This window comes from Aotus nancymaae, unplaced genomic scaffold (genome assembly GCF_030222135.1).
Source record: "Aotus nancymaae isolate 86718 unplaced genomic scaffold, 86718_ANA_hifiasm-v0.15.2.pri h1tg000058l, whole genome shotgun sequence".
Taxonomy (NCBI): domain Eukaryota; kingdom Metazoa; phylum Chordata; class Mammalia; order Primates; family Aotidae; genus Aotus; species Aotus nancymaae.
In genome coordinates this window covers 20,674,087-20,943,717 of record NW_026988472.1, presented here as the reverse complement: position 1 = coordinate 20,943,717, position 269,631 = coordinate 20,674,087, and the positions used below count along the sequence as shown (strand labels likewise).

The following is a 269,631-nucleotide window of genomic DNA, read 5'->3' as shown; positions in this document are numbered from 1 at the left end:
TTTTGTGGGGGAAAAAGGTTCATGATGTTACAGAAAAAAAATAAAAATTTCCAGTAAATGTCAAAGGTGACATTCATGTCCATGGTAATTTATTGGAAGCACTTAGAAACAAAGTGGAGTTTAGTGGAATATCTTTCAGCGGAGAGTATAAGAATGATTTAGCCAGAAGGTGTCATATGGATTGTGGCAGTCTCACCCTCAAATTGCCTACATAGAAAGAAGTGTCCTTTCACTTACCAATGGTCTCCCATAGTAACGAGCTCCCATCTCATTCCTGGTTATTCTTTTAACTAAATGGATGGTATAGTCTTCTTCCCTCAATTGGAAAGAACTTGTAATAATTTTCTTGCCAAAATATAGTCAATTTTTCCTCAAAAAGCCCTATAGCTTTATTTATTGTGCACATACAATTTAACCTCCTTCTCAACCCAATTCTGTAGGAATTTATTTGCTTTCTTAACTTTTCATCTTAATCAGACATTATTTATATTGTCAGGAAAAAAAATAGGGGAGGAAAATTCACCCTTAATTTTTGCAAAGTTGTTTTTGTCTCCTCTTTCTTCTTATCTTTTTTCCTATATAACTATTGCAACTCCAAAATCTAACAAAAACCCTAGAAATAACCCTTGCATCTTTGGTGTACATAATAAATCTTATCACCTAATATAACTAGCCAAAGAGCTATTTTCTTCCAGGATTTCTCCACAATAACATTGGGAGTAGAAACCACAAGTGATTATACTGCAATGATTTCAATGTCATCAGTGTTTTTTTTTTTTTTTTTCCAGTGATAAGTTTCCAGGTACTTTAGAAAAATAATTCAATGTCAGGGCTGGGCACAGTAGCTCATGCTTGCAATCCTGTCACTTTGGGAGGCCGAGGTGGGCAGATTACCTGAGGTCAGGAGTTCAAGACCAGCCTGGCCAACATGGTGAAACCCCGTCTCTACTAAAAAAGTACAAAAATTAGCTGGGTGTGGTGGCAGGCACCTGTAATTACAGCTACTTGGTAGGCTAAGGCAGGAGAATCGCTTGAACCCCGGAGGCGAAAGCTTCAGTGAGCTGAGATCACATCCTTGCCCTCCAGCCTGGGTGACAGAGCGAGACTCCATCTCCAAAAATAAATAAATAAACAAATAAATAAAACAAAATAAAATAAGAAAGAAAAAGAATTCAATGTCAGATATTTCCTTCCTTCCTTCCTTCCTTCTCTTTCTTTCTCTCTTTCTCTCTCCCTCCCTCCCTCCCTTCCTTCTCTCTGTCTCTCTCTCCTTCGTTCCTTCCTTCTTTCTTTCTCTTTCTTCTTTTCTTTTCTTTCTCAGGGTCTCACTTTGTAAACCAGGCTGGAGTGCAGTGGTGTGCTCTCAGCTCACGGCAGCCTCCACCTCCCGAGTTCAAACAATTCTCCTGCCTCGGCCTCCTGAGTAGCTGGGACTACAGGGACGCACCACCACGCCCAGCTAATTTTTGTCTTTTTAGTAGAGACAGGGTTTCACCATGTTGGCCAGACCGGTCTCAAACTCCTGAGCTCAAGTGATCCAACCGCCTCGGGCTCCCAAAGTGCTTGAGATTACTGGCATGGGCCAGCATGACTGGCCTCAGTATCAGGTATTTCTATCTGATATTGTGCTAATTACTTGGCTTTGGTAATGTCCCTGGGTAGAAAGATCTCACAGAGAATCAGCATGGCAATGCCACCCTAGATCTCCTATACAAGTGACCCTAGAACCTCAGTTAAAATGTCAGAGCCCCCTTGGTCCAGTACCAAAGTTCCACAGCAAGTCTTCTCATGTGATAAAAAATGAGTGAGGACTACATATGAAGAAAATATTCAGAACACATTCCTTCTGAGCCTTTCTGTCTTAGACGCTCTCATTGATGTCTTATATGGAGATGACTGACGCATATCTGAGACATGGTGCCACTTGGCAATTTTTAGGGTTGATATTCTTTGACAAATATAAAGGGTCATATTAAACAACAGAAAACCAGTCAAGTCACAATGATCAGACTCCTATAACCAAGAATGCCACATACTGACTTTCAAGTTGTGGTCTGTGTAAAGGTCTCAAGTGAAAGACATGAATAAGGGTTGAGACCCAGTCTGCACTTCAGTTATCAAGTCTTGTGTCTCCTTACAGGCCTTGTAGCCAGGAGAAAGGAATGCCTTTTTCGTATGTTGTCTATGGAGAGGGGACACTTTTTAGTATTTCATGTACCCAAATAGGTGCTTTGTTTTAAATCACACAAAGGATCAGTGTCTCGTAGGGGAGTCCCTACCATCAACAATTTACAACAGGAACTTTTTTTTTAATATCACCTTATACTTGAGGGCAATGAGACACATAAAAGCAATGCAGTGATAGTTTTGGTGTCTTGCCTCAGTTTCTACTAGGTTCCTTAAGACCCCATAGTGAAAATGATAGTCCCTGTCCATTTTGTGTGGCAAACACATGACACGAATCATTGAAACAAGTATTTCAGAATCAACTCTGTAGTTCTTTAATATTTTAAAGATATTCTTCCCTAATAATTATCCAGAAAATTAATATCAATTATTGATAAAAAAATTAATATCAATTATTGATAAAAGAATCCTGGTCATATCAAATGAAATTGAATTCCCTGACACGTGCTAAAACATTTCACATTTTTATTAGTGCCTCAGTTATGTTCATGACAGTAGAGTTAGTTTCTAATTCACACTTTTGTGAAACTCATCCCCAGAGAAAATGCAAGCACAACTGCCTTCTGGAGCAAAATCATTAGGCAAATGAATTTTAAAACTGGAACAGGGTTTAAAAATAATCCAGTCTATCACTTCATTTCACAAAAGAAAAAACTAGGAAATAACAACAATGTTCCTAGTATATAAATATATTCAATAGAGAGGGATAATTCATGTGTTCAATGCCCCTCTGCAAATGATCTGGGATCCTACATATATAACTGCTTGATTTGATTTACCCATAGGCTGAGTAGCAAATGGGAAGCTGGCTGGTCCAGGGCTATGGCTCTATAAGGCCAGAGGATAGAGAGGAAAATTCACACCTTAAGCAGAGGTAACACTGATATCCAGAGATACGAACAGAAACCTAAAATTACATCCATGTAGTAGATGCTGGTGGTGCCCCATCCAGATGCCTTTCACTTGGGTTCAGCCATCCCTCAGCTGCTCACACGGTTGTCTGCTAATGCCTCACAGCTGCCTGTTTCTTTGAAGTGCTGTTCTCAGCCTCCAGGAACTACTGTTAGCCCAGGATGTCAGACTCTCACCCTGACCTGGCCACTAGTAGCCCCAATGAGTGACTGACATACAGATATAAAAACTTGGTTCCCTTCCCTCCAGGCAGGACCAGGTGTGTGGGTGAGATTTCTGCCCCAGAGCTCCACGTGGGTGGGATCAAGCTGAAGCCGGTAACCGTTTGAGGCCACATCCTTGTTTAGCTTCCCTCCACCCCCCCCAACCCCTCTCTGATACCTCAACCTGATTTCCTTCTGCTGAGAGTGTGTCCTCAATAAATCACTGGCACAAGAATCCCCATCTCAGGCTATGTTCTAGGGAATCCGATCTAAGATGATCCATGAATAAGATTTTTTGTGGGTCTGTATTGCTCATCCTTCAGGCATCAAGGAGGAGTAGAGAGCTAAGAGGCTATTAGACAAATGTGGAAGATCTCATGTTTAGCAAGCAAAAACTTTTCCAGTTACCAGGATCAACCTTTTTTGAAGACAGCAGAATATTAAAAATAACAAATATTTTTCTGTCACATATTCAAATTCATAACAGGGAATTTATTGCCTGGATGGAATAGGAATGAGACCAATTTACTTTCCCCAGAGAAGAGGAGATTTAAGTTAACTGCCACAACATTTCTGATTAATTCCTGTGATATTTTAGCACCCTTATAGATTGGCAATCCCAGTAGCTGTCTAGTTGGTCTGCCCCTTGCACTGGCTTCCTGAGGCTGTGTTGGCATACTTTAGTGCAAGAGTGTCCAATCCTTTTGGCTTCTCTGAGCCACACTGGAAGAATTGTCTTGGGCCACACATAAAATACATGAATACTAACGATAACAGAGGAGTTACACATAACAAAATTAGAAAAAAAGTCTCATAATGTTTTAAGAAAGTTTACGAATTTGTGTTGAGCCGCATTCAAAGCTGTCCTGCCACTGACCACGGATTGGACAAGCACAAGCTTGTTTTTGTGGTTCTCCAACTTCAGGGTGCATCAGAATCCCCTGGAGGGCTTGTTAATACACAGATTACTGGGCCCCACCTGCAAAGTATCTGATTTAGCAGATTTGAAGTGAGTCCCAAGAATCTGTACTTTAACAAGTTCTTAAGGGATGCTGATGTTGCTGGTCCAGGGACCACCTTTTGAGATCACTGGTCTGAGGCAATTCTAAAGGCTTATATGAAGGGTTTTCATCCCTGTATCCATAAGGTACCACTATAAAGTATATGACACAACCCAGATTGTCTGACTATTGTTCTGTCTTTGGAGTCACTGAGGCCTGGGTTTCATCCCTTCTCTACTGTATAACAGTTATCTAACCCTGCTCTTCTCATCCATAAAATGGGAATAATAATGCCCATCTCATAGAGTTGTTGAGAGGATTAAATGCAGTAACATATATAATAGTATTTGGCTTAGAGCAAATACTAAGCAAATATTAATCCCCTTTTATTTGTTCAATTGTTTTTAACACTGTATATTTTTTCTTTAGCCCTTTGTAAAAATTTATATCCCATCATCAGAAAGATATTGAGCAGAATATTTGGTATAAAAGAAGTACAAGGAATGAGCTTGTCTTCTAAAATTGGCAGAGCCCAGCAGCCAACACTTCATTTAGCCGTTTCTGTCTGGGAGCTGGTTTGTAAATACACAACTCAGGGGAGTGACTTGGCTCATTGCCAAATGGAATCATGGCGGCCAAAAAGTCTGAAAATCCAATCAAGGTGACTAAACTCTGCTTAGAAAGGCATCAAAGGAATATATATTTATGTGAAATAAATCAGGGCATTTAGTAATTTCTGGACTTGAGGTCTATCTGGCAAAAGAGGAGAAAGATTAGGAAGAACTCATCAAGGTTTATTATCCATCTTTGTCTGAAAATAGGACTGCTTAAAAGAAGAAGTTTTCACTCTGTTCTTAAGGCAGCAGTTCTCAAAAATTTTGGTCTCAGAGACTCTTCATGCTCTTATAAATCATGAAGATCTTAAAAAGCTTTTATTTATGTGGGATATATCGTTATATGCCACACTAGAAAGTAAAACTGAGAAATTTTAGAAATATTGACTTATTGATTCATTTAATATAACATATTACAGGTTAACATAGTAACATATTTTTATGAGAAATAACTGTATTTTCCACAATAAAATAAAGTTCATCAATAGAGTGGCCAACCTCGTTTGATATCTCACCTTACATTATCTGTTGTTGGAAAAAAGGACTATTTTAATAGTCTTTTCAGCTAATTGTGAATATCCTTTGGTGTTACACTAAAACTCCACAACTGATTATAACTCCTTCAAGATTAGTTGCAATGTAAAATCTGAAACCCTATCAATTAACTTTTCTACACCATTATATTCAGTTTCATGTCTATCTTGCCCTTTGAATGGACCTTTTACCCACACATGATTCCACATTGATTGTCTGGAAAATATTAGTTCACTGAGTTGTACAGATCTTCCAAATAATGGCACATTTTATTATGTAAAATCTGAAAATCATATTTGTTAATATCATTGCTGATCTCATTAGAAAATTTTTTAAGCATTGAGAAGTAGATACACATTTCACACAATTCTAGTATTCTCTTCAAAGCTCAAATTTTATCTTTGACAAGAAATAATGCTAAATGCTTCCCTTAAAGTGACAGGTATACTTGTTCATTTTCAAGATGTCTGCCAAATACCCAAGTCTGCCCATTTTGTCACTTGCTTTTTTTCCCAAGTAAAACTGGTGTCCCATGTAAAATGTGGCTAGCTAAATGCACAATTGAAAGAATTGCACAAGTGATTTTCTTCAAGACAACCATCATACTTCATTATGTCACAGCAGGACCTAATGCTAACTTCTCATTTCATCACACAGAATGTTAAAAAGATGTATTCTCGAGGGCTGAAATTTAATATTAACAATTTTTACTGCTTCATCAAGGAGTTTTTTTTTGAGACAGAGTCTCGCTCTGTCACCCAGGCTGGAGGGCAGTGGTGTGATCTCGTCTCACTGCAACCTCTATCTCCCGGGTTCAAGTGATTCTCATGCCACAGCCTCCTGAGTAGCTGGATTTACAGGCACCCACCACCATTCATGGATGATTTTTGTACTTTTAGTAGAGAAGAGGTTTCACCATGTTGGCCTCTCTGGTCTTGAACTCCTGGGCTCAAGTGATCGGACTGCTTTGGCTTCCCCAAGTGCTGGGATTACAGGCATGAGCCACTGGTCCCGGCCATCAGTGACATTCTTAGGTGAACCTGGCTTTTTTGTTAAATGCCTCTGTGTGACAGTGAAGAATACAACGATTTTTGGTTCTATTGCTTTGATTTGTGCTAAGGTGTCAGCAATTTTTCTCACCATTTCTTTTGCATCATCTGCTGATGCTGCTGGTCTAGGGACTACCCTTTGTAAAGCATGGCCCTATACTGCCTTCAGGGATCCAAGAGAGGCCAAGAAGGCAGAACTCTGGAACAATCGTTTTGATTAAACAAGAACAACTGACCTCATTCTGATATTTTTGGTTGTTTGTTTGAGACGGAGTCTCACTCTGTTGCCCAGACAGGAGTGTAACGGCCTGATCTTGGCTCACTACAATGTCTGCCTCCCTGGTTCAAGCGATTCTCCTGCCTCAGCCTCCCGAGTAGCTGGGATTACAGGCGCCTACCACCACTCCCAGCTAATTTTTGTAATTTTAGTAGAGACAGGGTTTCGCCATGTTGGCCAGGCTGGTCTCAAACTTAAAGTAATCCTCCCGCCTTCGTCTCCTAAAGTGCTGGGATTACAAGCGTGAGCCACCAGGCCCAGCTCTCATTCTGATTTTATCTGTAATATTTATTAGCATTCCCCCAAAAAGATTCTGGTGGAAAATAAAAAGTTTATGATTTATTATTATAAAACAAGTCTTGGCTGTACTATGAATACAATTCATATTGAAGTTGTTTTTTTTTTAATTCTATGCATAAAAAGTTGTCTAGTTTTAGACTCTCAAGTGTGTTTCAGGCATTGTGTTAGGTTCCGGGGGTACAGTAATTGACAAGAAAGACACGATTCCTGCCCTCATGGTGCTTATAGTTTAGTAGGGGACACTGACAACCACATGTAAATATATACTGTGATAAGAGCTGTGTGGGAAACAAATTGGATGCTGTAATAGAAAATAAAGGGATGAAAAGAAGGATACATATTTTGATTGGTAGTTCTCAAACTTTAATGGGTATCAGAATCACCTGGAGAGCTAACAAAGAACACAGTCCTGGCTTAATCAAAGTAAGGAAGGCCTGGCCTCTGTATTTTTACCAAATGATTTTCCAAATTTCGAGTAGTACTGCTTTAAATATAGTTTCCAGAGCAAGCCTCTCAAAGAAGGTGACCATAAACTGAGTTCTGGCTGATGAGAAGAATTGGGAAAAACAGGCTTTTCACTGGATTTGGATCAACTTTGTCTGAGATGCTGCCAGTGTTTCAGCTGTAGGGCTGAGAAGTTCATTTATAGCTTAAGTGAGCCCATTCCATTTCTTATTACAAATATATTTGATAACTTAAGTGAACAACTAGAGAGGTTCCTATAACAAACGTATTTTATGAGCAGGAGTGGTTACACTAGACATTTTGTATTTAGTAGCCATGTCATGGAACATCTCTCTGAAAGACTTATCCCACTAACAAGGGACAGATCACTTATCTTTACCTTTAAAACCTTTCTCTGCAATTGGATCTTTTTCTGACAATGCCTTTTTACAGTCACTGAATAACAAATTCTAAGTTCTCTGAAATTCTCTTCGTTGTCTTGCTAAGAAGTTAACAACGAGCATGACACTTTGAATTAATTCTCAAAGTACTTGTCTTAATAAGATTATTTCCCCTCAAGGTTTTTCATTGAATATAATTGTAAAAATTACATTTCTTTAACTAAGGTCAGTAAAAGAAATTGAGGTATTTAATTTCTGATTTCCACATAATCAAGTGAAGAATAGAGGGGAAGAATATTCCAGCTAGAGGGAATAGTGTACAGGTTGTCCCTGAGATGAAAGAGGGCTTGTCTCCTTCATGGGACTCGAAGAAGAGAGTATAGCTATGGTATAGTGAGCAAGAGAGAGAGGAGCACAAGACACATCTGAATAGTTTAGCAGGGATCAGTCCATACTGGCCTTTGAGGCTAAGATAAACATTTTGGTTTTTATTTAATGTTCGATGGGAAGCCATTGACACAACCTATCCATCAAAAGTGTTCTGTGAAGAAAACTTTGAGTTTGTACAACAGATCTGTTTATAAAAGAGATACCTAGGAAGATAATATTCACAGAACTAGCTCCAGGATTCTGAGCTCGATTTTACTGGCTCATGCTTCACTCTATGTCTTCATTTCTCCATTGTTAATTCTTGCTTCCTCTGCCTCTCTGTATTCACCTCCCTATTAGTCTTTCAATGTATTGTATCCTCCCAATCTTTCTTTCTCCTGGAAGAACTGGAACTTGAGATCCTATCTAAAGTGCAGAATGGCCTTGTTGTACTGGCCCGAGCATAGAAAGTCAACACCAAGAAAAAAGCATGCCAAATTGCAGGGTCTTTATTGCCAGCGGCCACGGAGGACTCGGGTCTCTCCAACTCGTGGCCCCGAAAGGAGGGTGTCAAGACCTTTTATACCCGTAAAACCACCTCGGGAGTGAGGGTGAGGGGCAGGGGTGGGGGTGAGGGGCTTCAGATGTTCTGAGGGCTAGTGGATTCTGTAAATCACCTCCTGGGCGGAGATGAGGGTGAGGGGCTCCAGACATTCCAGTGGATTCCTGGGCAAAGATGAGGGTGAGGGGCTCCGAACTCTCTGAGGGCCAGGGGACTTTTTGACATTCTGATTGTTACTTAAGTGGTTCACAAAAGTCAAGATTAGCATTTGCTTACACATTGTCTGGGTAGGGTGGAAATTACAGTCCTTAATTACTTATTCACATTTGGGTTATAGAGAGCAGTTTCAACAGAAAGCCAAGGTATGGTTGAGGTATGCAGTTTTATGGGGCTTTTACCATGTCACAGCCTTGAGAAGGAAAAGAAACTTTTTATCCAACAAATGCAAGCCCTCTTTAATTATCAGGCCCAGAGAGGTGTTAAAATGCAACAGCAGTGAAATCTCACTCCCACCTTGACCTAAATAATTACATCTTGAGGTCACTTGCTATAGGGGTTCTAAACTAACTAAAGTCAAGTAGCTATGAAATGCCATATGCTAGACATCATAATTTATAGCCATAGTTTAGCAATGCATAGCCAACCACTAACCAATCTTATTTTGGTAAACCAGTGAGAATTCCTGTCAAACAACTTTGTATCAGACCACTCCTGTCCCCTCTTGTCTTTAAAAATCTTATAACAAAAAGGTCCAAATGGAGCATTCCCCAAAGCAACTTGGAAGTGTGTCCTGGGCTGCAAATAAATAAATAAATACATAAAATATTTGCCCAAATAAACTCTCTCTTTTAATTTTGTCTCCTTTTCTTTCTTTAGTTTGATAGCCTGAAGTATGACAATGTGAGCCATTCAAATCCTACTGGTCATCTTAGCTGGATGACCTTGGCTGAGTCCTATACCCTCAGACTCCTCATCTGTAAATAGAGGATAGTAATAATGACTACTTACAGAAATACATGTGTAAGTCCAGGGAAATATTTAGAGCATGGCCCGCTACATAGCACGTGCTCAAAAATGTTAGTGACATATCTCGTATTTCCTATTCAAACTTTTCATTTTTACTGTTATCTCACATTTTGAGCTCTTTCTGTTCAAGGAGTGTATCATTTATTTTCAAATCTACCACATCACCTTGCATCTGTTGCCACTCTGTAAATATTTGTTCTGTTTTATACAATTATGAAATCCCACATGACCTAAGAGGAGTGAGAAAATACCACCTGCAAGACTGATAAGGAACCCCTTCAGGTCAGTGGATGGATGTAACTTCATCATTGAAGGACTGGCAACAGTTGAATAGGCAAAGAAAAAGAAGGGCATTCCATTTGGCATGACTGTGAGTAAATGTGTGAGATGAGAATGTACATAACTTGTTTGATGGTCAGTGAGTAGTCCATATGATTTGAAGTGGAGGATTTGTTTGTGGAAGTCTTTAGTATGTTAGCGCAAAACTGAGGAGCACCTTCATTAAGAAGCTAAGTTTGGACTTTTTCCTGCAGGTACTGGGGAACATTGAACATTTCGACACGAAAGAGGGACATAATGAAAGCAGGGCTTCCTCAAGATTAATCTGATAGTGCTGCGTAGATTTATCTGGGAAACCAGTCTCCTGGCTACTTTGTTCCCTGAACTAGGGCAGTAGTTATGAAAATGGAAGATTTGAGTCAAGAGAAAACTGGCAGGACTTGGCAGCTGAACTAAAAGTCAAAGAAAAGAACAATCAATTTGAACTTGAAATTATCATGGTCAGCTGCAGTGACTCATCCTGTAATCTCAGCATTTTGGGAGGCAAAGGCAGGAGGATTCCTTGAGGCCAGGAGTTCAAGACCAGCCTGAGCAACATAGCAACAACAACAACAACAAAAATTCGGGAGTGGTGGCATGTGCCTGTAGTCCTAGCTACTCAGGAGACTGAGGTGGAAGGATTGCTTGAGTCCAGGAAGTCAAAGCTGCAGTGAGCCACGATTGTGCCACTGCACTCCAGCCTGTGTGACAGAGTGAGGCCCCAGGTCTGAAAAAAAAATTATCATCATGAGATATATAAAAGCAGGCCACTTGGCCTCTTTCCCTTAATAGTTCTATCTTTAAAGCAGAATTAATAAAATATAACATCTTAGCTTCACAGACATGAGAAGAACTTAAGCAAGATACTTCGTGTGAAGCATCAATATGATAATAGATGCAAGGGTCCTTAGCCTGTTGCCTAGCATAAGGAAAGGAATTAATAAATGTTCATTTTAAATTATTTTTATACTTTTGGAAATAGAACCTCATAGACAAATCAAGGCAGTTTGACAGGGGGAGAGTAGCTAAGGGAAAGAAAGGATTAAAGAAGATACTGAATCTATACTTCCTGTCTTCAAATTTGATTTACACTCTAATACATCAAAGAAACCTATTTGCTGCTCATGAGTCTGAGAGTAGAATGAAGAACGGTAACTAGTTATGATTATTTATGGCTTCCCTCTCCTTCCCCTTTTATTAGGAAAATCTCAGCAGAAACTTATGGCTATAAACATCTGTTTTGCTGACCCAACAAAACTCAAGTTCTTTGATAGTTAAATTATTTAAATGCCTTGGGAAGAAGTTATACATATTTAAGTAAGAGCGGACAGTTATTTACAATAATACAATACACAGTCCATTCTTTCCTCTGGACCTGACTGCTTCTCTGGTCCCTGAAGGGGCCATTTCCCTCCTCATACCACTTCACTTTTGGCCATAGACAACTTCCAGTTTCCAGGAATCACTTTCAGTGGTTTTTCTGAGGGTCTTTGTAATGATAAAGTCACCCCCCACCTTTTTTGGTTATTTCTATAAGCTCTCTTCCAAAGAACTAAAAATGCTTTAACATGTAGTCAATAAAATGAATCCATATCACAATCCTGTGTATCTAGCAGGAAAACCATCACAAGCTTTCTAAGAGGCTCTCAGAGGACTAATAGTAGCACAGTTAATCTCACTTAAAAGTGGGAATTCCCCACCAGAATGGCTAAAATGTAAAGGAATTGCAGTTCCTAGTGTATGTAGTGATAAGATATGGAACAGCTAAAACTCCTATACCTTGCTGATGGGACTGTAAACTGGTACAACCACATTGCAGAACTATTTAGCAGTATCTAGCAAAGCTAACATATATGTCCCATAACCCAGTAATTTAATTTGATCTGGTTGGTGGTTACATAACTGTTTATAAAGATGTATTGAGCTGTTGCCTTACTATTTGTGCACTTAAGAGTATTAAAATTACAAGTTAATAAATAACTGTATATTTGTAAACATGAAGGAAGGTAAGGGAATCCAAAGCCAAGAAAATAAATGAGTTGCCCAAGATCATCTTTTGTCTGGATTTGGAGATTTATTCTACTGCATCACTTCAACTGAACTACCTATTAGAGAGGAATTACGTTTTTAAATAATCTTATTTGATTAAAGAAATTGGGCACCTTTTTTATTAGAATGAGGATCTGAACCTTCTGCAATTGGTAGATATACCAAATTTCTGCTCTGCCAAACTACAAGAAAAGAGAGGGGTTCAAGACTGAAAGACCAGGAGAAAGATGGGGAAAGGAGGAAAACAAAACAGATTGAAAAGCCATTGCTGCTTCTCACTCCTACTGCTAAAGCTATCTCTAAGATGGGACAATTTTGTCTAGCATCTTTATTTGATATCCATTTGACAAATTCAAATTATCTACAATGCATACAGTACTTTACATTATATTAAGAGTATATGGTCCCGTTTTATAAATGAAGAGGCTATATATCTCCTTAAGAAGTTGTCTTAGTTTATTCTTGCTGCTGTAACAAAATATCACAGTCTGGGTAATTTATAAATAACAGAAATTTATTTCTCACAGTTCTGGAAGCTGGACGTCCAAGAACAAAGTGCCAGCAGATTCAGTGTGTGGTGAAGGCTTTGTCTCTGCTTCCGAGATGGTGCCTTGTTGCTATGCACTCAGTTGGCAGAAGGCAGAAGGGCAAAAGGGGATGAACACTGTGTAAAGCCCCTTTAAAAGAGTATTTATCCCATTCACGATGAAGAAGCCCTCATGACCTAATGATTTCCTAAAGTCCCCATCTTCTAAAATCATCACCTTGGGGTTTAAGTTCCAACACATTAATTTTGGAGAGACACACACATTTAAATCATAGCAGCAATTTATAGTGATTTTTGATGTGTTGCATATCTTTCAGCTAAAAGCTATACAGAAATCTGTCCTTGCTAAGTGAGATCAACAATAAACTCTGAAAACAGGTGTTCTCAACCACCCGTGAGGGTCAATGAATACACCTGAGTGGATCAATTGACTGCATAAAATTATGCACACCATTTTACCTGTATATTAGTACCTTTTTTCTGTGATGGGAATCAGAGCTTTTTGGGAAGCCATGAATATGCACTTCTCAGATCTACTGCCAATAGCATATTGACTGACGGCCCCAGCACTCTGAAATCTATTACTGAGTTGATGCCAAGGCCACACTTCCTACAGCCTGCTCCAAGACAATGACGCAGGACTCCTCTGATGGCAACTCTGGCTCAAGGACTCCCTGACAGCCTTGCTGAACTCCCTCAGAACTGTACTTCAGTCTAAGATGCATCCACTCAACCTTCCTCTCTTCCTTTCTTCCTCCCTTCTCTCTTTCCTTCACCCAGGGTCAGGTCTGCTTTGAGCCTTCCCTGTTTCCCTCCCAATTTTCCCTCATAGGTACTGTCCATAATAAATCTCTTGCATGACTAATCTCATGTAGTATCTACCTCTTGGAGGACCTGGAGTACACAAGTGGTACCAGGAGTTGTCTGAGAATATAGGCAGTAAGATGTGGAGTTGGGACTTGGTCATTCACTGCCCAGTAGGTCATGGAGGTTATGCACTGCCCACTGTCCTGGTTAACAGGTGGGATTCAGTTAGTCCCTGGCACACAGTGGCTGCTCAGTGAATGTCCCTCTATTGGGACTTACTCATCAAAGATTTCACTGGTAGTGACCTGGGAAAATGTCCCAATAGAGGAGTTCAGTGGTCAGCATCATGCTGGGATATGACTTTTAAAGTAAGCCATAGTGCTGTAACTTACACGCCTTACTGCAGAGAAAGAAGTCCAGCACCTGATAGGTTTCTTTGGGTTCTGGAGCAGCATATTCCCCCGCTATGAATATTCCTCTAGTCTGTAAATAAGGTGGCATGGAAGGCTGCCGGTTTTGAGTAGGATCCTGAGCAGGAATATAATCTGCAGCAGATCCAAGTTATGGTACAAGCAATCTTGCCACTTGGGCCATACAATCTAGCAGACCATATGGTATTACAGGTGTTGGTAGTGGAAAAAGATAGTGTGGAGTTTATGGCAAGCTCCAGTGGGAGCAAAACAATATAGGTTCTAGGAGTCTAGAGCAAGGACCTGCCATCTACAGCAAAAAATGTTATGTCTTTTGAAAAACAGGTCCTGGCATGTTACTTGGCCCCAATAAAGACTTGACCAGGGGTGCCAAATGACCATGTAGCCAGAACTACTGATTATGAGTTGGGTTCTTTCTGACTCACCCATGTCATAAAGTTGGATAGGCCTACCATCAATCCATCATACCATGGAAATGGTACATCTAGGAAGGGGTCCAAGCAAGATTTGGGAACACAAGTAAATTGCATCAGCAGGTAGTTCAGAACCCCATGTCATTCATAAATGTTGCATCAGTTCTCCTTCCCTGGTTTGCACCTGTAGCCTGAAGGAGGGTTTCATTCACATATAAATAGCTGAAGTAGAATAAACCTCTTCCTTGGCTTACAGATGAGTCTGCTCTGTAACATGTGAGTGAAAGCTAAACATAATTGATGGCTTCATTGCCACCATATTCAGGAGTGGCCCTAAAAGACAGTGAGAGGGAAAATCTTCTGAATGGGAAGCTAAAGTGGTACATCTGGTCATCTACTTTCTGTGGAAGGAGAAATGGCCTGAAATAATAATATTTATAGATTCACAGGCAGTGGCCAATGGTCTGGCCATCTAGTCAGAAGCCTGGAAGTGAAGATTAGATCAGAGACAGGGGGTACTGAGGTAGGGGTAGGTAGATGGACATATGGGAGTAGATACAAAGTATGAAGATCTGGTATCACACATAAATATCCATCAGAAAACATCCACCACACAAGCAGACAAAATGACTCATCCAGTTGACATTAGCCAGCTTTTTTCATTATCCAGCCCAGAATTGGCATCATGGGCATCTACATGGAGGGGCCATGTTAGCAGAGATGTAGGCCAACAACACGGACTCCCATTTACCAAGACTGATCTAATTAATGCTGCCTCTGAACATCCAACTTGTCAACAAGAGAGACCCATACTGAGCTCCCAGATATGACACTATCCCTTGGCCAGTTGTCAAGTCAAAAACACTGGACAAACCAAGGCCAGCACTTTGTCCTCACAGGGATCGATAACCATTCCAGGCATAGATTTGCTGTTCCTTCCTGCAGAACCTCAGCCAGCATTACTATCGAGGGATTATGAAAGTCCTGATTCATAGGTATGGAATCTTATGCAACATAACATCTGACCAGAGGACTCACGTTACTGCAAAGGAGGGGTGAGAGTGGCCCCATGACAATGAGATTCACTGGTCATAACAGGTACCACACTGTCGAGAGACAGTTGGCCTCAACCAATGCTGGAATGGACTTAGAAAGGGGTAATTAAATTGTTGGTTTGAAGGTAACACTCTGAAAGAAAGAGATGCCATCCTTCAGGACACAGTGTATGTATTAAATATGAGGCTTTTATCTGGTACTGTGTCCCCAAGTAGTAAAAAATACATAGATCCGGAGAACAAAGGGTGGAAGCATGAGTGGCCTCACCATTGGAGGATCTTGTGCTGCCTGTCTCATCAACACTGGGTTCTGCAGAATTGGTGGCTATGTTCCTCAAAGAGGGCACACTCTTGCCAAGGGATGTAGGAAGGGTCCCATGGAACTGTAGGCTATGACTGCCACAAGGACACTTTGGACTACTTGTGCCCAGGGGCCAGCAGGCAAGAAGAGGAGTTACAATTATGGCAATAATTGACGTTGATCATCAGGAGGAAGTAGGGCTGTTTTTATACAATGGGAGCATGGAAGAATGCGTGCGTGTTGCCCAGATAATACACTTTGGGGCCTCCAGGTACTCTCTTGCCCATTTATGACTGTGAATGGGCAAGTGTGGTGACTGCAACCTCAGAAGTGTATGATTTCCAAGGGCTCAGACCTCTCAGGAATGAAAGTTTGGATTAAACCACCAGGTAAAGCCAGTAAAACCTGCACAGTTCACGGTAGAGGGAGAGGCAGCCTCAAGACTTGCTGCAGAACAGGGGTTGTAATTTGTCTTATTAACTTCCTTTCCTAAGTTTTTCCCTCAGAAAAAGAGGTCCATAGAAACCATGTAGGATCTGCTCCCTGACCTTGTGTGATGAAGTAGAACTGTGCAGTGCAAAAGACTGGCAGCCATGAGAATGTTCCTCTCAGATCCCTGTCAGGATTATAATTTACCTGCCACTGCTCTGAAATCCATCACCTCACTGAAGCCATGCCCCTCACCTGCTGCTTTCAGCCATGAGTAAGTGTGGCAGGGACACTAAGGCAGGCACCTCGATGGAAGATGCAGGACTCCTCTGACCTGCCCCTTTGGCCCTAGGACTCCTTATCAGCTTTGCCAAAAGTTTCTTAGACATGCATTAAAGTCTAAGACACTTCCACCTAGCCTACCTTCATTTCCTCTCTCCTTCACAGGGGGTCAGAATCTCCTTCTCAGTCTGATGGCACTCCTAGTCTACGCTGAGAGTCTGATGGCACTCCTAACCCCCTCTCTCTCACCATTTTCCCTCACAGGTCTTTCCCTCAATGACTCTCTTGCATAGTTAATCCCACCTCAAAGGACCTGAATCAACACAGCTTTCATCAGATACTCAAGAGGTTTGTGACCTAAAAAAGGCTGTATACAACCCATTTGCCAGAGGTGAGTTTGAATTTGAATTCCTGCCTTAGAAAAACCAGAAACACAATATGGAGGTGTTCTTAACCCAGATCAATGGTTTCATTCTTGCAGTATCCCTGATACAGGTAAGTAAGATTGTGCTGAAGCATCTGGGAAAATAAATCAATGATGGGAGTAAGTTTAGGCCAAAAAGCGATTTCTCTTCCCTCTGGCCAGGCAAGCAGGTCACCCTTCCAACAGAGTCAGCGTTATTATATAAACTAGGAGGACTCAATGGAATTTCACAAAGGCAATTAAGTTAGAGAAATAGTCTGCCTTAAATTTACTTATTAAAATAATACATTAACACTATTAAACATCCTTCCTGAATCATCTAAGAATGCAGTACTATTAGTCACTCCAAGAACTTGAAGTGTACCACAAACACAAAGGCATGAGCTTTCTCTATCCTGAAAAATGCATTGACAAGGGAAGATGATTGCAAACCATTTCTGGAGAAAATTAAATACATACATTTCAGGTTTTAGACAGGCTTTAAAAAAAAATGTGTGCTTCCTAATCACCCTTGAGCTTTTTGCATGATATTAATCATGTTCTGCTGGCAGGGAGAGGGAAGATATCTACCTAATAGATCTGTTGCTCACGGGGAAGTATTTCAGAGCCTGGCAACGTCACCTTCTCTTATTAGGGACAGGACTGATTCAGAGTGCTCCTCCTTGACCCATTTATTCATGGGTATGCTCTCAAGAATAGTTCCGGCTGGGCCCAGTGGCTCAGGCCTCAGCACTTTGGGAGGCTGAGGCGGGCAGATCATGAGGTCAGGAGTTTGAGACCAGCCTGGCCATTATGGTGAAACCCCATCTCTACTAAAAATACAAAAATGAGCTGGACGTGGTAGCGCACACCTGTAGTCTCAGCTACTCGGGAGGCTAAGGCAGGAGAATCTCTTGAACCCGAAGGCAGAGGTTGCAGTGAGCCAAGATTGTGCCACTGCACTCCAGCCTGGGTGACAGAGCAAGACAGTCTCAAAAAAAAAAATTGTTCCAAGCTTTCTATTTCATAGCATAATAAAAAATAAACTCAAGCAAAATTCAGCTCTGTCCTCTTTCTGTCCCATTTTCTGTCCTGGTAATATTTCCTGGGACTTTTCCCTTCAAAACAGTGAACTAAAAATTTTATTTTATAAAAATTCATTGTCCCAAATCCCCCCAGATGTCAGCTCAACTTAAAGTAGTGAAGAGCATGACATTTCTAGAGTAATATGTGTGCAGAGGAGAAGCTGGAGGTGGAGGTCTGGGATATAGGTGGGAGTGAAGCCTTTTTCAAAGCACAAAAAGTCCCAAATGATCCTTCATTAAGAGTAATGTCTCTGTGGAGCATCCTTGTGTTCATGGCAGGATGTTAGGATGAAGAGCCTACGGGAACATCAGTAGCTGATTGAAGCCTCTCTTCATTCTTATGTCTCTAGCTGTTCCAGTTGCCAAAATCATCTAGTCATTCTCTTTGGGACAATAAGTTCTGTGAGTCCATGCCAGTTTTGTAATTTAATTAATAAGGAGACCCAAGTCACCAAGTGACTCTAGATCAAGCATCTAATCTCTTGCATCTAAATTTATCTCTTTGTAAAACTGAGATTATATTGATTATCTCCTCCTCATTTCATAGGTTCTTATAAAGGGGAAAATGCCCAAATTTTAACTGAGTTATTATTATAAGAGCCAAAAATAGTGTTAAATCTCTGACTCATGGGATTCTTTCAGCATTATCCATGTTGGTTTTGCATTCATCAAACAAAAAAAAAAATCTTAGTAGCTCTGACAGATTTTGAAGATCTAGCTTCAAACATTGAGTACTTTGAGGGAGGAAAATGACAAGGTAAAATGTTGCTAGTTAATATTACTAGTTTAAAGGTAATAATATTACTGTTATAAAACCATCCCTCACATAGTGTTGTCTTTCAAAGGAGTACATTTCACACAACTAAAATTGAAGCTGACATCAGCAACCCATGCTTGCATGGATCTAGCCACATCTAGCAAATCAGGATTCCATGCAACTTTTACTCACATACCCTGCTTCACCATTTTCTTCTGATTCTCCAGCATAGAAGCTCTCAAACCAGTCTGTCATCAGAAGACCCTCCGTGCTGGGCAGAAAAAGAAATGGCAAGAAAACAGTCCATTTTCGAGGGAATAGGGGGGCGGAATTGGCAGAAACTCTCAAGCCAAGAAATTTGACTCCACTGTACTATGATCTGGCTCCCACTTACCATATTATATATTTATAAATCTAAAAGTATTTCCTAATTCTTATTATTTTTTTTGCTACTAGCATATGGAGAGGAATGGTTCTCATTGGAGAGAGAAACAAGCCATTTGACATGGAAATAACAATAGCCTCTGTCTCTAGTTGGTCAACCGCAGCTCCAGCAGTAATTGAGTTGGATGTTTTCCAAGTCTTCATTCACAAAGAGTTGTTCATAATGATGCCTATGAGAGGGCTTTTTCCTCTTAAATTTCACAGAACACTTTTCAAAACAGAAAAGATGGTAAAAAATTCTTATATATATGTATATATAAAATTCTGATACACACACATACATCTTATTATCAAAGACAAAGTTTTAATAATGGCTGATATGCATTAAATAATTTCTTTGAAATTTTGTAAATGGCATATGCCATTACTGACAGGTAAATTAGGTTTGGGAAAAATATGTTCATGTACTATGAGTGCTATGAACTAGCTTTTGTATTAAAGCATCTATTGTATTCTACCTTGTATTATTGCTCTTCATTAACAAGTTCATCTCCATTAGCTCACCAACCTTTTGAATACAATTGCAGTATCTTTTATTTTCTAAAGCAGTGCTATTTAAAATGTGGTTCATGAAGAGGGGCTGGTCCGGGAACAATTTGTTGCCAGTTTGCTACAAGATAAGTACAAAAATTGAAAGTACATATTTAAGATCTTTTATAGAAATTTACTATTACCATACTAAGTGCACGATGAGTACGTTTATCTAGTAGACCAGATTGAGTGTTCTTGAACTGGCTAGAATGACTTGCATGTGGTGTGAGGTGTATACTTGCCCAGGACAGCAGGACCATGTATTGGTCTGGCTTGCAATTAATTAGGAATAAAAAGAGCAACAAAACTAGAGTTTTAATGCAGATAGTTTGAGAAGCACCACTCTAAATCAGGAGTTGGAAAACTATGGCTTTTTAGTCACATCTTACTGGTCACCTAACTGTATATATAACTGTTGCTGTATATAAAGTTTTAAGAGAACACAGTCATGCCCATTCATTTATTATATATGCTGTTTTCATGCTACAGAGGCAGAGTTGAGTAGTTGCAACAGAGACTGTATGGTTCTCAAAGCCTCAAATATTTACTACCTGGCCCTTTACAGAAAAGGCTTGCTGATGCCTGTTCTAAAGCCATTAAAAAAAAAAACACTTTATTTGACTGTAATTGACAGTAAGAAATGCATTTTACTTAGCAAACAAGTAGACACATACATATATCTATCTAAAAGTTTTCCAAAAAAAATTTACTCATACTATGTGTGATGCACTTTGATATTTTTTTGCTCTTCTGCTTTAATTGTATTAAAAATAATATTGAGCACAACATAGTAAATTTGTATTACAACCAATTATAGATTTTTACCCATAATTTTAAAATTACTGCTCTATCACAGTGCCTTGCATACAGGAAACATTGATTGAATAATTTATTAATATATATCAATATCAGAATTATTTACCTTTCATGTCACATAGAGATTACTGCTATTCATTATTATCCACACCTTTTAAGTTCTCTCTTATACCATAAGGACTGAAAGCCTGGAAATTATATTTCCCAGATTTTTTTGCCATCACAGTTCCAGTTAGAGTTTGATATGAGCGATACTGAAGGTGGAATGAAGGAGGAGCTATTATTCCATAATGGAAGGCAATGGGCATCAGAAAACAAAGGCAAAAAGCATGTGGTTTTGCCACACACTTCCAGGCATCTGCCGTAGCATTCCTCTCTCCAGTGCTGCAGGCAGCTGATATCACTGGTAGTAGCTTCCCTGTAATTCAGCATATTTGGTGAGATCTAGATCATTCATCACATTTTGTCCTGCTTATGTTTGGGATATTTGGGGCTTCCTAGTTGATTCCACTTGAGAAGTGTTCAAAAAAGGAATTAACTAGAGATAGAAATTAATTACATTTTCTATGAAGTATATGGGATAATCAATGACCTGAGGAAAGACCCCCCCCCAATTGTTGAAAATTTTGAGGGTAGAATTAAAGAAAGGAAGAGTTATAGTCATTGGTGTGCTGGTAAATGTTTAACAACTGTCTCTCTTGGGGAAAAAAATCTGTGATTTACAGAGTTTGCCTATTTTCATGGTGTAAATACTCCCACAATGCCCAATATCAAGCTACCATTGTGGAATCAATGAATGGGAAGTTGGAAAGGGATGCCCACAATCAGCTCTGCAAGTTAGTGGATGCTGCCTACAACACATTAGATATAAGCTTATTAGTGGGGTGTCCAGGACACCCTCAGCTTGTATCTGTTGTCCATACCTGCCATCTTTCCCTTCCGAAAGTATTTTATGTAATAGAGTCTATTCTTGTTATGCACACCTATGTTCTATAAATTCACTGCAAACACCAAATTAGTGAATACTGAACTATCACTCCTAGCGAAAACATAAGGTTAGGTTCCTGCAAGGCTCTGGTCACATTTTTATCAATCAGTCAATATATTACCTTGTTTTGTGTGTGTTCCTATTTAAAGACACCTTATTTAATGTATATTGTTGGTTCATTGTACATTAACATATAAATATATACATTGAGCTTACAGCCAATAGCACTATAACACATGTCTGACGAAGACTTAATATATATTTTCTTTTTAAGAAATATTATAGCCTTCTTGTGTTTATGAACAATAGACAGCACTTCAGGACTACACACGGGGTCCACTTTAAACAGCAAAATTATTAAGTAAAAGCACAAAAATGGTGAAAATGTGGCACTAAATAGACTGTGAAAAGAACACCTGTTTACCGTGTAAGAGCTGAAACAAGCAGAGTGTCACCTTGTTCAACCTAAGCAAGGAGAAGGCATGTTGAGTGGCTAAAATTTTTTGTCACTCTGAGCGTGTCTGTTAACAATGGCAAAAACACCACAAGTATAGATTTTGGTGTTATGAATAAATTTTAGTAAGCAAGCAAATCTGTAAATAAGGTATGAATAATGAAAATTGACTATATATTATGATCATCCTAGTTATTTTTTAAAGATTTTTATTGATACATAATAACTGTACATATTTATGGGGCACATGTGATATTTTGATACATGCATACAATGCGTAATGATCAAATCAGGTTAATTAAGACATCCATCACCTCAAATATTTATTACTCCTTTGTGTTGGGAACATTTTGAATCTCTGAATCTCCTATTTTGAAATATATAGCAAATTACCATTAACTATACTCAACCCACTGTGCTATTGAACACTAGAACTTATTCCTATCTAACTGTATTTTTTTTTTTTTTTTTTGAGCCAGAGTTTCACTCTTTTTGCCCAGACTGCAGTGCAATGGTGATTTCAGCTCACTGCAAATTCTGCCTCCCAGGTTCAAGCGATTCTCCTGCCTCATAAGTAGCTGGGATTACAGGCTCACACCATCACTCCCAGCTAATTTTTTTTGTATTTTTAGTAGAGATGGGGTTTCACCATGTTGGCCAGGCTGGTCTTGAACTCCTGACCTTGGGTGATCCACCTGCCCTGGCCTCCCAAAGTGCTGGGATTACAGGCATGAGCCAGCACGCACATCCCTAATTGTATTTTTATATACATTAGTCAACCACTCTTCATCCTCCGATCCCCATTACCCTTCCACGCCTCTGGCAACCATCATTCTACTCTCTACCTCTATGAGATCAACTTTTTTAGCTTTTACATGTGTTAGAACACACAATATTCATCTTTCTGTGCCTGGCTTATTCCACTTAACATAATGTTTTCCAGTTCCATCCATGTTGCTGCAAATGACATAATTTCATTCTTTTCTTGACCAAATAATATTCCATTGTGTATATATACCACATTTTAAAAATAAGTTCAACTTTTATTTTGGATTCAGGAGGTACATGTGCAGGTTTGTGAACTGAATATACTGCATGATGCTGAAGTTTGGGATATGACTGATCCCATCATCCAGGTACTGAGTATAGTACCCAATAGGTAGTTTTTCAACCCCTGCTCCCCTCTTTCCTCCTCCCCAGTAGTCTTCAGTGTCTATTGTCCACAAATACTCATTGTTTAGCTCCCACTTATAAGTGAGAACATGTGGCATTTGGTTTTCTGTTCCTATGTTAGTTCACTTAGGATAATGGCCTCCAGCTGCATCCATGTTGCTGCAAAGGAAATGACTTTGTTGTAGCTGATAGCTTCGTCGTATTTCATGGTGTATATGTACCACATTTTCTTTGTCCAATCCACGTTGATGGGCACCTAGGTTGATTCCATGTCTTTGCTATTGTGAATAGTGCTGTGATGAGCATATGAGTGCATTAGTCTTTTGGTAAAATGATGTATTTCTTTTGTGTATATACCCAGCCAATGCGATTGCTGGGTCAAATGGCAATTCTCTTTTATTTTAAGTTACTTGAAACATCTCCAAATTGCTTTCCACAGTGGGTGAACTAACATTCCCTTGAATAGCATATAAGTATTCCCTTTTCTCTCCAGCCTCGCCAGCATCTGCTATTTTTTGACTTTTAAATAATAGCCATTCTGATTGGTATAATATGGTACCTCACTGTGATTTTGATTTGCATTTCTCTGATGATTAGTGATGTTGAACATTTTTTTCATGTTTGTTGGCCATTTGTATGTCTTCTTTTGAGAAGTGTCTGTTCATGTCTTTTGTCCATTTTTCAATGGGGTTGTTTTTTGCTTATTCAATTGTATAATTTCCTTATAGATTCTGCATATTAGACCTTTGTCAGATGCACAGTTTGCAAATATTTTCTCCCATTCTATATGTTGTTTACTTTGTTGATAGTTTCCTTTGCTGTGCAGAAGGTCTTTAGTTTAATTAAGTCCCACTTATCAATTTGTGTGTGTTTTTTTTTCTTTTTTGAGACAGAATTCGCTCTTGCGGACCAGGCTGGAGTGCAACAATGGCACTATCTTAGTTCACTGCAACCTCCACCTCCTGGGTTCAAGTGATTCTCTTGCCCCAGCCTCTGAAGTAGCTGAGATTATAGGTGTGCACTAGCACACCAAGATAATTTTGTACTTTTTTTAGTAGAGACGGGGTTTCACCATGTTGGTCAGGTTGGTCTCAAACTCCTGACCTTAAGTGATCCACCTTGGCCTCCCAAAGTGTTGGGATTACAGGCGTGAGCCACTGTGCCCAGCCTGCAATTGCTTTTGAGGATGTGGTCATTCTTTCCCAAGGCTGATGTCCAGAAAGGTATTTGCTAGGTTTTGTTCTAGGATTATTACAGGTTGAGGATTTACACTTAAATCTTTAATCCATCTTGAGTTAATTTTTGTATATGGTAAAAGGTAAGGGGCCAGTTTCATCCTTCTGCATATGACTAGTCAGCTATCTCAACATCATTTACTGAATATGGAATCTTTTCTCCATTGCTTGTTTTTGTTGACTTTGTCAAAGATCAGATGGCTACAGTTGAATGGCTTTATTTCTGGGTCCTCTATGTCATTTCATCAGTCTTTGTGTCTGTTTTTTGTACCAGTATCATGCTGTTTTGGTTACTGAAGCCCTGTAGTATAGTTTGAAGTTGGGTAATGTGACAACTCCAGCTTTGTTCTTTTTCCTTAGGACTGCTTTGGCTATTCGAACTCCTTTTTGGTTCCATATGTAGTTTTTTTTTTTTTTTTTTTTTTTTAGTTCTGTGAGAAATGAAATGAGTAGCTTGATACCATTGAATTCATGGATTGCTTTAGGCAATATGCCCATTTTAACATTTTGATTCTTCCAATTCATGATCATGGAATGTTTTTGCATTTGTTTGTGTTACCTATGATTTCCTTACTGATTTGGGTCTCAGCTTGAATGTTATTCAATACCATACTTTCTTTATTTGTTCATCCTTTGATGGACACTTAGGTTGATCCAATGTCTTGGTTATTGTGAATAGTGCTGCAATAAACATGGCAGTGCAGATATCTCTTTGCTAAATTGACTTCCTTTCTTTTGGATATATACCCAGCAGTCAGATATCTGAATCATATGGTAGTTCTATTTTAAGTTTTTTGAGGAAACTCCAAACTGTTTTCCATAGTGACTGTACTAATTAACATTCCCACCAACAGTGTAAAAGTATTACCCTTTCTCCACATCCTCACTAGCATGTTATTTTTTGTCTTTTTGATAATAGCCATTTAACTTAAGTGAGGTAAGATCTCATGGTTGTTTTGATTTGCATTTTTCTGATAATGAGTGATGTCAAACATTTTTTCATATACTTGTTGGCTGTTTGTGTCTTCTTTTGAGAAATGTCTATTCAGAACATTTACTCAGTTTTGGTAAATTGGATTATTTTTGTTTTCTGCTTTTGCTATTCAGTTGTTTGAGTTTCTTACATATTCTGGTTATTAACCCATTGTGAGATGGATAGTTTGAAAATATTTTATTCCATTCTGTAGGTTGTCTCTTCACTCTGTTCATCGTTTTCTATGCTGTGCAGAAGCTTTTTAGTTTGATGTGATTCCATTAGTCTATTTTTGCTTTTGTTATCTGTGCTTTTAAGGTCTTACCCCAAAAATCTTTGCCCAGATCAATGTCCAGAAGTGTTTCCCCAATGCTTTCTTCTAGTAGTTTCATAGTTTCAGGTCTTACATTTAAGTCGTTAATCTATTTTGATTTTTTTTTTTAAGTTGGGGTCTCACTCTGTCACCCAGGCTGGAGTGCAGTGGTATGATCATGGCTCACTGCATCCTACCTCAGCCTCCCAAGTAGCTGGGACTACAAGCACGTGCCACCATGCCTGGCTAATACTTTTTTTTTTTTAGAGACAGGCTCTCCCTATGTTGCTCAGGCTGGTCTCAAACTCCTGAACCCAAGTGATGCTTCCATCTCAGTCTCCTAAAGTGCTGGGATTGTAGGCATGAGCCACTGCACCTGATCTAAGTTGACTTTTGTCAACAGAGGTCTAGTTTCATTCTTTTGCATATGGATATCCAGTTTTTCCTGCATAATTTTTTGAAGAGATTGTTTTTTTCCCAAATATAAGTTTTTGGGGCCTTTGCAGAAAATGGGTTGGCTGTAAATACATGGATTTATTTCTGGGTTCTCTACTCTGTTCTATTGGTCTATGGGTCTTTTTATGTCAGTACCATGCTGTTTTGATTATCATTGCTTTGTAGTACATTTTTAAGTCAACTATCGTCATGCTCCAGCTTTGTTCTTTTTGTTAAGAATTGCTTCAGCTATTCAGGGTTTTTTGTGGTTTCACACAAATTTCAGGATTTTTTTCCCATTTATATTAAGAATGTCATTGGTGTTTTGATAGGAATTGCATTGAATCTATAGATCACTTTGGATAGTATGGACATTTTAACAATATTAATTCTTCCAGTCCATGAAGATTAGATATCTTTTTTCTTTGTTTCTTCTTTGACTTCTTTCATCAGTGCTTTATAGTTTTCATTATAGATATATTTCACTTCTTTGTTTAAATTTATTTCTAGGTATTTTATTTTTTGAAGCTATTATAAATGGGAATGCTTTCTTGATTTCATTTTCAGATTTTTTTGCTATCGGTATATACAAATGCTACTGATATTTGTATGGCAATTCTGTATCCTGCTATGTCACTGAGTTCAATTATCAGTTTTAACAGGGTTTTTTTTTTTTTGGTAGCATCTTTAGTATTTCTAAATATAGGATTATGTCATCTGTGAACAAGGCTAATTTTACTTTTTCCTTTCCAATTTGGATGCCCTTTATTTCTTTCTCTTGTCTAAGTGCTCATCTGGCTAGGACTTGCAGTACGTGTTAAATAACAGTGGTAAAAGCAGCACCCTTGTTTTGTTCCAGATCTTAGAGGAAAGGCGTTCAATTTTTCCTCACTCAGTGTGATGTTAGCTGTGCATTTGTCATATATAGCCTTCACTGATTTTAGGTATATTTCTTCTGTACCTAGTTTGTTGAGAGTTCACCCTGGTTATCAAGTGACAAAAGTCATTAGGTCTTTCCATGGGTAGAAAAGATAGGAACTCTGAAATAATTAATTAGAGAGGGAGAGATTTAAAATATTGTCAATATTTTGTTGACAATAATTTTATGTGTAAAATCAACTTACAAGAGTTGCAAGAGGCCAGACAGATTGAATTTGTTACAAGTTTTATCCTTTTATGGAGTCCCTGAAGCTCAGAATTCTAACCAAATCTTGCATCACACCATGGGTGTTGTAGTGTGCCAAATAGGGTCCCTATGGCCTCTATCCTGAGGACTCTGTTGGAATTGATTTTGTAACATCAGCCTGATTCTTACTGATTTTCAAAATGAGGGAACAATTCAAAAATCTTAAATGCTGGAAGCACCCTTATAAAGTCTGGTCTTTTGTTTGGGTCTACTGAAGATTCAGACAGGTACTGAAAGAATTTATCACTTGCATCTCAGATATGTTCTTCCCGTTTATACTCTCCACTCCTCTCTACCATGCTCTTTGCCCCAGGAGCTAACTTCTTAAAAAAAATTAATTATTTTTATTGTACTTTGGGCTCTGTGGTACATGTGCACTTCCTGCATCCCGCAGGATTGTTGCATAAGTACATACATGTCATGGTGGTTTGCTGTCTCCTCCCCGCCCCTCTTTCCCCCCATCACTTACATCAGGCATTTCTCCCAGTGTTATCCCTCCCCATCCTCCTTGCCCCACCTCCCGCTGTCCCTCCCCTCCCCTCCCCTCCACCTCCTCACTTAGCCCTGTAAGTGTTGTTCCCTTCCCTGTGCCCAAGTGTTCTCATTGTTCATCACTCACCTATGAGTGAAAACATGTGGTGTTTGGTTTTCTGTTCTTGTGTCAGTTTGCTGAGAATGATGGTTTCTAGATTCATCCATGTCTCTACAAAGGACATGAACTCGTCGTTTTTTATGGCTGCATAGTATTCCATGGTGTATACGTGCCACATTTTCTTTGTCTAGTCTATCATCGATGGGCATTTGGGTTGGTTCCAGGTCTTTGCTATCATAAACAGCGCCACAATGAACATACGTGTGCATGTGTCTTTATAACAGAATGATTTATAATCCTTTGGGTATATACCTAGTAATGGAATTGCTGGGTCAAATGGAATTTCTATTTCTAGATCCTTGAGGAATCGCCACACTGTCTTCCATAATGGTTGAACTAATTTACACTCCCACTAACAGTGTAAAAGTGCCCCTTTTTCTACACATCCTCTCCAGCATTTGTTGTCTCCAGATTTTTTAATGATTGCCACTCTAACTGGCATGAGATGGTATCTCAGTGTGGTTTTGATTTGCATTTCTCTAATGACCAGTGATGATGAGCATTTTTCATATGTTTATTGGCTGCATATATGTCTTCTTTTGAAAAGTGTCTATTCATATCCTTTGCCCACTTTTGAATGGGTTTGTTTTTTTCTTGTAAATCTGCTTTAGTTCTTTGTAGATTCTGGATATTAGCCCTTTGTCAGATGGGTAGATTGCAAAAATTTTTTCCCATTCTGTTGGTTGCCGGTTCACTCTAATGATTGTTTCTTTTGCTGTGCAGAAGATCTTAAGTTTAATTAGATTCCATTTTTCAATTTTGGCTTTTGTTGCCATTGCTTTTGGTGTAGATTGCATTAATAGATTTCTTTGTCTTCTGATTCCTGGCTGTCTAATGGTAGGCACACGTAGATCATCACATGGGAACAGAGTGAAGTCAGAGTATTTATTCCCTTGCTTTTCTTTTTTTCTGGGTTGCCACGGGTTGGCAGTGGTTGTATTTCTCTACAAAAGGCCACAACTCTCATTGTGTGGCCTTCTCTTATAGCTATAGTTCTCTCTCTTTGTTCCAGTAATTGCTCCCTTTACCTCTTCAGGCTGTGGGTTAATGGCATCCTTCACCATTACATGTCATCTTAGCCAAAAGGCCAAGAAGTGATAATGGCATCTTTCTCATGGGACTCCTAGGACACCTCATTATTCCTTGGTAGTTTTCCTTAAACACACCCACATCATGATAAGCAGTCTTTTTATTAAACTGTCCTCAACTATCTTATTTGGCTGTGCCATATTATTTCCTTCTGTGACCTGACTGATGACTTTGAGGTCAAGTGTCGTAAGTCTGTTTCCTCCATTATAAAGGTCCCCATTGACATCCATCTAATGATTTTGATAGGGTTTGATGATTGCTGCTAGAAATGCCATGCACCAACTATGTCATTACCTAAAATATAGCTTGTACAAGAAATAGAATAAATGTTCGATTATGTCTCTTTTGATTTTTCAGAAGAGTTGATGTTCCAGTAACCTCCAAAAAAGCCTCCCTTTTTTCAAATAATATTGTGAATTATTAAATATGTATATATCTGGTGAGCTTCATTATTTCTTTTCATGTTCAAATTGTCCCATCCTTCACCAGAAGTAGCCCCCCCATGCTGTTGCCTTTTTGTCATGACCTAAATAGGCTTCAATAGCTTTCTTGCTCTGTGGAACAATGTGATGTCTCAGATTCCTTTTATACATTTCTGCTCCATACATAGAACCAAATATTACTCTAAGGAGCCCTGATTCCTTTTTGTGGCTAATGCTATTTAGAGACCATAATTGGGGCATTAGGGATTCTCGTTTCTACTGGGTTTTCATTGCTTCTGCATTTTTTTTCTGTGAACAGAATTATAAATGTGTACATTTTTAGAAAGTGAAAAGCAAATCATGAGTTTATACTGTTAGTTCCAAGGAAAAATGTAAGATTACTGGGTTTTTAACTTATTTTATATGTGTTTCCCTTTTCTCTTAAATGGAAAATATCCTAATAATGTTAACAGATTAATAATTGATCATTTGATTTTCCTGCTTTATATATCATAGCCTCAAAAATAACAATGTTATTATTAAAAACAAGACTATTGAGTCCAGTGCAAGATTTCTCTGAGGTTATTTGGTCTTTAGGATATATGCCTCAAAGAATTTAAGGGGGTTAAAAGGTTTAATTTTAAAATCACTTGAAATAGTACTGCTGTGGTTACGCCACCAAACTGAACTATAATTAGATTCCATCACTACAATTTAATTTTGGTTTTTGTGTAAAAATTATTCTATGATTCTGAAGTAAAAATTATAGAATAAGGTACATCCAGAGAGTCCTAACTTTATTCACTGTTCTTGTTCACATATTCCCACATATTTCCTTCCCCCTCCTCTAAGTAATATTTCTTTATTAATTTTTTCCTTCCATTCTTTCTTATTGAAGCAAGTGTGTGTGTGTGTGTGTGTGTGTGTGTGTGCCTCCCAAGACCTTTTTTTTGTGCCATTGGTGGCAAGCTCTACATTTTACTTCACCTTGCTTTTTTTGCTTTTAAGAATATATCTTGGAAATTACCTACAATTGTATAAAGAGATCTTCCTCATTCTTTTTTAAAATAAACTAGTTCTTCATTGATTAGATGTAGCATTGTTTATTCAACCAGTCTCCTTGAGGGTAATTTGGGTTATTTCCAAGCTTGTACTATTACAAACAGTGGTGAAATGAAGTTTTTGTTATATGTCATCTTGAATTTTTCCTAGATTTCTAGAAGTGAAATTGCTCATCAAAGGATAAATACATATGTAATTTTTTAATGTTACAAATTCTTCTCCAAAAATATTTTACTTCCAATGAGAATGTCTGTTTCCTCACAACATCACCGATGGAGTATGTTGCCAAACCTTGAGATTCCTTTTGCTCCTGAATGGGTGAGAAATAGTATCTCTGTGTAGTTTTAATTTGCATTCATTTATCTTACCATGATTAAGTAGAGCATCTTTGCATGTGCTTGAGGTTCATTTGTGTATCTATTTTTATCAACAGTCTGTCTCTTTAAGACAGAAGAGATTTAAATGCTCTTCAAATTATGTAACATGAGTATCTTAATTTCAGTACCTCAGAGGCTGACCGTAAGACAAGGACTCATGTGAACATGAATTATTAGCAGGTATTTCCATGAAAAGGCAGTATGCTAATGGAAAAATGAGACAAGAAAAAGGAGGCTAAGCCAGGGTGTGACAGCAAGCAAAGTTCCAGAGAATATTGTTCTGGGTCAATCTCACAGGGGAGTTATGGAGACTGTGTGAAACACACCTCAGAATTGTCCCCAATGGGTGGCAAGGGAGGTGGAATATTTTTTCTTTTCACTATCTGTCACTGATTGGTTAAGGGCTGCTCTCAGGAGTCATAGGCCCCCAGGCACTTCCAGTTTGCTGTATCTCTGGGCAAATCAGGCTTCAGCTGCCTGAGAGCAGTCATCCAACTAAGAGATGTAGACATTGAGAATAAAAGCCTTCAGGGAGCCAGAAAGTCTGAACATGGTGAAGAGATTGAAGGGGTTATGGATAGAGCACTGGCAGCAACTACTTTAATAAGTGACTACCCATTCCACACTCACAGGAGATCAGCACCGTACAAAAGAGACATGTATCAGGGATGATTGCAAAATAAACACCTATGTCCATGATAGATGAGACAGTATTATTGGCATCTTATTTACTTGATTTGACTTTATAACAATTTGCTAATCACATATGTTAAAAGAAAATTATGATGTATTATGTACGCCTAGTTTTCCCTAGTCACACAGTGTTGAGTCAGATGTCTCCTTTGAGGGTACCTTAGAATTTTCACCGTTGCACCTGGTAATCCCTTTGTGTGAAATCAACACCCAGGCATGTGTTGGAATTAAACCAGGGTTCCTCTGACACTACACCAAGAGGTATAAACAGAGCTTGTTTTCTCAGCTAATGAGAGCAAACAGTTCTATCCCAGGTGGCCTTCCTTGGAGGTTTTGCAAATATAAGATAATCACACATAGGCCAGAGGTACAGCTCAACAATCCTGAATGAGAAACCAGGAAAAGAATAGAATACAATATCTTGCTTGAAACTATCAAGTATTTTAGCCCAGTGGCAAGAAGTTTACTGACAAAGCAAACAGATTTTATCTCTTAGGCCTTTGACCCTGGTTTTCATGTTTTGATTTATAAGAGGACCTAAAGAGCTATTAGATTTCAACATCACAGAGAGCAGAAAGCTGTTCCTCATTTCATTTATTTTCTTATTATTTAAAATTAGTAAGTGGAAACAGGCTACGAGAGAAGAGCTAACATGAATGGAAATTGATCCAGAATGTCATTTCTCCACATCCATGTTTTTTTCCTCTTCAATTCTAAAGTTGAACTTTTATCAATTCTGGGGTGACCATCTTATCTGGATTTGCCTGGGATTTTCCCGATTTTAGCATTGCAAGTCTCAGGCATAGGGCAAACTGGAATGATTGCTTACTGGCCCTAGTTTATATCTACATTTAACTTAAGGAAAGGAAAGTGTTTATGTGATCATTCATATTTCTTTATGACTACTCATGGTGAAGGAAAGAGAAATTAGTATACTTGCCAGTAGAGCATTTATGTTTATGAAAAATTTAAAGGAAGGGAATTCAACATACAAAAAATAGCATTTTAATTAATACAAAAATTATAGATTACAGTTGTTGCTAAATGTTTTATACTGCATCATTTTAGTTTTCTTTTCTGTATTTTGAACAAAATTTGAGATTTGATATTTTCTTAGATTTTATTAGCATGTCTGCACTGCCAATTCCTATCTCAATCACATAGAGGCACCATCTGTACCTTCAAATAGAATTGTATGTTTTTTATCCTTATTACAAGGACATATTTCTATACATTTCATATATAATATATAAAAGTACTTAATAAGGGTTCTTCCTAAATTTATTCCCTCAACTCCATATCTGAAACTTAATTTTTTTACTTTTCTTTGGGCACACTTCCCAGTAGCAAATCTCCTTTAAACAACACATTTCATTGGTGTCATGAAATAGCTTTGATTCCAGGAAAGAAAAGCTGGTTTTCAGTATTCCTAAATACAAGAGCAGGGCTTATTGTTACTCATCTCCATTGCCACCAGCAACATGAAAAGCAACATCTAAACCCATACTATACTTTTATAATTAGTTTTTTTAGAGTTATTTCTTGCCAGGTTTCTCAACTACAGGGTGTCCACTGTTAATCCTATTTGATCAGTTTCTATTTTAGGAGAAGACTCACAGACATAGCAAATATTTCATTTATTGAACCTGTCACAGTTATGAACTGTCTTTACAAATCCACCAACTTCATTGGATTCCTAAATCTATTAATGGTTAATTGTGTGTGTGTGTGTGTGTGTGTGTGTGTGATGCATGCTGTGTTTTATATATATATATATACACACACACACACATATATACACATACACAAACATATACATATACATACAGTTGTGCTATAGCTGGCCTGGAGCCAGAACCTGAGCAATGCCATTTTATAAGACAAAGCTGTGTCTCCAAAAATGAGTTGTAATAACTGCCCCATTCTCTTTGCAATAACTGCTGACTTGGTTTCTGTAAATAAGACTGCTAGTCTGCTCTGGATAATGTCCACCAGGTGAAGTTGTTTACCTTTCTCATCAGTAACTGACAGAATTGCTGGCCTTTGCTTATCAGAATGCACAGCCCAAGCTAATCTCATCTTGGCCTCTGTGAACTAAGATCTGTAATTTCCACCGGTACCCAAACCATGTGTAAACTAACATTTGTCTTGACTTTTGTGAATCATTTATGTAGCAATTAAAGTGACAATAAGCCCCCGAGCCCTCGGAATGTCCGGAAACCCCCATCCCCGTCCCTGCCCAGGAGGTGATTTACAGAATCCACCAGCCCTCGGAATGTCTGAAGCCCGTTGATCCCCCTCCCCACTCCTCAACCCCACTCCCAAGGTGGTCTTTCAGGTATAAAAAGCCTTGACACTCTCCCCTCGGGGCCGCGGGTTTGAGAGACGTGAGTCCTCCGTGGTCGCGGGCAATAAAGACCCTGCAATTTGGCATACTTTTGTCTTGGTGAATTATTTTAATCTCGCATCCCAATACTACACAGTGACGTAAAAATACACATTGATTTTGGCTATAATTTTTTAAAACCCAAATAAGTTTATTTTATTTTAAAAATGTATACTCTACCTTGAACTTCTAGTACATATAGCTTGCATGGTTGCATGTCAACATAAAAATAGCAAGCATTAGGTGAAAGAAAATTAAATAAATCAGAGGATAATGTGAAGCTAAGACTAAACATAGAAGTAGAAACTATAATAACATTCACATCTAGAGTGTAAGCTTCTAGAGGTAGTTATGATAGTGTCTAGGAGATAACAACAGACCAACTGATCTATATATTGCATAGGACTATCTCAGTATAATATTTCACCTTGTTCCACAGGTATCAGTGCCAAGAACAAACTGGTATTTGTCGAGTTTGGAAAGAACTGACAGAAAACTTTTCAAAGCCCAAAGTTTTTCTCCCACTCTCTTCCCATACCTTTCTTTCTTTGGAAAGAAAACGAAACTTTTTAATCAATTAAATTGACATGTAGTTTATATACACTAAAGTGTACCTATTTTAAGTGTATATTTTGATTAGTTTTGACAAATATATAAACTTGTTTAAGCACCAACACAATTAAGACGCAAAGCATTTCCCAAACCACTAAGTGCTCCCTTGCATCCCATTCTAGTTGATACTCCCCATCTCTAGCCCCAGGAAACCATATCTTCCTTCCGATACTATAGATTAGATTTTTCTTTTCTCAAATGTCATATAAATGGAATCATAGAGTGTATAGTCTTTTGTGCCTGGATTCTTTCCTTCAGCATAATGTTTTTGAGATTCAGACATGTTATGTTTATCAAAAGTTCATTTAGTTTTACTAGTGAGTAATATTCCATTGTGTGGATATACCACAATTTGTTCATTCACCAATTGATGGGAAAATGGTTGTAAGAGAAGGAAATTTGGGGAAAAGATCATGTACATCTATTAACTTGGCTTTATGAATAACAGAATATGTAAAGAGAGAGAGATTCTTGCTAAAATATTCTTTAACTCAGCAACTAAATCTCTATCTTGTTTTCTCTCTCTTTGTGCCTGTTGCTTTTTTTTTGTTAATTAGTAAAAATTTTATTATAGAAACACAAACCTAAATTACTTTAGATTTAATTAAATTCTCATTGGCAAATCAAAGCATGTCATATTTACCATCTTTGGCTCAAATATCATCCCTGAGTGGCAGGCAGATGGCAGACTGTGTTATCCTCTATCAGTTGAAAAGGAAACCCCTGGAAGTAAATTAACATTTTGGGCTTTAGAAGAAAGCTGCGACTGAAACTAGGAACAAAATATAGATTTTTCAAAGCCAAAAGTTTCTCTCCCACTGTCTTCCTATATCTTTATTCTGAAAGAGGGGGAGTGAACAGAATAGCCAAAGTACTGCCTCCTTCCCCTCGTTCCCACCCCAATTTCCTCTTCTCACTTAAACACAAGGAGCAGGTCTTTAACCTATTTTATATATTGAGTTTTAGGTAAAATTTCATTTGCTAAAATATTTCTCAGGTTAAGAAAAGTATTGAAAACCCATTGAACCAAATCTCATAGGAAAATTAGGATTATTTATTTTAAAACACAACCTTCAGTGATATAATAATGTCTTTCACTTATATGGCACTTTCTACTTCTTTAAAGAGCTCTCACAGACATTTCATTTAGCCAGAAGAATAAAGCTAATCAATAAATGTAATTAATTAAGACTCTACATTCACAAATGTCTTAAGTCCAATTAACATTTAATTATCCTTGTTAATTCGAAATGGACCAACTTTGTGTGTTCAAGATTCACAAACAAACTAAAAATTTAATTATAGTAAGTGGTTTCTAACTTCTGTCTCATTTAACTTTGGCTGGAAGGACTAAAAAGTATCCACAGTGGTTAAAACAAATTTAAGGCAATGTATGTGGGTTGCATTTCCTATTTCTTCTGCAAGAGAAAGGTGGTGAAGTAAAATAAGAATATTGAGAACATGCATCTTTTAAACACGCAAAAAATAACTTTCCAAAAATGACTGGTAAAATTTGATATGATGGTCACACACATTTTTAAAAGTGACTTAAAAGTCTTCCAACGGACAAATACTAAAACATCAACAACAGTATAGCCTAACTTTGAGATCAAGAAGACAGGGAAGCCACAGATCCAAGCATAGCAACAATTGGTCCCAAGTTGCCTGGACAGTTAAGAGTTAATTTTTGTCCTGGCATGGTTGTTAATAGCTCCCTCTTTCACTCTCAGAAATGTTCTGATTTGGATGAAATATTATATGGTCACCCTGCCTATAAAGAAACAGAACTGAAATATGACTAGTATGAAAAAGCATTACTCTTTTTCCCATTTTTCCTTCCTCAAAATTTGAGCATCTTCTCAAACAGGCTTCTTTTATTATTTAAACTATAGATATAATGAGGTTTCCTCTCCCTTCTATTCATTTCAATCAGTGGTTTGAAAACATGGGCATTAATTAGAATCACTGAGAAGCTTAAAAATACCAATGTCTGAGAAGAATCTTTGAACAATTAAATCAGCATCTCTAGAGGTGGGAGGTAATCATTGATACTGATTAAAAGATTCCCAGATAATTCTAATGTGCAGCCAGGGTTGAGAATCATTGATTCTGACAGTCATCAAATAATTATTTCTATTACAAAGTACCTGGTATTGTGAGTGATATATGAAATTTAAGATCTCCTTGGGGATAAAGGATGTCCCTGCCCACCATCCTTGATCATGGCATACTCCCTTTGGCTCCATCCTTTGGGTAGCCAAAGGGGCTGCTCATTCCTGTTATCTTCTGATCACACAAAGAGAAACAATTCTATTTTTTCCTCTAAAATCTTCATTCTCTGCAATGATAATATAACAAAGCCAAGTGAAAACCTCCTTGGGCTGGGATAAAGGCACTTTAAGTGACAGTGATAGAGGAATTTAAAGGGACCTTCAAGTTGGCCACTCATTATCTAATGGAAGCTTTGACATTCTGAAAGCTTAGGCAATTGAAGCTAGGTGGCAGTCCTGCTTAGCAATTAAAGAAGACATCATAAAGACAACTATAAAGATTCACACAGAAGAAAACCAAAAAGAACTTGCCACTGATTTAACACCAACATGGGGTCAACAGGGCAAAACTAACTTGCTGATGTTCTTTAGATATAGTCTTCCTCATTAAAGCTCAGGAATTTCCCTAAAATTATAGGCAACTCTTAAAGTCTGATGCTTCTAAATAGGCTCCATGGCCTCTTTACATTCTAGTTTTCTGGAGGTTAACCCCACTTCCTTACTCAAATGTCTGCAAATAGACACTAGTGAATCATTAATCTTCTATAAAATGAAAGAATATGAGGAAGTTATGGAGAATATTGAGAAGCATCTGAAATGGTAATATTTGTGATACACAAAACCATGACAAGCAGTGATTCTTTTAAAATTTGTCTATAAAGATGTTTACCAAAATATTCACAGTGTTCACCTCCAGGTCAGATGATATGTGGGGATTTTTATGTTCCTTTTAGTACTTCTCTGTTTTATTTAACTTGTTTTACAAAAAGCATATGCCATCTTATTTAAAAATATCCATTAGTTATTAGATAATTAGCAGATCATGACTGTTTTCTGTCATGTCTATTCTCAGCTCAAGGCCTGCTATACTTTAATTGATGATTCCTCTAATTAACATTGTTAATGGATGATGCTAGTGTGTGTGCATCCCAGACAATCAATAGATTGTGCTTATACTCGCTCTAATTTGAAAAGCTAACCAGAAGTAGATGTTTTGTTTATTTGCTTCTGTTTTAAGGAATACCCAAGATGAGGACAGGGTCTATTGAGTTGTATAGATTTCACATATTTTAAAGTGTTTAACAAATTATCCCTTAGATAGAATTTTAGAAATTATAAATGAAATTGCTATATCAGAACTAAGAGCTCAGAAAGATTTAATAATTCTTCTAAACACATGTTCATTGAATTATTTGAGTTAAGCACAATACATTAAGGAATGAAGTTGGGAATACAACTGATAGTAACAGTTGAGTATCCCAATGGTTGAGCAATTTCTCTCAAAAATAATGTATAGTTAGATGTTGAGTGAGATTTTTCTGTTTCTCTGGAATTAAAGTTAAGGCCTAAAGCTGATAATAAAAGACTAGTTAGTACCCTAAATCTAAGTTTAGATAGCCATCTAGAATTGAGGCCAGTCACTCCACTACAAAGAATATGAACTGGAGATTAAAAAAAGAAAACAGACTCTACCCTATCCTTCTTAGTATACGCTATGGGAGAACTCAGGGAGAGCCCATGACTCTATATTTGTAAAATAAGCCGTTTTGACCCTTCACCATCACCATTACCATCAACCTTTCTCTGATTGACCTGGGGGCGAAGGTACTTCCCTTTTTCAAAGCCAAGGTGGGTGTTTCAAGAGAATCACTCATAAAGTTATAGATGCCTGTTAGAAAAGGAGACTGGAATTTCACTCCCTCATTGGATGTCTCCTTAGGCCAGACAACTTACTGGACTGTTCCTGTACTACTGGAGGAGGGAAATGAGAATTGGGAGGATGTGGCAAGGTAGAGGACTATGAAGCAGAGAGGGTGCCAGGAATAAATTCCACTTAAATTCATGTTTCCTGAGAGGGCCATAAGATAGAGCCCATATGAACAAAAACAAGGTGCAACTGTGAGCCTTAGTCCTGCAGCAGTGCTGCAGTATGGGAGGCAAGAGGCTGAGCCACAGAGGAATGTGTTGTGGTAGCACCATCTGGGAGATCTAAAGAGATGATCTAGAATGTAGCCCAGAGATAGGAGATAAAATCTATTAAAGAAAATGTTAAAAGACATGGATGAACACAACTCTTCAAAGAGATAACGGATAAGAATTTTCCTGAATTGTTGACAGACCCAAACCTCATTATAAAATTCTTATAAACTTCAATCAGGAAAAATAAGAAAAATCTACACCTTCATATATTTTAGTGAAACTGTGGATTAACAAAGACAGAAAATATCCGAAGCAACCAAGAGGAAAAGACTAACAAACATTTATGAAAGGATGACTATTAGACTAATAGTCACCATTGAAGCCAGAGGCAGTGGAATATCTTTAATATTCTGAGATTAAATAACTGTCAAATTGGAATTTCATACCCATGGAAACTATATTTCAAGAATAAAAATGAAAAAAACTTTTTTGGACAAAGAAAAAGAAAAGACTTTTGTTAGTAGATCATTAAATTCTAAAGGACTGTCATTCAAGCAGGAGAAAATAATGGTGGATATAAGGTCTGAAATGCAAAAAGGAATAATAATGAATAAAATACAAATTGAGAATATGAAAAGCAAGTGAATATAAAGATAGTAACATCTATTCTTTAAACATAAAAATAAGATATAACTAAAATATGGGACAGCTATGTAAGTACACAGGGTGATCATCAGAGATAATACCTGCAGGAAACAGCTACCATGTCTAAGATGGGATGACAGGGGTGGGAACAAATAGAAGTAATTATCAGGACATAGAAGCTTAGAGGCAGGGACCCCAACCTTTTAGGAAGGAGTGCTGCCTGACTGGTCCTAGCATTTCAGGAACTTGAAGAGGCCCTTCAGAGCTGATCCTCAGACCTCTGAAAAATATGTACTTTTGGCTGCCACTGTTGTCTCTGAAGGGGCAAGATCAGTCAGTTCTCAGAATGCCAAAGAAACTGGAGATAGGAACCAACAAATTGATGTTGCTGGGGCAATGCTGCCAGAAGCATTATGCAAAAGTGAGAAAGAATGGTCTCTGCTCCTGCCTTACAAATATCCCTAGGGTCCCTGGCTTAGTCTATGTAGTGTTGCTATGAAGGAATGCCTGAGGGTGAGTAATTTATAAAGAAAAGAGGTGTTTTGGCTCACAGTTAAGTAGGATGTACGAGGAGCATGGTACCAGCATCTGCTTCTGGTGAGACCTTCAGGTTGCTCCCACTCATGGCAAAAGGGAAAGAGGAGCCATGGTGTGCAGAGATCACATGGCAAGAGAGGAAACAAGAGAGAGGGGAGGGAGGTGCCTGGCTCTATTTAACGACCAGCCCTCATGGGAACTAGTATAAGGAGAACTCACTCATTACCATGAGGATGGCGCCAAGACATTCATGAGGGATCTGCCCCCATGACCCAAACACCTCCTACTATAGGCCCTACCTCCAACATTGCGGATTGCCTTTCAACATGAAATTTGGAGGGGACACACATCCAAACCATATAATTCAACCCCAATGCCCCATATTCATATCCTTTTCAAATTGCAAAATACTATCACCCTTTCCCAACAGTCCCCCAAAATCTTCACCCATTCCACCATCAACTCAAAAGTCCAAAGTCTCATCTGAGACTCAAGGCAAGTTCCTTGCACCTGAGTCTGTAAAATCAAAAACAAGTTATTTACTTCCAAGATACAATGGTGATACAGGCACTGGGTAAACATTCCCATTCCAAAATGGAGAAATCAGCCAAAAGGAAAAGATAACAGACCTCATACAATCTGAAACCCAACAGTACAGACATTAAATCTTAAAGCTCCAAAAAATTTTTTGACTCCATGTCCTACATCTATGGCACACTGGTGTGAGAGGTGAGTGCCCAAGGTCTCAGGTAGCCTGCTTCCGTGGCTTTGCCAGGTTCATCCCATATAGCTGCTCTCACTGGTTGGAGTTGAATGTCTGTTCCTTTTCTAGGCTGAGGTTGCATGCTGCTGGTGGCTCTATTAATCTGGGTTCTGTGGCTCTACTAGGCAATGCTCCAGTGGAGAATCTCTGTGGGAGCTCCAAGCCCACATTTCGGCTTGGCATTACGTTAGTAGAGTCTTTCTGTGGGGCTTCACACCTGTGGCAGGCTATGCCTGGGAGCCCAAGCTTTCCAACACATTCTCTGAAATCTAAGTGGAAGCCACCAAGCCTCCTTTACTCTTGCATTCTGACAGCCTTCAGGCTTAACACTAGGTGAAAGCTACCAAGGCTTATGGGTTGTACCCTCCAAAAGACCCAGTGGCCTGAGCAGTATCTGGGGCCCTTTGAGCTGTGGGTGGAGCCAAAGCAGCCAGGATGTGTGGAGCAGTATCCAAAGGTGGTACAAGGTAGCAGTGCCCCAGGCGTGTCCCCTAAAACTAGTCTGTCCCCTAGGTCTCTGGGCCTGTGATAGGAGCTGCTGCCTCAAAGAATTCTGAAATGCTTTGGGGGCCTTTTCCCCATTGTTCTGACTATTATCACCCGGCTCTCTTTTAGTCATGCTCACCTCTTTAGCAAGTTGATGCACCATAGCACCCTTGGGTTCCTCTTTCCTTCTCTACCACATGGCCAGGCTGCTAATTTTCCAAATTTATATGTTCTGCTTCCATTTTAATTATAAATTTCAAATTTAGATTACTTCTTTGCTGCCATTTGTAAGCCGCTAAGAGCAGCCATGCCACTTCCTGAATGCTTTGCCGTTTTTTAGAAATTTCTTCTGCCAGATACCCTAGGTCATCCCTCTTAAGTATGGCTTTCCACAAAGCCCTAGGGGATGGATACAATTCAGCTAAGTTCTTTGCTAATGGGTAACAAGAGTTACCTTTGCTCCAGTTCCCAGCCCCTCATTTCCATCTGAGACCTTGTAAGCCTGTCTGTATTTCTGTCAGCATTTTGATCACATCCATTTAACCAATCTGTAAGAAATTCCAAATTTCCCCTTGTCTTCCTATCTTCTTCTGAGCCTTCCAAACTCTTCAACCTCTGCCCATTACCCAGTTTCAAAGCTGCTTCTACATCGTCAGATATCTTTATAGCAACACCCCACTACTTGGTACCAATTTTCTGTATTAGTCAGGGTCCTCCAAGAGGACAAGAACTAATGGGATATATATAAAATGTATATCATATATATATGATATGTGTGTATATGCATATGTCATATACATAGATATAATATATATAGTATATCATATATCATATACACATATATGTATATAATATATACATATATATGATATATACACATACATACATACATACATGAAAGGGAATTTATTAGGGAGAATTGGCTCACACAATTACAAGGTGATGTCCCATAACAGGCTATCTGGAAACGGGAGAAAGATAGAAGCATGGACTCTAGGGAAGCTTGTAGCATGGCTCAGTCCAAGTCTGTAAGGCCCAAAACCTGGAAAGCTGACAGTGCACCCCCATTCTAAGGCCAAAGTCCTGAGAACCTTGGGGATACTGCTGATTCAAGTTCTAGAGTCCAAAGGTCGAAGAACCTGGTGTCTGATGCCCAAGGGCTGGGGGAGGAAAGGGTGTACTGCTCCAGGAGATAGAGAGATAGAGAGCAAAAGAAAGAAGAGCAAGCAAGCTGAATACCCCCCTTCTTCTTCCTGCTTTGTTCTAGCAACACTGGCAGACCATTGGATGGTGCCTGCCCACATTGAGTGGGGGTCTTCCTCTCTCAGTCCACTGACTCACATGTCAATCTCCTCTGGAAACAGCCTTACCTACATACTTAGGAAAAATGCTTTACCAGCCATCTAGGCATCCCTCAATGGAGTCAACTTGACACCTAATATTAATCATCGTATCCCCTCTTTGGCAAGTCCTAACAAGGAGTCAGTTGGTTGATGAAAAATGTAATTTGCAGGTCCCAGTCCCAGTATCATCAAGTGGAATATAGAAGGGTAGGTTTGGAGCTGAGATATTAATAAATGGGATGTTCATTCAGTACCAGTTTTTCCTAGGTACACCATTTTAATCTGTATATTTAAGGCTCCTTTCATTTCAGCAATGTTTTCTTGATTTATATCTGTGAATTATTTTTATTCTATTGTTCGGTCCTTGGTTGTTGTTGTTGTTGTTGTCGTTTTCATGTGGGCTACAGATTGGTGAAAATAAATCACCCTGTGCACACAACATATGGCTAACTTAATTTCCAATTTGTTTAACATGTCATATATAAACCTAACAGCAGGAAGGTGGATACACAGTATAGCTTAGCTCTGAATTGCTTTCAAAGGTCCTTACCACCACTTCTACTCTTAACAGGGGCTGCCATTGCTCCTTTCTGTACAAGTTGGGGTCCTGCTGGTTCTAAGAAGCTTAATTTCATGTTTGTAATCCAGGGTGATACTCTGGGAAAATACTAATAATGTCATAAAGATAGCTGTACTTTCCTCATTCCAGACCTAATTTAGAATCTCAAATCCTTTTTCCTAATGTCTGAGAAAAGAAATCCAAATAAAAACAAAACATATTGAAGATGAAAAATAAGACAGTGACTAGTTTTAAGAATCTGTTATTTCTGGTTCTATTTAGAGCTCTTGACTAACAAACTTGTCCCCTAATCTTTACCTTTATAGATATCAAGAGGGACTGGGCACGTGAAGTCCAATTGAAGGTTGTTTTATCTGTATGCTGATGCAAACTTTAGTTCACAGAAACCAAAAATTAGGTCTGTAAATTGCATTTTGTTTTAGGGTTGTTGCTTCCCTCCATGCTGATGAGTGTTGTGGGTGGATTTGTGAGCTCTCACTGCTAGTTAAGCATCTGCTATTCATCATCCTGATATAGTCATCTTTTGCATTTTACTTTTCAAATGGCAAGCTTCATCTGAAATTAAACACTTTTTACTAGAGACACTATTTGACTCATGATTTGACAGATTCTAAGCTTAAAGGGAATTGGGGGTCTGATAAAGCATCAGCTACAGGAAGCTGTCATCAACAGGTTTACTTACTTGACTGGAGCCCAAAATGAAGGGAGAATATGAATATTCTCTTGACCTCACTCTCTTCCGGTGACACTTTAGTTCTGGTTCCATCAATTTATATTTTCATTACACCTGCTTTACCGGCCCTGCCCCTTACTTGTATTTTTAGGTCTATCCTATATTAAAAATAATTATATCCTGCCTCCCACGAGCTGCCAAACTCACTGCACTCAAACTTCTTGAAAGAATTCTCATAATCTCACCATTTATCCTCTTGAAATGTGGATTTCATTTCTGCCATCTTTCTGAAACCACTCACCAGTGTCACAGATAACCTACTAATTATAAATCCAATTGCTATATTCTTCTTTCTATTCCTCTCCACCTCTCTCCACCTTTTGATGTTCTCCTCAAGCCTCTCTTCTCCTGACTTTTATGACACTGAAGGCTCTTTGTTCTCCTAATTCTTGATACTCCTTCTCTGACTCTTGCACTGATTTTCTTCCTCCTCTTGCTTCTAAAGGCTCTCCAAGACTCTGTCCTTGGTTCTTATTTTTTCTTTCTCTTGAACCTTGATGAATGAATCAAAGTGCATTGTTTTATCTACGAAAACTATATCTCTTTATGCAGTTATTTCTTCAAGCTCTATTTATACGTTCACAACTTCCTAATGGACATTATTCCCTGTATAATCCAACAGAATATCATACTCAACATGTCCAAAGTAAATTCATTATGTCCTCCCACAAATTATATCCTTTTCCTGAAAGCTCAAAGCCTATTTTTTGCTCTTTTCAGTATCTAATCAATTGCCAAATTTGTAAGCTCTCTGCCTTTGCAACATTTGCATTTGACCCGTTATTCCATTCTCACTACCGCTACCCTACTCCCAATCCTCACAATCATGCATATTGTCTTTTCTAATAACCTTCCAATTTATCTTTCCCTTTCCCTCATTCCTTTCCTACTCCAACTCATCATATCCAACAAAGTCAAATTAATTTGCTAAAGGAGTGCAATGATCACTCACCTGCTCAAAAACCTTAGTAGCTCCTACTTCTTTTTTAGTTGAGTGAAAATTTACCATTCCTATGTTTAAGTTCCTCTGTGATCTATCCCAGTCCATCTACGCTTGGCTTCTACCATACCCTACAAGAAAACGGAATTATTTGTTGTTCCCTAAACCTGTTCCCAGATTTCCTACTTCCATGCCTTTTCTCATGCCACTACCCTCATCTCCGGTTGTTAAAATCCTGACCAACATTCAGTATCATTTTGGATGTCTTCTCTTGTAAAGACCTGGGTGAAACTTCTGCCAAGACCCCAGCTGAAACTTCCATTACAGAAATTATTATATTGTGCATTTGATTACAGTTTTCTGTGTACTTGTTTTATGTCACTAGTCAGACTGGAACCTTTATGTTTTACTGAGTAACACATTGGACAGTGTTAGTGCTCCAGACAGGTTCCTTCAGATTGTTTTTGCCATTTTACTATATGTGTCCTTCTTCCACTGATTTCAGTGTTCTTTGAATTGCCACCTTTCAGTGGGGTCTTCTTTGAAAGCTGCCCTTAGGCTATTGGAGCTATTTTGCCCACAGGTCAGCGGATTAGTTCTGGGAGTTTCCATCCCTCACCCCTACATGGGGGTGGCTGTTAACCAATGGCTATAGAATGTGGGAGTTTGAAAGCACAACTGCCTGATCTCAGGATGATGTAACTTGGAGGCCTCACACTGCAGAATTTCCCTGCAGGATCAGGCTGAAATTACCTCTTACAGAATGTCTGCCAAAATTCTGCCCTTGCTTCTTCTCTGCTCATCTCATCTTCCTATCTCTCAGGGTCTGCTGCTGGGGAACCATGGCTAGGAAAAGTCATGTTTTAGAGTACTTGCCATGTGTCAGGCACCATGCTAAATGTCTACATATATAATTTCCCCTAATTTAATCCTCTCAACCACCTGGAGAGCTAATTATTATTCTGATTAATAAATGAGTGAACTGGCCTTTGAAGAAATTAAGTAACTATTTTCAAGGCTATATAGCTAGTAAGTGGCAATGCCAAGAGTCCAAACAAGGCTTCAGAGGTGGCTCAGCCAACCAATTTGCTATACTCCTTCTGAAACTACTTCATGAAGAAGAGACTTCTAATATGGCCCCCCATGAGCCCTGTCTCCTGGTATTCACACCCATGTACAATTCTCTCCCCTTGAGTGTGAGCTGGACCTAGTAATTTGCCCCTAACAAATAGAATGTGGCTAAAGTGATTTCACTTCCATGATTAGTTACTTAAGACTGGCTTCTATCTTGCTAGCAGAACATTTTGCTGGCTTTGATTAGTCAAGTTGCTCTGTTGGATAAGCCCATGTGACAGGGAATTCAGAGTGCCTTCCACTCAGAAGTCAATGAGGAACTGAGGCCCTGAAACATGCCAGCAACCACATGAATGAGCTAGGAAAGGAGTCCTTCCCTGCTGCAGCCTTGAGACGAGACTGCAGCCGTAGTCAACATCCTGACTGCAGCCCATGAGAGACTTTGTGTGAGGGGGCTCAGATAAGCTGTGCCTGGATTTCTGACCCACAAAAACTAGGAGATAATAAATTATATATATATTATATATATATAATATGACATTATTTGAGACAGGGTCTCGCTCTGTCACCTAGGTTGCAACCTCCATCTCTGGGGTTCAAACTATTCTCATGCCTCAGCTTCCCATGTAGCTGGGACTACAGGCATGCATCACTGGCTGATTTTTGTATTTTTAGTAGAGATGAGGTTTCACAATGTTGCCCAGGCTGGTCTCGAACTCCTGGCCTCAAGCTATTCACCTGCCTCTGCCTCCCAAAGGGCTGGGATTACAGGCATGAGCCACCATGGCCAAGCAGTGTGTGATATTTTTTAAAAGCTTCTTGGAAAACAGAGAGTCAACCTTGTTATTCAGTGTAACACTTGAAACCTCCAGCTCTGTGACTTACCAATAGATGCTACTAATAATCTATCACCTCTGCTGATTTTACAGTCCAATAATCTTAGCTAGGATGGTGATGATAAACTGCTTGAAAAGCATTAACTTTCCAGTGTGATAGGTACTTGATACCCTTAGAACGAAGTAAACAACAAATAAATTACCAGTGAAGATTGGGTAAAGATATTATTTTAATGCATCCAAAATAAGCCTTTGGTTTTGTGCTTGTTTCAATCAATTAATCAATCAATAAGGGACAGTACAAATTGGGCACCAGCTGGCTTGTTGCTCAACCATAAGCAAAGCTGTGTTCAGCACCTCCCAGTCAACTGCATGTTTTCCAACGTGTGCCTCTCTCTGCCCCTGCATACTCACCCACATAACAGCACATTGTCATGTAAATGGAAATCAACCAAAGATGTTTTTCCAACTCTTTATTCCTCTCGTTGCCATGGGATTACAGATCAAAAATCAGAGAAGACAGATGTAAAATAGAAAAAGATGCAGCCCTCCAACTACCTCAGCTGCCTTAAAAGCATCCTTTGAGTAGGCAAGAAAAGGTAATAATGGGATGGATGACACTGAGCGACAGTCAGCCACGATGACGGTAGGAGTAGAAAAAAGCTAGAAGATAAAGGCAAATACATAATGTCCCTTGACCCACAGGGAAACATGCACATCTTCCCCATCCCTTTCAAACAGTGGTTAGCAACAACTTGGGCAAACAACTGTCCTGATTTGTCAGAAACTATCCTCATTTTAGCACAGAAAGTCCTGTGTTTCTGCAAATAGCTCAATCCCAGATAAGCCAGAATGGTTGGTCACCCTAGTAACAACCATTAACTCCAAAGGGCTCATTTCCATTGACATTTGCTTTTTTAATTCAGAGTCAATAAAAAGATGTCTTCTTAAACTTTTCTCTTTGAAAGCTATAAATATTCTATTGGCAGAATTCATTTTTAAAAAAAATTTTTTTTTTTTTTGAGATGGAGTCTCGCTTTGTCATCAGGCTGGAGTGCAGTGGCAAGATCTTGGCTCACTGCAACCTCCATCTCCTGGGTTCAAATCATTCTCCTGCCTCAGCCTCCCGAGAGGCTGGGACTACAGGCACACGTCACCACACCCAGCTAATTTTTGTATTTTTAGTAGAGATGGGGTTTCACCATCTTGGCCAGGCTGGTCTCGATCTCTTGACCTCCTGATCCACCCGCCTCGGCCTCCCAAAGTCCTGGGATTATAAGCGTTAGCCACCATGGCTGGCTGAATTTTTTTTTTTAAGGTAGGGCCATAAATTCTATTTCTCTCACAAAAAGTGAAAAAATACATTAGAAGGTTTTACTAATTATACTCTGGTATTACATTTGAGCTGAAAGGTGAGGGAAGGAGATAGGAGAGTGAGTTTGGAAGACAGAAAGCTATCAAAAATATGGACTAAGGGTGTATTAAAACTTGCTGGTACATTATTAATTGATGAAATCATTTGGCTGAATACAAAGGCACAGTTAGATACGTCAGTAGTAACTCTTTAAAGTCTAAATATTTGGACCCTACAGTTTGCAAATTTTACAGCTAGAAGACACCTTGGAAGCAATCTAACCCAAACTCCTACTTTTTAGACAGCATTCAAAGAAGCTCAAATTTGCATTTTGCTGCCTGTTACAAACTACAGCTTTGGGGAGATCTTAATAGTTGTTACATGATAAAAAAAAGCTTCCTTGGTCACATAAGTTTAGGAAATATCAAGGTAAGCAATGTCAAACAAGTTTCTTGACTGCAGAAATTTCCTAGGCATCTTACATGCTTGCAATCAGCTACTCTCATTCAAAGATGTACATTAGAATCACCTGGGAAACTTTTAAAAGCTACAATTGACTGGGTCCCACCAAGATCTAGGAAATAGAAAATTACTCTCTGGATATTTCTGTTGCTCACCCTGATTAAGAATCACCAGCTGGCTGGGCACGATGGCTCATGCCTGTAATCCCAGCGCTGTGGGGGGCTGAGGTGGGTGAATCACCTGAGGTCAGGTGTTTGAGACTAGCCTGGCCAGCATGGAGAAACCCTGTCTCTACTAAAAATACAAAAATTAGCCAGGTGTGGTGGCGCATGCTTGTAATTCCAGCTACTCGGGAGGCTGAGGCAGGAGAATCGCTTGGAACCAGGAGGTGGAGGTTGTGGTGAGCTGAGATCATGCCATTGCACTGCAGCCTGGGTGACAAAAGTGAAACTCCATCTGAAAAAAAAAAGAATCACCAACTATATTCTTGAGCTCTCTATTCTGTTCCATTGGTGTATGTGTCTGTTTTTTATGGCAATAACACACTGTTTTAGTTACTATAGCTTTATAATATATTTCCAAGTCAGGAAATGTGATGCTCCAGTTTGTTCTTTTTGCTTAAGCTTGCTTTGAATATTTGGGGTCTTTTGTGGTTCAATATGAATTGGGGTTTTTTCTATTTCTGTGAAAAAAATTATTGAAATTGGTTCAATATGAAGTGGGGGTTGTTTTTTCTATTTCTTTTTTTTTTTTTTGCAACAGGTTTTAAAAAAAATTATTTATTATACTTTAAGTTCCAGGGTACATGTGCAGAAAGTGCAGGTTTGTTACATAGGTACACAAGTGCCATGGTGGTTTGCTGCATCCATCACCCCGTCATCTACATTAGGTATTTCTCCTAATGCTGAGGAATGTTTTACTTCCAATTAGGTGGTCAATTTTAGAATAAGTGCAATGTGGTGCTGAGAAGAATGTATATTCGGTGGATTTTGGGTGGAGAGTTCTGTAGACGTTTTATTAGGTCTGCTTGGTCCAGATCTGAGTTCAAGTCCTAGATATCCTTGTTAATTTTCTGTCCATTGATCTAATATTGACAGTGGAGTGTTAAAGTCTCCCACTATTATTGTGTGGGAGTCTAATTCTCTTTGTAGGTCATTAAGCACTTGCTTTATGTATCTGGGTGCTCCTGTATTGGGTGTGTATATATTTAGGATAGGTAGCTCTTCTTGTTGCATTGATCCCTTTACCATTATGTAATACCCTTCTTTGTTTCTTTTGATCTGTGAATTCATAGAAGTAGAGACTAGAACAGTGGTTACCAGGGGCTGGGGTAAGGGTGGGGGAAAGACTGGGGAGAAGTTTGTCAAAGGATACAGAATTTCAGTTAGACAGGAGGCATAAGTTCATGAGTTTTATTGTAAAACATGGTGACTATAGTTATTAATGTATTATATTCTTGAAAATTGCTAAGAGGCTAGATTTTATGTTCTCACCACAAAGTAAGCAAGGTAATGCATATGTTAATTAGCTCAATTTAACTATTGTACATTGCATAAATATTTCAAAACAACATTTGTACATGATAAATATATACAATTTTTGTCAATTAAAAATTAAAATTGGCCAGGCATGGTGTCTCATGTCTATAATCCTAGCACTTTGGGAGGCCAAGGTGGGTGGATGGCTTGAGCCCAGAAGTTCAAGATCAGCCTGGGCAACATGGTAAAACTTTGTCTCTATGAAAAATACAAAAATTAGCCAGGTGTGGTGGCATGTACCTGTAGTCCCAGCCACTTGGGAGGCTGAGGTGGAAGGAAGGTTTGAGCCTGGGAGGCAGACGTTGCAGTGAGCTAAGGCTGTGCCACTGCACTCCAGCCCAAGTGAGACTGTCACAAAAACAATTAAAATTAAATTAATTTTAAAAAGAACTACTGGCAGCTGGGTACGGTGGCTGACACCCATAATCCCAGCACTTTGGGAGGCTGAGGCGGGTGGATCATGAGGTCAGGAGATCGAGACCATCCTGGCTAAAATGGTGAAATTCCATCTCTACTTAAAATACAAAAATTAGTCAGGTGTGGTGGCACATGCCTTTAGTCCCAGCTACTTGGGAGGCTGAGGCAGGAGAATTGGTTGAACCCAGGAGGCGGAGGTTGCAGTGAGCTGAGATCATACCACTGCACTCCAGCCTGGATGACAGAATAAGGCTCTGATACCCCCCAACAACAACAACAAAAAAAAAACAAAAAAAAAAACTACTGGCTAATATGTACTGTGAATCTATGAAAGGAAAAAAAAGTCTGCAATATTTTCTAACCTTATTCGACAATATATGTTTTTCTTCCTTCCTTTCTTCCTTCCACCCCCTTTCTTTCTTTTTGTTTTGGCTTTGGAAGATACTGATTTATATTTGAGGTTTTATTTGTTTGATCAACAAGGTGAAAAATAGAAAATTATTAATTCTGTCTCTAAATATACTTTATTTAAAAACAGATTATGCTTTAATTTTTAATATGAAAAATTTAAATCATATGGAGAACTAAGGAGAGCAGAATAATAAAAATAAACTCTTTGGTACTATCACTTAGTTTCAACAGTTATAAACACATGACCATCTTGATTCACTATATTCTCACCTACTTCCCTTCTCTCCCTACCACAGGATTCTTTTGAAACAAACCCCAGATAACAATATTATTTTATTCATAAATACTTGAAGATCTATCTCTAAAAGATTAAACATTTTAAAATATAATTGTAATACCTTTATCACATAAAATTAATAATTATTTAATACTGTTAAATATTCGGTCAGTATGCAAATTTATAAGAATTGACACCCTCATGATAATGAATCTTCCTAACCTAGAACATGTTATATCTATTTATTTGTTCATGTCTAATTTTGTATATTTCAGCAATGTGTTTTAGTTTTTCTCATGTAGGTTTTGAAACTTTTTAAAGTAAGTTTTCACCTAGGTATTATATTTTACTAATTTTGGTTTATGTTTTGCCATTTTAAATGACGTCTTCTCTTTCATTATATTTTCTAACTTGTCATTGCTTGTATATGCGAATTTTAATCAGCTTTATTAAGGTCTAATCTACATGCAACAACACGCACAAATTTTAAGTACACAGTTCAATGAGTTTTGGTCAAAAGTATATACCCATTTAACCACCATCCTCACTGATTTTTAAATGTTGATTTCATAACCTGCTAACTTACTAAATTCCATGTTCTAATATATACTCTCAAAGTTCTTACTAGCTTTAGTCAATTATTAAAAAGGTATCACACTCCAATTTCTGTTTTTGGTTTTGCTTTTTACTCTAACCCACCATGCCAAAAAGATTTTTCTAGTCAATGTTGTAATAGAAATAAATTCAATGTCAAATTGTGACTGATCCTAGAGATTTAAATTGTTATTACAGGCATAAAGAAACATGATCCTCTTTGCAACAGGTGTCATGCTAAATACAAGTTTAGTGATGTAAGCAGCTAATAATAATTAGAATGTGAGCTGACTCAAGAATAGATATCCGGCTCATTAATATTTGCTTCAGAGAAATAGGCTCAAATGTTCTGAGTAGGTACATGCCCTGGATGCTTAGATGAAAAAGTTTATGGCCAAGCCCAGCACTAAGGCTATCATTACTCAGAGAACTCCATGTGACCCCTAGCTGGACAAAAATGTGTTTACCAAGCCCCAGCTGTTATATTTATGAATGTTTGGGAAGCTGCAATGACTGGCATTGGTCTCAGTGCCCCTAAAACGTGATGAGTTTATTTGAAAGTTGCAAGGCAGGCAACTCACTCACCTAGATGAGACTAGGAGAAAAGCAGTAGCTTTTCATGGGAGTAGGAGCTTTCCAGGCTGAGTATCCTCTGGGGTCATCAACACCCTGAGGTTAGTCTGGTACCTAACTAGGAGCAAGGTAATGAGCAATATATAGAGCAAAGGTGGTAGGGGCAGAAGGGTGAGGCATGCTGGTTGGAAGAAAAAAAATGGGTTATTCCAGAAGCTCTTAGAGCTGATAGAGACTGTAGTACATAATTTAATACTTGACCCTTGTCTTTATATGAGGTTTTGAAAAAGTGGATCTTGAGCAAGGATTTGAGTACAATTCGTTTATTGGATGAGGGGATATAATCTCAGGAAGCATGGCAAAAGAAAAGAAGGAAAATCAATACACTGGGTGTAAATGAAAGGGTTACTACTGTGGACAACTGGGGCTCAATGTCAGTGGCCACCTTCTGAGATATTGTGTAAAACATGCCTCAGAAATGTCCTGCTGATTGCTGAGGATGCTCAGATATGTATCCACTCATTTTCATCTCTAGTTGGTTTAGGGTTGCTATTAGGGAAGGGGTGGAAGTTAACACTTGACACTTCGGGCCTACCCTACTGGCAAACCAAGCATGCTCCCATAGCCAGAGAGTGCCCTCTGGCAAAGAACTGTATGGGTATGGGAATTATTTACAGGAAATATCTAGGGTAGAGCAAGAGGATAGGAGAGCTACAATTTCCTGTTGCTTATGTTGCTCTCTGGTTGTTTTTTATGCGTGAGTTTTACAGCAATGAAAACCCATTGCAGGGGTCACAGCTTATATTTGTGTTGATTCCCCCCACAAATTCTAAATTCTGGAGAGCTCCTTGCCACTGAAAGATTAAATTCATTAAGCCCTCCATGATTGGGGGGCCCTGCCTTCCTCTCCAGACTTTTCTTTACAGTCCAATTTCTCATCCCAGGCATCCCAGCCATTCCTCAAGTGGCTTCTCTCTGCGTAGAATATCCCTTCCTCCCTTGTCCAATGGGTCAACACTGTTAATCTGTCAGGATCAGCTAAGTAGCTCTTCTTAAAGTATTCCAAGTTTTCCCCAAGTAATCATGCTTTCTTTTGCAAACCACTACCTGGTTCTTACTTCTCCTATACAATTTATCATACTGTACTGAAGTCCTGCCTAATAGAATGTGAGCTTATTGAGGAAACACACATCATTGAGAAATATGTCTTTATCCAAAGCACCCAGCTCAGTGCCTGCTATGGAGTCGATGCTCAATAAATATTTTTGGAATGAATAAATGAATGTTACCAATAGATACTTTCTGACTAAATGAAACAAGGAGTTAGACATACCCTCTTTGGATACCCTAAAATACCCCTCAAATATTTGTAGATAGAATGTGTGGTCAGGAAGAATATTCCCCAGAATAGTGTGTCAATGCCCTTCAGCCAAAGATGACCAGGAGCAAGGCTTTAATTCAACAACATGGGTTTTTACTCATTGCAGTGAGAGGAAACACACATCATGGGGGACCTTACAGTGTCTCAGTAAGAGTCTGTTAGAAAGAAGCTATTATAGAATTGGGGCTTTGGGTGAATGATAGGGGAGGGGAACAAAGAAGCAGGGATTTGCTCTTGATCAGATGCTATCAGAAGTGGAGCAATCCTATGATTGGGTCTATTGTGAAAGGCATAGTAGGTCTGATTTTGTCTGTGCTTAGACAAAATTATGAAGTGACCTTGTTTTGTTTCATTTTCTAATGGTCTCAGGGTATCTTTATCTGTGTTTGGTATTCTGTGAGATTGTTTACGTCCCACAGGAAAAAAAAATGGCCTGGCTATGAGCATTTGGCCAGCTTGTAATAATACTGAGGTATAACTGTGAACATCAGATAAGTTCTGAACATCAGGAGATGGTTTTTTTGAGACGGTGAGAGTAAGGCCCAAAAGAATAAGATTATATGTATAGGTACTGATAGCACTCACAAGTGTGAAATGAGAGCTGAATAGAAGTAGAGACTAAAACTGAAAAGCAAACTCAATCTTCCATCATGCTCTGTGACCTTTGAGGTTGAGAACAATCTTAAATCCTGAAGCTCTGCATAGTCTCAAATGTATATAACGGCTAAAAAATTGATTTTTTCAACAGAAAAGCAAGCAGCACAGATCCTCCTTTGAAGATATAAACCATAAGGCCTGAGAAGTTAAAATACTTAATACAGCAGCAATATCACTTGTGTAGCAATAAAATAATAGGATTTCCTTTTCTTTGCCTCCTTGTTTTGGCTATTACCTCTTTTAAAAAATTGTTGACATCCTTTTGGGGGATAAGAGTTAGATAACAAATCTGAAAGTATATAATTTATGTTTCAGAATAAAAAAAGAATATGAAAGTTTCTGCTGGTTAAATTGTTCATGAAGCCCTGCAACTGGAAATCTAAGTCCAAGTGGTCACTTAAAAGCCATTACACTATTTATTCAACAAATTGTTTTAGGGCACTTAGTATAAGTTAGGTACTATGCTAGATGTAGGAGTTACGAAGATGAATAAAACAAATTCTTGTATTAGAAGAGCTTACAGTCCAGCAGAGGAGACAAATGATCACTGACAAAAAACAAAGCTACTAACTCTCTGTCAGAGTGTTCACCCCTGGCAAAAGGAAGTGACATAACAGTTGCTAGACACAGGGAAAGTATAGCCATGAGCAACTGGGTCCCAGTAAATAGCCAGTCTGATCTAAATTTTCTGAGATTGATTTTGGGGCGATTATAATTTCAAACTTACAGAAAAGTTGCAATAATAGTACAAGAACTCCAGTTTAGCTTTCATACTTATTTGCAAGTAAGTTGGAGATGTTGTGCCCAGCTACTCCTAAATACTTTAGTGCGCTTTCTTTTTTTAAAAAAAAATTTATTTCCATAGGTTTTTAGGGAACAGGTAGTATTTGATTACATGAGGAAGTTCTTTAGTGGTAATGTGTGAGATTTTGGTGCACACATCACCTGAGTAGTATACACTGAACCCAATTTGCAGTCTTTTATCCCTTACCCCTATCGCACCCTTCCCTCTGAGTCCCCAAAGTCCATTCTATCATTCTTATGCCTTTGCACCATAGCTTAGCTCCCATTTATGAGTGAGAACATACAATGCTTGGTTTTCCATTCCTGAGTGTCTTCACTTAGAATAATAGTCTCCAGTTCCATCTACATTGCTGCAAACACCATTAATTTGCTCCTTTCTAGGGCTGAGTAGTATACATACACAACTTTATCCAGTCGTTGACTGATGGGCATTTGGGCTGGTTCTATATTTTTGCAATCGTGAATTGTGCTGCTATAAACATGCATGTGCAAGTATCTTTTTGTAGTGTGTGTTTCCAAAAAGGAAGAAAATTCCCCTACCTAACCACCATGGAATTATTCAAGTCAGGAAGTTTATCATTGATACAATACCATTATCCACTCCATGGTCCATTTTCAAATTTTATCTCAATGTCTTTTATAGTATTTTGTTTCCATACCCTGCTCCAATCCAGGTTCATGCATTAAGATGTCATTCTGTTTTTTTTTTTTTTTAAGTCTTTATTAACCTAGGGTAATTCCTCAGTCTTTCTGTCTTTCTTGACCCGAAACACTTTGAGAATTCAGGCCAGTTATTTTGTAGAATGCCCTTCAATTTGGATGCATGTGACGTTTCTCATTATGATATTCAGGGCACAAATTTTAGCAGGAATAAATGGTTGATTTAAAATCCCAGAATAGCTGCCTCTACCCACGTCTCCCTCACTTTCACCTGACATTGTGCACAATTGGGAAGCTTTTGAGGTTTCCTGGCGAAATCCAGACTTTTATCTGCTTTCTCCTATGATCTCTAATTTAGCCATCAGAATTGCTAAAATCCTGAGCAGAATGTCTGCTTCTTGGGGAGTTTACACTCAGCAGAAAGCTTACATTAATTAAAAACTCATTCCTAATGTGTTTCCCTCTCCACCTCAATCCCCCAGGGATTAGTACCTGCTTCATTATTATTGTGATGAATAAATTATTCATCAGGATGGCTAAATGGCTTACAGAGATAAATAACAGACATGAGTGTAATAAAGATATTCCCCTTTTCTAAATAAGTAGCACTTGTAACTCAACCTGTAAGACTGCACTTCTTTCCAGAGAGGAAGAGTCCTCTAAATGGTATCTGAAGAACAAAGAGCTTTAAACAGGCCCTTGTGCAAAAGAGTTCAAGGCCTCAGTGATGCCTAGAGTTCTGATTATACCAATTCAGTCCCTGCTCCCTCACTCTGGTATATCCAAGGCTACCACAAAGTGGAAGGAGGAGGATGTGTGGGCGAAGAGTGGGTGGAGAAGACTTCCAAGAATTGGAAACTACGCAGACTAGCAGCCGGTAGTTAATTAGTTTTAGTTCTGAAATGACCCCTTTGTGCAGCTTGTCCTTCCTGAGAAAGAGGTTAAAATGCTGCCATAGCTGCTTTTTAACAGTATAGTGTTTAAAACAATTAATTCCAGGGCCTAAATAAGATGGCTCTACTTATTTGGTTGAGGAAAGAGTGATCCTCCTTCATTTTCTTTTTCTCCCCTCCTACTCACTGAACATCATATCAAAAAATGAGCAAATTCCTACATTTTACTTCCTATTCCTATAGAAGCTATTTAGACGGAGGAATGATCATTAAAGGACATTCTAGAATCTAAAGTTATCTGTTTTTCTGAAATTGGGAAGCAAGCTTGAGATGTTACTAGCATAGCTCAGACACAGTTGATAAAAGTAGCTAACATCTATTGTGCATTTAGCATGTGCTGGGCCATAGCTTAAGTGCTTTTCATGGTTTGTCTCATTTAATCATCACTATGATCTATGAGTTGGGTAGTGTCATGATTATGAGCATGTATGTCCAGTTTTTCAGATGAATAAGCTGGTGCTGAGAAAGGTGAAGGGACTGGGCCAAGGTGAGTTAGAATGGAGGCGGGATTTAACCACAGGTAGTCTGGCCCAGAGCCTATTGCTCAACCACTGTGCTATCTGCCTTCCAGCGTCCATTTGCCCCCAGTCTAGTGGGTGCCATAAAAGAACTAAGAGAAGAAGATGAATCCAGACTAGAAGTGCTTGGGCTCCTGGCTAGGCCAGGAACCTCACCAGTTGGAGACCCTGGACCCCCTGGACAAGCTTGCTGCAGGTGAAGAAAAAAAATCCAGCCCTGCTCAGCCTGGAGTGAGAAGGTGACCAGGTGGTCGTGGCAGTCACCCACAGCAATGAGCAGCATTATCTTCATGTTACCTGCAGCAGGACAGTGGTGAACCAATTGCCCAAGATCTGACCCAGGTTGTTGGGAGAGGCCACAGGGGTTCCACTGTCTTTTCAGAAACCCATATTTAAGGGAACATATCTGAAGGAAATGGAGATACTTTTGTCAGCATTTGGAATACAAAATGGTTGCCAAGTCATGTTAATTGGGAAAAAGAACAGTCCCAGAGGCAGAGGTTGGACTAAATAAATTAAAAGATTTGGAGAAGCCTGTGAAGAAAGCTGACAAACTGTAAGAGTTGAATAAATATCTAACTGGACTCCAGCAAGGTTTTCTGGCCAAAGATTTGCAAACTGAAGCTCTCTGCAAACTTGATAGGAGAGGAAAAGCCACAACTAGTTTATGAAGATCTTGGAAGATCCTGATCTTGAAACTGATCCTGCCAGAAAATTTCAAAGACAGTAGATAAAAAAGGAAAGATTTGGTAAAAACAAGTTCAGGTGTTCGTAGCTGAGTGTGGTACAGTGGAGCTGAACATCTGCCAGGAGACCCAGCAGCTGCAGTCTACAAACTTGGCCCTGGCCGAGTAAGGTGTGGTAGAAAGAGGCTGTGCTGCCCTGAAGGACAGTACCACCAGCTCTGCCCACTCTGGATTTATTCTAGGGACAATTGGCCTATTGCTAATTTTCCTAATTCTATCTCGGTTTTCAGTGAAAAACTGTTGTCCTTATGATCTTCAGTAAGGCACCTGTTTTCTCATTGTGTTTCTGTGGCTGTGTGGTCCAGCAGCCTCCCTTTTTTGGAGAGGGCCTCCCCTGTTAAGTTTTCCCAGCTATCTGACCTTCTGATGCGTTCTTTGGGCTGGTGAGATCTCTCCTTTGTCCTGAGCTAATTCTAGATTTATAGGCCATGCTGGTCTTCAGATACACAAGAGCTTTTTTGCTCTTGTGATCACACAGTCCCATAGATGTAAAACCAGTAACACTAGGAGGTTGCATCTATAGTCAGGAATGTTGAGAATGGCTTAGAACAGGTGTTTGGCACATAGTAGTCCAAGTATCCCTCATTATGACCTAATGCCAGAACATCAGGCTGGGTTACTGGTTTACAGACATTGTTCTTACCTCTTAGTGACCTGACTAGCCACAAGACTATCAGGGAGCCATTCCTGGGATAAAGCCTATGGTCAATGCATGTACTTCCTTGCCCCAAGACAATCTTCAGAAGGTTAGAACCCAGTGTTGACTGAATCTGTGTTTGAAAGCAGGCAGAGCAATGGCTTAGGAAGGGCAAAGTGGGAGAGCCACAATGAGTAAAGCAGGCTGGTGGTAAAGCCAACTAAAAACTTACCAGGAATAATATGTGCTTCCTTCAAAGGCATTCCTGTTAAAAATACCCTTCTGAGATCTGTATTTCCTTCAAGGCCATTCATGTCCATTTTGTGGATTCCCCTGCAACATTACTGTTATTAAAAACTTTGAGCATAGGTATGGTGGGTAGTACATTCCTATAGTCCCAGGTGCTTGGGAGGCTAAGGCGGGAGGATTGCTTGATCCCAGGAGTTTGAGTGTAGTCAGGACAACATAGTGAGACCCCATCTCTAAGCAATTAATAAGTTAACAAATAAATAAAAACAGTTTGAATGCCCTTCATCAAGCAGAAGAGTCTTTTGTTTTCATTTTGATGAGTTGGAAAAACCATTCTGTGGTTCTAGGCATAATTTATGTTTAACAGAGTAGCCACAACATATAAGAAGAAGTTACTTTGGTCTGGACACTGTTCTAAGTTTTTAAATATATGTTTACCATTTAATCCTCACATAACCTAAGAAGTAGATGGGTATTATCCCTGTTTTGGAGGTCAGGAAACTGAGAATGCTTAGGCAATTTGCTCAAGGTCAGACAGTACGTGGAAAAGCCAGGGTACAAAGCTGGGCAGTTTGGTTTCAGAGCCACTGTTTTTATGCTCTGCTGTACTACCTCTCAAACAACATAGGGCTACATGCTCCCATTCTCTTATTTTATCTCTATTCCTCTCCCTATACCTTTATCTTCCATGTTAGTCTTTCTACTTCCTCTCTGGCCCTCTTTTCCACAGAGCACTCTGAGCGATCTTAAAGTACAAATCTTATCATATCAGTCCCCTGCTCAGAAACCTCCAATGGCTCACTACTTCTCTTAGGATAAAGGCCAAAGTCCTTACCTACACCTTCTACCATCTCATCTCGAGCCCCTCTCATGTTTGTTCTCTGTTTTCAGCCACTCTGGTCTTCTTTCAGGTCCTCATATGCACTGTGCCCTCTCCTATCCAGAGGTCTTTGCACATGCTGCTACTTCCGCTTGGACAGCTCTTCACCATCTTTCCTCCACCCCTACCCCTTTTGTACATAACTCTTATTGATCCTTCAGAATGTAATCAAAGTCCCTCCCATGGAGACCTCACCTACTGTCTTAAGACCATATCAGGCTCCCAGATGGGATCCTTTCATGGCTACTCATAACTTTTCTTTCACAGCATTCATCATAGTCCCTGATAGCTTATTTGTGGAATTTTCTGGTTAGTATTTGCCTTTAACACTAGACTGTATGTTCCTTAGGTTAAGGAGCCTTTGTCTTGTTAACAGCATTATTTCAAGTACATTGTCTTGTATATAGTAGGACCTCAATAAATATTTGGAGAACAAAACAAACAAACAAAAAAGACGAATCCATGCCAAATGACTGGATTGAGTTGGTCAGGGAAAACTTCATAGAAGGTGGATTGGAGCTAGGCTGAAAAGCAGGCTGGGCTTGATTTGATGAAGGAGGCTATGAAAAGCCTTACAGGCGAGGGGAACCACAGGAGCTTTACAGGTCCTGGGAACAGCAACTGAGCAGTTTGGCTACAGTAGAGAGCTCTTGCAGTTGTTTGCAGGAGACCTTTATCACACTTCCAAAAAAGAGAGAAAACTTCCACTCTAGTTCATGAGAAGTAGTAGGGTGAATGTGAAGAACTCTCAGAGCCTGATGACTATTGGTGCATATTAGCCAGAGCACAGGGGCACTGCAATGACAAGGTGATGGGCCTGCCAAGCCCTCCCCACTTCCCTTGGCCTGCCAGTATTCCCCTGAGTTCCCATGAGGTTTGTTTAATTTAGGGTGTGGCAGTAAGAAGCCCTCACACATTCTCCAATTTGGCTTTACCATCAGCAAAGCTATCTTGATTCCAATTTGGCTTCTTGAATGAAAGGAAGGATGAGCAATTGGCACCCCCAACACTTCAACAATAGGAAAGTAATAGAAAATTGTGTTTAAAAGATATTATAAAAGGTTTAAAAGGTATTATTATTATTATTAAAGGTATTAAGGTATTAATAAATTATACAGGGTAGACCAAGAAGAATCTCAAAGGGTGGTATAAGGAATTTGGTCATACAAGAATTATTATAATTCTCTGTGCAAGTACACACACACACACACACACACACACACACACACACACACACACACACACACAGTTTATCCATAGAGGAGATCACTGTGGGACTTGTTTCTAAATTAATCTCTTGAAATTCAATGTCATCAAATTCCCATCTTCCACAAATAAATTTGCCGAGAACCTTAAGTCATTTATTGTCTGCATAGCAAGTAAGTGTTTTCCAAGAATTATTTGATGACCAAAGAACAGTTTAACCTTCTTGGGAGACTTTAATAAAGCTTTCTTCTACAGCCCCATTCTTGACATTAAAAAACACTAATCAGTAATGGTCTGACTTATATTATGTATTACTTGGAAACAAATTTTCTCATTTTTCTTCACAAACGATTTACCTCAAATTACAGCTTTTCAATTGGTCTCATAGGATTAGGTAATTTTTTTCTCATTCAGATTTATGTGTTTATATTTGGGTGCTAATTTGAAAATAACTTTAAGTACATATTTTAAGTACAGAGATATGAGATTTTAATTCAAATCTGAAGACAATTGTTAACTGCTTCTGTACATCTCTTACTGCCAACAACTAGCAAACAGGAAAAAGTTTCTCTAGGGAAACAGTTTCCAGTATATTCTTTCTTATTATCAAAATACTTTGCGTGAAAACAGGAAGATGCATTTTTCTCCTTAACTAAGCAAAATAGTTGTTCCAATCTCTGCAAAATAGTCTTCCTATGCCTCTGACCCTTCCATGATAAAAGAAATGATAGCATGCCTTTGGTCTTCCTGCTTCAGGAAGCAAATGAACTGTAGGAAAAGAATTAATTTTTCTTCCCACTTTTGAGGTTTGAGAAAAAGTTGTAACTCCAGCTTTTTAAAGTGCAAGGAAAACAATACTCACCTATCACTATCTGTGGGACTCAAATGTATGGATTTAGGAGGAAATAACTGGCCAGAAAAATGAAACGCATTTTTTAGAAAATCCTACACTTGCTGCTTCTCTTCTCTTGGCTTCCATAATTAAACCTCCAACTGACACACCTCCATTCTAATAACTTTGGCTCTGTTAGTGTTCCTTAAAGTTATCTTCCCTTTTCTCTAAAATGAACTGCAGAGCTATTTTTAAATCTGCATTTTAAAAATTTACTTTATTTATCTACTTATGCACAGCCTTGTTCCTTGTTTAAGGTGGCTTCAGAGGATCCATAACATATACCAAGAAATGAATAACAAATGGGCCAAGAATGAAGCTTATACAAAAATGCTTATACAATTCTACTCATTTACTCTGGGTAGACTACAAATTTGTCTCTAAGCTTTCTAGCAGGCAGTATAGAAAAGGAAACTTACTTACATCACTTAACAGTGTCTGTAAAACAAAAACAAACCAATTATATAAGTGAAGCACTGGTATTTCTAATACTAAGACCAGAACGAAATTTCTCTTGAGAGGCTTCATAAAGATGACTGCATGTGATGTAACAGCCAGTGTTCTCTGTAGCAACCAAATGGGAGATGCAAAGATGAATTTCACAGGACACTTACTGCATTTCTCAGAAAAGGCAGATGGCATTGCATTAACTTGAAAAACCAGGAAAAGCAATTTTATCACAAGTTTAGGGGTTTGAGGGGGATACAAAATGATATATTCAAGATACTAGGTCTCTGCTCTGCTGGGCAAAACCAAGGATAACATTTAGAACAATACAGTACCCAGAACGGCCTCAGATAAATTATTAAACCACTAAAAACTGTATGCAACATTTTGTGAATAGGAAACTATATTTTTGTTGACAGAGAAAATACAGTTTTATCAGATCCTTAAAATACACACGTGACTCACAAAAGAACAATTTATTAAAAACTCTAAAGCATTAAACAGACTACAGATCCTTCACGCTATTCTGCAAATATTTTTTCCCTCTCAGCCTAGCTTTATTTTTAAATTTTGCAAAAAGAACCTTTTATTGTTTTCATTTGGTCCATGGCTTGGTGAGAACTTCTGGATGTTGAGAAGCTCAGGCCGAAACCTCAAAGCCAGAAGAATGTAGAGAGGCATCTCAAAGGCTGCTGAGCTCTGGAAGCTCCTAGTCGCCCTTGAGCCTTCTGAAGAGATACTCCACCAGCCTGGCCTGGGAGCTGGCCAGCCTGCTGAGGTTGGTCAGGTAATCACCCATCTTCTTGATGAATTTCACCTTTTGGTCTAGGAAGTGGCTTTCCAGAAAATTACTGCGACTGGGGTCTGCGTTGGCAGAACCCAGGGCATGCAGATCCAAAAAGGCCTGGTTCAGGTTCTTCTCCAGGGCCAGGGCGGCTTCCATGGTAGCCAGACTGCCACTCCACTCATCTCGGAGCAGGTTCTACTCATCTTGGAAGAAGCCGCAGCTGCTGCACTGGTTCTGCATAAATGCTTGGTGCCCTCGCGATTCTCTTCAGCCAACTTGCAAAAGAAGTGGCCAATGCCCTTGAGATCCATGTTGTTCGAAATAGAAGCTCAGAGAGAGGTAGGTATAGGAGGCCTACAGATGTACATTGATCAGGTGGTCTATAGTGGCCTCCACCCCAGCGGTATACCTTTGGTGGCTCTGGGTGCTCATGGTTGGTGGGCAACCAGGAGCTAACCACAAAAGCTTATTAGCTGGTCCCAGAAGCAGGAGATAATTGAGCAGATCAGTCTTGGAAGTTGTGAGTGGAGAAGTAGGGTTAGAGGGTGGGGACAGGCAGGATGGGGAGAGGCGGGGTGGGGAAGACGGGGCTTGGTGGGGTTGGGTGGGATCGCAGGGCGTAGAGTCTCTCAGCCTAGCTTTTTATCTTTTTAATTGCATGTAAGATTTATTTTGATGACATCATTCAGCCAGGACCCAGCTTTATTAGTAACATTGTACATATTTAAATTTCTTAAAGAAATTTTATTTTTTTAATAGATTCAGGGGATATAAATGCACTTTTGTTACATGGATATATTGCATAGTGGTTAAGTCTGGGCTTTTAGTATATCCATCAACTGGATAGTGAATTTTGTTCCCAATAGGTAAGTTTTCAACCCTCACCACCCTCCTTCCCCACTTTGGAGTTCCAAGTGTCTATTGTTTCCTTCTATATGTCCATATGTATCCATAATTTAGCTTCCACTTATAAGTGAGAACATGTGGCATTTGATTTTCTGTTTCTGAGTTACTTAGGATAATGGCCTCTAGGGCCATCCATGTTGCCGGAAAAGACATGATTTCTTTTTATGTCTACGTGGCATTCCATGGTGCAGATATGCCACATTTCTTTTTCTAACCATCCATCCATTGATGGATGATGGTTGATAAACATAGGAGTGGAGGACACTTTGCTGTGATAAACATAGGAGTGCAGGTATCTTTTTGATACAGTGATTTATTTTTCTTTGAGTATGCACCCAGTAGTGGCATTGCTGGATCTTGGTAGTTCTATTTTTAGTTTTTCAGAAATCTCCATTCTGTTTTCCATATATGTTGTACTAATTTACATTTCCAACAACAATGATGAGAGTTCCTTTTTCTCTGCATCCTTTCTAACATCTCTTGTTTTTTTTTTTTTTTTGACTTTTTAATAATAGCCATTCTGAGTGGTGTGAGAGGGCATCTCAATGTGGTTTAAATTTGCATTGCTCTGATGATAACTAATTTTGGCCATTTTTCATATATTTGTTGGATGCTTGTATTTTTTATTGAGAAATGTCTGTTCATATCCTTTGCCCACTTTTAATGGGGTTATTTGTTTTTTTCTTGTTGAATTTTTGGAGTTCCTTGTACATTCTGGGTATTAGTCCTTTGTTGGAAGCAGAGTTTGCAAATATTTTCTCTCATTGTGCAGGTTGCCTGTTTACTCCGTTGATTATTTCTTTTGCTGTCCAGAAGCTTTTTAGTTTAATTAAATCCCATTTGTCTATTTTTGTTTTTGTTGCATTTGCTTTTTAGGTCTTAGTCATAAATTCTTTGACTTGGGCAATGTTCAGAAGAGTATTTCCTAGATTTTTTTGTAGGATTTTTATAGTTTCAGATCTCACATTTAAGTCTTTAATCCATCTTGAGTTAATTTTTGTATATGGTGAGAGATATGGGTCCAGTTTCATTCTTCTGCATATGGCTATACAATTTTTCCAACACCATTTATTGAATACAGTGTCCTTTCCATAGTGCATATTGTTGTTGACTTTGCCAAAAATCAGTTGATTGTAGGTACGTGGCTTTATTTCTGGGTTCTCTATTCTGTTTAATTTATCTATGTGTCTATGCTTAACCAGTACTATGCTGTTTTGGTTACTATAGCTTTGTAATATAATTTGAAGTCAGGTAATGTGATACCTATAGCTTTGTTCTTTTTGCTTAGGATTGCTTTAGCTGTTTGGGCTCTTTATTGGTTCTATGTAAATTTTAGGATTGCTTTTTTCTTATTCTTTGAAAAATGACATTAGTAATTTGATAGGAGGTACACTGAATCTGTATATTGCTTTGAGCAGTATGGTCATTTTTAACAGTATTGATTCTCCCAATCCATGAGCAGATATGTTTCTATTTTTTGTGTGTGACTTCTATGATTTCTTTTACCAGTGTTTTAAAGTTCTCCTTGTAGCTTCTGATAACACTTTAATTCCTCTTTCTTACCTAATTATTAGAAAGGAGTCTTTATTTGTCATTTGGCTCATTTCTTACAACAATTCTAATATGAGATTAAGAACATCAAAAGTACTCATAATGAAACCCCTCTAAATCTTCATTTGTGAATTAAAACTCCCTTGTTTTCAAATTTAGAGGCCTATCACGTATTTTTTTTCCCTGCTCCTAATCCCTCATTAGGAGTGACCATTAGTTATAGTTTGTCCAGAGTAGTCCTGTTGTCTTGTTATAATGATTAATAGCACCCCTTTCCCTCTCAAAAGGGTCCTTGTTTGGTATATATATTACATGGTCACCTTACCCATTGAGAAGGAAAAAAACCCTATACTATGAATAGTGTTTGTTAAACATTGAATTTGACAATGATTTGTTTCCACTTTATTAATCATACCAGTAAGAACCCTATCATAAATTTTCTATTCATCACTTTATATTTTTTATTCATTGACCCAATTATTTCTTCTAGAAAGTTCTACTGAATATCATATGTACCAGGTGTTTTGTTAGGTACTGGTGGCTTCTTAGGATTCAGGACATTGCACCATTAACTGAAACATCATGTGAATGAATGCAAAAGATGAAAAATAAAGATTTATAAATCCTACCAAAATAGAAAATAATCCATATAAGTTGAATGAGTTGGCCATTCCCTGTTGGAAGAAGTTCTCACAGGGTCTATTCCGGCTTTGTGAGTCCAATACTTAGTATTTTATTTTCCTAAATACCACTTGTCTGGTGCTATTTCACAATTAGAACACTTTCATGTGTATTCTATTAAACAAGAAGACATATTCTATTCAGGGTAAACAAGATTTGAACCCCAGAGAAGAGAGTTTTGCTTTGAACTTTGGACAAAATAAAAATAAAAATAAAAATAAAAATAATTGATTCTTTTTCAGATACTTTTAATTTGTATTTTCTCTGTTGTTGAAAACTGACATCTTAAAATTTCATAAAGAAGCCTGGAGTCTTCCTTTAGTGTTTAAGGTAAAATATGAACACATATCCTATATTTAAATACAGGATATATTGTCATTTTCTTTCATGGACGATTGTAGTCCAAAAGTATTCTCATATTGCATTTGAGGTTTGCAAAAACTGCTAAATTCAGGAATAGTCACATTTTTAAATCCTGGGGGGAATTAACTGGATAAAACATGAGGCATAGTTCTACAATCTTCCTGGCCTTGGTTCTAGGGCCAAAAAGAGGCTAGGAGTATAGAGGAGGAGGAAAAGCAAAAATTAAAAGAACAACCCTAGCAGTTAAATAAGAGAGAAATTAAACCAGATGTAATATTCTGCAAATTACTGCAAAGAAAATGATTTTTTCTACCTTGTATATAAACCATTAATCATCATATTGACCTTATAATAAGGAAATGCTAAGCTTAGAGAAAACTTCACCATATAAAATATTATCTGTATTACAGTATGTCAGGGTTATTTAATATATTTCAATTGCCTATACATTTATTTATTCCTCTTGGAAGAGAAAAACGTCTATATATATACCTTTCCAGATGAGACAGTTTTCTGCCTTGTGCAAATGTTGACAAATCTTTCCCTCATTACTTTAGGAAAAAAAAAAGCTAATATCAGAGCCATACTCTGGAGGTAGTTAAGCACACAGTCATTAGAATCAGACCCAGGTAGGCCCAAAACCCAGCTTTGTCACTTACTATGAGTGTGAACTTAAGCAGGTAATATAGCCACTATTAGCTTCAGCTTTCTTGTCTATAAAATAGAGATAATATCTCACAAGTATGCTACAAAGGTTAAATGATAAAATGCACAAGAAAATGCTGCTAAACAAATAAAAAGAACTCAAAACAATGGTGCTAGATGATTGATCAGTTTTGGAATAAAATTGTAGAGATCCTCTCAAACCCCAGTAAGTATCAGAAGCAGATCCCAATATGTTTTTGATCCAAGTTTTCTCACTGAAGACCTGTTTTGCTGAATCACAATCCTCTGTGGCTACACCCTTTCAAGCACAAAAGCACAAAGGTACAGCTTTCAGTGTTAAAGATCAAGGCATTTAAAACACAAGTAATGGAACTTCTCTTACTTCCCTTAACCAAGCAAGCATCAATGCCTCCTGAGGCCCTGATAGTTGTGGAAGCAGGAAGAGCAGTGCATAGGTGGCAGAAGTCTGTTTTATCAGTTCTCCAGCCCAAGATCATCATCCATTATAGAAAAAAAAAATGAGTGCCTATTTTGTAGGATAGGGTAAGATTCTGAAACATTACATGTAAGTGGTTAAAATTCACCTTCCCTTTCACTCAAATATATACCTTGTTATGCCTTGGGAATCTAATCAGATTCCCCAGAAGCAGTCCCTGATATGAGGATTCCTGTGCAAGTGATTTATTGGGAAAGTGTTCCCAAGGGGATACCAAAACAAAGTGGGGAAAGTAGGACAGAGAAAGAAGCCAATAAACAAAGCTTCAATATCAGGAAACTCTCAGCTTAGTCATGATCCCAAGATGGAGCTCTGGAGTGCAAATCACAACTAGAGTTTATTTCAACATGAGACGAGGGAACTGGGTTTTTATATTCTTGCCCAGTGGCCGTGGGCCTCCCCGGGGTGATAAAAACTCCCAGAGCACATGGGAGGTATGTACAAGTGAAGCAACTCCATTAATCCAAGAGAAAGCCACCAAAGAAGGTCACAGGTTCTAGTAACTAGCAGAAAAACACACTGAAATTGAGTACTGAGCATATCATACAGGGAGAAGGGAATTTGGGCAGGGCGTGTATAATATCCAGCACCAGCTTGCTACCCTGCTTGACCTTGGAAGGTGTCAAAATTCAGTGGTAAATGAGGAACTCCAATCAGAACTTTTTTTTTTTTTTTTTTTTGTTACCAGAAATCTAATAGATAAGATGAAGACTATCTTATAGGTATTAACCTATATTTATTCTTCTTTGCTACTTCTATTTACAGGGAATACAGGGGTTTTGGACCCTAAATCTGTAGTCTCCTTTACCATCCCTGAAACTCTGTCACTCTCTTAGGGGTCTCATTTGTACACATACCAGCCAAATCAGGTCCAAAGCTCTAGCTAAGAAAGCATTTGCATCTTTTATCTGACTATCTACTCTGTTTGACTGCATTCCCCATATTGGAACCACATATTGACTTTTTAAACAGCTTCACACAAGTACTTAAAAGTCAAAATATCCCTAGCAATCCAAAAACTGACAGGCTGTGAAATAGCTGCTTAAGGACCTGTCATCCAAACTGAACTCACCTGAAAATTGATGTTACACAAACAGCAAAATGGCTTCTGTATATTTTTCATTTTTCTAAAAGAAACTGTAAGGGGTACTGAGTTTAGTTCTGAGCTGTTCTTCAGGTTTAGACAAGGGACCACCTTGCACCACACAGTTATGAAATAAGAAGAGTTGTTTCATTTTCCTCTCCCAAAACAGACACATACTCAGTCTCCTCCTCACCCCACCTGTGCCCTCCACTAAAATCACTGAGAAGCTTGCCCATGGTCCACCTTAACAGGTCTGCTTCCCCAAATCCTACCTTCCCTGTGCTTTCCACAGGTACCTCAAGCAAGCAGTACTTCTCAACTGAGGCTGATTTTGCCCTTCCCACCGCCGCCCCCCCCGCCGCCAGAAGACATCTGACAATATCTGAAGACATTTTTGGTTGTCACAGCTGGGGAGAGGGTACAACTGGGATCTAGTGTGCAGAGGCCAAAAATGCTGCTGAACATCCTACAGTGCACAGGACAGTGTCTCCCCTTCCCCAGACAAACAAAGAAATCTCCAGCCCCAAATTAATGTCAGTAGTGCTGAGGTTGAGAAACCCTGTATATGTTGGTGCCTTAGTGTGGGTTTCCTCAAAAATAGACCCTGAGACAAGGATTTGAGTGCAACTAATTTATTTGGAAGGTCATCCCTGGAAGCACCAGTAGGGAAGGGGGGAAATGAGAGAGTGAAGGGGGAAACATTAATAAAGTGTGTGTTAAAGAGCAGGTTACCCCTATGGGAACCTAGGACTCATTCCTCCCGAGAAACTCCGGGAGATTGTGTGGAACATGCCTTAGAGTTATCCCAAACAAGGCCACGGAAGCTGGAATAGTTATCTTCGAATTCCTGTCTGTCCTTAGCTGAGGACTACTTCCAAAGATGTTAACTTCCTGGTACTTTTGGCCTGCTTTTCAAGAACCAAAAGCAAGCCCTGAGGTAGAGAATTGTAGGTGTTTGCAGAAGAACCCCCATGGGCATGTATTGGCATGGTGAGTGCTGATGGGGTATGGGTACCGTACCGACAATGTCTGCTGGAGTTGGTCCTCCAAGAGAACATTTATCAGCATTTGTCTTCAGTTCCTTTTTCTGAGGATGATGCCTTAGCCAAAAATAAAATTCTAATCATGCCCCCGGTAGGTGTCCTGAAGACAAGCAAGAGTGATATGTTTTAGAGGGACCTTGATAGAACATGCAGTTAGAAAGACTCTTAGAAACCATGTGTTCCAGCTTTATAGCAATGCACAAATCCTTTGAAGAACAGCCCCAACAAATAACCATCTATTGTTTTCTTGAATGCACCCAGGTACCCAGGGACACATTAGCTCAGGAAGCTCGCCCATGCCACTTTTAGAGAGTGTGATATAACGGAGCCAAACAAACATGAATTTAAACTTGGTTCTGCCACTTAATGGCTATGTAACCTTGTGCAAGTTACTTAACTTTTCTGAGTCTTACTCTCCTTAGCTATGAAATACCAGCAATATTATCTACCTCTTAAGATTACTTTGAAAATTAAAAAATATAAGGAATTTAGCTCAACTTCTGACACATAGTAGGTGCTCAATAACTATCAGCTGTCTTCACCCCTTTTACTTCTCCACCTTCCCAAATCTCATGTGTCAGCTCTGTACTTCATAATACATTTGATCTTTTCATTCCAGTTCTAGCTTCCAAAAGAATAAAAAATAAGTCCAGCCCATCTTCCCACTAAACTAAGACTTCCCTCTTGTCCACAGAAACACACATGGCTTACTCCACCATTCCTTACGTGGCCTGGCTCTGTGGGCCTCTATTCTCTGGTCACTCTCCAAAAGGTTTTGAAATCCCCCCAAGAAGATAGCTGCAATCTCATCCTGACATGGGGCAAAATACACTTGTAGATCACATCCATTTAAAATGAGTTCTGCATGCAATAGTCTTCTCTTTTAACATAAAGAAAAATATAAAATATGGCTTAAACTTCTTACAGTCAGGAAAGAGGGCAGAAAATGATTCTTTCTTTACCATGCTCTATTTTAACTCTTGAAAATGTTTCTTCCATGCTGTATTTGCCTCTCTCCCTCCATGATGAAAAGTGCTTTCTCTTACTTTTTTCAAAGAAAAATGTAATGTTTCATAGAAAGAAACAAGACTCATATTCTGACTAGAGGTGGCCTCATATTTCAGAAGGGCTGGCAAGTCTGTCCTTTAGAGTTGCCAAGAGGTGGGTTGGACAGACACAGCTTGAGCTGGAAAGAACATCCAGCCTTGAAATTTGAAGTGGCAAATTTTGCAATGCCACTCTCCCTTTCCCTGCTTGAAGCCCCTGGATGTTCTTTCCCGTCATACTGACATCTGGTTGGAAAAGGAAATCACCTGGCAAGAGATTTTGCTTTTCCTTACCTATAGCATAATCCAATTTTTAAAAATGTGTGTGTGTGTGTGTGTGTGTGTGTGTATAAATATGCATATACTAAAATATTAACAGTCGTCTCTCTCTGTGAGCGACCAATTGTTTACTTTCTACTTTTCTGTGTTATCTGATTTTTGGGGGCAATAAGCATGTATTTAAAATTGCTGCAGGAAATCAAGGAAAAAAAGACCTGTTTCTATTTTCAAAGAAAAGGGGGAAACTTGCTCTCCTTTCTCAAGTAGGTCATATGATCTTTGCCCACAAAGCAATGAACAGGGCTCAGTGTTTGTCTCCTGAAGCTAGAGCTAGCTTGCAGAAAGGCATCCGTTAGCCTCACAGGCACCAAGCTATTTTGCAATGAAGAAATTAAAATTCAGGGCCTTCTCATCCATTCTCCCTTACTCCTCTGGGACTTCATTGGGCAACCTTCTCCTCCCTACCAGCCACCAATGACCTGAGGTTCAGTCTAAGGACTGAGAAGAAAAGAGAATTCCTCCTGGGACTGACTTGGCTTTTAGGACAGGAATGTTTCTTTATACTTCTTCCATATTCCCTACTGGGTCTGGCACCATGATTGACACAAAAAAATAACAGATGCTCAGGGTAATGGAACCTCAAAGGTCATTTGGTCCCAATCCTTATCTCTATCATCAGCGCTTAGTAATTTCTTAATGAACAGATTAAATGTGGCTACTGGTCATGTTACCTGCTCTAGAGGTTTAAGCCACAGAGTCAGATGCCTCAGTTTATCCAGAGACCATCCCCAGCTAGTTCCCATTCTCAATGTCAAGGAATACAAAGACATGACTCAGCATTTATGCCTCCATGACTGGTACCGGAGAAGGGGCTATGACCCATGGTGGGACTAGCACCAACTGGTCCCTTTTATAGCATTCAGGGTTGGTGATGGCTGCATGCCTGGCATTCATACAAATCTGCCCTCCCGCAGTGTTTCTGCCCCTTCCTTGGGGTGTATGGACATGGCTGCAGGCCAAAACACAGCTCTGTTCACCAGTTCAAGATAAGGAAATATCTATCTGGGCCTAACTTGCTATATAAGTACCAGATGGTAATGATTAAAATTAAATTAAATTAATGTTTGACAGTCCATGAAGGGCATAAATTGCATGGTGTGCTGCTTGTCCAATCTGTCATCTCGTTTCCCTCAGCTCAGGTCAACAAACAACAGCTGAAAGCTCCATCTCTGGGTCAAACAGTAGCTTATTTCTCTGCTATGGAAATGGCTGCTCAGTTTACTAAGTTGAAGGCTTCCATGCTGCCAAAATCGTGATTAAGATGCCTTAAAAGGAAGAGAATTCTATCCTTTTGCCACAATCTCCAGCAATTATCTCCCAAACACAGTAATAGCAATTACTGGTTACAGTTCAGAAACTGGGAAATCTGAACTTGGCCTAAGAGTGAACCATTGCCAAAATGCAATGCAATTTTCAGCTCTAATGACAGCCTTCTTCATTCACATGGTTTCTAGAATGTGTGGGCAGTGCTGATGTGTTATCAAGTTGCAAAAGAATTCATGGCATCACATTTTAAAATCACCTATCTGCCAAGTAGTCCCTTCCTAAAAACTTTCAGATCAAGACTTTTACTTCTTTCCCCTGTGTTGTTCAGGAATTGGTGTCCAATATTTACATTGCTACTTAAACCCAAAATAACGTTTCAACTTTTGCACTTTTACACAGTAACTTTGATGAAATTTTCAAAGTGTTCAGCATACCTTCTTTGGTGGCAAAGATTGGTTTCTTCAGGAGCAAGCCAAATAGTAGAACAAGCTACTGAAGACAGTTACAGGGTGCTGGAAGTTGGGATGTACCACATAGATTGCCCTTCCGGAATGAAACACTTCTTTCCCCAGCTGCTGGTAGAGCTGCAGGGGTATGGCCATCTGCTGTCAGCTCTCTTTGGAGATTGCTTCCACTGAAGAAAAGTGTCTCACCCGAGATTTCTTCTCCTTCTAAAGGCAGCCCACATCACTCAACTTGGGGCAACTCTGAAGGGCTATCCTGCCTTTCTGGTTATTTTCTCTACCTGGGCTTGTCTCCCAGATTACTGCCTGAATCCCTCCTCACTTCATTCAGGTCTCTGCTCAAATGTTGCCTCATCAGAAAGGCTTTTTCTCATCTCTTTTTCTAAAATAGCGCACACTTAGCCCTTTCCCATAACCCCAGCTCCAGGGTTCCCTGTACTCTTACCCTGCCTTCATTTCCTTCATTTATCTTACCACTACCTGCCATTATTTATACATTTATCAATTATAATTATTATTTTTATTATACTTTAAGTTCTGGGGTACATGTGCAGAATGTGCAGGTTTGTTGCAAAGGCATACATATGCTATGGTGGTTTGCTGCATCCAACACCCCATCATCTACATAAGAGAGTGGGGGCTAATATTCAATTATTTTGTTTAGAAACTGTCTCCCCATTAGCATATAAGCTCTATGATGGTTGAGAATTTGGCTGCTTTGTTCATTGCTTTATCTCTATTACCCAGAAAAATACTTAGCACATACATAGAGTTGCTCAATAAATATTTGTGAATAAGTGCATGAATGAGTGATTAGTTGCCTAACGTCTTAGGTACTTCCTAGTGCTTAAGCTGCCTAGCTCTATCATTACACATCCTGGGAATCAGAGTCCTGCCAAGGTAGCATAATAGTCAAGAACATAGGTTATGGAGTACAACTGGCCTATTCACTTAGTTCATAAACAATTACATAGTTCTTAAGTTGTGTTAGGCATTGCTTTTGGCTCTTATGCTATTAATATATTTGATGCTCATAACAGCTATAAGAGGTAAGTGTTTTCCCATTTTAAAGATGAAGAAACTGAGGAACAGAGACATTAAGTAATTTGTCCCAGGTCATACATCTAGTAAGAGACAGAATTCAAGTGCAGGCAGTCTGTCTCCAGAATCTCTGCCACTTACCAGCTATACAATTTTGAATAATCTCCTCTCTGAACTGGTTCATTTGCCCATACACACGAAAATAACAATATGTACTACACAAAATTATCAGCAGTTTTAAATGAGATGGTATGTGTAAAATGCTTAGCATGGTTCCTTAACTACACCAGCACTTAATAAGGAGTAGTTGCTTTCATTTGTATCCCAGTGCTTTGCATTCCCCTACATCCCAACAGACTGCATGGACTTCCAACTATTATTACTCCATGTTTCATATTAGATGCCCTATCTTGACTTCTTGGCATTTGCTGAAGGCCTAGAATGGCAAACCCACCCACCATTCTGATGTTCCATGCACAATCCCAGCCTTGTGTCATCTCCACCCTTGATTCCACTCTAGCTTTGCCCTACTCCTGTAGACAGAGCTAGAGCCAGGTCCAGAACTCTTCAAGTCTGCCCTTCCCTGTCAGGTCTTGAAATAAAATGATTCTTAGAGGCATAAGCAACAAAATTCAGGTGGCATGACTTGCCTTTGATAACTAGCACTGTAGTTCCTAGTTCCCATTACCTGATGTCATCACTCAGATAAGCCACAGCCCAAATTTTACCAGGTATTCTGGTCACTCTGGTGCACTGCCCAGATCCCTCCTCAATGAGGTTCTTGTTGTTTCCAACACTAGGAGCACTGATGGTAGACAGGCCTTAGCTCTCAGCCTCTTCAGGGATTGGCTCAGCCGAAGAGAACTACTGTGACCAAGAGGTAGTTTCCTTGATAACCTTCTGGGGTTGTCCATATCAAATGACCTACCAATGCAGGAATAGAAATTTCCAGCCACCTTGCTGCTAGGATAATTGGCAAGTCACATGTAGGAGAATGAAACTGGATCCTCGTCTCTCACCTTATACAAAAATCAAGGACTTAGATCTAAGACCTGACACCTTATAAATCAAGGACTCAGATCTAAGACCTGAAACTATAAAAGTTTCAGATAACATTAGAAGATAACATTGAGAAAATCCCTCCTAGACATTGGCTTAGGCAAGGATTTCATGACAAAGAACCCAAAAGCAATAAAAACAAAGATAAATAGCTGGGACTTAATTAAACTAAAGAGCTTTTGCATGGCAAAAGAAAAAGTCAGCAGAGTAAACAGACAACCCACAGAGTGGGAGAAAATCTTCCCAATCTATACATCTGACAAAGGGCTAATATTCAGAACCTACATCGAACTCAAACAAATTAGCAAGAACAAAACAATCTCATGAAAAAGTGGGCTAAGAACATGAAAGACAGTTCTCGACAGAAGATATACACATGGCCAACAAACATACGAAAAAACGCTCATCATCACTAATTATCAGGAAAATGCAAATCAAAATAACAATGTGATGCCACCTTACTTCTGCAAGAATGACCACAATAAAAAAAAAAATTGGACGTTGGTGTGGATGTGGTGAAAAGGGAAAACTTCTACACTGCTGGTGGGAATGTAAACTAGTACTACTACTATGGAAAACAGTGTGGAGATTCCTTAACTAAAAGTAGAACTACCATTCGACCCAGCAATCCCACTAGTGGGTATCTACCCAGGGGAAAAGAAGTGATTATATGAAAAAGACACTTACACACATATGTTTATAGCAGCACAATTTGCAATTGCAAAACTGTGGAACCAGCCCGAATGCCCATCAATCGACGAGTGGATAAAGAAAATGTAGTATATATATGCGATGGAATACTACTCAGCCATAAAATGTAATGAATTAATGGCATTTGCAGCAACCTGGATGGCACTGGAGACTATTATTCTAAGTGAAGTAACTGAGAAATGGAAAACCAAACATCGTATGTTCTCACTCATAAGTGGGAGCTAAACTGTGAGGATGCAAAGGCATAAGAATGACACAACGGACTTTGGGGACTTAGGGGGAAAGAGTGGGAAGAGAGGGAGGGATAAAAGACTAAAAATTGGAGGGCCAGGCACAGGGGCTCAATGACTGTAATCCCAACACTTTGGGAGACCAAGGCAGGCAGATCACTGGAGGCTAGGAGTTCGAGACCAGCCTGGCCAACATGGCGAAACCCCATCTCTACTAAAAATACAAAAGTTAGCCAGGTGTGGCAGTGAGCTACTCAGCAGGCTGAGGCAGGAGAATCACTTGAACCAAGTAGGCGAAGGTTGCAGTGAGCTGAAATCATGCCACTGTACTCCAGCCTGAGCAACAAAAGAAAAAGAAAAGAAAAAAAAAAGAAAAGATTACAAAGTGGGTTCAGTGTATACTGCTCAGGTGATGGGTGCACCAAAATCTCACAGATCACCACTAAAGAACTTACTTGTGTAACCAAACACCACCTGTTTCCCAAAAACCTATAGAAATAAAAAATTTAAAAAAAAGGAATTTTCAGCCACCTTGGTCCAACTGGGCGCAATTCTGAAAGGCCATTCTAACTTCAGAGCTCCCTGGGGGGTCTGCCTAGGCTGTTGTTGGGCCTCCATCACAGTTCATCTTCTCTGTCCTCTACCTGCTTCTGCTTCTTTCCCTTCCTTTCCCCAGATATTGGCCCCGAGGATGCACCCTAATAAACATCCTGTCTCCTATGCTCCAAATCAGAGTGGGCTTCCCAGAATAAAATCCTAGCCTATACATGGTCCAGCCCAATTCACTCACACTCATTGCAAGGTCACAGGATTCCTCTAGAAACTACTAAACTCAGGTGACAAAATGGCTTCTCAGGATTACGACTCCCTGGTTGCTTCCCCAATTCACCCTGTCATTTTTTACCTCTTCTCAGAGGCATGACTAGACTAGCCTAGCTGCTTACATAAAGCAGCCAGAAAAAATGATGCCTATTAATCTATTTTGCCTACTGCTGATCGCCTCAGCTCAGGGCTTCTCTTTCTTCAAGGAAGTAAGACAGATGATCATGGGTTGCCACACAACACGGGTTCTTTACTTTGACCTCCTCAGTCCTCGAGGATTTATCAGCCAACAACAAGCTCATTTAACTACACCTCAGTAGCAGACAAAGAGTCAGTCATTAAGTGAATATAAACAACTAGGTGCTTCACACATTTGGTAAAGGCCCATATATTTATAAATATGCCCTTGGGCAAGGGTCAGCCTCAACGATACTCACTTTGGGAATAACAAATCCCAAACCACTTATTTGTTATGATAATAAATGACATTTTGATCTCAGTAATCATTTAAAATTCTGTACTTTTAATGGGCCATAAAATGTTAACATACTCTCTTATATGTCAGATTTCCTAAACTACAACTAGATCAACCTCATAACTTCCTCTTGATCATCAAGCATAGATAAAATAGCCAGGTGTGGTGGCTCAGGCCTGTAATTCCAGCACTTTGGGAGGCCCAGTGGGGTAGATCACCTGAGGTCAGGAGTTCGAGACCAGCCTAGCCAACATGGTGAAACCCCATCTCTACTAAAAATATAAAAAAATTAGCTGGGTGCAGTGGTGGGTACCTATAATCCCAGCTACTCGGGAGGCTGAGGCAAGAGAATCTCTTGAACCCGGGAGGCAGAGGTTGCAGTGAGCGAAGACAGTGCCACTGCACTCCAGCCTGGGTGACAGAGCCAGACTCTGTCTCAAAAAAAAAGAAAAAAAGGTAACATAACTGCCCTATTTCAGTGTGCAGTACTGTGTGCTGGATAAGCTAATAAAATCATAGAAGACAAAAATGCAGCAAAGCATAACTGCTTATTTTTTAGATTTACTATGGGAAGATACTTTATCTAATTAAGTAGATCTTCCTAAGTAAATCCTTTACTGTCACAGCATGCAGCCTAGTTCTTACAAAGGAATGAAAGGAACACTTGATAGTCTATTGGTTTCTCATATTCACTTTAGTTTTTTAAATATATTTTTAGAAATACTGTTTCATTTCTGATCTTAGATTGTCTGGCTACCCAAAGTGGAGCTGGTATTGTTAGGCAGGCCTTAGTCCTGATCAATATTCTGTTCTTTCTAGTGAAAGATGATATGATTGATGCTGACCCCAATCTGAATGGACAATCACAGCTGTAAAAACAGATGCTAGTGTCTCAGGCCCATCCCAGCCATACATTTCTATTCATGGTGCAGGGCTCTTGGCAGAGATGGGCATTTTGTGTCAGTAAGCTTCTGATGCCCCTGGGCTGTCTGAAGATTATTTTTAAAAAGTTATGATTCACTGCTGATGGGGCTAGCTGCCTCCTAGGATTCCACAACTCCTGTGGCTCATGCTTTGAGAATTTTCCTCTGTGCCTCAGATACCTACAGTCACCTCATTTCAGGCCCCCTATAAAGTGATTTCTTGGATCACAGGAACAATGAATCGATAAGGGCTTAATTAAAACATTCTGTATACGACATTTTATGGTTGTGAACATCACTATAGGGGAAATTACTGCAGTTTAACATCTGCCCATAGGAGCTTCAGACTTAGTTGAGGAGACATAATTAAAGCAGAATGACGTTTGCCATCATTGAAATAGGTTCTATGACCACCTCCATAATCTCAAAGTGAATCACAGGGGTCCTTATTACAATGCAGCTCTCATAGCAGATCTACTGAATAAGAATCTATGGATTGGTGATGGAATCTGCATCTTTAACAAGCTCCCTAAGTAATTCTTATGCACACTTAATGTTCAGAATCATTACCCTAGAGGCTGATTATTTCAGCACAGGCATGGTTCCTGCAATGCCACAACTAGTTAGTGATTCTGTCTGTGTTTTGGAAGGAAATAGCAGCATTCAGTGACAATCACCACTGAAATGTGTGATTAATCATTATAATGATGGTGTTGATGCCTCGACCAGAGCATCCATCCCCAGCTGCTTACTCCATCTTACCCAGAACTGCGACTAGCTCTATTTATTTTATATTTAGTAGCTATGCATGCTGGCTGCTAACAGCTCACAGCTGCACTGTTCTTTGGAGGATTACTCTCAGCTGATGGGAACCTCACCCAGAGATGCCCAAAAGGTTATGTACCCACCAACACAGTCAATGACAGACTGGTATGTAGGAGCAAAAATCCAGTACCTTTGCCTCAAGGAAGACAACTGTGTGTCACTGTCTTTGCTCTATAACTTACTGTGAGATCAGGCTGATGCTAGGCTTCTGCTGAAACCATATCTTTGCTTAGCTTCTTCCCCTCTCTTTCCTGCCTCCCTCACTTCCTTCCTTACAGGTTTCTCCTGAGAACATTTCAAAAAATAAGTATTGTAGAGGATGTGGAGAAAGACGTTCACTTATACACTGTAGTGGGAAAGTAAATTGGTATAGCTATTATGGAAAACAGTATGGAGGTTTCTCTGAAAATTACAAATATAGAACTGCCATATGATCCAGCAATCCGACTTCTGGGTAGACATCCAAAGGAAATGAAATCAGTACATTAAAGAGATGGCTGCATGCACATGTTCATTGCAGCATTATTCACAATATCCAAGATATGGAACCAACCTAAGTGTCCATTAGTTGATGAATGGGCAGAGAAATACACACACATACATGCACGTACACATACACACAATGGAATACTATTCAGCCTTGAAAAAGAAGATCTTGCTTTTTGTGACAACATGGACATGGATCAATCTGGAGAACATAATGCTAAGTGAAATAAGCCAGGCAAAGAAAGAAAAATACCGTGTGATATCACTTATATATGGACTCTTAAAAAGTCAAATCTTGTTCATAGAAACAAAGAGTAGAATGATGGTTACCAGGGCATGGGAGGGTGGGGAACAGGGATATGTCGGTCAAGGGTATAAAGCTGTAGTTATGTAGGATTAATGTCTCGAGATCTAATGTACAGCATGAAGACTATACTTAATATTGTATAATGGAAATTTGTTAAGAAAGTAGATTTTAGGTGTTCTTATCATAAAAAATGGTAACTGTGAGATAATGAATATGTTGACTTGATGTGTTAATCATTTTATTATGCATGTGTATAGCAAAATATCATGTTTTAGAGGCTTTTTCTAGGGGAAAATGTTATAAAAATAACAAAAGTAACTGTGATAAATACAGAGATACATTTGTAGCAGGATATAAAAGAAATAGGAAGTTCTGGTTCCAAGTAAAATGGGGTAACTCCACCCTGTTTTTCTCACTCAATGCAGCCACAAAACCTGGAGAGAATGCATGGGGCAGCTGTTTGAGGACTCAAAAAATTAAACAGTGGTGGGCAGACTAGAAGAGAAGATAGGCGAGAATCTGAAGTGCTACCAAATTGACACTGAATTTGTCATTTATTTTTCTCTTGTTATCTCCGGCCTAGATTCAAGGCATCCTAAAACCTAGAAGTGGGTACTCTGGCATGGACAGAAAAGTTCTCTAATTCTGTCTTGAAGAGCAAGAAAGATATCTCCTGATGCTCAGAGAGAGGGTGGTTGGGAGGAATCCTCAGATTTTTCCCTTTTCTCTGTTCTTCTGCACTCCAGGCCATCCTACAGTAACTACAGTAGCAGTTGAGACAGCAGCAGCACTGGGGGCCTACAGATGCCTAAAATTCTGAGGGAGGAGAATCACTGTTTCTGATCAAAATAGTTATGTCCCAAAAGGGTGGGATGAATCCCCATTGCCTTTTTTCCTTCTATCTGCCCTCCTGCTGTTTCAGTTCAGGACTGACATAGGTTCAGTTGTTGGAAGTACACAGCACAACACAGTTAGACAAAGCCCCATCTTTCTTAGACTGTAAGAGGGTCATGGCCTGTAAGTTGAGCTCCATGGAAGAAAAAGTAATGGGGACATTTTGGAAAGTATGAGGAAAACAACCCCATAAAATTGATTGTGAAGTCCTAGGCTCCCTCCCTAGTTGTGCATGTATGGATCTGACACTAAACAATATACCAAAGATTTTGAGAGTGAAATTATGGGACAGAACACTGCTTAGGTACTAAATTGGCTGCTGGGTTTCACACATATGAGACAGACCTGAATAGCACTGCAAAAGCTTTGGAAACTGAACTGGTATTAGAATCACAATTCAAAAAAGGCTGATTGGAATGTACAGCCTGAACCCAATCAAGTTGATTGTCTATTACAGCAAAACAAACTACGTTCCCTACAGGACTGAAAGACACAGAGTCTCATAACCTATAGTCTTCCAAAATGTGCAGGATAAAATCCAAAACTAGTCAGCATGGAGAGAACCACAAAAAAGCTCAACTCTAATAGACAAAACACCCAACAGAAACCAACGCCAAGATGACACAGACACTGGAATTATCAGACAGAGACTTTAAAGGAATAATAATTAAAGAGTATAATTGGATTGTTCGTAACAAAAATAAAGGATAAATGCTTGATGATGTGAAGGATATCCCATTGACCCAGATACAATTGTCACAAATTGTATTCCTGTGTCAAAATCTCTCATGTATACCATAAGTATATAAACCTACTATGCACCCACAAACATTTAAAAACAATTTAAAAAGAAAAAATACTCTCAAAATAAATGAGAAGACAGAAAGTCTTAGCAAAGAAATAAAAGATAAAGAGGAAAAAAATGAAAAGTTTAGAAATGAAAAATACAATAATCAAAATAAAAACTCACAAGATGGGCTCAATACGAAAACAGAGATAATAGAGAAATAGTGAACTTGTTGGTAGATCAATAGAAATAATCCTATCCAAATGATAGAGAGGAAAAAATATTTTTCTAAATAACAAACAGCCTCAGGTGCCTGTAGGACAATACTAAGAGAGCTAACATTTGTGTAATTGGACCCTCAAAAGAAAATGAGAAAGAATATGCTGCAGAAAAAAATATGTAAGAAAGTAATGGCTGAAAACTCCCCAAATTTGGCAAAAGACATAAACCTACAGACTTAAAGCGCTCAGTAAATTTCAAATAGGATAACCCTGAAAAAATCTGTGCCTAGACACACCATAATCAAACTTGCGAAAACTAAAGACAAAGAAAAAATCTTGAGAGCCACCAGAGAAAATGACACATGACTTACATGATAATAACAATTTGAATATTAGCAAATTTCTCATCAGAAACCAAGGAAACCAGAAGGAAGTAGAATGCAATTTTTTTAAAGTGCTGAAAGAAAAAAAACTATCAATCCAGTCCTTCAATAATGAGAGTAAAATGAAGACATTATCAAATGAAGTAAAACAAAGAAAACTTAATGCCGGCAGTTGTTTTCTGAAAGAATTGTTAAAGAAAGTTCTTCAGACAGATGGGAAATGTCACCAGAGAGAAAGCTGAAACATCAGGAATGGAAAAAAAGCAAAAGAAACGGTAGACATCTGGGTAAATAGAATATTCTTTCCTCTTGAGTTTTTAAAAATACGTTTGATGATTGAAAACCAAACATATCATTTTATGATTGAATTTTCAATACATGTAGATGTACTACATAAAAGGCATCTACAGTAGAAAGGGGGTAAGGTAAAGGGACCTATATGGTGGTAATTTTTATTTCACTTGAAATAGTAAAATATCAATTCAGAGTAGACTCTGAAAAGTTCAGTATGTATATGATAATCCCTAGAAAAAACACAAAAAATAGTGCTTGTAGTGTTTTCCTTTTCTCTGATCAGTAAAAAACAAATACAATAAAAGTAAAAGTAAATTAATTAAAAGGCAGTAAAAATACAATAGACAAATTAAAATGAAATATTAAAATATGTCCAAATAATCCAAAAAGGGAAGAAAAAGGAAAACAAAGAAATAAAAAATAGAACAATCACAAAATAAATAATAGTATAAATCCAAACATGTCAATAACCACATTAAATATAAATGTGAAAGTCAAAGATTTTCAGAATGGATTTTTTTACAAAGAACCAATTATACACTGTCTATAAGAGACTCACTTCAAATATAATAGTATAAGTATGTCAAAGGGATGAAAAAAGATATATTAATACCATGCAAATAATAATAAAAACAAAGCTGGAGTGACTATATTTAAAGAACAGATACTGTCAAAGTGGCATGCTACTGAATCTAAGCTACATGTCACCAATGATTACTTAATAAATCTTTTATTTACATTCTTTCCCAGAAAAATTTTAGTTCATCTCACTCATAGACCTTCCAGACATCCAGACACTAAAAACCTTCCCAGCACTAGCTAGAAAGTTGTTTTGTGAAATGTTCACAGGTTTTGAATTAGAATCTTCCAGACTATTCTATCTAATGGCTTACATTAAGAACATAAGACATAACATATTTCTTTTTTTTTTTTTTATTTCTTGCCAATTTTTTTTTTTTTTTTTAATTGCATTTTAGGTTTTGGGGTACATGTGAAAAACATGCAAAGTTGTTGCATAGGTGCATTCATGGCAGTGTGATTTGCTGCCTCCCTCCCCCTCACCCATATCTGGCATTTCTCCCCATGTTATCCCTCCCCAACTCCCCCCCGCTGTCCCCCCGACTCCCCCGCAACAGACCCCCGTGTATAGTGCTCCCCTCCCTGTGTCCATGTGTTCTCCTTGTTCAACACCCTCCTATGAGTGAGAACATGTGGTGTTTGGTTTTGTGTTCTTGTGTCAGTTTGCTGAGAATGATGTTTTCCAGGTTCATCCATGTCCCTACAAAGGACGCAAACTCCTCATTTTTAATGGCTGCATAATATTCCATGGTGTATATGTGCCACATTTTTCCTGTCCAGTCTATCATCGATGGGCATTTGGGCTGGTTCCAGGTCTTTGCTATTGTAAACTGTGCTGCAATGAACATTCGTGTGCATGTGTCCTTATAGTAGAAGGATTTATAATCCTTTGGATATATGCCCAGTAATGGGATTGCTGGGTCAAATGGAATTTCTATTTCTAGGTCCTTGAGGAATCGCCACACTGTTTTCCACAGTGGTTGAACTAATTTACACTCCCACCAACAGTGTAAAATTGTTCCTATTTCTCCACATCCTCTCCAGCATCTGTTATGTCCAGATTTTTTAATGATCGCTGTTCTAACTGGCATGAATTGATATCTCAGTATGGTTTTGATTTGCATTTTTCTAATGACCAGTGATGATGAGCATTTTTTCATATGTTTGTTGGCCTCTTGTAAGACATAACATATTTCTTAACTCTGTTAGGTGAGGGACAGTTTTCCAGGTAGATTTCTGTTTCCTATAAAAACATTAATGTTTATTTTTTCGTTTTCATTTTATAATGATAATTATACCTACCTGATATGGTTGTACATATTAAGATGAAATACCTTATGATACAAGTTTAGCACAGTGCTTGCCACATAGTGGGTACACAATGAACATAGTTTCATTCCTCTTCATTTGCATGCCTTAATGTTTGCTAAGTAAATTGAGAGTAAGGTCTGAAGTCTCAGATAAGGTTTTATGGTGGGTATATAATGATCTTGGCCTTGAGGAGAAGCCAAGGATTTGATGGAAAGAAAAAAAGAAGAAAGGCCTCCCAGGCAGGCCCTGGTAATAAGATAGCACGAAGGTAATCTTTGAAGTTCCAGGCAGCCAAAGGTAGGATTAATGAGTAAAGAACACTTGACAAGTAGCAGAGATACTGATTTGGAACGTAGCCTTAAGGAAACACAATGAAAAAAGTCTTACATTTGTGGATTTGAGTTGACTTCAGCCCAGCCCATAACCACATGGAGAAATAAGCAATATTTTTCTTTGGTGCTTTTCCATTACCCATTTTTGCTGTTATTTCTTTCCTTTCAGCATCTCTTCCAAGGACTCTAGTGTACTACTTATGCTCACTTATTTGGGAGGAAAATGGGATGAAAAATATCTAATTTATACTAAGGAGTTTTTGACCTAATGGATTAACCCTTCCAAATCATCATCAGTTTAAAAGAGAACCTTGGTTTGCCTTGTGATTAATCAAGAGAAAATACTCTTCAGTGATTCAATTTCCAGCACTTCTGAGTAAGGAAGATTTTTTTTTTTTTAAATTAGAGAGGCTATCCACTCAAATCATAACAGAAAGATAACTTCCCACTTCATTTATGGGTGGGAAGAACCCACATTTATAGACCTAGACATGCACAGTCCAGATATAATCATGCTTTAGTATCAACATTTTAAATGAGGCTTTAAAAGAATTTGCCTCAATTCCTCCTATACAGGTGTTAGTGCTGAACAATAGGGAGAAACACTGCAGGGATTCCTGGCTGAAGCAGCCCTAGATACAAAGAAATAGAGAAGCAGCAAATGAGAAAAGCCAACACCCAAGATAACAGTACTGTATTAAATCCAAAGGGCCAGAGGCATGATTGCCAACCATCCTTCATGTTTAAACTTAGGAGAGATGAAGTTCAAACTAAGAAATGGTCAGGAGCAACTGTTAAGTCCAAGGTGGTTATGGTGACCAGTCCATCCATAACATCTGTAGCTAATGTTTCTTCGGTGTTTGCTAGTAGTCACTAGATTCAAGGGTTAAAAATGGAGCAAGTGTAGAAAATGCAGCAATAAACTTCTGATGCTATAGGGAAATTTTAAATAAACATTAGAGCAGAATTGGTAGCTATTAGAACACTGAAGTTATGAAGCTATTAGAATACAGAAGTTATGACACATGCTACCAGACGAGGTAGTAAAATCACTATTTAAAGACTCATTAGACACTCATTCATTTTTAAGACAGGATTTAAGAAAAATAATGAGATCTATCTTGTGGTAGTCCTGAGATATGAGCGAAATAACCCATGAGAGGTCTCTTCAAACCCAAGCGATTCTGTTTAAACATTAAAATCCATCTGCTAGAATGGAAATTAAATCCGATAAGCATTCTCCTTAGAAAAACATTGCTTTGTATGAGCAATGCTCTATTTGCTCTTCTCTTTCTCTCTTTTCATCCCTTCCAAATTAAAAACTGGCTCAAATCTATCTCAAAAGTAATTTTCTTGATATTAACCCCTAATAATAGAATTCATATCATAATATACCAAGAATATCCAATAGACTTCATCTTGATAAATGATTCCTGAACTTTGTGTTGGGAAATATTCTGAAGCTGCATTTAGAGAGCTATGGCTGATTAGCAATGCCTGCCCTGTTCAGGAAGGGGGATTAGAGCATGCTTACCAGGTGTTTGCTACTCTGGGTATATAACAAACAACCCAAGGAGTATTGATAATTAAAAGCAATAAATAGACAATCTAATATTTTAATATTCTGAAGCATATATGATCTCATGGGCATCAATGAGATTTGATTTGTGGTATAATGGATTCCTTCTGAGAATACAGAAACAAGAGGCTAGTCATTGTTTAAAACAAAGAGATTCAATAGAAGAGGAAAAGACACAACACTGGTACCCTAGGAATAGATAAACCTTTTTTGCAAGTCTACTATTCTAAGGTTGGAATCCTAAGGAAAACGTTTAGGTATAATTTAAAGGAGAAAGGAAACAGAACTCATATTGCTACGGCCATATACTACAGTACATAGCCTAATGGAGGACATAGTATTCTTTTAATATTGAATACAAAACTGATTTTAGAGGCACAGATAGAGCTGAACTTCAATCAACATCCATTTGAAAAGCCATGCCATTAACCACAAAGGTATACTGCCTAAACCTTAGCTGGAACTCTGACCTCTCAATGCTTAATAACTTATATTTCTTTTGATAGCCTGGTCTACACAGTTATCTAAAGGCCTTCAAGATTCACAAGGTAAATTTTGCTGGTAAAATCACATTGGTTTCCTGAAAAGCTTTTCAGGGGATTCAAACCAGAATGCCTCAAGCCTGGAGTCAACAAACCATATCTTTGCTCCACTATTTAAAGTTGTGAAGATCTATTTTGTGGTTCTGGTAGCTGTGGTAATGTGGAAGACCCTAGCAGAGTGCATACATTCCTCCAGCCCCCTATCTGTTTTACCTGAGACAAGTCAAGAGTATGTGGTAGTTGGGGATGAAGTGAGGAGAGTTGAGGATATGTTGCCTGACATGTTGTTGGAACTAAAAAAATTATCAAAAGAATAAACAGTTGAATGAATGAGTAGAAGTATTAAGACTACTTTAAATAGTGGAAAGAAAAATGCCTGCTGGCCGTAGAACAACAGATATAACAAGCGAGAAAAACAGAAGCAGGTCGGTGTAGATAAGATTAGTACTTTCCTACTCTACTATCAGCAACCATCTTCCTAAGACCAGAAAACTGGGACGGCTTTGCTTAGGAGGCATGTATGTCTGTGGGATAATGCCAAGACAGAAAGGCTAACCCTTCAAATTAGTAGAGGGCAGTTTATGTGGGCATGATGACATTTGGCAGCACTTAATTTGGGCATTCTTTAGCATGTACAGCATGAAATTAGAGGGTCATGCAGAAGACCATTTAAGTGTACAGTTTGTTCTAACTGTGAATCTCAGCTTGGACAAATAGACTTCCTTCTTTTTAATAATATACTAGTATGTTGGGAGATAAACAACATCTAAAACTCATGAACCTTTAACAATTTTATTGGAGGAAACAATTGTGCTTAGTTTTAGTGACCAGAGAAAAACTTGAAATCATTTCAGAATAAGAAATTGATTTTGTTTTTAATTGACTATTTTCTGAATTTCTCATTTTGGATTTTACACTGTGCTGCTATTCTTAACTTTAAAAGAGAGAAAGTGTTTGATGGTGTTTGAACATCTAAGTAAATTAGAATATAAGGCTGTATGAAATTGGCTATGTTTAGGCTTCATTTTAAAAGTGGCTGTGCAAAACCAAAAATTGACAAATGGGACTTAATTAAACAGATTCTACACAGCAAAAGAAACTATGAACAGGGTAAACAGACAACATACAGAATTGGAGAAAATATTTGCAAACTATGCATCTAACAAAGGTCTAATACCTTCAATCTATAAGGATCTTAAGTTTAAAAGCAAAAAACAAATAACCCCATTAAAAAGTGGGAAAAAGACATGAACAGACCCTTCTCAAAAGAAGACATACACGTGGCCAACAAACATATGAAAAAATGCTCAATGTCACAAATCATTAGAGAAATGCAAATCAAAACCACAATGGGATACCATCTCATACCAGTCAGAATGGCTATTATTAAAAAGTCAAAAAATAACAGAGACTGCTGAGGTTATGGAGGAAAGAGAATGCTTATACACTGCTGGTGGGAATATAAATTAGTTCAACTGTTGTGGAAAGCCATTTGGCAATTTCTCAAAGGACTTAGAGATGCCATTTCACCCAGCAAATCCAATATTTGGTATATACCCAAAGGAAAATAAATTGTTCTACCATAAAGACACATACACACATATATTAATTATAGCAATATCTACAAAAGCAAAGACATGGAATCAACCTAAATGCTCATCAGTGATAGACTGGATAAAGAAAATGTGATAAAGAAAATCATGGAATACTATGCAGCCAGAAAAAAGTAATCCAATCATGTCCTTTGTAGCAATATGGATGGAGCTCAAGGCCATTATCCTAGGCGAAGTAATGCAGGAACAGAAAACCAAATATCACATATTCTCATTTATAAATGGGAGCTAAACAGTGAGCACATATGGTCACAAAGAAGGCAACATTAGACACCAGAACCTACTTGAGGGTGGAAGGTAGGAGGAGGATGAGAATCGAAAAACTACCTATCAGGTACTGTGCTTATTACTTGAGTAATGAAATAATCTGTACACCAAACCCCAGCAATAAGCAATTTACCTATATAAAAAACCTGTACATGCACCCCTAAACCTAAAATAGAAGTTTAAAAAATATAAATATAAATAAATAAATAAAAGAAAGTGGCTGTGCAAAGGATATACAGTCTTGAGAATGACTGGTATCTAGAATCTGCTACCAGAACATGTTTTGCCTCAGTGAATACTGATTTTGCTTTACATTTATTTAGACAATGCTTCTGCCTTTTATGTTTTATCATTTTCAGTTATTCACAAGCATAATATTGCTAAATATGAAATTAGATCTATAAACATCTCCATTTGGGTTTTGATACTATTCTAATTGAAATATCTCACTATTCACCTGGTGAAGTTATGCAGACGAAAACGACATTCTCAGCTCCAACTTACTCATTATCATGGATTGTTGTGGATTATGAAAAGGTACTTTATACTATCAGCCATGCTCCACAGAGGCAACGTAGTTGGAATCTGATATTCTTCTATATATAACTTGTTGTATTGCTTAATTCAATCCATAATTGAGAAATAGGCAGAAATATTTAATTCATTCTGTGGTCTTGGGCCCAGAATACAACTGAGTTTTCTCAGGAATTTGAAAAACAAGGAATTTATAAAATGTACGTTTTCATGTTTAATTAGGGAAAATATGTAATTATGTCTTTTTGAGTTGAGCACAAATTTTCAGAGAATTCATAATTCCTGGGTATTTTCCATTTATGGCAATGCATACTATTAAGTGCTGGGAAATTAAAGCTGTCCAGAAGCAGCCCTTATCCCATGAGAAATGGAAATTGGTTGGATAAGTACCCCAGCTCTCAAGCTGCTCAGATGGGATAACTCTGAGGTGCATGTTCTACATTACAGGTCAGTAAACTATTTCTGTTAGGGGCCAGACAGTAAATATTTTAGGCCTTGCTAGTGACACGGTATCTATTACAATTACTCAACTCTGCTGTACAGAGATTACAGCAATGTACAGAGTTGTAATTTTGTACAACAAAAGTAGCCATAAACAATTTGTAAATAAATGAGCATGGCTGCACTTCAACAAAACTTTATTTATGAATACAAATATTTGATATTTGGGGTAATTTTTATGTGTCACAAAATTCTTCTTTTGATATTCTTTAACCATCAAAACCATTCTTAGCCCACAAGCTGTACAAAACCAGGCTAGATTTGGCTCATGGATTGTAGTTTGCCAAATCCTGTTCTATATTGTCTCTTGAAGTTTCTCTGGGGATTCTACAGTGGTATCTTGCTGGAAAACTTGGTATTGTTTTCCTCTTTCTTTTCTTTTTTCTTTTTTTGAGACGAGGTCTTGCTCTGTCACCCAGGCTGGACTGCAATGGCATGATCATGGATCACTACAGCCTTTACCTCCCAGGTTTAGGTGATTCTCCCACCCCAGCCCCCAGAGTAGCTGGAATTACAGGTGTGTGCCACTATACCTGGATAATTTTTGTAATTTTTGTAGAGACAGGGTTTCGCCATGTTGCCCAGGCTGGTCTAGAACTCCTGGGCTCAAGTGATCCATCTACCTTGGTCTCCCTAAGTACTGAAATTGCAGGCATAAGCCACCACACCCAGTCAATTTTCCTCTTCTTATCTATCCTATTTCTCCATTCACCTAACAGTGTTCCCTGAAGTCACCTCCTAAACAAGCTACATGCATTTGAATACTTGTCTTGATGTTTCCTTCTTGGGGAAATGAAACTAAGAACTGGGCTGATTAATCACTGAGCTGAATATTTGTTGCTCAGCATCATGAAGACCATAGGAAAGAGTCCTAGAATTCTAAAAGCAGATGCAATTAAAGGCTCTTTCCAGTACAGTCATGAGTGGCTTAATGATGGGGATACATTCTGAGAAATGCGGTGTCAGTAGATTTTGTCCTTGTATGAACATCACAGAGTATACTTACACAAACCTAGATGACAGAGCCTACTATACACCTAGGCCATGTGATGTAGCCCATGGCTTCTAGGCTACAAATTTGTATAGCATGTGACTGTTCTGAATACTGTAGGTAATTGTAACACAAAGGTAAGCATTTATGTATCTACACATAGAAAGGGTATAGTAAAAATATGGCATAAAAGATAAAAAATGATACACCTGCATAGGATACTTACCATAAATGGAGCTTGCAGGACTGGAAGTTGCTTTGGTTGAGTCTGTAAGTGAGTAGTGAGTGGATGTGAAGACCTAGGACATTACTGTCAATACTGTAGATATTATAAACAGTATACACTTAGACTGCAATAAATTTATAAAAATATTTTTCTTCCTTTAATAAATTAACCTTAGCTTACTGTAATCTTTTTACTTTATAAACTTAAAAACTTTTTACCTTTTTTACTGTTTTGTAATAACAGTGTAAGACACACTTTATATAGTTGTACAATGATAACTTTATATCCTTATTCTATAAGCTTGTTTCATTTTTAAAATTATTTATTTTTTTACTTTTTAAACTTTTTGTTAAAAAAAAAATGTAATCACACACATTAGCCAAGGCTTACATAGGGTCAGGACATCAGTGTTCCTGCCTTCCACCTCCACATTTTGTCCGACTGGAAGGTCAAGGGCAAAAACATGCACAGAGCTGTCATCTCCTATGATAACAATGCCTTCGGGAATACCCCTGAAAGGACCTGCCTGAGGCTGTCTTACAGTTAACTTTTATTTTTAATCAGTAGAAGGAGTACATTCTAAAATAATGATAAAAATATAGTACAGTAAATACATAAATCAGTAACAGTACTTTATTATATTCAAATACTATGTACTGTATATAATTGTATGTGCTATACTTTTATATGACTGGCAATACAGCAGGTTGTTTACACCAGCATCACCACAAAGATGTAATGCATTGTGCTATGACATTATGATAGCTACAATGTCACTAGGCACACATCATAGGAATTTTTCAGCTCCTTTATAATCTTATGGGACCACTGTCATATATGTGGTCCGTGGTTGACTGAAACATAATTTCAAGAGGCAGTGACATAATTGCCCATTGAAGCTATGTGGTCCATGACTGTATATTGTCAGACTCATAGTGCAGTGGGTTAAAGGAATAAACTTTATCATTGCAATCATCTGACTTGCACTTGAGGTAAAACTGAGAGTGTTAATACCTGCAATGAGCCCAAGGCAGCCATTTCATCTTCTTGGATCCATCACTCCCAGACTCTTATGCTGAGTTTATCAGCAGTGAGGACCTAAAGGTTCCTCACAGTAGCAGGTGCTGGTGACTCTGAGTCAACAGAGTCATGTAACAGTCTGCAGGAATCCAGGGGCAATAGGCCTGATGATAACTATTGTAGCAATCTCTGTAGCCATGGGGATTTATGAAATGTGTTTTCTTCCCAAAGCTCCCTGCAAATAACCAAAGGATTGAATTATTTCTAGATCAAGAACAGCAGGTGGTTAGACGGGGCATTCATTTTTTTGTTCCATCTCACTCATTTTATGTAGTAATTGCTTTCTCTGCAAATTGAAAAAGCTTTCCTCACCCCATTCTCTGCTGTTCCAGATGGCTGTACCCTCTCAACCTGGCAAGTGCTTGTCTGTTGGTAGTGAGGCTGTGAACTTACTAAGTGAAGCATTTTCCAATCTCCAGACACAAATGAAGCAATGTTGATTCTTCTACTAATAGTGGGTTTCTTTGATGAAAGGATGGGCCATGACATGTGGACTACAAGAATTATGAAGCCATTTGAAGCTCTAAAGTACTAGAGACTTGCACATGGTTTAGTAGAAACTGATTTTCTCTAGTCCTACTTATTATCCAACATACAACAAAAACATAATTGTAAACTTAAAAGAAAAAAAAAGCTGACAATCCAGAACCAGCTCTGGGGTATTTACAAGTTCTAACAAAATCCCTCCAAAATGTGTTTAAATTGGGTTTCTATTAGCAAGTCTAATCCATTGGGACTCTCTAATTACTAAGGTAAGTCTTAACTCCCTTTCATCATTATTCTTTCTTTCAGCCCAAAATAGAAAAAAAAATTCTTCTTAAGATGCAAATTTTAACTTGAGTTTGAGTCCAGCAAAGTAAGCTATCATTGGTTCTTTCTGAGCCTAACCCTCTAGAGAGCTTCATTTTAAAATTCAAATACAAGGAGATTATTTATCATTGTGGTTTTGGCAGTGACATAATTGCCCCTTGAAGTAAACAAGTTGGCAGCCTTGCAAAAGAGGAAGTGATTCTTATTTATTTATTTATTTTGTATGAGAATTAGGTTCTGCAAACAAATCCCTCTGACTACTGAGGCTTAAAAAATGCTGTATGGTGTTCAAGTGAAAAAGCAACATGAAGCCAGTGAATGTCCATGGTCACAGGGTATGGGAAGTGAAGCCATAGTGATAAAAACCAATGCCCAGAGCTATAAGCCTGCTGAAATTTCTAGTCTAGGTCCACATTCCTTCTTGAAAAATACCTTCCTCTTGATCAGACACACAAAGGTCTGTGTTTCTGTGGTGCTACAGAATGCAGCTGGGATAGAATAGGGTGAGAACTGGCTCAGGCATGGGACATCCAGGTTATCTTCCTGCCTGTAATAGTCTCTGGGACCATATGCTGCAAGCTGAGGCAGAGGAGAGAGAAGAGCTATTTCTTACCATCATTTAGCTGCCAAGTCCTGGCATTCTTTCACCAAATTACATAACTGGAGACAGCAGGTGTGTTTCAGAAGCACATGGACCACCACCCGACCTCCCCAACACACACACACACACACCCCTCACATAGGTCTCCCTCCAGGTCCACCCCATCAACTATGTTCCCATCTGTTTGTTAATGCTGGAAAATTCACAGCTAGTGTTTCATGTCTTGGATGCAAGGCTCTGGTTTTTAGTAATGTGTATATAATCCTGGGATATATGATATCTTAATCCCTTTGCTTTTTAATTCAAACAAACCCACAATGTTTGTCATAAATAACTCATTCAAAATAGTCACAAAATTAAAGGGATAAGCTCTATTAATTACATCTACTTTACTGTATACAGGTAGAGGGAGGGTGAGGCAAAGAATGATGCAGGAAGAGGAGGATGTGTGATCTACCTAATGATCAGGTTGACAGAGATGAAAACTACCATTATTTTCGTCAACTCAACCTTTAATTGCCATAAACAAGATTCCACGCAGGTGTTCATTCTTTATACATTCCAAGGCATACTCTTTTCTATGAATGATATGTATAATAGAAAAAAATTTTAAAATGAAATTCAGATCGAATACCCTGTTTGGGGACCTGGAAATAAAATTCATCAGAAAACTCTATGCGATTGTATCCGTTTGGCCAACAGAGATATTGTTATATGGCATTTCTCCAAGTTCCCAAGCTTATTTATATCACTTTGCTATCCTCATAACATCTGTGCTTTTAGGAGTGTAGTAATATACTTAACTGAATACATTTCTGCTTAGCCAGGAGGAGATGCATAAAGACATGGAAATATAGAAATTGTCATATCATGATAGCATAGGGAAAGTGGAACACTCATAAACAGAGCATAAGTTGGTGGAAAAATTTGGCCATTTTATCAAAATGCATTATGTGATATAATTTAATGTAGCAATACTCTTCCCAGAAACTTCACTGTATAAAAGCACCCTAACAAACAAGTGGACTGAAGTACAAGATATATACAAGATACAAAAATATTCATTGTAACATTGCAAATGTGGCAAATGCTGGAAACATCCTAAGTGTTCATTAGTAGGTTGAATAAATTATGACTTATTTACACGATGGAATCTAGTCACTAAAATAATTAAATAAGTGGATGTGTCCTCATATAGAGGTACCTAAGATATTAAGTTAACTATATGTATATGATCATACATATATTTTTGTACAAATAAAAATGGACAGGCACATTTTCCTGTGGTTACCTCTAAGAAGAGCAATGTTGGCAGGGGAACAAACTTACTTTTAATTTCACAGTCTTCTGAACCGTTTAAATTTTCTTGTTGCAAGTGATCATTCATTACTTCTATGAGATAACAATAAGAAAATAAAGAAAAACAAAAAAGAAGAAAAAAGAAAAGCAAAATGCCCTTCTGGAAGCATACCTAGGTGTCATTTTGGCCTACATTGTCTCTTGGAGAGTGGCCATACTGGGTTAGAAGAGATCAGCACTGCCTTCCCTGATGTGCCCTGAACATCAGTGTCCCTCCATATTTTATAGATTCATCACCATAAACTAGTATCTACCTTATTTGGATCAGTGTAAACAGCTCATAGTACTTCTTGGGGTAACAAGTTTCACAAGTATTATCACCCAGACTTCACACTTACCGGTGTGCAGAGAAGACCATGACTCTAAATTTAGCCCTTTCAATCTTTAAGAGCTGTTTTCCAGGTGCAGAATTATAAAGGCTTGATGAGTAAGTCAGTGATCGTCCCTCTATGTCTTTCAAAAATGTCTAGTCTTTGACTCTCTTACTCAACTTTGCTTTTCCAAGCAGAAGTATCACAAATCTTAATTTGCCTTCAAATAAAGAGATCACCAGCTTGTCCAATCTCTTAGCTGCCCTTCTCTGGGAACTTTCCACCTCCAATATGAATTTTTTTAGAGGTTTTAGAATCAGAATTGCAAATGGTTTTCTCAGCATAGTTGGGCAGGAATTTTATACAGAGTTCTCTGTTTTGTTTCCACTGCCTTTTTTCTTGACAAGTCCAACTGCTTGGCCAGCTTTTTGGAACAAGTTATCCAACTCCTTTTAGCCATTCTTTTCCCTCTGCAAGACACCAAAACCTCCAGATAAAAATGAAAAATGTTCTGATCTATCTAAATCACTGAATCCCAGAATAGAAGTCAAAAAGTCATTAGCTATAATCTAGTCCAAACCTCCCATTTTATAAATGGGAGAAACTGACTGAGTGCTCATGCCAGCCAAGGTGGGAGGGTCACTTGAGGACAAGAGTTCAAGACTGGCCTGGGCAACATAGTAAGACTCTCCAAGAGACAATGTAGGCTAAAAAAATTTTTTAATTAGCTGGGCATGGTGGTGTATCCCCTGTAGTCCCAGCTACTCAGGAGGCTGAGGTGGGAGGATTGCTTGAGCCCAGAAGATTGAGGCTGCAGTGAGCTATGATCATTGCCACTGTACTTCAGCCTGGGTGACACAGCAAGACCCTGTCTCTAAAAAATTTTTTTCTTTTTTTTTTTTTGGAGACAGAGTCTTGCTCTGTCACCTGGACTGGAGTACAGTGGCACAATCTTGGCTCATTGCAACCTCCACTTCCTGGGTTCAAGTGATTCTTGTACCTCAGCCTCCCAAGTGGCTGGGACTGCACACATGCACCACCATGCCCAGCTTATTTTTGTATTTTTAGTAGAGACAGGGTTTCACCATGCTGTCCAGGCTGGTCTCAAATTCCTGGCCTCAAGTGATCCACCTGCCTCAGTCTCCCAAAGTGTTGGGATTACAGGTATGAGCCACTCCACCCAGCCAAATAATTTTTTAAATAAATAAACAAATGGGAGAAAATGAGGTTCAGAGAGGTCATATTAGTCCATTTTTACATTGCTGGGAAGAAAAAGAGGGTTAATTGGACTTATAGTTCCACATGGCTGGGGAGGCCTGAGAATCATGGAGGGAGGCAAAAGGCACTTCTTACATGGCGGCAGCAGAGAAAATGAGGAGGAAGCAAATGCAGAAACCCCTGGTAAACCCATTAGATCTCGTGAGACTTACTCACTATCACAAGATTAGCACAGAAAAAACCATATCCCATGATTCAATTACCTCCCTCTGGGTCACTCTCACAACATGTGGGAACTCTGGGAGATACAATTCAAGTTGACATTTGAAGGGAGACACAAACAAACCATATCAGAGGTTAATCAAGGACTCCAACTTAAATCCCCTAACTTCCATGCCAGCCATTTCTCTACCACATTTGTATACAAGAGATAGTCAAAATCTTTAATACCGGTATATAGCACAGGCGCTGGACTGAAGACCCACCTGAATATTGGAGCAGGGTCCTGAAGGCAGGCCACCAATGTGGTGTGCAATAGCTCTTTATTTTCTGGGACAAAGAGTGTTCTGTGGGGTCCTAGGGGAGGAGCAGAGGTAGCTTCAGTGGCAGGTGGAGGTGGAGTGTTGTGGAGCTCGGTGCAGCGTCTGTTGACCAACCAGTATGGAAGTATTTAAATATATTAACAACTGGGACAGTCAACCCAGTGTATCCCATATGTGTAGCAGTTGCATTGGTCTAATTTAGATAAAACTTAGGTATATTTTTTTTTCTTCATTTGTATACTTTGATGTGTGAAGACTCAGAAGCTCTGGCAAAGTAATGTGCTTTAAATCTTTCAACAGTTAGACATCACAAAAATGCTAGGTACTCTGGACATTACACATAATTAAACAAAATCTAAGGGGTCTTACAGGCTTTTAATATCAGTCATGAAAATGAATTTTTTTTTTTTTTTTTGCCATGGATAAACCCTCTTGTTTATTTGATTAAACAAAAATAAAACAAGCTTCATAGGAACAATTTTAAAGTCCAAAGAGACTCCAACTTTGTTTTAAGGCTGTAGTAGCTGATACAGCATCTCCTTGCTACCTTTTTTTTTTTTTTTTTTTTGGAGATGGAGTCTCGCTCTGTCACCCAGGCTGGAGTATAGTGGCATGGTATAGGCTTACCACAATTTCCACCTTCCGGGTTCAAGCAATTTTCCTGTCTTAGTCTCCCAAGTAGCTGGGACTACAAGCGTGCGCCACCATGCCCAGCTAATTTTTGTATTTTTAGTAGAGACGGGATTTCACCATGTTGGCCAGGCTGGTCTCAAACTCCTGACCTCCAGTGATCCGCCTGCCTTGGCCTCTCAAAGTGCTGGAATTACAGGCATGCGCCACCGTACCCAGCCGAAAATGAAATCTTTAAATTGCAAAATAGATGTAGCTCCACAGAAATATGAACTAACTAAAAATGCATGAGCTGCTGCTTATCTATCTTCAAGGAAAAATGAGTCACAGTAATGTTTCCCTCTGTGAAAAAGATTTTAAATTGTGATTTATGCAGTTTAAAAGCAGCTAAGTAGCCCCTGTCAGTAAGACTATCATGAGATGGTTTGATGGAGACTATTTTGGATAAACTACCAAATCAACTCAATTCCCCTTCCTCAGAGCCAAAGAGTAAAGAACCCAGGAATGGCTATGTGGGTATGCCTATGCGTGTTTGTGAAGAGGTTCTTTGTTCTCATTGTTTTCCTTTCCACAGCTCCTCAGGAGGTGCTAAAAAGACACAGCCTACGTGAAAGCTAAACAATAGTATGTACATAAATGTTCCTCCTCCTCCTCTGCCTAAAACCAAAACATCTCTCTCACAGCTTGAAATCCCAGCATTTCATCTGGACTTTAAAAGTCCCCAAATAAAACAAAATTATTCCTGAAAAGTCCTGAATACTTAAAACTCTTTTCCACCACAGAAAAAATGAGGTTTAGTTTCCTACAAAAAATTATTTTCTCATCTATTTATTTAACAGATCTTTCAAAAATATCAAAAGTTAAATCATACTTAGTCCCACTTTTAAAGAAATTGTCTTATTGAAAATAAAAAGACTATATGAATGGAGATATACAATAGGCTTAACAAAATATATGTTGAATGTTGGATGAATGAAAAAATTAATCAATATGTGTGTATACCAATTAGACCTTAATAAAGCTGTTTAAAATTAATTCACAGGAAGTTTAATACTTGAGCTGGGGACTTCTGATGCCAAATTCTGTATTATCTAGGGTACAATTAGAGAAAGAAAACCACGACACACACACAAACAGATTTAACCTTACACAGTTGTGGAAGTTGGTTAAGTAGTCTCAGTAAGGTTTTCTTTGCCACTGTGATGCTGGAGCTTAAAGTCCACAGGGCAAGTAGGTGGGGAAGGGAAGATGGCTACGAAATGAGGGAAAGCAACAATAAGCTGGAACCCACAAGCACAAGCTGAAGACAAAGATGAGCTGAAACCTGTGACAGTTCTTGTTGCCTCTGACCTTAGCATTAAAAGAAATGGCAAAACCACAATTACCTTTGCACAGACCTAATAGTATAATTGTTCTGTAGAAGCTTGGGAGGCTTCATCACAGGGCTAAACCCACACAGCTTACACGGGAGTAGAAGCATCTGAAAGAGGAGTCAGGGGAGAATGGAGCAGTTAAAGCCCAGCTGCTGACTGACTCCAACGAGGAGAGTTAGCAGATCAGTGACAGTGTGTGTGAGTTACAAAATGGCTGTTGTTCTCTTCTGCTCTCTAAATCTTACATAAGAATTTCTCTCGTGGGCCAATTTAACCAGAAACATATAGAAAGGAGATATCTCATAAATGTAGTTTGGCCCTACTAAGTTGACACATTCCAAAGCTACCACAATAGTCAATATATTCTAGGGAAAGAAGTGTTAACATATTTCTGAGAACCAGATTTTCAAAATGTGGGACTGAAGGTATTTGCCCAGCAGGGCAGAGAAGAGGGCAAGGGTGGTGCAAGAAGAGATAACAAAGCATATGCTTGGTTAGTCACTCTCTCTCCTTCACTTATTAAAATTGTGCATTGTGTATTTACTCTGTGTTGGCCCTTTACTAAATTATATTTGCCAAAGATGGCCACAATATATTCCTTCCAGCACAATCAACTTACATTGTGATGTTGACACTTCTATATTGAGAGATGTGGTCTACGTTTACTCCCCTTAACTCTGGACAGAACTGAGACCATGGCAGAAGTGACACTGCATGACTTCTGAGGCTAGCTCATAAACATGATTAATTTCCACCGGGCTCTCTATCTTTCGGGAGACTGTCATCATTGACCTCTTGTTTTGAGAAAGCCCAACCAATATGGAGAGGTCACATGGAGATGTCCCATTTGACATTTCCAGCCATGATCTCAGCATAAACCAGCCAGCATTGATCACTAAACAGGTAAGTGAGTGAGTTTTCCAATGATTTCTGCCCCCAGTCTTTAGGTATCCCTTCCCCTCCAAAACAAAAACAGAAATGAAAACAAAAACAAAAACAAAACAAATAATGCCAAATGGAGCAGAGAGATGAGCCATTCTACTGGGTCTTGCTCAAATTACAAATTTGTAAGCAAAATTAATGTCATTATTTCAAGCTACCAAGTTTTGGGGTAATTTGTTATATAGCAATAGTAACTGAAACAGGCTCTTTGTCAGACCAATAAGGTATATAATGGACAATATATATTATTTTATTTTATTGAATTGTACACAATTACCTAAATCCTTTTGCTTTAATATTGGTTAAATTGGCTTGAAGTGAAGTTTTAATCAATATTTTTGTATAGTGGTTTCTTTATTTTTTTACTTTTTATCTTGAGATAAATGTAGATTTGCATGCAGCTTTAAGAAGTAATACGAAGAGAGATCCCATTTACTGTTTACCTAATTTCCCTCAATAAAACATCTTTCCTAACTATAGTACAATATCACAACCAGGAAATTGATGTTGATACAGTCCACCAATCTTATTCAGATCTTACCAGTTGCACATGCAGTCGTGTGTGTGTGTGTGTGTGTATTTAATTCTATGCAGTTTTATCACATTTGTAGTTTTATGTGACCACCACTATAGTCAAGATAGAGAATAGCTGGGTGTGGTGGCTCATGCCTATAGTCCCAGATACTCAGGAGGTTGAGGCAGGAGGATTGCTTGAGAATCCCAGAAGTTTGAGTCCAGCCTGGGCAACATAGTGAGATCCTGTCTCTACAATAATTATAATGATAATAATAATAATAATACAATTTTAAAAATACAGAACAGTTCCATTACAAGGAATTCCTTATGCACTCTTTATAGCCACAGCCACCTCCCTCCTGCCATCACCACCCACCAACCCCTATCAACCATTAATTTCTTTTCCATAACTATGATTTTGTCATTTCAATAATGTTATATAAAATTCATTCATTATGTACTGAATGAAATAATATGGTACATAAACTTTTGAGATTATCTTTTTTTACTCAAGATAATTCCCTGGAGATCCATCTAGGTTGTTATGTATATTGATAGCATGTTCCTTTTTACAGCTGAGTAGTATTTCATGGTATGGATATACTGCAGTTAAGTGTTTACGCCTTAAAGAGCATCTGGGTTATTTCCAGTTTTTGAATATTATAACATTCATGTACATTTGTGTGTGTGTGAATCTACGTTTTTGTTTCTCTGAGATAAAAGCTCAAGAGTGAAATTGCTATGTGTATGATAAGCATGTGTTTAGTTTCATAATAAACTGTCATGTTCTTTTTCAGAGTAGCCAGGCTAAGGAATCCTGCTGGAATCATGGATGCCACTGTCTGCTGTGGGCTATTAGTTTTCCTTTATTTCTTAAATTATATTAGTTTGGTCTGGTGTTGCTCTTCTACCACTTCACTTCTCATTCCATTAGATCTCATTCTTTGCTGAGAGTGTGTAAAACAATAGTAGCTACCAATTATTGGGCATTTTCCATGTACCAAACATCATAGTTGGTATTTTATATATTATCTCAGTTTAGTCCTAACAACCACCCTTTGATGGAAGTTTTTTCATTGCCTACATTTTACAAATGACAAAACAGACTCAAATGTTAAATGAATTGCTTGAGTCACACAGCAAGTAAGTGGCAGAACTAAGATTCAGCATGGTAATATAAATCATTTATCAGAGCTTGAATCCCAACTTAACCTCCTACTAGCTGTGTATCCTTAGCTAAGTTACTTAACCTCTTTAAATATAGCTTTTCTCATCCATTAATAGTGGATAATATCAACCTTTACATCATTAGAAGGATTAGAAACATTATAAAATACCATCATTAGAAGGATTAGAAACATTATAAAATAACATTTTCCATTCCCTTTAGCAACGTATGAGTGATCCAGTTTCTCTGCATTACCATTCTAATACATGTGTAGTGATATAGCAACTTTTTTTTTGTAATATGATTTGACCAAATGTGTATAAACTCTGTTCCTTCTTGTTTTCACCAGGGATCGTATTTTCTTTAGAATACGGGAGAAATGCCTGATGTAGGCAATGGGGGACATGGAGACAGCAAACCACCATGGCATGTATGAACCTATGCAACAATCCTGCAGGACGCAGGATGTGCACATGTACGCCAGATCCCAAAGTACAATTTAAAAAAAAAACTTGTTTTTACCATAACACTGCTTCACACACACAAAAATACTTTCATATTATATCACAAAACAAATAACTGAATCCTCGATGTTGAAATTTTAAAATGAATTTTCAATAGATTTCAAAATAATACCATATTTTCTTTTTGACAGATGAACTTCTTTTTTTTTTTTTTGAGATGGAGTTTCGCTCTTGTTACCCAGGCTGGAGTGCAATGGCGCAATCACGGCTCACTGCAACCTTGCCTCCTGGGTTCAGGCAATTCTCCTGCCTCAGCCTCCTGAGTAGCTGTGATTACAGGCACGCGCCACCATGCCCAGCTAATTTTTTGTATTTTTAGTAGAGACGGGGTTCCACCATGTTGACCAGGATGGTCTCGATCTCTTGACCTCGTGATCCACCCGCCTCGGCCTCCCAAAGTGCTGGGATTACAGGCGTGAGCCACCACGCCCGGCTTGACAGAATGAACTTCTAAAAGTTTTACTTTGATTCAATGAATTGGGTGAGAAAAATTTGGCCATTGTAATTAACAGATTGTTTTATTTGAAGCCTTCAATATCACTGATATAAAAATGACCTTGATTAATTCTTTGCAAAGCTCTGCTAATGGAGTGGACACAATAACATCTATCAGTTCATTTTTAATATATGCACATGAAGACGGAATAAAAATGAATTACATTAATTTAGGAAATGATGATTTGATCTAAATTAAAAGTCATGCTTTACTGAGTGATATGTAAATACACCTTCTGAAAATGTGTTAATACATGTTAAATTGCCATCTTCAGGCCCAGGCTTCTTAAATTAACTATGAAGTTTTGAAACTATGAAGTTTTATAAGTGCAGCAAACCACCATGACACATGTATACCTATGTAACAAACCTGCACGTTCTGCAAATGTATCCTGGAACTGAGAGTAAATTTAAAAAAAAAAAAGAAACCATGAAGTTTTGAAATTAATGTTTATGTATCCCTCACAGATCTATCTCTTTAGATTTTATGTAGCCAGTCAATGATATTATTTTGGGTTCCAGGGTAACTGGTAAATGGCTCCAAAACTTTTGTGCAAATTACAAGTCCATGATCAACTTTCTTGAGAAATGGAAAGTCAGTAGTTTGCTTGTTACTAATAATCAAGCGCTTCGTTTTTTTCAGAATGAAGCATCTTGTTCACAGCTTAATATATATGCATATAAAACACTTCTGTCCCCTTCGCAATAAGCGGGTCCAGGCAACTCCTTCCTACAGGGGGCAGGGGAGAGGGCCATCAGGGCAGTGCCTATTTTCTCAAAGGCACTTACTTTCCTCTCCTGACTTGATCCCTGCCTCCAGTTCTGATGCAGGTGGCCAGGCAGGAAGCCCCTCTGAAAAAGAAAGGGTCCTCCCCAAGCTTCCACCCCACCTTGGTTTGAGCTGCTGTTGTGAAGGGCCTCCCTGAACTCTTTGGGACCCCTCATTTCCGCTCCTTGTTACATTACCGAAGCAAGAAGCACAAGTCACAAGTAGGTGGGGGTGGGCAGGACTGGTCTGGTGCTGGTTCAGTCTGACGGTTGCTTTTCCTGGAGGACCACCCAGGGCAGATGTCTCTGAGGCTGTAGAGTCCTGATCTGAATTACTCCAGCCCCCTATCCCCACCGTGTGTGTGTGTGTGTGTGTGTGTGTGTGTGTGTGTTTTTAAGAAATTAGGGGAGGGCAGGGGCCAGAGACAGGTGGTCAGTTGGAGAGGTGAGCTCCTGGGCCATCCCTGGCTGCCTCAGGGTGGGGCTCATCTCAATTGGAGTCAGAATCTGAGGAGTCCCTTGAAGAGGAGGAGCTGGTGGATTCAATGCCTTCATCCTCACTGCCATCCTCCTCATCATCCTTACCCTTGTCATCTTCCTTATTCTTGTCCCTGTCCTTGATTTCATGTTCAATGCTGGACTTGGAGGAGTCCCCATCATCCTCAGAGGAGTCACTAGTCTCATCATCTTCCTCTTCTTCCTCTTCATCCTTGTCTTCCTCCTCAGACTCCTAACTGGATTTCAGGGTAGTCCAGCTGGACTTGGAGTTCAGGCCTCAAAGCTTAGTCATGCTCTTATGTTTACTGGAGATATACTCTTTATAAATTCCATGGTCCTGGGGAAACAGACTCTTGATGCAGAGGCCCAGGTGTACCTTGTACACTTCTGCTGCTCCTTGGTCAGCTTTTGGCAGTGTTCCTTCTGGCTCTGGGAGAAATGCTGCCAGCAGCTGCCAGTCACCACTATGCACTCCTTTAGTGGCTGTTGGTTTAGTTCCCCACTGGACAGCAGCTCCTGGGAACTGTTCATGGGAGGCTTCTTGGTTTCTCCCAGGAACTGTATCTTCCTGGAAGAGTTTCCAGCTGCCAGAGGTGCCTGCCTCTAACTCAGCTCTCTCTCATATTGCTTTTGGTGTTAGGCTGCCTTCTTAATCCATAGCAGTTTCTCCTTCTTTATATTATTCCAGGTCATCTCCACGGATTTTGAGGTCTTCATCCAGTTGTTCTTCAAGTGGGCCATGTAGTCATTAATGATGCTCTGTTGCTAGATCTTCTCTGCTGTCTTGGGTGACTCTGGCAGCTTTCCCTGTGCCTAGTGCTCCCTCCTGAGCCTTGTTCTTGGCTTTCTTCTTCCCAGATAATTCCACATTTGGGCCATCAGGTAGCTCCACTCACTCCCAGAGAGCTCAGGCTGCTCCTCCCACAGCTCCTGCCATTTCTCCTCAAGGAAAAAATGAACATGTCCAATATGGGCCACTTAGCCTTCTCTGAGCTGCCCTTACCCCCATCTTGGAATGGCTTCTTGGAGGTCAGGCTGGTGGCTTGCTTCTTGTTGCTATTCAACATCTCCTTCCCTAGGACTCACTACTGCTCCTCCTTGGGGAATGCTCTCAAGTAAATGGAGGAGCTCTACCTTGTCATGTTTCTTTTTCTGAATGCACTTCTTGTGATAGGCATCCTTCTCCTTCTGCAAGAGAAGCTTACACTGCTGGCTGCATAACACCATGCACTCTGCTGAGTGTATGCTTCATGTCAGCCATGAGCTCTGCTCAGTACAGCAAGTAGCTGTTTGGAAATGGCTTGGTGGGTTATCCATCAAACTTGTCCTTGAGCTGCCATTCTCAGCCTTGGTGAGGGTGAACTTGGTGATGCCCACCCCACTGATATTTGGCTTGAGGTACTTCTGGATATAGCCCCACATCATCTCCTCATACTCCTTCTGCTGCTCCAGGACCTTATTAATCCATTTCAGCCTCTTGTTGTCCAAGAGATGAGACCACTGCTTCCCAGGAAATTCTTCACCTCCTTACTTCCTTCGTAGTGGCATCTGGGCTCACATTGAGATACAGCTTCTTCTCATGAATGTACCACAGTTGCTGGGGAATTATTTGGGGCTTCTTGGAGATATCTGACTTTTTGTCATTCTGGATTGGGTCACAGTGATCTTCCTTGAATTGGGTCAGGTATCTCCAGAACTTTTGTTTCTCCTTATGGAAACCCTAATATATTTCATCTACTTCTCTGGAAGCTGCTTACATTTCTTGGATATAATCTTGGTCAGGTTCAGATTGCTCATCTGAAGGGGAGTTTCACATACTTGTCCTGCTTCTCTATGAAGAAGGGAAATAAGGAATCCGGGAATTCCTTGGGATATCTTCACGTTTCGTGAGGTGCTTTTTTGTTTGTTTGTTTGTTTTTGTTTTTTTTGTGTTTTTTGTCTTTGTAAAGATTTGTAATATGTTTCTTAGCATTGTGCAGAACTTCCTTGCTTTGTTAGAAATCTCTACCCATTCAAGCTTGCTCGTGTCTACAGAAAAGTCCTCAAATGCTACATGGTCCCACTCCATATGTAACTTGGTGGTTTTGAACTTGGAGCTGTCATTGGCTGTAAAGTAATTTTTCAAGCATTGTGGCAAAGTCAGCATGTCTTCCTGGTACCAGCAGTCTTGGCCTTTGGGGGTGGCCATTTTCAGGTCTGTGGGGCAGACAGTTTTTCTTTATCCTCCAGGGGTCCGGCTACTTCCTCCATGGTGCTGGCTGGCAACCCAGGATCAAAACTATTTCACCCTTTAGAAGACATACCAATTCCCACTCAGGCAGGCTGAGAGATGAGGGACTTTCTATCCCTCTCCCCTCCCAAAGAGGAGGCAGGCACAGGGCCCACACTCTCAGAGAGAACCAGCCAAGGCCCTAATAGGCTTAATGGGTTGGTAGGTATGGGAGCATGCTCCTCCTCTTTCTAACCTCTCCCCTAGCCCTTACAGCCTGGCTCAATGGTGTGCATACTCCCCTGCCCACTGGAAACTGCTTCCTGCTTTCATGTGCAGTGAACACCCACCCTCCGCCTTCCTTCCCCAACCCTGGCCAACAAAAACCTCCTTCTCCTTGGAGCACTCACCCAAGGGAGGCTCCATGCTAGAGGGCTTGAACTTCATTTAAAAAAAGCTCATTGTAACTAAAAGGGTTTATTGAAAAATAAATGCATCATCAAACAATAAGATTGTTGCTGGTTAGCATCATATAATAAAGAAAAAAATACTGTAGTAAGAGCATTCAGGCTAATCTCTATATCAAGGGTTGGCAAACTATTGCCTGCAGGCCAGATGTAACCTATAACCTGTTTCTGTAAATAAAGTTTTATTGGAACACAGGCATTCTCATTTATGAGTATTGTCTATGGTTACAACAGAGACCTTATGACCCACAAAGCCTAAAATATTTACTACCTGGCACTTTTAAAAAAATGTTTGCTGACCCCTGATCTATATGCAACATGGTCAGCCTCTATTTCCAGTACATATTTCATATACACCTAACCCAGGGATTCCCAATCTTGGCATTATTGATATTTTGGTCTGGATAATTATTTGTTGTGGGGAAACTGTCCTGTGCATTGTGGGATGTTTAGCACCATTTGTGATCTCCAATCACTAGGTGTCAGTTAGCACTCTCCTACTTTTGGCAATCAGAAATGTCTATAGGCATTGTCTAGTGGGCAAAATTCCTCCCAGTTAAAAATCAGACATTACTTGTAATTTTGAACTGATCTCACAAATTGGGACACAGTGTCATGTAACTTGAGGCTATGACTTAATACATAGCATAACTGGTGCTACTTCAAGTGGCCAGAGGAAGCAAAGCAATGTGGGATACTTTTCCTTCTACTTTCCAAGGCCATCAGGCATTAGCTGTCTCTAGTCACAAATCGAGTGCCCTGCATTCTGTCTTTAGAAAGAATGCATTTGTTTCTTTGTGTTTGAAAAAGGTCAAGAAATGAGTAATGGGTTATTGTTAATCATTTTTTAGACTTAACTATGTGTTAGGGTGAGAACTTGGTTCACTATCTATGCATCTTACACACTGCTACAGAAGATTATGACAGAAGCTTCAAGTATATGGTGGAGATCTACTAAACCTACCAAACGATGTGAGCTAAATGAGTAAATAAGTAATTCATAACAAAACTACTATAAAAATTCCTAAGTCTTTAGATTCCTTCACTTATATCATACTGAGAAATTTTTAATGTCTCAACTTCCTTTACTCTGGCCCCCTTATTGAATTCAACTGAAAAAACAATTGGAACCACTCCCAGCATCTTAACCTAACACAATGGAATCAGAATTTCCTGGTAAGTGCTTCTTAAACAATGAACTGAGCCTTATCTAGTATTTTGTCTTTCTTTCATTGGTATAGCACCCACTGAACCTATTATGATTCTTGCCAATATACATCAGCAAATTTGCAATTTGGCAACTGGAGCCTGCCATGACCTGAGAGAGAGGCTAAATAGAATTTTCTTTCCTTTTCAAGGTAACACTCTCAGCAAGGTTGTCACAGGGTATTCAAGGAATGAAGGAACAGCCTCATCAACCAGGAGAGAAAGGAAGATTCTAAGATTTTGGGTACTAAGTTATGAGTCTAACCATATGTGCCCATTTCAATTCTTGGGATCCCACTCTCTCCTAATCCAAATATAACTTTTATGTAAAATATCTGGTAAACTAATGTTTTTATGCAGCAGCCCAAGAATAAAAATTTGAGTTTTGTTTTCAACTATCTCACTCCAGTGGGTGCAAGTGATAAGAGATTCTTTGAATAAAATAATAGAAAATCCACAATTTTTTGGTTTGTCTTGATATAAGACATTAAAACTTTGAGGTTGCTTTTCTCTTTTCTTTAAGCTGCCAAGTTCAGCTAGAAGAAGCTAGGTTATACTGTAAATTTTGAATTATTTAAGCCTTTCATATTATTCTATTACAACTACCACTAGATCCTTCAGTCTTGCCCCAAATGAGCACATTATTCCTAATAAGCATAGGTAATAATTTAGTTAGCTATTTCTTTGATATAAGCATCTCATGGATTACCAGTTGAGTATTTGGAGATATTAACAACAATTAGAAGAGGTAATTAATCTGAAATTTCCCCTTATTCTCCTGAGAAAATAATCTGTTGCTTGCAACCTCTTTTGGCACCAATTTCTTGATCAGACTGGTTATTAAGTAGAAAAGCCATTTATTAATAGTTCTCACAAGGGCTCAGAGGGCTGGTAAATTGAGCTTGAAGACAAATTTCCAGGAATAGAACCTGAAACCATGCCTCAAAGCAGAATTGATACACTACTGCCACTGATCGCTAGAGGAAGTTCGCATTGCCACTATCCTTATATCACATCTGGGGCAGGAATTCAACTGTGCAATCACCAGAAAGCTGCTGTCATTGTACCTCTAGATGCCAGGTACATCTACAGGAGAAATGGAAGCACCAAAGATTGCTGCCTTCTAAATCACAATCTTACATGGATGCATTTGATTGCTGGGGTCTAGGTCACATCCCTGTACAGTAGCTGCAAGTGGAGCTTTGAATTTGAGTTTATGCTGTTATGTTGGAGTCCAAAGGCCAGGGAGTCTGGAGTTGTCCAAGGACAGGAGAGGAATAGTATGTCCCAGCTTTAGCAGATCCACACATTCATCTTTTCTCTGTTTTGTTCTTTCTGGACCCCCAACAGATTGTATGGTACTTGCCCACATAGAGAGTAGATCTTCTCCACCAAGTCTATTTTGACTTACAGCTAAACTCTTCTGAAAACATCCTCACAGACACACTCCAAAATAATGCTTTACCAGGTTTTTAAATATTCTTTAATCTCATTAAGTTGATACCTAAAATTAACCATCACACACACACCGTCCCAAAATTTAATGGCTTAAAGCAACATTTATTTTGCTCACAAATGTGAAATTTGGGTAAGAGACAATCTGTTTCATTCAGTGTAAGCTTGGGGCTAAAATAATATGAAATCTCAGTCACTCACATATCTAGTGACTAATGATGGCTTTCAGGTTGAGACTTTAACTGAGGCCATCGGCCAGACACCTACATGTGGCCTGTCCATGAAAAACCAAACTGTCTACCCCTACACAGTTGTCTACATTAACCTGACTTTACTATTCCATTAACTTTGTTAATATAACTTTAGCATTCCGGTAGACTATTGCCCAGAAAGATAAAAGTTGCAAGTAAAATTATTGCTCTTTACAGGAGTTCCTGAAAGTCGTATCATTCTTCAGTAGAAGAGTTTACATCCAAAGATTATTTGAGCCTCTAGCCTCAAAATGCTTACCTTGTGGTATCCACCAATTCTAAGATCCTTATCCTATTCTAATTAAGCTCTTGTATTGAAAGTCTCTCATAAACCAAACTCCCAGCTCTGAATATAGCATCACCTCGTCCTCCCACTCTGAGACTCTCTCAGACTTCATGAAGTATCACTTTAAGCAATACATTCAACTTAGTCTTTTCAATATGTTGCTCTGGTGATATTTGGGAAGCCAACATTTGACACCACGTGACCTGGCCTTCTTCACAACATGCTGGCGAAGTTTCAAGAGTGAGTATTCCAAAAGAAAGCTATGTGGAAGTGATACAATCTTTTTCAAGCTAAGATCAGAAATCACACTGCATCATTTCCACCACATTCGAGTCATGGAAGTGACTACAAATGTTCACTCAGGTTCAAGGAAAAGGAGATTAGACTCCACCATTTGATAAGAGGAATCAAGAATTTTCAGACAGGCTTCTAAACCATCACATCCCCTAACTATAGTAAGTCCTCAATTAACATTGTCTATAGGTTCTTGGAAACTGCAACTTTAGGTACAATGCCTAAGGAAGGCAATTTTCCCATAGGCTAATTGATATAAACAAGAGTGATGTTCCTATGGCATATTTCTGTTCACAAAAACATCACCAAACTTCTAAATAAAGATCAAAACACTTCTAATATTAAACATTAAAATGGATGTGAGCTATATATACATTTAAGACGTGTTAGTAAAAACAAGCAAGATAATTATTGATCCAGTTATTCCAGTTCAGAGTTGTGGGTTGCTGGAGGCCATCCCAGCAGCTGAGGGTGCCAGACAGGAACCCACACTGGCCAGGATGCCATCCCATCACAAAGTGCACTCACATAAACACCCACAATCACTCAGACTGGGACCATGTAGATGCACAGATTAACCTAACATGCATATCTTTAGGATGAGGGAGAAAACCGGAATACCTGGAGAAAACCCATGGAAACATGGGGAGAATTTGCAAACTCCACACACAGTGGTCCCAACTAAGAATCAATTTTTTTCTCATCAATATTATAAAAAATGATTCTGAACAAAACAATGTCATTCAAGGACCTACTGTATAAAAAGATTATCCAAAAGCTAATGGGCAGCCATGAATATGAGGACTATAACAGATATCCCCTACAAAAGATATATATCAAAATACTAACAGTGCTTAGCTTAGGGAGTGGAATTATGGAAATAATATTTTTGTATATAATTTCTGAATTTCCTTCAATTAAGATATATTCCTTAATTTAAAAAAATATATACAAACACATCTTCAAATTTGTTTGATAATCAAATAAGGAAAAATTCAGTACAAAATGTAGAAAGGAATGCCTGTAACCTAAATTTTTAAATGTTTTTAACAGCTTTATTGAAATCTAATTTATATACCATAAAAGTGCTTCATTTAAAGTATATAATTAAATGATTTTTAGTAAATTTGTAGTTTGCAACCAGCACACAAATCCAATTTTAGGACATTTTTATCACCCCAGTAAGACCTCTCATGCTCATTTTCAATATCCATTCTTACTCCCAGCCCTAGGCAACCACTACCTAATTTCTGTCCCTATAGATTTCCCTATTTTGGGAATTTCATATAGATGAAATCATACAATATGCAGTCTTCTGTGTGTCGTTTCTTTCACTTAGCAAAATGTTTTTGACCTTCATCCATGTAGCATGTTTCAGTACTTTGTTCCTTTTAATTGCCAACTAAAATTCCATTGTATGGGTATGTCACAATTTGTTTATTCATTCTTCAGTTGATGGGCATTTGGATTGTTTTGGGGTTTGGCTATGATAAATAATACCACTATGAACATGTATAAATGTCTTGTGTGAACATTGTTCTCATTTTTCTTGAATACTTTCTCCAAAGTTGCTGTATCATTTTACATTCCCACCACCAGTGTATTAGGGTTCCTATTTATACTCCCTAACACTTGTTAAAGTCTGTCTTTCTTATTGTAGTCATTTTTGTATATGTGAACACACATCTCATTGTGTTTTGTTATTTGCATTTCTCTAATGACTAAACATGTTTCATGTACTTATCAGCCATTTGTATGTCTTTTTTGGTGAAATATCTATTCAAGTATTTTTGTCACTGTTAATTGGGTTGTCTTATTATTGAGTTGTAAGAGCTCTTTATATATTCCATATACAAGACTTTTGTTTTTTTTTTTTTTGAGATGGAGTCTCACTCTGTTGCCCAGGCTGGAGTGCAATGTGCAATCTCAGTTCACTGCAACCTCCATCTCGAAGGTTCAAGTGATTCTCCTGCCTCAGCTTCCTGAGTAGTTGGGATTATAGGTGCCTGCTACCACATTCGGCTAATTTTTGTATTTTCAGAAGAGACGAGGCTTCACCATGCTGGCCAGGCTGGTCTCAAACTCCCGACCTCAGGTGATTCACCTGCCTCAGCCTCCCAAAGTGCTGGGATTACCGGCATGAGCCACCGTGCCCAGCCAAGACTTTTATTAAATACATGATTAACAAATATTTTCTCACAGTCTGTAAGTGTTCTCCCAGTCTATAATTTAAATTTTATGCTTTCAATAGTATAATTATCACCAATTATTTGATTTTTATTCATAGAACATACCAAATTTGAAGTAAAATGGAATCAATGTGAAGCTTTGTTTCTAAGGTTTAAAGTTAAAAGGGCAATTGCAGTTGTCCAATAACTAAAGGTAATTGAATTACTTGTTAAAAATTATTTTGCCTTATCTAGGAATTCATAATCAAAACATAAGAGCATATTTTTCAAACTGATAAACTGAGGTTTTTTAAGATAAGCATTTCTTGTTTCAAAAGGAAGGTAGTAGTTCTAGATTTTAACTCTACATCTCATATGTAATTCATTTTAACATTTTATCTACATCTGACTGATTTTATCAATGTAAAATAAAGCAGGTGGCTCAATTCAGGCGGATATGTACTGAGCATCTGTTAAATGAGGCCTTGTGTTAGGTGTGGCAAAGAATATAGAGACAAGAATAACTTCTCATTTTTTGGTTTACTAATAACTTCCATGGTGAGATGTCCAGGAAAATTTTAAGAGTTGCTACTGATAACCTCAATTCCATATTCTGCTAGGGAAGAGAGAAATTGCATAAAAGGATAAAATAAAACTCGTTTCATTTTCAGTTTTGGTTGAGTTCCCAAAGGTAGAGGAAAACCAGTAAATTCCAAATACATTCACATGCCAGAGTGAGGCACTGGACTTGCAAAGAGGATGGAGCAAAAGCAGTAGTTTTAAATCCTTAGCACATCATCTATCTTGAAGTAATATCATTGGCTTCAAGGTGGCCACTCAGTCTCACATATGCCTCTGAAGCTTGGGAGATTGATGTCTGACACTCTCAGAGAGAAATCCAAAAGGAAGTGAATATGGCTGATGCTAACCCTGTTGATAACACATTGAGAGAGTACTGTATTGCAAGTGAGATGCACTTTCCCTTTCATGCAACAATGGGGCAAGGGTGCTTGAATTTTCCCATGGGCCATTCAAAGAGTAGAATTGGAATTCTGCCCATGAGGATTCAATCCTGTTCTGCTCTTCTATTCCAGAGACTTTCCACACTTAACCCCACAGGCTGAGCAAAGGGCCTGCATTGTTTTAAGTTTTCCTCTCCATGTAGACAATGAATGGATACTTAATTTCTCCAGTGCTCATGGGCCTAATAATTCACGACTGTGTTAGCCCCTTTTTACCATTTTCAGGGCTTTCAGGAAAAATAATCCAAAAACCAGGAGATTCATAATTAGAGCAGAATGTGGCCCAAAAACCTGGGAATTATGTTCATCATTCTCATTTTTTACCTAGATCATCCTTGATGCTGGAGCAAAGCTTACTCAATCTGATGGATGATGCCTTCTATTTCTCTTGGCATCACCCATCTCTAGATAGTCATAAAAGATAGTAGTGGATGGCTTATTATGTCAAGTATTTCTCTCATAACTAAATAAATTATATTGATAATGCAGTATCTGTAAGCACTTGAGGAGACTTGGAAATCTTTTATAATCATCAAAATGAATATTATTGTATTCATCAACATTCACAACTATTGCATTTTTGTTTGTTTGTATGGTTTCTACTTGGGCTCTCCATGCGCAACTTGGCCATTCCTATTCAGAGCCTTTCTCCTTTATCTCTGACACAGCTTGGTTTAAGAGTTTAATTTTTTTACGGTACTATGATCAAGTCAATTTATATCCTGAAGAAGGCATTACATGATGATTCAAATTTGGCATTGCTACACATAGAAGATACCTGGGTGATTTACTTACATTTACATATTGACTTTCAGGACATTTAGCTTAAATCTTGACTGATGAAGGAACCCAGCAGCAGGCTTTGGGAAACATTTTTTCAATTAACAGTACATTTCATTATACTAAGGGGAGGATTGAACATATACATTTTATTATTTTACCTCAGTTTTACGATGGTGTACATTGTTTTTTGCTTGTTTTATACTGCCAGTGTTTGAAAATAAATATTCACAATTCCTCTTTTTTTACACAAAATTACATATGCACTGGATTACGCCTTGGCATTTTTAGTTAATAATATATTATAGAGTTTGTAGTATGTCAGTACATAAAAAGCATCCTCAATCTTTTTATAGTTGCATAGCATTTTACTGTGTGGATGTATCATAATTTCTTAGACAAATCCCCAATTGATGGACACTGGGTAGCTTCCAAACTTTTACTATTACCAAGAAAACTCAGCTACAACAAACAACCTTGCCTATACATTTCCTTATATATATGTATGTGATATATACCTATCCAGAGGTAGAATTCCTGGGTCCAAATTGCATGAGTAATTTTGACGAATATTGCCAAATTGCCTTTCACAGCAGATGTACTGTTTACCACTGGAAATATATATGAGTGCTTGTTTCTTTACAGAAAGGGCCATAGTTTTCAATGAACTCAGTTGCTTTTTTAGTTAAAAACAAAAACAAAATCAAAAAACAAACAAACAAAAAAGTCCCATTTTAGAGTCACTTAGCCAGAATTAGGCTTTACTTTCTCTGTGTGTAGCCAAGTTCACTCTTTCAATTTACAGACAGGGTAACTCATGGGCAAATACGTTTTTTCCTAACATAAGTCCTAAGTTATTACATTTTAAAACATTTTTTCTTTTGATTTCTGTTAAATTTCTATTTACATGATAATTTTCTCTTAATTAATACTTCTTAAAAATTTGATATATTTGATCCATCAGAACAGAATAGTGGTAGTTCCATGTGAAAAGATAGGCTTATGTTGATATGTTCTATAAATTGTTCCACTTCTTTACTCAAAAAATAAGGGTCCCTTGAGGCTAAACATTATCACAGTTGACCTCACTGTCAGAAATATTACCAGTTTGTGAGATACAAAGAACCAAATACCCTTATACATTTATAATTTATCATTGTTTTATTACATAATTTAAAACTACTTAAAATATAAAATAACTCATTTAGAAACAAATTTTTAGATAGTTTGCCCATAAAGAAAATTCATTTGCTTTTTCAAAAAAAAAAAAGAGGAAAACAAGATTGGCAATACTATTAACATATTTTGCTTTTAAATAATGACATGATGTTGGTCAAAATTTTATAATGTTTTAATATATAACCCCATATGACCAAACAGAATTTGGGGTCCTCCTTAGGTGTAGTGTCAAAATAATAACTACAATAACTCACATTTTTATGGTACTTTATAGTTTACAAAGTACTTCCACGTATATAATTACTGCTGTCATCAGTTATATATGAGGTATTTTCATAAACTACACACTAGAAAATACTAATCTCTTTTCATCCAAAATGAGAGAAATAAAAATGCATTATTTACTTAAAGTCAAAAAGTCAGTAAGTGGTAAATCACAGAGACAGAATGGTGGTTGTCAGTGGACGTGGGGAGAGGGGAATGGGGAGTTATTGTTTAATGGGTACAGAGTTTCAATTTTACAAGATAAAAAGAGTTCTGGAGATGGATGTTGGTGATAATTGTACAACAATATGAATGTTTTAAGTCACTAGGTTTTTGAAAAATTTGTTGTGCAGCAACAGATAAACAATATAATACAATGGGTTCATGTGGCTCCAATAGCTGAAGGGTAGTTCTCTGAAGACCTTGAGGGGATATCATATAGGAGAGTAACACAAAGACTCTGGGGAATGGGCAGAACCAGTAGAAGAGACCTGAGTGACATAAGCAGAGCATCCATCATATCTGCTATTCCCCTCAAAGCAAATATTTCATGAAATAACTTATTATATGTGATGTACTGATATTTTTTTATTCTTGAAATGCTGAAAGAGAACCTTCAAATTGATTTCACAATTCACTAACAGATGTGATGTCCAGTTGAAAACAGTGAATGTAATCATCTTTAAGGTCCCTTATAGATCTAACCTGCTGTAATTAGGAGGTGGCACAGTTGTTATAATAATATTTAAGAAGCATTCACTATGCTAGAATTGTTCTAAGCACTTCACATAGACTGTCTTACATGAAGACAATAAGGTAGGTACTATTACTATCCTCATTTTACAGATGTGAAAACTTCTAAGTGCCAGAGGCCAGGAGGCAATCCAGGCATGCTGATTTCAAAACCTAGAGTGCAGGCTCCTGTATCAGACTGTTTGGGAAATTCTGATGCCAATGGCTGATCAACAAATGTTTTCAGTTATGATTATGATGTACCCAATTATTAGAAATTCACTGATATGGATAACTCTCCCTATTGTCAAGAGTGCAGGCTCCTAATCAGACTGTCTGGGTTCAAATCCTGATGCCAATGGCTAATCAATGTCTTTTCAGTTATGATCATGACATACTCAATTATTAGAAATTCACTAATGGGGATAATTCTCACAAAAGGAAGTTTAGGGCCAGGGTTATGTACATCAACACTGACTGAATTCAGCAGTTTAACTCATTGATAATAAGTTCAATGTTCTGCTCCGCTTCAGCCACACTGACCCAGTCTTCACTTTAAATGTAGCCACTCATGTATTTCAATAAGAAAGGGCCTGGCCTAGATTACATAATGGATGCATGTTTTAACAGCTAAAGTACACTTCACTTAACTAAATAGGATAGAAGCAATTTCAACATATTCATTTTTATGTATTGGGTTTATTAAAGTACACTCAAAGATAATTCTCTAATAAACAAACCTAACTAAAAATACACTAGTCACCATCGTGTAGAAAGTATTCCTACTAAATTCAGTGAATATTAATTAACCTTTGGATTTAAAAAATAGGATCAATAAACATGATATAATTGACTAAAAGTGGTAAAAATGATTTGCAGAACCTGGACGTCTGGAACTTTAATCTTTTTGGTTAAATTCTTCTGAGCCAAGTCTCTATCAATTATATCTTTCCTCTCACCAGAATAAAGTATTTATCACAGGTATCAGAGTCAGTGTAAAAGCACAACATCCTTTTAATAAAAGACTCTCAATAATCAAAACTTCATATACCTCCAGAATGAATTATCTAGAGCTGGACACATACAGGGGAAATGTGTCAGGAGGATGTTTCAGCAGCTGCTGTGTTGTAAGGTTACTTGGAAGTTTTAGAAAGAGGGCAGAAAGAAAAAAAGGTTCAAGTCCCACTTTAGATGCTACTGGATGATTATGGATTATAAGGAACAAGACTGGTTGCAACCTTGCTTGGAATACCACTAGCAGGGGTAAGACAGTTTTCTCATGTTACCTATTTTTTGAAAAAAAAAAAAAAAAAAAAAAGTCATTTCAAATATGTTGCTAAAAAGGGATTTACAGATGATGTCACGGTTCTCTCAAACCAAATATCAATCTAGATGCCCTAAAATTTAACAATTCAAAATAAAACTTTTTCTAATTATAAAAGAAGTTATAGAACATTTAATAAATGTTGAAAATGTAAATAAAAAAACACAAAGTGATATTGGTTCACAAAGTAATAATTATTTATATGTGTATATAGATACACATCTCCAAATTATGTTTTGTGTGTGTGTGTGTGTGTGTGTGTGTGTGTGTGTGTGTGTGTGTGTGTATCTCCAACTTGGCATCACACTATAAGTTAATTTTATAATTTTACTTTTTACTTTTAAAATTTTTATTAACCATCACCACTCCCTCCTCCCAACTACCTTTCCCAGGCTCTGATAACCATCATTCTACTTTCTATCTCTGTGAGTTCAATTGTTTTAACTTTTAGCTCCCACAAATAAATGCAAAGTTCTTTCTTTTTGTGCCTGGCTTATTTCACTTAACATAATGACCTCCAGTTCCATCCATGTTGTTGCAAATGACAGTAACTCATTCTTTTTTTATGGCTGAATAGTATCCCATTGTGTATATGTGCCACATTTTCTTTATTCATTAGTCTGTTGTTGGACACTTAGGTTGTTTCCAAATCTTAGCTATTGTGAATAGTGCTGCAATAAACATGGGAGTCCAGATATCTCTTCAGTATACTTATTTCCTTTCTTTTGGGTATATACCCAGCAGTGCAATTGCTGGATCATGTAGTAGCTCTATTTTTAGTTTATTGAGGAACCTCCAAACTGTTCTTCATAGTGGCTATATTAATTCACATTCCCTCCAACAGCATACAAGGGTTCCGTTTCCTCCATATTCTTGCCAGCATTTGTTATTGCCTTCTTTTGGATAAAAGCCATTTTAACTTGGGTGAAATGATACCTCATTGTAGTTTTGATTTGCATTTCTTTCATGATCAATGATGTTGACTATGTTTTCATATACTTGTTTGCCATTTGTATATCTTCTTTTGAGAAATATCTATTCAGGTCTTTCACCCATTTTTGATCAGATCATTGTATTTTTTCCCTATAGTTGTTAGAGCTCCTTATATATTCTGGCTATTAATTCCTTGTCAGATGGGTAGTTTAGAAATATTTTCTCCCATTCTATGGGTTGTCTCTCTAACTTTGTTGATTGCATTCTTTGTTGTGCAGAAACTTTTTAATTTGATGTGATCCCATTTGTCCATTTTGTTTTGGTTTCCTGTGCTTGTGAGGTATTACTCAAGAAATCTTTGCCCAATCCAATGTCTTAGAGAGTTTCCCCAATGTTTTCTTTTAGTAGTTTCAGTTTGCAGTCTTAGATGTGACTCTTTAATCCATTTTGATTTGATTTTTGTATATGGTGTGAGATAGGGATCTAGTTTCATTCTTCTGCATATGGATATCCAGTTTTCCTAGCACCAATGATTGAAGAGACTGTCCTTTCCCCAATGTGTGTCCTTGGCAACTTTGCTAAAAATTAGTTCACTGTAGATGTATGATTTCTGGGTTCTCTATTTGATTGCATTGGTCTATGTGCCTGTTTTTATGCCAGTACCATGCTGTTTTGTTTACTACGGTTCTATAGAATAATTTGAAGTCAGGTAATGTGATTCCTCCAGTTTTATTCTTTTTGCTCAAGATAGCTTTGGCTATTCTGAGCCTTTTGTGATTCCATATAAATTTTAGTATTATTTTTCTATTTCTGTGAAGAATGTCATTGGTGCTTTCATTGCAATTTATTTTTTTACTTTAAAAATATTGTGGAAATTTCCTTATGTCAAAATATTCTGCTTCAATATTAATTTCATAGCTATATAGAATTCCATTTTATGAACATAGCATTTGTAAGTCACTATCTAGTCAGGGAAGCAGAAACTATATATTTAATGCAGAAAATGATTCAATGCTAGTAATGCTATAAGGTACAAAAAGTACTGAAAAAACAAAAAGGACAAAGATGTGTATCAGTTAGCTATTGCTGTGTGACAAACTACCTTAACTTACTGGTTTTAAAAACAATTCTATAGTCAGCAATTTAGGCTGGGCTCATCTGGGTAGTTCTCTGGTCTCAGCTGAACTCCTTCCTGCTGGTTTTGGGTTGACTTTGCAGATTGTGGCTGTGCTCCCTTACATATCTGGGTTATCAGCAGAGACCAGAGAGCTGGCTAGACTCTGATGCACATGGCTTCTCATTCTCTAGCAGGTTAATCTGGACTTATTCCCATGGCAGTCATAGCATTCCAAAAGAGTGAGGAGAAGACGGTGAGTCCCCTTGAGGCCTAAGCTTAGCACTATCACAATGTCATTTTCACTGTCTTCTATTGTTCAAAGTAAGAAACAAGGCTAGCCCAGATTCAGAGAGAGAAGAAATAAATTTTACTTCTTATGGGAAGAGCTGCAAAGTCACATTGATAAAGGTCATGGAAAGGGAAAGAAAGAATTTTGGCTAGTTTTACAATTGACTACAGTGTATGTTACCTAGCGACCAGAAACCTCTACTACTCCTGGGCTGGGAACCATAACCTATAACTTGATGCTGATCTGTAAGTGATGCTAACACTGCTGCTTTTGGGGGTGTTGCTCCCACTGAGTAGGAATACAGGATGCTATAGCTTTACTAATGCTGTCAAAACTGCCACAGATGTTTTGGAAAGAAATGGCTACCTATAGCCACTGTTGCTGCTGCTACTACTGCTGAAGTGACTTCCGGAGACAGAAAAAAAAAGAGGCTTCTTTTTCCCCGACACCTCATAGTTTCTCCACCAGGTTCCCATTAGCAAACCTAACAGGAGGCTAATTGGAGAAAAAAATCTGAGAAATGTAGTTCGTGGGTTTCTAGCTCCCTGTGATACAGAGAGAACACTGAAAGTATAACTGGGAGCCAAGTGAAAAATTACTGCACAACAATATAATGTTTTAAACTGATCTCCTGTTGCTGGATATCTAGATCATTTCAAGACACAATGTAAGTGTGGAAAGCAAAGCCATCAGTGGGATAGTTTCTGAATCCAGTGAACAATAATTTCCAGGAGAGGTATTTAAGAAGGGATATGTCCTCCTTGAGCTCAGCAAGAAAAAGGTAATACATAACAGAGCAGCTCTAAGTAACTCTATTCTAGACATCCAAGAGTAGATTTGTGTTCATTATAAAAGGAAGAACACTGGAGTTCTGTGCATGTGGAGTAACGATTATATAGTTGACCTCGAAAATTCTTGTCTTCGCATTATGTTCTCATTTGGTTGAGATCTGCAGAGATTATTCTTAAGTTATAGTTTTTGTACCTTGAAATACACAAAAATTTTACTTGTATTGCTGATTATACCAGTAGCCACAGAATAACCATAAGGTCCTGATAATTTTTCAAAATGTGTTTTTAGGGCTTAGCCTCTATACACAGCATTTTTTAAATGTTTTAATTTTTACCATAAATATAATTCTCATAAAAAAATCAAGTGAGCATCTGCAGAGGTAGAATTTCTTCTTAATAACATTCAGAGATGGTCATGTATGTTTATGCTGATTTTTTCCCATAGACACTCCAGTGTATTTTGTGATTATAATCACTGAAGTAGGATATTATAATTCTCTTCTCTAACTTGGAAGTTAAAAATTATGTATAATGTGTTTTGTTTTGTAGATCTTATGTTTTAATACAGTTAAATTACATCATAGAATTCTATAGTATGGATATGCTAACATTTATTTTATCATTTATCTTCCTACGTAGAGTACAAGCTCCCTGAGGACAGGGACCTTGTTTTTTTGGCTCACAGTTATATCCCTAGTTCTTAGAATAGTGCCTGGCAAATAGTAGGTACTTAAAAAATTTGTAGAATGAATGAATATATGGCAACACATTATTGATGAATATTTAGATATTTTCCATTTTCAGTATTCCAATAATGAATTTTGCAATTAGTATTCTTGCAGATATATTTTGTACATGTATTTATCTTTCTAGGGCAATTCACAGAGGAGAAATTACTGGGTCAAGGAACAAAAATAAAATTACTCTAACCCCTCTCAAATTTGTCCCATGTTCAGGAAGTACCCAATGTGAAGGGAGGTAGAACTCGTATTTACAAACCCAGTCTCCCTAGGTATCATTTGAGTGCTACCACTGTAAGTCTCACAAATGTAGTCCTGTTACTAAGTGGAATTGGCTTCTTAATTCTTTTTTAGCTTGTTCTGTTTGGGGGAAATTGTCTGAGTCTCTTATGTTTCTACCTCATGTTCTGATCCATTCAACTGTCATTCTGTTGAAACGAGAACAATAATTTTTGTCCCTACTATTTTTTGTTAAGCAAGCTATATTGGCTACATACAAAACTTTGTGCTCCCAATATCTTCATAAACTTTTTTTTCTAATTTAGCTTTGTTAAAATCATCTCATTAACCCCCAAGGTTAAATCCCTATGGAGGAAAGGTGAGGGCCCGCCTCATTCATTTCATGCCTATATTGGGCTACCCTCAGAACATTCCCAACTCTCTGACACTAACAAAGGCTCCCTGAACCATGTTTTCAAAGGTCAGTTCTTTCCCATCTTCGGTTGAGTGACTTTTGCAAACATACTCTTGACAGGTCTCGTCTCAGTCCTGTAGATGTTTCTGAATCCCAGGGTAAAATGTCATTTGGGCTGCTCAGGTAGGGATCCTAGAAACACTCAGATATATTCATAAATATAGAAACATATGAACAGATGAAATTTGTATGTTCAAATTTCATATCAGCAAGTTTTCAAGATAGTTCAGGGTTTCCCCCCCTTAAATCCTAAAACTTTAATATTTTAATCTTTTGGGTAGAGGGCTTCCTTTATAGAATATTCTTTCCTGATTACAAATGTAATATATGTTCATTTAGAAATGTTCAGAAACAGAGGAAATATAAAAAAGAGAAAATAAAATCACCTATAACCTCCCTTCCCAGAAGCACCACTGTGGAAATTTTACACACATTTTTTTCTAAACTCTTTATGTTTTTACACAGTTAAGGTCATATTGCATATATATTTTTTGTTGTTTGCCCTTTTCTTAATAACAAAACTTTTCCTTTGTGACTACAAGTGCTCTTCATATACATACTTTCTAATAATTGTATATTAGTCCACTGTTTGGATGTACCATATATTATCAGGGTTGTGTATTTTAAAAGCTGTCCTGCACGTTTAATCAAACTAAAAAGTCAGTCATATTTTCCTTCATCATCCAGATCCATTCAGTCCTGAGGGCTATCTACTCTATTTCCAAATGGTTTATCTGTTGCAGGGTTTTCAATCCAAGTTGGAACATCTGGGAAGCTTTAAAAAAAATACTAATTGTTGGGGCCCCACCACAGACTGATTCAATCAGAATCCCTAGGGGATGGAGCTTAGGCATTCATATACCTAAAATCTCCCCAGTGGATTTTCATATGGCCAGGGTTGAGATGCAATGCTTTGGCCAGCCCCTCCTCTCCAGTCCTACTGCCACATCCCTAGGTGGAGCCCTCCCTCAACTCCCAATTAGACAAGTGCAATTACCTCCTAATTCTTTTCCTGTTTCTCATCTCTTTCTTTGGCAACCTCTCATCCTTCAAACTGCTTCCCAAGTTACTTTCCTAAAACATAGGTCAGATCACATAGCTCCCCTATTGAGAGACCTTCCACTGCTCCCTACTGCCTACACTGGTGGGTCTAACTCGGCCTGAGCAAGGCTTTCTGCCACCACAGCCCGACCTACATTTCTGTATTTTTTTCCTCCTTTAGGTCCCTGTATTAGTTTGTTTTATTTTTCTGATAACAGAATACCTGACACTAAGTAATTTATAAAGAAAAGCAATTTATTTCCTACAGTTATGGAGGCTGAGAAGTCCAAGGTTGCAGGGCTGCATCTAACAAGAACCTTCTTGCTGATGGGGACTCTGCAGAGTCCTGAGGCAGTGCAGGACATCACATGGGGAGGGGGCTGAGCATGCTAATGTGCTAGCTTATGTCTCTCTTCCTCTCCTTATAAAGTCACCAGTTCCCCTCTCATTATAACTCATTAATCCATTAACTCATTAATTCATTAATCTATAAATGGATTAATTCATTCACTACTGCAGAGCCCTCATGACCCAATCACCTCTTAGAGACCACATTTCTCAATACTGCTACATTGGGGAATAAGTTTCAGCATGAGTTTTGGAGGGGACACTGAAACCAAAGCAGTGTTCTAGCGTGCCTTGTCACTTTTCTTAGAGAGCTTTCTGCTTTTGTTCAAACTGCCTTTGTTCATGCTGTTCCTAGCCTGTAATGATCTCCTTCTCCAATCCTCAAAGAACACCATCATCTTATTCATACTTTAAGGCCCATTTCTAATATCATATCCCTATTCAACCAGTCAACAATCATCTTTTGAGGGACTACTGTGCACCATTCATTAGTTCAACAAGTTTTTTGAGTTCTACTGCATCTAGGTGCTGAGGAGATAATAGTGAACAAAAGAGAAAAATACCTTTTTTTTTCCCCGTAGAGCTTACATTTTAGTAGGAGACACAGGAAAAAAAAACATCCACCCAAGCACATTTTCATAAATAAGAAAATGCTAGATAAATGCTATGCAGAGAATTAGAACGTATAGTGACCAGGTGACCATTTTTGTTTGAAATGGCCTCTCTGAGGAGGTGACATTTATGCTGAGATCTAAATGACAGGAAGGAAGAGACCAACCATTCAAAGTTTAGGGGGCAAACCATTCCAAAGAGACGATCAGCCAATGTGAAGGCTTTGAGGTGGAATGAAGTCTATGTTTGGGAACAGAAAGAAGGCCAGAGCAGGAGCAGTGGCAGAGAGAGTCAGAGCCAGCTTATATATGCTTTTGTTGTTGTTGTTGTTTTGTTTGTTTTGAGACAGAGTCTCACTCTGTCCCCCAAGCTGGAGTGCAGTGGCACGATCTTGGCTCACTGCAACCTCTGTCTCCCAGGTTCAAGCAATTCTCCTGCCTCACTTCCCAAGTAGCTAGGATTACAGGCGCGCGCCCCCGACACCTGGCTAATTTTTGTGTTTTTAGTAGACAGGGTTTTGCCATATTGGCCAGGCTCATCTTGAACTCCTGAGCTCAAGAAATCTACTTGCCTCATCCTCCCAAAATGCTGGTATTACAGGCATGAACCACTGCGCCCAGCCTCATATATGCTTTGTAAGTCAGGGCAAACAGTTAAAATTTGATTCCAAGTACATTGACGGGAAGCCACTAGAGAATTTTAAGCCAAAGAGTGACACGAAATGGTTTGTGTTTGAACAAAATCACTGTGTTGTTATGTGAATAACAGATAGAGGGGCTGACAGTAGGATTATCGATGCTTTGGTAGCAGTCCAGTTTTCCTTGAACTACTTGCTGAATTTGAAGCAAATAGAAAGTAAACACTTCTCTTACTCTTAGGCAAAAGATTAAAATTCTTAATGTCACCTAAAAAGATCTGGATGGGCTGACCTCTCTCCAGCCTTCTCTATACCTTCTTGGCCTCCTGCTACTGAGCCTTGCTGTTCTTCCTTCAGCTCCCCAACTACATCATTCCTTCAGGCCACAGGACACTTGGACTTGCTATGGTTACATATTATTTTTGTGTGTGATAAAATACACATAACATACAGTTTACCATTTTACCTATTTTAAGGTGTACAATTCAGCAACATTAAGTACATTCACACTATTGCATAATCATCACTACTATCTAGCTCCAGGATTTATTCGTTACCACAAGAATAAACCCCATACCCATTAAGCAGTGACTCTCCATTAGGGTTAGCCCTTGGCAACCACTAATCTGCCTATGGATTTGCCTGTTCTTGACAGTTCATATAAATAGAATTATACATATGCATCCTTTTGCATCTGGCTTTCACTCAGCATAATGTTTTCAAGGTTCACCCAAGTTGTATCATGCATCAGTACTTCATCCCTTTTTATGGATGAATAATATCCCATAGTATAGATATGCCACCAAATAAATTTTGTTAATCTATTTGTCACTGGACATTTATTTAGGATGTTTTCACATTTCGGCTATTGTAAATGGTGCTACTGTGAGTTGCTTGGTGATATGGTAGCTGTGGTTATATATTGATGCATTATAGATCAGTGAATCTTAGACACGTGATAGTTTCCTGTGGCTGCTGTAACAAAGTACCACAAACTGGGTGGCTTTAAAAAAAAACAGAAATGTATTATCTCACAGTTCTAGAGGCTAGGAGTCTGACATCAAAGTGTCAGCAGGGCCATCCTCTCCTGAGACTCTGGGTAGAATCTTTCCTTGCCTCTTCCTAGCTTATGGAGGTGACTATCAATCCTTGGCACTCTTTGACCTCTACTTCTCTTGTCACAATGGCCTTCTCCCTATGCGTCTTTGTGTTTTCATATGACCCTCTCCCTATGTCTCTTAAGGATATTAGCCCTTAAAAGTGCTTGGATTAAGGGCCCCCACAACTCCACTATGACTTTGTCTTAATGATATCTGTAACAACCCCATTTCCAAATAAGATCACATTCTGAGGTACTGGGATTAGGACTTCAGCCGTATCTAGCCTGGACTTCAATATATCTTTTGAAAGGACACAATTCAATCCATGATAGATGACAGACATTACCGTGCATCCGACTCTGCTGGGGATCTTGTTAATATGGGCTTGGAGTGGGGTTTGAGGTTCTGCATGTTCAAACAGCTCTTCTAGTGGATGTCAATACTACCAACTCAGGGATAAAGTGACCAACATGTTCTGGTTTGCCTAAGACCTTCCTGGTTTTAGCAGTGAAAATTCTGAATGCAGGGAAATCCCTCAGTCCTGGGCAAACTGGGATGTCTTGTCACCCTATATATATATATATGTCACAGGCCACAACTGGAGAGCAAGGATCTAGCTACAAGCTATGTTAATTTATCTATTAATTACATTACTGAATATTCGTATTTATTTTTACATTTAAATGATGTATTTTTGCTAGAACAGTCCAAGTTTTCAAGAATCTGGACCTAAGAGATATTCCAAAAATGCTCCAAACTGTGAGATGGTTAGTTTACACTGATGGGTGTCTTCTGTGAATGTTATATATTAACTCACCAAATTATGATGCTTAGCAGTGTCACTGTTGGACTGAACATTGAGATTTCTGACCCCTTCACAGAATAATTATACGTGGCCAAGACCTTTTGATCCTAAGGATACTTGCTGGGCTTGAAGTCTTCAGTATCCTTTCCCTGCTGCTGCAACAGTTGGAATCAGCCTGGTGACTGTAAGAATGAAAGAGAAAGATCCTCTCTGAAGTTGGGTTTAAGTTCATCACAGTACAGGGCAATGAAGCTCAACTCTTGCCTCACATTCGGACCACCTGAAGAGCTCCTAAAAAACTAAGCTTTCACCCCACACCAAATGACTCAGAATAGCTGGGGTTGGGCACAGGCATTCATAATTGATTTTAAACACCAGGTGATGCAAATGAGCATCCAGCATTGAGAATCAGTGTGGCAAGATCCTTTTATAACAGACACCTTGCTCAATCTGTCCCTTCTTTCACCTGCATCGATATTCCACCCTTCTGTGCTCACATACTCTTTTGTTATGGTTGACAATTTCCTTAAATAGGTTCTCCTCTTCCTCAGATTTGTGTCCTGTTTATACAGTGACCTTATTGACCTGAGACCATTATAACTTGATAGAGGTAATAATTACTCCTATAACAACCGACCTTGGCAGGTTTTTCCCAAGCCTTATTGACTCTGTTTTTTTACTTTCACAAAAGGTATCCTTAATATCATCATTCACGATTGAGTTCACCTGTGATAGTGTTGCTTTTTTTTTGACTAGAGTCTCAGCAATCACGCTAAATCTCCCACTGAATCTGTACTGTGTGTTCCTCTATAAACCGTATCTGGGTGGAATGTACATTTTTATTGCAATATAATTAATGTATCATAAAAGTCATCCTCTTAAAGTGTACAACTCAGTGGTTTTTAGCAATTCACAATACTGTGCAACCACCATCACTATGTAATTCCAGAACATTCTCATTACTCTAAAAAGAAACCCCTTAACCATTAAGAGTCACTCCTCATTCCTTCCTCCCACTCCCTGCAACCACTAATCTCTTTTCTGTCTCTATGGATTTGTCTATTTTGGATATTTCCTATACATGAATCATTCAATATGTGGTCTTTTGTGTCTGACTTCTTTCACTCAGCGTATTTTCAAGGTTTATCTGCGTTGCAGCATTGATCAGTAGTACTTCATTCTTTTTTGTGGCCGATTAATTTTCCATTGCATGGATGCATCGAATTTTACTCAACCACTCATCAGCTGACGGATATTTGAGTTGTTTCCAATTTTGGCTATTGTGAATAATGCCGCTATAAACATTCACATACATGGTTTTGTGTGGGCGTATATTTTCATTTCTCTTGGGTAAATATCCAGGAATGGAGTTGCTGGATCATATGCAAACTCTATGTACAATTTTTTGAGGAACTCCATATTGGTTGTGAACATTATTTTTTGATCTCGATGCGGCTCTCCTTTATAGGAAGGAGGTGGTCTGTACTTGTTAGGGTGCGGCAAATAATTCTCAGGTATATTAAATATTTTTCTGTTATCTGTTAAACATTGTACATGTAGGAAGAATGGTGTCTCATACAGACCTTTCTTGCCATTTCGTTTTATCATTTCAAAATGTAAGAAATATCTAAAAAATGGAGGAGCCTGCAGATACCTGTGGTGGCGAGGATTTGGCGTCTCAGCTCCTGGATTCCTTTCCATCCCTCCAGCTGTATCTCCGGCCACTTGTCACAGTCTGTTCCTGGCACAGACAAGGTCTGCTTGTTGCCAAGGACATGACTACTGGGCCACTTCCATGTGAGAAGGCCCTGGCGGGTGTCAAAATGCAGAAACGTGACTGACTTGGGGGGCACCCATAAATTTCCCATAGCCAGGTGCAGACATCCCTGAAAACGTAACGCCCTACTGTGTACAAAGCAGAAACCTACATGCCAGGGAGGACTGGGAGAGCTTCCGGTGACCTCTGACCTTGCCTCTAAATTCTCCCATTCATTCCCTCTCGTCCCGCCGCGCCCCGTCTCCTTCGCGTCGCCTTCTTGCCTCGCCTCTTTCCTCCGCTGAGGATCTGAGCCTGCGCGGGATTGCAGACGCGGGCGGTGTTTCCCGCATGCGCAGTCGCTGCCCAGCCCAGCTCTTTCAGTAGGAGCCCCGCGCTGTGCTCGCTCACGCAAGTGCACGGCCTCGCCTGCGCGCTCACAAGGCCTCTCGCGGCACGCGCCTCCGCCCCGCCCCGCCCCGCCCCGCCTCCTTCCCCCTCCCGCGCTCCCGCCCTCCGCAAGCCGCCGCCGCCGCCGCCGCCGGAGCTCTGTAGTATGGCATCGAGGAGAATGGAGACCAAACCTGTGATAACCTGTCTCAAAACCCTCCTCATCATCTACTCCTTCGTCTTCTGGGTGAGTGCCCACGCCGGGCCAGTGGCCAAGCCGCTGTCCATCGGTCCCTATGATGATGCTGTGAGAAAGGAAGTGGGGAGGGAAAACCCAAACCAAAATCAAATCTGGGACCCCTCTTTAAGGAGACAGGCGCGGGGTGCTGGGTCGGGGCTGTAGGATGCCAAGATGCGGGTCGGGGCTGCTGGAACCCTGGACCTCGCTCCGCGCAGGCTGCAAGGGGCTGCGTAGTGGCGGTGACTGCAGGTTGTCGACCTTCCAAAAAAAATTTTTAATGCATTAGTTTCTTTTTTAATCACCCGGGATAGGGTCACCTCCTGGGGAAAGTTGCGGGTTTATTCGTCTGCTTTCCTCGCTGTACACCCTTCTCTCCCTTCCCCTACCAGCCGGTTCGCGGCGCCTCTTGGAGCTAAACTGTGGCCGGCTAGGAGCGGACGCGGGAGCGTGGCGTTTAATCTCGGATTCCCAGTTATTCCCGACCCCGCGGGTCTGCGGGAGGGAGGCACCAGAAGCACTGTGCCTGCCTGGCTGGGCAAGGGCGACCAGAGTCCCACAAGCGCACGATGGGGACCAGGCGTTGTCACCGCGTGGAGGCGCACGAAAGGGAGAGGGTCTTACATAAGCCTGGGGCATCTTTGAGGTTTCTTGGTGACCCAAGAGATGAGTCTTTGGATTCCTTTCCCACCTCCCTGTATCCTTACACTCCCTATCTGGTCATTCTGTCACTGCGTGAACACAATCCGCAGCGCCCTGGGGGAGGGTCCCCGCCACTTGGTGATAGAGATAGCGCCCCAACTCTACTCCCCATCTGTCCAGTGTTGCCACCGGTCCTTGAAGCTCAATGCAGAAGGGTGACGTCAGCCCCTCAGTCAGGGCCGCGGGGGGCTGTGTGGTGCACCTCGCGGAGGGATGCGCCTTTCTGCGCGGCGGAGCAGAGAGGAGGAGGAGGAGGAGGAGGGGGCTCCAGGCTTGTGCCTTACCTCATCTTGTTTGGCAAATCATGGAATCAGTGCAGGGCTGACACTGCAGTGATTCACTGGGAGAGGTGCGTGGTACTTAAAGACCATTACCCGTTATTTCTCTTTTCCTGTAAATGACCCCATCTCCCCTAGTTCCTTATTCCCATAACCAAGCTACAGCTATCCCCTAGGGGAATGAATATCGACCCTCTTCCCCCCTTGTCCCCCAAATCTGGGTCATTTTAGCTTCGACGGCATTCATTTTGAAATCTGAGGCTCTGTAGGAAAACCGAGAACAACCTTTGGTTGTTTTTCTTCTTGCACCACCCCCCCCCGCCCCCGCCCCTCACCCACCACCACATATTAGCCCTAATTTTGCTTTGAAACTGGAGCACAGTGCTGTATGAGGTACCGAGAACCAGCGAGATGGCAAACCAGACTGTTTGCAATGGGCAAGGAAGGAACAGAGATTTACTGAGGATCAAAAATATTCCTGATGCCACCGGGCATTTCCTTATCGCTGGCATTGGTGATTCTTCAAGTCAGGGAAGGTATGGACCCTCCGAATCATGAATACCAGGAGCTCTGCAATGAGCTAGGATAGATTAACTGGCATATTGCACAAGGCAAACACAGAAACGGACTTTATTTGGACTGATAACGACACAGGTTGAAATGTCTCAGTAGTGGAATTGTGAGCTATGCACGGATCATATCATCTTATGCTCTTCCTGTAAAAAGCAATAACACATGCTGATTGCTGAAACTTCCCAGTAGCCATTCCTGGGAACTGGTTTAGCTTTTTATGTGTTTCCTTAAATCTCTTTTTGTTTGGCTCTTTATCAATTACTTGACTTCCTATTTGTTACTGGAGTAAATCATATGGGGGGTTATTTTTAGCTTCCTTAAAAATAAGGTTTACAGTGCACATGAAGAAATGTTGTTCTTGCAGAGTCACTGCAACCTGGTAAAGAAGGGGGTCTTCCAGGCTGAAGCTTTTCACATGAACACTTTAACTCTCCTTGCTTACATTCCACCCCCATGAATCTAATTACTTAATGCCCCCTAATACATCTTAAACAATCACTGCATTTTCTGTCCCCCAGAAGTTCCTTGATGCCTTCATCTTAAGTTTTTCTACTTTCAAGATTTTCATAGTTTCAAATATTTACCTGGAACATTTTCGGTAGTTTAAATACGTGTTGTTGTAATCATTTCGTACGTTACAACCAAAAGAATAAGATCTCTTCAGATGTGTGAGGGTATTTTAAACAAGACATTAAGTAGCCTTATTGAGACATGATTCACGTGCCATAAAAGCCACCTATTTAAAGTATATAATTCAGTGAGTTTTAGTATAAGTAGCGCATATTTTAGTATATCATATAAGTGATATATATTTCAGTATATTTAGTATATTCATAGATATGTGCAACATCACCCCAGTCAATTTTAGAACATTGCATCATTTCACAAGAAACCCATGTTTCTTTAGCTGTTATCTTGTTTTCCACCCAATTTCAGCTTCCCACCCTCATGCCCACCCCCTTCCATCCCTAAGCAACTACTCTGTCTCTACAGATTTCTATATTGTAGACAGTTCATGTAAATGTAATCATACAATATTTGCCCTTTTGTGACTTTTTTTTTCACTCAGCATAATTACTTCAAGGTTCATCCATGTTGTAGTGTATATCAGTACTTCATTCCTTTTTATGATTGAATAATATTCCATTGGATGACTATAGCACATTTTGTTTATCCATTTGTCTATTGGTGGACATTTGAGTTGATTGGGTCTTTTGGCTATCACGAATAATGGTGCTATAAACATGTACAATTTTTTGTGTGAACATGTCTTCTTCATTTCTATTGGGTATATACCTGGGAGTTGAATTGGTTGGTCACATGGTAATTCTAAGTTTAATTGTTTGAAGAACTGCCAGCCTGTTTCAGAAAGCAACAGCACCCTTTTACATTACCTTTGACCATGAGGATTCCAATTTCTCCACATCCTTGCCAACGTTTGTTATTACCTGACTTTTTTATTATAGCCTTAGTAGGTGTGAAGGTGGTATCTCATCGTGGTTCTGATATGAATTTCCCTGATGAGTAATGATGTTGAGTGTCTTTTTTTATGTGCTTGTTGGTCATTTGTATATTTTCTTTGAAGAAATATCTGTTAACATACTTTGATCACTTTAAAATGTGGGGTTTTTTTATTATTAAGTAGTAAGAGCCCTTTATATATTCTGGGTACAAGTCCTTTGTCAGATATATGATTTACAAATATTTTTGCCTGTTTTGTGCGTTATCTTTTGGTAGTGTCCTTTGAAGTACAAAAGTTTATTTTTATTTAGTCCAGCTTACCTACCTTTTTTCTTTTTTTGCTCATGCTTTTGGTGTCATATTTGAGAATCCTTTGCCAAAACCATGGTCACAAATATTTACCTGTTAAATGTTTATAAGAATGATTTCTCAGTTCAGTAAATGCAGTTGATGAATCTTTCTTTAGCACCTAGAAGTATGTCTGACACATAGTAGGTACTCAAATATTTGTCGAAACTTCTGGGATTATGCTAGGTAATTTACAAAAAGATGACCTTGGTGTTCTTTTTTTTTTTTTTTTTTTTTTTTTGAGACGGAGTTTCGCTCTTGATACCCAGGCTGGAGTGCAATGGCGCGATCTCGGCTCACCGCAACCTCCGCCTCCTGGGTTCAGGCAATTCTCCTGCCTCAGCCTCCTGAGTAGCTGGGATTACAGGCACGCGCCACCATGCCCAGCTAATTTTTTGTATTAGTAGAGACGGGGTTTCACCATGTTGACCAGGATGGTCTCGATCTCCTGACCTCGTGATCCACCCGCCTCGGCCTCCCAAAGTGCTGGGATTACAGGCTTGAGCCACCGCGCCCGGCCACCTTGGTGTTCTTTAAAGTGGAAGGTGGAGGAAAGATTAAACAGAATTGTTTCCTTTGTGTTCTTTGTGAGATGTTTTAATAGGAGTTTTTACCTTTCTTTACCTTAATTTAGATTTAGGACTAGAAGGCATTTGAACTTAAAATGGTGGTAGAGCAGCAGCATCAAAAAGGTTGACATACTTGCACATATGTTAAACCAGAAGTATACAGTTTTGAAAGAGAGATTATTGTTTTACCTGGCTTCCTCTTCTGTCTATAATCACATTCTCTCTCTCTCTGAGGCGTTTCTCTAAAGTAGTGGTTCTCAAAAGGGGGCAATTTTGCCCCCCTCCCATATTTGGCAACATGCGTAGATGTTTTTGGCCATAGCTGCAGGGAAGGATGATACTGGCATTTAGTGGGTAGAGGCCACAGATGCTGTTAAACATCCAACAGTATACGAGGCAACCCCTCACAACAAATAATTATCTTGCTCAAAATGTCAACAGTGCCACCAGCCTCTGCACTACTGGACTTACATAGTAGTAAGTCCTGTGAAGAAAAAATGGAGTGTTATGCAAAACTCTATATTTACTGGTCTTTGGAACCACCATAGCAGAGCACACGCAACACAATCACATGAGAAGAAAAACATTCTCTATGGTGTATCATATAATTATTTGAAGACAAAAGGTAGGTACCTCTTTATCTAATTGTGTTCAGATGGATGGGATGATTTGTCTTTCAGTTAAATAATATCACCTGAATGCTATGTAAGCATGTCCTTTATTTTTCTTGATTTGTATGTTTTATTTTCAGGTTTATAGAAGAGAAAGGAAAAACACAGCTAGGAGTAAGTTATCCTGTGCTTTAAAGACTAGCAAACAGTGTCTGGCCCATAGTAGATTTACTCACTAAATACTTTATTTTCCTTAATGAATGAATGAATGAATAAATGAAATTTTATTGACTACTCTTGGGCTCAGTTATTTATTTCAACTCACTTCAATGGGGAAGTTTTTTAAAACGTGTTATTTCTAGTCTACCTGTAGTGATTTAAATGCACTCCTCCAATAAATATGTGGAAAGATGGAATAGTGGATTTTACACAAGGACTTGCTTATCCTAATGATAGTTCAATCATTATATTTTTGTGATCATTTAGTTTGTCAGACATTTTATTTATTTAGATTTTTAATTAGAATTTGTTAAGCATGAATAAAAAGATACCTATCTTGCCATATAAATATATCTCCTTCCTTCACAACCAACATAACGTTTTCAAGATCAAGCAAAGAAATGTAATAAATATTTTGCTCACCAGGTAAATTTTTGTTTGGTTTATACATTTTTTAATGTATTTTAAATACTCATCTGAATTCTAAGCTAAGATTTAAATCCACCACATGTGAAAAGAAATTTCCTTGCTTAATTCCAGTGTATATTGGGCCTGATTTCTTCCTTGATGATCTAAGAAGGTAATTAGCTTGTCAATAGTGCTATCAAATTCTTTTATGGTGAAATATCAGTGATTTTTTTTTCATCTGAGAAGCATCACTAATCTTTTTTGGAAAAAATAATTTAAAACAATCATCATTCAATTTGTTTTTGTCCAGAAAGTTTAGGTACTTGGGATAAATAGAGGGAAAAATCTTAAAGAGCAACTGCTAACCTTTTGAAGAGTGTTTTGAATTTGGGCACTGTATTAGTCTGTTCTCATGCTACTAATAAAGACATACCCAAGACTGCATAATTTATAAAGGAATGGGGTTTAATTGACTCACAGTTCCACATGAATGGGGAGGCACCCAAATTGTGGCTGATGGCGAATGAGGAGCAAAGTCATGTCTTACATGGTGGCAGTCAAGAGAGTTTGTGCAGGGGAACTCCCATTTATAAAACTGTCAGATCTTGTGAGACTTACTCACCATCACAAGAACATCACAGGAAAAACCCACCTTCATGATTCAGTTATCTCCCACCAGGTCCCTCCCACAACAAGTGGGAATTATGGGAGCTATAATTCAAAATGAGATTGGGGAAGACACAGGCAAACCATGTCAGGCACATACTTTATAGTTATTCTTTTGCACATCAATACAATTCAATTATTCATTGAATGTCTATTACATGTAAGGTATTGAGTACTAGCTGTTGTTTTTGGCATTTTACTTGCATTTTAAAATAACATATATATTCTATTTCTCAATTTTCCAGTTTTAGATGTTATGTGCTGTCTTCCCACTATGGAAGATGAAGAATTAGGTTTCCTGCCCCTTTCTCCCATACTGTTATCTTCCCTATATTATAGTAGACCCTAATATATCATTTTATCATGATCATATTTTGGTTAGAGCAGCAGTCAGTGATTTCATTAATATGACTAGGTAAACCTAGTCACAGCTGAGCCATGTAGTGTGTATATTATGACTACTTGCATAGCTTTTTGTTTTCTCTGCAGTTAAGAATTGCCTTGTTTGATCCTTTGCTTTTTAATTTCCATGCTCACTGCTAATTTATCTCTGTACTTTCCCCAAGATCTGTGTTTCTTCACTCAGTCTGTTCAAACACTTCATGTGTCATTATCAGTTTCTTTTTCTTGGAGACATTTCTCCCAAAGCATTCTGGTCTTCAATCTGGACTGGTATTTTCTGGGCCTTTGAAATAGTGGACATCATTATAATCTTCCTTCACCATCATCCTGGTGCATCCTGTCTCCTTTTATGTTGGATCCTCAGTTTTTGAGATGTCATGTCTTTCTCTTCCTTGGTGTTTTTTTTTTTTTTTTTTCATTTTGGTGGAGCAGGTTTAATAATTTTCTGGAGAGGATGTATGGGGGTTAATATTTTGAGCTCTTACAGATGTGAAAATCTTATTTTTCTCTTGCACTTAATTTGATCGTTTGGCTTAGTGTAGAATTATAGTTTGGAAACCATTTATCCTCAGAATTTTTCTGTCTCTTCCTACCCCAAGTCTTTTTCCTGTTGTTAGTGTTGAGAAATCAGATGTTATTCTGATTCTTCTTGAATCCTGCTTTTCTTCTCTGAAAGTTGTTATGATCTCTTGCTTGCTCTGAAATTTCACAATAATATGCTCTGGTATATGTCTATTTTTCATTGTTTCTTGGGTACCCTTTCAATATGGAAATTTTCTGTATACCTTTCAATCTGGTCCTTGAGTTTGGGGAAATTTTCTTTTGTTTTTTGCTTTCTTTACCTTCATTTTTTTTCTGTCCTATTTGGATGTTGGACCTCCTAGATGGATCTTCTAATTTTCTCCCCTTCTATTTTCTACCTCTTTTTTCTTTTTGCTCTGCTTTCTGGAAGATCACTTCCACTTTATCTTGCTGCTATTGCGTCTTTCATTTCATATGTTAATTTCTAGAAGCTTCTTTTTGAGGTCTGAATGTTCTTTTTTTAGCATGCTGTTTTTGTTTCATGAATGTAATATACTTTTAAAATCTCTCTGAAAATATTAGTGATTTTTTTTTTAGTTTGCTTCTCCCTGCATAGTTTCCTTGAGACTGCTCTGTTTTCTGGTATATTACAGGCTTACCTCAAATTTATGGTAATGTTTTGCTCTCTTTTCTGTACATGCTTAAGAGGGGGCACTAAGAAGCTGATTGGAAGCCCTTAGCATGAAGTAAGTGTTTATCTATTGTAATTTGGGTGATTTGACTGGGCAGTTGAGTTTTAGGACCAAGGTCAATATCTTAGGTCTCATCAGATTTCCTACAGAAGAATCTTCTAATTGTTCTCTGAATAAAGAAGGTGAGAATATAGAAGTCTCTATGTACAGTACATACACCTTTGCTTAAGCTCCTGTTTCTGGTGTAGAATCCGTGTCCACTGTTATTATATTACTCAGTTCAGAGACCATCTGTTTCATCCTCCAAAGAATAAATCTCTGAACCTATAGTAGAATGAGGAGAGGCCAGAGACAGGAAGTTGAGGTGGGGGGCTGCTAATTGTTTTATAAAAAACTCTTACTGGAACCTACTTATTTTAGCTCCTCTTTCCTCCCTAGTTCCAGGCGTGCATGGAGCTAGTAACTCCTGAGTCTTTTGGGGATGTTTGGGTGCAAATATTTTATTCTGGGCTTCTCTCACAGCTGCCATAAGATTTGGCCTTTTCTCAGCTTTGAAGAGATCATTCTGGTTGTCTCCTCTCTTTGTTTTTGTAGGTTAAAAATATTCTTTTAGTGTCATTTCAGTGGAGTTTTGGGAGATAGCCAAGGTAAATGGATGCATTCAATCCATCATCTTCAACTGGAAGTCCTTTATAGCTGTATCTCTACATCAGATGGTACTAATTAAATACCCAGTTGATTGTGAGTGATTCAATAGAGCATCTAAAACAGCAATAGTCAGGCTATTCTAATAAATACTGGTATCCATTTTTCTATTTTTAAAAAGCTTTTGGATTTCAAGGGAAGTGTTCTAGGTTGGAACAGGCTTACTAAAACACATCCTCTATAAGGTCATCTGGTCATCAGCGACTGGACAAATGGAAACAAAGCTCTGAAGGTTGCTGCTGCTTTTTCTGCCCTTCTTATTTCTTCCCACCGGATGAACTCCCATGTGTCTTCTGACCTAATTCAGACCTTGCTGGATTAATTTAGTGTTTATAGTGTGGTGTGTGTGTTGGGGAGAGGAACTTGATGTTAAACTGACTATTGCTTTGCTGTTTTTCTGTTACTACAATGATAACCCTTCATATTTATTATGGGACTTGTACTTTATAATCTGGAGTTTTTTCTTATTTTATCAACTTAACTTACCATATACAATATGCAGCTAGGAAATGTGAACTACCTACCATTTATAACATTTGGAGAACATTAAGTCTTTTTCACTTAGTTGTTGCTTGGAAATTAGCTGAATTTCAGTCCAAATAGAATGAAATACTTTTTCTCCATTCTAATCACAACTAGAGTCTTTGATTTGACCCTATTGTGAGTTGCATTACTTATCATTCAGTGACTGTTCTTTATATACTGCTTTAAGTAAGCACCTCAGAAGGTGCTGAAAATTGAAAGTCATCTGTGACTGTGTTTCTTTGTTTAAACATGTTAAACCCTTGACATAGATGACTAATGCACTGCTAAACCCATTTGAAACATACTTTAAAAATATATTTTTATGTCTTTTTCTCCTTTAGTCCCATTACAGCAGCTTCCAATCTGAGTTACCTCCTCATAGCAAGCAGATTGTTGGAATGCTGCTCTTAAATTTCTTATTTTGGCTGTTATTCCTCTTGCCATGACAGAATGCTTTTCATTCTTGGCTGAACATTTTTTTCATCTTACTGCAGAGCCCCAATATTCATCCAAAAAAAAAGGATATAGAGGAAAAAGATAGGAGAGGGTTTTCTTTGTTTTTTCCTTTTGGTTATTTGACCAATTAAACAGGTAAGCACTTTATTTATTCCCTTTTTAAACATTTATTATTACTTTTATAGATTTAGGGAATACAGGTGCAGTTTTGTTACATGTATATATTGCATAGTGGTGAAGCCTGGGCTTTTAGTGTAAAGCATTTAAAATAGTTTAAGATCACATTTTGACTCTGAAAGTTTTTTTTTGGTGCTTTCTGCAAGATATGGTGGGCTTTTCCCATCATCATCTGTTTCTAGGAGAAATTCCAGGTGCCTTATACTAGAGGATGATGAGGTAGGTCAGGCACAGATACTGGTGAACAGTCTAGATCAGTGATTCTCACCCCGTTTCCCATAGAATTGCCTAAGGGGCCCTAAAAAAGATGCTTAGACCCCATTCTAAGAGATTCTGACTCAGTTGGTCTGGTTGGGATGCCAGCATTGATATACCAAAATATGCTCCCAGGTGATTCAGCTGTGCAATTAGGATTGAGAAACATTGATCCAGGGAGAACTCAGTAGATAATAGCAGGCTTGATTCACTTGAGCCTCCTGGATCCACAGTTAGCTACGGAGTATCTAACCTAGTATTGGTAATATTAATTTGGTCTTCATTGCCTGAGAGACTGGAACCAGGTCTGCAGTGTCTCTCAGTAAATCAAAATGGCCTTGCACTATTAGCAGACCATGCTGATCATTCCTGACTAAAACAATGTGTATCAGAATCACCAAGGATATTTTAAAAACACAGATTCTCAGTCCTAGCTCATAGAGGTTAAGTTTTAATTGATATGAAGAGAAACCTGGGTGTGTGAGTTAAAAAAAAATCCCAAGATGATTCTAATTCCTGGGATTTAGCTCTATGGGCTGTGATGCCATTTGTTATAAATGAATTCTTACCTCATGAATGCTTTCCTATGATATGATCTGTGGTACCATAAAGCTGGGTTGAGGAGAGTATTCTGCAAAACAGGACGTAGCCAATATAGTATTTTTGTTACCCACTTAATTGGTCTTTGGCAAGGGTCTTCAAGTGGACTCTTGGAGTTTGGAATAGTTTCCATTCCTTAGGGGAATCTGTTTTTTTCCCATGGTTGTTCTGAGAAGTTAGGGGAAAGTCTTGGTTTGTCAAAGACAAACCTCTGTCAAAACATGAGACCATAATCCAGCATGTAAAACAAAAACCAGAATTCATTACTTACTGAAGTAAGAGACAGCTGTGTTAGTCAAGCATAGTCTATGCGTGAAGCAGATTACTGATCGTTTTTGGAAGCATAGCAGTGTTTTGGTTATAGAGGCATGAGTGGTTGAACTTGACCTTAGAAGCATGGCTACTTGAGTGAGACTATTGTTGATTGACTCTGAGAAGCATGTTGATTACAGTATGTCTTCTGCTGTTTGGTTGACGTTGAACTGTGTGAAGCTCATTGTAATTGGCTTCCAGAAGTGTGTTCCCTGAAGCAAGTTGAGTTGTCATTGATGATTAGTCTGAGGTGAATTGCCCTTGATCAAATAGGTTTAAAAGTTGGTGCTGGTGGTTACTAGTTACCATGGCTATTGAACAATCAATCTTTTTCTCCCTCTTAGTACAGAGATTTTTATTTTTACCTCAGACTGCTAATTCTTCTTAGTGAAATTAAGTTGCTTCTGCACCTCAATTCTCATTCTTCAAACATGATCATGGTGATGTGCAGAATTCCTGGATCAGTTCATTGTTCTAATCACTCCATAAACACTAATTGATTGCTTATGATTTCCAGGGATTGGAGTAGGACTTCCCAAGGGTAGACTCCTTTGGGGTTGAAAAGGAGCCCAAATCTTGATAAGACTGGGTGGAAAATGTTGCTTAACATCCTTTCTACATCCCCATCTCTATTTGGGTTGAAGTTCTATTTCTGGTACAGCTTTTGAGGACTTCTAGCTCCTCAAAATTTCTGTTTTATATTTTGAACTGTATCACTCACTTGTTATTCTTTTAACTATTGCCTTCTATCACAGAGGATTTAAAATTAGACAATGTGAAGTCTTGGCAGGCACATTTGCTGTGTGACCTTAGGTAAATCACTTATTTTCTCTGAGCCCCAGTTTCCTCTTTAGAATTGAGGATAACTGTGATTACCCACTTCAGTCAAATGTTGATGGTCAAATGACATTCAAGTGCTTTATAAACTAAAGTGTGATACATATATGTTTTGGCAACATTATTCCTTAGTGTGTAAAGTGTTTCTTCTTTCCGAGTTTCTTCCACATGGGAGGTACTGTATCAATACTTGTTAAATAAATTGATCAGAACATTCACCATCCTGGAAATTAAGAATGATTCACTTTTAGGGTTTTATAGTTTGCTACCAAAGAGAGCTGAGTTAACAGAGTGGATTGAACAGGAACCAAAAATTGGACTCACTGAATTTGGTCCTGTCATTGGGATAAAGGTATTTCTATCTAGGATGAATAAATATAAATCTGACACTTAAAGTCAAATGAGGAATTGGTGACTTCCATCATTCTTTTTGAAATAAACTTTTATTTTTGGAACAGCTTTAAGTTTACAGGAAAATTATAGAGATAGTGCATAAAGTTCCCATATATCATATAACCATTTTCCCCTATTACTAGCAGCTTACATTAATATGGTACATTTGTTATAATCAATATTGATACGTTTTTATTATCAGAGGTCCATACTTCTTTCATATTTCCCTAGTTTTTACCTAGTATCCTTTTTCTGTTACAGGCTACCATATTACATTTAATAGTCATGTCTCCTTAGGCTCCCCTTGGCTGTGACAATTTCTCAGACCTTTATTGTTTTTGACCATTAACAGTTTTGAGGAGTACTTGTGATACATTTTGTAGAATGTCCCTCAATTTGGATTTGCCTGATGCTTTTTTCATGAGTAGAATGTAGTTATGTGCTCTGGGGAAGAAGACCACAGAGGTAAAGTGCTGTTTCAATCATATCCTATTAAGGATACATACCACCAACATTATTTATCACTGTTGATACTGACTTTGATCACTGGGGTGAGATAATTTGTCAGATTTCTCCACTGTAAATTTGCTCTTTTCCCCCTTCTCATACTGTATGCTTTCAAAGAAAATCACAATGCACAGTACACACTTAAAAGTTATGTTCTACCTCCTTGAGGGTGGAGTATCTACCATTATTTTTATTAACAAAGATGATTTTCATTCAACAAATATTAAAACCAATAGTATTTGTTCAAACAAGTAATAAAATACTAAAATTATTTGAGCTGATAAGAAACTAGACAGAGATTCTTGTTTACCATTATTATTTGTGATTTGGTTTATCTAGCAAATGCAGTAAGAAAAAAATTAACACTGGAGAAAGAAAATATAAAATTATTTTTTTCAGATGTAGTTGTAGTAAACTAAATAATCCAGGAGATGCTAGGAAAAAGCTACTAAGAAAATTTGATAAGGTGACTAGATATAAGAGAAATATACAACAATTAATTGCTTTTTATTATTTCAGCATAAGCCTTAGGAAAGAGAGGAAGACATTTCATTCAGATCAGCAACAGAAATCATAACTACTTCAGAGTAAAGTTAGTAAGAAAGGCAAGGCTCTTATATGAAGAACAATAAAATCCTATTTAGGGTCATAAAATGAGATCTGAGCAGATTAAATGACACTAGGTGTTCTTGGGTGGGGAGATTTAGTATCATAAAAATATCAGTTTTCTAAAAATGTTTATAATGTATTTCCCAATAGAATACCAACAGGATTTTGGGGAGGGGGGAGGAGATGGTACTTGATAAAATTATATTGTTTACATAGAAGAATAAATACCTGAGAAATCAAGAGATATTTTTGGGAGGAAAAGAAGTATATGCCTTACTCATTATCAGAATATACTATTGTGGCAGATAGACTCTAAGATGGCCCCCATAATCTCACCTCCTGATATTCATGTCCTTGTGTAATCCCCCTGTGCTTGGGTGTGGGTGAGACCTGTGACTTTCTTCCAATTAATAGAATATAACAAAGTGATCAAATGCATATGACTATGTTTGCATGATTTTATTACATAAAACTGTAAAGTCTATCTTGCTGAAATACTCTGTTCCTTTCTGGCTTTGAAGAATCAAACTTTTATATTATGAACTGTCCCGTAGAGAGGGCCACATGGCAAGGAACTCGGCAATCTCTGGCTGACAGGTAGTAAGAAACTGAGGCCCTCAGGAACCTACAAGCAACTGAATCCTGCCAACAGTCAAATGATCTGGGAAGCAGATTCTTCCCCATTTGTACTTCAGATGAGACTACAGCCCTGTCTGATGCTTTGATCGAAGCTTTATGAGACCCTGAAGAGAAGACCCAGCTACTCTGTGCCCAGATTTTCAACCCACAGAAACTGTGAGATAATAAATGTGCTTTCTTTTGAGCCTCTACATTTGTGGTAATATTGTTACACAGCAATACAAAATTAATACAACTATAAAATCACTAATCAATTCAATATGAGGTTGGCTTAGAAATAGACAGGTCAGTGGAACAATAAAGAATCCAGAAATAAATTCTAGTAAATATGACTTAATAAATGAAAAGAGGCATTCATTTCAGTGAGAGAAACTAGATTTAAGAGAGAGAGCTTGTGGGGCTGGGGAATTTAGATAGGTCATGTGGACAGAGTTCACTCAGAGAATGACAGGATTTTGACAAGTAGTTCTCAGAGAGGATAATGAAGGCTATCAGCAGAATGGTTTCTGTGTTTAGGACAGGACAGGAATATGTTTAGCTGTAATAAAAAGTGAGGCATGCAGCAAGTCTAGGTAAGTAGACATAAGCCTTTTTGGGGGTTGACTGCATGAGTTAGGGCTTTGGGCCTGCTTTGGTCAGTAGGTGAGGACTAGTCCATACTTTCGAGGAGGGAGTAGTAACTTTGGGAGCTATACTTTACAGGCCTAATCTGGAAGTAGTACGTTGGTTAGGTTGAAATAAGAAAAGCAAGAAGTGGTGAAACCAGGTTAACTATGTAAGAATGAAGGTCTAATATAGGGTGACAATGAGAATGAAGAATGGAGGACAGGGGACAGCTTCTTTATGATGTGGCAAGAATATTTGTGAGAGAGAACCCCAGTATTCTGTGCTTAAAGAGCCTGGATGATGGTGATACTCTCATGAAAATGCAGACCTTAGAGTGAGTTTGAGACTGATATGATGTGTTCCATTTTGCTTGCATGTGTTTAGTTTGAGACAAAGGTAGATTTAAAAGGCTGGTTCTCAGAAGTTTGCTTGCCTATATTTTTCATCGATAGAGGTGGCCCTAGGTAATTTATTTTTGACCATGTCTATACTTCCTGACCCTCTCCACTATCTGCCATGAACACAGTTGATTGAACTGGAGAGCAGATCTGACCTTTACATATTTGTTTATTGGCTGGTCTGTGGAACTTGAGATAATCAGGCTTGTAAGATCTGAATGGAGTTCTTTTTAGGCATTCAAACTCAAGATATAAGAGATGTGGTTGGTGTAGGGGCAGAAGGAGAAAGTGACCCAGAGAAGTAGCAGATATATGTGAGCAGTGGACAGCTGGAGTTGGACCAGTGAACTCCTCCTGGTCACTAGACTTTATAGGTTCCTGGACAGCGCTGTTGCAGCCCATGCTTTTCCCTTCTGGCCTGAAGAATGGCTTTTCATAGTTCTGGTGAGGCCTGGCTGAGTGGGTATGATTTCTAGCCTCCTCATTTCCTCCTCTCTTAAACCCCCTTGGCTAACCAAAATGAGTGATTAGGTAGATGTTTGAAGTGGCTAGAAAGACAGGATTGAAATTAAAAGAGGAGGTTGGGGTGGAGATACAAAGTTGTGAAAGGCCATATGTTCATTTAAGAGGCATAAGATAGTAGATGGTATTCTTTTCAACTACACAGTAAGCCCAGAGTTATAAATGCAGTTAATGCTGAGTTGCTTGCTGATAATAGGTGTAATAGGTACAGCAAAGCAAACCATTTGGCTGGCAGCATTAATGGATGCCTATGATTCCAGTAAAGTCTTGTCTAAGGGATAAAGTTTCTCCTAAGGGATAAAGGTTCTCCTACAGGGTAAGAGCAAGTTACTTATTAATCTCCTTAACAGCTGCTGGTCTATTTGGGAAGTGAGGCTGCAGGTTGTTTTAGTTTATATCCTTCAGAGATGTTTTGAGGACAAACGAGTAACTGCTTTGTATGTTGTGGTTTTCAAAAGATAGCCCTGGTATACAGAGGTGGTAGCTGGCCTGACGGTTATGTAAGTGGCTTAGAACAGGCAGCTCTTTGAGTGGTGCCTCAGTGAGCACTTTCGGGGGCTTTTGTTCCCATCTAGATGACAAATGGAGGAAAAGTTCACTTCTCCACATCATTGGAAACTCAAAGTCTTTTAAACTAAGATGTTAGAAGTGAACTCTGAGTATATAGCATGCTACTAATGTTGAGAGAAAAAATAGAGGAAAAGAAAGGTACATAGGTGAATATTGTACTAAAAACACTTCAAATGAGCTATCTACAAATTACATATATATGCATGTGTGTATATATGTATACATGTATACATATACATATATGTATGAGTGTACATATGTGTATATGTATTGTGTACATATAGGTATACATATGTGGGTGTATATGTATACACATATATATATAAATATATGGTAAGCCATTTTTGTAAGGAAAAAAATGCATGTAACAAATCTTGAAGGGGACCCACATCAAAATATTAACAGCTGTGGTTGGGTGATAAGACGATTGATAGACTACTTCTTTCTGTGTGCTTTTCTTTATTTTCCAAGGTTTTTTCCTCCTTTTATATATAACATGAACTACTTTTATAATGAAGAGAACTGTTAATTCTTTTTTAAAAAGTCAAAATTACCCTGGACATTTTCTAGTATACAGTTTTATGTCTAAAAGATGGAGTGCCTTTATTGTTTACTACATCATCTCATTTGTGATGTAGTAGTTCGTTAACTCAGTCCATTTTAGGGATTTCATTAAATTAATACAAGGCCAGGATTGGTGGTTTATACCTGTAATCCCAGCACTTTGGGAGGCTAAGGTGGGCATATCATGTGAGGTCAGGCGTTTGAGACCAGCCTGGCCAACATGGTGAAACCTCGTCTCTACTAAAAAAAATACAAAAATTAGCCAGGCATGGTGGCATGCACCTATAATCCCAGCTACTCAGGAGGCTGAGGCAGGAGAATCACTTGAACCTGGGAGGGAGAGGTTGCAGTGAACCAAGATTGTGCCACTGCGCTCCAGCCTGGGTGACAAGAGTGAGACTCTGTCTCAAAAATAAATAAATAAATAATGCAAAGCAATAATACATTAACTTGATTTTTAAGCCTTGTCTCTTCAAAATAAAGAATTTTATTTCATTCCTATTAGGCATTTAAATTTTTTGGCAATGTATTTTAAATGTAATCCTAAAACAGAGAACAATATGATAATTTTATGTATATCTACTAACTAGTGTATCTACTACTAGATCTACTAGATAGTAGATCATGGCATTATGCCTTATTTGCCTCAGGTATTCAGTTCTTAAAGAAATATGAAAAATTTACAGTTGATGCCCCTATATCTCCTCCTCTCTGTCATAAATTCAGAGTTTATCAGTTGGGCTTATTTTTATACACATATTAATATTTACATATCTATAATTATAAAGGATTTCCATATTTTAAAATTGTAAATGAATCATGCCATGCATATTGTTTTGGAACTTGCATTTTTGCTCAACATTGTTTAGTATGTTTACATGTTGACAGACCTGGCTTTAGTTTAGGGGTTGGCAAACTATGGCCTGTGGGCTAAATCAAGCCAGCCACTTGTTTTTGTAAATAAACTTTATGTATTTTCTATGGCTGCCTTCACACCAAAACAGAAGAGTCGAATAGCTACATCAGAGACTATATGACCCAGAAAGCCTAAAATATTTACTATCTGGCCCTTTACAGAAGAAGTTTAGTTCATTTTTTGTGACAGGGTCTTCAGTGTAGCATATTGAACATTAAACAATTCGGATTTTATGTATTTTGTTCCTGTTTTCCATACTTAACAAAAAAATAAATAAATTTAAGGCAAATATGGGCCCTGTTCCTAAGTGTTTTCTTTAGTGGTTTTGGAGAGAGAAGATACTTCTATTCTTGATTTAGATAGTTTTTCTCAAAGTGGATTATTATTGCTTGAAGAGAGAAAAGGGCTGTGTGGTCCATGTGGAGCAAAATGAGAGTTATGAATTTTTCTGTCAGCAACAAAGGAGTACCCACTGCATGTGGTTGACTGTGTTAGGTTATGGTGATGTTACTATACTATTAATAGCTGCTACTATGATCATTAAGCATTTAATCAGGGTCAAGGATAGTACTAAGCACTTCACATGCATTATCTTGTTTAATCTTTGTAGCAATCTATTGAGGAAGTAATTACTACTACTCATTTTGAGAGGAGGCAGCTGAGGTCCAGAGTGTGCCCCCAGGTCGTGTTTAAAGTGAGGTTTCAAGTTGGACCTCTCCAGCTCCACTGGGCCCAGTGCATGATTCCAGGAGTACAGTTCTCCAGGGTAAACCTTTGGAGAGATGGGTTGGAGGGTAGTCTTTGAGAATCTCTGCTGCCCCAAGGGATAAATTCTCATTAACTCCAGCCTTGGCTTCCAAAAGCTGGCCAAGGCTTGATGTACAAGGGAGAAGTCTCTGTTTTCCACAACGGTCAAAGTCTACAACTGTGGTGGGGATAATTATCCCACATGGCTCCTTTGTGGAAAACTGAGGCCAGATCCATCTTGTCACTTTTTTTTCCTATCATCCCAGCTCAAAACTTCAGTTTCTCAAGTGTGAGTTACAAAGGTTTACATATAGTGGATGCTGGAGATGGTCTAAAAGACCTTAATGTCAGGCCACTGCCTTGCCAGCAACTGAGCAACGGCTCATTCACTTTCAAAGGTTTGAATCTTGTATTAGTCTGTTCTCACACTGCTAATAAAGATATACCCAAGATTAATTTTTAAAGAAAAGGGTGTTTAATGGACTCACAGTTTCACATGGCTGGGGAAGCCTCACAATCATGGCAGAAGGAAAAAGAAGAGAAAGACACATCTTGCATGCAGCAGGCAAGAGAGAGAGCATGTGCAGGGGAACTCCCCTTTATAAAACTATCAGATCTTGGGAGACTTACTCACTATCACAAGAACAGCATGGGAAACACCCGCACCCATGGTTCAGTTACCTCCCACTGGGTCCCTCCCATGACATGTGGGAATTATGGGAGCTACAATTCAAGACTTGGCTGGGGACACAGCCAAACCATATCAAATCTATAAACATTTTTCTTCCCTTTAGTTTATGGCTGCTGTGGGTAAGACATAAGATATCCTGAAGACTTTCATGGGGATAGTCTTTCCACTCTGCCATGTAAAGCAAAATTATCTTGTGCCTAAAACACTCCAAATTGCTGGCTCAGACATCTGGGTATTATTTCTCCTGCTGCTGTGAAATATGGTAAGAATGTGAACTTTCCTCCTATGGCTATAAGCCCCCAACCACTTTGAACAAGACAGAAGCCAAGGCATTAAAAGCTGCTGGAGATGCAAGGTTTACTTTGCTTTACTTTAAAGAAACAAATCTGAAAGCAATGGGAATCATCAGGCATTTTCCTATGAGCTGACACGAGCTAGACAAAATAATCTGTGTATGGACACACAGATAAGGCTCATTGGCACATGGTCAAGTAAAAGTTTGTCAGCTGGGGTGATCTTACCTCCTCTACCTGAACCTGCTTTCAGAAAATAATTTGACCAGTCACAGATACTGCCCATGATTGGCAAGAGGAGTTCTTGCCTGTATCAGGATAATTAGCTATATTACCTCTGGTAAGAATTTAAGGTATTAGCATTGGAGAAAGTCTAGTTCTAAAAAGAAATTCCTCCCAGGCTGTTAAAATCACATCCTATAGATGGACCTCTTTTTCTGCTTGTAAGACCAGCTATACCCCAACGTCAATGACAATAATTCATCATACATTACAAATCCAAAGATCATTAACACAAACTGTTTAAGTGATATTAGTTAATGCACATGTGTACTACTTCTATTAATACTGTCACACCAAACTGAAATACCATTCTCCTGTCGCAGATCTATCAGGTGGCAGAAGGAAGTGTTTTAGATCCTGGGGCCTAACTTCAACAGACCTGGCTTAAATCGAGTGTTCATTTGTAACCATGTCAATATTTTTCTAACCCTGCTTTGGGGCCTCTGACCTCCCTTTATGTGAGGTCCCTATAATTGTAAAGGTTTGACTAATAAGGATTCTGGATGATTTGTATTTTTAAAAAATCTATTTGTAAGATGGGGCATTAATCAGAGAGACTGAGAAAGCTGCATTCAGATTAAGTCTAAATTTAGCATGTTTAAAGTTGTTACCTTTTGTTTGTAAAGTAGCTCCCTACACCTGCTCCAGCAATTAAAGAATGGAGTTTGTCTTTTTTCTCTCACTCCTGCCTCTCACAAATCTTCCCTTGCATCTATTGTATCCACTTGCCTCAACTACAAATCCTAGATTTTTTCTTTTCAGCCTCATTCACATCCCATGAATCACCAAGCCCTGGTGAATTTCAGTCTGAGATTAAATTAGTAGCTCTTGCATCCCTTTCCTTCTCTTCATCTCACCACTGTTTTTTTTTCTCACTTGGACCTTTATAGCAGTTTCCTGGTTTTCCTACCTCTAGCCTCATTTTATCCCAACCATTCTGTTGAAATAGTTATTCCAAAACAATCTCATAAAGCCAGTGTGATAAAATTGGTAGTTTCATGTTATCTGCAAGACTAAGTTCAAAATTCCATGCATGTGCTGATAAAAGACTCTGTGGTCCTCACTGCACCTCCTCCCCATTTTTAGCTTTCATTCTGGTCACCAGTTCTAGTTCCTATGCTTAGTGAATCTCACTTGTCTTCAAGATTTCATTCAAATGTCACATTTTCTGGGAAGGTTTGCCTTTTGTGACATGCTCTCTCTGCCTGTCATTTTACTTCCTTTATGCTTTCTTTGAACTTTGCCCATCCATTATAGTACTCATGTTGTATAGTAATCCTTTGCTTACTTGTCAGCCTTCCCTAATTACTCATTGCATTTATTCAAGAAATATGCTAGGAATATTGAGTGCCTGTTAAATGCCAGGTGCTGAGATTTAATTGTGAACAGAATGAACAAGATGATCTGTTAGGAAGGGAGGAAAATAGACAAACAAGGGAATAAATATGTTAACTTCAAGCATTGATAAGTGTTCTGAAGGAAAGAGTTCATGAGGTGCTGGTGTGGGAGCCTACTTGATAGAGTCATCATAAAAGGCCTCTCTGAGGAGGTGACATTTGAGCTGAGTACTGAAGGATAAGAAGGTCCATAATCTACAATTCAGATGATGCAGAATTCAGTGTTTTTTGTTTTTGTTTTTGTTTTGCTATTTGCTGACTATTGTTAACCTGATTGTTCTAGTTATTGATATCTGCTGAAGCATGTCACTTAGAAGTCAATTTATGGTTTTGGTTTGCCATTGTTCTCCCTGCATTGACAGCAACACCAGATTTACTTGTCTAATTAGTAATTATTTTAGCATGAAGAAACATAAACCTGATTTTTTAAAGGGAGATATATAAATAATGGAGTAGAAATGGAAAAAGACTATTTTAGATAATGTTCACATGGGCATTATTATTAAAACATGGCCATGATTTAAAGCACTTTATTGTTGATACAATTGTGATTGGGATGAAGTAATAAAATTAGGGTGGGCCATTCTGCCATTTCCTGAAACTTGTATGATCCTTTCCTTCTCTCTTCTTTTCCCTTATATCTAAACTTGAAAATTTCTCCACTTATTTCTCTTATCCAAATTGATCTCTCAAAACATCTCAAACATGCGGAGTTCTGCTTTTCCTGGTTAATGTTATTCAGGTGTAGACTTGCATATGTATAAATGATTGTGTGTCTTTTTTGTGTTTGAAAAAGTCTTTATGTTGTGAGAGATGTATAAAAGGCTGCAAAAATATTTATGTACAGCGCTTAGAGAATAATTTAATTAAAAATCACATACTCATGTAGTTAATCTCCCAGGTTAAGAAAGAAAACATTGTCAGTACTCCCAGAAGCCACCTGAGTTCCCCCTCCCTCTCTGTTATATTCTTCTCATTCCCCTCTCCCCTCTCCTGAGAAACTCTATACAAACTTACTTACCATTTATCTCCTTGATTTTCTTTATACTTGTACCACCTATGAATGAACTCTTAAGTGGTCAAATTCTTTTCTCTTTTTTTGGTGTATTTTTAAACATATACATTGAATAATAGTCTTTGTATTTTGTAACTTCCTTAACTTAATGTTGTTTGAGATTCATTCCATGTTGCTGCTTGGGGCTATATTTCTTTTTCATTGCTGTATAGTATTTAGTTATATGACTATACCACAAATTACCTATTCCATTATTAGAAATTTGGATGGTCCTCGATTTGCTTTTATGAATAATGCTGCTGTAAACATTCTTTTCTTTCCTGTTGAACATGTGTGAAGATATAGATGCATCTTTAACTTAATATAAAACTGTTAAACTGGTTTTTACAATGGTTGTGTATTGGTGATAATTCTATTTGTCTGCATCTTCTCCAGCACTTCCTCTTATTAAACTTCTCAATATTTTTTCAATCTGGTAGGTGTGCTTTCAATTTGCATTCTCTAGGTAATAATGAGGCAGTATATATTTTCATATGTTTGTTGCCCATTCTTATATCAGTTTCTGGGCCTTCATTTTCCCATAAGATGCATCTTATTTTTCCCCTAACTTCTATGAGTTGAAAGATAAATTACATTTTTAAGAAATGTTTTTATTTATATAATTCTTGGAATTTTTATACAATATGTATAAAATATTTGTATACAGATAAGAATTTTAATACAATACAAAAATATATAATTATTCAATGGATCTGATATAGTTCGGATATTGGTCTTCTCCAAGCTTCATGTTGAATATGATTCCCTGTGTTGGAGGTTGGACCTAGTGGGAGGTGTTTTCGTCATGGAAGTGGATCCCTAATTAATGGATTGGTGCCATTCTCCTGGTAATGAGTAAGTTCTTGCTCTGTTAGGTTCCTAAGAGTTCCTGCAACAACTGATTAAAAGAGCCTGGAACATTTTTCCCCTCTCTTTTGCTCCCTGTTCTTGCTATGTGACATGGGGGCTCCCCACTGCCTTCTGCCATGAGTGGAAGTAGCCTGAGTCCCTCACCAGAAGCAGATGCTGGTACCATGCTTCATGTACAGCCTGCAGAACCATGAGCCAAATAAACCTCTTTATAAATCACAGAGTCTTAGGTATTCCTTTATAGCAATGCAATGCAAATGAACAAATACAGGATCACTTACTGTGTTCTGACTGAGCTTGTTTCTTTGTTTCTCTGAATCTTGCAGCTTAGCACCACCACCTGGAACCTTGGCCTAGGCATTTTCTTTTAAGTCCTAAGAATGCCCAGTGGACCTTCTTTACTACCTTCAGATCCCCTCAGTGGTTCAGAGACCTGGCATTGGACTAAATGGATTGCTCAAATTTCTTTCAGCCATCATTTATGTGTCTGATAAAGTATTGTGTCTTTTGCTTCACCTCAGTTTGCAGAATTTGGAATTTTGCAATATTTGATATCAGGAATGCTTTGAATATTTTGCATCTGATTTCTTTTGGGGGTTATTTCCTTGGAATATATTCCCAAATGTGGAATTATTAAAAAAAATATTTCTTTTAACCTGGTATATCATAAGAGATAAAAAGATCAAATGAGCTATTTGCCCAGAATCTGTCCCACACAGGGCCTTATTTAAACTGTATTTTGTTAGTTTAATTAGTAGGAATGAGTAGTATAGATTTTTCTTTTAATTTGACTAAATGTTAAACTTAGGGACTTGAATTTTTAAAAAGCCAATTTCTTGAAAAATCATCTATTGAAAGTCTAATGCATATTTTCATTCTATCCTCAGAGTATATGATCAATTCTTTAATTCTTCTGTGTTCTACTGGAACAAATCACCAATTTATGAAGTTATTAAGAGAGTTGGTCAATGGCAATGATTTATGGCCATGACACTTGACACATTAGTATAATGATGACTCCTGGAAAAATGTACTTGAGATCTTTTCTAATTTGCATGTGCTCATTAGCTATGGAGGAAGGCATTGATTGTATTGATTACCTATATTTGAAAGTGTTCTAAATAACTCTTAAGCCATCAGTATTCTTCATTTCCTCCCCTTTCTCCGTTTGTTACCTTTCACCACTAGCCTTAGCTGAATTTACATGATAGGTTTTTTATTAAGTGTCTAATGCAAAGGTTTTCAACTGGGGGCAGTTTTGCCCTTCCCCACAGGGGATATTTGACAATGTCTGGAAAGATCTTGGGATGTCACAACTGAAGGGAGAAGGTGCAACCGGCATCTAGTGGGTAGAGGCCAGGGATGTTGTTAAGTATCCTACAATGCTCAGGATGGCCCTGCATGACAAAGAATTATGTGGCCCAACATGTCAGTAGTGCTGAAACTGAGAAACCCTGTTTTAGTGGAAATAAGTTTCTCTCTTTCCTTACATTTTCTCCCCATTCACTGTTATTTTCGTGTTTTGTGAGTGAATTATCAGTTCACATTTATGTTCTGTGGAACTCTAATATGATTGCTTAATCCACTTTGTTGTGGAGATTCTATGTATATACACATATACACAATAAAATTTGCCAATTTTAAGTGTATAATTTGGCAAATGTTGACAAATGTGTACAGTTGTGTGACCACCATCATAACTATATTTGATATGTTTAAATTTTATGTAGTTTCAAATATGCATTCATTAAAAAAATTATATTCTAAGACAGAAGGAAAGCTGAAGTAATTCAGGTACTGACAGGTAGCTTGTAACTGATAGGTGGAATATACATGATAATGAATGAAGGATAACACCTTTGAAGTGACTTCTGAATTTTACCATATTTTAATATTAATCTAAAGATTCTTAATTTTACTTGGACATGATTTGACCCCTGAATGATTGGCTGAGAGGAGTTTTTATATTGTAAAACAGGAAATCTATATTAACATTTCTCATAAAATACTGAGTTTTATGTCCACAAATTCTTGAATTCTCTTTGCATCTTCTAGGTCTTTTTTGTTCCTGAAGGTATAAAACAAAACTGACTGTTAGGAAGCAAAAACAGGATATATACTTCTTTCCTAAAGGATAATTTTCAGAATGTTGGTTGCATTGGTGGTTGAATTTAACCTTAGTTAGTAGCAGTTGTCTGCAGTAAAGTGGACGGGAACCCTTGATTCCATTGCTGAATCACCTTTTTAGAGTGAGAGGTTTGTCTTGACCACTAATTGCTATAATTGGAGCTTGGGAGATGGTTTGAGATGAGTCTTGGAATGATAAATGTGTCTATCTGCTTGGCAGGTGTTTTCTCTCTTTTCTTTTAATTCCCTTTTCAAGTCAAGGTAGTATTTGTAGTTGAGGTTTCTTAGGGAGTTTGCTAATGTGTCTCTAGAAGAAACAGAAAAGTTAGATAGAAGGGTGGTCTAACTTGATTTATGTTCTCATCATTGCGGTGTAATGAGAACACACCAATTCTTGCATGATGGCAAAAAATGAAGTAAGCATTGGAGCACTGAAACATTTAGAGGTTTCAACTACATGTTAATACTACAGGCTATGGGTCAGAATAACCGTAGGAATCTTGCTGGTTTTATTTGTGGGTTTATTTTAGGCAAACTATCAACAGTGCTGAAATGATACTCTGTGAAAAGGAAGAAAGAATGTACCCACAAATTTAAAATGCTGCATTTGCTAGTTTGCTTTTCTTAGCCGTATCCACCAATCAAGAATTGTTGGAGAAAGAAGTCATGTTGAATAACTCTGCCAATTCCACGATGTAATCTAGGGATGAATTGTGTCGCCCTGCATGGTAACCTTAGTATTTCATAACTGAGGATAAAAATGGTTTTCTAACTTGAGAAAAATCAGGACTCTTTTGGAAGAATATTTCAAATACCAGTAAAAGACTTTTTTGTTTGGATGTTCATCCTCTGTCTCTTCTTCCTTAGCTTCTTAGCCCAACGTGCTATTTTTATGTACTGGCAGTCGAGTTCCAGGAGTGATGTCTTATCCTGAAGTGATATTTTGAAATGGCCTTATTCTAGTTTTTGAAAGAAAGCATTAATAAAATGATCCCAGTTTATCGTTGTAATGGACTAGAATATGAACAAATACCTCAGGCATTTAAATTCCCATTTGTCTCTACTCTTCTTCACTGCATACTCTTTTCTACTGTTTACTTTCAGCATGCCTCTTGACGTGGAAGCCATTTTGCTAATGGATCTGTGACTATTTCACCCCCAGGTCGTAGCCAGGTTAACATTAGAAGGATGGATTGGATTTTCTAAGTTCAGAATTTCTATTTAGTGGTTCTCAAGCCTTTAGTTGCTTAGCTACTTCAGGTCACAATTTGGTGAAAGTACTTGAAGAGCAGTGCTAAACTTTCAAAACCTGGGGTATGAGACAGATTTGAAATATTGCTGTACCAGATTTGTGTCCTGATATTTTTCATTCAATTAGAATTTTCTCATGTCTTTAAAAATACCATTAAATGGCCATGATGAGGTTCATTTATTTAGCAATTTCCCTAATGTTATATATGTAGGTTGTTTCCACTTTTTTACTAATACAAGATTATGATTAGTAGCACTTAAATCTTTGTCTTCACATTTTGTTGTTTAATTAACTTGTGTTAGAATTAAGCATGAATATTTTTAAATATTGAAAACTTTTGCTAGAAGAGCTTTCTGAAAGGTTGCTTACCAATATCCCTATTAATTGTATAAGAAAATGTCAATCATAACCCACTGTTGCCATTGACAAAGGTTTTTTAAAATTCAGAATTTATAGATTTAAAGATGGCAAATGATATATCCCTTTTATATTATGAGGTGAAACTTAAAGAATTATTTGCATTTTATGGATTTTCTATTCTTTTGCTCTGGCTATTTTTCTGTTAGTGGTATTTGATATTTTTCTTAGAATGTTTATACATTAAAGCTATCAATCCATTGTTTTTGTTGCAGAAAACCAGATTTATCATTCCCCTCTTAATTTATGAGGTAGAAGCTAAATAAATTGTGCATTTGATAAAACATAAATTAATATATAGCTATGATGCTATACAGTAGGTTGACATTAATTTCCATTTACTTCTCTGTAAAGGCCTAACTGATGATAATTCTAAGGTATTGTGACTGGAAATTTCTGGTCTGATCTGGATTCTACTTTTTGCCAACATTCTTATGACACAACCCCTTACATTTCTGCAAAATACTATTTGGTCATAATGTATTATCCTTTTTCTGTTGTGGGATTTGATTTGCTAAAAAAATTTTTTTGTGGCAGGATCTCATTCTGTTGCCCAGGCTGGAGTGCAGTGGTGTGATCATGGCTTACTGCAGCCCTGACCTCCTGGGCTCAGGCAGTCCTTTCACCTCAGCCTCCTAAGTAGCTTGGAGTACAGATGTGCACTACTTTGCCTGGCTCATTTTTTATTTTTTGTAGAGATGGAGTCTCACTGTGTTGCCCAAACTGGTAATTTTGCTAAAATTTTAATTAGAATTTATGCATCAATTTTCATGGGGGTTGTTGGTGTATAATTTTCTTATAATGTTGGTTTTTGTAACAACAGAATGCTGGCCTCATAAACTGAATTAATAAGTGTTCCTTTTTATTCTGTTTTCTGGAAGTGATTATGTAGAACTGGTACCAGTCTTCCTTCGGAGATTTCACCAGTGAAACCATCTGGGCCTGGATTATTTGTGGGAAACTTTTTAACTATGATTTCAACTTCTTTAGTAGATATAGATCAATTTAGGTTGTCTGATTTTTTTTGAGTGAGCTGTGGTAGTTTGTGTCTTTCAAGGAATTAGCCCATTTCATCTAGGTTACTGAATTTATTGACATAACATTTTTAATAATACTCTTTGATTATGCTTTCAGTATCTTTTGAAGCTGTAGTGTTATTACCTTTCTCAGTACTCACATTGGTAATTCATGTCTTCTCTCTGCTTTTTCAAATCAGTCCAACTAGAGATTTATTAAGTTTGTGGATTTTCTCAATGAGCAAGTTTTTGGTTTCATTAATTTTTCTTCCTTGTTCTTTCATTGTCTTATTGTGTTGGTTTTAGCTCTGATCCCAGTTTCTTCCTTCTACTTGCTTTGGGATCAGTTTTCTCTTGTTTTTCTGATTTCTGAATGTAGAAACTGAAGTCATTGATTAGAGACCTTTCTTCCTTTCCCATATAGCGATTAAATGCTATAAATTTTTCCCTAAATACTGTTTTAGCTGCATCCCAAAATTTTTGATATGTTGTCTTTTCATTTTCATTCAGTTCAAAATTATTTCTAATTTCTCTTTTGATTTTTTTCTTTAATCCATGGATGACTTGGAAATGTATTATTTCATTTTTAAATAGTTGGAGGTTTTTCCAGATATCTTTCTCTTATTAATTTCTAAATTTATTTGTTTGTGGGAAGAACATACTTTGTATGACTTGAATCCTTTTCATATTTATTGGGTTTTGTTTAATAGCCAAGAATGTAGCCTATCATGACAGATATTCCGTTTTTGTTAGAAAAGATTGTGTATTCTACTGTTGTGGGGTGGAACGTTATGTCAACATTGATGTTTAAGTCTTTCATATCCTTAACTAATTTTTCTCAATACTTGTTCTATCAATCAAGAGAGTCTTTTTGAAATCTCCAGCTATAATTGTGGATATGTCTGTTTCTCCTGGCAGTTCTATCAGTTTTGCTTTATGTGGTTTGAAGCTCTGTTCTGAAGCATAATGTTTACATGTTTAGGATTGTTATGTCCTTGTGATAAATGGAGCCCTTTATCATTATGAAGTAAGTTTATCCCTGTTAATATTCTTTTCTCTGAAATGTATTTTGTCTGATATTAACACAACAACATAACCACTCCAGTTCTTTTTTGAACAGTGTTGGTATGTGTATTAATCTGTTCTCACACTGCTATAAAGAACTACCTGAGACTGAGTAATTGATAAAGAAAAGAGGTTTAATTAGGTCATGATTCCACAGGCTGTATAGGAAGCATGACTTGGGGAGGCCTCAGGAAACGTACAAGCATGGTGGAAGGCAAAGGGGAAGCCAGCATGTCCTACATGGCTGGATCTGGAAGAAGAGGGTGTGGGGGGAAGTGCTACACACTTTTAAACAATCAGATCTCATGGGAACTCACTCACTATCATCAGAACAGCAAGGGGGAAATCTACCCCATGATCCAGTCACCTCCCATCAGGCCCCTCCCACAACACTGGGGATTACAATTCAACATGAGATTTGGGTGGGGACACAGAGCCAAACCATCTCTTTTCCCATCCCAAATTTAAACCTATTTGTACCTTTATATGTAAAGTGTCTTTCTTGTAGCCAGCATGTAGTTGAGTCTTGCTTTTTAATTTAATCTGACAATCTCTGCCTTTTAATTGGGGTGTTTAGTCAACTGACACTTAATATAATTGTTGATATGGTTAGGTTCAAATCTATTATCTTGCCATATTTTCTATTTGTCCCGTCTCCTCTCTATTTCCTTTACCTACCTTATCTTTTATTATTTTTATGATTCTATTTTATCTTATCTGTTTGCTTATTAGCTATAATTCTTTATTCTGTGCTTTTATTGGTTGCTTTGTGGTTCATAGTATACATATTTAACTTATAAAAGTCCACCTTCAAGTGATAGTATATCACCTTGCTTATAGTCTATGAACCTTGTCATAGTATACAATACATCTATTTCTCCATTCCTACCCTTTTTTTCTATTGCTTAATATATTTTATTTTTATTTATTTTTAATTTTTGTGGGTACATTGTAGGTGTATATATTTATGGGGTACCACCACACTCCATTGTTATTATTTTTGTGTAGTCAGTTATATTTTAAAGAGATTTAAGTAAGAAAAAAGAATCTTATATTTTTCCAAGCAATTATTTCAGTGCTCTTCATTCCTTTACATAGACCCATATTTCTAATGTCATTTTCTTTCTTCTTGAACAACTTATATTAACATATTTTATGATTGATTGATAATTATATTTTCAGTTTTTATGTATCTGAAAAAATCTTTACCTTTGTTTTTGAAAGATCTCTTTGCTAGTATAGATCCTAGGTTGATAGTTGTTTTTATTTCTGTATTTTAAAGATGTTGCTCCTAGGTATTTTTGCTTATATTGTTTCTAATGAGAAGTATGTCATCCTTATCTTTGTTCTACCACATGTAACTTTTTTCCCCCTCTGGTTTTTAAAATTTTTTTCTTAATGATTTTTAGCAATTTTTTAATGATATATCTTGGTATAGTTCATGTTTGGCTTGGGGTTTGTTGAACTTCTTGAATATGTGGACTGATTGCTTGCATACAATTTAGAAAATTCTGACCACTAATTCTGCAAGTATTTTTTCTGTCCCACCCTTTTATGATTCCTTTTATGGAAGAATGGTATTTAGAAACTAGGGACTGGGTGCTAGGTATGTTTGTTGCTACTGGAGTGTCATTGCTTCTTGGCCCTAGCAATAGCTAAGAAATATATATGAGTGGACTAACTATGCAAACACACGTCTATATTTATCTGCTCTGGTTCAAAAGTTTGTCCCCTCCCAAACTCATGTTGAAATTAAATTGCCACTATAACAGTATTAAGAGGTGGGACCCTTAAGAGGTGATTAGGCTGTGAGAACTCTGCCCCATGAATGCATTAATGCTGTTATTGCAAGAATGGGTTTGTTATTTCAAAAGTGGGTTTCTTATAAGAGGATGGGTGTTGCTTCCTTTTGGCTCTCTCTTGCCTTCTTTTTGCCCTTTTGCCATAGGATGACACAGCAAGAAGGCCCTTGCCAGATGGCGGCACATTGATCTTGGATTTCCCAGCCTCCAGAACTGTGAGAACATAAATTTATGTTTTTTATGAATTATGAAGTCTCAGGTGTTCTGTTATAGCAGCACAAAATGAACTAAGACATTTTCTGAGCTTCTCTTTTTCTATTTATCTATTCATCTGTCCATCTATCCATTCATCTATAAAAAACTGTGAGTTCATACTGAAACCTTTGATTCTAATCCAATACACATGGTTCATTATAGCCTTCTTTCTCTGATGGTGAGAAACCTGGTTTTCATTATCTACAATGTATGTAAATATATTTCTGTATCTCTTAAATCCTAGTAGACATGGAGTAGTTTGAGAACTGCTAACCTGTTCCCTTGTAAGAAGCACATTTACTAACTAGAGTACTTCTGGGTACTGTTTTTTCCTTTTGTCTTAAAATACAGTTGCCAGTCAAGATGCTGTTTTACAGTTAATAAGGTTAGTTCTTTTCTTCCCCACCCTCTTCAGTGTGGTTACATTATTTACTTGTGATATAATTAGGTTCTTTTGTTAGTGTTTATATTCCATTTTGTCTCCTTCCCCTAAACACACTGGGTGTTTTTTTTACTGACTTATATTTTCAGTACATTAAACATGGCAATGCTTCTCAGAGTCAGGGCTATACAAAACAGTATACACAGAAGTGTCATTCCCTTTTCATTCCTAGCACTCCTTTCCAGTCCCCCGCTTTTTCATCCCTTTCATCTATTGCCTTAGATAACCAATATCTTTACTTTCTGGTTTATTCTTAATGTATTTATTTTGCACAATGAGAAGATATATGACTGTTTTCTTTCTTACATGAAGGGTAGCATACTACAGATACTTTTTTGTACTTTGCTTTTTAAAAATGTTTACACATTTATAAAAAATACAATTACATTTGTTTTTATGCAAGTAAAAATTGTATATATTCGAGGCAAACTATGTGATGGTTTAATATGTGTGTATATTGTATACTGATTTCCATAGTCAAATTAATTAACACATTCATTATCACCCATAGTTACCATTTTGTGCATGCATGGAGAGGCTGGTGGTGAGGACACTTAAAGTCTGTACTTTGCCTTTTTTACTTTTAACAGTTCATCCTGCAAATCATTTCATATCAGTTCATAGAGATCATCCTCCTTCTTTTTTTAATAGCAACTTGGTACTCCATCATGTAACCGTATCATAGTTTAGTTAAGCATTCTTCTATTTATGGACATTTAGGTTGCTTCCAATATTTTGTAATTGCAAACTGTTTTTAATGAATAATCTTGTACATACGTATTTTTTAATTGGAGGTGTTTTCTTAGTGCAGATTCCTAAAAGTGGGATTCCTGGGACAAATAGTTTTTTTGTCCCTCCATTTGCTTGAAGAATTTCTAATGTGTATTGGAAAATAGCAGCTTTTCTTTGCAATTCTTTTCTCCTATGGTTTTGAGCAAAGCAAAACCGAATTTGTACATGCATATAGATGAAGACTTTTTCCAGTGTCTGTTGTTTCAAATACATTCCTCCTAATATCTAACTTTTATCTCTTGAGCATTACATTTTTGCTATCATTTCTGCTCTTTTCTTTAATCATTTATTTTCATATAACTCATTACATATGTTCTGAAATATTCTCAATTCATAACTTGAGCTAAAATTTGAGGTCCTCATTGAAGTATAATTATCTGTATTTTGTCTTTTTGTTGTCAAATTAAAAAATACAACAAAAACAAGGTTATGTTAGAAGTAGTCAAATGAAGACAATTATTTTTTCTTCTTAACTGCAATTGGTACCAAGTGTACTGAAAGAAAATTGGTATAAGGAAAAAAAAAAACAGCTATGACTAGTCCTCCAGTAGCATGGAAAAATCAGACTTGCTCAAGTGGTGAAGAACCCTATGTTTGGTCTCAAATGGAACTTTGAATTGTTAAATTTAAATTATTAAACACAAACTATCAAGTTGGAATCAGTGACCTGAAAGAATCAGTCTTGAGTGTCCCAGAGGCCTTTCTTACTCTCTGCCTTCTACAGTTGTCTGTCCCTCTGCAGTGCTAGAGAATACAGTCTGCTTTTTATCTGGTTTGTGGTTATTTTTGTAGCTCTATAACTCTTTATGGGAAACTAATGCTCCTCTGAATTATATCTTGGAAATCAAATTTCCACTGGGGCATTTGCATCAAACTGCTCTTCTCACTGGCTCTTTGGTGCGAGATTTCCTTCCAAAATGACAGGTTGTGTGATCTGTGCTTTTACTGCCCTTTATTTCACAAAGTCATCTTTGATTTATTGTGTGTATCTGGGGGTAAGAGCACAGACGCAATGAGAAGCAAATGCCTTTATCTGCAGATAACAGCTTCCCTTATCTGCATGTTAAAATGGACAAGTGGTACTTTGCCCACTTGTGTGTCAGTTGCCTGCAAATGAAGCATTCTGTACATTTCAGATGATTGTTATCTTTACTTCCTTAATGCTGCTAATGGTCACTTGAGAGAGAAGAAAAATACTCCCAAATCTGAGATCCTATTTGGAAAGCAATATTGAGATCCTAATTATTTTCCTTACAACACTAATAGACTTAGGCAGTAAAATGAATAGCATTGTGAATTCTAGACTGCTTTACATGTAGAACTGTTGATATTCTGAAAGTTTACTTACTTTTTAATGTGGTAACGTATAACTTTAAACTGAAGTGCTTTTTAAAACCTAAGTAATTCTCATCTATTGGATGTAGGCCCATATTGAGGCTGATAAATTTCTTGGGGGAGCTTGTGATCTACACCCTTGCTACCCAAAGTCTATGCATTATCAACTTCATCTGGGAGCTAGTTAGAAATGCAGAATCCTCAGGTCTCACCTCAGACCTTCTGAACCAGAAGTTGCATTATTCACAAGTTCCCCGGGGGATTCAGGGGCACACTAAAGTTTGAAAAGCACTACCACAGAAGATGGAACATTTGTTTAGGAATCAGGTCATCTAGAATTCATTCCTGGTCCTTTTCATTCTTTTTTTCTGAAATAAGAACTTGCTTCTCAATTTTTCAAAGCTTTTATCTTCTTATATTTAAAACTGAGCTTTATCCAGGCTCATGGAAGATGAGCAAAGGGGTCATCTTGATATGAAGTCTGAAGAGACACTTTTGATCTAAATCTGGAAAAGAACATAAGTAAAAATTTGGCATTATTACTTTCTCTGTCCACCTACAAAAGTGCTTTTTGAGGCCTCAAGGTAGGACATAATCTGTTGGAAATATAGTCAATTCTCATAATTTGTGGATTCTGTATTTGCAAATTTGCTGACTTGCTATAATCTATTATTATTTGTAACCCCCAAATTGGTACTTCAGATGCTTTTGTAGTCACTCACAGACATGTACAGAGAAGTGAAAAAACTTGAGTTACCTGACATGCACATTCCCTGTTAAGGTCAAACAAGGCAATACTTTACCTTCTTATTTCAGCTCTCATACTATAAACAAGTATTTACTTTTTGTAGTCTATTTAGTGCTGTGTTTTCCCTGATTTTTGTGCTTTATATTGTTGATTTTGGTGTTTAAGGTAGTGCTGAAGGGCTGTCTAGTGTTCCTAAGCACAAGAAGGCTGTGATGTGCCTTACAGAGAAAATTTGTGTATTAGATAAGCTTCCTTTGGGTATGAGTTAGAGCAGTGTTGGCTGTGAGTTAATGATAATGAACCAACAATATATGTTAAATACAGTGTCTTTAAACAAACACACATAAAACAAGATTATGTATTGATTAGTTAACAAAAGTGTTGTGATCAGAGGCTTGAAGGAACCTACTTCTGTATTTCCCCTAAAAGCAATGGTTCGGTATTTGTTAATTCGATGTTTGTGGTGACTTCATAAAACATAAGTACTGTGAATATTGAGAATTAAGTATATGTTTAAAACACAATTAGACTAAGATTTTAACTGGGTATCATATTTTCTCTTTTGTGGATGATAGCAAGATTATCTTGTTATAAGAAATTTTGGGGTTGTACTCTGTGAGTATAATAATAATAGCTGGTAATTTATGAAAACATACTTCAGTATTTGGAAGCTTTCTTGGGATGGAAGCAATATTCCAGAGAGGCTTTTCTCTTCCTATGGGCAAGTTTTTATTCTTATAGGCATGGCACTTGAGACAATTGTACTGCAGTTACTTTTAAAACACCAATGTGTATGTTAAGCTCATTTTTGTTGAGTCTTGTCTTCTTTTTAGTCAACTTGCTGCATAAATATCACAGAACTCTGTGTCCTCCTCTCCTGTATCCATGATCCATGCAACTGCTTCAGTCCAGGTCCACATCATGTATTGCTCGGATCCTAGACTAGTATTCTAACTGTTCTTACCCACAGCCCACTCTCCAGTGCCGTCCATTTTGCAGTGTAGTAAATCTGATCCTATCTCTCCTCTGTGTGAAATCTCTAAGTGGCTCCCTGGGAAAAAGTTGCTTTGGGACAAAGTTCAAGATGCTCTAAGTTTTAACTCTTGATTTTCTTACCACTATGCTTGGAGACCTCTGACCACTTAATAACTCTTCCATCTCTGTGCCTTTCCATAATGTCCCTCTGTTTAGTATACCCTTTTATTTTTCTTCTACCAGGAAGTTGATTCCGGGCTAAGACTCTGCAAATTACCTCTTGTATTATTGTAGATTTTTAAAATTATTATTCTCCTGCTCCATTAGGCAGTAAGAACTTTGAGGAAAAGGAATGGTTTTGTTCAGCTTGGTGTCACTAGTGCCTTATATCTTGTATAGGAGTTTCTAGCCATGAGATCACTGGAAATGTTAAATACATTAGAATTTGGGGGTGAGTCTAATTTGACTACTGTTATAACAAAGTGACTTTGGATCAGCAGCCCTATTCTGCATCAGTTCTGATATCACTAATCTTTAAGAAAACCCAGTATAGAATCCACAATAAGCATTCAATCCTGGAAAATATGAAAAAAAGCAAAGTGAATAAATTAGTTATAAAGTTCAATAAAACAGTAGCAACTTATTTTATATGGTCAATTGTCTTAAAACAAATGATGCTTTGTGTAACGTTTGTTTAAGAAGTAACAAATGTAAAATAAATTAATGCAATAAAGTATTCATACTCTAAATTTTACTTCCTGCTTTCCCTGATTCATACAATGAGTAATATACAGCAATAGAAATGAATGAATTATTGCAATACACAACACTGTGGATGAATGTTATTAATATAATAAGTTAAAGTAAGTCACCCAGGATTGTATGACAGGAATGTATCAAAGTCAACACAATACATGGTTCTTGATAGTAGTTTTCCTGGAATGAGGGAAGCAGGGGAAGGGGATGGAGGTGACTGCATAGGGAGATGTAAGTTATTATCAGTGTTCTAGTCTCTGAGTTGGGTAGTGGGTTCATGTGTGTATGTGCATATTAATATAATAAACACAAGAATGCCATGAGGAGTCCTCATGAATCGAGGATTTTGATTAATAGGATTTATCCAATTCTCTTTACCCAAGCTTCATACTTATTTTTTTTTAAATCCTATTTGGAAATGTTAGGGGAGCCGCCACCTCTTTATCCTCTCTTGAATATGAATTAAGCACATATGTAAGAATTGTACATATTTTGTATGGGAAAGAAGGGGAACAAAATGACCAAATATAAAATGTAATATTAATGGTGAATTTAAAGACAATAGACATTATGAAAATGATAAAATAATGGGAACATTGCACAAATAGCCAGCCTTTTTTGAGTCAGTCAAGTACTGGGGATGTGGAGATGAATTGCAAGCAGGTTTAATGGAGTCCCCCATTTTGCAGTGCTTGCATTAGCTTGCCCTACATTTTCTTGGCAGCAGGAAGCAAGCAAAGGGCACTATTCAAAGAAAAGCAACTGTGTGAGACTTGTGAGAAAAATATGCATCCTGTTTCTTCCGTGTTCCATATCATAGAAAGAAAGCTTTGCCTTCCAATTTTGTGAGAAATACCCTTCATTTGAAAATGATTTTTACATTTCTCCCAGTAGCACTCCCATGCTCAATTTCTTGTCAATCCTACATTCTCTTTTCTGCTAGAATCCTTGAAATCTCTTTCTAGTAGCAGTTGGTGCAAGACAATGTGCATTTATTTTGGTGGCAGCCTTTTCTAGTTTTCCTGCCAGAATGTCTGCCTTCACAATGAACTAGTTTTAAGGCACTTTAGATTTCAGCTGATTTCCAGTATCAGAAGTGAACAGACAAAATTCTGAGAATGAAATCTCTTTTTAGGCAGAAACTTTAGTTACCCTCTTGGCAGAGTCCAGAGAGACGAATCAAGCATTGCTTGGATTCTCAAGTCATTTAAAAAATCATATCATGAGTATCTTCCTGTCTCCTTGGTGATATATGACCATTTTCCTCCTGGAAGAGCTGTTCCATATGTTTTTAGTAACAGCAGGAGAGGATAGATATTTGGGTGAGCTGTGTACCCAGCTGGAAAGCCTAAACATACAAAGGGTCTTAAGTTTCCCTTGATCTTGTTTTTCTCCCCAACCCCCTACATTCTTTTTTTGTAAAGCACAGAAATGGAAGGCCCAGTTGTGAAAAGCATCTCACTTTGGGCTTACTGACTGCCATTCACTTCTTTGGCCCTTTGTTCTGTTTCTTCTATCAGCAAGGGAAGCACATAAGCTCTGCCAGCTGTTTGTCATTTCCAGAGATATTATGCTGTTTCTGTCTCATCTGTCCAGCCCAGCTAAGAGTGGAATCTTACAATTTGACAACCTATAAATAGGAGGCCTGAGAGGGTATAATTTAGCAATTGTTTTCCAAGCCTCATTTCTCTCGCCTACATAGCTAGCAAATGTCATAGACTTATTGCTTGATTGAATTTGTGTAGTTTCTACAAAAAAGTGATGTTCTTTTCTTAAGATGCTTTACATTCTTTCTAATAGCAATGGGCATTACATTAGCACCTCCCTTTCAAGATCACATAGCCAGGGCTTTGAATGAACTGTGGCTTTAGAGCAAGATTTTTTGAGATAGTGGTAGTGGTGTTTTCATGAAATAGGTTAACTTGTCTGTTTAAACCAAACTGTGACCTCATGAACACCATCATCCAAAAAAATCAGCCAGCATTATATATACATTAGATTGAACTCTATAAATTTCCCTTCATTTAGGGAAGTCCCTTGAGTAGACATTTGGTCTGCCCTTCCCAAATCTCCTTTGCAGAAGGTGTCCCCTCATGAATACCGCAGCATAGGGATCAATACTACAGGGTAGAGTATAGAAGAACATGATACTCTGAAATAGGCATGGAAACTGTATGTGAAAATATGCAGTTGTTAATAAGCAGGTATACTTCTCTTTCTGGAAGTACATATCATATAGGGTATATCATACAGATAGGATGATATTATTTTGGGACTTAGCTAATCACATAAAACTGCTCAAACATGAGTCAGGGGAGTCATTCCTAAGAACACAATGGTAGAGACTGTGGTCCCTGCCATGGGGTAAGTATAGTTGTGGGAGAAGCCCCAGAATAGAGACTCTACAGATGTATCTTAAAGGGTGTTTTACTAAAAGAATTTCCATTTAAAAACTCGTAAAATTTACATGAAATAAATATAAATGCAATTAGTAATTATGGAAATTGGCATAAGTCATCTACCATTTAATTTATCCCCATTGACACAAATATGTATCCTCCATGTTTTTCCTCTAACTGAGCATAAAAATGTTTTATGTTTTTGTGTGTGTTTTGAAAGATACACTGGCCACATAGCACTTCATGGAACTGAATTATAAGATACATTTACTGGTAAGGGAATGATTAGCTATTGTTGTATAAAAATCCATCCCCAAATTTAGCAGCTGAAGACAATCATTTATTTGTTCACAATTAGGTACGTTGGTAGTATGGGCTAGGCTCAACTGGGATGACCCATATCCGTTCCTCATGGTGTCATCTAGGCCTATTCATGCATTTGGGCTTTAGCTGGGGTGGAGCACTACATTCTCTCCCATCTTTCAGGAGGCCAGCCTAAGCTTTTCACATCATAGCAGACGAGTTCTCAGGAGTAATGAACAAGCACTCTTCATGCTTCTATCTATATAACATTGCCTCATGTCTCACTGGCCAAAGCAAGTCACATCACCAAGCTCAGTGTCATTGTGGGAGGGGAGACTACGCAAGGGCTTACATATGGGGAGGTGTGACTTACTGGGATTGTTAATGTAGTCATCCCCCACAGTGCACATTTTAGTTGCTAAATGCTTTTAATATAAAATGAAAGTAATACTACTAGTTGCTGTGATGAGGTATGAGAGCTGAGCATGAAGAAAAAACAAGTTTCTGCAGTAGTATGATGTATGTGCTTTCTGAATGAGTAACCATAGGGCAGTCTGACACAGGAATTTTTATGATAAATGTCTTAAGTATAATACCTAATCACTTTTGTGTATTTTTAAAAAATCATCAAAGGCAGTGAATAAGTATAAGTAGACTAGTCTACATAAAAATGAACTCTCATATGGCAAACAGTATAAATAAGGAAAACACAAGCTGGGAAAATTATTGATAATAGACAAAAGCATAATATTTCTAACAATTAACAAGAAAGACAAATATGCCAATAGAAAAATCAACAAAGGTCATGAATGGGATATTTACAAAGAAGAAATATAAATATGCACATGGCTGCCAATAAACATCCAAGAAAACATTCAATTTACCAGTAGTCAAAGGCAAACAAAAGTTTCTGACAAATCTCAATTCTTGATATATTTTCATTGCACTTACATAATATAAAAGCAGGGTAAGAGAATGGAGAGGTGGGCAGGAAGAGTTGCAACTTTAGAGAAAGTGAAGAGGGAAGAAGGCCTCTTAAAGGTGGTAACATTGAAGCAAGGCCTGAATGCAGTGAGGGCACAGGCCATGTGCTCCAGAAGTGTTCCAGGCTGAGGAAAGAATAATGACAAGCAGCGAGAAAGCCAGCTAGTATGTGACTACAACCACTTGCGCTGAGTATTCGGGAGTAAGTTGATATTCTGTACTAAATTATTCAGATAGACACATTCAGTGTGATAAGCAAAAAAGCGGAGGTTGCAACCCACAGAATGGGATAAATTTTTGCAAATCATATATCTGAAAAGGGGCTTGTATCAACAATATATGAAGAATTCTTACAAGTCAATATTAAAAAGGCAAATAATTCAATTAAAAATGGGCAAAGAATCTAAATAGACATTTCTCTAAAGCAAGTATACAAAAGGTTAATAAACACAGAAAATACATATTATCATTAACCATTGGGAAAATGTGAATCAAAACTACAATGAAATACCACTTAATGCTCACTAGAATGTCTAATAAAAAAGAAGCATTGGTAAGGATGTGGAAAAGTTGTAACCCTTCTAAATTGCTGGTGGGAATGTAAAATGCTGCAGTCACTTTGGGAAGTCTGACATTTCCTTACATAGTTAAACACAGAGTTACCATGTGATCCAGTAATTTCACTCCTAAGTTTATACCCAATAGAATTGAAAACATGTTTTCTTACAAACACTTGTGTATAAATGGGCATTTGGGGGCATTATTCATAATAGCTCAAAAGTGGAAACAACCCAAATGTCCATCAACTGATAAATAGATAAATAAAATGTGATATATACATACAATGGAATATTATTTGGAAATTAAAAGGGATGAAGTACTGATTCATGCTATATAATGGATGAGCCAGTCACAAAAGATCACATATTATATGATTCCATTTGTATAAAATGATCCAGAATAAACAAGTCTATAGAGCCAGAAAGTAAATTAGTATTTGCCTAGGACTAGAGGATGTGGGGTGAATTGGGAGCAACAGTTAAGGGATGTAAGGTTTCTTTAATGTTAAATAAACATATATCAATTTGTTATGAATTTAATATTTTAAAAGGGATTAGAAATTAGACTAATTCCCTTGAAAAAATAATAAATTCTTAAGACATTAAAATATTTTATGTAACATTAGGTGGAGACTAGAATTACAAAGAGGCAGGACCTAGCCCAACTTGGGGGTGAAAGAGTTGAAAAATGTAAAAGATAAGACATCAGTTGAATTTGGTCTTGGTACCCAGACAAGCCAGAGCTACAGCCTTCTTCAAGGTATTAGGTCAGAGTTTTCTAGGATAGTAGCTGATATAGTAAGTATGATCTTTTCATTTTGGAATCCTGAATCCTAAGTCCATAATATTGGTAACTTACAACTGGGAGGTGATGAATGCAACACAAGACATCCACCCCCAACATTTCTGCCTCACCAGAAGCTACTGCTGTGATTCCCATACCTAATGTGGCTCCCTTCATGAAGGTGTACTTAAATTGGAGGTTGAACTTTTTTTCCAGTGGAAGCATTTTTTTTTTTTTTTTTGAGACAGAGTCTCAGTCTGTCACCAGGTGCCAGGCTGGAGTGCAGTGACACAATCTCGGCTCACTGCAACCTCCGCCTCGCGGGTTCAAGCAATTCTCCTGCCTCAGCCTCCCGAGTAGCTGGGACTACAGGCACATGCCACCACGCCCAGCTAATTTTTGTATTTTTAGTAGAGACGGGGTTTCACCATGTTGGCCAGGATGGTCTCGATCTCTTGACCTCGTGATCCGCCCGCTTCGGCCTCCCAAAGTGCTGGGATTACAGGCTTGAGCCACTGTGCCCAGCCAAGCATTTTTAAATGATTAGATTTTTTTATAATGTCAACTTTATTGTAAATCTGTTTTGATTAGACATTTAAGACCATTTATAACATTGTTTAATGAGGAAATGTGTCCAGCTTTCAAACAAAAGATTTAGAAATGATCTTTTGGAAATGCAAATTTTTTGTGAGCTAAAACTGCCTACATTTCAGAGCTCCTCTCTGAGTCTTGGTGTGGATGTAGAGAAGGACAGCCTGAGAAAATAAGATAAGGGACTCCAGTTCTTCTTTTACATTAATATATAGTCAAGTTCCTATTCTAGCATTTGCTGCTCTGATTTTCTGAGAACTACTTTAGAAGTCTGCACTTAGCTTCTTAGATATGATTTGCATTCAGTTGACACCCCAGAACTCACATGTATGATGAATTTCATTAATCTAGTGATTTGTTAAAAGAGTTTGAATTAAATGCTCCTTCATGCTCCAGAGACTGCATTTGGGCTGCTCTGTATTGGTTGCCGCAGTTTCTCTAAGGGTAATGATGTAAAAACCAAAAGACAGCTAGGAATGAAAGATAATTCAGAGACCTGTGGGTACATTACAGATCTTGAAACCAAAAAAGAGTGTAGCTTTATTTAGATGTCTCATCACTTTTTTTCCTCTCTTTAGTTTTCTGAAGACAAATGATACTCTCGCTGTGCTTCGATTTCTTACTCTATAATAGTAGTTTTCACTTAGATGAGCCTCAAGCACCTGGAGAGCTAGTAAACATGCAGGTACCCGGACCCCACACACGGAGCTGCTAATTGAGTGGGCCTGTCGTAGGACTGGAGAATCTGCAATTCTAACAAGCACCCAAGCAGTACTGCTGCTGCTAGACCAGTGAGCACACTTTTCATAGCATTCATCTGTAATATTTAGAAAGCTACTTTCAACTCTAATTTTCTATAATTCTGTGATTTCATGTTCTGACATCTGAGGCATCTGTGTGAAACCAGACGTGAGCATTGACGATTGAACTTGCCCAACCATTTTTAGGACTCACCTTCTTCCTGATCCTGCGGAAACCAAAATGTGGCTATGTTTAGTGTCTGCAGAAAGACTGGTCTCTGGTCTAGTTTTAGCCTTGAGAAAAAAAAGGTGGGAAAGAGAAGAACCAATTCTGAGTTAGAATTAAGATTACCAAATGAGTATTGAATGGGTTCAAAGCTATCTTTTTATTTCCCAGGCACCCCCAAACTCTAGAATCCCTTGAATCTTTCCTGATTTAGCCTGGCCCCTGGTAGGGAAGGACCCCAGCCTTTAGGAAATATGAGGGAATTGCAGAAATAAAGCAAAGGGGAGGGAGGTTAGAGTGTTGTAAGAAATAAGTCGAAGTAAACTGGAGACACTAAGCTTTCAGTTCCTTTAAACATCTGTTTCCTTTGGGCAATTCACACTTCCAGAAGAGTTCTTGAGATGCCATTTAAAGAGAAAAAACAGTAGTGTTATAGCTCTTTTAGAATTTGTCTAGCAGGCTTTCTGGTTTTTACCAGAAAGCTCCCTGCCAAAAAAAAAAAAAAAAAAAAAATTAAAGAAAAAAAAGTGAGATAAGTGAACTGTTAGCATATACCAAAGTTAGGGTCTTGAGAACCTAAGATTTTAAAGCACTTGACTGCTGACTCCAGTCCAATGCAGGTAGCCCTCACTTCAGAAGACAGTGTTTGGTTTAAGTGAGGCAGTTCCACTGCCTTTGTTTTCTGGCCATTTCTTAGTAGTTAAGAACTATGTGGTAAATTTCCTTGGTGCCATTGCTGAACTTCTTTTAGACAACTCTTAAGAAATGTGTGAAAGTTGAAAAGTGGTCTGTTTTCCTTTATTTTATATATATGGTATTATTCAATGTGTCTTTATTACATTTTATTTTTAAAATTTTAGCTATTTTTTTCATTTTATTGTACTAGCCATACATAATTGAATAATTAAAAATTACTGCCTGAAAGAAAATTTCCCACAGTTCCATTAATCAGAGATAACTTCCTTTAACATTTTTCTGTGTATCATTCCATACATTTTTTTCAGTGATTAGTATCCTTATTTTCCACAAAATGGAGACCTGCTATCCAATAACTTAACCACTTTTTCCTGATAACATTATCAGAGATATTTTCTCATTTCACTCAATATTTTGCTATGCCACAGGACCCCATTGTATGAATATACCATCCTCTAGGTAATCAGTGCTCTCTTTTGCTATTAAGCAATGTTATGATGACCTTTCTTGCACGTGCATTTTTCACATGAGTGTCCATTACTTCCCAAGGATAAATCCTTAGAAGCTGAATCCTGGGTTAGAGGATAAACACTCTGTAAATGCTTTTGATATGCAGTACCAAATTGCCCTGTAGAAATGAACCTGTTCAGCAGTGTCTGATGAGTAATCTGCATGTTTCAAAATGAGCTTTCAATATTTTTAAGAAGCGACTTTGTGACATTAGTGAATTTAAGTGTTGGTTTTTGAATGAAAGCATTAGCAAGCTGAATGTATATGAAGTGGTATTGGGGAGTATTATTTGGAGCTGTCTCTCTTCATACAACCTTTCTGCAGCATTTTTGCACTGCCTCAATAATAAATCAGTTCTATTATTGGTGGAAGATAGTCAGAGAGACTCTGAAATGTTTACCATCAGGCTTCCTCTGTGTTTAGGAGCTACATGTATGAAACTATTTTTCCTCAAATACTATTTTATATTTATCTCTGTATTTGAAAAGCTTGTGCAGCCAAGTGTCTGTTCTCAAATTTCAGGACTGCATTCATTTTTGATTTCCTGTTTTAAATATTTTTTGAATTAATACATTTCTGTGCATGGTGCTTGGCGTGCAGCTTTAAATATATATATATATTTAAAATATATATATATATTTAAAGCTGCATGCCAAATATATATATATATATATATATTTTTTTTTTTTTTTAAGAAAAATCCAAGGACCTCTATCTCCTACAAGGCTACAGAGAACCTTTGAAAAAATATTCTTTATCTTCTAAGTGAGACAGTGACATACTCCTTTGAAAATAAAAATTTGGAATTCTAAAGCTATTCTTGCCAATTCCTGCAAATCCAGTGTTCAGATTTCACACCAGGTTATTAACAATGACATGGATGTCTGAAATGATGGAGAGAGGGGTGGACACAGCAATAAAGAATGTCGCTAGGTTATGTTAAATTTCCCTCTTGGACCTCAAAAAATGCCCCTTTGGCCAGAGCTGGAAAAAGTTCCATTATAGGCTGGGTGCTGTGGCTCACGCCTGTAATCCCAGCACTTTGGGAGGCCAAGGCGGGCAGATCACGAGGTCAAGAGATCGAGACCATCCTGGCCAACAATGGTGAAACCCCGTCTCTACTAAAAATACAAAAAAATTAACTGGGCGTGGTGGCACGCACCTGTAGTCCCAGCTACTCGGGAGGCTGAGGCAGGAGAATTGCTTGTACCCGGGAGGCGGAGGTTGTAGTGAGCCGAGGTCGCGCCATGGCGCTCGAGCCTGGCGCCTGGTGACGGAGTGAGACTCTGTCTCTCAAAAAAAAAAAAAGTTCCATTACAAAAAATAAGAGGGAGTACAAAAAGTCAGAGATTTTTGTACTAAAAATGTACAATTGGCATTTCAAAGAAAGTTTTATCTGATTGTGAATTATTTGGGGTTCTTGACAGAAACTGGCTTGACAGTTTATCCAACAAACATTACTAAGGCATGTTCTGTGTCATATCTATTGTTTTAAGCATTCTATAAATATCAACTAATTTAATACCATTCTGTGAGCTATGGGTACTCATATTAGCCCATTTCACAGATATGGAAACTGAGGCACATAGCAGTTATATAAGTTGTCCAAGATCACTCAGCCAGTGAGTGGCAAAGCCAGCAGCCAAACCCAGGCAGCCTAATTCAAGATTCTGTGCTCTTAATTACTTAGCTATGCTACATGGCATATATAAACATACACACTGTTACAGCAGTGATGGTTTTTAGGAAATGTTAGCTTATATTTTTGACAGGAGGAAACTGGTCACTATTATTCTCTAATAGACCACAGTTATCACCCTTGACTGCACGTTAGAATCACCTGGGGAGCTTTCAAAACTCAAGTAACCCAGGCCACATCCCTGACCTAGTAAATCATTCTTGGAAGCTGAGACCCAAGCACCAGTAGTTTTTAAAGCTCTCCAGGTGATTCCAGCGTGCAACCGTGGCTGAGAAGCTCTAATCTGGGAGAAGAGTCATTACTGATGGCCAGCACTATCAGAAATGTCTGAGGAAAAAGAGTACGGTGGCCATGTCTTGATTCACTTCACTGAGACTTCTAAGAGCTGAGCCTATTCACAATGGAGCAATCTTCTTCAAGTGGAGGCAGTTTAAGTCTGGGAAAAATTATTCTTTCTGGAGATTCTAGTTCCAGTGATATTTTAGAAAAGTCAGAGTGTAAATCCATTGGTGTTAATATAACGTAGCCAGCTGTTTCACTTTATTAGTCAGATAAGTGGAATATAATGCCCTTACTCAATCAGTGCCCAGTTGCTTTCGATTGTCTGCATCTGAATTTTGAGGTCAATTCCAAATGAGGTAAGAGAAAATTGGTGGGTAGGGAAGGCAGGCCATGTCTCAGCCAGATGGCTAAACAGCATGAGCATCTTCAATCCTCTGTGAATTCTATAGAATGACTTCCTTCTTTCTTTGACTAGACACAGAAGGGAACCATTCAGCACATGAGAAATTGGGAACCATTCAGCACATGAGAAATTGGAAAGAGTTTTTCTGTTGGAGCAGCTTAGTGAAATTGAATAGCAAGATGCCTTTCAAGGAAAGTGACTTTTAGTCATGGTGGTATGAGCATAGCATACATAGAGTTTAAGGAAATCAACCAAACATGGGTCAGTAGTTAACGAGAAACATTTCTGCTATTTCATCTGAATCATGCTAGAAAAGTGAACCTGTTGTCTGGGGTATTTATTTTGGAATTACCAGTTAGTTCAAACAAGACTAAGTCACGTTGGGGAAATGGTGAGAACAATCTCTTTTGGCTAGACACTTCAGTTTCTCTCAGAAGCCTGTCAGCTTGCAGGAATCCCCACTAGTTGAGGAACATTAGGGCATTTCTCATGGCTGCACATGAAAGCTAATTACAGAGGGTCTTGTTTCTGCTCGTTCCTGCCATAAAATGTCTTCTTTTATGACAAAAAGCGAAAAAAAGAATTGCTTTTTGTGACTACTGTCTTGGGCCATATGAAAGGATCGCGATGGTGGGAATACTGCTGTTATGGGGAAAAGAGACAAATGGTACAGATTCTTGTACTCTTGGTAACATAGACTGTGACCCAAATCATCTTGTAAATTGCAAAATGTATTGTAAATACAAAAGAATGTTTGGTAGATATAGGTACAGTATAAAGAATAATTTAAAAATACTCATGGGCCCACATGTCCAGTTTAAGAAATGGAAAAATAGTTCCTTAAAGACCCTTCCTCTCTTCCCTTTCCCAGTTGCATTATATTCCCTCCCTCCAGAGATAACCACTACCCTGCCTTGTCGCTCATTTTCTTCCTTATCTTTTAGCACCCCAGTTATGTATGTATCCCTAAACAATATATTGCATGGTTTTGAAAACGAAGCAGCAAGCACAAACCTAGCTGTGCAAGGAAAGAGAGACATTGGTTTTGTTTGATGAAATTCCTAAGAGAAGGTAAGCCCAGTCAGGTCTCTGGGAGAAATCTGGCCTCTGCTTTCAGAACTTATTGTGGGGAAGTTGGTGGGCAAGGCCATGAGTAAATCTGAGGAAAAATGTGGCTCCAGATAGGCAGGACATTTGGCAACACTGTAGTGTGGGATGAGTACTTAGCGCCCAGCAGGAATGTGGTGCTGGTGGGGAGGGGGCACAGGCGCTCTGTGTTTCCTGCTCTTCAGCTCTTTGATGACTGCCTCCAGTTTTCAGACTGCTGCCTTGGAGTGAAATGAGAGTCCTTTGCTGGTCTAGGCAGCAGAGAAGTGCAGGAATCTCCTCAGCCCATGGCCAGGAAAAGCAAAACAGAAGAAGCTGGATCCAGCTCACCTCATCATTGTTTTCAGGTTTAATGGCAGCAGGCATCTTGCGATGAAAGTTCTCAGTGTGGACCGGGCGTGGTAGCTCACGCCTGTAATCCCAGCACTTTGGGAGGCCGAGGCAGGCGGATCACGAGGTCAGTAGATCGAGACCAACCTGGCCAACATGCTGAAACCCTGTCTCAATTAAAAAGAAAAAAAGAAAGTTCTCAGTGTGCCCCTCTCTTGAGTCATGTTGCACCAATCTGGACTGATTGTCTTCTTTTAGTACACAGCTGTCATCTGGAGCTTCCCTTGGCCTGTCTCCTGAGTTAGAGCTTCTTGTCCTTTTATGTCTTCTGTTTTGCTTGCTGGTTTTAGTGGAGCACTTCCAGTAATTTTGTGAGAAAGAGGATAAGGGAGGTAAATTTTTCGAGGCTTTGCATACCTGAAAATGTCTATTCTACTATCATACTTGATAGGAGTTAGGGTGTATAATTCAAAGCTCTAAAGGAAAATTAATACATTGATCTGTTGTCTCCTATTTCTACTATTGCTGTAGAGAAGTATGAAGCCATTCTGATGCCTGATAGGATACTTAGGACCTGATTTCTTTTCCTCTCTGCAAGTTTGTAAAGTCTTTTTGTCCCCAAGGATCTGAAATGTCACACTAATGGGCCATGACTTGGGTTTGTTTTCATCCACTATGCTAGACATTCTATGACATACTATGTGCCATTTCATTCTGATACCTCTTCAGTTTTGGGAAATTATTTTTGAAACATTTCTTTTATTCTCCATTTTTCTTTTCATTCTGTAACTAACACTCAGGAGCTAGAATCTCCATAGCAGCTATCTGATTTTATGTTTTCTCCTATTTTTTAAATCTATTTGTATTTGCTCTAATTTGAAGGTGATATCTTCTAACACTTCTCTTATTTTTGATTTCTCATGATAATTTTCAATTCCAAAAATGTTTGTCTTGGTTCTTTAATTTCCTGGGTTAAAAACATCATTTTCTTATTTTATGGATGTAGTATCTTATGTCTCCAGGATATCATTGATAAATATTTGCTTAATTTTCTCCTAGGTGTATAGTCTCTGTTCCCAGTGCTCTTTGTTTGCTTATTTTGATCTGTCTTTCTTGGTAGAGGCTTTTCTCAGATGTCTGGTAATCCATGGTTTCTTGGGAACTAGAAAGCTGCCATGAAGCTAAGCAGGTTGGTGGAGCTTGTTGAATTGTTTTTGCTATAGGGTGACCTGGGTTGGGCATTTGTTGAGAAATATCTGTGACAGTGTCTTTAGGTCTTTCACCTTGGGTCATTAGATGCCCTAGAGAAGGCTTCAAGTTTCCTGAAGGAAGGGTAGGTCTGGTGTTTAGTCTGGGAGCTTTTTGGGGAAAGAGAACTTGAGGGCAGTGTCTCTGGATTCAGGATTCAGTGTGCATCTGGTCACTCAATGGCCCTATTTTCATTAGAATACTCATGGCCTGTGCATGCCTCCCAAGATAGGTACCCTACGTTTTACCTTCTTTAGGAAATAAGCCTCTGGATATTTTCCTGGCTGGGGAAAGTGCAGTCCCTCTGTGGAATGGAAAGGGGAGCTAGACATAACAGCTTTTCAGATGCCTTGCTTTCCGGCCTCTGCACGTTTGACACCCCCTTAACCCTCAGTACCAGAAGAGCCTGGTGCCCATTTTTAACTTTGCTTACTGTTGCTTTCTGTTGGTTTGAGATCTTTTTTTCCCTTACCTGCTGAGTTGGTTACCACTCATCTGTCTGCTTTAGAGCTTTCAAAACGTCGTTCTTATTGTCCCATCTCCTGTTCTCCTGAATTTGTCTTTTAAAACACAATTCCTTTACGTGGTTTTTATGGGGTTTCAAGAGAGTGAAATTAGATGCATGTATTTAGTCCACCGACTTAACCTGGTTTTGTTTGTTTTTTTACACTATTGAATCCAGTACATTTTTTGACTATTCAAAGCCCAAGGTTTCTGACCATTTATGGAACACCTTTGAGCCAGGTACTGTTGTTGAATTCTTTTCATGTGTAGAGATGCAAGTAGGAATGGATATCATCCTTAATTTACAAAAGACAAATTGAAACCCAGATTAAGCAGTGCATCCAAGGTCACTGCTAAAAAGTGGCAGTGCTGGGATCTGAATGCAGTCCAAGATTTGGGTTTTGAAACCCTGAGAAAGTTTTTACCAAGTCCAGCTCTTCCCATACGCCAGCGGCCAACTTGAAATAATGCCTGTGAATCCTATTAAAATCTCTATGAGTTAATTGGACTTTGAAGGAGAAAACTATTCTGACATGTTTTGAGTTGCGTAACCTTGCTTGGGCTTTTACAAAGTGAATGGGGCACCCACAAAGTGTGAGAAGCACCTGCTTTCCCCAGCTGCAGGGACTCTCGCCTCCCTGCTAGCTTGGTGTGTGGCTGAAGGTCATTCATGGGCGCCGTTGTGCCGTCTGTCTGGAGAACAAAGCATGCATGGTTTTCTGGCCCACCCAGTAGAATGTGTGTCTTATGGGGCATATTGTACAGTAATGAAGTACTTGTTTTCTATATGGCCACAAGGCTAGGTAACTCATTAGCTATTCAGTGTCATGAGCACCAATATCACATTTCCCTAATGAGAGTTTTGCTTTTTTTTTTTTTTTTTTTTGCAACAGTATGAAGCCATTGATTGGCAAAATGAATACAGCCATAAATGGGAGCTGTACAGTCTTTACAGATTTAATTATTCTTTTTTTTGTAAACCTTTGTCAAACCAAATTGTTCCAAATTATGTATCAAAAACTGTTTGCTTTCAGCACTAAAGAGCTGTGTATAGCCTTAAGTATGGACTGGGTAGATTTGAATATTAGAGTATTAGAAATATTGCTAAACAATGAAATCTTTTTTCCCCTCGAATGTTGAAGAGTGTTATCATTCTTATAACAGGTTTCAGCTTCAGTGAGCTTTCTAAGCATGGCTGCTTAGTTAAGAACAAGATTCTGTTTATATTCTTTTCCGTAACTATAGCTAGCCCTTTTCCTACAAGAATGGAATATAAAATACTACACATAGCTGAAAATAAGCTTTATTTTCCCGAATGCAAAGTAATATCAACCTGCTTCTGCCTAGGAAACCTTGAAATGAGCTGGGGTTCCATTTTCTTACAGCGTTTCAAGCCAAATTATTTTTAGTTTCTATAGAGAAAACTGTTTTCATTTAAAGGGATTAAAAGAGCACTGGACCAATTTAAGCTGGTTTAAAATGCACATTTGGGGCCTTTTAATGTCTTCTCAAGGTTTTTTTTTTTTTAAAAAAGAACATTATAAGGACACTCCATAAACTGCATTACTGTATTGTTTTTCAGATTTAACTAGACCTTTTACCTAGAGAAGAAAATGATGGGTAACATATCCCATGAGTATTTTATTTGAGAGAAATAAAATGCTTAATATATTAAAATATTTTAATTTATTTTTAACACTTTTTAATCATGAGGATATAATCTCTTCCATTCTTGCCTAAAGAGAAATATTTAGGTGTCTCATAGTAGAAAAATCTGCTATTCTAAAGCCAGATTTTGAATCCCATGAGAAATTTAGAAGACCTCACGAAGGCAGACCTGTGATTTTGGGGTCACCATCACTCTACACAACCTCGCACAAAAGAGAATGACTGGAAGGAAAACTGGACTTTGGAGTTAGATCTAAGTTTCAATCCTGTCTCTACCTTGCATTCTTGAAAAAGTCATTTGAACTCTCTGGGCCTGTTTCTGCATCATTTAATGGGGTTAATTTGCAGCTTGTGTGACTATTGTAAGGTTTAGAGAGAATGCACATTAGAGGCCTACTGCAGCAACTGGTGTGTAATTGGGGGCTCTGATCATAGTCGTAGCACTAATTGACAGCGTTTAGTACTTGTTAGCTTCTGTTCCAAGAGTTTTATGTGTATTAACTCACCAAAGCCTCACAACAACTCTCAAAGGTAGGTACTATATCAGTAGCTCCACTTGACAAATGAGAAAACTGAGGCACAGAGAGTGTGCCCGGGGTTATACAGCTAGTAAGTGGTGGAGCTGGGCTTTACATTTACAAAGACCAGAGCCTCTTTCTCAACTGCTATGCCTTAACTACTACACAGAGGTGGCTGATAATGATGTTCTGGATCGTGGTCATCTGCAGGGCAGGGTTCCTGCCTCATTCATCTATGGCAAGGGTGTCTAAGGGCGAGAATACAGTCATGGATTCTTAGTTTCTGTTTCTGATTGGCCAGTAAAGCCTCTTCCTCATCCCTCTTTTCCGCTTATCACTAAAGACAGAAACTAAAAACTATTGCTTCAGGCTGCTAAAGTCCTAATAACAGAACAACAACAAAATAACGTGTGTTGGACAAGCTTGATCTATGGGGGTACCCATTGCCTGCTATAGGTGGTGGTATGTTCTCCATAAGTGCTTGCTGAATGAATGTGTGAAGCACACTCCATAGCTTACTGAGGTGGGCCACTCTTGCTACATGAAATATATTTTTCCTCAGAGCCACTGTATGCAATTTCCCTGAGCCCCTATGAGCCTCCTCTCACCTTTGAGTGCTGGTACCATACTCAATGCCGGTATTTCCACTGAGCTTTCCATGGCATGGCCAACCTGTCCACAATTGCCTTGCGGTGACTCTAAAAGATTTTCGTGATGAATATTGACTTTGAAAGCTATTTCACTAGAGCAGGAGTTGGCAGAATTTTTCCGTAAAGGACCACTTAGCAGGGTCTCTGTCACAACTACTCCACTAAAGCTCGAAAGCAGCCACAGTGTCTGTGGCTGTGTTCCAATTAAACTATGTACAAAGAGCGTGGCTGGTTGCATTCAGCCCAAGAGTGCTGGTTTTCCCACTTTGTTGTGCTGAAGAATCATCTTTTCCAAATAGAGATTCCTGGGCCTATCTCTGTTAAATGATGATATTCAGAAAAGGCAAAATCATTACTTTCATACAGATAAGGATAAACATGTTTTAAAGATTTAATTTTAATCACGTGAGGGAACCTGGCAGAAGTTATAAGCAGTTCAAAGGGAAAAAGTCAAAAAGCACAAATTTACATTCAGTAAAGGAATAAAATTGCAAATGGAAGCAAAACTGATTTTTTCCCCTAAAGCGGGAGGGAAGTCAGGCACAATGACAGAGTTTTTAATATATTCCAGTTGCCTACAACTTAAGAAGTTGGAAAATAGCTCAAACGCAGTGAGAGCTTAGAACCTCATAACCTAGAGGGATGCACTCTATAGACAATAGAGTTTTGCATTTTATGCACCCCAGAGAGACTGGTTCTGTACATCTCATGTTATATGCAGAAATTTGCATTTTGAACAGATTCTCAAAGCTTTGGTCAAGCAGGAAGACTGCATGCCACACTTTGAACAACATTGGTTCATTATTTGTATGCTATTCTCTTTATTTAGAATACTGCTGCTCTGAAAGCCTCTCTTCTGATTTATGGAAATTAACCCTCATCTTGTGATGCTTGCCCATCCATTTGATCAGATGGGTGACAGTTTTCTTTGTTGTAGGGCGTGGAAGGTACAGGGAAAGATTGGCTATTGGGAAAAACAGCCTCATCTTACATTTTTACTATTCATTTGCTCATATCAGAGAGAAGGACAGAATGATGGAGACTTAAGCCATATTGATCATTTAAAAATATTTTGGGTGAATTAAGGAAGGTGTTTGCAATGGAGGAAGAATGAAACTTGGAAGCTATTGGTGCAGTGAACCTCAGGAAGGTGGACGAAGGAAGATGGAGAGAATCAGGCCATCACTGGGAAGGACCGTAGGATGGTACAGCTTAGGAGAACAAGAAGCATGAATCCTAAATAATCAAGAGTACAGAGACTTGAATGAGCATGTTAGGGAAGTCAGAACCCGTTAAGTTCACAATCCATTATACATTTACTTTCTTACTGATCTTTAACTGCCAGCCACTGTTCTCCATCAAATGCTGTTCCCCCGTGGATACAACAGCAGACCTTACTTGTACATTTCCGGAGCATGGGGAAGTTCGGAAAGCCCCCAGATTATCAGCCAGCTGACTTCCTTTTTGTTGGACTTTTTCTCTGTGTGAATAAGCAAAGGGATCACAGATGGATAGACAGGTGGGTGGGTGTCTTTGATAGAGAGTATTTGGAAGTTACTGTCAAGTCAGGGAGGTTGAGGCATAATTTCCCCTCTGATTTGCTTTCCAGCAGGAACCTTGGTGTCTGAGAAAGAGTGGGAGAGTAAGGAGGGTTCATTCCCCCACAAGTCTTTTACTCAAACAGTCTGGCTTCTCAGACTATACTTCTAGTTGCTGAGCTACCTTGAGAGCCATACCATTGCATACTAGCTAGGAGAGCCTTCATGTTAATTCCTTTGCTCAATGAGTTCAGCAGTTTACAGGGCAGAAATTTTCCTTCATCTAATTCTCTGCAAGATGTTGTGTTAGCTCTAGGTACCTCATTGAACAATGGACATAGATCCTGGCTGTATGGGATTGGGAGTTGTTGATCAAGTAGTCTCTCTGTGGGTGGTTGGTAGGTGGGGAGGCATCCGAGTGGCACAGGGTGTGGACCAAAGTAGTTGTGTTATAGTGGAAGCTGGATGGCTTTTCTTCCTGGCAATGAAACTGTGGCTTTGAGGGCATTGCACTTTGGGACCTGTGTCTTGCTAAGGATTTCATCCCCATCTTGTCATGAGATTTAATCTCAGGACCTGCCAATTTTGCTGGAAATGTCAAATTACCATGCATTGCAAAATCTCAGCCAAGAAATGTACTGTTTTTGCTAGCATCAAGAGCCTAAGTGATAAGAGTGTTCAGGTGGTGGTCACTGCTGCCCCTGGGGTATCTCAGGCCTCCTGCTTGACTGGGAGGCAGCAGCCATGGCAGCTGTTTGGGCCCCACTCACACCAGGGTCCCCATAGCATCGGAGTCTGCCCTGCTATGGAATTTGGGATGCTGCCCTTGTTGCATTCACTCTGCTTTGAGTACTTGGTGATTCCTAAAAGAGCACAAGTGTTCTTTGCAGGTGATATTGTTCATGCTCTCACCTTGTTTAGACTCCAAATGGCACCTGAAATGGCGTAGTTATCAGTGTTTATTAGCTAAGGCATGGCCTCAGCCTTGAGTCCTTCTCAAGAGCTATAGGAAAGACCTTTGCATTGTCTCTAAATGATCCTTTGCCGCTTAATTTAGTTAATCACAGAAGCCTTAAGGGGGCTGATAGTTGTATGAAGGGTAGGAGCTTCTTTAGCAGGCAGGACATACTGTCATTTTAGATTCATAACCCTTCATTCCTAAATTAGCTTGAAAATCTGAGCAGCTCTGTGACATCTACAGTATTGACATTCTCGGTTTTGTGTTCATGGGTTGCCAACACAGAGCATACTCTGACAAAACTGTAAAAATGTATATAACTTAAGAATGAATTTTTATGATTGGGGGCTCTCCTGCATTGTATAAATCATCTTATTTTGGGGTTGCAGATAGTAATAAATACAGAATGTTTATAAACATATTTGGAAGTGAAATAAAGAAAAATCACTAAGGAAGTATATGCTCCAAAGCAAAAATGAAGCTACTCAGATTTTCCTAACTTAATGTATTTTCCCATTCTTTTCCCTAAGACAGTGGTATCTATCCCCCGTGCTAGAGAAAGTAGTGTGATATATTTATTGTTATTTAGAGCCATTTGGAAGTTTCTGAGGGACATGGCAAGGGTGGATGGACTCGTCTGTCTGTGTAGCAGTGAGGAAGCCATGTTCTAGGAAATAAGTGGTAAGACATGGAGAGAAAGCAGGTAGGTGAGTTGTGAAGGGGGTAGGGTGACTGTGCAAGAATACAGTTCTGCCATTCTTCTTGCCTTTCAGTTGCAACTCTAACTCATTAGTGATGATAGGGAGTCAGCAAAATCCTCTTGGTGGATCTTATATATCTTAACTACCACCATGTAAAGAATTCTCCTTCTCATGGAGCAGATGGGATGGCCATACCTAACACTTGTCTCTTATTGTTGAGCAAAGACCTCACTTGGTCTTTGAGTCCTTTCCTGGGAGATAGGCTGTCAACATGTGGCATTAGAAAATCCCTTTCTTAGAACCCTTGGTTTAGAAATTGCTTGCCTTTTCTGTTTGAGATTAGGAGCCAGGTTTATTTTAATTCATTCTGTGTCACAAATGAAGCAGAGGACTTGTAACTGTAAACCTACAATTTTTGTCTAGAGAAAATGTATGAAAGGGATCAGAATCTCCCTTCCTCAACTCCAGCAGTGGCCTGATCCAGCCTCTAGAGACCTGGCTGTAAGGTACAGACAGTTCCTCTGTTATCTACTCTCCACCTTCAAGGGATCAAACCCAGTTCTGAAACCCACAATCTGTCAGAGCAGAGAAGAAACCCACCATCAGACAAAGGACTGGACATAGGGCAGGTGGAATCTAAGAATATCTTAGCACTACATTTGGTGAGGAATATAGAGTATGGGGAGACTTCTGATTAGTCTCTGCCCCTTAGCATGCTGAAATTCCTGACTCATGGAGGGCAGGGCGTATGTTTTTCCACTCTGTTCCCAACATTTTGCACAATGCCTGGCATATAGTAGAATCCCAGTGAATATATACTTAAAGCCTGTTGGAATTAGAGATGCTTTCCCTTCTGAATAGATTGGACAGCCTATGGATGTTGAAAGGCGTAAGCAACCAAGGGTATTAGACTCTTCAGCTATTAAATACCAAACAAAATTATAGTCTTGTACTCTAAGAAGCAGCCATGTCTTGAGTGAGAAGGCTTAAGATAGGAGGACTAGATATCAGCAAGGATCGCAAAGGTTTGGAAAAACATTTTAATTTACCCTTACAATATACAACTTTACTGATTTTTAAGCATGATTAATTTTATTTTTTACTTTTAAGGACAATCTTGTTTCTTTTACATTCACTTGACACAGTGGTTTGAGAAGTCCTGGGAAGATATACTGGGTTATTTTATCATTGGTAGTCTTTTTAACTTTTAGAAAATAATCCTAGTAAACTAAACCTGAGTCTCTGAATAAGATGTTGTCTGCCTTTGTAGCTACATGAGAAGAGTGGTAGACCATGGCTTTTGATGGGGATTTTTTAACAAAATGTCTAAAACCAACAATACAACAAAAGCTCATCTAGGAAAAGGACAAAGAGTAAACTAGTAAAATGTAAGGCTATAAAAGAAAGGGGTGGAAGATCAGAGGAATTCTCATTAAAGTATTTCAAACTATCCCCTGAACACAAACTGGTAATGGTGGTTTGCTTTAGGGAAGGAAATTGAGAGGTTAGGGATTCTGGGTTCAGAGTCTTTTTACCATATATCCCTTTGTATCTTTTAAATTTCGTATTGCATTTATTTCTGATCTTTCAGAAATAAATAAAAATTCAGTGGCTTCCTTATCAGAAAGAGGGAATAGTTGCTGTCACTTGCATTTCAGAAACATAGCCTCCAAACTGATGTGATTGTGGTGACCTGTCCCACTTAGTTTTGCTGATGTTCTATAATTACTTTCTCCAGTGAGGCTGACTTCAGAAACAGATGCAGATGCAGAATTTTAATCCAAGGTATGCTGTATATAAGTAACTTTTGCATTTACAATCTATCATTTGGCTTTTTATGACCAATAATCCACAAATATCTAAACTTATTTATAAAGCCAAAAAGTACTGATTTAATGTACTCTGCTCCTGGATCCCTGAAGTGAGTCTGAAAAATTTCAGGTTGCCATGCCTTGGCCATACCCCACAGTATGTTGGTTATTGGTCCTGAAGTTAGTTATTTAAAATAACTTGAAATGTTTCATGCTTAGTTCTAGGATATATGTTTTTTTTTGATTTGACTGGGACTGAAAGGGTCAGAATAACTGAATTTTCTTTCCTCTAAATAAGAAGCTGTAACTTTGCGCCAGGTACAGTGGATCATGCCTTTGGGAGGCCGAGATGGGAAGATAGCTTGAAGTCAGGAATTTGAGACAGTCTGGGCAACATAGTGAGACCCCCATCTCTATAAAAACTTTTTAAAAGTAGCAGGGCATGGTGATATGTGCCTGCAATCTCAGCTACTTGGAAGGGTGAGATGGGAGGATCGATTGCTTGAGCCCAAGAGTTCTCTATTACACCACTGCACTCCAGCCTAGGTCAGAGAGTGAGACCTTGTCTTTAAGCAAAAAAAAGGAAGAAGAAGAAGCTGTAACTTTAGTTAGGATTCTGACTGGTATGTGATATCTTGCATTAGATCAGAATTGGGTCCTACTTGGGAAGGTGGAGGGATTGTGTACCATGTTGGCAATTTACCTTCAGTAGAATGTAAAGTGAGCCCACGGTGAGGCAATGAAAAACAGTCCTAGTTCTCATGCTTGTCTTTAATCTTGGTTTCTATAACTTGTTTAGTTCAGACTTGGTTCTTTCCCCTCTTTTTCTGACGTTGATCACGCGCTAGTGTGATCTGCAAAATAATATGCAAATATTAGTTGTGCATGTATTTCTCTGTGTTTGGGATAGCCTTGCCTACTGAAGAGAACAAGAAGCTGGTTTTCCCGTCATTTACATACCAAGTAATATGGTATGGAAGATGGAACCAAAGATTTGAGGTCAGAAGACCTAAGTTCTGTGACTTTTCTACCACCTAGATGGTTGGTCTTAAATCCTGATTGATTTTTAGTTTGTTGTTTTATCTGTACAGTTGAAGCTAACCCTTCTCACCTCACAGGGAAGTTGTGGAGATCCAAGGAGAGCCCATGTGAGGCAGCACTTTGTAAACATTGAAGTGTGATCATTGTCAGTTTTATTTACTCCCATTTGTAAGCATTACTAGCAGAACCTTTGGTTTCTGAGAAAGTTGGCTTTCTTTTTGAATGACGAGACAAGCACTGAAGCTAATGCCATGTGGTAAGACCTTCCTGGAACTCAGCTTCCATTCCTCCAAATAATCATGAGGAGGATTCAGCTTCAATCACTAAGAAGTTGAAAGCTCACTATGCATTCTGGGAGTTTCTCTTCACCTGGCTTCCAAAGCACCTCCTTCTCTTGGCTACCCTTCTATCTCACTGGTTGCTCTTTCTCAGCCTCCTTTACTAGTTCTTATTCTTCTCTCCAGTCCCTCAATGTAGGGTGGGTTCCAGGTCTCAGTCTGTGGTTCTTTCCTCTATACTCGTTTGGTGACCTCATGCCATCTCATGACTTTATATATTATTAGGTTGGTGCAAAAGTTAGTGTGGTTTTTTTTTGCCATTAAAGTAATGACAATAACCACACTAACTTTTACACCAACTTAATAGCTGAATCTTGAAAACTTTCAGACTTTCTCCTGAAATCTGGACTCATATCCCACAACCATCGCTGTATTGATATCCCAAACTCAATATGTCCCCAAACTGAGCAGATTTTTCTTCCCTCAAAATAAAACAAAAACCAGTTCTGCCCACAGCTGCACCCTTCCTTAAACCCCCACTTCTTTCTTTCCTAAATTATGCTCTAGATACTTCTTCATGACCTCCTCACCCCCCAGTGCCTTTGGTAGAGTTACAAGGAGGATAAATAAGTATCTCAGTGTTAGAACTGAAACACAACCCATGTTGTCATCCACTGTGCTTATTTTAAGAATGGGGAAAGAGACCCAAGGTCACACTTGGGTCGCATGAATTGTTATTCTCTTGGCAAAAAGCTCTGAGCTTTTGAGTGTTCTTTTGTTTTGCTTTCTTTTGCTTCAGAGCCATCCAGTGCAGTCATTTGTAAAGATGGATAGCCTAGGCTGGCTCCAGGCAAGAGACACAACCAAATAATATATTAGACATAATTTGCCTTTCAGCATTTCTGTTATCTACCTAGTAAGCTATGACCCCCCACCAGCCTTCAAAATGTTGTTATTTAAAGCTTCACATTCTAAAGCTGCATTATGCCTACGAGCTGGAGGAAATGTTGCTGCCAGATTGGTTCTGACCACACACATCTCTTGAGACCCTGAAAACCAGATTCATAATGAAAGGTACTATGGAAGGACAATTATTGTACTTATTTTTAGGTTATTAAATTATTTATGTTAACAGTTGAGAGACTTCTCTGTTTTTTGGCTAATGAATGTTGACTTCTCTAAGTAAGGTTAGTAGTACTCAGTAACCTCAGATCACTGAAGAAATAGGTTTCAGTTATTAATGTTCTCTAAGCTAAGAAACATTGCCTAGGAATAGTAACTGGAGCCTAAAGGTTTAAGTCAAGAAAGAACAAATAATCAAGGCAGAATTGTCTTGCACAATTATAAATAGTGCATTTAATCTCTCTGTATCTTGCTCCCTTGAATTAGAAAGCAAAAATACAATATTGAATTTTTTTCCTCTAAGGTGGTAGTTCTCAACCTTGGCTGTACATTGGCATCACCTGGGGCTAAAGGAATATTCGTGCCTGGGTTCACACCCAGATAATCTAATTTAATTGGTTTAGGGTGTGGGCTGGGAATCAGGATTTTTAAAATTTCCCCAGATGATTCTTAACATACAACTAAGGTTTGAAAGTTTCTACAATAAAGTCTTGAAAGCAGTTTGCAGAGGTCTGTCCTAATTTTTTGTTATCTGGAAGTTACCAGAAATCCTTGGAATTTTCCACATCTTTTACCCATTTATGGAAGATATAAAAATGAAAAATAATTCCCCCTCACCTGTGAACAGTATACTTTTCCAGACTCTAGAGTACTAGCAACATGTATCTAGCCAGTTACCAAGGCATGGAGTAGATACATTTCCCACCCTGTTGAGCTTAGGAAATTCTTCTTTATTGTCTCCCTTAATCTGTCTAAATCCTAAAATCAGCTCACCATCACCCACCCAGTAATTGCAGGCCTGAGATTTGAACGCTGATCTTTCTGATTTTAAAACTCCTTTTCTTACCTACTGAGGCAAAGTACAGTAGGATTCACCAAACCCCATTCCATCTTCTTCCTAGACACACAGCTAGTCTACTTTTCTCAGCCTCCCTCAGAGTTAGGTGTGTTCAGGTGGCTGGGTTCTAGTTGATAATGAAAGCAGAAGTAACGTATGCCACCTCCAAACCTTGCCACCCCAGGTGATCTTCCATTCTTTCCCCATCTGTCGGCTACAACTGAGGACCGCGTTTGGATGGCTTCCTTCCAAATATCCACAGTGTAATTCTGTGTGAACAAGAAGAAAATGTTAAGAGAGAGACTTGAGGGTTTATCTATTTGAGCAGCTAGTCCTGCGTGAAGATAACTACCGTGCATTAATGACCCAGTGGAGAGGGGAAAATAATAGAGTAGAGATCCCAGGAGATGAGATCTAGAGCACAAGTCCTGTTCAAAGCATTCGTTTTGAACAGGACACATCTTTGATTTTGAAAATTGGGAAGGAGGATGAAGCAAGTGTGGATACATGAAAATTTTAGAGGTATGAGGCAATTTTCTTTTTGATAACTTCAATTTTCTTTGTAATATATAAGACATAAGTCATCTGTGGGAACTTCATGGGACCAAATAGGTAGTTTGAAGAGATAGTATTTTGAAAAACATTATCTTACGGAGAGTGGAAGAGAGACCCAAAGGAGATAATAGCAGTGTCAGGAATCTACTGAGGATGGGAATCACATGAATTTGTCACTGCAAGGACTGTTTCTGGTTCACTGTTATTTCTTCAGTGCTTGGCATTATGCCTGGGACAGGGCAGGCTTTGAAGAAATGATTGAAAAATAAATGTAGTGGCACTAAAGAAGTGAGAGCTGGAAAGATGAGAGGGTTATGGTAAGAGATTGGGATTTTAAATGTACTATTCTGGAGGTATTTTCAGGTTCTGACAAATTTTATGTTCTGGCCATGGGAGTAGGTGGCAGACATGGAATGAAGGTAAAGATCATTGCCATTGGGAATACTTCAGGACTGAGATGCTAAAGACAAGAAATCACCCTGGATGATAGGGCATGGAATAAAGTATAACCATCAACCAGCTGTCAATCTTTATAAAGAGATTGGTACTTGACATTAATAGGAAGTGATACAGTGTGGTATATGGTATAGCCAGATGGTCTGAGCATCAGGAGAGCAGGATGACTATTCGAGAATGAAAGGGCAGTGATCTGGAAGTTGCACTGGGGCATGAGAAAGATGCTAACCATGCCTCATAGCAATGAGTGTGTTGGGCATAGGAGAAAGGGCCACAGAAGACACAGTACCCTTAGGAGGTCTGGGTTCCAGAGAGGGCTGGGAAGTGAAAGGCACTTTCAGAAGAGAGGAGTTTATTTCTTAACAAAATGACTGAGTAACAATGGGAAAACTTTGGGTAGGTGTGTGGAGGTGTTGCAGTGAGTACTAGTTATCCATTGCCACATTAATGCTGCATAGCAACCATAAATCCTTGAGAGCATTCAATAATATGTTTATTGTGCATGTTTCTGGAGTCAGATAGGGGTGTCTCCTAGGTGGCTCTAATTGTCTTGGTTGAACTTACATGTCTAGGGGTTACCTAGCTGTCAGATAATCTATACTGACTTTGGTTGGGGTATCTTGGCTCTGCTCTATGTGTATCTCATCTTTCTTCTGGGACCAATGGACTAGCCTGGGTGTGTCCTTATCATGGTAAAGACAGAGGACAAGAATGAAAGCAAGCAGAATTGCCCAAGTGCTTTTCAAGCTTCTGCATGGATCACTTTTGCTGATATCTAATTAGTCAAAGAAAGTCACATAGCTAAGCTCTAAAGTCACAAAATTATATAGCAAAGGGTAGGGATGTAAGAAGAGGTGGGGAATTGGGGCAGTTTTTGCAATTTATCACACATTGGAGAAGTGGATAAAGAGAGAAACTGAAGAGACTGTGGGTGGAAGAGTTAACATTGAGGGGTGAGCAAGGATGACTTGTAAGTTAAGCAGGTGTGGTGGTTGGCTGGCATAGTGGGCACTCTGTGGCCCATCAGAGAAACTGATCCACTTACGCTCTTGGTCTTAGTTTCTACATGTGTAAATGGAGATATTAACACTTTTTAGATTGTTAGGTCAGTGAGATAATATTTTCGAAGTATTTTGTAAACAATAAGCTTAAAATATGGGGGTAGGTGTGAATGCATGTACTTGTCCAACACCTCTTTTCAGCACAGATAAGCTGCCAGGTAGCTAATCCCCAGGCATGTGAGTAAGCCCAGTCAAGATCATGAGAGCCACAATGAGGAATGTTGGGGCCAGATTACCATGTAAAGTCTGTATAGTTGTCTCAAACCCCTACCAAAGCTAAAGTGACTCAAAGTCTATGGTTTAAAAAAAGTCTCTTAAAAATTATTTTAGCTTTAGGATACTTTCAAACTGAGTGGTTTTTGTCCCTTGTGGGGGGATGGCACAGATATACATATGTATCTGACATACAATGGCACAGAATACATACCTTAAACTGGTAATAATGCATGCTTCCTCTAGAGGGCAGTGCCCTCCACCCAGCTCTTGCTAAGTGCTCTAGTGGCCTCAGTAGGACTCTATAGCTCTTTCTTTCAGATAACCTGCTGAGACAGCTTTGGACTTGGATATAGGAAACATGCCTGCCTAATTTCAAGTGGCTTGAACTGGGCTGTCTCTCTGAACTCCCTTGGATGAAGGTGAACTTCCCTACTGTCTAGAATCGGCTTTTCAGATGCAGAGGTCTAGATCCTACTGTCTTCTCCTGAGCAATGTCCAGAAATAGGAGTCCATTGGCATTAATGCCAAGTACTCTTTTCATACGCCCTCCACAATGCCCACCGTGGGGCATGGGAGCTGTGTTGGTAGGTGGACTCCCAGGAGTGTCCTGTAAGTCCCAAGCAAGCTATGCAAATGACAGGAGTGATCCTGGACATCTATGAGTGAGGACTTATTTATGACTATGAATGTGGCTTTGGAAAAACTTAGACAAATATGGGTTTTTTGTCTTAGGAACACTTACAGTGGCAATTCTGTTAAAAAGAGAAAAGAAAACCTCCAGTCCTCTTTTACTGAGCAGGAAAAGAATCCTTACCTATGCATGGTGGGCAGGGTGTATAGTACCCATCTGTGGAGGCTTTCAAATTAATGTCATGCATTTTGACTTAAGTAGCACAATAAAAATCTTTGTATGCAAGATTGTATTATCTGCCTTATTCTTCTGTTTCATCTCAGATCAGTCTTAGAGTTGAATGTCAAAGCTCCTTATTTTATATTCAGCTGTCAAGTAGATATTCTGATGCTTTTTAACACCTTTGACCTCTTGACCATTCCTTGGTGGATTTGGAAAACTGAGTTATTTATCAATTCATTGACTTGATTCTCATTTCACATTTACGAAGTATTTGTTTAGGGGAGGGTTGATGACATCATCATTAAAAGGAACGCCGTTCACTGGAGTATAAGTTTGTGCAATGCAAGTGGCTTTGCATTTTTTAGCTGTTTTTAATGGCCAGTAAGTTTTAGGCCTTGGATGGTCTTTGGGCTTATCTTAAGTAACATAGATGTAGTAAAGAACCATGTTGTGTATTTCAAATGTTTTTCCCCTTTGATATTTTTGTTTTCTTTTTTAAAGAAAATCTATGGCAGTTTTGTTCAATAGAAACAATATGTGAGCCTTCTAAGTGATTTTAAATTTTATAGTACCACATTAAAAAGTAAAAAGAAATAGGTAATATGCATGAACTATTTTGTATTCTTTATTTTTCATATTGTTTGCAATCTGGTGTGGATTTCACACTTACAGCACATCTTAGTTTGCACTAGCCACATTTCAAGTGCTCAGTAGCCACTGGCTAGTGCAATGAATAACACAGACCTGTAGCATTAAGAAGGTTATGTGATACAATGTGGAGAATCTTCCACCACAGTTTGTGTACTTTGTTGTTGTTGTAAGCAACAGAATCTTGATTAAATTTGGAACAATACACTTGAGGTGCTTAAATTGCATCCCTAATCATCACACGGTTCACTTGATTACCTTTTAGCACCTTGTTGCTTTTTGAGTAGCACTGGAAGAAAACGTGTTGAGAACCACTATGCTGTTTCTGGAAAAGCTTTGGAATAGCAAAGCTAAGAAGAAATATTGAGCCTAACTGCTCTGAGAGGCAGTGTTCGTGTGGATGCATATATGTGATAAAAGACTCACCACTTTAGAGCGCTCCTCTTATGAAAAAGGGAGAGGAGGTGTGATACTCAGAGACAGAGATCTACAGCTTGTTCCACCTTAATGCTCCTCTGACCTGAGGGCCTCCAGTGCCCCTTAAGTATGGCTAGCATTGCATGTATATGTAGGATTTAATAGGAATTTGGCCTTCTCGTGGGCTTTTTAGAAAAAAAGGCTGGAGAAAACCAGACTTGTATCAATTTAGGTCTGTGCTCAATTTAGTATTTGCTGTTCTACAATGATAGAGTGCCTTTAGAGTCCTGTCTATAGACTCTCGAAACCAGTCTATTCTCATTTAAAAGGTATTGACTTTTTTTTTCCTTTGGGCTCTAAAATTGGCCTAATTGTATAGTTACGGCCAGAATGAGTTTGGCTTCCAGTTTACAATCTTGTACTATAGAAGGTTTAGGATTCTTATGGTTATGCTTGAGAAGACTGAGCTGTTTTCAAAATTTAGAATGTTGTTAAGGAGAAATGAACAAAAAGGAGTAACTTAAATTTCCCTATTTTAATTTTATGCCAAGTTACAATCCAAAATGTCCAAACCAGTTTAGAAAATGATTGTGTCCTCCATGTAGTCTAAAAAGTGTTACCATGCACTGTTAAGTTTATGATTTTGATTTCTTGCCAAATGTGTAATTGCTTTTAGAAGAAAATATATAATGGATATATCACTCTGTTCTGTAGCCATCCTTATATTCATGATATTTGGAAATCAACAACTCATGTGTTTAAAGGGTGGTAAATACACAGGTATTTCCTAACAAATATTAATCTAAAAGTTTTTTTGTTTGTTTTTAGTTTGTTTCTGTCTCTTATGGGAGGACTGAATTTACCTCCATCTAAACTCAAATTTGGGCCCGATGGTGAGGACTATGTTATGTTGGTATGTCCAGGTAAAGACAGTTTATGAGTATAAGCAGTATCCTCAATATAATGTAATTTTAAATCCAAACATACAAAATGGGGACCAAATATATGTAATATGGCAGTTTTGTGTACATCTCTACTATTCTGATGTAATGATTATGTTGTGTTCACTGTATACCTTTAGGCCATTTGGGGAGACAGCATATCTTTTTAAATCCCTCTTATTTTTTCTTTTAACCTTTAGAACTCTCTTTTTAATGTGATCTGGGATAGATCCAGAGGATCTCTTTGCACTCCCAAGTTGCCTTGAGAAAACCCCAGTGATCAGCACGTTGGTCAGAAATGCCCCATCTGTGATGACAAGTGAGCAGTGCCCATTTCCACCTCCACGCAATGTGAGAACAGAAATACGGCACTAAGAACTAGATAAATCTTGAATACTAACCTTTTCACCTTCACTGCCCATTTACACATTTCTTTGGGTCACAGAGAGATGGGTATATTTTTCCCTTTTAAATTGGATAGCATATGATCAGTTGGCTAGAATTCTTCATTATTCATAGATGTAATAATTTAAAAAAATACAAATGGCTTTTATTTTCTTAATTTTTGAAAAATCCAAACATGAAAGTAAATATTTACCATCTAAATATTTAAACATTGATTATAAATTTTTTAATTCTGGCATTTTAATGGTGGTTTCAGTGCATTTTATGGCAGGAAGTTTGAGAAAAATTTAGAGAACTAGTGAGGATTGGGGTGGATGTGTTTTTGAATTGCCACAGTTCTTTTGGGAATTTCAGTGTCCCATCAATTTGCATAGACACCGTTTGAATAAACACGGCCTCTGCCAACAAATTCACTGAAATTAATTTTCTTTTTTAAAAAAAGAAAAGGGAAAATTTCAGTGAGCAGTTTGCAAACTTGAGAAATGCAACCTTCGGTATAAAACAAAGGTGTGCTCAGAGAGAACAAAAAGAGGAGTTGTCTGTTATATAGAAAGTTCCCACTCTGATTCTCTCATGCGAATTAGGGATGCAAACTTACTTGTGACTGGTTGATGCAGGCCACAGACTATTGGTTAATTCAAGCAGTGTAAATAGGAACAGACCGCTATGGAAGTCCCAAAGTTAAGTGAGTTTAGGGGTTTCCTGGGAATGCATGTGTTTGACCTGCCTCTATTTTGTATTTAGGTTATTAGCCACTCAGGATCCATCTTGAAGTATTGGCTCTTTCAGGATTCATATTTCATTCCTTGTTTTGATGTTTTTCCAGAATCCCAGGTTTAAATGGAGTAATTACTACACTTTCAAGACATCTGTCTGTTGCTTTACTAATTTGAGCGATGTGGATTAAAGAAATAGCAATTGTTTCTTGCTATATGATCCATTGTACCTTATGCAAGGTTAAACATACCTAAACTCTTGGTTTTCATATTGTGACCGTACCTCATTAGGACAATGCTTTCAATAGGTGTAAAACTTCCAAAGGCTTTTTCAGCTCTGGCACATCTTTGATATATCTTTTGCAATTTTTTTAGGTCTTACGGCTGTGTTAAACTACGGAGAAGACACATCATTTAGAGAACATTCTCTAGTGGATTGGTTCTAAAATTAGACTTGTCTTAATTGGTGTAAACTCTTGCCTTCTAATTGTGCTAATGCCATTAAGATTTCAACAGCACAGCATCCTGAAGTTGCTGCAGACAATTGATCTGTGTTTTCTACCAGTAGCAATGATAATGCTAATTGGTAAAATTCCCCTGGACAAGATTATAGGATTCTGAGCTAGTATACTATTTGTTTAGTTTGCATAAAACTCTCCTTCTACATGCAAATGCTCCAAAATCAGTGGCTATTAACCCTTTATACAAAGTTTTATTTCTAAGCAACACTGTTAGAAGATATTCTAAAAAATGGAATCACTAAAATGAGCTGGGGCCATAGAGAATTGTGTTAACAAGAACCACCAGAGTTAATTTCAGCTACCAATTCTGTTGAGCTACTTTCCCTTTACAAGTTCACGTCTATTTGCCTGTCAGCCACCAGAAAGGAAGATTTGAAATGGTTGTCCTTATGGCATCTAATTAATCTTGGAAAAAGTTGAAATCTGGTTCAATTTCATAATTTAATGTTTTAATATTCGTTGACTTTCATTTGCCACCATTATACTGTCAGGAAGATGTCTCTACCCAGTGTTACACATGTGTATACCTACAAAATGGGTGTTACCAGGAAGGGAACAATATAAGGCTTCAGTATTAGTTGCTGTCATCACTATTAGGGAGATTTTTTTTGCTTCAGTACCCAAGAGTACAAACCAGATCATTAACTGATAGAGAGGAAGAAAGATAATCTGGAGGAGGTTAAGTTGGAGGAGGATGTTTGACCATACAATGATAGAAGACCAGAGATCATCTGGTCCAGTTCATGAACTGCAGAAGTCTCTTCTGCCATTTCCTGGATCAAGGAGCATCCAAGCTCTAGAGATGGGGAGTGTACAACCTCACCCAGTAGTTGAGGCAATGTGTGCCATAGGTTTACTTACTGGGAATTTTTTTTTTAGTATGTCTTGTTGAAACTTCTGTCTTTCTGGTCTTGATTTTGTTTCAGGTAACAAAGCAGAATAAATCTACTTGTACTTGCATGTGATAGATTTTTCGGATATTTAAAGATATCCATAATACTTTGATGATACTGAAGCCAACTCAATTTCAACTATTTGTCAGAGAGAAGATTTATTTTAGTTTTTCTATTAAGGAAGTGATTTTCCTAATTGATTCAGCCATCAAGTAGTTATCAAGTACGTACTTTGATTAAGGCCTTACAAAGTTAAGTAATGCCTAAATTTGGCCTTAAGGGAGCTTGTCTGATAATAGAAGTTATGTACACAAATGATAGTTACAAAGTGGGCCAATACGCTTATATACATGATGATATAAAGACATCCTTAATTGATTATTTTAGCAAAATCATTGTTAGGTTTTAAATTTTTATGTTCTATTTAGTATATTTATAACATTGAGTGTGATAGTAATATGGCTAATTCTCCAAGTAAATCTGACTTGTTAACTTAATTATGGATATTTTCTTCAACATATACATTGACAAACTAAGCACTTATTTTGACCGTCCATCATTTTTTTTGTAGAATTTGAAATTTTGATACTTTGCTCATGTCAACATGGACTTCTTTTTTTATTTTTATTTTTATTTTTATTTTTATTTATTTATTTTTTATTGCATTTTAGGTTTTGGGGTACATGTGAAAAACATGCAAGGTTGTTGCGTAGGTGCATACGTGGCAGTATGATTTGCTGCCTCCTTCCCCTTCACCTATATCTGGCATTTCTCCCCATGCTATCCCTCCCCAAATCCCCACCCCCCCGCTGTCCCCCCTACCCCCCAACAGACCCCTGTGTATAGTGCTCCCCTCCCTGTGTCCATGTGTTCTCCTTGTTCAACACCCACCTATGAGTGAGAACATGTGGTGTTTGATTTTGTGTTCTTGTGTCAGTTTGCTGAGAATGATGTTTTCCAGGTTCATCCATGTCCCTACGAAGGATGTGAACTCCTCGTTTTTAATGGCTGCATAATATTCCATGGTGTATATGTGCCACATTTTTCCTGTCCAGTCTATCATCAATGGGCATTTGGGCTGGTTCCAGGTCTTTGCTATTGTAAACTGTGCTGCAATGAACATTCGTGTGCATGTGTCCTTATAGTAGAAGGATTTATAATCCTTTGGATATATGCCCAGTAATGGGATTGCTGGGTCAAATGGAATTTCTATTTCTAGGTCCTTGAGGAATCGCCACACTGTTTTCCACAGTGGTTGAACTAATTTACACTCCCACCAACAGTGTAAAATTGTTCCTATTTCTCCACATCCTCTCCAGCATCTGTTTTCTCCAGATTTTTTTTTTTTTTTTTTTTTTTTTTTGAGACGGAGTTTCGCTCTTGATACCCAGGCTGGAGTGCAATGGCGCGATCTCGGCTCACCGCAATCTCCGCCTCCTGGGTTCAGGCAATTCTCCTGCCTCAGCCTCCTGAGTAGCTGGGATTACAGACACGCGCCACCGTGCCCAGCTAATTTTTTTTTTTTTGTATTAGTAGAGACGGGGTTTCACCATGTTGACCAGGATGGTCTCGATCTCTTGACCTCGTGATCCACCCGCCTCGGCCTCCCAAAGTGCTGGGATTACAGGCTTGAGCCACCGCGCCCGGCCTTTCTCCAGATTTTTTAATGATCGTCATCCAAACTGGTGTGAAATGGTATCTCAATGTAGTTTTGATTTGCATTTCTCTAATGACCAGTGATGATGAGCATTTTTTCATATGTTTGTTGGCCACATGTATGTCTTCTTTTGTAAAGTATCTGTTCATATCCTTCGCCCATTTTTGAATGGGCTTGTTTTTTTCTTGTAAATCTTTTTTAGCTCGTTGTAAATTCTGGATATCAGCCCTTTGTCAGATGGGTAGGCTGCAAAAATTTTTTCCCATTCTGTTGGTTGCCGATTCACTCTATTGACTGTTTCTTTTGCCGTGCAGAAGCTGTGGAGTTTGATGAGGTCCCATTTGTCTATTTTGGCTTTTGTTGCCAATGCTTTTGGTGTTTTGGTCATAAAGTCCTTGCCTACGCCTATGTCCTGAATGGTTTTGCCTAGGTTTCCTTCTAGTGTTTTTATGGTGTTACGTCTTATGTTTAAGTCTTTAATCCATCTGGAGTCGATTTTAGTGTAAGGTGTCAGGAAGGGGTCGAGTTTCTGCTTTCTGCATATGGCTAGCCAGTTTTCCCAACACCACTTATTGAACAGGGAATCCTTTCCCCATTGCTTGTTTTTTTCAGGTTTGTCAAAGATCGGGTGGTTGTAGATATGTTGTGTCGCCTCCGACGCCCCTGTTCTGTTCCATTGGTCTATATCTCTGTTTTGGTACCAGTACCATGCTGTTTTGATTACTGTAGCCTTGTAGTAGAGTTTGATGTCCGGTAGTGTGATGCCTCCCACTTTGTTCTTTTTGCTTAGAATTGACTTGGCTATGCGGGCTCTCTTTTGGTTCCATATGAAGTTTAAGGTGGTTTTTTCCAGTTCTGTGAGGAAGGTCATTGGTAGCTTGATGGGGATAGCGTTGAATCTGTAAATTACTTTGGGCAGTATGGCCATTTTCACGATATTGATTCTTCCTAACCATGAGCATGGAATGTTTTTTCATCTGTTTATGTCCTCTCTTATTTCGTTGAGCAGTGATTTGTAGTTCTCCTTGAAGAGGTCCTTTACGTTCCTTGTTAGTTGTATTCCCAGGTATTTTATTCTCTTTGTAGCAATTGTGAATGGCAGTTCGTTCTTGATTTGGCTCTCTTTAAGTCTGTTATTAGTGTATAGGAATGCTTGTGATTTTTGCACATTGATTTTGTATCCTGAGACTTTGCTGAAGTTGCTTATCAGTTTCAGGAGATTTTGGGCTGAGGTGATAGGGTCATCTAGATATACAATCATGTCGTCTGCAAATAGAGACAATTTGACTTCCTCTTTCCTAATCGAATACCCTTTATTTCTTTTTCTTGCCTGATTGCTCTGGCTAGAACTTCCAGTACTATATTGAATAGGAGTGGTGAGAGAGGGCATCCTTGTCTAGTGCCCGATTTCAAAGGGAATGCTTCCAGTTTTTGCCCATTCAGTATGATATTGGCTGTCGGTTTGTCATAAATAGCTTTTATTATTTTGAGATACGTTCTGTCGATACCTAGTTTATTGAGAGTTTTTAGCATAAAGGGCTGTTGAATTTTGTCGAAGGCCTTCTCTGCATCAATTGAGATAATCATGTGGTTTTTGTTTTTGGTTCTGTTTATGTGGTGAATTACATTTATAGACTTGCGTATATTGAACCAGCCTTGCATCCCCAGGATGAATCCTACTTGATCATGGTGGATAAGCTTTTTGATGTGCTGTTGTAATCGGCTTGCCAGTATTTTATTGAAGATTTTTGCATCTATGTTCATCATGGATATTGGCCTGTAGTTTTCTTTTCTTGTTGAGTCTCTGCCGGGTTTTGGTATTAGAATGATGTTGGTCTCATAAAATGATTTGGGACGGATTCCCACTTTTTGGATTATTTGGAATAGTTTCAGTAGGAATGGTACCAGTTCCTCTTTGTATGTCTGGTAGAATTCGGCTGTGAAACCATCTGGGCCTGGGCTTTTTTTGGGTGGTAGGCTCTTAATTGCTGCTCAACATGGACTTCTTATTGGGTTTCATAGCTAACTGAGCGTTTCTTATTTACAGATTAGTGTCATTTGGTTTCTTAAATTTTTTTTCCTTTTACATTTCCAAGTCCTTTCTCAATTTGAATAGACCATAAAATATTATTTTAATACCTATAGATTATATTGCTGTTTGTCTGAAAAAATGCTTAAGTGATCTCTTATACTATGTTTTTAGATGATATTTACCAACTTGCTTATTCTTGCTAAAATTTTCTTTAAAATTTTATTAACTAAATTCGGCCTTCAAATTTATACATGAGATGATTGCTAGATGCCTGTCAGAACTAGTTCATTCATATTAGTAAAAGATTGATGTAAGATAGCACTGTTACCCTAGTTCATGGTGGTTGGTGCTTGAAAGGATGTAAATAACAATTTTTTAGGATCAGTCATTGTCACTTTTAATTTGAATTGGAATGATTACATTGGAATTAATTTAAATATGTATGCACATGGTCTTAGTACAAAGAAATAACTGACAAGAAGGTCCTTGAAGCTGGGTGCCTGATAGGAGAGACCACTGAGGTATTTGAAGATTTGGTGGAGAGGAAAAGTCAAATTGGAACACATCCTTAAGAATCTAAAATCTCCAAAGACCTGAGTAAGGCTTAAAAAGGTAAACACCATCAAGTATTTATTCCTGTATCATTCCACAACTCATGCATGTATGTGAATAATTGTAGGATTTTGTAAAACATTTGTCCATATCCTATTAGAGATCTGTCTTCCAGCTAATTTAAAACAGAACCATGTTCCTGGTTTCTGGGACTTGGCACTTACCTCATTCCTGTTAGGACTGTGACTTTGCTGGTCTGTGTTTCACCCCACAGATCTCCATCCAGTTGTTTTGGCTAGGCCCCTAGCTCTACCTCATCTGTCTCTGACATGGGATGAGTTTTAGAAGAGGCCAAAGAAAGCCACCATGGTAGCAGCAGACCAATTTCTCCCATCTACTTAGGGACTTTATTCCCAGCACCCAGATTTTCTTTTCCTTCTTGCTCCCTTTCCTTCATAAGAGACCTCACATTTATTGACACAGCTCTCTGCAGCCTCCAGGGGTCCTCATAAAACTTCTTTCCAGCCTCTCTGGGGTATGAGAAAATTGAGACTCAGAGGTACTAGGATGAGCACTTGAACCTCAGCCAGATGATGTTTCTGAACCACTGCTGCTCATGTGCATAACCTGATAAGCCATGGTCAGGAGGGATTTGGGAAGTGAGCCCCTCCCCCAAGCATAAGCAAGAGGACACTTATCTCAGGCGAAGGCCAAAAGGGAAGCAGGATGTGGCCCCTGGGTAGGAGTGGGGGAATAAGCATAGCCCTCGTTCTGACTCCATGGTGAACTTTCAGGCAGTGAACTTGAATACATGCTGCCTGGACTCTTGCTGCCTCTTCAGATTATCCTTCCTCTCTCTCCCTCTTTAATAGCAGCCTTATACAGATGTGTACTTGGGAATAGTTCTATGACTTATAACTTCCTTCCATGAAAATAAATTATACCTTTACTTGGAACTCTGAAGGTTGGAAGAGAAAGGAGCTAATTAGTCCAGTCAGTTAAGTCAATTTTAAGTTAATTTTAAATGAAACACACCCCAAGATCTAGTTTGAATTTTGTACCTTAACTTGAGTCCAGGGATTTTCTAGTTGAGACCAAGATGCCCTCAAAGGTAGAAAAATATTATGAAATGCCTATTCTGTTAGGTTTTGGCAAGATTTTGGGGGGCAGAGGTGGTGTCATAAAGGGATCTTCTATATATTTCCATTTCCTAAGGAAGATGATGTAGGTCTCTGGTTACATTTCTTAAGAAATTCACACCATTTCCCATCTCCGTTGATGAAAATTAATGCTCTTTTGTTCTTAGAAACATATTTGCCAGAAAGAGAGGAAAAATAAATTCTGGAATAATTAAAATGATGATGATATTAATGTCTATTGAACACTTGTATGTCCCATGTTATGTGTTAACCTCTTTCAGTCCTTAGTATAACCTTGTGAAAAAGGTACTAATATTATCTTCATTTGCAGATGAGGAAATTGAAGCAGAAATAATGTGTCCAAAGTTCTACAACAATAAATTGCAGAGTAGGACTCTAACACAACTCTGTCTCACCCCAAAGCCCATTTCTAAAACACTGTTAACACTAGCTATCTGGGCCCTTTCAGTTGCGGTAGGCCATGGATCTGGGTGGCCCTGCACTGGGAAGGCCTTTATGAATAATATACCGTGAAGTTCATTGCAGACTTCCCATTTCTGACAAAGGATTCAATTATTTTCACGTGAAACTTTTAAAATTCCTTCTTTGTAGCCCCATTAATTTATATGCATTTCCTAATTAGGGATTTTGTGTGTGTGTGTGTGTGTGTGTGTGTGTGTGTGTGTGTGTGTGTGTACAAAATGTAAAGGGGCTATACCACAGAATTAGAGAGTCCACATTTGAGTGCAAAAACCTCTCACTGTTGATCAGAATAGCTTAAGTATACCTGCCCTCTCCACTGTTTAATAAGTCAACCAGGACAGAAGCAGTTTTATTTTACTGGTTTCTTTTCCCTTGCTCATACAAATTCTTTCATAACCATCACTGTGACTTTGAATGAATAACCATTATTTATTCTCTCCTCATAGAGAAACCCTTAAAATTGTAAGTTACTTTCCGTTCCAAACAGTTGTCCCTATTCAAAATCAAATTTCTTACACTTAGGATCAGTGAGACTGCAAGCAAATCCCCAGGATAAGTTTCAGATGAGCCTGAACTCAAAGAGTAGAGCATCATGGAAAATGGTGGAACTCCAGCCCCAGGGCTATCACGTTGAGCAGAAGTGAAAGACAACACCAACGGTAGAGGACAGTGCTGAGGCACCTGGTGGGAGGCAGGCCCACAGAAGCCAGGCCTGTATTCCCTGTGACTAACAGGATCAGCATGAGGAATAGGGCAGGGATTTCTTTTCTTTTCTTTTCTCTCTCCCTCTCTCTTTCTTTTCTCTCTTTCTCTCTTTCTTCTTCCTTTCGCTCTTTCTTTCTTCTTCCTCTCCCTCCCCTCCCCTCCCCTCTTTCCTTTCCGAGACAGAGTCTTACTCTGTCACCCAGGCTGGAGTGCAATGGTATAATCTTGGCTTACTGTAACCTCCACCTCCCAGGTTCAAGCGATTCTCCCGCCTCAGCCTCCTGAATAGTTGCAATTACAGGCACCCGCCACCATGCCCGGCTAATTTTTGTATTTTTAGTACAGTCGGGGTTTCACCATGTTGGCCAGGCTGGTCTCAAACTCCTGACCTCAGGTGATCTGCCTGCCTCACCTTCCCAAAGTGCTGGGATTACAGGCGTGAGCCACCATTCCTGGCCGGCTTTCTTTTTGTCCATAATTTCTCTAATACAATTATAGCCCTGTTGAAGGAATACCACAGAGCAAATAGCCAAGATGTTACAAAGCACATGACTATATAAGAAATAGCCCCTTCATAATTGAGGCTTATTGTTGCAACCTGACTTTCTGGGAGGTGTTTCCTTACCTGGCAACCCTGGAAGTTCCTGTGTCCTGGTTAGGATTTCAGCTTACTACTGCTTTTGGTGACTTGCAAATTGGCCTTTGGGTATTCTAGTGGGCAGATTTCCTTCCTGTAAAATTCAAAAAATATTGTTTTTAATTCATATGACCTGCATGTTCCCATGAATACAGTTATTCTGATGTTGCTTTAACCTTGTGCACCATGGCAAATATTTGCTTCCTCTAAAACTCCCTCCCCAGTTTGCTTCTGTTTTACATGCTCAATGCCAGTCTATTCTAAAAGAGATATATAATCTTGTGTCCTTTCTCCTAGACTTAGAAATGTCATGGCTATCATTACTTCAGTTCAACCCCAGATCCCTTGGGTGGCCCAGCTCAGCAGAGCTTGTTTTCCTTCATGTGCTGCTTAGTTATTGTTGAGGCTGCTGAACTCACTTTTTCCTTCTCAGTGCCTCTTGAAACCCAGCCATCTTTCCCCACAGGAGTGCAAGCCCCTGCTGATAGGAATCTTCCCATGTGCCACATGCACACAGCAGTTTGCCAATGTGGATGGCTGCCAACGGTTTTCTCCTGGTTGCAAGTTTATTTTCCCTGGATGGCAGTGCTATGCCACACAGGTGGTCCATGACACACTAGGCTCCCCATTGATAGAAGCTTCTTTGTAGAGAAGTGCCTCTGGTGTACTTGGGGTTCCCACAGACATATGTGACAGTTGAATGAGTGAAAAAATATTTTCATATTTTAGTGATTTTTGGCTTATTCTGCAGCAGAAGGATGTGTCAATATTAGTGTACGCTGTAGGCCCCTCAAGAGGTAACAGATTGCTCCAGCCTCAGGGGGCTTCACTGGCTGTTACATCAGACTTGGAGCCACCAGAGAGCCCCCTATAGGCAGCCACCCAAGATTGGCCTATTAAAGAAAGTGTTAAGGATTCCACACTATTCACCCCTACTTCGTAGGGCATGGCATGGGCCCCTGGCTGACTCTGGGAAGTAGGGAGAATGGGCAACTTCCTACAACTGCATCTTAGGGAGCTATACCTCTCTCTCCCCTAACTTCCCACTTCTGGTAAAGTGCTACGGTCTTTAATATTCTGCCCATTTTTAAAACATTGAAATTGTATTGACTTACATCCTTCATCCTATGTGACTGTCTCCAAAATCACATGGCAGGCCCCCTATGGTACAATCTGGGTGCTACCTATAAAATGGTTTTTCAGACTGTGGGTTACTAAGATCATCTTAGTGGGTCATGATCAACATTTAAAATATTGAATACAATGGAGTAGGAAATAGAATACATGCTCATAGTGAGGGTAAGTATTGTTTTGAGAAAGCCGTGTTTAAGCTGTATATGTGTACATATATGGATATTCAGCATAAATCTGATTTTTTATGTAGATCGTGGTCAAGTCTGGAAGCCCCTGATGGTAGAGCCCTATCTTCTACCTTAGTCTCAAAGTACCTTCCATTCCCATCAACTTGCCTTTAAAGTTGAGCCAACGCCTACTCTGCAAAGCCTCAATTGTGTGCAACCTTCCTTAATTATATGGGCCTGGGGCACTGCCAGGTCTTAAATAATTAAAGACAGATTAAATTACGGCTGCACTGCATGTTCTAAGGCAAGGGATGTACTCAAGGGCTCCAGATTTTTTTGAGTTAGGACAAATTAGTCTTCTATTAATTCTTGGTTAATAAGAAAATTCAATTTAGCCCAGTATGACGCTCTGTAAGCATTTTGGATATTCAAGGCTTTTCTCTGGAATGCAGGGGTTTAAGGCATATAGCAAGCAGGGACTTTGCTGGGGAAAGGCTTTAAGTGTCTTTTCTTTTCATGCTTTAATAGATAGAAGCTTCCTAGTGTACATGGAGAAATGCATTTAGCTATCTTTACGACACCCTTTGCCTCTGACCGATTATATGGGTAAGAAATTGTTTTAGCAAGCTCTCCCCAGCCACATCTAGAAAGTCTCCTCAAAGGCACATTTATTTAGTCTTTAGAAGGAACTTCTCCTGTGATAATGAGATAAGAATAGCAGCAGCTCCAGGTTATTGGGCATTTAGTGTTAGTCACAGACCTAAGTGATTGACTTCACATTATTTCATCTGATCCTGGTAACAGCCCCCGAGGTGTCTGTCATCATCCCCCTTTTACAGAGAGAAAAAAAAAAACTGGGTACTAAGGAAGTTATGTAACTTCTCTAAGGTCACATAGCTAAGTGAGTAGTGAAGGAATCCCACTGAGTCTAGCACACAAGTTCAGCACTCACAGGCCATGTGGGATGGCCCCTTTACATCTCATCTGATTTGGTTCTTATGTTTTCCCTTCTGTCTGCAATATTCTCTCTTTTTCATCCCCAGCCATCAGAATCCATTCTATCTTGTAGGCCCTAGTTTGAATGCTACCTTTTGTTAAATCTTTTTTTGCTTTTCCTGGTGAGAAGTGATTTCCTGCTCTCTGTACTCTTGTGCCACATGAGTTGTCTCTCTCGTGACATGTCACATTCTGCCACATACTGGGTGATTGTCAGATGTAAGTATTACCTGTTCTTGGGTTGCAGTTCTTATGGGATGGTTGTATTGCTTCTTCTTTGGTTTGGGTAAGAAGGTACGCACTGTCTTCCTCAGTGGGGTCTGCTTTGGCAACTTCAAGTTCAGGTTTAGTCTTTCCCTCATCTCTGAGCAATGATTCATGTCCTAAAGGGATGAAAGTATTTTTTCTCACTTTCATTGTAATCACTACATTTTATATGAAGACCACTTATTTTCTGATTGTGATTCTACTTACTAGAATTCTTCTAGATTCTTCTTTCTGGATTCTTATAGAAAACTCAGCCATGAATGAGATAGGATTTTAAAAAATATATACACAAGCAAAAATGTATAGTTTTGTTCTACAACGGATCTGTCCCAAATTTTGCTGTCATGTACCTTCAAGGTTTTGAAAATGAGACAAGGAGGATGCCAGGAGAAGCAAAAGTAGGTTTAAAACATGTTGGTGTCAAAACTGAATTTTCATTGCATTTAGAAGCCTGAAGGTAATTGAAATTTAGTTTTTCAAGATTGAATGTTTAGGGTGCCTTTCTTGTAGGGGAAAGGAAACTACCATTTCTTTACCCCTTTTGTGTGCTGGACTCCACATTCAACATGTTTCTACTTCTCCTAGCCTCTTCCTCACCCCCTTTCAAAATGCGTAAATACCATAACAGCAAAATATGAGAACAAAAGGGCAACTCCCAAGATTGCATCTTATTGTGTTTACAGATATGGAAACTGAGGCTCAATGAGATTGTACTCAAATCAGCTAGGTACTTACTGATAAAGCCTGAGATGGAACCCAGGCCGACCTTACCCCAAATCTCTTTGTCCACAGCACTTACTGTTCCAGGATAAGCCTGGAAATATTCTGTTTGTGATAAGAGAGAGATTTTCAGTGGACATCTCTTGAACAAACAAGCCCCTCCTACCCTTGCCAAGGCTGACTTGATTAAATCACATATTCTTTAAGAAGAGTTGCTATTTTATTGCCTTTTAAAGGTATTTTCCTTCTTAAAATGCTAACATTTAACTAAAGAATATGCATTTAAAATGGAATTGTAAGAGATCTGGCATTTACTGTGTGGGAAGGAAACACTGGAGCAAGATCTACCTCATGCTTCTCATATCACATTAAGTAGGAGACATCCGCCTATGAGCTGAAGCTGATTCTGCTTTGGAGGTTGAACAACAGTGGTTAGCAGTACATTTGTTGAGCACTTGTATGTTTTGGACACAATACTAAGCACTTTAGCTATATTTCATTTAATACCCACTATACCTCTGTGAAATTGGTTATCCTAATTTATATGAGGTAAGGGAGACTTTGTCCAAGGTCAGCTGTTAAGTATTCATGGGAGCTGGGTTTTGTGCCTGGTTAGATGAAAAGCCAAAGCCTGTGCTCAGTCAGTCTTTCTGGTAGAGGATTTGTGTGGAGATGCTTGGCCTTGGATACTTGGTACACAACATCCCAGTGGGAGATCTCAAATATGTTTGCAGCATGATTCGTACCCAGGGTGCAGCCCCCTCTCTAAGAATTTCTACTGTCTGCAGTTCTGAAGAGAGGCTTTGAACTTTTTCAAGTGAAGGTTTTCCCTTCCAGGTGTATGTTTGTAGCTGAAGAACAAAGAAAACTATATGATGATACTAGTAATGCAAGTTCCCATGGGAAGGCATGTATGTTGTTCTTAACTTGCTGAACCTGTTATTGCTTATCCTTACCTTCAGGGTGGTGTTGACAGAGTTAACTATGGTGAAAGGAGTCCAAACCCCCTCTCTGAAGGAAGCAGCTGTCCTCTGACCATCTCTACCCAATAGTGGGGTTCTCTCTGTGATGCCCTTCTCTGGCATACCCTAAAACTGAAATCCATGGAAAAGAACTATGTTCCTCTTTCCTCCTCCTTCTGTTCTCTCTCCCCTTTTAATTCACCTCCTCATCTTTTCTTTAAATTTTGTTCATATACTCCTTCAAATTCCCACAAACAATAAGGTCTGAATTTTGTCTGATGCTATGTAATTTGCAGAGTGCTTTCCCATTTTGTCCCCATGGTGAAGATATTATCTTCATTTTGCAGATTGGAGGTTGAGACTCAGAGGTCTTAACCAAGATCACGGCAAAGGTAGGATGAAAAAGGAGAGAGTGAATAGGTATCAGAAAAGAAAAGAAGAAATGCTTTTCTCCTGGATTTCCTCTTTCTAGTCTTTTGGAAAGCCCTCTTACCATTTTTTTCTCAGGTCTTATGAAGCCGTTCTCCATTAGCTGATGCCTCATGCTGCTACTGCCTCTTCATTTTCATTACAAAGTATAAAGTCATTATTTCAGTTAGGTACAAAGAGCTTTCCTCCTTTTACAGTAGATACTTGTCATGTTGCTCCTGAAAGCCATTAGCAATTTCTGTTGTTCTGTTTCCGGCATGCTCTGGTGTGTGCGTTTGTGCTGCAAGAGTGAATTTGCAGCTTCTCTTCAACCCTGTCTGCAGTGGTTCCCAGAGATTAAAGGGAGCCCACCTCGAGGTTATTTGTACGACTAAATTGAGCCACTGTGGCTAGGACATTTCAAGATTGGACTTAGGATTCAGGGTGACGTGACTAATTGAAAAACTCAACAAAATGATGTTGAATAAGGACAAGTGGACAATACCATCATGAGAGGAAAAAAGCCACCCAATCTCCCAGTGGGTATTTATAGGATAATTATGCTTTGCTCATTATTGTGCTGAATACCGAGGATGACTCAGAAAAAGCTGAGAGGTTGTCTCTACTCTCCAAGAGTTTAAAATCTAGTTGGAGAGCAAAGACACAAAACTAATAAGGAAAGAATAAATGGCTATAAGCAGTAATCTACAGTACTCAGAGAAATGGACTTAAATGCAGCAAAATTCAGAGGATTGAAGATTCAATAAGAAACAACCTCTGACCTAAGCAAGGCTCCCACTACTGAGAAGATGCACATGTAAATGATTAAGATAGAGAGTAATCACATAATACAAACAGCTACGAGAGTTAGCAGCTAGAGGGCAGTAGTTAAAAGCATAGACTAGAGTGATGCTCCTTAGGTTCAAATCCTGACCCTGGCATTTCCTGATCATGTAATATTGGGTAGTTTATTTAACCACTCCTTACCTTCATGTCCTCATCTGTAAAATAGGGAGTAATAATCCTACCTCATGGAAGGCAGGATTATTATAAGGATTGAATAAGTTGATACATGCTTCCAAGAGTTCCTAGCCCCTGGCAGTGCTTTGTATGCTGTGGTGATAGTGATGGTGATGGTGTCAGTGACAAGCAGCCCAGAAAGAGGGGAGAACCTCTGCTGGGGAAGAATGGGGTGGAGAATGGGGAAACTTGCACAATGGGTCCTTAGCAAAGCTTTTTAAATGTCCAGGCAGATGACAAGGAAAAACACAAAATTATATTGGGAAGGGGGCTGCAGCTTGCTGGGTATTGTTGCAGCATCAGATTTGAGTATAGGGGATTTAAATCCTGGGAGAAAATATAACCCACATTGAGCTATAAAGGATGAGCAGAACATTAGTAGTTGAGGAGGAGGGCTTTTCAGTATGAACAAAGGTATAGAGTTAGGCTGTTTGTTCAAATAAATATAAAAGGATGTGTAAATAAAGCAAAAAAAAAAAAGTCACAAGGAGGGGGTATGTGTCTGCAATGTGGTTGGTAGCTAAGACTCAGCAGAAAGTACTTAATACTGAAACATCAAATTGAGATTTAGCCTATACTAAACTAAAATCTCCCCAATTTTACTAAGAAAAACAAAATTGTTAGAATGGAAGCTGGGCGTGACAGGAAAAAGATCAGTTAGTTCCAAGGGATGTAAGTATAGGTTAAGGAGTGAAATTTTAAAAAATTTAACCCAGTTTTTGCTTTGGTGGTAATGAATGAGAGATAGTGGGAGGGAGGGGCGGGAAGGGTGGTATCTTGCCTGTAAAACACCAACAAGGTAAATCTCTGGGGTTTATGGAATCCTGCCAATGCCCTGTGCTTCTCTCACTCTGACAGTATGAATGTTGCTTCTGGTGCAGGATAGATGGCTCCAGTGGGTATAATAAAATTAATGGGCCCAAACTCTCCCTTCTTCCCAAACTGCGCTGACCTCAGTAAACTATGCACAGGAGAGAGGTTTTGATTCAGTAGGGTGATGTATAGGCTAAAATTATTCTGAGTCACCTGTTTGGGGTAACATTTTGCTGAGAAGTGCTGATGCTTCTGACCTTGAGCTTAAGAAACAGCAGCACTGTTGTTTTGGTGACATTCTGTGATGTTAAATCTTTATTTCAACCTTGTGTGATTAGACAGTTTATTGGGAATGAGGAGAAAGCACACTTGTATCAAAATATATATTCATATAGTCTACCATAGCTTGTTTTTTCAGTTAATAAGTATCCCTTTTGATTTATATATTTTGTATTTCCTTAATGAATTTTGATTTTCAGAATAAATTAAATATTATCACTATATACAGTCCTGATAAGGCTGTCCTTGTTCCCCAGGGACTCTTTTACACTCCTCCACCAATCCCTGCATATAGAAGTTGTTTAGAGGCCTTTAAAGGTAACATTTTGAAGGAATTTCTAGGGATGAATAAATGACGTGTATTCTAGTCCTGGCTCTGCCTCTAACTCACTGTGTGATCTTAGGCAAATAGTTTGCTTCTCCAAGCCTCTGTCTTCTCATTTGTAAAATTGTGAGGGTTGGACTAGATGATGTTGATGAAGATAGTAGCCACATTGAATGCTTCTGATGCACCAGGTGTTATTCCAAGTACTTTATACATATCAATTTGTTTGATCCTCCCATCAGCATTGTCAAATAGGTACTTGATCATCATTGACTCCCTGTTACAGATGAGGGAATGCACACACACAGGTCAATTGCCAGTGGTCTCCTAGGTGGTAGGTGGTATAGAACAGGATTATTATAACTCAGGAAGACCACCCTTAATCCTGCTATCATGGCCACTGTGGCCTCCTCCCCCTCACTCTCTTGCTACTGACAGTGATGTCTAATGTGGTATCCAGTGAGGGTTTAGAAAATGTCATTACATCAGTATTTGCAGTGAAGTCACCCCACCCATGTGCATTCATACACCAACACCAGTTTGATCCTACTCAGGCTGCTCATTGCTCCTGTGATCTGTGGCATCACTTCAGTTGGCTGGAGTGGGGAGAGGGGCAGCCTTGGAGCCCTTGCTAATTCCCAGGAGCTTCTAATTCTGCTGCTCTGTGAGCCCATTGCTTCCTGGCTGGGTCTGTCACCCTTGACAGGGTCCCCACAGTAATCTTATGGCAGACCTGCAGACAAAGGAGCTGACAAATTTTGTGCCTCTTCCAAGAGCTCAATTTAAAAACAGCTGCTATTGCTGATTTGCAAATGAATGACAAAGCCATGCACCTGTAGTCCCAGCTACTTGGAAGGCTGAGATGGAAAGATGGCAAGTTCAAGCCCAGCCTGGGTAAAACAGCAAGATCCCATCTCCAAATAAATTAAATTTGTGTTCAAGGGATGATTTGAAGGGAAAAAAAAGAAAATGAATGACAGCAAACTTTCTCTTGAGCAGTGAGTGTAAAAATGGCTGTGCAGTAATTAAGAAGATGAGTATTTTCTAGCTGTAAAACAACACTTATTTTTCCCAAAGCCGGAAAAAACCTCTGGATTTATTAATGTCTAGATGCTTAACAGAATGAAAGACTCTCTCAAGAGACAATTCAGAACATAAAAGGATTCTGGACAGTACAGATTCTTGGTAGCATGCATGACTGTGGAAATACTTGGAAGTACTCAATACTAACATAACAAAAATAACAATGGGAAAACCACTGCTTTTGTTTGACATTTCTTGTTTACCAGGCCTGAATGCCTGGCTAGTACATTACAGAAGTTATCTATTTAAACCTTTCATCAGCACTATGAAATTATAGTCAGTTTACATATGAAGAACCTGAAAGTATAGAGTTGTTTTTTGGGTGCTTGCCCAATTTATGTTTAAGTTAAGGTACTTCTTATCAATTACCTGGTAAATTCCAGACTTATTGGCCAAACATACTTAAAACTCTGGTTTTTAAACTCATAATAGTTGGTGTACTTTCTATAAAAAACCTGTAAATACATTAAAACTTTGGAAAAAGTCATCTGGCAAAAAGTATAGATCCAATACCCTAGAGCTTTTCTATAATATCTTTTGTATTACATGTTCATTAAAGAAAAAAAAGGCTGCAGGATTTTGTGGCAGACAGGATGTGGCTATGACTTTGGTTAGTAAATTTTGTTTGCAGGGTTGGCTCCTACAAATATTAATGTGTGTAACTGGGATTTTGTGAAGGTAGTGTTTGTTTTACTCCTTCCCTGAAGTGGCAGTGGAATTGAGTAGAAATATTGGGAGCAGTGAATGCATGTAAAACAGGGCTTCTTAGCAGGGGCATGTCAGAAAGCAAAGGAAGGAGGTGTATGTAGTTGGAGAAAGTGCGTTCACAATTACCATTGCTTGGAAGAACTTGTGAAATGCCAGATAATCTTAAAGGAGGACATCAGCTGTTCTGTGCTTACCAAAAATTGAGAAGCTCTTATTACTCCTTGTTCAAGTGAATGATGATGTGTAATTTACATGCTGTAATTATATGCATTCATGTGGAGTGGAATGTCGCCAAATTTCAAAAGCTGCATTAAGGTGATAGAATTTGGGGATAATATTTAATTTTTAAACTTCTGCCTTTAAAAAATATCAAGAATGTTCAAGCACAGGTGCAATTATGTACTTCATTGCTTTTATCTGTTATTCTGGGATATTTGTGTCTTAATATTGCCAGAGACTGGTGGCCACAGGAAAACAGTTTGTCTCAGTTCATGGTCCCTCACTGAGGTCAGAGCTTAAATTCCCCAGTGTCCCACTTAGGAAGAACAGTGCTGATGTTTATCTTTTAAGATAACTCAGCCTGAAAGCCATCTGACTTTCAGTGAGAATGAAGGGTACACTAGGAGAGAAAATAGGCATCAAAGTTGGGCTGTGCTGCCTATAGATTTTTTTCTAATTACATTCAGCTGGAAATGCATACTTTAAAAAAGTTATGTTCACTATTTTAACACAGAAGTTTCTACAGGTTGGTTTTGATAGCTAGAATCCTTTAGTTAAGCTCTGTAAAATGATTCCCATGCTTGGATTAAAGGGAGCGAATACATGCAGTTAATATGTACACCCTCATGGTACATTTGTCTTGAGATTTACTGAGAGATCTTTTTGTCTGTGACACAAACTTTTGTGTCACAGAATTCTATTTTTAACAGTATTACTTTCTAGAAGGTACCAACTGATAAAATAAGCATTTATTGTGTACTATATTTAGGACACCATACTGGGTGCTCCTGGAAATGTAAAACACAATGATTTGGTCCCTAACCTCAATTGTTTGCATGCTATTAGGAGGATAAGATGGACATTTGTGAAGTTTCAAGACAACTTGAAACTGTAATCTGTAAAACAACATAATTGTGGCAGCATTAATTGAACAGGCTTTCTTTTAACCCTTTGATGTTTAGTCTTTATTCTCATGGTTTGATTACAGAAGAGCCCAAGATGCTGGATGTTAGTCAAAGATTGATCGAGTCCTGTGGTTCTGGGAGATTGTTAACCCCGGTTCCTATACATTTGGATAATGTTGTTAATAAACTTATTGTTCAGGGGAGCTTGCAATGTAGAGAACCAGGTTGAGCACAAGTCAGATACACAAAATATAATGAACTATACCAAGTAACCAAGAAAACTAATAAAAGTTCTTGGCATGGTGTAGTCAAAACGACTTGGCCTGTGATTCAGAACATCAGGTTTTTGCTTTGTCTTAGTCCCTAACAGACTGTGGAACATAGGGCAATACTTAATTTTCTCTGAGCCTGCATTCTCATCTTGCAATGGGTATGCTGATTATGTGAGCCTCATGGGATTATTATGAATATTAAATGGAATTTTATGAATGAATATACTTTATAAACTGTAAAGCAGCTTACAAATGTTAGATGATATTTTCATTTCACTTGTTGCATAAAATCCAAGAGCTATTTTCTTCCTCCTGCTCTCTATAATGATTATATAATAACATTTTTTCACTTACTCTTTTTCTGTATGTATTTTGACGTCTTCCCTCACAATACACTCCAATAAAAATAAAGATTATTTGCATCACCCCCGTGTCCCCTTCTGTCATTCCTGACCCCTTCATGGAAAGTCACTGTTAGGATTTCTATCGCTGTAGCTTAGTTCAGGCATTTACATTTATTTATCTTTTAGAATTGGGATCTTGTTCTGTTGCCCAGGCTGGAGTGCCATGGCCAATCATGACTCACTGTAGCCTTGAACTCCTGAGTTCAAGTGATTATCCTGCCTCACCCTCAGAGTAGCTAGGACTATAGGTGTACACCACCATGCCTGGCTAATTTTTAAAATTTTTGTCATAGAGGCAGGGTCTCACTATGTTGCCCAGGCTGGTTTCAAACTCCTGGCCTTAACCAATCCTTCTGCCTGGACCTTCCAAAGTGCTGGGATTACAGGCGGGAGTCACCACGCCCAGCCAGGCATAAGCATTTTAACATTAGCCAGGCGTGGTGGCACATGCCTGTAATCCCAGCTACTCTGGAGGCTGAGGCAGGAGAATCGCTTAAGATAACCAGGAGGCACAGGTTGCAGTGAGCTGAGATCACACCATTGCACTCCAGCCTGGGCAGCAAGAGCAAAACTCTGTCTCAAAAAAAAAAAAAAAAAAAAAAGAACAGATGCCAGTATTATGTTATTCCTGTTAGATAAGGAGGATCCCTGGTGCAATCCTAAATTTGCTTGCTTTTTATTTACTATATTATTTACTTTTTAAAAATTTTATTAATAACCTCTAGCATTTTAGAAGGCACTTATTTTATATATGCTTGGTCCTTAGGCTCTTTCTTCACCCCAAAGGAGTATGTTAACAAATTGTAACACAGTATGACACCTCTTCTTATGCTGTATCATCCACACTGACACATTTCTCCTGACCACCAAGCCCTCAATCTTGCATGGGAAGAGTCCCTGCTGTAGTAATGGTAGCCGCTTGCTGAGCTCACAAGTCAGAAGGGGTTGGTGTTTCACAAGATGCAGTGAGAGGCTCGGTGAAGGTGAAAGGATATCTGAAGGATCCTGCCAACACCATTGGATCATTTAAGAGATACCTACTTTGAATAGTCCATAGAGGATGGTGAGTTTGGCAACAAGCCAATTCCTTCAAGAGCGTGTCTTCATTTATTTGAAGTCACTTGGCATGGAGCCTTATGTGGTCAAGCACCTAAGCCACGCTTTTGGGAGGACCTTAGGGAAGGGTCTGGCCTCCTGGGAGTTGCCAGTATTGTACCCTCCCTGCAGTCCCCCTGGTTATTCTGCTCACTCACTGGTACAGGGTGCTTGTGGCTACCTGAGTTGGGTTTCCCCAGGGTCCCTTTGGGACAAAGGGTTGTGCTGGTAATAGGTCTATCACCACAGTTTTCTGATGCTGTACAGAATGCAGTGTTTAAAGTCAGGCTGAACATATAGGCTGCTTCACAGTCCCTGTACTTTATTTCAGGAGGAAAGGGATGGCCAAGTCTGATTAACAAGTGACAGGCATGTTAATCAGTGGGTTGCTCTGCTCACAGCTTTTTCTGACCATCTGTTCTCCTAGCACTTGCTGATAAGATGGGGCATTGGGACATGGCCCTGCCCTCATCACAGCTGATGGCTTCCTAGAGGTCACCTGACCTGAGATGGGCCCCATCAGATTATCTCTTCCATGAATTTGAAATTAGTGTTCAACCCAAGAGGCAGAGGTTGCAGTGAGCCAAGATCCTGCCACTGCACTCTAACCTGGTCAACAGAGCGAGACTTTGTCTCAAAAAAAAAAAAGTGTTCAAGGCTGCTCACCAGTCTCTGTTGGATGTTTGAATTGGGAATGCTCTAATGGGAGGCTTTGGTACAGAGAGAGCCAGTGTGCACAGATAGAGAAGAATGCAGCAGATGTGCAAGAGAAGTACATCCCAGAGCCCTGCCTGTAGGGAAGGGTAGCTCCCTTGACCTCCTGTCCCAGGAGTTACCAGCGGCTTGTGCTTCCCCAGGAAGCCCTCAGGAAGCCCCTTGCTCAAGGTGGCATGTATCATCTCTTGCTAGTAGCCACGTAATCTGTGATTAAGATACTTTATGATTGAATAGTATAAGGTAAAATGAGTTGGGAGAACAGTTTAGTAAAAATAATATCAATTGTATCAAGAATTGTATCAAATAATATCAAGAATATAGCCATGGTGCCTGCTGGTCCATCCTGCCATGAAGCCAGTACAGTCCTTGGTCACAATCACTCACAGTGTATGCTAGGGCTTCAGACAGCCCTTGGCTGTGAGTGAAGACATATGGTAAGAGCCAGTAGATTTCCTGTGCCCGGGAAAACCATGTCCTTGGCCATAACTTGTTCTGGCCCCTTCAATGCTGCTTTAAAGAGTGGTCACTGGGCCAGTCACTTTCAGCTGACACTGTCAGAGGGGAAGGATTTCTGCTGCTTGCTGAGAAGCCTTAGCTTTCTAAAATAAATTGTTTTGGTGACGCTTGGGGAAGGAAGAGGCTTACATCATTGGCCTTTGAGTTGAGAGACCTGATTACCAGGTTATACTTTTCTGGACTTCTCATTTGTCTAAGACCACAACAGTCATATTTGTTTCTAAGCACAACATGGAAGGAATGCAACAGCTTTTAATGCTGGTTCCAAACTTGACTATTGCATCTCTCTAGCCTTTTTTAGACATTCAGGCTCCCTGCCTAACCTCTCCCATCTCATGTCCTCTTAGCAACCTCAGAAACCAAAGAATGCCCTGTTAATGTGTCCTTGATGAGAGCTATTTGCAATCAAAGTGCTCCTTCTGATCACATTTTATTATCAGGAGATATATATATATATTTAGTAACAGTCCCATGAGGGACTCATCTTTTCATTATCAGGAGAGAGAGAGAGAGATACACACATACACACACACACAGACACACACACATATATATATAAACTATATATATATAAACATATATAGTTAATATATAAATACATATTATATTTATTATATATATTATTTATATAGTAATATATATATTATTAATATAATATATATTAACATACATATTTATTAACTATATATATATAGTTAATAACAGTCCCATGAGGGACTCATCTGTTTTCAGGGAGCAGATGACTGGGGGTGCAGATAACATGTTCACAAAGTCTTAGAATACAAGGTAAAAATGTTAGTCATAAGAGATATGCGGAAAATCTTAAGCACATTCAGAAGAGGATGAAATGATTATTGTCTTTGAGTGTCAGGAAAGGCCTCTTGGTGGAAAAGACATCTTTGTTGTGCTTTGAAGGGCAGGTAGGACCTGGTTGGTCAGCGATGGGACAGGAGGACTGAGCAGGTAGAGTCCATCATGTATCCTGCAGGAGCAAGCTCCATGGTTGTGTTATCTCTGGGTCCAAAGTGGAATTGTATTTGCCCCCAAAGCCATGTGGAGCTGTGTAATTTTCTATAGGCATAGATCTCTTGTGCAATGTACCATTACTAATAGCACCTTATTAGACACTTCTTCTTTTTAATTCCAATATACGTCAGGTTTTTGACAGAATCTTTGTCTATATGTGAAAAGTATGAAGGTTGCAACTATAGCTTTTATAAATTTATCTTTAATCAGCTTCACTGATTCTTAAAGTCATCCAGGATTTCTAACTCTAAGAGATGTAGAGTATATTTGCTTATGGAAAATAGAAGAATTAAAACAATAAAGCAAATACTATTTCCAGTGCCATACCCTCTTTTAAAGAACACAGCTCATTTTCATTGCAACCTCATTACACTGAACAAGCTTTTCTCTTGCTCTTAATGTGACAAAATTATATGACCTATCGCTTCTTTTGAAGATCAAAGGAAATGAAACTCCAGATCTGGGGAAATGGTTTCCCTAATTCCTGTGCTGTTAAAGCTCCTATTCATCCATGTATGAAAATCCAGGGAGATAATTGGCTAGCAAAATCACAAGACTTCTGGGACAATAGTCTGAATGAGGTCAGTTTTTGAGAAACAGTGCAACTTAGCCCTTCCTGCTGGATTCCCAGCCATAGGACTTCTGTGCCATGGTCGCATCCAGAGTTTCTGTGGGGCTGCCCAGAAAGCTGTTTACCTTCTGTTGTAACACCTCCCAAGGCAACCCACTCCACTTTGGGCAGTGCCTATTATTAGAAATTTCTTCCTTGTAATGAGCCAAAATCTGTTTCCCTATAACTTTCCCTAATACTGGCTTAAATATAGACTTTTGAGGACTAGCCTAGAAACATAGCCATGGTGTGTAACACTGTTTCTCGAAGAAAATGCATTTTGAATTTCAAACAAGTATAATATATAAATAATCTGGAACACAGCCCAGTTCATAAAATGGAGCATGCCTAGTAAGGGGCACGGGAAGTCTGGCCCAGGAAAGGAGAAGGGAAGAGACCAGCGCCCACACGTTCAGTTTGTAGAGTTCATTTCTTCCCACTCTGCCTTTACCCATGTTTCCTGGCTGTTGAGAATTAGAAACTGCCCAAGAAACCTTGCTGTGGAAATTGGTTCAGGGTACTGGTTTCCTTATAGCTCACTCTTAGGAAGCACTTAGGCAGTATAAAGAAAACCAAGCTTCTCTTTAGCACTCACCTACCTAGAGGAGGAGGTCAGTGACTGGATAATATTGGACAGAGGAACTCAGCCCTCAGCCTTGCCTGCTGTTACTTACACTGCGGCAAGAGGGAGAGTATCATAAGGGCCAGGAAAACTGCCTTCAAGTTGGACAGAAATTGACTGGACTCTGGGCTATACCACTTATTCGTTTTGTGACTTTGAGCAAGTTGCTGAAAGTCAACAATGGAAAGCCTCAGGTTTTCATCTCTGAAACGGAGATTAAGAATAAATGTGATGAAGCGTATAAGGAGCACGGTACTGCTTAATAAATGTCATTTATCACATAAATACACTGTTAACTGTGTTTTTGGACTGTGCCCTTAGTTCATGAACAGCCAATCAAATCCTCCTCCCATGCTGTGGGGTGAGCAGATACGATGAGGCTGCATTATCTGGTGACTGAGCCCATCACTTTTGGTCAGAGCTACTTTGAAAGGCGATTCCACAGTTTCAGAGTGGTTTCTCCTCATATATGTTGCACCCGTGGCCTCTTGTTTCTCTTCTCAGGGCCAAAACCAGAGTACTTAAGTTTCCTAAGCTTTCATTCTAGAATGTGCTTGGTGGAAAACCAATACTCAAGATGCTACAGTTTTCTGTGTGTTTGTCAAGCTTTATTGATTCTTCAGATCAGTCCTTCTATAGGTTTGTTCCTGGTGCTTATGATATTGAACGTATCTGGTTCACCTTGACATATACATGAAGATACTTATTTCCCATACTGGCTTTTAAAGTTGCAAACTATAGCTTGGAGTGGAACATGCTTTCATTTCTATAGATGTACCCACTTGAATGTAGGGTGGTGGGGTGGGGGATGGATAGCCTTTTAAAATAAATTAAATATTTGCCATGCCCATAAATCTTATTTATTTTTAATTATGGCAGCCAAATTCTCAGGGTTTATTCAAGGACAAATCAGTGCCAGGATGGATGACACTGACTTGTGAACTCTTCTTATAAAAGAGTTAGGAGTAAAGGATTGAGGAGCAAGAACCTTCTACAGACAGGCTAAAGAGGACATTAAAGGAAAGCAGTGGTGGAGGGTCAGAGCTTTGTTCTGCTATTTCGTAGCGATGACCTCGGGTATGTTTCATAGGGTTATTAAGAGGATTGAGCCAGATAGAGCATTAAAGCACTTAGCATAGTGCAGGGCACACAGATAGCCCCTCAGTTGTACATTTTTTAAGAGAGGGAATTCTTACAAAAATGCCATTCATTCTCTTGGCTCCTAACCATCAGCTACAGACCTCATAGAGTTATAAGTTATTAGACCTTCAAATTACTTTTCTATTAGTGGTGATGGATTAGCAGGAACCATTCCCATGCTTTCTCATTTAGTCCCCCTTGTGGCCAAAAGCAGACATTTATGAAGCATGTGCTGGATTAGAAGCAATTGATCGAAGAATGGGTTTTTATCTGAGTGCATCTGCCAGGGCCTTACAGTAGTCAGGCCCACCATTTGGCCTCCTTGATGCAGTGCTAGTGACAATAGACTTTATGCCTCCAAAGTTCACACTTACTTACCTGCCTGCTGTCTTGTATTCGATCAGTTAGCAAATATTTACTGAGCCCCTCCTATGAGCGGGCATTTGTCTTGGCCTTGGGGATACGCCCATGAATAGGACAAAAATCCTGCCCTCACAGAACTTAGCATTCATTTTGGTAGACAGACTAAGCGAGTAAGGTAAATAGTGTAAAAGGCGATAGGTGCAATGGCGAAAAATAAAGCAGGAGCCCTGCGGAGGAGTAGAATTCTGGTTTCAAATAGGGTCATCAGGGAAGGGCTCATGGAGGAGCAGAGACTTGAAGAAATGAGAGATCTTGGAACTGCAGGCAGAAGGAAGAGCAAGTACAAAATCTCTGAGACAAGAGCATGCCGAGAGTGTTGAGGGTAAGCACAGAGGCCTGTGAGGCTGCAGCAGAGTGAACCATTGAGGGCTGCAGGTCAAGTAGGACCTTGCGGGCCGGGATAAGAACATTGACTTTCTCTCTGCGAGATGAAATGTTGTGGGAGGATTTTGAGCAAAATCGTGATATTATTGGACTTAGGTTTCAACAGGATCACCTCAACTGCTGTGTTGAATAGAGTATGGGGGCAAGGGTGGATGCAAGGGGAGATGGAGGCTTGGCCTAGGGTAGTAGTGGTACAAGTGGTGAAGTGTCCCCTTTGTGCTTTTCTGAAATGTCGGATTTTTTTTTTTTTTTTGCAAAAACCATATTACTATTACGTTAAAGTTATTATTTTCATAGTACTCTGTCAACATTAGACATCTGAACTTTCCCTGTACTTTTCCCTGTTGCATTTAGTGGCAGTACTACATATATATGCAGTGTAGACATATGAGTGTTGAAAGTAAATTAAGTCACTAATAGAAGTTTTTAAATTTTTTTCCTTAAATCACATCAGTAGAAAGTTAGGATCACTGGAAAGAGAATCCTACCTTACTATTTATATGAGAATTTTGTTCTTGAACACTGCATGCATGCTTTCTTTTCCAGGTTTTTCCACATCTAATAGTAGGTCCTCTTCTAACATTATGTCTTATTGGCTCAAGTTTCACCTGAAAGGAGGCATGGATTCTTCAAACGACCCCACCCTATCACACCTCATTGATGCATAGCCACATAGAGCATGGGAATTCAATGACTTTTTTGCCATCTGAGTTCTAGTTTCTTTCTGTGTATAAAGTATTTATTAGGACAATGGTTTTGGTTTCTGTATTTTGAAGATGATAATCCTATATAGAATTATGCAAAGAAGATTTTCCCTTTTGAAAATAATGGAACTGCAGGAAAGCCAAATCTGTTCAACAACATAATTATGAGAAAGAAGTGTGCCATCTTCAGATTGGCATTTAGGTTCCCATTTATGGAAAAATTGTTATGATTCGGTTTTCCAGATTCATTTCCATCCAAAATTCACAAGGACATAGCCACTAAAAAGGAGCTGAATTTGAAGAAGAGCTCGTCACCAAGATTCATTCTGTATTTATTGAGCTCCTGCTATGTGCTCCAGTGGCACATTGTACTATAGGCATAGTGACTGGCTTTCAAATTAAAAACTGAGAATCATTGTCCGATAAGCAGTGATTCTGTTTAGATGGATATTAGGACAGAATGTTTGAACAGCATGTTGTCTTGGAAAATCAGGTGCAAGGTATGACTGAGGCTTTGGTGGATATAAAGGAGGAAAGAATTTATTCCTTCCCCACATGACTCTTAAAATCTTGATGTATTAATACAATTAATACAGGGCAGAACACAGAACAAATGCGTGGTCAGTAGAAACATTCTGTCAACGCACATTAATATATGGCTCTTGTTTATAAGCTTATTCTGACATGATCTTTTTAAAAAGTATCATAAGTGTGTAATTTGATCAATTTTTTCACAGCACTGGTTACCTGAGGAATGGAAGGAAGGGAAGGGGTTTCTCGCCACAACTCTTCCTGATGGTGCTAAGACTGTTAGTGCTCCTGGCACTCATGCGGCCTCAGTATGTATTGAACTGTGCCAAAAGATTTTAGATATAAGTGAGATCAATGTGGGGGTTTCATGAAGGAGGTGGGGCGTAGAGGGAATCCCCCAAACATTAAGCTTCCGTCACTTTAGCCACTACAGGTGGTCCTGATTTCTAAGTACGTAAATCTCCTGGTAAGTGGCTTTGCTGGCCCCAATTCCTAATAGGCATTACCTATATGATGTCTATTTATATATTTGGGTCATCATGAAACAAGAGGTATGAGCTACATTCATATAGTCTTAAACTCTGGTTTGTTTGCTTCTTTCTTTCATGTGCTCTTGGACTCTCAAAGTTGAAATAAGACCCTCGCTATTAGTATAGATCAAAAACCTAAGTCCTGTTTTAAACATTTGCTAGGAGAACTCAACAATGCTTACAAAGAAAAAGTAATGCCAAGAGGCTCAGAATAAACTACCCTTAACATTCCTCTCTGATGTAATAGAACGTTTCTCAATGTATGAATATGTGTGCAGTTAAATTCTTTTTTCTTTTTGCTTAGGGGGAAGAAACCTGAAGCCCATAAGCTCTTAGGGTAATATAAAAGAAACGAGAAGCCAATTCAATAGGGCTTCCCATTCTTTCTCTTTTCCCAGTGGGATATACAGAGTACCTAATACCATGTTCAGGAATTTTCTGTGACTCTATTTGTTGAATAATGGAATTAAGTATAAGGTAGAGCTGCTTGGGCCTCATTTGAAGGAGTTTAGTTATTCAAATAGTAAAAGCCTCTCTTAACAAGGTGGTATTTATTGTTATTTTAGCAGCTGTATACCCTGATTTTTTGTGACAGGCCAATTTCAAAGATCTCTACCATGTTCAGATTTTTTTTTTTTTAATTCTGAAAATACTGTCACCATATGGGTCAGTTTCTACCACTTCATGGGCCCATAGGACATTAGAGAGTATTCAGTCTCTAGACAGCAGCCTCCTTGAGCCACCCCTCAGCTGAACTCCCCAGGATGAGTACAGAGCCTAGCAGGTGCAGCCCCTCGGTGAATGCTGTTGACCAGGGTCTCTGGCATCCTAGCTAACAGTTGAATTTTATTTTTGCCCCTCTGAGGACCACTGGGCAATTCAGAAAAAAAAAAAAAAAAAAAAAAGAACTCTAGCACTGGAAGGGCCCTGTGGCTAGTCCTGCCACTTTGTAGATAATGAACTAAGACACAGATATGCAACATGACTGGTGTAAGCTGGTGGTTGTGACTTAACTGAGAGAAGGAAGTATTGTTTGCTGGACTTAGAGCATGCTTGGAGCCATTTCCTATGAAATGATTAGTTGTTTCACTACACATATGAAGACCCACAGCCAAAGCTAGAATTTCTGACTTCATAGTGCTGTTCAAAGCCATTTTCATATTTTCAAAAGCATCTGTCATATGTTAGACCTTGCTAGACAACGTGCATTTTAGACTCTGTCTGATCACTGATAAAATCCAAATAGAAGCTAGAGTTTGTGACAAATCACTCTAGGCTCATAACCTAGCTCCTGAAACTTGAAGTCTATGAATTGGCTGTAGGATGTAATATTTAAATACAAAATTTAATCTCAGTAGACTGTACTGGGTGCATAAATAAAGAGTACCCTGTCTGCTCATTAGTATATGTGGGGTCAATGAATTGTGCTGGCATTTTGTTTCCCATAAGTCTCTCTCTCTCTCTCTCTTTTTTTTTTTTTTTTTTTTTTTTAAATGAGGTCTTGTTCTGTCACCCAGGCTGGAGTGTGGTGGTACACTCTTAGCTCACTGCAGCCTCGACCTCCTGGACTCAGGTGATCCTCCTACCCCAACCTCCTGAGTAGCTAGGACTATAGGTGTGTGCTGCCACGCCTGGCTAATTTTCGTGGTTTTTTTTTTTTTTTTTTTTTTTAGTGATGGGGTCTCACTATGTTGTCTAGACTGGTCTTGAACTCCTGGCCTCAACTGATCCTCCCTCCTGATTTCTCCTCCCAAAGTGCTGGGATTACAGGCGCAAGCCACTGTGCTTGGCCTTGTTTCTGATAAATCTTTAAAGGAGAAAAAGTCTCTTTCTTCCATGTCCTACTTCTTGTAATTGGCAGCCACCTTCATAGACTTGCCCACTCTGTTTTGTGTCTCCTTGCTGTCCTCTGTCTTCCAGCATTGTCCTCTTGTGTTCTAGTGACAGTCTTCCTCCAGCCTCAGTCCCTAACCTTCCCACTATCTTCTACTTCTGTTTCCTAAGATTCATTGTTCCCTCTTAGCTGTTACTTCTGGCCTCAGCCCTCACCTGCAGCTCTGACTTACTCCTGAACTCCAGCCCCACATTCACAACTGCCTTCTGAGCATGTTGCCTATGTGACCTTTGGTCACCCAAAACCCAATAGAAGACAGAGCCTGGACCAGACGGTCTCTGGATTTCCTTTTGGTTCTCAGATTCCATATTAACAAGTCAGCATTTAAGATTATCTCACTCCTCTCCCCCTTAACTTCTCTGTCTCTTTTTAATGATACCATTAACCTCTCAGCCATGTAACATGTATTGTCTTACACACACACACACACACACACACACGTACACATGTATGCATGTACACACAGATACAAAAATGATGGAGTAAAAAGGTTGAATTGGCCAAAACACTTACCTGGAGAGTTCAAAGCACATGTCTTACTGCCATTAAGATAACAGTGGGATCTTCTTATAAAAAGTAAAGCTTTTGTTATGCTAGTGAGCTTATAAATTTTTGCATGTCTGTGTAAAACTACAAACGCGTGTCCTGCTGGGCATTCTTCCTACCCTTTCTTACCCAGGAGCCTCTCACCACCTTGGAAAGCTGACAGAACAGTGGGCTTCAGGGTGACTGAGTATGTCAAGTTTGAGATTCTGACTTGTTGTATCAGAATATTAGAGCTGGGAGGGAAGCACTGGCAATCAGGTTTCTCTACCTCCTGATTTTACTGAAGAGGGAACTGAGGCCCAGAAACATCAGGTGATCTGCCCACAGTCACACAGCTCATTAGTGACAAAACTACAACTGAAGCCCTGGTCTTCTAACCCCCAGCCCAGAGCTCTAGCATTTTTAATTTTAATTTTTTTTTGAGATGGGGGTCTTGCTATGTTGCCCAGGCTGGCCTCGAACTCCTGGGCTCAAGTGATCATCCTGTCTCAGTCTCCTGAGTAGCTGGGATTACAGACGTGAGCCACCGCACTCAGCTAACATTCTTTTTTTTTTTTTTTTTTTTTCTGAGACAGAGTAAAGCTCTGTTACCGAGGCTAGAGTACAGTGGCATGATTTTGGCTCACTGCAACCTCTGCCCTGCAGGTTCAAGTGACTCTCCCACCTCAGTCTCCCAAGTAGCTGGGGTTACAGGCACCCGTTACCACACCCGGCTAATTTTTTTGTATTTTTAGTAGAGATGGGGTTTCACCAGGTTGGCTAGGGTGGTCTCGAACTCCTAGCCTCAAGTAATCTGCCCATCTCCGCCTCTGCCTCCCAAAGTGCTAGGATTACAGATGTGAGCCACCATGCCTGGCCCCAGCTAACATTCTTTTAAATATATTGAGTCCCTTTCTACCACTCATCTGGAATGGGTTCTCAAGCCCAGTGAGGAATCCCAACAAATTCTGGTTCTTAGTCTATTTTAAAAACACTAAGTATACACATAAGTTGTAAGAAAATTTTAAGTTATAAATATAATGGATACATATTGTTACTTCTTAAAGATAAGACCATGACATCGTAGAAGCTGCTGGTTTCTGCGTTTTTCTGGTTGCTTTCTCCACCTGTACCTAATCAGGTCCCCGCATTGTGCAATGACTTCTCCTCTTTGTCCCCTTGGCACACACACTCACATAAGAATCAGCTGAAAGAACAGTTTGTCAGGTACTTTTCCTCTTAAAATCTAATATCTGAGGAAATGAATTTTAATTAATATTATTATTATTATTTTGAGATGGAGTCTCGCTCTGTTGCCCAAGCTGGAGTGCAGTGGCATGATCTCAGCTCACTGTCACCTTTACCTCCCAGGTTCAAGCAATCCTCCTGCTTCAGCCCCCCTAGTACCTGGGATTACAGGCACACAGCACCGTGCCCAGCTAATTTTTGTATTTTTAGTAGAGACGGAGTTTCACCATGCTGGCCAGATTGGTCTCAAACTCCTAACCTCAGGTGATCCACCTTCCTTGGCCTCCCAAAGTGCTGGGATTACAGGCATTAGCCACCGCGCCTGGCCATGGATTTTAATTATTGATGATGCATATGGAGTTTTAGTATCATGCATTTTCTTCTGAGTTACAGAATTCTCTGGAGGATATTTCACAATACCTCTGTGTGTAGTTGCCAGGAAGGAATTAACCTGTAAACCTCTGGGATGATTGAATTGTGGGTCTCCTAAAATGCAATCTAGCTAAGACTTCTGCCTATGATCTTGCCTGTTTCCTTTTGTTGGTTTTTAGTTGCAGTGCTTTCTATTCCATATGGCTACTTAGTAAGCAATCTCTTTTTGATAGCTTGTACCTCTGTGATTCAATTTTTGTTTTTTCAATTAAAAAATTTTTTTTCTTTAATTGCATGGTATAGTAAATATGAATTTGTATCATTAAAAAAATGTGCATATATTCACATAGAAGGTGGGGATTATGAACCTCGTCTTAAGAATTTAGTGAAGGGAAATGAGGACTTTACCCTCTCACACCTGGCACAGCAGCTGCAGCAGTTTCATCATAAGGTCTGTGGTCTGCATGCACAAAACAGAGTGGGATTAAGTAAAATGCCTCTGGACAGGTGAGAAAGGTGGAAACCCTCTGTTTCTGGCACCTCTCTGAAGATCAGGATGCTACAAGATCTGCAGAGAGACTTCTCAGCATTAGCCTGGTTGACCTGGCAAGAGCAAGGGAATTGTTTATATTGGCTGCCTGCTCCCCTAATATCCATTTTAGGATTAAAATAAACCTTAGTAAGTCTGTTTCAGAGCATTTTGGATACCCCTTGGCATATTTCCAAACCTATCTGTAAGTTTTCTTCGAGTGTAATTTTAAAGTAATATGTATCATCACACAGAAGCCTTTTCGGTTCTGATCTAACTTTTCTGATGCCATGATTATAGTTTTATTCTGCCTCATCACCAAGCCTAAATTGATAGGAGCTAGTGGTACTTTGCTACCCATAAATTTTGAGCTGTGTTGTAAGCACATAGAAAATGAGATGCTGGGAATAAGCAAGACAGTGAGAGCCTCAGCCTGGTTACTGCTGATGGAAGGCTGAGTCTGCCATCCTGGCTTGTGGTTGATTTGAAGCATATAAGGTGGTGCTAGTCCTTCACCAGGCCACTCATGTAGTTTATCTATGGTCTCCTATCTGTCTCCTCCTCGAACCACAGCATTGGCTGCTTGCTGATCAATTCTTCTGAGAAAGAAGCAAAAGCTCCATGAGAAAGGTAATAAATGCTAATGATTGATTTAGGGATTTGAGGTCTCTGAGGAGCTCAGACACACAATTTCTTTGGTGAACTCTGAACTTTCTCATTGCAACTCAAAGCAGGAGAGAGATGCTTAAAAAAAAAGTCCCTTGCTTTTTAGTTTGAAAGTCATGTTTGAAATATGACTTTCCTGTGGGTGCTTGCAAAAGTACATGTGTGGAGTGAATGTGTGTTGACAGGAGCCAAGAAAAAAAAATCATACATACGATAGTGGTTTTTGTCTTGGGCTTGTCTTTGTATGGTCTTTATTCTCAGTGAGAAACATTTTTATAGTAAGAAGAATGTGAGAAAATTCCAGTTAGAGTGTTTTATGGATCTTTAGCCCTTTGCTTGTAGGTGTGTTTTCTCCTTCAACTACCAATTTCTTCTAACACCCACCTCACGTCCACCACCACTACTGCCACCAAATATGATCTTAGTCACCTAAGGGTGTGCCGCAGCCTGACCATTTTCTCCCTTGTCTGTTTAATCTTTTCTTCTTTGTCTTTAGCGTTGTTATTTCCCCAGATTACTGACCCTCAATGGTCCAGAGTGGCATTCTTACCATTTCTGATAGTTCTTCACAGAGGCTCAGAAGTATAGCAAATAGATGGCTAACATGAAACTTCTTTTACTTTTTTTTTTTATCAAGGAAGGAAGGAGGAAGAGAGGGAGGGAAAGAGGGAGTGAGGGAGGAAGAGAAAAAGAGAAGAAAGAAAGAAAGAGAAAGAGAAAGGGGGAGAGAGAACAGGAGTCTTGCTCTATTGCCCAGGCTGGAATGCAATCTAAAAATAGGTATTAAAAACCTCTTTTATGCTGATAATTGTGCTTAACAGCAAAGACAGGAAGGAATAAGGGAAGAAAATAATAAACAAACAGCCAACCAATATTTCATTTAAGTCTGTGAAATGCTATGCAAATGCTGAAGAGTGATTTACTTGCAATTATGTAGTCACTTTCAAAATAGGTGTAATGTGATACTGAGAAAAATGTATGTTCTGTGGGCCTGGGGTGGAGAATTCTATAAATATTCACTGAGTTTACTTGTTCCAGGTCTGAGTTCAAATCATAGATGTCACTGTTAATTTTCTATCTCGTTGATCCGTCGAATATTAACAATGTGGTGTCAGAGTCTCCTGCTATTATTGTGCGGGAGTCCAGGTCTCTTTATAAGTCATTAAGAACTTGTCTAATGTATCTGGGTGTTCCTATATTGGGTGCATATATATTTGTGATCATTGACTCCTGTTGTTGCATTAATCCTTTTACCATTATGTAATGTTCTTCTTTGTTTCTTTTAGTCTTTGTTACTATTAAAGTCTATTTTTTTTTCTCTCCATTTGATTGGTACATCTTCCACCAACCATTTGTTTTAAGTCTTAGTATGTCCTTGCTTATGAGATGGATCTGGATACAGAGTACCAATGGGTTTTGACGTTTTATTCAATTTGCCTGTCTGTGTCTTTGATTGGGGCATTTAATCCATTTAAATTTAGGATTAATATTGATATTTGTGAGTTTAATGTTGTCGTTTAATGCTAGCTGGCTATTTTTCCCATTAGTTGATGTAAATTCTTCATTATGGAGATACTCTTTACCTTTTGGTAAGTTTTTGGGATGACTGATAGTGGTTGTTCCTTTCTGTGTATAGTGCTTCTTTCAGAAGCTCTTGTAAAGCAGGCCTGGTGGTGATGAAATCTCTGAGTGCTTGCTTGTTCATGAAAAATTATATTTTTTCTTCATTTAGGAAGCTTAGTTTGGCTGGATGTGAGATTCTGGGTTGAAAATTCTTCTCTTTAAGTATATTGAATATTGACCCCAACTCTCTTCTAGTTTGTAAAGTTTCTGCTGAGAGATCTGCTGTGAATCTGATAGGCTTCCCTTTATGAGTAACCTGACCTTTCTCTCTAGCTGCCCTTAGAATTTTCTCCTTTATTTCAACTCTGGTGAATCTAACGATTATGTGTCTTGGGGTTGCTCTACTTGAGGAATATCTTTGTGGTGTTCTCTGTATTACCTGGAGTTGAGTATTGTCCTGCCTTACTAGGTTAGGAAAGTTTTCCTGAATAATATCCTGAAGAATATTTTCCAGCTTGGATTCATTCTCTTCATGACATCCAGGTATACCTATCAATTGTAAATTAGGTCTTTTCACATAGTCCCATATTTCTTGGAGACTTTGCTCATTCCTTTTTACTCTTTCTTCTCTAATCTTGTCTTCTCGTTTCATTTCATTAAGTTGGTCTTCGACCTCTGATATCCTTTCTTCTGCTTGATCAATTCAACTGTTAAAACCTGTGCATACTTCGCGGAATTCTCATATTGTATTCTTCAGTTCCATTAATTCACTTATATTCCTCTCTAAATTGTCTATTCTCGTTAGGATTTCGTCAAACCTTTTTTCAATGTTCTTAGTTTCTTTACATTGGGCTAGAACATGTTCTTTTAACTCACTGAAGTTTCTTATTATCCACATTCTGAAGCCTAATTCTGTTAACGGAATGCACTCATTCTCCATCAGGCCTTGTTCCCTTGTTGATGAGGAACTGTGATCCCCTGTAGAGGGAGAGGCATTCTAATTTTGGGTATTCTCAGCCTTTTTATGCTGGTTTCTTCCCATCATTGTAAATTTATCCACCTGTCGTCTTTGTAATTACCGACTTTCAAATTAGGTCTCTGAGTGGACGTCCAACTTGTTGATTCCCAGTGCCAAAATCTGAGCAACCCACTGCGCCGGCTAAAACAGTGGCATTAAGATTCATGGTACTTTTCTGCCCGGGAATCTCCGGTCTGGCTTCCTTCTTGAGTCCCTTTTTCAATCAGCTAAATAGGTGACTCTGCCTTCCCGGAGCTTCAAACGCCGACCAAAAGGGGACCCAGTCCCGTTTACTCTGCACCGCGAAGCACCGCGCCAGCCACAAGAGTCACGCTGGTGACCCGTGGGGCTCCTCCGCTGGTAATCTCCTGGTCCGTGAGCAACAAAAATTCATCTGAAAGTGTGGCTTCCTCTTGTTCTCTGCACTTTGACTGGGAGCTACAATCCTGAGCTGTTAGTAATCAGCCATCTTGGATCTCTCTCCACCTACTTTCTTTATAATTAGCTGCTTATTTATTCATTCAATAGACATGTAGTGAACATTGACTGTGTGTAAGGTACACAGCTCCCATCCTCAAGAGGATGTGCTCCTGGATATGCGTGGGAGGTGGGTAGGGTACAGCAGCACCATGGTATACTGCAGAGTGAGTTTGAGGAGGCTAAGAGGAGTAAGTAAAGTGTGTACTATAAGAATTTAGGATATAGAGTGATTGGATGGATAGGTAAGAAGATAGATAGGATGGATAGAATTCTAGGTAAGAGGATCATCATGAACAAAGTTTGGGAACTTCCCAGAGAATAGCTATTTTCCTGGAACCATATAGAGTGCATAGGGGTAATGAGGGAGATAAGGCTGAAGAGGTGGGCTGTAGTATGTACAGAAGACCTTACATATGTGGAGTTCAGGCTTCCTAAGACACAGCTGGTTCATCAGGAGTGTTTGAGTATGACAGTAGCAATATTGGAGAAGGCCTTTCCTCTTTGGGTTATTCTTAGATTCCTAGCTCATGAGTGCTGGAAGGGACACGTCTAACCCAGTCTCCACGTTATTGAGAGGAACATGAGTCCCTTGAAAGCTTACAGAGGGATTGACTTGGTCAAGGTCAGGATGTTGGATGTTTTTTCTCCCATGCAGTATGGTGCTCATAGTATTGTGCTTGTTTGCACCCACTGGCGTACTTTAAGAGGTGCCACTGAGATCTTTATAAGGAGTCTTACTGAGATGTCATTATACGAAAAAGATACTTACACATGCATGTTTGTAGCAGCACAATTCGCAATTGCAAAAATATAAAACCAGTCTAAATGCCCATCAGTCAACGAGTGGATAAAGAAAATTGGGTGTGTGTATGTGTGTGTGTGTGTGTGCGTGCGTGTAGTATTCCACACCATGGAATACTACTTAGCCATAAAAAGGAATGAAATAATGGCATTAGCAGCAACCTAGGTGGAATTGGAGACCATTATTCTAAGTGAAGTAACTCAGGAATAGAAACCCAAACATCGTATGTTCTCACTGATAAATGGAAGCTAATCTATGAGGATGCAAAAGCATGAGAATGATACAATGGACTTTGGGGACTGGGGAGAAAGGGTGGGAGCAGGGTGAGTGATAAAAGACTACACATTGGGTATAGTGTACACTGCTCAGGTGATGGGTGCACCAAAATCTCAGAAATCACCACTAAAGAATTTATTCATGTAACCAAACACCACTTGTTCCCCAAAAACCTATTGAATTTTTTTAAGTATTTTTCTGAAAATGGATTATTTGTGTAATTTATATTATATGAGCATTTTAACAAATTGATACTGTAGGTTTTGCACTTACACAGGGAGAGGCTTCATATACAACAATGATTGCATTAGGATAAATTATGTTATGAAAGGAGAAAAGGCGTTAAAATGATCTTGGTACTGTTTACCTTAAAATCAGGATTTTTTGTTAACTTTGACATACTGCATGTAAGATTTGTTCTGGTAGCAGCTGAACTTCATGAAATCACTGGTCACAGAAATATAAGTTATCAGACTCTCATACTTGATCATGAGTATACATTTTCATTAAAGCAATCACATTCCAATAAGGACCAGCAATAGCAGTTCACAGAATACAGCTGCTCAGTTCATATTTGAAGTGTTACTGAATCTTTGGGAACAATCCCATGAAGTCGCAAGTTTCTGAATGAGGCTTATATTCAGCCTAAACAATGACTAGCTTAACTTAATTTTTGCTTTTGTTTAATACATTTACATTGTGATATTTACGGCTTAGGCTGATAATGCTACAGTGGAAAGTATGGGGGAAATTTCTCTTTGGTCCCATTTTAAATCACCTCGCAGTATTTACCTGATGTAGAAGTTGTATAAGTATTTGGTATCTGATAAGCTTATAAAATACAAGTTCTAAGACCCAGAGAAGTAAAAAATGTATTTTTTTTCTCAATGGAATAGTAAGCATTTACTCTGTGCCTGGTACCGTGCTAGACATTAGTAAAAGATGGCTCAGGCACTGTCCTTTTCTACAGTGTCCATTGTATTTTTACCCCAACGACTTGAGAGTTGATTCTTAAAATTTGATTTTAGCAGGTAAAAGGCATTTTGTGTTTGAGAAGCTGCTCAAGGAAGGTACTTTTTAAAACAACCACTGGGTGTCAGCAGAGGACTTAGAACTCGGCAACATCAGCATTCTTGGTTTTCTTAATTCAGTAGGCCATCTTCATTGGGATTTTTCAAAGGCAGTCAACCTCCACGGGGCCACTTTCTCCCAAATATTAGTGTCAAACACTTTCAACTCAACACTGCATCACAATTGTTTATTTTTGCCTAATAAAAGTAGCACTAGTTCCTCAATCTTTTTTCTGAGTTAAAACTTTTAATTCTGTCTTTCATGGTGAAGGTTCTACAAAGTAGAGAGGCTGCCGGGGTGGGGAAGTGTCACCAAACTCTTGTTGTTTCTGCTGACCTTTCCCCCTATATAAGTAGAGCTCACCCTTACCTTATGCAGTGAAAGGTACAGGGACCATTCTTGGTCCTGCACACACACACACAAAAAACAGTCTGATAATGGAGCTCGAGGGTTCCAAATTACAGAAAGTATTTTCAGAGCATAAAGGAGAGAGGCCTAAGCATCTTCACTGGCCTAGCCATTTGGTTCATGGTATAGCATACATTTGGTGGTGCTCACAGACACTAGGAACAGTGTATTGATTGACAAGGGAAGCCTTGGCAAGGTGAGTATTGATTTGTATCATACCAATTCTCTCCATTTTTCTTATCTTGACTCCTCACTTGAGTGAGCAGACTAGACAGGGCATTTGTTATGAGATATTAGGCTCTAGGGTGGGGCCAAACAGGGGATGGTCTTTCTTGAATACCCAGGTTTCTTTCAAGCTTCATGCGGTATCAGAAGTGGTAGCAGTTAGAAGGCTGTCAGTTTGAGTCACTAAGCTATTGGTGACCTGAAAGACCAGCTTGGGATTTGGTTAGAGACATAAAGCAACCCCAATGGCTTTAGCAGCTAAAGCTGCCAGGGCGTATGGCTTGCAGAGGGTGGAGAGTTAGGCATAGCATGCAGCCTGGAATCTATCCCATAAAGTAAGGGCCTGATTGATGCAGGGTTCTAGTTTAGACATGCTATAGGGATTTCCTTTGGACTGATCAGTGGGATTTGGCAAATCGCATTACAGCTAATTCCAGGAACTATGCAGATTCTTCTGTTGTTATTTATATTGAATAAAGTATTAAGACAGCACATCAATAGGGATTCAAAAATATTTGGCATATTTTGTTTTTGTGGAAATTTCTGTAATAATAATCAAAGAGAATCACTATGTTCCTGAAAACATTGTGCAGAATGTCCATAAAATATACTGTGTACACACGTGCCATCAAAGAGGGCAACTGTCATTCTTCGTGGGGTTATTCCTAGCTTGGTGTCAGACAGCAGGTGGGAGAAGAAGGCTCTCAGACCTGTAGTATGATGTGCTTTGTTAACTGCTTTTTAAAAAAGATGTTCTTTATTGTTGGCTTGACTTCTAATTAATGCAATAATTGCATATGGGATTATATAAGGGGCATACTTATTGGGGAAAAAAAGGTGTCTTTATGATGATTTTAGTTAATACTTTCTGACATTTCTCATTGCTCAGGGAATCCTACAGCAAGTATGATCTTGTTCATGGAAACTTGAGTCTTCAAATTTGGTCACATTGCTCTGTGCTGATTCTCACCTTTCTCGGCAATAGCTTCACACTCTCCTCTCCCTCTTTCAGATCACTGGGGTGATCCTGCTGGCTGTTGGAGTCTGGGGCAAACTTACTCTGGGCACCTATATCTCCCTTATTGCTGAGAACTCCACAAATGCTCCCTATGTGCTCATCGGAACTGGCACCACTATTGTTGTCTTTGGCCTGTTTGGATGCTTTGCTACATGCCGCGGTAGCCCATGGATGCTGAAACTGGTGAGTGTGTCACAACATGCTTTCTCAATCATATTTTTGTAAAAATATAAATTACATGCAGGTGAAGTGGTTTGTCTTGAGGTCACAAACAAGACCTGAACATTCACTGATTCTAATTTCAGTCCAGACTCTTTCCTAATGCATCCTTTAATCCCCTAGAGGTAAAAACAACCCCCATCATAGCCTGGCACCCTAAATCTAGTCCCAGTAGAGATGACGGGTAGATGATGACAAAGCAGTGCCCAGTGATTGCAGTAGTCCATTTGTATCCTCATGACAAGATGTCCTGTTTCAGTTTTGAACTCTGTCTTAGAAGTTTCCTTAAGCATGTGACATGCAGCTTTGGTGGGCAAGGCAGCATCCTGAACATAAGCTGACTTTCACCTCCAAGTTCCTATTGGAGAAACGCTTTCTACCTCCTTGAACCTGGCGATGCAAAGATACATGTGTGTGGTCTTCTCTGAACTTGCACTCCCTGGCTCAGTGCTATGAGAGTTGAGCTAAGCCAGAGCCTGCCACACAGAGGACGGATGCAGTGTCAAGTGTTGGCTACCAGGACCAGGGAAGGTTGCATACTCGCATAGGACAGATAAAGCAGTGATGCTTCCCAGAGGGTAAGGGCAGACTATTGAAAGGCTATTACTGTGATTTTTAACTTGTAGGTATACCAGTTACCTAATTTCTACTCACTGTTCATGTTCTTCGTTGATGGAGATGAATGTTATAGGATTTTATAGATAAAAATGAGCAAAGACCTCTCCTCAAATGAAAATTTTGTTTAAAATTATTTATTTCTGGCAACTCACTCCATGAAGGGGGAATCAGAGATTCCATCAGGGCCATGTTGCCTATCCCTGTGTAGCCCTAGGTTGTAGTAACATTTAATACCATCTAGTGACATGTGTGAGTGTGAGAGTGATTCACTCCAAAGGATCCGTCTTCCCAACTGGCACTGGGCAGTCAGTCTCTGTTGGCAACCTCATAGAAGTGGTGTTTGACTTGGCCACTTTTTATCCTGCAGACCATACAGGAGGCTGATGCCTCAGCCACTACTGATTCTTCATGTTGGCAGGCAAGCCATAATGAGGCCCATCCTGAGGCACTTCTGCTGCTGTCACCTGACACTCTATTCTAACAGGTTGAGTCTACCTTCTAGTACTTCTCATAAGCACTAGGGTTTCTTTTGATCTAGTGCCGTGGTCCTCAACTCTGGATACGTGATTAAATCACCTGGGCAGCCATTTGCAAACACCTTTGCCAGCATCCCACCTCTAGCTGATGGAAGTAGACTCCCCGGTGGTGGTGAGGCCCTGTTATCTTATTTTCTAAAAAGCTCTCCAGAGGATTCTATCGTGTAGCCAGTATTGAGAACCTTTTCTTTAGCACAATGAGTAGCAAGGGGAGAATTAACTTCAAAAGCATAGAAAAGAAAAATTTCTTAAAAAACTATCCATTCAAACAAGAAGAGAAGAGATGTGGTGTTGAGACCTGACTGATTCCAACTAACTGGCTTAAGTTTTTAGTGGCAAGAATGTAACCTCCCTGGACCTTTGTTTCCAATTGTAACAAAATAGAATTGGACTAAATTACCAAAGTTTCTCCCTGCTCAAATACTATAACTGGACAGGGGTGGGAGAGGGGATACTTTTATGTTCTAATTCTAAATTTGCCTGTGGGGCAGAAGTATCCCATAGCTGAGTATAATGTCAGAAATAGGATATGTGTATAAACAATGGAACAGTTAGTTATGGCTTCCTCTGGAGGTGGTTACATACCACACTACTGTTTTATTCTCCTAACACAAGTTCACTGGCAAGTGAGCCTTTTGGGGAGTAGAGATGCTTTTTGATTTTGGGCTTAATTTGAGTCTTTAAAAATATCTTTTAGATCAAATTTTAGATTCTACATATGTGTAAGATGATGCAGTTATTAGTCATTTCTGTCCCTGGCTTATTTCACTTAATCCTCTAGATTCATTCATGTTATCATAAGTGACAGGATTTCATTCTTGTTTATGGCCAAAGAGTATCCCATTGTGTATAGACACATTGTATCCAGTGTGTATGGACACTTAGGTTAACTACTGTCAATAGTGCTGCAATATACCTGGGGGTGCAGATATCTCCTTGACATTCTGATTTCATTTCCTTTGGGTGTATACCCCACAGTGGGATTGCTGGATCATATGGTAGTTCTATTTTTGATTTTTTGAGGAATCTCTACTCTGTTATCCATAGTGGTTGTACTAATTTGCATTCCAATCAGCAGTGTGTAAGGGTTCCACCTTTTCCACATCCTCATCAGCATTTTTTGTTTTTTTATCTAAAGACGGGGGAGGAGGGACAAACAGAGATTGGCCAATGGGTACAAAGTTAGAGTTAGGAGGAATTATCTGGTGTTTTATTGCACAGTAAGGTGACTATAGTTAACAATAATGTATTGTATATTTAACAATAGCTAGAAGAGAGGATTTAGAATGTTCTCACCATGAAGAAATATTTTAGGTAATAGATACGCTAACTACCCTGATTTGATCAATACACAGAGTATGCATATATCAAAATGTTATACTGTACTCCATAGATATGTACAATTATGTCAGTTAAAAACAATAAAATTTAAAAAATATGATTTACTTCCTTTTATGTGATAGATGCTGTACTGGGTACATATAACATTTTATTTTTCTCCCTCACTACCACCATGTACTGTAGGTTGTATTTTCATGTTATGTGATAGGAACTTGGGGTTTAGGTAACCTGCCCAAGTTCACACAGCTAAAGTATGGAAGGCTGGGATTTGAACCCTTTTATGTTTCCTTCCAAAGCTAACACTATTTCAACTCTAGTGCTTACATTTGGGAAAAAAGCTGTAACCCCTACCGACCTGTATTTAGCACAAGTTCTTCCCAATAGACTTTTGGCCAAGACCTTCTGTAGGTAAAGCAGCCACTCTCTGAAAGCTCCTAGAGGCAGAAAACTTGCCAGACACAGAAAACTGCTGATCTGGCTGATGAGAACGGAAGTCACTTGATTAACTGCCAGTCTAGAATTCTACAGTCCTCACATAACCTCATTAATTGCCAAACAACTGAAAATAACTATGTCTACTTTATGGAAGCCCAGAGAAGGCTGCCTCTTTTCTAAGAGCTAGTCCATAACAAGATAGGATTCAAACCCAGGAGGACTTCTGACGACAGAGACAAATGTCCTTTCTTCCACCTGCCTACCAACAGTTATTTTCCCACCCAACTTTCTGGAAAAATCTAGGCCTCGTGTGAGACTATCCCATCAGCAAAATAGGAGAGTCTCACATCAAACTGTGCTTTGAATTGCATTTTGTATGAAGTTGGGAGAGAAGTCATGTACATGGGGCATTCTTATAACTACACGTTTAGTATTTGAGTGGCTGTGCTTTGTAGAGAATTTTGTTAATATTTAGAAAGAAATTGATATTTTAAGCCAATATTTCCTCTTTTGATATATGTGCCACTGGGTGAGAAAAATAATTTATGATTCTGCATACATATATGTACTTTATGAGACATGTGTATACTTTACAGGTAAGTAATGTGGCCACATGCAATCTATCCAAATTCCATAGCATCATTTAGGGCCACCGCAAATGTTCAAAACCATTAGATCTTATTTTGAGATGAGAAGAAGCAGATTGTAAGACATGTGGTTGTAGGTAAGGAATCAATTTTTTTTGCCTGCTTTTCAAAGTTACCCTTAATGTTTCATAAATACCATGTACTACCCTTGAACTTAGACATGTTTGCATGAGCAGGCACATATGAAAAACTTGGAAAGTACCCCCAGCATGAGATGAAAAGCACTAAAGATGTTAGATGCTTGCAAATAACATTAGTATAGTGTATTTACTTTTTGAAAGGCTATAAACTCCATGCAGCATCCCACACAAGAGAGGCAGGCAACCCCACAGGAAAGCTGCTGTGGCTACTGTGTCCAGTGATGACCACCAATCTGAAAAGGAACGTCCTCTTGCGTGTGTTTGGCTTCCTGGGCCCAAATGGGAGGGATACAATTCCAAATGAAGCAGTTTTGTAACTGTTTCATCTGAGATGTGGTTAAGACAGCTGGAGGAGTTTGCCCAGGCAGCAGGTTCTCATCCTGGCCGTGCTCACATACATGATGGGCTAGCATTAGGGAAAAGACATTGGGCTGGTTCTTATTTCTTCTGAAAGCAGAACCAATGCTAGTAAGTGGAAGTTAGAAGTAGGCAGACTTGTGGCCAAGGGAAAGGAAGTCTTTCCAACGATTGGAACAGTTTCAAAATGGAATGAGCCACAGGGGGTTGCCTTGCAGACCATCGTAGGAAGGTGGTAAAAAAGGACCCCCAGACAGGGCAGGATGTGTCCTGTGACCTTCAGAGCAGTTTGGTTTTTTTCTAGCTCAATGATTCTAGTGTAACAAAGAGTAGACATTTTAGTTGTGAAAGTTCCTTCCAGGTTTCTCCAGGTGAGCCAAGCTGACAGGCACAATGCCGGTCTCTCAATGAATTCTCCCCAGCCTGTGTACTCCAAAACGCATATGCATATTAAACACACATTCCTAGATTGAGACTTATGTGGGGGAAATTTAGAGAAGAATGTTTCATACTTTCTCTAAACTTTGTCTAGGGAATGTGAGGACTTGTCTAATTCCCGCTGATTGAAAGTAACCTACCCTGAAGAAGCCCTCTTCTTAATCCTGATGTATCTGACTTTGTCCTCGTGTGCTTAATTTTCAGTATGCCATGTTTCTGTCCCTGGTGTTCCTGGCTGAGCTCGTAGCTGGCATTTCAGGGTTTGTGTTTCGTCATGAGGTAAGTATACACAAAGTTCAGAACTCAGTTAAGGGGTGTTTGGGAGGAGGATTCTTGAAACCTCTTGAAATGTGTAAAAAGTACATATTGGCTAGCTGGTTTCTTCAGTAGTATTGCTATTTTCCAAATATCATGTCGTATGACCTGAAATTTTCATGAAGTTCTAAATGTAGGAATTCCACCAAGCTTGAAACCTTCATTGTATATCTTCACTGTGTTTCTCTATGTAGCCACTGCATAAAATGATTCTCTCCCCAGTTTTAAAGCAGTGACTTTCAATATGGATTAAATACTCATTTAAAAATAGCTGTTTCAGGCTGGGCATGGTGACTCATATCTGCAATACCAGAGCTTTGCAAGGCCTGGGGCAGGAGGATCTCTTGAGGCCAGAAGTTCAAGAACAGCCTGACAACATAGTGAGAACCCCATATCTAAAAAATAAAAAAATAAATTAGCTGGATGTGGTGGCTTGCACCTATAGTCCCAGGTACTTAGGAGGCTGAGGAGGGAGGATCACTTGAGCTTGGGAAGTCAAGGCTGCAGGGAGGTAATGTCACACCACTGCACTCCAGCCTGGGCAAGAGAGTGAGACCCTGTCTCTATTTTTCTTTTTAAAATAGCTACTTTAATAAGGCACAAGTGTTTATCTGTATAACAAGATTTCTAAGACTATAAAGGCAAGCCAAACTAAGTGTCTTGCCGTCTCAAAATTTTATCATTGTACTCCATAAAGAATAGTAAAGCCAGAAGTAGATACACATGTGTTAAAAAGAAAAAAACAATACAGGTGGAAAACACAGAAAGTGTTACTGTGGGTCTCGAAAGTCTTGCATTATCTATTCCCAGGCCTTTTTTTTATTTTTAATTTTAATTTTTCATTAACACATCTTGCTGCACACTTAAAGGTCCCACTTTTGGGCTTGGCCAAGTTCAGTTCCCTCTGAGCTTGCCTGTGTGCTCTCTGCTCCCTTCACTATTGCCTTGTTTTTCCCTATTACCAAAGACAGTATCCCAGATGCCAAAGCTGACTCCCAGAACCCAGTTTGTATTGGTGCTGCATCTGGAATTAGGACCCCATTCGTAGTCTCTAGTGAAGTGACACCTGATGAAGTTTCAGCCTCAACATCCCTAAAAAGTGCCCCTTGTGTATGTGTGAACACCAGGAGCAGCCTGGCTTGCTCCTACCTGAGCCCTTGTGAACTTTCCTCTTGTTTGTTGCTGGGAGTGTGCTCTATGGAGGGGTTTTTCTCTTAATGGTGATTGCTGCCTAGGGCCTGGAAATCCTCATCTACCTAACGTCTTTTCCTGTGAAACCCTAAGGGCTGTTGTGGGAGGAGGGTACAATGAGACTCTGACCACCAGTGCTGGTCTTGAATTTGGCTAAACAGTCAAACTCACATGATGACAATAGGTCTCAGTGCCATTTAAGAAAAGCAAAAAGATATAACAAAGGAAGCACAGCTTGCCTGCTACGCAGCAGTGGGCTTGTTTCTCCACCACAAGTCCATAAAATGGTCCAGCGCCTATTCTGTGTACTCCCCCATCCTAAGAGACAGCTTAAGTGCAGTGAAATGAGATGACACAACTGGGTATAGTAGCCACCTTAGCTTAGAAGCTACATGTAACTGGTGTATCTACCTCTTGTAACTGTCCCATGGATATAGTTTACAGCATTTTAGCAAAGAATATGCGTAGTTAGGAGAGTCACCATACTTAGCCCTAAGCTTCCCACCAAGTAATTATTGTCATTTGCTGTTCTCCTAGTTTGGAGGCATTTCACCAATTGGGAGTCAGTTTTATCACAAATTCAGTGGCCTGGTAACACATATGACACTTCACTTTCATCACGTTTCCAGGGAAACAGAACTTGAAAGTTACCCCAAAGTCGAATGTGTTCACAGAAAAGGTTTCATTAACCTTTTTTTTTTTTTTTTTTGAGACAGAGCCTTGCTCTATTGCCAAGGCTGGAGTGCAGTGGCACAATCTCTGCTCACCGCAACGTCTGCCTCCTGGGTTCAAGCGATTCTCTTGACTCAGCCTCCCAAGTAGCTGGGATTACAGGTGCCTGCCACCATGCCTGGCTAAATTTTTTTGTATTTTTAGTAGAGATAGGGTTTCGCCATGTTAGCCAGGCTGGTCTCGAACTCCTGATCTCAAGTGATCTGCTCACTTCGGCCTCCCAAAGTCCTGGGTTTACAGGCATGAGCCACTGAGCCCAGCGAATCTTTTAAAGTTCTTGTCCTTTAGCCTTTTTTTTTTTTTTAAATTGGCCTCAATAAAGACAGCTAAGTGAAAGTTGGTTTTGCCCCACTCCTATGGTAAAATGGGGGTCAGCTTTTGACCAAACCATCAGTCATCCTGTCCACCAAAGTGGTTTGTCTTTTATGAGCCTCCTGTGTAAGAGCAGAGGAAGTTATAGAAAGATGGGCATTAATCAATTCAAAGAAAATAAGTAGAAAACTCATGCCTGAGGTTTGGCAGCTCACCATCATAGCCCTTTCAGAAATGGACTGGTCACTCCAGTAGGTCATTCAACAGGTCAGACTTTCTCTGGATTGAGGCTGAGGGGAACAATTTTTTAAATTCCTGAGCCTAACCCCCCTGCCCTCCGGTAAATGTTCTGAGCTTTTCCATCTCAAAAAATGGGGCATTGCCTCACTGGCCTACATTTATACAAAGACTTTCAGAAGAGGCTATATTAGGGTAGAAGTTGGTAAGAATTGAAGTCAGTTTGGGCTGTGGTGGACTGCAATCACATTCCTCCTTGTCTTCCATAGATCAAGGACACCTTCCTGAGGACTTACACGGATGCTATGCAGAATTACAATGGCAATGATGAGAGGAGCCATGCAGTGGACCATGTGCAGCGCAGCGTAAGTTCCAGAGGAGATGGGGGTGTGAACTATCTATGAGGTCTGGGCTTAGACTTATGGGCTGCCAGTAGGTTGGCCCAGTAGTTGATATTGATTCCGTTCTTCAACTCTCAGTCCAGTTCCATTGCCAAGATAATACTCAGTCTTTGTCCAGGCTCCAGTTATTTAGGTAATTAGTGTCAAGGAGGACCACTCCCTTGAGTGTGCCTTACATCAGTAAGGGTTGCAGGTATGCCAAAAACAACTCATTTGCTCTTCAGATCTGAACCCTTGGGAAGGAGTTAGGCAGTGAATGTGTGACAACCTTGCTTAGAGTTGGCTCCCAGAGGCTGCCTTTCTGGAATCAATATCTTCAAGCTGGGTGGAGAGCTCAGGCGAGCTGCGTTCACTGGCTGGGGCAGTGGAGTGGGTGTATAGAGTGGACCTAGAAGAAACTGAGGATCTGTTAGGTATGTGAAGGGCGTGAGCTGACTCATGCTTTGACGAGGATATGGGGGAAATAGAAGAGAGTTCCTGTCTGGGTGGCAGGTGCTGGTGCTTAAGCTTGACTGCCCATCAGGAATCACTAAGGAGGCTTTTGCTTTGGGTTTTCTTGGTTTTGGTTACTTCAGAAGCAGTCTTTTTTGTTATTTATTTTAATAAAAGTTCCAACATGTACAGAAAAGTCTTGGGAATACTACAAGGACCTGAATAATCAGATTTACCAATTAATTATATTTTTGCCCCATTTGCTTTAACATTCTCTATATTGGGGTTGGCAAACCTCTTCCGTAAAGGGTCAAATAGTAAAGGCCGGGCATGGTGGCTCACACCTGTAATCCTAGCACTTTTGGAGGCCAAGGTGGGTGGATTGCCTGAGCTCAGGAGATCGAGACCACCCTGGGCAACATGATGGAACTCCGTCTCTACTAAAATACACACACACACACACACACACACACACACACATTTGCCAGGTGTGGCAGTGTGCCCCTGTAATCCCAGCTACTCGGGAGGCTGAGACAGGAGAATCACTTGAATCCAGGAGGCGGAGGTTGCAGTGAGCCAAGATCTCACCACTGTACTCCAGCCTGGATGACAGAGCAAGACTCTGTCTCAAAAAAAAAAAAGGAATAAATAGTAAATATTTAGACTTTGAGGGCCATACACTGTCACAGCTACTCATCTCTGCCACTGTGGCACAAAAGCAGCCACAGATAGTATGTGAACACATAGTTGTGGCTGTGTCCCAGTAAAACTTTATTTACAAAAACAGGCAGTTCCTGGGCTATAGTTTACCAACATCAGCTCTCCCTTTCTGTATGTGCATTTAATAAAAAAAATTAAAAAAAGAAGAAGAAGAACTATTTACTTATTAGTAGAGATCACAGTGGAGAGTTTTTTGAAACTGTATTTGCCTCAATTGACCAATCACCCAACAGTCCTAATTTAGTGGATGAATACATCTATATCAATAGGTGATTGTGAGTTGGACACAGAAGCACTGCTTTGCTTTGTGGAGGTGATAAGAAAGCCAATGCAGTATATAATCTCGGACTTCCTTTTTGGAGATCAAACAAGCATCAAAATGAGTATAATAGTTATTGGAGCTTCCATTCATCTTGACTCACCAAAGCTGCACATGTTGTCTTAGGCTTTAGTGCGTGTTTCTCTTGTAAAAGTTACAAGGCAGTGATTGAGGAGACCACGTTGTCTTTGATCTGCTACTTTTAAATTCTTTTCTTTTCCCTGTTAATAGCTGAGCTGCTGTGGTGTGCAGAACTACACCAACTGGAGCACCAGCCCCTACTTCCTGGAGCATGGCATCCCCCCCAGCTGCTGCATGAATGAAACCGATTGTAATCCCCAGGATCTACACAATCTGACTGTGGCCGCCACCAAAGTTAACCAGAAGGTATCTGCTTTCTCCCAGCCCTGACTGGACCACTGGTGAATGTTTGGGAGGGCTTTTTCGTTTCCGTTGAAATTTTGGCAAATAGATTTGAAATGGGAGTTAAGGAAAAGAGAATCTTACTTTGTGGTTCCTTGATTGCCTGGGAGAGGCACTTGAGGCTGCTCAATTCTAAAAGAGAAAGCTGTGAGTGACTCAGATCAGCCTTGTCTTTCTCTCCCACAGCAAGGATCTACCAGGGATAGTTCGGAAGGTTTAGCAAGTGGTTTCTGTTAACCCTGATGCTTATGTCAGACAGCGAATGTTGGCTTTCTTCTTTTGGGTGTCCGTCTTCTGCTTAATATGCCATCTAAACATGAAATTGTTTGCAGCTGGGTGTCATACTTTGGCAGCAAGAGGGCAGTAGAGTTGACGGCATCTACTTCTGCTAGGAGGGTGGCCTTTATTTTACGGAGTTCACTGCCATAGGAAAATAAATCAGCAATTCGGATTCAACTCACTGTCAACCTCCTGACTCCCAAAGAAATCAGAGAAAAGAAAAAAGAGGACTAAATGAAATTTAAAAGTTAGTACATAGTGGAAATGAGAGAAATGAAGTGTTAATAGTCATAGAAGAGGAAAATCAATTCTGTATTCCACTTTACAGAGAATAAAATGAAGACATGATGTAACTGCATGTGAAGACTATCTACATTCTTAAATGTTCAGAGAAATACCATATATAAAATATATTTTGGTAAACAAAAGGGAGGAAAAAACCTACTGTTATGTTTACTTTCTGTTATTCAGTCATGGGGTAAATCTTTTCTTGCTAAGATAAAATTCTGTTCTTATGATGCCTTCAAAACTCTGTAATCTGTACCAACTACTGAATAATTCAGAAAGAAAAGATAGTAAGATTCAGTACTGACAGCTTCTTGTCTAAGTTAAAAGGACATCTGTTTTCTATTGGAATTTTCTTATGGACCCAAACATTGAGGCTTCCTTCATCTCTTACTGGTTAATAAGGTAACTTCTGGCTTCTTCATGGACATCCCCACTGAGCACCCATATGTGTCATTATGCTTCCGTTTTATGAAGTGCTAAGCATACTTGGCATGTGGTAGACACTCCAATTTACGGAAGGCCAGAAGTGCTCTATGGCAGTGAGATAGTTGATATAACAGAGCCTAAGAAGGTCGTTCATGAAAGCAGTACCCAAGTCTTTTTTTTCCCCACTCAGACTTCCTCTTCTTTTGTGAAAATTGAGAATCCAGAAGTCAGGAGCACAGGGTCTGGTGTCAGGCTCCAGTAGAAATTCTGACTCAGCCACTTGTTGGTTATATGATCTCGGTCAAGTTACTTAACTTTTCTCAGTCTTGCTTTTCTCATCTGTAAAATGAGAGTAATAATAGTAAATGCTCCTTGGGCTTGATTTGAAGATTTAATGAGATAAAGTATCAAAAGCACAGTGCCTGGCACAGGTTATGGCACAGATGTGATACGTGTTAACTGTAATATAAATGATGGTGGTGAAATCTGTCTTCTACATCACATGGAGTCTTTTATTGAAATGATGCAGGATTTTCTTATAGGGAGGATCTTTTGTTAGTATCTAAAAACAAGTTTGGAGACATATCCTATAGTGCATCTATAATCCTTACAGTTATTTCCAGAAAGAGAGATAGGGTAGTATTTTTTCATTTCATCGATAAACTTACACATTGACCTCACTTTCCACCTCTCTACTACAATCCAACTTTATATTTTCCTGGCCACCTCAAATACTTAGAAGATCTGCTTAACTTCTCTCTTACTTACCTTATAGCCTCCAACCTGTCTCCCTCAGAGGAAAAAAGTGAATGAAAACTAAAATTTGTCTACCAAGTTGCATTAGACATTCTTATTTAATGCCCACCCAAAGTTATGAGACAAATAACTTCTCCTTGCTAAATCTCAGACACCTAATCTATAAAAGGTGAGAGATGGGAATGGGGTAATAGTAGATGCTAATAAATGTTACCCCTCCTCCCAGTGATTCCTTCCCCTAGGAGGCTTAACTACTGGCACATTCTACTTATATGGAATCCTGTGATTTAGAATAAATGGCTCATCCCTGTAGATCCTTTGGTGTCTTGAACCCTGTACTCTGATAGCACAGAAAGATGATACTTGGTTCTTACCAGCAAGCCTGAGAGACCTGTCTTGTACAGATAACTGAGAGAGAATAGGAAGAAAGTATGAACAGTTAAATAGGATATTTATTGTTTGGATTTGGGGACAGGTTTTATTTTGGTTTTGCTAGCAGGATGATGAAATGTCTGCAGGCTCAGTTGGCTAATAGCATTGGCTGAAATCCTACTTCATAGGAGTTGTTTGACAGTTTGTAAAAGAAAGAGGAATAGAGTTATTCTGCTTGGCAGCTACAGAGATACCTTTTCCCATAACCTGTCTGGGACTAGCCTTCTACTCCTAGTAGTTAAAGTCTGCCACTTGCAGATGTTTTCCATCGGTAACTGTTGATTTAGACCTGCTGAGAGGGCGAGCAAATGAACTGTTCTGATTATTTCCTAGGATACTTAGCAGGTCTGTGTAGATTTATCTCACACCTGACAACTAGACTTTCATATTAGGAAGTTATGAGAGATTGTTGTGAGTAGATAAGATCATAGTTTAGGGAAGAATTTAAGGTTGAATGCAAATATGGCCAGTGGTTGTAGTATTAAAGCAGCTCCTACAGTAGGCAGATCTGTGCTGAGACCTGGAAAATGAACTTTGGGGTCCATGCAGTAAATAACAGAAAAATCCAGAGATGGAAAACATTTATTTTGACACTGGTCTCTTATTGTTTAAAAAAAAAAAAAAAAAGAAGTCACTTTTATCTTCTCATTTTAAGTAACCCTATTACTGATATGATTCATTAACTTGCTTTCTTATTTGGAGTAAAAAATAATGAGAAAACATTTCTTATAGAAGAGTGCTTCTCACCCTTTAATGGGCATGTGAAGCATCTGGATATCTGGTTAAAATTCATTAAAAAGATGTCAAAAGAATAACCCATGGATTTGGCAGATTCTGATTCAGTAGGTCTGGGGTGAGAACTCCAATTCTGCACTTCTAACAAGCTCCTAGGTGGTGAAACACTGCTTTCAAGAACCATACATTGAGGATCAAGGTGTAGAAAGAACTATTTTGGCACGGCTGTACTAATGCCAGGCAGTCATTTCCTTTTTTTGGTTTCTCCTACTGGTTGGAGTGGCCTTACCAAAAATAATGTGACCAACTCTAAAATCTTCTAGAGTGGAGTAGAAATCATACTTTAGAAAATATATTCAGCTTAAGTGTAGAACTGAAGTGTGCAGAAAAAAAAACAAATCTATGCCAAACTATTTTCCAGACTAAGAAAATAGCTCATTTTGCTTCTCTGGGTTGTATTATCAGGCTTGTCTTTCCATATTTTGAGCTAACCTAACACTGGTGCTGATCTGGACCTCATTTCTTAGCCCCATCGTCACTGCAGGGAGAAGATATAGTAATGATGGCCAGCCTGGCAAACTGCTGTCTTAGCTGCTACATTTTGGGAAAGTGTTAGAAAATCCACATCTCTCCCCATTTTGTCTTATTCCTAACCCAAACTCTTCTCCCTTCTACTACCTTTTGAAAAACAGTGTGAGGCTGGGCATGGTGGCTCATGCTTGTAATCTCAGCACTTTGGGAAGCCGAGGTGGGCGGATCACCTGAAGTCAGGAGTTCGAGACCAATCTGGCCAATGTAGTGAAACTCCGTCTGTACTAAAATACAAAAATTAGCCAGGCGTGGTGGCACACACCTGTAATCGCAGCTATTCAGGAGGCTGAGGCAGGATAATCACTTGAACCCTGGAGGCGGAGGTTGCAGTGAGCCGAGGTCACGCCACTGTACTCCAGCCTGGGTGACAGAGCAAGACTTTGTCTCAGTTAAAAAAAAGAAAAAAGGAAAAAAGAAAGAAAAAAATAGTGTGATATATAGTGTCACTAGTAAAAGTGAAATCAGCAAGCTTCTACTATGGGGAATCAAATTTCAAAACTCCCCATGAATGATAATGTATTTCCTTTCCCACTCCCACCCTGGCCTTCAAATTTGCTTCAGATAACTAAGGAGTATAGTTTGTCAATTTCATTGAAAACATGTGTCACACAAAGGGAACAGTATACACTGGGTCCTATAGGAGGGTAGAGAGTGGGAGGAGGGGGAAGATAAGGAAAAATAACTAATGGGTACTAGGCTTAATACTTGGGTGACAAAATAATCTGTACAACAAACCCCCACGACACAAGTTTACCTATATAACAAACTTGCACATGTAGCCCTGAACTTAAATAACAAAAGACAACATGTCTCAAAGCACTACTTCTAAGTTAATGCACCTTTTTTTTCTGCAAGCAGACTACGAATATATATAGTTATCACTTAATAGAAGACACAGCATGGGCATAATTTTTTACAAGCTATAAGAAATGTTAAATTGTTAAATTTGAACTTTAAAAGGGGAAACATGGTTGGGTTTTTGTTGTTGTTGTTCTTCAAATGTTATTAAAACTTAGTGTGCCATTCTTGATAAGCAAGAACCAGCCTTAACCTGTTTTTTATATTAATGTCTTTATTTTTTACATACCTTATACACTTAAGTTGAAGCCCTTTTCCAGAAAACTGGAAAAAGACCATGTCTTCCTCGCTGAATAAAGACTCTAGGCTGATTTTGCCAGTTTAAATAAATATACTTACAAATACTCTCTCTCTTTCTGGAAAAGATGACCCTAGAACATAAGTTTTCCCTATTTAAAAAATTCTAATGGTCTCATTAGGAAGAACCCTAAAACTCCATAAAGTTGGCAGATATCCAAACACTTCCCTCTAGCTAGATGATTTGTTTGTTTATTCAAGTGTTGTCATTCATCGTCAAAATGCTAGTAACTATGTTTATGATGCTGAGATTTCCTGTTCAAGGATGCAGAATATCTTTTCATCTTTTGAAGTCTACTTCTTTATCTCTATCGTGTTTGCTTCATAGATCTTACAGATTTCTTGCTAAATTTAGTCCTACTATGGAAACGATGAAATCGTGTCTGGGATTGGCTTTAAATGGGATGGGAGTCGGGGAGGTTCAAATGAAATAAAATTGACCAAATATTAATTCGTGATGTTAGGGGAAGGGTCATGTGTCTCTACACTTTTGTGTATGTTTAAAATTTTTTCTTATTTTTTTAAGTTTGAAAAGAATGCTAATAAATCCCTAGAGTGAGTTGCAATTATATTTGCTGAATTAAGGTTGAAATGTGTGTTGGGAGTGTTTTCAGTACACATAGCTTGAGTAAAAAGCTTAGCCTGAGTAAAAACATGTCTCCAAGACAGTGTTTTTCTTTTTTCAGGGTTGTTACGATCTGGTAACTAGTTTCATGGAGACTAACATGGGAATCATCGCTGGAGTGGCATTTGGAATCGCATTCTCCCAGGTAGCCTACATAATTGTGCAGAGCCTGTCTAGCCTTTCCTCTGCCTCCCTCCCTGGCCTCCAGATTCTCATCCTGCCTTCCTGTACTTTGGGAAAAGCGGATAGATGGGGTCAAAGCGCCTTGCTCATTAGTCCTCAGGTGATCTGTTTATTGATTTTTCTTTTTCAACTCAAATGAAGTTTTGTCATCAAGGGAATATCGGTTACAGTTCAACTAATGACTAGCTCCAGATAAACAACTGGCTACTTCTGTAGGTCAAATGGAGGTTCACTGAATAACCTGCTGGCATAATTGGAGCATAAACAATGCAAAACATCAAATGGCTGATCTGGATTTGGGGGGAAGCTTTTTTCCTGATTGATCTGACCCTTTTTTGCTCTCTTAATTCCTGTATATTATGGATGAGATCTTTCCCTTTAAAGAAAGCCTAAATTTAGCAAACTTCAGCTTGTGATCATTATTTTAATCTCTAGGTTTGACTGTAAGAGGTTTGACTATTCTTATTTGGTTTCTTAAGAGGAAACCAAATTTTGTGTGTTAAATTTTATATCCCTTTATCTCTACCTACTGTCTAAAAATCAATGGGAGAAGTACTATGCCAATTAAGTAAACCACACACACTTGAGGATAGAACAAGATTAAGCTAAATCTAAAATGTAGCCCACCTCCACCAGGCAGGGCATGGTCCCACAGGCTTCTGATCTCCCAGACAAATGATATATCCTTGCTAAAATGTTGCTTTGGATAGAAGAATCGACATGTATAGTTAACGACCAAGAGCAAACTTTGTTTATGGTTTAACTCAGACTTTGTTCAGACCAACAGGTCATTTTTTAAAACAAAGCTCAATTAATGTTGTCTGAGTAATGTCTCCACAGCTCTCATTTCATTTTTTTAAATTTCTTTTTATTTAGGACCTGGTGTCTACAACAAACCACAACTCTAATTTCTGCATAGGCTAGCTCAGGCTCTAATTACTTTTCCCCACCATCTGTGTCTCTGGCCCTCTGGCTTAGCAATGCTGATGTACTTTAATTTTATTCCAGTTTGTTCCTAAAACTTTCAATTGAAATGTGAAATACACAGAAAGGTGCATAAATTATGTTTACAGCTTAATAAGTTACCATAAAATGAACATAGCTGTGTAACCCTCACTTAGATTAAGGAATAGAACTTTAGTCTGATGGTTTACTTTGTATAGGTAGACAGCCTTAGAGAGGTAAAAGAACTTTTCTTCCTAAGCAGTTACAATACCTGTGTGACATTTTATCTCACAAGAGCATGTGGGCTCAGCCAACACAAGTGTGTTTCTTGTTGCAATTTCAAAATTATCTTTTACCGTGCTTCATTATTTTTTGTTTTTGTTTTACAGCTCATGAAGTGAATTAAATTCTCAACACTCCTACACACAGACAAACCAGAGTGGGGTCACAAACAGTGCAAATTAACTCAGTCTCCAGAGACATTTGAAAAGCAATTGCTACTCTAAAATTTTTTCTAGTGGCTATAATATTTCAATAATAATACTCAGTAACATCAGTCTAATGACTGAGGGACATTTTAGAGGATCCCCAAACCCTGGTGACTGATGCAAATGTGCAGGATGCACTTGACAACCTTGAACATCCTGTTTACTTAACACATACATGTGTAGCATCACATTGTTAACATCAAAAGGGTAGTCTTGTGTTTGGCATTGAGGAAGCCTGTCCCATTGGAGGAAAAAAATAAAGGGACATTATGCTGATATTGTACATGACGAGAAGAGAGCCTCAAAGAATCTGGAATCTCATGAATGAAACACCTTACCATCCAAAAATATTCCCATGTGGCCATAAGTGTATGTGTGGTATCAGGAGGATCCTATTTTCACTAATGAGATAAATCAAATGAATCCTTCTCCAAGTAATGAATCTGATTAACACCTCTCTTCCACTCTTCTCTCACACATTCCAATGAAGAAATTTATGATTAGACAAATAGTTATCTGGCCTGATAAACATTAATCGCTCTGTGCTACCTTAAAGAAATCTGTGATTCGTGAATTGTTGAATATGCCCTGTGACCCTCTAGGGCAGTAAGAGGGGCTTTGGCCTTAAGGAACCTCAACTCTGAAACTCTCTGCAGTGAGTTTAGGTCTCATCAAGGTACCACATAGTTGTTGGGGTAATAAAACACAAAGCCCAGTGGCATCACACCACAGTGCCAGTACTGTTCACCCATGTGGCCAGGCAGGACCAGCAGGGCGGAGACTTGAGACCTGCTCCCAGGTTCAGGCAAGGAGAGGGATGGCTATGGCTGGCATTTACCAGCCAGATGCACCAAGAACTGCAGCTATTTATGGTGCCATCAAACTCAGGGTTCCTGAAAGCTGAAGTTGGCTTCCAGACGTCCATAAATCCAGGGCATCCCTGGGACAATGGTGGCCGTTTACCAGATGCCTGTTCACAAAGAACCAGCCCTATTGATCCTGGTCAGTGACCTGGAACCAGACCTTTAGCTACATGTGTTCAGAAATTTTAGAGCCAATGTCATAGTAAAATTTAGCAAATGTTGGCTGATATTGATGAACCAATTGTGTTGCCCTATTCCTTAGCCTTCCTATAATAAAGAAGGCTCTACTAAGTAGAGGCCACAGAGAGGACAAAGTGGGTAGGAAAGAACAGAGCTCTCTCTCTCTCTCTCTCTCTCCCTCTCCCCCCCCATCCCCCCCGCCTTTCGTTCGCTTGCCCTCGACCTTTTTCTTGCCTTTTGCTTTGCTTGCTCTTGTGACCTCCATGCTATCATCTGTTGGAATAAACTGGTCATGCACATCTATTGTCTCAGAGATTAAAGGTGGTATAAAGTATTAGGAAAACTAAGCTGGGTCTAGCCTTTTAATAGACTGTGCAGGAACTTTGCCCCTGTTAGCTAACTTAGCTAATTGAAAGCTCTTGAGTGCTGTTTTTGGACAGCAGCAGGGTTGTGTCAAGCATTGAACACTTCTCTCTATAAACTTCCATTGCCTTTGTCCTCTCAAGCTAAACCTCATTTGTCTGGACTTGACGGGCAGGGCCTGCTGCCTATAAATTTATAGCAGGAGGTTGAGTGTGTTTAGTCGGGTACCTCTTCACTGCATCTTTGGCAACTGCTCTTTCACTCGAGGGCTTGGGGAGAGAGAGAGAGAGAGAGACAGAGAATGCACGCATATAACCCCTGTCCTATCCCCACCCCCAATATGGCCTGGAAGCCAAAAGCCATGGGATGCCTGGGCATGGACATGTTTATTGTTCAATTTGTGACATTGTGTATATGTATATAGGCATGTGTGTGTGTGGTGAGGTAATAGGGTGTCCTCTGGACCTCTGTATTTAGTACTTCTGTGTCTAAGGTAAATAGACCCAGGGCTTTGCTAGACTTAGAACCTGTTGGGCTGGATTAATTCCCCATATCATGTAATATTATAGTCCTGAGTAAAGAAAGTAGAGCTGTTTTCCAAAAGGGGCGGGTTGAGTGACTTGCTTGAAGTTGGGCAGCTACTATAGATCCAGGATTATAATTCTGACCTCTTTACTTGCCCTGCTGTATTAACTTTTAAGGCCAGAGATCATCCTTGTTCCTGCCTCTGATAGCACCTGAAGGGAATTCATTTTGTGCTTTTATAACAAAAAGACTTAAGTCTGTGAAATTCAAAGGGAAAAGGTACTCGTAAGAAAATACAGATCCTATTCCTACCCATACATTTTCTGATCCTCACCCTCCGGTCTGGCCTCCTTCAGGGTCCAAATGCTGCTAGGATGATTCATTATGTGCCAGTCATTCTTTTCTTTTTGAGGGCTCTTGAAAAGACCTGTTTACCTTTTCTATGTAGAGGGCAGGACACGACTGGGGCTATTCTTAGATAGGAGAAGAGGGTACAACCCAAGCTCTGAGAATTACCTGTGTAGCTTGGGGCATATTCTTTAACCTCTCACAACCCTCAATTTTCTTATCTGGAAAACTGAGATTGTAATATTGTACAGTTTAAGGTACAGATTCAATACAGGCCAGGTGCAGTGGCTCATGCCTGTAATCCCAGCACTTTGGGAGGCTCAGACAGGCAGATCATTTGAGCCCAGGATCATTTGAGCCCATATCCCAGCTGTACCCACAATGTAGACATCTCAGACCTGGTCAACATGGCAAAACCCCATCTCTACTAAAAATACAAAAATTAGCTGAGTGTGGTGGTACATGCCTGTAATCCCAGCTACTCAGGAGGCTGAGGTAGGAGAATTGCTTCAACCTGGGAGGCAGAGGTTGCAGTGAGCCAAGATTGCACCACTGCACTCCAGCCTGGATATTCAATACAGTCAGCCCTCCATATCTGCAGTCTTCAGGTTCTGTATCCATGGATTCAACCAGCTATGGATTGAAAATAACAATATGACAAAAAATAATACAAATAAAAGCAATATAGTATAGCAACTATTTATATAGCATTTACATTGTATTAGGTATTATGAGTAATCTTGAGATGATTTAAAGTATAAAGGAGGATGTGCATAGGTTATATGCAAATATTATACCATTTTGTATCAGAGACTTGAGCATCCTAGGATTTTACTATCCTCATGAGGTCCTGGAACCAATCTCCAGCAGATAGTAAGGGATGACTGCAATTTGTTCTACCCAAATGTGTTATGTACCTCTGACACTTATTTGATTTTTGACATTATCAAGTGTGTTCTGGTGTTGATCCTGGAAAATGGAAGTTCTAACAAAAAGACACAAGCTATGAGGTTCAAGGTTGTTACACTCATATTTTAGTTTCTCCTTTGGCAGAATATTCTGGAGGTTACAGGCATGGTATCTTCAGCCACTTGGCAGTAAGTGCATGAGACTTTGTATTTTATGGCACCAAATGATGTTGGCCAGAGCCTTGGCAGAAGATAGGACGAGTCCAATAAGATGATGATGTTTCCTTACCTGAAAGAGGTTATAGTTTGCATATTTCACAGCACAGTTTTAATTTGAAAAAGGAAGATAAGAGATGAGAACTGGAACCTGCATGGGTAGGTTAAGAGCCAGGCAAATGGAGTTCACATGTTGCCCTGACCAACAGTGGGACCTGAAGTGGCAGCAGGTATTTCACCTGAAAGATAAGGGTGACTAGGTGGATTGGATGAGCAGTTCCCTGCCCTGGAAGGGTTGTTAAAACACCAGTTGCTGGGCCCCACCCCCCAGAGTATCTAATTCAGCAGGTCTGGGGTGAGATCTGAGAATGTGCATTTCTAAAAAGGTCCTAGGTGATTGTGATGCTCTTGGTCCTGGGGTCACACTTTTAGTGACACAGGTTTTTCCCACCCCGATCCAGCAAAACATGCCCTGTTGTCTAAGGAGAAGGGACTACATTGGCCAAGAGAAAGCAGCCTCTGAACTCAAGTGCACAATTGGGCTCCTCTCCAAAGAATGCTGATCCTCCAGATTCATGAGTGGGAATTTTCTAATGAACAGAACAAGATGTGCTTAAGGGTGTCTTGAGAGTATCACAGCCATCTTTATTAGATTCACTTGTGCCATAGTTTAGATCAAGGCACAAAGACAAGTGGAGGGCTAGAATCTTCTGAGGAGGTGGAGGTACTATGTCATTGGTTGTCCTGAGGCCCCTAGAAAACTAGGAGGTGGGCCCTGGGTATAGATGAGCCCACTTAGGCCTAAGATGTCTACATGGTTGAGAGACAGAATATAAAGCCCCACTTCCCCCTATCCCCTCCTACCTTTTCACAAGCCATGGCTTTCTTACCTCACTGGTGAATGTACCTGGTCAAGAATAGTGTCTCTATTCTTGCCTTAAGGAAAGAACTATTATTTTGTCAGCCGGCATATTATAGTATGCTGAGAAATCTTCCAAATGCATGTGCTATAGCTTTGAATTAAATTTTAGCCTTTTAGTTACTATATCACTAAATCTGTGTTTCTTATTTTTTTATTACTCTCATAACATTAATAAATTTTAATAGCCTTAAGTGTTGAAAGTTGTTCTTCAATGGCCAGAATGAGCTACAGCTGGAACATGATTGCCAGTTTGAGAACCTCCAGTTGACCCTGCAGTTAGACTCTCAACAGCTGAGATCCCATGGTTGAAATCAGCTTTTATCTTTTGCTCTCGGGCCCTTTCCCTATTTACATACAGAAACTTCTTTAAAAAATTATGTCTAGTGATACACATATATCAAAAATCACATTATATCCCATAAACATATAAGATTATTATCGATTAAAAATTAAAAGAAAGATGTGGTTCAGTGACTTGAGAGTCTCATTTTTGTTTTTCTCCCTGGCAACAGTTGATTGGCATGCTGCTGGCCTGCTGTCTGTCCCGGTTCATCACGGCCAATCAGTATGAGATGGTGTAAGGAGAAGGTAGGTGGCAGTGGGGAGTGTTTAATTTTGGGACACAAAATTGGGACACATACTACCCTTCAAATGTGCAGGAGTACTGCCTGGTCATTGAGCACCTGATCCTGGCGGCACTCGTCCATGTGCAGAAATCTCATTTCCGTGGGTGTGGGAAGGAGGTATAATTGGTTCTTTTGTGGAAAATGTGGAAATGCTTTTTTCAGCTTGTTACCTTTCTTTTCAAGTCCTTATTATTGGTGAATCACTGACATGTTTTAATTTCTCTCTTAGTCTTTCAAGAACGACGGAATAAGAGACCTGTTTAAAAAAGGAACTACATCAATCTTTGAAAGACTTCCAAAGAATGTTAGAGCACAGTACATAATACACCTGCCCTGCTCCTCCTATCCCTTAGCCCCCCACGTGCAACTGACACTCCTACCCAGTCTCTGCTCCACCTTTCAGCCCATGTCACGTGTAGTGTCCATTTTGTGAAGCCCTGTTGTGCCACAGAGTGTAGCCAGGTCCCCCTGCAGCTAGTCCTAGTGAACCTCACCCTGAGGCCCTGCATGGGCCAGCCCCTCCATCTGTACTTGGTCCAACTGCAACTCATCATCGGTGACTGGTTATCACACCATCGCTGGCCCCTTTGGGCCCTGCATGTAGTGTGGGAGGCTCCTGTTAGCTCCTCACTGTGGCAAATGCCACACACCTTTAAGTAGATAAGCAGACGATAGTTATCCGTTCTTTTGACTTAATCTCATGTGGTTTGATTTTCCCTCTACTAAGGCTTTCCTACCTTCTTCAGGCTGCCTAAGACATGTAAAGAAACACATCGGTAATTGTCCGTGAGGAGAAAAAAAGCATGTGTCGTGCATGAAGGAAACTGAGCTTTAGGTGGTCTCCTTGCTTGTTACATACCTGGGTATGTGTAGGCAGTTTAGTGCATCTTTGCCTCTCAGTTGAAACCTGTATAATCCTGTTACAAAGCTGTGTTGTTGCTTCTTGTGAAGGCCATGATATTTTGTTTTTCCCCAATTAATTGCTATTGTGTTATTTTACTACTTCTCTCTGTACTTTTTTCTTGCATTGACATTATAGACATTGAGGACCTCATCAGATCAATTTAAAAATGAGTGTGAAGGGGGAACAAGTCAAAATATTTTTAAAAGACCTTCAAAAATAATGCCTCTGTCTAGCATGCCAACAAGAATGCATTGATATTGTGAACATTTGTGATATATGTGTTAATAAATAGAGCAATTACAAACAGCTGTGTTCTGGTTCTGTTTTTTGGTTCTTATGAAAGTTTTTAAACATATTTCTATTCCGTCTTGCTCTTCAGGACATTGCAAGCAGGTGGACCTCACACACACTGACACACCTCTCCATGTGTGCTCCTAACCCACCAAAATAGCATCAGGCAGAAGAGAAGCTAAAGGGTTAGATTTTTAAAATTATTGTATGGACACTTCAGAAACTTTAACCATTTATCGTGAACAGAATACATTGTTGTCTGCAGAAATAGAGCCTTCATATCATTTCAGGCCTCTGAAATCCTTGAGCCTGAAATTCATGAAATAAATACAAAGATTTCAGCTGAGTTTTTAAAATCTGGATTTCATTTTTTAAAAAAGGAAATGAGCCTCTATTCTTTCCATCATCATTTCTAATGAGCATATATTCTTCCCTTTCCTTTTTGTTTTCTGGGTTGGATTGAATAAACGCAATCTAGAGAAGAGATTACATCCTACGATTTAGCCATCGCAGTGCCCCAGTTTGTACTGAAGTATGGAATGCTTACACTTGATTTACAGAGCATTTTACCAATAGGTGCAGTATAGTATTTGCAATCAATTTTTTCCCTTCTTGATGAGTCATCCAAAAAACAAAAACCTAGTAAAAGCATAAATTGATCCGTTACCAAATGAGTAGATCTAAAAGGCTCCCTCTTCTCTATTGTACAACCTGTAATTATAATGGAGATGGCTTTCTAACTATACGCATTTGTTAGCCTGAACCTTGCATAGAGTGAACCTTCCTACAACACTGACAAAGGACACTGCTTAAACCTTCAGTTGTACCCTCTTCAAAAGGTCAGCAATTTAGTGAATAAACGAGAGCTCTTCTATGGAAACATATGTACCTCAAAATTTTTTGACAGTTCAGTTTCTAATTTCTATTTCATTATATATTGAAATGAAGCTTTTCTTTAAAATCCTAAATAGAGCTCAACCCGTGGTTCATCTTTTTGCAAACTATGTGTTTATTGGTATACTTTGGTAAGAAATCTATATGCTTTCTAAATTAAATTCAGATCTCAAATAACATACTTTTAATGTGAAACATTTGGACCAAGGTTGATTTTACTTTAAAACTATCAAGTGTTCATGTTTCAACTCTGAATGACTTGTTTGTAATGTCTTTTCCTCCTTCAAAGGAAACTTAAAAGACAGAAATTGAAATACTTTTTTGTTTTCTTTTCATTATCCTCCACCTCCCTTTGTTGAGGTATAATGATTACTTACAGTAAAGAACACAGAATGTTAAGTGTGCACCTTCAACTTGCACATATGTACAAACCAGTATAAACAACTGCCCAGATTATATACAGAATATTTCAGTACCCCTGAAAGTTCCCCTGTGTCCCTTTTCAGTCAGTAGCCACAGCCCTCTCACATCCCCTCAACCCTGCCCAGGAGTACCACTAATCTGAATTATATTCCCATATTTTAGTTATGTCTCTTATTCAACTTCATATAAATAGAATCACAGAGTGTGGACTGCTTCATGTACCTTCTTTCATTCAACATTGTGTCTGCAAGAGTTAGTTACATGATGTATGTAAACATAGTCTTGTCTTCATTGTGGTATAGGATTACATTGTACAAATATAGCACAGTATACCCATTCTGGACATTTGGGTTTTTTTATTTTTAATTGTTTTTTAGGTTCTGGCTGCTGTGATAGAGCTGCAATGAGCATTATGGCATATGCTTTTTGGTGGACATAAACACACTTGTAGGATTGCTCAGAAGTAAGGTAAGTTTAGCATTAGAAAGTACTACCTAATATTTTCCCAAAGTGGTTATACTAATTTATTCTCCCATCAGCAATGTAAAAAACATCTAGTTGTGCCACATCCTCACCAACACTTGCTATTCTCAGTCTGTTTTATTTTAGCCATTCTACAGGTGCATAATGTTATCTAGATTTAATGTGCCTCACATTTTCATTTTTTCATTGACCATTTTGATTTCCTCTTTTTGTAAGATGTTCAAGTTTTTTGTGTATTTTAAAATCAGTTGTCTTTATTGTTTTGTAGGAATCCTTTCTATATTCTGGATACAAGTCCTTTCTTGGATGTACGTATTGCAAATCTTTTCTCCCAGCCTGAGACTTACCTTTTCAAGAATAGTGAGTTCTGGATTAACAATACATCTGGTTAGAGGTAGAAAAAATGACACAAATAATTCAAAATATTGAAAGTCCTTTCTTCCTAGCAAGAGCAATGTTTGATTTCACAGTGCTTTCACTATTTGTTGGTTGACTTTAGAAGGAGCTTTGCCTTTTATTTGTATTGTGCTTAATCTAATGTAATTAGTTTACATTTTCTACAAATATAAAGATTTGCAGCTGGGAGGAGGAAATAATTAAAACATGTCATTAAAAATGCCAGGAGCCAGGCCCAGCATCTCATGCCTGTAATCTGAGCTACTCAGAAGGCTAAGGCAGGAGGATCACTTGAGCCCAGGAGGTTGAGGCTACAGTGAGAAATGATGGTGCCACTGTACTCCAGCCTGGGTGACAGAACAAGATCCTGTCTCAAAAGAAAAAAAGTAAAATGAAATAAAATATTGGAGCATTTCCTAGCAATCAGACTCAGAAAAAAAATATTGGGGGACAGGCTTAGGAATTTAGGTTTAAAGTAAGAAAATACATAAAACAAAGGTTTTCTTGTTTGCACACATTTAATTGTCAATGTTAAAAGCCTTTGAACAAAACTTAGGTAATAGATTTTTGAGATTATAAATCATAGCCCAGCACAGAGATTGTTGAGGTTTGGCCTAAGATTTTTTTTTTTTAAACTCCCCAGTTGATTCAAATGTCCAGGCAGAGTGGGAACCTCTGTACTAGAATCTGGCTTCAGCTTACCTTTTTCACCTTGTGCTCCACGTCAATTGTATTTATTCAAGATTGTTTTATCCCATTCTTTCACTCTCATTCTCCCTGTTTGACACGCCTTCTCCTAAGGTTTCCCATCTTCAAATGCCGTCTTTTCCGTGATGTTATTTTGATAACTCCAGTCTTAGCCTACTGTACCAACTGTCTTCTGTGCCCCACATTTTAAATCAAGTATTAATATTTTCCAGAATGTTGTCCATCTTTCCTGCTTTCAAGTTTATAAAGTTGTTATAGTAATGTCTTATTTTGAAATTTTAATGACATCTAATTTTGTTCCCTTTTTCATTCCCAGCAATATTTCTTTCTTCTCTTTTTTCCATTCATGAAAATTTGTCTATTTTATGTATTTTCAAAGAACCAGCCTTTTGGTTTCATCCTTTCTATTGTTTGATTTTTATTTCATTAATATCTGTTCTTCTTTCTGTTTTCTTTGGGTTTCCTTGGATTTTCTCTTTTGTCGATTCTCAGCTCATTAATATTTTTAATCATCTTTCCTAATAATTTCATGAAAGTGTAAATTTTCATCTAAGTACCACTTTAGCTGCATTTCAGTTTTAATTTGAAATTTTTTCTGTCGTTCAGTTCTAGACATTTTGCAGTTTCCATTATAATTTATTCATTGAACCACATATTGGGAATTTTTTTTTAAGTTTCCAAATGTGGATTTTAGGACTCTCTTGTTCAAAAAACTTGGTTTGTATAATAGATTCTTTATTTGTTGAGACTTGCTTTGTGCCTGGGTATGTGGGTAGTGTTCGTTCTGTGTGTGCTTGAAAGTATGTATCTTCTCTAATTGTTGGGTGCAGGATTAGGACAAGCCTGTGAATATATTCAAATAGTAAATTTCATGAATATTAGAAAATCATCTGTCCTTATGAATATTCATCTGTTTGACCTATCAATTTTTAAGAATGATCCATTAAAATCCCCCACTATGACTGTGGAGTCTGTCAGTTTTGCTTTATATATTTTTAAGCTGTATTGTTAGGGACGTGCAAGTTCAAGATTATGTCTCATTGATGAATCGTTTCCTTTGTCATTATGGACTGGCTTTCTTTTTCCTCAATTATGATTTTTTTCTTTAACATTTCATTTTTCTGATATTGTAGTTATGATTATTTTCTTTTGATGAGTATTTGCCAAGAGTATCGTTCTATATCTCTCTGGTTTCAGTCTGTAATATTTTTTAGACATGTCTAGACATGTCTCTTTCACAACACATAACTGTATTATGTTTTCTTTTTCAGTCCAATCTGAGAAAGCTTTAACTGAAGAGCTTAGTTCAATTATGTGTTGTTATTACTGATGTTTTGGTTTTATTTCTACCATATTATTTTTTCTGTCTACTATTCATTTCCTTCCTATTTTTCTTCTTTTCTTCTTCTCTTGAATTGCAATATGTTTATATTTCTTCTTCGGAAATTATAGATTATATTTTTATTGTTTTAGAGGCTAACGTTAATCTCTTAATGAATATTTGCATTTAAAATTAATCAGAATAAGAATTCTTGAGAAAGATAGGGATCTTTCTTCAAAATAACAAAAAGACCTTAGATTGTTTTACTTCTTGTCACCACTCAATTTCTATATTTTTGTTGCCTGACATTTTATTTCTACCATCTCCCCAAATGAATATTAACTATTAGTGGCTTTACAGTTTATTTAGACTTATCTAAATGTATACCATTTCCCCTCCCCTCCACCATTGCTTCTTGCCTCTTAATCTTCAGGGTTCAGGGACCTATATGTGGTAAATAATCACAATTTGCACCAGAAAAGTATCATCAAAAGACAAAATTACAGTAATTAAGTTTAAAGATCGTCGTTGGCTTTATTTGTGATTCTAGAATTGGGCAACACTTTGTTCCATGAAACAGAATCAGTGTTTTAATGAGATGAGCAGAAGGAGTTGGCTTTATAGACAGAGAAAGTCTGAAGAAAGCAGAAGCAAAGAATGAAGAGCATAGTAGTCCTTTCAAAGCTACTTTTCCTGTAAAGCAGGACAAGGAAACAGGGCAATAGAAAAATAATAGTTAACATCAGGTTACTTCAGGACACTTTTTTTGTGTAAGAATTAAAGCAGAGGGAACTTCATTATCAAGCCTATTGAAGATTATAAACTGGCCTGCTAGGGAAATTAGCTGTTTCCCCTTGCAATGTCAGAAAACAAACTGGTTTAGGTTTGGTGACTTTAGGATGGGTGACTTCATTTGGATTTTTAGTCTGGTCTATTGGGGCCTATAATAAAAGCTTACTCCAAAACAATGGCCTCCTACAAGTCTCATTTGGCAGTGTATATTTATTTCCTAAACATATTTTTAATCCACTATTAGAGGTTTTACATGATGTGTCTAGGTCCGTTTCTTTTCAATTTGCCATGTTGCCAGGATGTATGTTATTTGCAGTATACTATATGCTGCCTTCTAGTTCTCTAATTATTTTATGTGTAAGTAATTTTACTCACAGTTGATTAGGATTTTTTTTGTTGTTGTACTTTAGGTTCTGGGGTACATGTGCAAATCATGCAGGACTGTTGCACAGGTACATACATGGCAAGGTGGTTTGCTGCCTCCATTCCCCTGTCACATATATCTGGCATGTCTCCCCATGTTATCCCTCCCTTAACAGTGTTCTTGAGGGCAAGGATGATGTCAATACTGTCTTTGTATCCAACCCGTAACTGGCACAGAACTAAGCACTTTCCAAGTTCTCACATTACTTTATGAGTAATGAATGAATGAACTCCAAGTCCTTAAACTGTGTGCCAGAAGCTTAACTGGTCTTATAGAATGTATTTTCTTAGGTTATTTCAGTTGTTCCTTAAGTCCTATTTGCGGTTTTATCTCTAGAATTCTGTGGCATTCTTTTTTTGCCTTAGGTCTTCTTTACCAGTTAATGCATTACTATTTTTGTCTCATGGGTATGTTGTAATTTTTCCCACTGCCCTCAAAGTAAGTATGTGTCTTAAGTAGTACTGGTATGATCCAACCTTGTTTCTCCCTAGACTTATAATCAGAATCTCCAGAATTCTGTTTCTTGGAGGAGAAAAAGTGGTTGTCTTTGTTTCCTAAAAGAACCTAAAGCATGTTAAAAATATGTTAATAAACACTAAAAGGATCCAAGAAGAGATAAATGAACTCCTCCTGGCCCTGTTAGCTCTCTGCAACAAACAGTACTGGATGATATATGCACCGAACTTTTGACCTAGTGTGTGGCATTTCCAGGGAGTGATATAATTTTTTTAAATGATTATTTGAAGACCTACTGGACATAGACCATGAGACATGAAGAAGAATAAGAAAATGCTTTCAAGCAGGGTTGATTAATTTCTATAGATATAGCAGATCTTGTAATGTAGTAGTCTACTATAATAATTTAGGTTTGTACGGTTGAATGTGAAAGGCCAATGTGATATCTATGACTAAAACTGTCTTATCTATTGCTTTATAACACATAACCCCATCACTTAGTAGTTTAGAATAACAAACACTTATTGTCACGGGTTTTTGTATGTCAGGAATTCAAGTGTGGCTTAGCTTGATGCCTCTGGCTCTCACATTCTCTCATGAGGTTATAGTCAAGCTATTGGTTGGGGCTGTAGTCTCAACTGGGGATGAAGGCTCAACTCGGGGGAAGGGAATCAGCTTCTGAAATCATTCAGTTGACTGTTGACAGGCCTTGGTCCCTTTCCACATGAGCCTCTCCACAAGACTGCCTCAGAACCTGGTAGCTGGCTTGTCCCAAGATGAGCAATCAAAGAGAGAGTGTTCCGGACAGAAGCCACTATTTTATAACCTAACATGCTGCCACTTCTGTAGTAGTCTATTTGTTAGAAGTCAATGAGTTAATCTAGCCCATACACAGGAGGATGACACAAGGGTGTGAATATTAGGAGACTAGGACCACTGGGGGCTGTCTTGGAGGCAACCTGCCACAACTATACTTGATTCACTTCCCTTTGGAACTTACTGAATGACTCTCACAGTTAATAGAGAATAGCAACTAAATTAAGGAAGAGAACCATTTTTTAGTTTATACTTTACTCTCATTGATCTTGATGTTTTTCATTTCTTTCATGATGAGCCAAGACATTTTTGGCATCGCCTCCTCAAATATTTCTCTTCAGGGGGTAGTTCTTTTTTTAATTATTTGTTTTTGTTTGGTTTATTTTTTATGAAGGTAGAAGTTCTGATAGTCGACAAAATCATACTCAGAAAATTTTCAAAATATCAAAGCTATTTTTCCATTATCTGGGAAGATTTTCTAATTTCTGGATATCGACTTTCTTGTGAAAAAAAGAAAAATCTAGTAATTATCTCAATTCTGTATTACCACACATCTCTTCGTAAAATAGCCCTGAAAATAAATCATTAAAAATAACTTGGTGTTTGATTTTACCCTGTCTTCCATTACCTTTATTTACTTCATGAGGACTCTTTTAAAGTTACGGTTGATACTGTTAAGGAAATGGAGTGGTAGGGTTGTTTTATTTGTAATTGCTTTGGTAGCCAAAATATTACATTTTTAAGCAGACACTGATAAACTGATAAATGAGTATGTCCAACGTACCCTCCAGAATAGTAAGGGTCTAGAAATCAGGTTACAGCAGAAGAAATTTGTGATAATCTGGTTGTGCAGGTTTGTATATGGCAGTGGGGCATATTAGGGAGGTACAGCAAAGCACAGGAAACCATTTTCTTTAAAGATTGAGTACCTGAAGTTCCAACCCAGTCTGTCTTCTCTATGCTCTCCTCCTGGACAATTTCATCCATCTGTGTTGCTTCAATTACCATGTTGATGGTAGTGACTTCTAGCTTCAAATACCTAGCTCACACTCTTCTTTGGAGTCACAAATGTGTACAATTCAGCTACCAATAACTATAGAGCTGAAAGTAGGATAGAAACCCAGAGTGGTGATAATGGTGAGACCAACTTGGACTCAAATGGAGGGAAGGTCCAAATCAGTCTGGTTTGGATGAAAAGAAATGGAAATATTGATGGCTGATGTGATAATTCAGTTCTTCTTGGCTTAAAAGAATTTAAACAAGAGACACACAGCAAAGGAAGTATGACATAGAGTAATTTATTGCAAAAGAAAAAGAACATTGTGAAAATTAGGTGCAAAATAAACAGTACACTCTGAGAGAAGGAATTCAGGGCAGGCTGTTCATTAGGACGAGACAGCAAAGACTGGCACTAGGGAGATTCCCTTTATGGGGTCTTCCATAATTACTCATAAAGAGTTGGAAAGAGGTGTTACTATTAGTATGTTCTGGGTGGTCTTCTGGGTGCACATGAGCAGTACCTGTACATGCTTGTGCATATATTGCATGTCTCATTAGCGTCTTAAATTTCCATCCCAAGGGTGTGTTTTTAACTATTATAATGAGCAAAGAGTCAGTTTGAGAACAGATAAAATCAAAATGTGTTTGCTCTCTAGAAGGGAAAATGTCCCTACTGAAGATAGTTTTGCTTGAATGAACTTAATTACAGTGCAGATGCTGCAGCTTATTGTGTTGACTGTATGGTCACAAAGGTTGCTGCAGTTGCCGAGTCCAGAGAACATGGTCACTGGCTACCTAACCTGTCTCTGAAATTTTTGGTGAAGTTTCTTTGTGCAATCGTTCCATAGATATTTATCAAACACTTACTATGTATTAGGTACGATTCTGAGTGTGGAGCTACAGTGGTGACAAGACAGAGAAAGTACTTGCCATCATGGAACTTACATTTTCATAGAAACAGGCAGATAATATGTGAATGAATAAAGTTAGAGATGGGCCTTAGAATGAAAATGAGTGACACTGGTGATATCACTTTAACAGCTGAACTTTGAACTATGTGTTTGAATTAGTTCATGAACATGAGCAGTCAGGCTCTAATATCTCATTTGAGTTAATTTAAAGATGGGCTGAAGTCAGATTTATACATACATGATGCTTTGAGTGGGGCACTGTGGCCACAGGTGACTGTGTGGAAACCAGCCATTTATGGTTATGCAAACAAGGTTAAAAATCTCTTACAAATTAGGACCCTAAAGAAACCTTCAGAAATTCAATTAATTGCTAATTATAGATATTCCCTTACAAGGAAGAGTTAACATCAGGCAGAAGGGCATAACAGTATTCATGGTATGTACATTAACAAGGAATGTACATGATGTAATCATGGTTGATAAGCTTTGTGGACTGGCTCTGGCACTTTACTATTGGAAGCACCCAAGTTCTACCTGTTGTATATATGAGGCTTTGCTGTCAGGTTGGATTTGAAGAAAGGATTTCATAGTGTCGACTTTAAATAATGAATTCAGAAGACATAAGTATAGCGTTTATTCGAGCTCAAAGTTTGAGGACGGTCACCCTGGACTACAGCTTTAAATTGCTTTGAATGTACACTCTAATTAGCAGCAGTTACAAGTGGTTTTTTTTTTTTTTTTTTTTTTTTTGAGACAAGATCTCCCTCTGTCACTCAGGCTGGAGTGCAGTGGTACGATCAGGGGTCACTGTAGCCTCGACCTCCCATGCTCAAGTGATCTTCCCACCTCAGCTCATGCTTCCTCCCCCAGTAGCTGGGGCTACAGGCATGCACCACCATGCCTGGCTAATTTTTCTGAATTTTAGTAGAGACAAGGTCTCACTCTATTGTCCAGGCTGGTCTCAAACTTCTAGGCTCAAGGGATCCTCCGACCTCGGCCTCCTAGAATACTGGAATTACAAGCAAGAGCCACCATGCTTGGCCTACAAGTGGATTTTTAAGGAGAAAAGAGGCAGGTTCCTAAGTTGCTTACCAAGAATTTACATTAAAATAACATAAACTATAGGTTGACTATACACTATTCTTTGATCACAAATTTGAGGAGCATAAGGATAATGAAGGAGGTAGGTAGTCAGGTACATATGACTTTAAACAAGTGTCCCCAGCATGGTTGTGGGGTGTGGAATGACTGATGTCCCATACTCATGTCTCTCTGAGCCTGCTAAACTTTGCACATACTCAGATTGCTTGAGCTATTTTTCTTTTTTTCAAAAGCTTTAAGAAAAAAGTTTGAAAATCACTGATTTAGATTATGACACTAATGAGAGGAATCAGAGCTGCACAAAATGTAGTCTGGATCAGCAGTGTGGGCTTCACCTGGGAGCTTGTTATAACTGCAGAATCTCAACCCAGAGATTCCACCCCACCCAAAATCTGAATCTGCATTTTAACAAGACCTCCTGGGGATTTGTAGTCACAAAAATTTGAGAAGTACCGATTTAGGATTTAGGCCATTGGTTTCCAAACTTAGCTGTACTTTGGAATCACCTGGGAGTTGGGGCATAGGCTGGGCATTGGGATTTTTAAAGGTTCCCCAGAGGATTCTGATATGCAGCCAAGGTTAAGAACACTGATTTAGGCCACAGCTTGAGCCCTAATATGATTGTTGTCCTAAAAATATGGGTTGTTTTTCCATTAGAGAATCAGGTTTATAGTATAAGTCAATTAGCTAGGACCCTATGCCACTGGGGAAAGGTGACAGCAGCCCACCCAACAACTTCCTTGCATGTGAAAGCTAGTACATAGTGAATTGGAGAATGGTTATTCTGGTAAGTGGGTGGGGCAAGTGTCAAGGGCATTGAGAATTCCTTTCCAGCAGATGGTATCACTTATCAACTGTTTTAGGACAGCAATGAGATCTCATTTATATGCAGCGATTTTCTCTCTTCACCAGGGATTAACTCCATAGAAACACTCAGACTAGCCTGCCTGCTACTCACCCTGTTCAATTTAAATTTATTGTATGTAATTGTATGCAATAATTTATCTGTGAAATTCCTCTAGGGGAAGAAGCCACATGGATAGCTCCAACTGCTGAAGGCAGTAAATAGAATGGCCTCTTGCATTCATTAAGTCATAAAGCAAACAGCAGGGGATTGTTGGGGGAAAAGGAGAAGGTGACTGAACACTCAAAAGAGGACACCTTTTGGGGAAGGCTCCCCTTTCTTCTTCCACTCCTCTCCTAGAAATGTGGTTTAGAAAACCCAGTCTGCACAGTTCAGTTTCTTTTTAATGAAAACTAAATTGTGGAAATAGGCAAGTACAGACTTCACTTTTAAAACTGCAATGTTGGCCAGGCATGGTGTCTCACACCTGTAGTCCCAGCACTTTAGCAGGTCCAGGCAGGTGGATTGCTTGAACCCAAGAGTTCGAGACCAGCCTGGGGAGCATGGCGAGATCCCATCTCTGCAAAAAATACAAAAAAAAATAGCTGGACATGGTGGCGCATGCCTGTAACCCCAGCAACTCGGGAGGTGGCGGGGCAGGTTGAGGCTGCAGTGAGCCATGATGGTGCCACTGCACTCCAGCCTGGGCGACAGAGTGAGATCCTATATCAAATAAATAAATTAAATAAAAAATTGAAATGTTAAGTTCTCCATGGTCCCAAAGTCACTTTAACGGAGACACAAAGAGAACTGAGTTATAAGAAAGTATGTGTGAAGTTCTATTTTCTTGCTCAAAAAGCTGGCTGAAGTGAGATTTTGGTATGATTCATGCATGCATGCCTATAATAATAAGCAAGAAATCAAAACTGGTACCCTGAGAGGGTATGCATTCTTTTTATTTCTTAGATGAAGGAACTAAAACTTCCTGGAGTCGTGATCTTTAAAACCCAGTGTCCATGACAGCTGAAAATGCCAACATATGCTTAAATTGCATAGCTGCATTTCACACAGATTAACTATGAAAATACCCATTGCTTGTCGACCACTGCGTATGTGATCAATGGGCAAATGTCGAGTGGTCAATTGTAAATAAGTTACTACAACTGAGAAATAGAAGTAAAATCAGAAGCCCCCCAACTGACTGAATGAACTCCCTTTTGACCAAGGGGACCTCAGAATAACCTTGAAAACCGAATTCTTGGTCCTGACAGGACGGGAGATCAGACGCACCTTGTAATACCTCCACCCTTGCTAACTGCCATTCGGCTTTCTTTCCTAAAGGCTAAACAGAAACCAGCCTTTTTGAAAGACTCCACCACTGATAACAACCAACCACCTGTCGTTGGCCCTCCCTTTTGGCACAA

At 38.8% G+C, this 269,631-nt stretch overlaps 1 protein-coding gene, 1 long non-coding RNA gene, 1 other non-coding gene and 1 pseudogene across 3 annotated transcripts; 3 read left to right on the top strand and 1 right to left on the bottom strand.

Annotated features, from left to right (window-relative positions):
- The first annotated feature begins 8,729 nt into the window (after positions 1-8,729).
- On the top strand, positions 8,730-58,178 carry LOC105714265 (BAG family molecular chaperone regulator 1-like; annotated as a pseudogene).
- A 68,401-nt stretch (positions 58,179-126,579) lies between these two features.
- On the bottom strand, positions 126,580-128,592 carry LOC105714286 (uncharacterized). The gene is made up of 3 exons (XR_001106783.3): positions 128,513-128,592; positions 128,239-128,392; positions 126,580-126,766 (listed from the first exon to the last, which is right to left on the bottom strand). It is a non-coding gene; the product is annotated as an uncharacterized LOC105714286 (long non-coding RNA).
- Positions 128,593-128,868: 276 nt separating this feature from the next.
- Positions 128,869-257,654, top strand: TSPAN7 (tetraspanin 7). The gene is made up of 8 exons (XM_012448120.2): positions 128,869-128,977; positions 234,772-234,960; positions 239,713-239,787; positions 242,565-242,660; positions 244,399-244,554; positions 249,939-250,022; positions 256,331-256,406; positions 256,674-257,654. Exons 1-7 carry the CDS (start codon positions 128,897-128,899, stop codon positions 256,397-256,399), a joined length of 750 nt encoding a protein of 249 aa, XP_012303543.1. The 5' UTR covers positions 128,869-128,896; the 3' UTR covers positions 256,400-256,406; positions 256,674-257,654.
- On the top strand, positions 171,339-171,400 carry LOC135269980 (U7 small nuclear RNA). The gene has a single exon (XR_010338210.1). It is a non-coding gene; the product is annotated as a U7 small nuclear RNA (small nuclear RNA).
- Positions 257,655-269,631: the final 11,977 nt, after the last annotated feature.

Excerpts from the sequence above, each read along its gene's own strand:
- TSPAN7 (XM_012448120.2), top strand. The coding sequence starts at position 128,897 with ATGGCATCGAGGAGAATGGAGACCAAACCTGTGATAACCTGTCTCAAA. Across the intron at positions 128,978-234,771 it reads TCTACTCCTTCGTCTTCTGG|ATCACTGGGGTGATCCTGCT; the intron begins GTGAGTGCCCAC and ends TCCCTCTTTCAG. Across the intron at positions 242,661-244,398 it reads TGGACCATGTGCAGCGCAGC|CTGAGCTGCTGTGGTGTGCA; the intron begins GTAAGTTCCAGA and ends CCCTGTTAATAG.